At 44.5% G+C, this 288,358-nt stretch overlaps 1 protein-coding gene across 1 annotated transcript; it reads left to right on the forward strand.

Moving 5' to 3' along the window:
- Positions 1-38,326: 38,326 nt before the first annotated feature.
- Positions 38,327-237,357, forward strand: LOC138676769 (gonadotropin-releasing hormone II receptor-like). The gene is made up of 5 exons (XM_069766354.1): positions 38,327-38,483; positions 108,574-108,651; positions 113,043-113,555; positions 211,642-211,843; positions 235,268-237,357. Exons 2-5 carry the CDS (start codon positions 108,649-108,651, stop codon positions 235,669-235,671), a joined length of 1,122 nt encoding a protein of 373 aa, XP_069622455.1. The 5' UTR covers positions 38,327-38,483; positions 108,574-108,648; the 3' UTR covers positions 235,672-237,357.
- Positions 237,358-288,358: the final 51,001 nt, after the last annotated feature.

The raw sequence follows: 288,358 nt of genomic DNA on the forward strand, positions 1-288,358 counted from the left end.
TGCCTTACTAGACAAATTATTCATACCAGATTTTTCGGGTAATAAGACGCGCTTTTCTTTCCCCCAAAATTTGGGAGAAAAATGGTGGTTCGCCCGATAGTCCAAAGGTAGCTCACTAGGGGTGGGAGGCAGCGGTGGATCGGGGTCACAGGAGGCACGGTTGCTGCTACAGGAGTGGTTGCTGTGGGCCCCAGGCTGGGAGGAGGGGTGTCCTGGAGGTGTGAGGGTGCGAGCCCCAGGCTGTCATAAGATGGGTCCTCTTCCCATTGATTTCCCTGCGGTGGGATTTGTGAAAATGGTCGATGAAGGTGGTGCATGCGCAAATTGAGATCTCGTCAAAGCCAGCCTCGCGCCGACCACTATCTTTTTATCATGGAAAAGACTTGCTATCCTGACATTTTACCTGCACTATGCCAGGAACCCCACTAGGGGGAGCTGTGCTTGATATTGTTTCCCATTGTCGTAGATGTGAAGTATGATTGGGATCCCGTGCACAATGAACGCACCGTCCGTAATAGAGATCTATGGTAGGGAAATATTCTCCCATGGGTGTTACTGAGTTAGTGTTTGTATGCCAAGCAGAAGTTATGGAGAAACCTACAGGCCATAATGGATTTTATACAGTATTATCTGTCTACTACATATATTATTGATCAGCAGAACTAATTCTGTAAAACTTCACAATTGTATTTTATTGATCTTTTTATAATGTTTTGTGCATAGAAAGTTATTTCTACATATCGGATTATTCATGATTTATACGACTCTTGGTCACATACAGGTCCTTCTCAAAAAATTAGCATATAGTGTTAAATTTCATTATTTACCATAATGTAATGATTACAATTAAACTTTCATATATTATAGATTCATTATCCACCAACTGAAATTTGTCAGGTCTTTTATTGTTTTAATACTGATGATTTTGGCATACAACTCCTGATAACCCAAAAAACCTGTCTCAATAAATTAGCATATCAAGAAAAGGTTCTCTAAATGACCTATTACCCTAATCTTCTGAATCAACTAATTAACTCTAAACACATGCAAAAGATATCTGAGGCTTTTATAAACTCCCTGCCTGGTTCATTACTCAAAACCCCCATCATGGGTAAAGGTACCGTCACACTAAGCGACGCTGCAGCGATACCGACAACGATCCGGATCGCTGCAGCGTCGCTGTTTGGTCGCTGGAGAGCTGTCACACAGACCGCTCTCCAGCGACCAACGATCCCGAGGTCCCCGGTAACCAGGGTAAACATCGGGTTACTAAGCGCGGCCCTGCGGTTTACCCTGGTTACCAGCGTAAAAAAACAAACAGTACATACTTACATTCAGCTGTCTGTCCCTTGCCGTCTGTTTGCTGCACTGACTGCTGGCCGTAAAGTGAAAGCAGAGCACAGCCACAGCGGTGAGTCACCGCTGTGTGACTCACCGCTGTGCTGTGCTTTCACTTTCACTTTGCGGCCAGCAGTCAGTGCAGCAAACAGACGGCAAGGGACAGACAGCTGAATGTAAGTATGTACTGTTTGTTTTTTTACGCTGGTAACCAGGGTAAACATCGGGTTACTAAGCGCGGCCCTGCGCTTAGTTACCCGATGTTTACCCTGGTTACCAGTGAAGACATCGCTGAATCGGTGTCACACACACCGATTCAGCGATGTCTGCTGGGAGTCCAGCGACGAAATAAAGTTCTGGACTTTCTTCCCCGACCAGCGATCTCCCAGCAGGGGCCTGATCGCTGCTGCCTGTCACACTGGACGATATCGCTAGCGAGGACGCTGCAACGTCACGGATCGCTAGCGATATCGTCTAGTGTGACAGTACCTTTAGACTAGCGACCTGACAGATGTCAAGAAGGCCATCATTGACACCCTCAAGCAAGAGGGTAAGACCCAGAAAGAAATTTCTCAACAAATAGGCTGTTCCCAGAGTGCTGTATCAAGGCACCTCAATGGTAAGTCTGTTGGAAGGAAACAATGTGGCAGAAAACGCTGTACAACGAGAAGAGGAGACCGGACCCTGAGGAAGATTGTGGAGAAGGACCGATTCCAGACCTTGGGGAACCTGAGGAAGCAGTGGACTGAGTCTGGTGTGGAAACATCCAGAGCCACCGTGCACAGGCGTGTGCAGGAAATGGGCTACAGGTGCCGCATTCCCCAGGTAAAGCCACTTTTGAACCATAAACAGCGGCAGAGGCGCCTGACCTGGGCTACAGAGAAGCAGCACTGGACTGTTGCTAAGTGGTCCCAAGTACTTTTTTCTGATGAAAGCAAATTTTGCATGTCATTCGGAAATCAAGGTGCCAGAGTCTGGAGGAAGACTGGGGAGAAGGAAATGCCAAAATGCCTGAAGTCCAGTGTCAAGTACCCACAGTCAGTGATGGTGTGGGGTGCCATGTCAGCTGCTGGTGTTGGTCCACTGTGTTTCATCAAGGGCAGGGTCAATGCAGCTAGCTATCAGGAGATTTTGGAGCACTTCATGCTTCCATCGGCTGAAATGCTTTATGGAGATGAAGATTTCATTTTTCAGCACGACCTGGCACCTGCTCACAGTGCCAAAACCACTGGTAAATGGTTTACTGACCATGGTATTACTGTGCTCAATTGGCCTGCCAACTCTCCTGACCTGAACCCCATAGAGAATCTGTGGGATATTGTGAAGAGAAAGTTGAGAGACGCAAGACCCAACACTCTGGATGAGCTTAAGGCCGCTATTGAAGCATCCTGGGCCTCCATAACATCTCAGCAGTGTCACAGGCTGATTGCCTCCATGCCACGCCGCATTGAAGCAGTCATTTCTGCCAAAGGATTCCCGACCAAGTATTGAGTGCATAACTGAACATTATTATTTGATGGTTTTTTTGTTTGTTATTAAAAAACACTTTTATTTGATTGGATGGGTGAAATATGCTAATTTATTGAGACAGGTTTTTTGGGTTATCAGGAGTTGTATGCCAAAATCATCAGTATTATAACAATAAAAGACCTGACAAATTTCAGTTGGTGGATAATGAATCTATAATATATGAAAGTTTAATTGTAATCATTACATTATGGTAAATAATGAAATTTAACACTATATGCTAATTTTTTGAGAAGGACCTGTATATGGTTCCGTCCCTTATTATATAGCTTCTTTTGCTGTTATGCACACTACTGTTTCTTACATAGTGTGTTCTTGTTTGTTTTGTTATTCAAAGTATCCTTTCTTATTACATAGTCCTCTCTTGTGAAAATATAAAATGCCTGCTGATGAAAGAGCCGGTGACCAGCCAACCAATCCATCAGCTTCTCCATTGGAAAAGAAGCTTTTTCATGCTCCATCAGCCACCATTGCATTATATATCTAAAAAGAAAGGACGGTATGTAAGAAAAAACAGAGCTCTATATTATCCGATATGTAAGGGACGGAGCTGTGCATAACGAGAGGGCATTGTGTAATAAAAGATGGCAATATACATAATAAAGGAGACTATGAAAGATACTGTATATCTGTAGCTTTGTCGCCATAGAAGCAGGGGGGCCCAGACACATTTCTTGCACAGGGGTCCCAAGCTGTTAGTGTATGCCCCGTCTCCAGTATTGTTCAGCTCACGTGAATACCGTCACTTTAGCAGGCGAAAAGTGCTGGACATTTCCTTGGCCTGGATACCTTCTGTAATGAGAGCCATCTGCTGCTGTTGTTGCAACTGCTATTAAATATCTTGGTGCTACTGCTGTAATTGCTGCTGCACCTGGATCAATTGTTTAGCAATGCTGTGGCTGCTTTTACCAAAGGCATTCAGTCTCTACACTGCAATCACCTGTGCCCACATCTAAAACTGTCCATTTGTAGAAATTCACGCTCAGCAGTAGGTAGCGTTCACATGGGCAATGCGGTTTGGTTCAAACATGTGCAGTTTCAGTGTTTTCATAAAAGTCCAATGGATTGAAAATTAAACAGCCTTTTCTGGGCACAAAAATATAACAGCAACTAAACAGTTTATTCAGCAGGCACATATATGACAGTGCAGGATCACCCAAACAGATCGGTCTTTTCCTCAGTTTCTAGCTGAGACTGCCAACACCAGAGGTCTTTTCTTCCTCCCAGATAGCTCAGATTTGCTGATCACTCACCAGCTCCAACACACTGCACACCGCTCAACATCTCACAGCAGACTGACACAAAGTGAATTCAGCACATTGCTCTAAACATTGCTAGGCAGGTGTCTCCAATCATACCCTGCAGAGTTAAGCTTTAACCATGTCCTTCCTTGCTTTCCTACACTTCTTATATTTCAGAATTTGATTAATCTCATAATCCATGTTAAGATCAGTGGTGGAAGAGTTGTCTTCCAATAGAACAGAATTTGTTGAGGACCAAATGCTGTAGCAAGGACATATGAACAGCATTAGGAATACTTCACGCTGAAGGTAAATTGAAACAGCAAATTACAGGACTGATTTGCTCAGTATTGCTCAGTTTTCAATAGATCAATGAATTTAAGATTAAGATTCTTGCAACAAGTGTTTAAAGGTACCGTCACACTAGACGATATCGCTAGCGATCCGTGACGTTGCAGCGTCCTGGCTAGCGATATCGTCCAGTGTGACACGCAGCAGCGATCAGGCCCCTGCTGTGATGTCGCTGGTCGGGGAAGAAAGGCCAGAACTTTATTTCGTCGCTGGCTCTCCCGCTGACATTGCTGAATCGGTGTGTGTGACACCGATTCAGCGATGTCTTCGCTGGTAACCAGGGTAAACATCGGGTTACTAAGCGCAGGGCCGCGCTTAGTAACCCGATGTTTACCCTGGTTACCATCGTTAAAGTAAAAAAACAAACACTACATACTTACCTACCGCTGTCTGTCCTCGGCGCTCTGCTTCTCTGATCTGGCTGTGAGCGCCGGGCAGCCGGAAAGCAGAGCGGTGACGTCACCGCTCTGCTTTCCGGCCGCTGTGCTCACAGCCAGACCAGAGAAGCAGAGCGCCGAGGACAGACAGCGGTAGGTAAGTATGTAGTGTTTGTTTTTTTACTTTAACGATGGTAACCAGGGTAAACATCGGGTTACTAAGCGCGGCCCTGCGCTTAGTAACCCGATGTTTACCCTGGTTACCGGCATCGTTGATCGCTGGAGAGCTGTCTGTGTGACAGCTCTCCAGCGACCAAACAGCGACGCTGCAGCGATCCGGATCGTTGTCGGTATCGCTGCAGCGTCGCTTAAGGCCCCGTCACACATAGCGAGATCGCTAGCGAGATCGCTGCTGAGTCACAAGTTTTGTGACGCAACAGCGATCTCAGTAGCGATCTCGCTATGTGTGACACGTACCAGCGATCAGGCCCCTGCTGTGAGATCGCTGGTCGTGTCGGAATGGCCTGGGCCATTTTTTGATCGTTGAGGTCCCGCTGACATCGCTGAATCGGCGTGTGTGACGCCGATTCAGCGATGTCTTCGCTGGTAACCAGGGTAAACATCGGGTAACTAAGCGCAGGGCCGCGCTTAGTAACCCGATGTTTACCCTGGTTACCATCGTTAAAGTAAAAAAAAACAAACGCTACATACTTACCTACCGCTGTCTGTCCTCGGCGCTCTGCTTCTCTGGTCTGGCTGTGAGCGCTGGGCAGCCGGAAAGCAGAGCGGTGACGTCACCTGTGCTGTGCTCACAGCCAGACCAGAGAAGCAGAGCGCCGGGGACAGACAGCGGTAGGTAAGTATGTAGCGTTTGTTTTTTTTTACTTTAACGATGGTAACCAGGGTAAACATCGGGTTACTAAGCGCGGCCCTGCGCCTGGTTACCGGGGACCTCGGGATCGTTGGTCGCTGGAGAGCTGTCTGTGTGACAGCTCTCCAGCGATCAAACAGCGACGCTGCAGCGATCCGGATCGTTGTCGGTATCGCTGCAGCGTCGCTGTGTGTGACGGGGCCTTTAGTGTGACGGTACCTTAATTGGATGCGTTTGGTGAAAAGCCAAATCTTATCATTAGTGGAGATGTTGGGAATAGGCTTATCAGTGTTCATCAGCACTCTTGCTTGTTTTTCCCATGGCTGCATTCAGCTTGGATTGCACCACAATTCAGATGTAATTATTGTCCTGAGAGACACTATTCACAGCAGGAAGTTGACTATTTGATGCAATTGGTGTAGGAAGATAAAGCTCACATCTAAAGACTGAGACAAAGCAATATATTTCCCTAAACCTCAGAAACTGAATTGTTATGGGCAAATTCGGCCCCTAAAAGCAAATCCAATGAAAACTGGAGAAAACCCAGAGATATTAATCCATAGAATGATTAATCCTTTCAGTTTGGCATCAAAGACCTTGTCCTATCCTGTATCTCCTCATACCTTTCCAACCACACATTCAGCATCTCCCACTCCCACACTACCTCCTCATCCTAGCCTCTCTCTGTTGGAGTCTCCCAAGGCTCTGTTCTAGGACCCCTACTCTTCTCAATCTATACACTTGGCCTGGGACAACTCATAAAGTTCCATGGATTCCAGTACCACCTTTATGCTGATGACACTCAGATCTACCTCTCTGGCCCAGATGTCACCTCTCTGCTGTCCAGAATCCCAGAGTGTCTATCAGCCATATCCTCCTTCTTCTCCTCTTGCTTCCTCAAACTCAATGTGGACAAATCTGAACTCATCATCTTTCCTCCATCTAACAGATCTTCCTTACCTGATCTATCTATCACAATAAATGACATCACGCTTTCCCCATAACAAAAGTCCGCTGCCTTGGAGTAACCCTTGACTCTGCCTTGTCCTTCAAACTGTACATCCAAGCTCTTTCCACCTCCTGTTGCCTCCAGCTCAAAAATATTTCCAGAATCCATCCTTTCCTCAACCATTAATTTACTAAAATGCTTGTGCATGCCCTCATCATCTCCCACCTTGACGACTGCAACATCCTTTTCTGTGGCCTCCCTGCTAACACTCTCCAACCTCTCCAGTCCATCCTTAACTCTGCTGCCCGACTAATTCATCACTCTCCTCGCTACTCCTCCGCATCACCCCTCTGCAAATCTCTTCACTGGCTTCCATTCCCTCAGTGTATCCAGTTGAAATGACTAATACTGACCTCCAAAGCCATCCATAACCCGTCTCCTCCATATATCTCTGAACTAATCTCCTGATACCTTCCCTCACATAATCTCCCATCCTCCCAAGACCTCCTTCTCTCTTCCACACTTATTTGTTCCTCACCTAATCGCCTCCAAGACGTCTCCTGAATATCCCCCATCCTCTGGAATTCTGTGCCCGAACACGTCCGACTATCAACCACATTCGGATCCTTCAGATGAAACCTGAAAACCCATCTCCTCAGGAATGACCATGCTGCCTTCTCAGCACTACCGGCGCTATCACCTCACCAACACAAGGAGCTGCTGAAACCCCCAACCTACTGTCTCCTTCCCCACCATCCTGTAGAATGTAAGCCTGCAAGGGCAGGGTCCACTCCCCTGTGTATCAGTCTGTCATTGTTTGTTTGTTTACTGTAAGTGATATCTGTAATTTGTATGTACCCCTTCTCATGTACAGCACCATGGAATAAATGGTGCTATATAAATAAATAATAATAATAATAGTTTGCCCAATACTTGGGGTTTGATAGACAGATACAAAGTCTAAAGAATTTTTATATCTCTTGCAGAATGCCCTCCAGAACATGGAAGCAAATTGCATGACAGTGTCCAAAGCACTATTAGCTGGAACAGGGTAGAACCAGAAAATGTCTTTAACCCCTTCATGACCCAGGAACACGAACACATGGGCTACTTGCATAGTGAACAAGTCTGTAGGAAAATGTTCACACACCACCAAGAAACTTGAAGACAAGACTAGGAAGTTACCCACCACTATTCTTGGGCTATCTGTACAAAAGCTGTTCCACTCAGCATGTCCACATGGATTTTTCCTCTCTGAACCCTGTTCACACAGGTAATATACAGATGATCAGGTTTTTAAATACATCAGACAGGGATTGCATACATCAGTTAGGACTGCTCTGATATGGGTATACCTTGACGTTTGGTGGAGCAGCTTAGTATACATTTTTTGCAAAAAACGTATCAACCAAATACCCTGTTTTTTACATCTTTTTACTAGCACTTGCGGATTACTGTGATTTTTTTAAACTGAGTGTTTTTGGTTCTACTATGCCCTTTTGTCCCATCATGACCCAGCCTATTTTGAACTTAATGACCTGGCCGTTTTTTGCAATTCTGACCAGTGTCCCTTTATGAGGTAATAACTCAGGAACGCTTCAACGGATTCTAGCGGTTCTGAGATTGTTTTTTCGTGACATATTGGGCTTCATGTTAGTGGTAAATTTAGGTTGATAATTTTTGCGTTTATTTGTGAAAAAAAAGGAAATTTGGCTAAAATTTAGAAAATGTTGCAATTTTCAAATTTTGAATTTTTATTCTATTAAACGAGAGAGTTATGTGACACAAAATAGTTAATAAATAACATTACCTACATGTCTACTTTGCAACAGCACAATTTTGGAAATAAAATTTTTTGTTGCTAGGAAGTTATAAGGGTTACAATTTGACCAGCGATTTCTCATTTTTACAATGAAATTTACAAAACAATTTTTTATAGGGACCACGTCACATTTGAAGTCAGTTCGAGGGGTCTATATGGCTGAAAATACCCAAAAGTGTCACCATTCTAAAAACTGCACCCCTCAAGGTGCTCAAAACCACATTGAAGAAGTTTATTAACCCTTCAGGTGCTTCACAGCAGCAGAAGCAACGTGGAAGGAAAAAATGAACATTTAACTTTGTAGTCACAAAAAAAGATGTTTTAGCAACAATTTTTTTATTTTCCCAAGGGTAAAAAGAGAAACTGGGCACCAAAAGTTATTGTACAATTTGTCCTGAGTACGCTGATACCCCATATGTGGGGGGAACCACTGTTTGGGCTTACGACAGGGCTCGGAAGGGAAGGAGCGCCATTTGACTTTTTCAATGAAAAATTGGCTCCAATCTTTAGCAGACACCATGTCGCATTTGGAGAGCCCCTGTGTGCCTAAACATTGGAGCTCCCCCACAAGTGACCCCATTTTGGAAACTAGACCCCCCCAAGGAGCTTATTTAGATGCATAGTGAGCACTTTGAACCCCCAGGTGCTTCACAAATTAATCCGTAAAAATGAAAAAGTCCTTTTTTTCACAAAAAAATTATTTTAGCCTCAATTTTTTTCATTTTCACATGGGCAACAGGATAAAATGGATCCTAAAATGTATTGGGCAATTTCTCCTGAGTACACTGATACCTCACATGTGGGGGTAAACCACTGTTTGGGCAGGGCTCGGAAGGGAAGGAGCGACATTTTCCTTTTTGAATGAAAAATTAGCTCCAATCGTTAGCGGACACCATGTCGGGTTGGGAGAGCCCTGTGTGCCTAAACATTGGAGCTCCCCCACATGTGACCCCATTTTGGAAACTAGACCTCCCGTGGAACTAATCTAGATATGTGGTGAGCACTTAGAATCCCCAAGTGCTTCACAGAAGCTTACAACGCAGAGCCGTGAAAATAAAAAAATAATTTTTCTTTCCTCAAAAATGATGTTTTAGCAAGCAATTTTTTATTTTAGCAAGGGTAACAGGAAAGATTGGACCCCATTGTTGCCCAGCTTGTCCTGAGTATGCTGGTACCCCATATGTGGGGGTAAACCACTGATTGGGCGCACGTCGGGGCTCGGAAGGGAGGGAGCACCATTTGACTTTTTGAACGCAAGATTGGCTGGAATCAATGATGGTGCCATGTTGCGTTTGGAGACCCCTAATGTGCCTAAACAGTGGAAACCCTTCAATTCTAACTCCAACACTAACCCCAACACACCCCTAACCCTAATCCCAACTCTAGCCATAACCCTAATCACAACCCTAACCACAACACACCCCTAACCACAACCCTAACCCCAACACACCCCTAACCCTAATCCCAATCCTAACCCTAATCCCAACCCTAACCACAAACCTAACCCCAACACACCCCTAACCCTAACCATAACACTAACCACAAGCCTAATCTTAACCCTATTTCCAACCCTAGCCCTAATTCCAACCCTAACTCTAATTCCAACCCTAACCCTAAGGCTATGTGCCCAAGTTGCGGATTCGTGTGAGATTGTTCCGCACCATTTTTGAAAAATCTGCAGGTAAAAGGCACTGCTTTTACCTGTGGATTTACCACGGATTTCCAGTGTATTTTGTGCAGATTTCACCTGCGGATTCCTATTGAGGAACAGGTGTAAAACGCTGCGGAATCAACACAAAGAATTGACATGTTGCGAAAAATACAACGCAGCATTTCCGCACGGTATTTTCCGCACCTTGGGCACAGCGGATTTGGTTTTCCATAGGTTTACATGGTACTGTAAACCTGTTGGAAAACTGCTATGAATCCGCAGCGGCTAATCCGCTGTGGATCCGCAGCCAAATACGCACCGTGTGCACATAGCCTAATTCTAACCCTAACCCTAGTTCTAACCCTAATCCTAGCCCTAGCCCTAACCCTAACCCTAGCCCTAGTTCTAACCCTAACCCTAGTGGAAAAATAAAAGTAAATATATTTTCTTTATTTTATTATTGTCCATACCTATAGGGGTGATAAAGGGGGTTCATTTACTATTTTTTTTATTTTGATCACTGTGATAGGTTTTATCACAGTGATCAAAATGTACCTGGAACGAATCTGCGCATGTGCATGCGCCCGCCATTTTGGAAGATGGCGGCGCCCATGGAGAAGATGGACGGACACCGGGAGGCTCGGTAAGTATGAGTGGCTGGGATCGGAACATGGGGGGGTGGATCGGAGTACGGGGAGTGGATCGGAGCACAGGGGGAGCAGACAGGAGGACGGAGGGGAGCGGACCACAGTACGGGGCAGAACGGAGGACTGGGGAGGAGATCGGTGGTGGTGACCGGGGGGCAGATCAGGGTTTCCAGCCATGGCCGATGATATTGCAGCATCGACCATGGCTGGAATGCAATATTTCACCACTTTTCAAAGGTGAAATATTACAAATTGCTCTGATTGACTGTTTCACTTTCAACAGCCAATCAGAGCGATCGTAGCCACGGGGTACAAAGCTACCCCCCCGGGCTGAAGTACCACTCCCCCTGTCCCTGCAGATCGGGTGAAATTGGAGTTAACCCTTTCACCCGATCTGCAGGGATGCAATCCCTCCATGACGCCAGATAGCCGTCACAGGTCGGATTGGCACCGACTTTCATGACGGCTATGTGGCGTCACAGGTCGGGAAGGGGTTAAACATTATTTGGGCCAGTTGGAGCATATGTTAGTCCAGATAATGAAAAAAAATCAAAATATTTTAGAAAATCAGTCCACACAGATGGTAGTGAATCTTTGCGCCTCAGGAAGATCTGTAGCAAAGACCATGTAAATCTCAGCCAAAGGTTCTTGTGAAATAGGAAGTAGCTGATGAGGACAGACAGGCACTTGACATGAGCACAGTAAAGATAAGATGCCACTCTTCAATGTTTTGGTTCATTTTAGGCCAACAATAGAAATTGGAAAGGAGTTCAGTCAGAGAGAAGAAAAGAATGGGCCCAAGTTAAGATCTGCTGGCGACGTTACAGATGAGAACATGTCATTTTAGGTGGAGAATTAGCAGACAAAGAAATACAAGAATACATTCTGGATCAATTATATGTGAAGATGTATCTTTAAAGACTTTACATGGATCAAAGAACCTCGAAATGGCATTTGCCCTGTGTTGTTTCCAGGTTGGATGGTAGGTGTGAATCAGCCAATTAGGGGAGATGAAGGTAAAGTGTCAAAGAAGGAGCCCCTGTGATCTGAAAGCAGGTAAACATATTATTTCTGGTTATCCAATAAAGATATCACTCCAAGAATACTTCTGTCATTTTGGGGCATTAGCTTCACACAGCAGAGCTAAGAGTGCAATAGCACCAGAATTAATAGCAATTAATTTGAAAATAGTAGCTGGTTCCTTGATTGCAGAGAGACGTTGCAGCAATGACAGACACTTTGCCACTGCAGAGACAGCTAGAAGATGGGGAAAATATGTGGAAAAGCACATAATATGTGGGTGCTCTACTTACTAGCGGTCTGAGTAGGTTTGAAAAGGGCTTGGCTCATGTCATCAAAGGTGTTTGCCAGGTAATCCTGGACTAGCAAAGCCGAGCATTCTAGCCAAGAAAGGTGAATAACAGTAATATTACCTGGTCTAAATGTAGTCGTTTTCAGTTACTCATAAATGGCAGCCCCATTCTTGAATATAATCCTTCCTAGCTAGACTGGTGGGCATCTTCATGAGGATCAAACCCCTCTGGCTAACAAGACACAGAAGAAAAAAAACAACAACTCCAGATTGAGGATAACAGCAGCATTTACACTAGATAAAGCAATTCTAATATAATTGCAAGTGACAGGCCCTCTTTAACCCCTTCATGACCTTGGGATTTTTCGTTTCCGTGTTCGTTTTTCACTCCCCTCCTTCCCAAAGCCATAACTTTTTTATTTTTCCGTCAATTTGGCCATGTGAGGGCTTATTTTTTGCGGGACGAGTTGTACTTTTGAACGACATAATTGGTTTTAGCATGTCGTGTACTAGAAAACGGGAAAAAAATTCCAAGTGCGGTGAAATTGCAAAAAAAGTGCAATCCCACACTTGTTTTTTGTTTGGCTTTTTTGCTAGGTTCACTAAATGCTAAAACTGACCTGCCATTATGATTCTCCAGGTCAGTACGAGTTCATAGACACCGAACATGACTAGGTTATTTTTTATCTAAGTGGTGAAAAAAAATTCCAAACTTTGCTAAAAAAAAAATAAAAAAAAAATTGCGCCATATTCCGATACTCGTAGAGTCTCCATTTTTCGTAATCTGGGGTCAGTTGAGGACTTATTTTTTGCGTGCCGAGATGACGTTTTTAATGATAGCATATTGGTGCAGATACATTCTTTTGATCGCCCGTTATTGCATTTTAATGCAATGTTGTGGCGACCTAAAAAACGTAATTCTGGCGTTTCTAATTTTTTTCTTGCTACGCCAATTAGTGATCAGGTTAATGCTTTTTTTAATTGATAGATCGGGCGATTCTGAGCGCGGCGATACCAAATATGTGTAGATTTGATTTTTTTTTTTTTTTTATTGATTTATTTTGATTGGGGCAAAAGGGGGGGGATTTAAACTTTTATATTTTTTTTATTTTTTTCACATTTTTTTTAACTTTTTTTTTTTTTACTTTTGCCATGCTTCAATAGCCTCCATGGGAGGCTAGAAGCAGGCACAACTCGATCGTCTCTGCTACATAGCAGCGATCTGCTGATCGCTGCTATGTAGCAGAAATGGAGGTGTGCTGTGAGCACCGACCACAGGGTGGCGCTCACAGCCACCGGTGATCAGTAACCATAGAGGTCTCTAGGACCTCTATGGTTACCATCCTGACGCATCGCCGACCCCCGATCATGTGACGGGGGTCGGCGATGACGTCATTTCCGGCCGCCCGACCGGAAGCGGTAGTTAAATGACGCTGTCTGCGTTTGACAGCGGCATTTAACTAGTTAATAGGTGCGGGCAGATCGCGATTCTGCCCGCGCCTATTACGGGCACATGTCAGCTGTTCAAAACAGCTGACATGTCCCGGCTTTGATGCGGGCTCACCGCGGAGCCCTGCATCAAAGCGGGGCTTCTGACCTCGGACGTACTATCCCGTCCGAGGTCAGAAAAGGGTTAAAAACTGAAAGCTGAAGTCAGCAAAAACTGTGTTCTTGTAGACACTTTTGATAAATTATGTCCAATGATTTCTCATGTTCTACTTGACAGAGTGATCTATATCTTCAAGGTGTGCTATTGTCCACATGAGTACCCAGTAATTCCATTACAGATCAAAATATAGAATTAGACTTTTGCTATGCTAGAGTATCATGCAGTCATGCACGTTAACTCCAAAACTCTGATGTGCATATTTTAATGGGAACCGCACCTGATGTACGTTTCGCATGTAGCTTGGTCAGATGGGAAACGTGCGTCAGGTACAGTTCTCCATGGTCTGGTAAGACTCTGTTCCCCTTTTATTGCCACTATGCATTACTCTACATTTCAATTATATTACCAATTATTCACTGATAAACTTACTCGAGTTACTCACTGTATGTATATATGCTCTACTGTAATGCCATTAACTACATTGGTATCCTTCTAACGTGTAGATCATATTTGGAATCTATATTTTCTCTATTGTATCATAATTGATCCCATATTCTTTGTGGGGGATTATTATATCTTACTGTTTATAATCCATTTATCAGCTATGAGTGTCTTGTATATTTTTGTCCATTATTACTGTTATTGAAATAAAATTATCTACTATATAATTGTCTAAGGGTCACTTCTGTCTGTCTGTCCAGGATATTCATTGGTCGTGGCCTCTGTCTGTGATGAAAATCCAAGTCGCTGATTGGTCTCGCCAGCTGCCTGTCATGGCTGCCGCGACGGCTACAGTCCGATTAGTTCCTCCCTATTCCCCTGCAGTCAGTGCCCAGCGCCCGCTCCATACTCCCCACAGTCAGTGCCCGGCGCCCGCTCCATACTCCCTGCAGTCAGTGCCCGGCGCCCGTTCCATACTCCCCGCAGTCAGTGCCCGGCGCCTGCTCCATACTCCTCGCAGTCAGCGCCCGCTCCATACTCCCCGCAGTCAGCGCCCGCTCCATACTCCCCTCCGGTCACCGCTCACACAGGGTTAATGCCAGCGGTAACGGACCGCGTTATGCCGCGGGTAACTCACTCCGTTACCGCCGCTATTAACCCTGTGTGACCAAGTTTTTACTATTGATGCTGCCTATGCAGCATCAATAGTAAAAAGATCTAATGTTAAAAAGAAAAGAAAAGAAAAAAAACCTGCTATTCTCACCTTTGGTAGTCCGACGATGCGCTCGCACCTGCCACCACCTTCCGGTCCCAGAGATGCATTGCGAAACTACCCAGAAGACTTAGCGGTCTTGCGAGACCGCTAGGTGATCTGGGTAATTTTGCAATGCATCCTGGGAATGCAAGATGGCGGCAACCGCGCGCATCGCCAGAGGTTCGCTCGATCTACGCTGGATCCCGCCGGGTGAGTATATAACTATTTTTTATTTTAATTATATTTTGCAACAGGGATATGGTGCCCACACTGCTAAATACTATGTGGGCTGTGTTAGATACTGCGTGGTTGCTATATACTACCTGGCCAGTGTTAGATAATATGTGGGCTTTGTTCTATAATGCGTGGGCTGTGCTATATATTACGTGGCCAGTGTTATATACTGCGTGGGCTGCGTTATATACTACATGGCTGCTATATACTACGTGGGCAGTGTTATATACTACGTGGCTGTGTTCTATACTGCATGCTATATACTACATGGTCACTGTTAGATACTATATGGGCTGTGCTATATATTACGTGGGCTGTGTTATATATTACGTGGCCAGTGTTACATACTACATGGGCTGTGTTATATACTGCGTGGCTGCTATATACTGTGTGAGCAGTGTTATATACTACGTGGGCTGTGTTATTTACTGCGTGGCCTATATTAATGCATCGGGTATTCTACAATATGTATGTATAGAACCAGAAACACATTGGCTACTTGCACATTGAACAAGTCTGTAAGAACATGTTCACACACACCACCAAGTTAACTTGAAGACATAAAAGAGCACAGTGAGGTCAAAAATACTCTGTTGTAAAAAAAAATCACAGTAATAACAAGTGCTAGTCAAAAGATGGAAAAAAAACCAGAGTATTTAATTGATCCGTTTTATTGCAAAAAAAATGTATACTAAGCTGCTCCACCAATCGTCAAGGTATACCCATGTAGAGCAGTCCTAACTAATGTATATAATCCCTATCTGATGTATTTAAAAACCTGATCATCTGTATAGTACCTGTAAAAGCAGGGTTCAGTGAGGGAATATCCATGTGGACATGCTGGATGGAACAGCTTAAGTGCAAATAACCCACAAAGGAGTGGTGGACTCCTCAGTCTTGTAGAAACAAGTGAACAATTATAGAACCAGAAACACATGGGCTACTTGCACATTGAACAAGTCTGTAAGAACATGTTCACACACACCACCAAGAAACTTGAAGACACAAAAGAGCACAGTGAGGTCAAAAATACTCTGTTGTAAAAAAAAAATCACAGTAATAAGCAAGTGCTAGTCAAAAGATGAAAAAAAACAGGGTATTTAGTTAATACGTTTTTTGCAAAAAAATGTATACTAAGCTGCTCCACCAATCGTCAAGGTATACTCATATAGAGCAGTCCTAACTAATGTATATAATCCCTATCTTATGTATTTAAAATCCTGATCATCTGTATAGTACCTGTATAAGCAGGTTTCAGTGAGGGAATATCCATCTGGACATGCTGGATGGAACAGCTTAAGTGCAAATAACCCACAAAGGAGTGGTGGATTCCTCAGTCTTGTAGAAACAAGAGAACAATTATAGAACCTGGTTTCTACAAGACTGAGGAGTAGAGATGAGCAGTGTTCAAGTCGAACTGTTCGCCAATTTCAAATTCGAGCTGTTTTGGGCGGTGTTCGAGTCGTTCGACAAACCCAAACAATTTGCTTAAAATTCGGCTGTTCGAGTTTCTGTTCGATAACTGTTCGTTCACCAAAAGCCTTGCTTGATTTGCACATTAAAACTGTTTATCATTGTTAATAGACTGTTTCAGTGTATAGTGGGCGGGGGGGGGGACGAGGTATAGATCTGTGCTGAAATAACTCCGATCTCCATTTTTTTTTTCCCGCATTTACAGTGGGACGGGGCAGTTTCTCAGCCTATCAGCAGTGCACACACACAGCAATGTGCATGTGATGCACACAAGCAAGGGCATGTGTCATTGGCTGTGTATGTCACATGCCCTTGCCCTATAAGAACCAGCCATATGCCCCCGTCGCCACCATTTCCTCACTGCTGCAGCTTAGTGTTAGACGGCACTGCTGCTGCTGCTGTGGGCGCTATACAGACTAAGAGTGTTTTTTGGAGCGAATTGTCAGAGAGATAGGTTTAGGGAGTCGGGAGGAGTCGGGACAAGTTGTAATATTAGCCCTTTTCAGGGTAGGTTACAGCAGTTCCTAGCACTGTTTGCCAGGCAGGTCTGTGTCAGTGCTGTGCAAGTGTTTGTCATAAAGTGTCACAAGAGGTGGACGATGATGAGACACAATTTCCAGAAAGTCAGGAGGAGGAGCAAGGTGCGGATGTGGAAGACGAGGTGTTGGATGACATAGTGAGTGACCCAACCTGGCAGGAGGACATGCATAGCGAGGACAGCAGCACACAGGTGGAAGGAGGCATATTCCCCCAACAGGCAGGAAGAAGCAGTGTGGTGGCCACAGACAGAAGGCTTGCATCCATTCCCCGTAACACCAACATGAGTGAAGCTGCCATTCCACCTGTGAGATATTCCCAAATCTGGTTATTCTTTAAAGACTCTGCCGATAACCCCAAACAGGCCATTTGCAGCACCTGCCATGCGCTCATCATCAGGGTAGCAAAACAACCAGCCTGACCACCACCAGCATGATAAGGCACATGGCAGCAAAGCATCCGACTTTGTGGGCCGAACCCAAGGCTCCAGGACCACTGCCTGCAGGTCACACCACTGCTTCTTCCACTGTTTTGTGGAGAAGTCAATCCCCAGTACACTGAGCATGTGAAGATGCCTCTACCCCTACACCTGTTGTGGCCCACAGTCAAGCAGCACTCTCAGCAAGCACGTCCACGTCCTTGTCCCAGCACAGCGTTCAGTTGTCTATAACCCAGTCTTTGGAACGCAAGCAGAAAAACCCCGCCAATGCCCCACAGGCCGCAGTCCTAAATTCTAATATTCTCTTCTGCTTGCACTAGAAATGCTGCCTTTTAGACTCGTTGAGACGGAAGCTTTCCGCAACCTGATGGCAGCGGCCGTCCCAAGGTACTCGGTGCCCAGTCGCCACTATTTCTCCCGGTGTGCCGTACCGGCATTACACCAGCATGTGTCCCACAACATTACCCGTGCCCTCAACAATGCTGTTACCGGAAAAGTCCACCTAACCACGGACACGTGGACAAGTGCTTGTGGGCAGGGACGGTATATCTCACTGACAGCACACTGGGTTAACATAGTGGAAGCCGGGACCCAGTCGGACCTTGGGATGGAACACATCCTCCCCACGCCGAGGATTGCTGGCTCTACGTCAAACAGGGTTGCCCCCACAGTCTACAGCTCCTGCACCTCCTCCTCCTCTTCATCCTCCATCTCTGAAATCAACACATCAGTCAGAAGCTGGAAGCTCTGCAGCACTGCCTGAGCCAAGCGGCAACAGGCTGTGCTAAAGATAATCTGCATAGGTGACAAACCGCACAATGCAGAAAAGTTGTGGACAGCGCTGAAAGTGCAGTAGATGTTTGGATGACACCGCTGAACCTGCAGCCAGGCATGGTCGTGTGTGACAATGGCCATAACCTGGTGGCGGCTCTGAGGCAATGTGAGCGCACACACGTACTTTGCTTGGGCCATGTGCTTAACATCGTGGTTCAACTTTTTCTGAAAAGCTACCCGGAGCTGCCAGATCTGCTAGTGAAAGTACACCATCTGTCTGCCCATTTTAGACCCTTGCCGTGCTTCAGCAGCGCTTGCAGCTTCCAGCTCACTGGCTGGTGTGTGATGTCCCCACGCGCTAGAACTCTACGCTGCTTATGTTGGAAAGGCTTTGTGAGCAGAAGAGGGCAGTTGTTGACTACCAACATCAACAAGGCCATCAATATTCAGTTCAGACTCCAGACATAAGACCTCAGGAGTGGACAAGGATGTCCGACATATGTACCATCCTCCAAAACTTTGAGGACTACACCAAGATGGTGAGCGGTGATGATGCCATAATAAGCGTCACCATCCCGCTTCTCAGCATTCTGAAAACCTCTCTGCTCACAATTAAAGAGGATGCATTGCAGGCAGAACACGAGGACATGGAACAAGGAACCATACAGGGGGATTACACTCAGCCCAGCCTCATGTCTTCTCATCATGGATTGGTAGTCAATGAGAAGGAGGAGGAAGAACAGGAGCTCCTTTCATGCGCTATAGATGGCACAACAATCACAGCTGTCATACCGTCTGTTCAGCAGGGATGGCCTGAGGACAGGGAGGAGAAGGATGAGGAGGAGGAGGACAGCATGGTCAGTTGTCCTGTTGGTGAGGACACGGAAGTCTTGCCTGTTAGCAGTCTGGCACTCATGGCTGACTTTATGTTGCGCTGTGTTTCACGTGACCTTTGCATTATAAAAATTTTGGGTGACACTCATTACTGGTTGGTGACACTTCTAGACCCATGCTACAAGGAGAACTTTATATCTCTTCTACCAGAGGCAGAGAGGTGTACTAAAATGTTGCGGTACCAAAGGGTCCTTGTAGGGGAATTACTTAGAAAATTCCCATGTGAGAATGCTGGCAGCAGACGTCAGAGTTTGTTGTACAACCAAGGAGTCCAAGCGAGAGATGCAGAAGTACAATCCAGCTCAGGCAGGGGAACAATGGCAAAGTTCTGGGACAGTTTTCTCAGACCCTCCCATTGTGACGCCACAGAGGCAAGGGGTGCTGTCACAAGAAGTGCAATGTTTGTGAAGATGGTGAGGGAGTACCTTGCAAATCAAACAAATGTCCTCCGTGATTCCTCTGTGCCTTTTAATTATTGGGTATCCAAGCTGGACACGTGGTATGAACTGGCTCTTGGAGGTCCTGGCCTGCCCTGCTGCTAGCGTTCTGTCAGAGAGGGTTTTTAGTGCAGCTGGTGGAATTATCACAGACAAGCGCATCCGCCTGTCAACTGAAAATGCTGACAGGCTGACTCTTATAAAAATATACAAGGGCTGGATTGGGAAAGACTTCTGTACACCACCAAGTAAAACCAGCGAAAAATAACCTCAAATACATTCTCTCTTTTGGGGAGGTGTATTCTCATCACGGGCGGATTATAAGAAGGTCAATATAGGCGGTAGCCCAGGGCCCAGTGGTGTGGGGGGGCCCTGGGCTACCACACAGATTGCCCGCCGGCATTTATGGGCCCCCGGACCCGGTGGGCAGAGGGGGCCCGCTGTTGTGAATTCTGCTTTTGAGCTCCCTCTGGTGGTAGCAGATGGTAATGCAGTTGTTTCTGGGCTGCAGTCTTGGACAAGTGTATCTGCTAATTGCAGTTCTGACTGGGGTATTTAGGCTTGCTGGACTCTTTAGTCCTTGCCAGTTGTCAATGTCTTTTGAGATATGATTGATCTCTGCCTGGCTTCTCCTGCTTGGTTGCCATTTCAGCAAAGATAAGTGTGTGTTTATTTTTCTGTGGCACACTGCTTTGTGCTTGTTTTTGATTGTATTCCTGCTCTGATTGTAGGATTCGCTGGAGTTGCAGATTTACGCTCCTACGTCTTTAGTTAGATGGAGGAAGTTTTTGTATATTCTGCTGTGGATATTTTTGAAGGGTTTTAATACTGACCGCACAGAACTCTGTCCTATCCTGTCCTATTTTAGCTAGAGTGGCCTTGTGTGCTAAATCCTGAATTTTCTGCTTGTGTATGTTTTTCCTCTCCGACCCACCGCCAATATTTGTGGGGGGCTGTCTATCCTTTGGGGTTCTGCTCTGAGGCAAGATAGTATTCCTATTTCCATCTTTAGGGGTATTTAGTCCTCCGGCTGTGACGAGGTGTCTAGGATTGTTAGGTACACTCCACGGCTACTTCTAGTTGCGGTATTAAGATCAGGATTGCGGTCAGTATAGTGACCACCTACTCCAGTGAAAGTTTTCATGCTGCTCCAAGGTCACCGAATCATAACAGCCCGCATCGGGCCCCGTCTCATGTGCTCACCGGGCCCCTTCCGGCGCTGCGGCGGTTTCCTATTGACGTGCTGGCGCGTGCCCGCACATCAATAGTTAACAACAGCTGCCAGCCAATTAGAGGCTGTCAGCTGAAGTCGGCCGCAGCAGGCACAGCGCACACGTCACCGGCGTCTGACGTCATTGTCGCCGTTGGAGCGCACAGGTCAGGTGAGGAGACTCGGTTTGTTTTGTTTTTTTTGTTTTGCTTTTTGATAACCTAACGGTGGACACACTGGGGGCAATGCTGGAGAACATACTGGGTCAGATGATTGCTGGACACACTGGGGCAATGCTTGAGACACTGGGGCAATGCTTGAGACACTGGGGCAATGCTGGAGACACTGGGGCAATGCTGGAGACACTGGGGCAGATTGCTGGACACACTGACAGCAATGCTGGACATACTGGGGCAGATTGCTGGACACACTGGGGGTAATATGCTGGACACACTGAGGCAGATTGCTGGACACACTGTCTGGGGGCAATGCTGGACACACTGGGGCAATGCTGGAGACACTGGGGCAATGCTGGCCACGTGGGTAGATTGCTGGACACTGTGGGCAATGCTGGACAATTGGACATACTGGGTCAGATTGCTAGACACACTGGGGGTAATATGCTGGACACACTGGGGCAGATTGCTGGACACACTGGGGGCAATTCTGGACACACTGGGGGCAATGCTGGACACTCTGGGGCAATATGCTGGACATACTGGGGCAGATTGCTGGACACACTGGGGGCAATGCTGGACACACTGGGGCAATATGCTGGACATACTGGGGCAGATTGCTGGACACACTGGGGGCAATGCTAGACACACTGGGGGCAATGCTGGACACACTGTGGAAATATGCTGGACATACTGGGAAAGATTGCTGGACACACTGTCTGGGGGCCATACTGGACATACTGGGGCAGATTGCTGGACACACTGTCTGGGGGAAATGCTGGACACACTGGGGGCAGGACTGGAGGCATGGGCAGAATGTAGATACGGGGCATGATTGGAGACACTAGGCAGAATGAAAGACATGGGGCAGGATTGGATCATGGGGCAGGATGGATACGATGGAGACAGATGGGGCAGGATGGGGAGATCATATGGGGTAGAATGGATACTCATGAGGGCAGGATGCGAGAACATATGGCTGGAGCCAGGAATTAGATAAACGGGGCCAGGGTGGGGAATATTGTTACCATAGGGGCTAGTTAAGGGATAATATTACTGCAGTGATGTATTTGTTTTATTTTTTGAGTATACTTTTTAAATGGGGGGCGGTCCTGTTACTGAGCAGAGTGACACTATATCGCCTTTTTTTCTTCATGTGGTGTAATGTAGAAGTTGTAAAAAATTAATTAATGTGTTCTGCGAGCGGAGCTCGAGATAACTGTGTTATTTCCTGCAGAGACGAGTCCTGGCTGGAAGAAATGATGGCGGTCTGTGCTGGATGAAAGATGAAGGACTTCACCTAGAGACGTCACTGGTGAGTCAGTGTTACCTATACACTGACACTATACACTGCATACTATAAACAGAGGTCCTGTGTACAATGTCACCAGTGATCACTGTATTACCTATACATTATATACAGAGTGTTATGATCAGGTAATTCAGAACCACAATGGACATTGAAGTTCAGAGCACACAAAGTGACCTGACAAATACCAAAAACAAAGGACGAGCTCTGAGACGTGGGAACTCTGCTGACCGCAATCCCTAATCCTAACACACCACACTAGAGGTAGCCGTGGATTGCGCCTAACGCTCCCTATGCAACTCGGCACAGCCTGAGAAACTAACTAGCCCTGAAGATAGAAAAATAAGCCTACCTTGCCTCAGAGAAATTCCCCAAAGGAAAAAGCAGCCCCCCACATATAATGACTGTGAGTAAGATGAAAATACAAACACAGAGATGACATAGATTTAGCAAAGTGAGGCCCGACTTACTGAATAGACCGAGGATAGGAAAGATAGCTTTGCGGTCAACACAAAAAACTACAAACAACCACGCAGAGGGGCAAAAAGACCCTCCGCACCGACTAACGGTACGGAGGTGCTCCCTCTGCGTCTCAGAGCTTCCAGCAAGCAAGAAAAACCAATAAAGCAACCTGGACAGAAAAAATAGCAAGCAAAAATAACACAAGCAAAACTTAGCTTATGCAGGATAGACAGGCCACAGGAACAATCCAGGAGGAAGCAAGACCAATAATAGAACATTGACTGGAGGCCAGGATCAAAGCACCAGGTGGAGTTAAATAGAGCAGCACCTAACGACTTAACCTCATCACCTGAGGAAGGAAACTCAGAAGCCGCAGTACCACTCTCATCCACCAAAGGAAGCTCATAGACAGAACCAGCCGAAGTACCACTCTCGACCACAGGAGGGAGCTTGGCCACAGAATTCACAACAGTACCCCCCCTTGAGGAGGGGTCACCGAACCCTCACCAGAGCCCCCAGGCCGACCAGGATGAGCCACATGAAAGGCACGAACCAGATCGGCAGCATGGACATCAGAGGCAAAGACCCAGGAATTATCTTCCTGACCATAACCTTTCCACTTAACCAGATACTGGAGTTTCCGTCTCGAAACACGAGAATCCAAAATCTTCTCCACTATATACTCCAATTCCCCTTCAACCAAAACCGGAGCAGGAGGATCAATAGATGGAACCACAGGTGCCACGTATCTCTGCAACAATGACCTATGGAACACGTTATGGATGGAAAAAGAAGCTGGAAGAGTCAAACGAAAAGACACAGGATTAAGAACCTCAGAAATCCTATATGGACCAATGAAACGAGGCTTAAATTTAGGAGAGGAAACCTTCATAGGAATATAACGAGATGACAACCAAACCAAATCCCCAACACAAAGTCGGGGACCCACACAGCGCCTGCGGTTAGCGAAACGTTGAGCCTTCTACTGGGACAAAGTCAGATTGTCCACTACATGAGTCCAGATCTGCTGCAACCTATCCACCACAGTATCCACACCAGGACAGTCTGAAGACTCAACCTGCCCTGAAGAGAAACGAGGGTGGAACCCAGAATTGCAGAAAAACGGCGAAACCAAAGTAGCCGAGCTGGCCCGATTATTAAGGGCAAACTCAGCCAACGGCAAAAAGGACACCCAATCATCCTGATCAGCAGAAACAAAACATCTCAGATATGTTTCCAAGGTCTGATTGGTTCGTTCAGTCTGGCCATTTGTCTGAGGATGGAAAGCCGAGGAAAAAGACAAATCAATGCCCATCCTAGCACAAAAGGCTCGCCAAAACCTCGAAACAAACTGGGAACCTCTGTCAGAAACGATGTTCTCTGGAATGCCATGTAAACGAACCACATGCTGGAAAAACAACGGCACCAAATCAGAGGAGGAAGGCAATTTAGACAAGGGCACCAAATGGACCATCTTAGAGAAGCGATCACAAACCACCCAAATGACCGACATTCTTTGAGAGATGGGGAGATCCGAAATAAAATCCATAGAGATATGTGTCCAAGGCCTCTTCGGGACCGGCAAGGGCAAAAGCAACCCACTGGCACGAGAACAGCAGGGCTTAGCCCGAGCACAAATCCCACAGGACTGCACAAAAGAACGCACATCCCGCGACAGAGACGGCCACCAAATGGATCTAGCCACCAAATCTCTAGTACCAAAGATTCCAGGATGACCAGCCAACACCGAACAATGAACCTCAGAGATAACTTTATTCGTCCACCTATCAGGGACAAACAGTTTCTCCGCTGGGCAACGGTCAGGTCTATTAGCCTGAAATTTTTGCAGCACCCGCCGCAAATCAGAGGAGATGGCAGACAAAATTACCCCCTCTTTGAGAATACCCGCCGGCTCAGACAAATCCGGAGAATCGGGCACAAAACTCCTAGACAGGGCATCCGCCTTCACATTTTTAGAGCCCGGAAGGTACGAAACCACAAAGTCAAAACGGGAGAAAAACAGTGACCAACGAGCCTGTCTAGGATTCAACCGTTTGGCAGACTCGAGATAAGTCAAGTTTTTGTGATCAGTCAAGACCACCACGCGATGCTTAGCTCCTTCAAGCCAATGACGCCACTCCTCGAATGCCCACTTCATGGCTAGCAACTCTCGATTGCCAACATCATAATTTCGCTCAGCAGGCAAAAATTTCCTAGAAAAGAAGGCGCATGGTTTCATCACCGAGCAATCAGAACTTCTCTGCGACAAAACAGCCCCTGCTCCAATTTCGGAAGCATCAACCTCGACCTGGAACGGAAGCGAAACATCTGGTTGGCACAACACAGGGGCAGAAGAAAAACGACGCTTCAACTCCTGAAAAGCTTCCACAGCAGCAGAAGACCAATTGACCACATCAGCACCCTTCTTGGTTAAATCAGTCAACAGTTTAGCAATGCTAGAAAAATTAGCGATGAAGCGACGATAAAAATTAGCAAAGCCCAGGAACTTCTGCAGACTCTTCAGAGATGTTGGCTGAGTCCAATCATAAATGGCCTGAACTTTAACAGGGTCCATCTCGATAGTAGAAGGAGAAAAAATGAACCCCAAAAATGAAATCTTCTGAACACCAAAGAGACACTTTGACCCCTTCACAAACAAAGAATTAGCACGCAGGACCTGGAACACCATTCTGACCTGCTTCACATGAGACTCCCAATCATCCGAGAAGACCAAAATATCATCCAAGTATACAATCAAGAATTTATCCAGGTACTCTCGGAAGATGTCATGCATAAAGGACTGAAACACTGATGGAGCATTAGAAAGTCCAAATGGCATAACCAGGTACTCAAAATGGCCTTAGGGCATATTAAATGCTGTTTTCCATTCATCGCCCCGTTTAATACGCACAAGATTATACGCACCACGAAGATCTATCTTGGTGAACCAACTAGCCCCCTTAATCCGAGCAAACAAATCAGACAGCAGCGGCAAGGGGTACTGAAATTTGACCGTAATTTTATTTAGAAGGCGGTAATCAATACAAGGTCTCAGTGAACCATCCTTCTTGGCCACAAAAAAGAACCCTGCTCCCAATGGAGACGATGACGGGCGAATATGACCCTTCTCCAAAGACTCCTTCACGTAACTCCGCATAGCGGCGTGCTCAGGTACAGATAAATTAAACAGTCGACCCTTAGGAAACTTACTACCAGGAATCAAATTGATAGCACAATCACAATCCCTATGCGGAGGTAGGGCATTGGACTTGGGCTCATCGAATACATCCCGGTAATCAGACAAGAACTCTGGGACCTCAGAAGGGGTGGATGATGAGATAGACAGAGATGGAACATCACCATGTACCCCCTGACAACGCCAGCTGGACACAGACATTGATTTCCAATCTAATACTGGGTTATGGACTTGTAGCCATGGCAACCCCAACACGACCACATCATGCAGATTATGCAACACCAGAAAGCGAATATCCTCCTGGTGCGCAGGAGCCATGCACATGGTCAGCTGGGTCCAATACTGAGGCTTATTCTTGGCCAAAGGCGTAGCATCAATTCCTCTCAATGGAATAGGACACTGCAAGGGCTCCAAGACAAACCCACAGCGCCTAGCAAACTCCAAGTCCATCAAATTCAGGGCCGCGCCTGAATCCACAAATGCCATGACAGAATAGGAAGACAAAGAGCAGATCAAAGTAACGGACAAAAGAAATTTCGACTGTACTGTACCAATGGTGGCAGACCTAGCGAACCGCTTAGTGCGCTTAGGACAATCGGAGATAGCATGAGTGGAATCACCACAGTAGAAACACAGCCCATTCTGACGTCTGTGTTCTTGCCTTTCAGCTCTGGTCAAAGTCCTATCGCACTGCATAGGCTCAGGTTCATGCTCAGATAATACCGCCAAATGGTGCACAGATTTACGCTCGCACAAGCGTCGACCGATCTGAATGGCCAAAGACATAGACTCATTCAGACCAGCAGGCATAGGAAATCCCACCATGACATCTGTTATGAAAGGCAATTCAGTATCACAATGGACATGGAGGTCAGAGCACATACAGTGATCTGACAATAACCCAAAATCATAGAACGAGCTCTGAGACGTGGGAACTCTGCAGACCGCAATCCCTAATCCTCTCCAAACAACACTAGAGGCAGCCGTGGATTGCGCCTAACTCTGCCTATGCAACTCGGCACAGCCTGAGAAACTAACTAGCCTGAAGATAGAAAATAAGCCTACCTTGCCTCAGAGAAATACCCCAAAGGAAAAGGCAGCCCCCACATATAATGACTGTGAGTAAAGATGAAAAGACAAACGTAGGGATGAAATAGATTCAGCAAAGTGAGGCCCGACTTTCTTAACAGAGCGAGGATAGGAAAGATAACTTTGCGGTCTACACAAAACCCTAAAGAAAACCATGCAAAGGGGGCAAAAAGACCCTCCGTACCGAACTAACGGCACGGAGGTACACCCTTTGCGTCCCAGAGCTTCCAGCAAAACAATTAGACAAGCTGGACAGAAAAAATAGCAAACAAATAGCAAAGAAGAACTTAGCTATGCAGAGCAGCAGGCCACAGGAATGATCCAGGGAAAAACAAGTCCAACACTGGAACATTGACAGGAAGCCAGGATCAAAGCATTAGGTGGAGTTAAGTAGAGAAGCACCTAACGACCTCACCAGATCACCTGAGGGAGGAAACTCAGAAGCCGCAGTACCACTTTCCTCCACAAACGGAAGCTCCCAGAGAATATCAGCCGAAGTACCACTTGTGACCACAGGAGGGAGCTCTGCCACAGAATTCACAACAGACATCCTTAAGGGCTTCAGAGAGACCCTTTCTGAAAATAGCTGCCAGCGCACATTCATTCCATTGAATGAGCACGGACCACTTTCTAAACTTCTGACAATAAATCTCTATCTCATCCTGACCCTGACATAGAGCCAGCAAATTTTTCTCTGCCTGATCCACTGAATTAGGTTCGTCGTACAGCAATCCGAGCACCAGAAAAAACGCATCAATATTACATAATGCAGGATCTTCTGGCGCAAGGGAAAATGCCCAGTCTTGAGGGTCGCCACGTAATAAAGAAATAATGATCTTAACTTGTTGTACTGGGTCACCAGAGGAGCGGGGTTTCAAAGCCAGAAATAGTTTACAATTATTTTTAAAATTCAAAAACTTTGCTCTATTTCCAGAAAATAACTCAGGAATAGGAATCTTAGGTTCTAACATAGGATTCTGAACCACTAAATCTTGAATATTCTGTACATTTATAGCGAGATTATCCATCGAAGAGAACAGACCTTGAATGTCCATGTCCACACCTGTGTTCTGAACCACCCTGATGTAAAGGGGAAAAGAAAGACAGAACACAGTGCAAAGAAAAAAAAATGGTCTCAGAACTTCTCTTTTCCCTCTATTGAGAAGCATTAGTACTTTGGGCCTCCAGTACTGTTATGATCAGGTAATTCAGAACCACAATGGACATTGAAGTTCAGAGCACACAAAGTGACCTGACAAATACCAAAAACAAAGGACGAGCTCTGAGACGTGGGAACTCTGCTGACCGCAATCCCTAATCCTAACACACCACACTAGAGGTAGCCGTGGATTGCGCCTAACGCTCCCTATGCAACTCGGCACAGCCTGAGAAACTAACTAGCCCTGAAGATAGAAAAATAAGCCTACCTTGCCTCAGAGAAATTCCCCAAAGGAAAAGGCAGCCCCCCACATATAATGGCTGTGAGTAAGATGAAAATACAAACACAGAGATGAAATAGATTTAGCAAAGTGAGGCCCGACTTACTGAATAGACCGAGGATAGTAAAGATAGCTTTGCGGTCAACACAAAAACCTACAAACAACCACGCAGAGGGGCAAAAAGACCCTCCGTACCGACTAACGGTACGGAGGTGCTCCCTCTGCGTCTCAGAGCTTCCAGCAAGCAAGAAAAACCAATAAAGCAACCTGGACAGAAAAAATAGCAAGCAAAAATAACACAAGCAAAACTTAGCTTATGCAGGATAGACAGGCCACAGGAACGATCCAGGAGGAAGCAAGACCAATACTAGAACATTGACTGGAGGCCCGGATCAAAGCACCAGGTGGAGTTAAATAGAGCAGCACCTAACGACTTAACCTCATCACCTGAGGAAGGAAACTCAGAAGCCGCAGTACCACTCTCATCCACCAAAGGAAGCTCATAGACAGAACCAGCCGAAGTACCACTATCGACCACAGGAGGGAGCTTGGCCACAGAATTCACAACAACAGAGCTCCTGTGTATAATACCACCAGTGATCTCTGTATTACCTCTACACAGACAATGCATACTAAGTACAGATCTCCTGTGAATACTGGCACTTATGGTGATAGTATTGTGTTTTTTTGTTTTTTTATTACTGATCAGTATTGTAGTATTTAGTCACTATGTGGTGGTAATATGTGGTCTGGAAATAGTGTTGTGGTATTTGTCCCTTGTATGTGCTATTTGGTCACAAGTGGTGGCAATATGTGGTCTTGACATGGTGCGGTGGTATTTGTTCCTTGTATGTGATATTATTCGATCACTGTGATTGTAATTTGTGGTTGGTCATGGTGCGGTGGTATTTGTCCCTTGTACGTGATATTATTGGTCAAAATATACCTAAATTGTATTGCATATTTTAAAAAATATTTAATAGGTTACAGTAGAGTAGGGCCCGGCCATTTTTCTGGAATAATCTGGTTCAGGTATATCAGGACCCCTGTCACATGACCCCCATCACATAACCCTGTCATATGACCGGGGGGACCCACAGTGTCTGAACAGCCCGGGGCCCTGGCTACCCTTAATCCACCCCTGATTCTCATGCACCTCTTCACAACCACACATGGGTATGCGCTTTCACATTTGGTTTGTTTGTTGCTATCCTCCTCCTTATTCTCATCCTCATCATCCGCAACCACTAGATGACCGGGGTGAACGTGCTCTGTACTGTTGATTGCACTAGTTTATTTAGAAAAAAAAGGAACCCACATTGGGGAATTGGGCATTACATTACATTGGGCCTACTTCTTAACTATGTCTCCTGCAGTGTGTCCTTCACCTGCCACTAGATCAACAGGGTGAACGTGCTTTGTACGGTGCATTTTGGGCAAGGGGGCTGTGATGGCACTAGTCTATTTTTAAAAAAGGTGCCCCAGATTGGTGAAACTACCTCCTTGTTGGCAAAGACTTGATAACATTTGTGTACCTTAAAGAGCTCCCTTAAAAAGCTCTTATTTGTGTTGCCTGTTTGCTCAAATTGGACACAATACACTTTATATAAATTTGATAAAGCAATGCTGTTAGTTTGGCTAAGTAGTTCATTAAAAATAGAGCTTTGTCCACTATATTAGTTTCTCTCCTTGAGAGCCATAACATTGGCTGCCTCAAATGTACAAATGGCAAATATACAAATGGCGATTTGTAACCAAGATTAAAATACTGTATACCCAATGCATTCAGACAATCACATAGCTGCATTTCTTGTAAAACATTTACAGATGTGACAGACAATGCTCATAGTGACACAATCTTGATAAATGTTTGTTTAATCACTTCACAAACAGTTCTAAGCCTCTATATGTTTGCTGTTTGTCATTGTAAAATATTAAAGTTTACTGAAACTATGCCTGTTGCGGTTTGATCTAAATCCTTGTGGCTTTTATTTTCTAGGGGTTTATGGCCCCTCGTCTGATGACTCCATGATATCTCAGTTTCATCCAACCTTGAAAAGTGGCTACTTGAAGGTCTGGGTGAAACTAGAGTGACTACATAGTGTAAATCACTATATAAGACCAGAAAAACATGACTAAGACAGATGCCAAAACTGGGGTACCTGTACATGTACAGTGTGCTAATACCTGCATAATTGGGGATGCCCATGCAGTGTAGGTAATCTCCCAGGGGTTCTCTGTCTTGGTATTGTTTCTCTGATATTCCAGATGTATGAAGTTTAAAAGCCTCTTGGTGATGATCTAAGTATACTGTATGTAGTTAATCTTCATATATACGTAATCACTATATGTGTTTAATCCTTATATGTACTTATTAACCTTTGTATGTTAACATATACAAAAGTGTACGCAGTCACACTATTCAATCATACTATTCCTTGAATTTTGTAGTTTGCATTACAATTGCGTTGTATTGCAAGTATTAGCCTTTTTTAAAGCTGTTTCTGAAACTTACTGTTAAAAAATGGCAAATAAAATTGCTAAATTCAACCGGCAAATAATTGTGCAAAGAGGGAACCATCAAACCATTAAAAAATACACGTGGATTTTCATGGCCCCATCCAGTATGTGGGTTCAAAGGCGTAATGGGGTGCATATGACTATGTAGCAGGGCTGGCCTTGCTGCTAATGTGTAAAACAAAGGAGTACGGAGTACAAAATGCATATTGTCAAGTGGATTTTCATGGGCCCATCCACTATGTGGGTTCAAAGGCTTATTGGGGTGCGTCCAGGAGTATTGTGGTGCATTGTAATTCTTGGCAGCCCATCCACTCACAGCGTAGGCTACAACAGCTTAGGAGACCAACTGTTTCATAATGGCACTTTATGAAGATTAATGCCGCCTGATGCACGAGTAAAAATAGGCTCAGTGACTTTAAGAATCCCTCCTTCATAAATGAAACAAGATGGGTCTGCGTATGTGTCACACACCACTTGGCCAGCTAAGGTTGTTACATGTTACAATGACATTTCCCAGCGAATGCATTTGTAGTGGTTGAAAGCAATGTTAAAGTTGAAAAACGATTCAAAAACGCTGCGTCTGAACAAAGCCTAAGTGGGGGAGGAAATTTTCAGTCTGGAGCTAAATATTTGGCCTTACAGGCAAGTTATTAACCTGAAAAGGATGTGCCTTAACATATTTCAAAGCAAAATCCGTTTTGGTTTTGTTTTCATGTGTTTTTTGTGGCACTGGGAAAAATGGCATGAATCTCTGAAAAATTGGATTAAAGCTGTGAACTAGGAGTCAGGAATGCTTCAATGGGCAATCCCCATGATGTCACTGTGTTATTTGAGCAGTGTTTCCATCATTTTTAGACGTTTATAGACCTTAAAAGGACCCCAGGGGTGGATCGCGGTAAAAATTCTCGAGTCTCCCATAGACTTAAGGTACCGTCACACTCAGTGACGCTGCAGCGATATAGACAACGAGCCGATTGCTGCAGCGTCGCTGTTTAGGTCGCTGTAGAGACGTCAAACACAGCAGCTTCAGAACGATGCAGGAGCGATCCAGTGACGTAACGGCAACTCACTTATCGTTGTAGCTGGTTGTTGGCTCCATGTAAAACATTGCTGGCATCATTGCTTTTGCTGTCAAACACGACGATACACACCGACCTGACGACCAAATAAAGTTCTGGACTTCTAGCTCTGACCAGCGATATCACAGCGGGATCCAGATCGCTGCTGCGTTTCAAACACAACGAGATCGCTATTCAGGACGCTGCAACGTCACGGATCGTTGTCGTTCTCGTTGTAAAGTTGCTGAGTGTGACGGTACCTTTACTTTGGGCTCGTTGTTCTGGCCGAGTACCCCAGTATTCCAATCTGCACGACCCGAGCAATGAGCACCCGAGCATTTTAGTTCTTGCTCATTACTATTAGCTTACGGCAACAAGTGGGGAACATGATTTCTTTAGGGTCCAATAAGGTACATTATTACTACTGTAATATAATTTACTTTTTAAGAAACAGTTTTCCATGGATTTAACAAAAGGGAAGTACTGTTACTGTGCAGGGCAGCACTACACCACTTTTTTCCTTCATCTGACATAGTGTAGAAGTCAGGGAAAAAGTGGGGAAAGTGCTCAGGAAGCGATCAGCTATTGATGACTGTGTGTTATTTTTTGCAGAGACGAGTCCTAGCGGGAAGAAGTGATGGCGGTTTTGTGCTTATGGAAGAAGAAAAGCGAAGATGAAGGGCTTCAACTACAGACGTCACTGGTGAGTCAGTGTATTACATGTACACACACTATACACTGTATACCTGTATTACCTGTACACTATATGCTGTATACAGAGGTCCTGTGTATAATGTCACCGGTGATCACTGTACTACCTGTACACTGACACTATATACAGAGCTACTGTGTATAATGTCACTGGTGATCACTGCTTTATCTGTACACTGACACTATATACAGAAGTCCTGTGTATAATTTTACTGGTGATCACTGTATTATCAGTACACTGACACTACACTGACAATATATACAGAGCTCCTGTGTATAATATTACTGGTGATCACTGTAGTACCTGTACACTGTCACTATATACAGAGCTCCTGTGTATAATATCACTGGTGATCACTGTATTACATGTACACTGACACTATATACAGAGGTCCTGTGTATAATGTCAGTAGTGATCACTGTATTATCTGTACACTGCCACTATATACAGATCTGCTGTGTATAATGTCACCAGTGATCACTGTATTACTTGTACACTGACACTCTATACAGTGCTCCTGCATATAATGTCATTGGCAGGCACGATATAACCTTTACACTGACACTATATACAGAGCTCCTGTGCATAATGTTGCTGGTGATCACTGTAGTACCTGTACAATGGCACTATATACAGAGCTTTTGTGTATAATGTCATTGGTGGTCACTATATTACCTGTACTCTGACACTATATACAATGCTCCTGTGTATAATGTCACTGGTCATCCCTGCATTACCTGTACACTGACACTATACACAGAGCTCTTGTAAGAAATCATGCTCAACCCCATAGAATAAATCCCCAAGAGCAATCACCACAGAAAGTACTGGTATATATAATATTTTATTCAACATTAACAGACCATACAAAAACACTTAGATAAAAAATACAAACAAAAATGTTTAATATATATATATGTGTATTTAAAATTCTGTTAAAATATATTTGAATAATTGAATCTATAAATATAGCTAATTATAGCAGTGCCTGTGGCTCTTAGTTGCCCCTATAATATAATTGATGTGTCCATATATAAAAATACAAAAGGTCCAATATGACCAGATCAGCAACGCTGATGAGGAAAAAGGGAACTGTGAAAAAGTGTGGAAATTATAAATTATATAAATAGTGCATGATAAATTTGTGCTTAATTATAAATAACAAAATTACGTGTGGTAAATATAAAACCTAGAGGACCATATAGGAGGACACTTACTTGTATAAAAATAAATGATGACAGCGGGGACCAACCGTAGCACACCAGGGCAGGGGTGCCCTGCACGAAGGGCAGGGCAGGGGTGCCCTGGTGTGCTACGGTTGGTCCCCGCTGTCATCATTTATTTTTATACAAGTAAGTGTCCTCCTATATGGTCCTCTGGGTTTTATATTTACCACACGTAATTTTGTTATTTATAATTAAGCACAAATTTATCATGCACTATTTATATAATTTATAATTTCCACACTTTTTCACAGTTCCCTTTTTCCTCATCAGCGTTGCTGATCTGGTCATATTGGACCTTTTGTATTTTTATATATGGACACATCAATTATATTATAGGGGCAACTAAGAGCCACAGGCACTGCTATAATTAGCTATATTTATAGATTCAATTATTCAAATATATTTTAACAGAATTTTAAATACACATATATATATATTAAACATTTTTGTTTGTATTTTTTATCTAAGTGTTTTTGTATGGTCTGTTAATGTTGAATAAAATATTATATATACCAGTACTTTCTGTGGTGATTGCTCTTGGGGATTTATTCTATGGGGTTGAGCATGATTTCTTATAAGTAATATAGTGGTTTCACTACACCTGTGGCATACTGGGTTTTTCAGGGTGGATATTTATATTTATTACATATATATTTTTAGGATTTCTTATAATTTTTTATATAGGTACCTCTTTTTATTTTACCCTGCTGACGATAGTGTGCTTTGTTAATTACAGAGCTCTTGTGTATAATGTTACTAATGATTATTGTATTATCTGTACACTAAACACTATATACACAGCTCTTGTGTATAATGTCACTGGTGATCACTGTATTACCTGTACACTGACACTATATACAGAGCTCCTGTGTATGTCAGTGGTGATCCCTGTATTACCTGTACTCTGACACTATATACAGAGCTCTTGTGTATAATGTCACTGGTGATCACTGTATTATCTGTACACTATATACAGAGCTCTTGTGTATAATGTCACTGGTGATCCCTGTATTACCTGTACACTGACACTTTATACAGAGCTCTTGTGAATAATATCAGTGGTGATCACTGTATTATCTGTACACTATACACTATATACACAGCTCTTGTGTATAATGTCTTTGGTGATCGCTATATTACCTTTACACTGACACTATAAACAGAGCTCTTGTGTATAACGTCACTGGTGATCACTGTATTTCCTGTACTCTGACACTGCATACAGAGCTACTGTGTATAATGTCACTGGTGATCCCTGTATTACCTGTACTGTACACTGACACTAGATTTTTTATTTCCATTAAAAATTAAATACTTAGAACACAACGGCAGAGATGCACTTACAGGTGTTTTCTTGTGGAAAAAAATAATCACCTATCCACAGAATAAGTGATAACGTATTGATTTGTGGGGGTCTGAGCCATTCAGCAAAATGTGGAACTTTTTATCCCCATTAGACTGGAATGGCATGTCCGACTTGACCACTGATCCATTCATTCCCTGTGGTCAGATATCCAACCTGCTGCTTCATTTTAAAATGGGGATAAGTGTCCTATCAATGATAAAACTTCCTCATTCTTCTGATTGATGTAGTTTCTAATGGTCAAACCTAAGCGTTCACCTATCCTGTGGAGCCCATGGATCTGTGATAACATGTTTTAACCAAAGAAACCCATTAATGTAACCTACCATAATTATACATCCAAGTTATGGGGGCGCACAGTAGATGTGCAGGAGCCGCCTGTGTTTTCCAGCCGATGCTCCACTATAATGGGGATAACGACTGACAGATATTTGCATATAGCTGCAGGGTGGGCCCAGAGAGTCCATTCCCCCTGTGGGCCCCAGACACCCCAGTTCGACCCTGGTACAGACATTCACAGCAGCAGACCTTAATGATTCTCTTGCTGCACTACCCTGTACTACAACTCCTAGTAGACATTGCCCCCTCTGCATCATAGGGGAGGAGGAGCAGTCGAGGAAGAGACTGATTTGCTGAGCGAGCTGGAGAAGAAGGGAAGAGGGTCGAGACCAGTGGAGAAGAGGGCAGTCATCCATTACTGAGCAGAGACCAAAATACCACAGGAGCAGATCCCAGTGTGCAGACTGATGCTTCACTGTGAGCAGTGAAATTGCATCAGAACCCCAGACTAGCCAGATGATCTGGGAATGCCCTCCTCCCCTTGGCTTCACAGAAAGATGGAGTATTCTGCCTCCCATTTCTGAGGGAGTGATTCCAGAAGCCCCAGGCTGGGAACTGGTATGACAGTGTGAGCAGGTTGCGGGATGGAGTAACGGACAGGAGGCAGAGCAAGGGTTAACGATACTTTACTTGAACAGGGGGTTACTCCACGTAGGGAGAGGAAGTTGTAAGCGGGAGTATAGCAGGCGATGTAAACACAAATGGTGTGCAGGGTGAGCTAAACAACAGCAATAAGTAATGCAGCAGTTTTACAAGGGTTAATTTATTGGTCTTGCAGCTTCCTGACTGTAGAGTTTTTGGCTCAAACAGTGGCCCCAACGCAGTTAGTGTGTGGTGAGTTTGGTGTCGTCCTGAAGGTGTTGATGATCCGGTTTCTGGCGCTGACAGTGGGTCCTTGTCATCTTGGATGGGGTCTTGGGTCCAGGATTCATTGTGTGGTATGAAGTGCAATCTCCAACTTCATCGGAGCTTACCGTAGCTCGACAGATATAAGATGGTGAGATGGGGCACAGTTCCCGGTGAATCACCCAGTCCTTCCTAGGCAGAATGCGCGCAGGACTTCCTGGCCCGGAGCGTTTGGCACCTTCAACTGTAGGAGCCAATGGGCACATGGCACATTTCTTATCACAGTCTCTGTAGCTGGTCGTTTAGGGAGACAAAAAGCGCATATAGTGTCTTATCCTCAGATTAAGTGCAGTTATTTAACAGGGAGCTGCTCACCTGATGGTGTAAGGCAAAAGCATGTGCGTATCGGCTGCTGCAGATCCACGGGCCGCCCACGCGACCTTCTCAGAGACTTTGTGCAGGATAGTTTGTGGATTAAGTCCGCGCTGCCACAATAACACAGATTCAAATGTAATGAAAAGCTCTGGTGGTTTATTCAACGCGTTTCAAGTACTATCTGACCTCTTCATCAGGAAAATACCACAAAGACATCATGTCTTTTCCTTTGAAAACTATGTGTAAATGACATAGAGAATTGTTCTATGTAAAAGCTCATGTTAAAATCGCATTGCAATTGCACTGTATTCAGATGTAAATCAGATGCTAGGTGTGAAAAATCGGATTGTACGCTCATGACATTCGGCCGTTTTTTCGGTCCTGATAACAGAATATTCTTTTTCACACATATGGGTATGAGCCCTAAGGGATAACATTTCTTCTTATGGCGAGTGACATACAGGCTTACAAAGCTGTGCAATACTCTTCTGGGAAATTAACTCTAGTGCCACCTATTGGAAGCAGCAACCCTAAAAGTCAATATCGACCTTTTAACGAGCCTTGCCATATCTGTGAAGCTCTGCCACGCTTGCTCTTGCTGTTCTCTCTGTCTCACACACAATAATTCTCCTTGATCTGCTCTAAACTCTCCCCTAGCCCCCTTTGTTCCACTCCCTTTACTGCAAGCATGACATATCTCTCCCGAGTTTGCCACGCAGCTCTTCATGGCTCTTGAAGCACATTTCTGCTCTGTGATCCCTTAATTTTAACACTGTTGCACACTATGCCCCTGTAAAAAAAAAAATGCCTGCGTTGAGTCCTTTGAATAAAAAACACAACCACACTGTGCACCCAGAATTAAAAAAAATATAACCTACACTGTGCCCCTGTAAAAAAAGCTGGTAACCTTGGCAATGATCAGTACACAATAGGATTAAAAATCCCTCCGTTTTGTTCTTTTAATAAGAGGTAAACTGTAAAATTGCTTCTTTTACAAGCACTTTGCAATTTTAACCATTTATGTTGTTGAGAAATAAAAGTTCACTTCCATCTGCCTTTTAGTAACCAAAAATTTGGAAGGCAATGAAACTGATCGTTTTCTTTATTTTAGATTTCACAAACAAATGGCATATATTAGTACATGAATAATTACATACATCAGCATCTCTTATGTTAATATTGTCTGCATTTTACTAATACATGTATGGGGCATTACAGAGCCGTCGGTGCCTCCTATGGTACCGTACTGTTCTAGGATCTGCACTTTATCTTCCATGGGTCACCTGGTACAGGCTTTATGCACTGTCTCCCCTCCCACAATATCCAATGCTCATCGCTTAGCTGCCTCTATGAAGCATCAGCAGGGATACAGTTGTGTGTATAGAGAGGATGTAAAGACTCAGACCTGGGTACCAGCGCAGGACAAGCACAAGTTGGAAGTTTCTATGGAAATGGAATAGTCCTAGGACAAGAGCGCCGAATTTGGTGAGTGCCTAATGATACCCTTCATTAGCAATGTAACAGGCATAGTTATATAGCATTTCTGCTAAGCATATTTGCATATTTGATATGTTACATCATTTTCTCTCTCTGTATGTATATATAAGTATATAAATATATACTGTATGTGTGAGCTGTGTGTGTTTAATTTACCATTCAGTATTCCAAATAGCATATTGTCACATGTGGCACAGTAGAAGAAGGAAATTGTATTTTATAGGAGTTTTTCTACATGCATATTATTAAAATAACACCACTGACCTTTAGGATTTAACATATAGAACGAGACGCAGATTTCTCCATTTGGCACAATATCACAAACATAGCCAATATGTGCTTGCTACAATAATACTTTGGATTTTTTTCTATTGACTAATGTTCTGTATATCTCTGTCAACCAGATATGATTTAAAGAAGCGAGATCTCTTGCGTTTTATGACATTTGCCTTGCTAACAGGCAATTAAGTGCCAATTGAATTTATTGTCCTGCCTTTTATTTATTCCCTTTCAATCATATATATTTATTTACCCTTCATCAAAGAATATACACTGACTTGTTTGTACGTACAGAGTCCAGAATTGAAATTAAGAAGTCATTGAGAATATCTGATACAAATCCATGGCTTTTACTTACAAGCAGAATGTAACAAGAGACAGACGCTATAGCTCTGTAGAAATTCATTTATCCCCCCTCGTATACCAGGCTGAATAGTTACCTAGCAGGAAAAAAGGCTGAAATCATTCTTCCTAACAGATCTGTGACACCTTAATCTCCTTATTTTGCAGGAATTGTGGGGCAATTTATTTCCAACTCACTGACAGAAGTTAGGGATAGAAAGGCGTCTCAGGGTACTGCGGTTAACTCTCCGCTGACATCTTACTAAAGATATTTATGGATCATTTCCAACACATCTATTTGGATTAAAGGGAACCTGTCACCTGAATTTGGCGGGACTGGTTTTGGGTCATATGGGCGGAGTTTTCGGGTGTTTGATTCACCCTTTCCTTACCTGCTGGCTGCATGCTGGCCGAAATATTGGATTGAAGTTCATTCTCTGTTCTCCGTAGTACATGCCTGCACAAGGCAAGATTGCCTTGTGCAGGCGTGTACTACGGAGGACAGAGAATGAACTTCAATCCAATATTGCACCCAGCATGCAGCCAGCGGGTAAGGAAAGGGTGAATCAAAAACCCGAAAACTCCGCCCATATGACCCAAAACCAGTCCCGCCAAATTCAGGTGACAGGTTCCCTTTAAGGAGTAAAGGGATCTCTATGGGATTCCAACCCAAGGGTTGTTGGAGTGAGTTCACCCCATTGTTCGCTGCCATTGCACCACCACCTGATCCCCGGCAGTCTGGGATTTGGATGTTTTATGGGTTAGTCTGAAAGTCTCTTCTTCTTTGTATAGGAATAGATGTTTAACATTAAATCAGGGTTCCAGTGATGTGTCACAACTGGTGAACAATTTGTAAAGAGTAGGTGGAAATGACATGAGCAGCTGATACAAGGAAAGTAAAAGTGTTCTCTATTCTGAGACAACCCATATCGATTACGGGAGAAGATGAACTCAGCAGTGCACGGTGTCTACTTATTAATCCTGTGTTATTCAAGAATCAAATATTGTAAAAAACAGATAATTTTCCAGTGAAAAAAAACAACCTCTACACATGAAAACCATTGCAAGCCACCTTGTAGGTGTGGAATTCATTTCAAAATGCACTTTCTTTGCAGTAGTATAAAAATGAGTGATGAGCGCAAGTGTTCGTTACTGGAGTTTGCCCAGGGTGCTAGGGCATGCACCAAGTATCGCAGCCGCTCAATTGACATGTTCAAGTCCCCGTGCCCTCAAGTTCTGCAGCTTAGACAGCCCAAAAGCAAGAAGGTGATTGCCCGGGTATGTCAGGCAATCCCCACATGGCTTGTTGTTGTCTAACAGCAGCGAAACATGAGGGCGCAGGGACTCAAACACATCACTCGAACAACTTTAAGCCATGGACCAGGGTGGGCTCCCTAGGATACAGCAAAGCCATGGACAAGGAAAGCAGTAAACACTAAATTTGTCAAATAATCTTTATTTTTTATATAGTATTAGCATATTCCAAAATAACTTTTACTGTTAAACTGAGACTGTGCAAGATTAATTTACACACGGTCAGAACTGAGTGGGACCACTGTGCTGCGTCACGCAGTAGGCACGGAAATGTTGACTACTTTACCATAATTTACTTAGTTGTGCAGCTGCGTAGTGCGGCTACCGAGCATTTACCTAGAATACTGGAATAATCAAATGGATGCCAGGGGTGACCTATTCGTGCTACAGCACAGCAGCCTCCAAACTTAACAAGATGACTCTAAATCCCCTAGGTAGAACCCAGTTATGGTATTATACACTGTCGTGTTCCCTTTAAGGACCATGTGAGTGCAATGGGCTGCTCCTTGGATCACCTCTGTATACTTAGGTAGATCCTCTTTAATACTGTAGTCTCTGTAAGTCTCTAGGGGTTCAGCAAGCTGAGTCCGATGGGCACTGATGTATTCAAGCACCTGTATCTGCTAGTCTGAGTTTGGTGCTAAACTAACTGTGTGTGCATGCACGCTCCTGCCGTAATCCTCGTGGTGGGCCTGAGCTCAGGACTTACCGACATGTGTCTGGTCGCTGTGTGTTGCAGAGAATGACGTGTTTCTAACCGATGTGTGGTACCACAGCTGAGGGCCCTCTGGGTGTGTTACGGATGTTGTATCCTGGGGATTTCACCTCCGCAGATGGCACTTGATGGAGACGGGACCCATCCCTCTCCTTCAAGATCGCACCAAGCTTTCTCCAGATGGCCACCAAACCAACCCCTTCCTGTCAGGCACTTCTTCCCAATTGCTTGTACTGACCCCTGGCCTGGGGCTTTGTCTGGTTCTGTCCAAGCCAGCAGAACACAGTCCATTTAACATAACACCTGTCTCTGCCAACAGAATCGCTGTTTTTATTTCTCCTCACAGAGCTGGGGTGACCAACTCAGAATAAAAAAGCAGCTTTAACCCATTAACCCCCGGGCCATTTTCCATTTTTATGTTTTCATTTTTTGCTCAAATTCTTCCCAGAGCCAAAAATTGTTTTATTTTTTGGTCAATATGGCCATGTGAGGGCTTTGATTTTTGCAGGACAAGTTTAACTTCTTAATGACACCATTGATTTTAACACATTGAGTACTGGAAAACAGGAAATAAATTCCAAGTGCGGTGAAATTGCAAAAAAAGTGCAATTCCACAGTTGTTTTTTTTTACCATGTTCACTAAATGCTAATACTGACCTGCCATTATGAGTCTCCAGGACATTACGAGCTTACAGACACCAAACATGTCTAGGTTCTTTTTAATATAAGTGGTGAAAAAAAAATACAAAATTTGTTAAAATAATAAATGGCACCATTTTCCAAGACCTGTAGGGTCTCCATTTTTTGTGATCTCAGGTTGGGTGAGGCCTTCTTTTTTGCATGCTTAGCTGACGTTTTTATTGATACAATTTTGGTGTAGAAGCAATGTTTTGATCTCCTGTTATTGCATTTTAATCCAATATAACGGGACCAAAAAAACTTAATTCTGGCGTTTTTTATTTTTTTCTCGTTATGCTATTTAGCGATCTGGTTAGTTTTTTTTATATTAATAGATCGGGCGATTCTGAAGGCGGCAAGACCAAATAATGTGTATATTTGATTTTTTTATTGTTTTATTTTGAATTTTATTTGAAACTTTTTAATATTTTTAAAACTTTTTTTTTACTTTTTGCATGCTTCAATAGTCTACATGGAAGACTAGAAGCTGCAGTACTTTTATCGCCTCTGCTACACACAGGCGATGATCAGATTGCCTGTGTGTAGCAGAAATGCTCACTTTCTATGAGCGCTGACCATGGGGTGGCTCTCATAGCAATCTGGCAATGACAGCCACAGAGGTCTGCTGCAGACCTCTGGTTGCCATGCTGACCCACCGGTGACCCGCGTTCATGTGACTGGGTCGCCGATGGGCGGAGCCAGTGACTTGCTTCATGTAAATGCCAATGTCAGAGATTGACAGGAGCATTTAACTATTTAACAGCTGCTGGTGGATCGCGATTTCACCTGCGGCTGTTGCGGGTACATGTCAGCTGTATAGATCAACTGTGATGTGCCCGGAAACAGGGGGAATCTGACATGTGCGTACTATTGCGGCACATGTCGGAAAGAGGTTAAGCCACAATCATCAAGAGGTTGCAGGGGCAACAGTGACCTCCTGTGACTGGTGATTAGTACTGCATGCAATAATATCAGTTCTACATTACAAACAAGATGGAACAGCTGCTGCAAATTACATGCGAACGGTTAATTTTAGGTGACAGTGAGAAGCATAATTCCTGTCACCTCACATACCTGTGATACTCGATGCATACCCGAGCACCCAAGGCAAACTCGAGTAGCGAGCACTTACGCTCATCATAATAAAAATATATTTTTCCTATATATAAGCTGTATAATTTATCTGTTCCTTTAAATCAAAGTTGTACTCTGTATACTCGAATATTAAGTACTCTCATAGCCAGTAACAAAATAAAAGTTTAAAAAGTGAACTTCTATGCATAATCTGACAAAAGACACATTATCACATTCTAGTTCTTCACAATTTGTGTAATTTTTATTAAAATATATCTATAACTTCATATAACTTTTCAGGATAGGTTGTTGTTGTGGGTACATGAGGAATATCACTTTTGCAGGCCATTACATCAATTGTGTTCTGAAATTTTCACCAGTGCTCACTCTGCAGCCTCTGTCTCCAATGTTCACTTCTCTCTGAATAAGTAGGAGGAAATTAACTTTGTACTGTGTATAATGTGTTCCATATAGAGTATGCAGATTTCCTGATTTTAATTCCCTATGAAGTGCACAGACAAACCTGCAGCAGCATGGAAGAGATCATAAAATATTAAGCAGTGAATCCAGTTCTGGGAAGAACTTATAAATTTGCTAGAAAACTGCTGCTGGATCAGTGTGTGCTTCCCAGCCTGTGTGTGTTAGGAGTCAAGTTCCCGAGGGGGCGTGGCCTGACGGAGCAGGAGAGCAGACGTGCTACAGAGGAGCTCCCGCTTGTCACCCAGCTATTATAGCAAAAAGATCCACTGGGAAGCTTCTTGCCGAGCCTAAAGGACTGTCCTAGGTCCCTGGACCGGAGAGAGAGACCTCCTGGAAAGGGCGCCCAGCTGCGCTATCTGGTCCCAGAGGAGGCGACTGGTGAGGGAGCCGGCGGGAACGCTAGCCGCCATCTTGGGACCGCGGGCGGGAAAGATCTGAAGGCACAGGGGTCGGACCAACTTGAACCCCCGCTCTATACCTGTCTCCGGCGGCCGCCGTCGGGACTCGTCCGCCTGAGACCGCCGGTAAATAGAAGAAGCCGCGTGGCGCCGAGGAGGCTGAGCGGCTCGTCCTGGTGGGGGGCGCTGGAACAGACCGCCGGATCACCGAGCGGCACAAGAGGTGAGGGTGCACGCTCGACCTGACGAACATAGAGACCAGCTCCAGGGGGACGTCCGCTTGGCTGCGAGATTACCGGGCAGACACCAGCGGAGTGATCTCCTTTCAACAGCCGACGCTGGGTAGATAGCGGCTCCTGCACCGCGCCGACCAAGGGACTGCTGTGACCTCTGGTGCCCGCCGCAGCTGCTGCTGCGGAACCGACGGCGGCGAAAACCAACAGAGCATCTTTAACCCTGAGGTGGGTCCTTCCACACTAGAAGGCTAGGTGCCGGGTTTTAACAGGAGACTGTGGGCACAGCTCAGATCAGAGAATTGGGGAAACTAGCCGCAGATCATTGCAGCCACCGTTATTTGACATCCAGCGGTTCTGCCCAAACTAGCCCCCATCTTTGGGGTCATTGAGGCTTTTTATACTCCACCACGAACGTTACGCTGATATCAGAATTGACCCCCTCCCCACCACTACCATCTAGCCTCCTGATAACTTTACTGTGGCACGTTTTTCTGACAACCTCTAAAGGATCCCCCCCCCCTATCGGGGCTCCATCATAATATCCTACCTTCTCCCACTCCTGCCTGCACAAAGTAGAATGTAGCTACCACAAAGAGGAGCTGGAGGAGACTTGGGAGTTCTTTATTTTCTTTGACTTGCAGTAATTTACCTACAATGGTCAAATCCACACAAAAACCAACTAGATCGAACTCTAGATCCGCTATCTCTACTCCTCAAGCAGATATAGAAAAATTCCTAAAAAAACATAATGACCCAGCCATTACAACCAAACCTCCCCAATCACAAGAGAGAGAAATGGAGACTCACACAGAATCTGAATGTGAAAGCGACGGAGATACGGATGATCAGACTAGTGGAGATCAAGTCACCAGATCATTTATCAAGAGAATCCTAAGCAAGGCCCTGGGTCCTATAGGCAAAGACCTCTCAACTATTAAGCAAGACCTTAATCAACTGGGCCATAGAATAGAAGCAGTAGAATCCTCTCAAGCAGAATTAATTCATAGTACTAACTCCTCCCTGAGCTGCCACGTGCAGCAAGAAGAGCACATAAACCGAATCTATAACATACTAGAGGACCACGAAAATAGGGAGAGAAGAAATAATCTTAGGCTAAAAGGAGTTCCGGAATCGACCCTTCCAGAAGCACTGACCCCTACTGTCATTGAAATCTTCCGCTCAATTCTCAACCCGTCAGACCCTCTTGAGATTGACCTAGTAAGAGTTCATAGAGCTCTGAGACCCAAACCAAAACCTGACGAAGCTCCACGAGATGTTCTATGCCGCTTCCTTGATTATAGAACCAAAGACCTGTTGCTAAAAAGAGCTCGGGAGGCGGAGTCAATCACACATGCTGGGACTTCAATCCAAATCTTCCAAGATCTCTCAGCCTCCACTCTATATAAAAGACGTCTCTTGAAACCCCTCACCTCTGTTCTTCAACAGAGACGCTACCCATACCGCTGGTTATTCCCCTTTGGTATTTCTATATCGGCTAAGGACCGGAAATTTGTGATCAAATCCACAGCTGATATTAAAAAGGTCTGCAAGGAACTGGAGATCCAACTTGATCAACCGCCTATTTTGGAGACTGTTCATGAAACCCATAGGCTGGGGCCTTTGCCGGTACCTTCTCTCTGGCAAGATTCCTCGGCCTCAAAATCTGCGCGCTCAAAACGCCGCTCCTCCAAAAATACATCACCAAGAGACAAAGACCATGACCCAGACTGAGTGAGACTGGGAGTAAAGGGTTGAAAAATCAAAAGAAAGAAGATTTTCCTGTTACCTTTTTGTTCTATTGCATATGTTCTCTTCTTTGATCTCATACAATTTTTTGCTCCCGAGCTTATTAAGCTCACTGTTTTATTTGCTGTTCCTCCCGGTCGATAAAGACTTACACTTACGAAACGTTCTTGCTGCAATTTTTGAAGTATAAAAACTTCAACATGTTGTTGTTTATATGACTCCCTTCTCTGACCTCCTTCTCCATGTCCCCTACCTAAGCTATGAAAAGTTTCATATCACCTAACGTTATCCCCTCCTACCCACCATGTTCTGTTCATTCTGTTTTCCTATGTTCTCATGATTTTAACTGTTTTTCCTTTTCATCCACCCTCACTCCTAGACACCCCTTCTTTCCTCATGATCCGTGGGACGAGCCATTCCTCTGCTTGACCTGTTCTAGACTACATACGTCATGGCTGTGAACCGTAAGTCCTTCCAGATTATTTCACACAACGCACACGGACTAAACTCTCCAATCCCCAGATCGCAAACCCTAAATTCTTTAAAAAAATCTAAATATGACATTCTACTCCTACAAGAGACCCATTTCACTAAAGATAAAACCCCCACATTTGAAAAATGCTTTTTTGACAGATGGTACCATGCTACAACCCCTCAAAAGGGTTCAAGGGGAGTATCAATAGCATTCGCTAGAGATATACCCTTTCTCCTTGTGGAATGCCTATCTGATCCTGAGGGCCGGTACATCTTTGTCAAAGGCCTCATAGCTGGCAATATGGTCACTGTGGGTAACATATACGCCCCTAATAAACATCACCTAAAATGGTTGTGCAAAACCTTAACTAAATTACGGACCTTTCAAGAAGGCGCGGTTATACTAGGAGGCGACCTTAATGTAGCACTAGAACCCACTCTAGACACCTCAACCAAGAAAAGCTCCATTTCATTAAAAGATCTAGCCCGTCTCAAATCACTATTACATTCCCTTGAACTAATAGATGCATGGCGCTATTTACACCCAACAGATATTGACTACACTTTTTACTCACATCCTCACAACTCCTATCATCGCCTGGATTACATCTTTATCTCCAGACCCCTCCTCCATTCTACCATAAGCACAAATATAATTCCCGCTATCCACTCTGACCACTCTATAGTTCTAATTAACCTAGAATTCCACAAACCATACTCTAACTCCAGGTCATGGAGGCTCAACGAATCGCTACTACAACGTGAAGACGTTAAAAAACGTATCCGTGAATCGCTCCAAGAATATTTCGAACTTAACTCTACCCCTGACATTGACCCTCCACTATTGTGGGAAGCCCATAAGGCCACGATTCGCGGTGTATTCATTTCAATTGCTTCGTTCTTAAATAAGCAGAAAAAAGCAGAAATCCTAGCCCTATACGCTGACATTGTGGCCTTGGATGCTTGCCATAAGAAAGAATTATCCGATGACGTACTTTCACAACTTATGAAAAAACGCCAATCTTTAAAAGATCTATTAAACACCCGCACTTCCAAATATTACCTTTCCTGGAAGAACAAAATTTTTGCACATGGGGATAAAGCATCCAAACTCATGATCTCTTTGATCAAAAAACGCCAAACTCGAACCTTTATTCATAAAATCAAATCTACTGAAGGTCAAACTACGCAACAATATAACCAGATCACTGATGCTTTTTTGACTTTCTTTAAAGACCTATACCGACTCCGCCAGAGTGATTCCACAGAAGACAAAAATCAAAGGCAAACCAAAACCCGAGCCTTTTTATCCTCCTTACACCTCCCCCAACTTTCTGCTCCCCAACAGGAATGCCTGCTCAGACCCTTTGATCTCTCTGAGCTTCAGTCCACCCTGTCTGGTAGGGCAAAAGGGAAGTCCCCGGGGCCGGACGGACTCCCTAAAATATATTACAAATTCTTTTTTGACATTTTGGGCCCCCACCTAATAAATGTATGTAATGCAGTTCTGGATGGTAAATCTTTCCCCTCCCAATCACTTGAAGCCCATATCTCCCTTCTTCATAAAGAGGGGAAAGACCCTGAAAGTTGTGGAAGCTACAGACCTATCTCCTTGCTTAATGTTAACCTAAAAATGTATGCCAGTCTTATTGCGAGGAGATTAGCGGAACTACTACCACAACTCATCTCACCCAACCAAACGGGTTTTGTGACAGGCCGGGAGGGGAGGGACAACACCTCCAGAATCCTACACCTAATACAATACGCAAAAATGCACAAAATTCCTCTTGTTTTATTGGGGACAGACGCCGAAAAGGCCTTTGACAGGGTGGACTGGACATTCTTACGCGAAACTCTTCTCACCTTTCACTTCCCCCCCCAATTAGTAGATGCAATCTTTCAGATGTATACCACTCCCTCGGCTCGACTGAGAATTAACAACTTACTATCAGACCCCTTCTATATCCAAAATGGCACGAGGCAGGGGTGCCCTCTCTCTCCGATTCTATATGTGCTGGCCATGGAACCTCTAATCCAAAGCATTCAACAAAATGTAGATATCAAGGGGATCCAGGTTGGCGGCTTCCATCACAAATCTGCAGCATTTGCGGATGATCTTCTAGTGGTACTGTCCGATCCTGGGAGAGGTATCCCTGCCTTTGTCCATACAATAGAAATCTATGGGGAACTATCCAACTACAAAATTAACATCACAAAGTCAGAAGCATTAAGCCTTAATATTTCCAAATCTGGAATTGACAGACTGAAAAAACTTTACCCCTTCAAATGGCCCCCTAAGTTCATAACAAATCTGGGTATCAAAATTGGGAGGTCGATGGGAGAGCTCTTGGAGCTCAATATTGCACCCTTACTAAAACAGGCTACCCTCACGGTCAACTCCTGGAAAGCTCCCTTCCTATCTTGGATGGGAAGGAAAAATCTGTTGAAAAGCATTATACTACCCAAATTCTTATATCTCTTCCAGATGCTCCCTATCTATATCCCCAAACACTACCTGGCCAAAATTAACTCCTTTTTCATCAACTTTGTCTGGAATAATTAACGCCCTCGAATTAAAGGGACTCTGTCACCTGAATTTGGCGGGACTGGTTTTGGGTCATATGGGCGGAGTTTTCAGGTGTTTGATTCACCCTTTCCTTACCCGCTGGCTGCATGCTGGCTGCAATATTGGATTGAAGTTCATTCTCTGTCCTCCATAGTACACGCCTGCGCAAAGCAATCTTGCCTTGTGCAGGCATGTACTATGGAGGACAGAGAATGAACTTCAATCCAATATTGCAGCCAACATGCAGCCAGCGGGTAAGGAAAGGGTGAATCAAACACCCAAAAACTCCGCCCATATGACCTAAAACCAGTCCCGCCAAATTCAGGTGACAGGTTCCCTTTAATGCTACCACATTAGTTCTACCAAGGTCGGAGGGAGGCATGGGTATACCTGATATTTTCCAATATTATAAAGCCGCTATGCTCTCTAGAGTAGTTGATTGGATCAGGAAACCCACTGAAAAACTTTGGCTGCCCATTGAAGAACACCTCGCTCCTATCCCTCTACGAACCATGGCACTACTACATGACTACTCCAATTTAAATCAACTCCTGTCCAATGAATTAACTATAGCTGTACTTAAAATTTGGAGAACCGTGTTCCCCAAACTAACTCCACCTATCTCCCCAATTTTGACAATACAGGACGTCATTGGCCCCATCCCCCCTAAATTACCATATAATGACTTGCCCAGGCCACCACTACCAATAGACACCTTCTTCACTGAAGGCTCAGTGATGAGTTTCCCCGAGTTTCAGGCTTCTAATCCTCATTTAAATGTTACTTTCCTTCACTACAAAACATTAAGGGACTATTGCTATAAAAAGAAAGACCAGCTTAATTTATTCTGCCCCATTACACCTTTTGAACAACTCTGCGCCCAACGTAACCCGCCAAAAAAGGTCCTATCCAAACTCTACAAAATTCTAATTGCCGAAAAAGCTGTCGCTAAGAGAGCATTTATAGGACTCTGGGAACGGGATCTCAATATCTCATTCACTCAAGACCAAATCACTTCTATTTACAACAACTCACACGGACCTTCCCAATGTGTGAAGTTACAAGAAAACTCCTATAAAGTGGTATCAAGATGGTATCGATCCCCTTCCCAGATACACTTATGGCACTCACCCACTCCTGAGACATGCTGGAGATGCTGCACTGATGTGGGCTCTTACCTACATATCTGGTGGACTTGTCCAAAAATTATGCGCTACTGGCAACTGATAACAGATATCATACTTTCAGTACTAGGCCGAGCTCCAACCCTAAATCCCCAGTCTGTATTACTCAACTTTCCCATATGGCCCAAAGACTCATCAATGTCCAAACTAGCCAGTAATATCATAGCAGCCGGAAAATACCTAATTCCCACCCTGTGGAAATCTACTCTTATTCCCACAAAAAAGCAAACCCTAGACAAAATAGATTTATTGTATTACACAGCTGAATTGGTAGCCAATACCCAGGAGTCTCTCACCTCCTTCCAGAATATTTGGGGGCCCTGGTCCGTGTACCGCTCCAGCCCTGAATTTTTCTCAAACACCTCTATAAACACAGAAAACTAACTATTTTCAAGCTATATGGGATGGCTCGCCCTGAATCTTGAATTTCCGCCTGACCTTGGATCACCAACCTCCTCCCCACCCCTCCCCCTCGTTTTCTTCCCCCCCTACCATCATCCTCTCTTAACCCTTAACTCCCCTTTTCCTTTCCCCCCTCTTCCCCTCTCATTTCCTTATCCTTAAGTTGACGAAACACTTATTAACAGAGTCAATCTTGATCCACCATGCCCTACTCTTCGTTGTAATGAGCTGGCTCACTTATCTAAGATTAAACTTGGGCCCTACATCTTGATTCAATGTAAAATATATGATTACACATGATTGTCTCTTCTTTTTTACAAGATTTATCATATTATATTGTGTATCGTTCAACCTGTTCTTTTTCTTCCTGTATTACATACCTTTTTTTTTCAATAAAAAGAAAGTTGAAAGAAAGAAGGAGTCAAGTTCCCGCTTCTGCACAGGGGGAATCTCAGGCCATCTCCGCTGCAGTCTCCCATTCCTCTCCTGCCGCAGTGGAGCCTGCTCAGCGGAGACGTCGGTTCCAGCGTCTCGCTCAGTCTGACTCTGTACAAAGAGATACTGCTGCTTTTCCTGCTTCTGCTATTGAAGTCAGTGCTGGGCAGCGGCGAGCAGACGCTTCTGGGACTAAGTCCTGCTTTTCTCGTTCTGAGCATGCCCAGAGTAAGATCTTTCAGTGGAGATTGAGGGTCACATAATCAAATACTGCAGCTAAAGCCATTGGTCCTTCAGGAAGGTCCTGTAGGTGCTCACACTCTGTGGCAGCCTCTCATTGGTCCTTCTAGGAAGGTCCTGTACGTGCTGCAACTATTTAAGGCTCGCATGGCCGCACAGCCATGCGCTAGTATCTTTCTATGTTATGTGCTTTGCGCCAGTGTGGTCATGTGAGTGCGTGTTCAGGGACCCGGCTGAGAAAAGCCCCTAGAATGCTGGCACCTCCAGCGAGGAGATTTTGTGTGTATGTATTCAGGGACCTGGCTGAAATAAGCCCCTAGAATGCTGGCACCTCCGGCGAGGAGTTTTGTGTGCATGCATGACCACTGACTGCTCTCACTTGGGTAGTTAGCCTGTGCCTCTGTGAAGTCAAACAGGGCACAGTGCGTTGATTTCACGGCTACTTTGTGAAGTAACAGAGTTAGCTCATACCGCCATATAGTTCCGCCGTTTGCTAGCAGCAGGTTTTGCTGCACGGTGGACCCCGGGCTGCGAACGCATTAATTACAATAAAACTTCTATATTTACTCGGTGCATTCCGCTAGCCCTAACAGAATACTAGCGCCAGGGTCTGGCTAGTAAATTGCAGACATTCAGCAATCCTTGCAGTATATCCAGCAGCTGGAGGGTAGGTTGGCGGCTCTTGAGAGCACAACCTCAGCTGTGGATGTTACCGCAGTTGCTGTACAGGCTGCTAGCGTGGCTGCAGCAACCTTGTCCACTGCCACCCCTGTTCCGACATTATCTCGCCTTTCCGCTGCCAGAAAAATTTTCTGGAGATAGTAAATCTTGTAGGGGATTCGTGAGTCAGTGCTCTATTTGCCTCGAGCTCCTGGCTGCACGTTTTCCCACAGAGCGGGCTAAGGTGGGATTTATTGTGTCTCTCTTGTCAGACAGGGCGTTGGAATGGGCTACGCCGCTGTGGGTGCGTGGCGATCATGTGGTGCAGAGTGCTCCGCTGTTCCTGAGCACTCTAAAACAGGTCTTTTTAGGACCTCGAGTCACCCATGACACGGCGCTCCAACTGCTGGCATTAACTCAGGGTGTATCCTTGGTCAGAAATTTTGCCGTCCACTTCCGTACTTTAGCATCTGAGCTGGAGCGGTCAGATAAAGCCCTTATCCCTATATTTTGGAGGGGGCTGGCTGATCATGTGAAGGACGCTCTGGCCACTAGGGAGATTCCTGCCACACTGGAGGAGTTAACAGCTGTCTCCACTCGTATTGACCTCTGTTTTAACGAGTGGAGGTTAGAGCGAGCCCAGTGTAGGCAGAAGTTTCGGCTGGCTCCCACCTTCGCCAAACCTCTGAAATCTCCGTTCCAGGTTTCTGAGTCACATGAGGCCATGGAAGTGTCACCAGCGGGATCCAAGTCCCGGACCGCTTGTGCACTCAAAGTCTGTCAAGTTTGCCAGCAATCAGGACATCTTGCCACCAGATGTCCCCAGCGGTCGAGGAAACGTCAGCGTCTAGTGGTAGTAGGTGAAGGTACGCTAGACACAGCGATGTTTGCCTCCAAATTGTCCTTTAAGGGGACAATTACTGTAGGCTCATCCTCCCACTCGGTAGAGCTCTGCGTGGATTCTGGAACGGAGGGCAATTTTATGTCTTCTGCCTTCGTCCAACGTCACGCAATACCCCTGGTTATTCTAGCTCAACCAGTAACGGTGCGAGTGGTGAATGGGTCGACACTGCCCTCACAGATAACACACCAGACCATCCCTTTGTCCATGTCGCCATCCCATCAGGAGATTATATCTCTGCTCGTCATTCCTGAGGGAATTGATGAGGTCCTGTTGGGAATATCTTGGCTGCGGTACCACTCTCCTCATATCGAGTGGTCCTTAGGCAGAATTCTGGGATGGGGTGAATCTTATGGGGGTAGGTGTCAGAGGGAGTGCGTTCAGGTTGCTACTACAGAGGTACCCACAGATCTATCTGTTGTGAATTCTGTGATCAAGCTCCCTCCTGTGGTCACGAGTGGTACTGCGGCTTCTGAGTTTCCTTCCTCAGGTGATGAGGTTAAGTCGTTAGGTGCTGCTCTATTTAACTCCACCTAGTGCTTTGATCCTGGCCTCCAGTCAATGTTCTAGTATTGGTCTTGCTTCCTCCTGGATCGTTCCTGTGGCCTGTCTGCTCAGCATAAGCTAAGTTCTGCTTGTGTTACTTTTGTTGCTATATTTTCTGTCCAGCTGGCTTTTTTGGTTTTGCTTGCTTGCTGGAAGCTCTGAGACGCAGAGGGAGCACCTCCGTACCGTTAGTCGGTGCGGAGGGTCTTTTTGCCCCTCTGCGTGGTTGTTTATAGGTTTTTGTGTTGACCGCAAAGCTATCTTTCCTATCCTCGGTCTATTCAGTAAGTCGGGCCTCACTTTGCTAAATCTATTTCATCTCTGTGTTTGTATTTTCATCTTACTCACAGTCATTATATGTGGGGGGCTGCCTTTTCCTTTGGGGAATTTCTCTGAGGCAAGGTAGGCTTATTTTTCTATCTTCAGGACTAGCTAGTTTCTCAGGCTGTGCCGAGTTGCATAGGGAGCGTTAGGCGCAATCCACGGCTACCTCTAGTGTGGTTTGATAGGTTTAGGGATTGCGGTCAGCAGAGTTTCCACGTCTCAGAGCTCGTCCTATGTTTTGTGGTTTTTGTCAGGTCACTTGTGTGCTTTGAACGTCAAGGTCCATTGTGGTTCTGAATTACCTATTCATAACAGTACTGGAGGCCCAAAGTACTATGCTTCTCAATAGAGGGAAAAAAGAAGCTCTGAGACCATTTTTTTTTCTTTGCACTGTGTTTTGCTTTTTTTTTCCCCTAGACATTTGGGTGGTTCAGGACACAGGTGTGGTGATGGACATTAAAGGTCTGTCTTCATGTGTGGATCTTCTCACTGCAAGAGTTCAAAATATTCAAGACTTTGTGGCTAGAACCAAGAATTCTTATACCTGATTTGTTTTCTGGAGATAGAGCTAAATTTCTGAGTTTCAAAAATAATTGCAAACTGTTTCTGGCATTGAAACCTCGCTCCTCTGGTGACCCAGTTCAACAAGTTAAGATCATTATTTCTTTATTATGTGGCGACCCTCAAGACTGGGCATTTTCCCTTGCGCCAGGAGATCCTGCATTATGTAATATTGATGCATTTTTTCTGGCGCTCGGATTACTGTATGATGAACCTAATTCAGTGGATCAGGCAGAGAAAAATTTGCTGGCTCTGTGTCAGGGTCAGGATGAGATAGAGATTTATTGTCAGAAGTTTAGAAAGTGGTCTGTGCTCACTCAATGGAATGAATGTGCTTTGGCAGCAATCTTCAGAAAGGGTCTCTCTGAAGCCCTTAAGGATGTCATGGTGGGATTTCCTATGCCTGCTTGTCTGAATGAGTCTATGTCTTTGGCCATTCAGATCGGTCGACGCTTGCGTGAGCGTAAATCTGTGCACCATTTGGCGGTATTATCTGAGCCTACTGAGCATAAACCTGAGCCTATGCAGTGCGATAGGACTTTGACCAGAGCTGAAAGGCAAGAACACAGACGTCAGAATGGGCTGTGTTTCTACTGTGGTGATTCCACTCATGCTATCTCCGATTGTCCTAAGCGCACTAAGCGGTTCGCTAAGTCTGCCACCATTGGTACGGTACAGTCGAAATTTCTTTTGTCCGTTACTTTGATCTGCTCTTTGTCTTCCTATTCTGTCATGGCATTTGTGGATTCAGGCGCTGCCCTGAATTTGATGGACTTGGAGTTTGCTAGGCGCTGTGGGTTTGTCTTGGAGCCCTTGCAGTGTCTTATTCCATTGAGAGGAATTGATGCTACGCCTTTGGCCAAGAATAAGCCTCAGTATTGGACCCAGCTGACCATGTGCATGGCTCCTGCGCACCAGGAGGATATTCGCTTTCTGGTGTTGCAAAATCTGCATGATGTGGTCGTGTTGGGGTTGCCATGGCTACAAGTCCATAACCCAGTATTAGATTGGAAATCTATGTCTGTGTCCAGCTGGGGTTGTCAGGGGGTACATGCTGATGTTCCATTTCTGTCTATCTCATCATCCACCCCTTCTGAGGTCCCAGAGTTCTTGTCTGATTACTGGGATGTATTCGATGAGCCCAAGTCCAATGCCCTACCTCTGCATAGGGATTGTGATTGTGCTATCGAGTTGATTCCTGGTAGTAAGTTTCCTAAGGGTCGACTGTTTAATTTATCTGTACCTGAGCACGCCGCTATGCGGAGTTACGTAAAAGAATCCTTGGAGAAGGGTCATATTCGGCCGTCGTCATCGCCATTGGGAGCAGGGTTCCATTTTGTGGCTAAGAAGGATGGTTCGCTGAGACCTTGTATTGATTACCGCCTTCTAAATAAAATCACGGTCAAATTTCAGTACCCCTTGCTGCTGCTGTCTGATTTGTTTGCTCGGATTAAGGGGGCTAGTTGGTTCACCAAGATAGATCTTCGTGGTGCATATAATCTTGTGCGTATTAAACGGGGTGATGAATGGAAAACTGCATTTAATACGCCCGAGGGCCATTTTGAGTACCTAGTTATGCCATTCGGACTTGCCAATGCTCCATCAGTATTTCAGTCCTTTATGCATGACATCTTCCGAGAGTACCTGGATAAATTCCTGATTGTATACTTGGATGATATTTTGGTCTTCTCGGATGATTGGGAGTCTCATGTGAAGCAGGTCAGAATGGTGTTCCAGGTCCTGCGTGCTAATTCTTTGTTTGTGAAGGGATCAAAGTGTCTCTTTGGTGTACTGAAGGTTTCATTTTTGGGGTTCATTTTTTCCCCTTCTACCATCGAGATGGACCCCGTTAAGGTCCAGGCCATTTATGATTGGACTCAGCGACATCTCTGAAGAGTCTGCAAAAGTTCCTTGGCTTTGCTAATTTTTATCGTCGCTTCATCTGTAATTTTTCTAGTATTGCTAAACCATTGACCGATTTGACCAAGAAGGGTGCTGATGTGGTCAATTGGTCTTCTGCTGCTGTGGAAGCTTTTCAAGAGTTAAAGCGTCGTTTTTCTTCTGCCCCTGTGTTGTGTCAACCAGATGTTTCGCTCCCGTTCCAGGTTGAGGTTGATGCTTCTGAAATTGGAGCGGGGGCTGTTTTGTCGCAAAGAGGTGCTGATTGCTCGGTGATGAAGCCATGCGCCTTCTTTTCCAGGAAGTTTTCGCCTGCTGAGCGAAATTATGATGTTGGCAATCGAGAGTTGCTGGCCATGAAGTGGGCATTCGAGGAGTGGCGTCATTGGCTTGAAGGAGCTAAGCATCGCGTGGTGGTCTTGACTGATCACAAGAACTTGACTTATCTCGAGTCTGTCAAACGGTTGAATCCTAGACAGGCTCGTTGGTCGCTGTTTTTCCCCCATTTTGACTTTGTGGTTTCGTACCTTCCGGGCTCTAAAAATGTGAAGGCGGATGCCCTGTCTAGGAGTTTTGTGCCCGACTCTCCGGGTTTGCCTGAGCCGGCGGGTATTCTCAAAGAGGGAGTAATTGTGTCTGCTATCTCCCCTGATTTGCGGCGGGTGCTGCAAAAATTTCAGGCTAATAAACCTGATCGTTGCCCAGCAGAGAAACTGTTTGTCCCTGATAGGTGGATGAATAAAGTTATCTCTGAGGTTCATTGTTCGGTGTTGGCTGGTCATCCTGGAATCTTTGGTACCAGAGATTTGGTGGCTAGATCCTTTTGGTGGCCGTCTCTGTTGCGGGATGTGCGTTCTTTTGTGCAGTCCTGTGGGATTTGTGCTCGGGCTAAGCCTTGCTGTTCTCGTGCCAGTGGGTTGCTTTTGCCCTTGCCAATCCCGAAGAGGCCTTGGACACATATCTCTATGGATTTTATTTCGGATCTCCCCGTCTCTCAAAAAATGTCGGTCATTTGGGTAGTTTGTGATCGCTTCTCTAAGATGATCCATTTGGTACCCTTGTCTAAGTTACCTTCCTCCTCTGATTTGGTGCCATTGTTCTTCCAGCATGTGGTTCGTTTACATGGCATTCCAGAGAACATCGTTTCTGACAGAGGTTCCCAGTTTGTTTCAAGGTTTTGGCGAACCTTTTGTGCTAGGATGGGCATTGATTTGTCTTTTTCCTCGGCTTTCCATCCTGAGACAAATGGCCAGACTGAACGAACCAATCAGACCTTGGAAACATATCTGAGATGTTTCGTTTCTGCTGATCAGGATGATTGGGTGTCCTTTTTGCCGTTGGCTGAGTTCGCTCTTAATAATCGGGCCAGCTCGGCTACCTTGGTTTCACCATTTTTTTGCAATTCTGGGTTCCATCCTCGTTTCTCTTCAGGGCAGGTTGAGTCTTCGGACTGTCCTGGTGTGGATACTGTGGTGGACAGGTTGCAGTGGATTTGGACTCATGTAGTGGACAATTTGACCTTGTCCCAGGAGAAGGCTCAACGTTTCGCTAATCGCAGACGCTGTGTGGGTCCCCGACTTTGTGTTGGGGATTTGGTTTGGTTGTCATCTCGTTATATTCCTATGAAGGTTTCTCTCCTAAGTTTAAGCCTCGTTTCATTGGTCCGTATAGGATTTCTGAGGTTGTTAATCCTGTGTCTTTTCGTTTGACCCTACCAGCTTCTTTTTCCATCCATAACGTGTTCCATAGGTCATTGTTGCGGAGATACGTGGCGCCTGTGGTTCCATCTGTTGATCCTCCTGCCCCGGTTTTGGTGGAGGGGAAGTTGGAGTATATAGTGGAGAAGATTTTGGATTCTCGTGTTTCGAGACGGAAACTCCAGTATCTGGTTAAGTGGAAGGGCTATGGTCAGGAAGATAATTCCTGGGTCTTTGCCTCTGATGTCCATGCTGCCGATCTTGTTCGTGCCTTTCATATGGCTCATCCTGGTCGGCCTGGGGGCTCTGGTGAGGGTTCGGTGACCCCTCCTCAAGGAGGGGGTACTGTTGTGAATTCTGTGATCAAGCTCCCTCCTGTGGTAACGAGTGGTACTGCGGCTTCTGAGTTTCCTTCCTCAGGTGATGAGGTTAAGTCGTTAGGTGCTGCTCTATTTAACTCCACCTAGTGCTTTGATCCTGGCCTCCAGTCAGTGTTCTCGTATTGGTCTTGCTTCCTCCTGGATCGTTCCTGTGGCCTGTCTGCTCAGCATAAGCTAAGTTCTACTTGTGTTACTTTTGTTGCTATATTTTCTGTCCAGCTGGCTTTTTTGGTTTTGCTTGCTTGCTGGAAGCTCTGAGACGCAGAGGGAGCACCTCCGTACCGTTAGTCGGTGTGGAGGGTCTTTTTGCCCCTCTGCGTGGTTGTTTGTAGGTTTTTGTGTTGACCGCAAAGCTATCTTTCCTATCCTCGGTCTATTCAGTAAGTCGGGCCTCACTTTGCTAAATCTATTTCATCTCTGTGTTTGTATTTTCATCTTACTCACAGTCATTATATGTGGGGGGCTGCCTTTTCCTTTGGGGAATTTCTCTGAGGCAAGGTAGGCTTATTTTTCTATCTTCAGGACTAGGTAGTTTCTCAGGCTGTGCCGAGTTGCATAGGGAGCTTTAGGCGCAATCCACGGCTACCTCTAGTGTGGTTTGATAGGTTTAGGGATTGCGGTCAGCAGAGTTTCCACGTCTCAGAGCTCGTCCTATGTTTTGTGGTTTTTGTCAGGTCACTTGTGTGCTCTGAACGTCAAGGTCCATTGTGGTTCTGAATTACCTATTCATAACATCTATCCTCTCTCCCCAAGCAATATTGGTCTCATGCAGACGTGTTCTCCAAAAAGGCGGCGGAGACCCTTCCGCCCCATCGCCCCTATGACTGTCCTATTGATCTTTTGCCTGGTGCTGAGCCTCCCCGGGGTCGAGTCTATCTGTTATCTCTCCCGGAGACGGAGGCAATGTCTCAGTACATGCAAGAGAATCTGGCAAGAGGGTTCATCAGGAAGTCAGTGTCACCTGCTGGGGCTGGGTTCTTCTTCGTGCAGAAGAAGAATGGGGAACTCTGTCCATGCATAGATTACAGGGGTCTTAACGCCATCACCGTTAAGAATAAGTATCCTTTGCCCCTGATATCTGAGCTCTTTGATAGGCTTTGGGGAGCAAGGGTATTTACTAAATTAGATCTGTGGGGTGCTTACAACCTGATTCGCATTTGTGAAAGGGACGAATGGAAGACGGCTTTTAACACCAGGGATAGGCACTATGAATATCTGGTGATGCCCTTCAGGCTCTGTAATGCCCCAGCCATTTTCCAAGACTTTGTGAACGACATCTTCTGGGATATGCTCTCCACCTCGGTCGTAGTCTATCTGGATGATATTCTCATCCACTCTCCAGATATTGACTCCCACCGGAGAGATGTTTGCAAAGTCTTCGACCTCCTACGGGCAAACTCCCTCTATGCCAAGTTGGAGAAGTGTATGTTCGAGCAGGAGTCCTTACCTTTCCTAGGCTATATTATTTCCGCCCAGGTATTGGCTATGGATCCTACCAAATTACAGGCTGTGATGGACTGGCAGGAACCCCATTCTCTTAAAGCGGTGCAGCACTTTATGGGGTTCATTAATTACTACCGTCAGTTCATTCCACACTTCTCAACTTTGGTAGCTCCCTTGGTTGCCCTCACCAAGAAGGGAGAAAATCCCAAATTGTGGTCTGAGGAGGTCTCCAAGGCCTTTGACTCCATTAAGTCACACTTCGCTAACGCTCCCATCCTACATCACCCCAATGTAGATAAGCCATTTATAATAGAGGTGGATGCTTCATCTGTTGGTGCTGGAGCAGTCCTCTTCCAAAAGGATGCTCAAGGTCGGAAGAATCCTTGCTTCTTCTTTTCTAAGACCTTCTCACCAGCAGAGAGGAATTATTTCATCAGGAACAGGGAGTTGCTAGCCATGAAGTTGGCTTTCTCGGAGTACAGACATCTCTTGGAGGGAGCTCGTTTTCCCTTCCAAGTCTTCACAGAACACAAAAATTTGGTGTATCTGCACACAGCCCAGCGGTTAAATTGTCGCCAGGCCAGATGGTCCTTGTTCTTCTCCTGGTTTCATTTCACCCTCCATTTCCTTTCTGGGGAGAAGAACATTCATGTCGACGCTCTCTCTCGCTCCGTTGTGTCATCTGTGGAGGAGGAAGAGGAGCCTCGGCTTATTGTTCCCACCGAGAGCCTGAGAACTGTGGGCCCGGTTTCGCTAGAGTCTGTGCCTCCGGGCAAGACTTTTGTACCATCCAGTTTGCAACCGGAGGTTCTCTCTTGGGCTCATTCGTCCAGGGTGGGTGGACATTTTGGTTCCAAAAGGACATCTGAGTTACTAGCGAGGACATACTGGTGGCCGCATATGGCTCGTGATGTCACAGACTATGTTTGGGCGTGTGTCTCTTGCGCTAAGAACATGTCCCCTTGGCAATGGCCAGCTGGGTTGCTTTACCCTCTACCGGTGGCGGACAGGCCCTGGGAGATGGTTGGGATGGACTTTGTGGTGGGCTTACCCAAGTCTCGTAGCTGCACCATTATCTGGGTAATCACCGACCATTTTTCCAAAATGGTTCATTTGGTGCCTCTTCCACGGTTACCTTCTGCACGGGCTCTGGCAGCGTTGTTCATCAAACATATCTTTCGCTTACACGGTATGCCAGACAAAATTGTCAGTGGCCGGGGTCCCCAGTTTGCGTCTCGATTCTGGAGAGAGCTTTGTCGTCTACTCAGTATTGAGGTAAATCTCTCCTCGGTTTATCATCCTGAGACAAATGGGTTGGTTGAGAGAGCCAATCAGACTCTGGTCACATATTTACGACATTTTGTTTCTGCCAGGCAGGATGACTGGGCATCCTTGTTACCGTGGGCAGAGTTTGCCTAAACAACGGTGTAGCCGACTCCACCGGTCAGACTCCTTTCCTCCTTAACTACGGCCAGCATCCGCGGGTTCCTGTGCCTATGCCCATGTCCTCTGCTGACTCCAGGGTGGCAGACTGGGCAGTGGAGGCACGAGACATTTGGGACCGCACTCAGGATGCCATTCGGGCCTCCAAGGAGAGAATGAGATCTTACGCCGATGCACATCGGCGCCCTGCCCCGACCTTTGCTCCTGGCGACTTAGTGTGGCACTCTGCCCGTAACATCAGGCTGCGTGTTGAGTCCACTAAGTTTGCACCTCGCTACTTGGGTCCCTTCAAGGTCCTCGAACAGGTTAATCCTGTGGTCTACCGTCTAGCCCTTCCTCCACACCTAGGTATCACCAACAATTTCATGTGTCCCTCCTTAAGCCCGTATGCATGTCCCGGTTTTCTGAGTCATCTCCTGGGACATCGGGTTTGTCTACGGACGATTATGAGGTAAATGCTATTTTGGGGTGCAAGGTGGTACGTGGCAAAAAATTTTATTTGGTGGACTGGAAGGGTTACAGTCCTGAGGATAGGTCCTGGGAGCCTGCTGAGCACATTCGGGCTCCGCAGCTCATTGCTGCTTTTGAATGTAGCGAGGCCCAAGGAGGTGGGCCGTAGGAGGGGGGTAATGTTAAGGGTCGAGTTCCCACTTCTGCACAGGGGGAATCTCGGGCCATCTCCTCTGCGGTCTCTCATTCTTCTCCTACCGAAGTGGAGCCTGCTCAGCGGAGACGTCGGTCCCAGTGTCTCGCTCAGTCTGACTCTGTACAAAGAGTTACTGCTGCTTTTCCTGCTTCTGCCATTGAAGTCAGTGCTGGGCAGCAGCGAGCAGACACTTCTGGGACTAAGTCCTGCTTTTCTTGTTCTGAGCATGCCCAGAGTAAGATCTCTCAGTGAAGATCGAGGGTCACATGATCAGATACTGCAGCTAAAGCCATTGGTCCTTCAGGAAGGTCCTGTAGGTGCTCACGCTCTGTGGCAGCCTCTCATTGGTCCTTCTAGGAAGGTCCTGTATGTGCTGCAACTATTTAAGGCTTGCATGGCCGCACGGCCATGCACTAGTATCTTTCTATGTTATGTGCTTTGCGCCAGTGTGGTCATGTGAGTGTGTGTTCAGGGACCCGGCAGAAATAAGCCCATAGAATGCTGACACCTCCGGCGAGGAGATTATGTGCATATGTATTCAGGGACCTGGCTGAAATAAGCCCCTAGAATGCTGGCACCTCCGGCGAGGAGTTTTGTGTGCATGCATGACCACTCATTCAAAAAAGATTACCGCACACTCAAGACTGGTAAGATGCAAAAGGTGTATGCCAATTTTATTGAAGAAAACAAAACAAAAAAGAAGTGGTTGCCACATTCATATTCATTTGAAATAGACAAAAAACCCGACGTTTCGACCCTCCTGGGTCTTACTCATGGGGTTACTCAAGTCCTTTGACATAGATGCATAATAGTGGCAGTGGTAGGGGGTGTACGACCGATCCCTTGTTAAGGCACAACCTTATAATAAAGCCAGTCCGGGCAGAAGTGTCCCGGGAGCACAGAATCTGGGTGGTGAGGGCCGTTAGACACCTAGTGGGTCTGAAAAGGGTCCCTGGGAGGATTAGCGGCGCATCCCGCGCCTTGCTGCGATGTCCTGGGGGGAGACCTGGACTTTCCAGGAAGCCGTGGGCAAAACGCGCGTAGGGGCGCGTGTTGGCATTTATGGATGGAGTAAGGGGTAAGAATATAATATGGGACTAGTTCCCTTATACGGACACTGATATTACTTTGGGGTCACTGGACCATGGGGTATTTCCGCTTTACTTAGTAATATAATGTTGAGCCTTATGGGTGCTTGGAGATGTAGGAAGCACTAGTATGTCACATTTGCTCCATTAGGCATCCATTTGATTTAATGATTACCATCTATACCCCTTCTCTATATCCATGATGCAACATTGGTTTTAGGGCACCTTTTCCCAATATTCAATTGACTCTGTATGTTACAATTCTGTTTATGTTTCTGGATTTATGTTTTGTAATTTATAGGTTTTTCTTTATTGTATTAATAAATATATAATTTTTTTTAAATACATCGATGAGTTAAAATACTTCATGTTTCTTGGTTTTTATATACTTAGAAGTATCTCGGGGTATTATCCCATTTAGTCCTGGGCAATCCAGACAGGACTGTCTTGTATGGCAATGGTATCTGTATCTGAGGTTCTGTTCTACACCACTAATGTTAGTAGTGTGTATGTGCAAAATTTGGGTACTCTAGCTATTAAATTTAAGGGTTAAATTGCGGAAAAAAATGGCGTGGGCTCCCGCGCAATTTTCTCCACCAGAATGGTAAAGCCAGTGACTGAGGGCAGATATTAATAGCCTGGAGAGGGTCCATGGTTATGGCCCCTCCCACCCCCCTCCAGCTAAAAACGCCTGCCCCCAGCCACCCCAGAAAAGGCACATCTGGAAGATGCGCCTATTCTGGCATTTGGCCACTCTCTTCCCACTCCCGTGTAGCAGTGGGATATGGGGTAATGAAGGGTTAATGTCACCTTGCTATTGTAAGGTGACATTAAGCCAGATTAATAATGGAGAGGTGTCAATTATGACACCTATCCATTATTAATCCAATGGTATGAAATGGTCAAAAAACACACACATACATTATTACAAAGTATTTTAATGAAATAAACACACAGGTTGTTGTAATATTTTATGATACTGGTAATCCACCTGAAGACCCTCGTTCTGTAATGACGTCACCGCTCTGCTTTCCGGCTGACCGACGCTCACAGACAGTACAGGAGGAGTGCAGAGCACAGCGCTGGAGGACAGACGGCTGTAGGTAAGTATGTAGTGTTTGTTTTTTTTACTTTTAGGATGGTAACCAGGGTAAACATCGGGTTACTAAGCGCGGCCCTGCGCTTAGTTACCCGATGTTTACCCTGGTTACCAGTGAAGACATCTCTGAATCGGTGTCACACACGCCGATTCAGCGATGTCTGCGGGGAGTCCAGCGACCAAATAAAGTTCTGGACTTTCTTCCCCGACCAGCGACAGCACAGCAGGGGCTTGATCGCTGCTGCCTGTCACACTGGACGATATCGCTAGCGAGGACGCTGCAACGTCATGGATCGCTAGCGATATCGTCTAGTGTGACGGTACCTTTAGCCTTGTGGTACCCCATTTGACACACTCTTACAATTGGATGTACAACCATTTATTATCACACTTTGAGTACAATCACTGAGCCAGATATTAATCCATCTAGCCGTAGCCTTGTCACTTCCATACTAGGTCATTTTTTCAACAAGGGGAGTATGAGATACTTTATCAAATGCTTTACTGAAGTAGAGGTATACTCCACTCTAGTGATTCCATCATAGAAGGAAATTAGATTAGTTTGGCATGACTTGTTTTCTACAAACCCATGCTGCATCTGATAATTTATAGTATTCTTATCAAAGTACTTACATACATGCTGTTAAATAATTTGTTCAAAGATCTTTCCTGGTATAGAAGTAAGGCTCACTATCATGTAATTTCCTGGCTCCATCTTCTTTCCTTTTGTGAAGATTGGGACAACATTTTCCCTTCTCCGATCTTCTGGGGCTTCTCCTTTTCTCCAGGATTTTTCAAAGATTCTGGCAAGTGGTTCTGCAATTTCTTCTGCTAACACTTTCAGTACCCTAGGATGTAATTCATCTGGACCAGGGGATTTATATTCATTTAAATTAGATACATGTTCTCTCACCATCTCTCTGTTTATAGATAGTGTGGCTTATTTTATTCCTTCAATAGCACCAGGAAGATTAGTTGATGTTACAATTTCCTAGAGAACACAGATGAAAAATAGAAATTTAAAAGTTTAGCCTTCTGAACATTGCATTTGACCACTTCACCCTCTTCATCCTGTAAAAATCCCATCGTATCTTTGACTTTACATTTGCCTTTGACCTACCTCCAAAATCCTTTTTTATAGTTTTTGGTCTCCCTTGCAAGTCTCTATTCATTACTGGCTTTAGCTCTTCTCATGCTTATCCTGCATTCCTTGAAAACAGCATTATATTCTCCTTTAGATATGCTACCTCTTTCCATTTAATATACATTTCATTTTTCCTTTTTAACAAGTGTTTAATTTCTGTCTTCATGCATCTTGGTGTCTTTAAATGCTTCCAATTCTTAATTCTTTTTGGGATTGTTACTGATTTTGCAGAGGGAATTTCATTTAGCAAAATCTCCCACACTTCTTGGACATTTCTGTCCTTTAGAACATCCAACTATTGGACCTTTCCTACCTCTCCTTTCTGAAGTGCAGTTTTAAAGTCTGAGCTTTCACTGGTCTTCCTCCTCTTGCAATCCAAAACTTGAGAATAGCATGATTGTTTCCTCCTTAATTCCCAGCCAACTTTACTTCCTCAACCATTTTCTCTCTGTTGGTAAGAATTAGGTCCAAGATTGCAGATACTCTAGTTCTCGCTTCTACCTTTTGATTGATAAATTTGCCAGCCAGTGAAGATAAGAATTTTCTGGACCCATTATTTTTTCCTGAAGGGATGGGGGAGTACTACTGTTTAGGCGCACAGCAGGGCTTGGAAGGGAAGGAGCACAGTTTGACTTTTTGAATATAAAATTTGCTGGAATAATTAGTGAATGCGATGTCGCATTTGGAGAGCCCCTGATGTGCCTAAACAGTGGAAACCCCCCACAAGTGACACCATTTTGGAAACCAGACCCCTTAAGGAACTTATCTAGATGTGTATTGAGCACCGTGAACCCACATGTGCTACACAGAAGTTTATACTGTAGAGCCGTAGAAATAAAAAAATCATATTTTTCACAGATAAATCTTTTTTAGCTCCAAATTTTGGATTTTCATAAGGGTAGCAGGAGAAATTGCTCCATACAATTTGTTGTGCAACTTCTCTAGAGTACACAGATACCCAATATGTGGAGGAAAACGACTGTTTAACTTTTGCAAAATTTGCTGGAATAATTAGCGGATGCCATGTCGCGTTTGGAGAGCCCCTGATGTATCTAAATAGTGAAAAAACCCCACAAGGGACAAGTTCATAACGTTAAGCTGTGAAAATAAAAAAACAAAAACAAATTTTTCACACAAAAATCTTTATTTTAGCTCCAAATGTTGCATTTTCACAAGGGAAACAGGAGAAAACTGCCCCCAAAATCTGTTGTGCAATTTCTACTGAGTTCACCAATAGCCATACAGTATGTGGTCAAAACTACTTTTGATGCACAGTGCAAAGCTCAGAAGGGAAGATTTTGCTTCACTTGTTTGAGGGTGCTATGTTACATTGGCAGAACCCATGAGGTGCCAGAACAGTAGAACCCACCATAAGTTACCCCATTTTACAAACTAAACCTCTCAATGAATTCATCTAGGGGTGCAATGATTATATTGACTCCACAGGTGTGTCACAGACATTTATACCATTGGGCAGTGAAGAAAAAATAATTTACACTTTTACCACCAAGGTTGTGTTTTTTTTATTCTGGGAAATGGGTAAAAATGGTACCAAAATTTGTTCCACAAAATCTGCTCGTTAGGGTTGGCGGAATGCACCGAGTATATATATGTATAAATAGGTGCGTTCGCAACCTGGGGTCCACCGTGCAGGAGAGGAACCTGCTGCTGGCAAATGGTGGCGCTATATGGCGGTATAAGAAAACTCTGTTAACTCCACAGAGTTGCTAGAAATAAGATGCTGTGCCCTGTTAGCGTCACAGGGGAACACAGCTAACTGCTGAGCTGGAGGCAGTCAGTGGTCATGCACCCAGAAAAGCATACAAACACTCCTCACCGGAGGTATTCTAGGGGCTTATTTCAGCCGGGTCCCTGAATACATACATGCAATACTCCTCACCGGAGGTGCTGGTATTCTAGGGGCTTATTTCAGTCCCTGTTGTGAATTCTGCTCTTGGGCTCCCTCCGGTGGTTGTTGATGGTAATGCAGTTTGTTATGAACTAGTGATTCAGAACTACACTGGACCTATTGGTTAAGAGCACACAAAGTGACCTGATAGTTACTAACATAGGACGAGCTCTGAGACGTGGGAACTCTGCTGACCGCAATCCCTAATCCTATCATACCACACTAGAGGTAGCCGTGGAGCGCTCCTGACCAGACCTAGGCGCCTCGGGCACAGCCTGAGAAACTAGCTAGCCCTGAAGATAGAAAAATAAGCCTACCTTGCCTCAGAGAAATTCCCCAAAGGAAAAGGCAGCCCCCCACATATAATGACTGTGAGTAAAGATGAAAATACAAACAGAGAGATGAAATAGATTTTAGCAAAGTGAGGCCCGACTTACTGAATAGACCGAGGATAGGAAAGATAGCTTTGCGGTCATCACAAAAACCTACAAACAACCACGCAGAGGGCACAAAAAGACCCTCCGCACCGACTAACGGTACGGAGGTGCTCCCTCTGCGTCTCAGAGCTTCCAGCATGCAAGAAAAACCAATATAGCAAGCTGGACAAAAAATATAGCAAACAAAAGTAACACAAGCAAAACTTAGCTTATGCAGGGCAGGCAGACCACAAGAACGATCCAGGAGAGAGCAAGACTAATACTGGAACATTGACTGGAGGCCAGGAACAAAGAACTAGGTGGAGTTAAATAGAGCAGCACCTAACGACTTAACCTCGTCACCTGAGGAAGGAAACTCAGAAGCCGCAGCCCCACTCACATCCACCAGAGGAAGCTCATAGACAGAACCAGCCGAAGTACCACTCATGACCACAGGAGGGAGCTTGACCACAGAATTCACAACAGTACTCCCCCCTTGAGGAGGGGTCACCGAACCCTCACCAGAGCCCCCAGGCCGACCAGGATGAGCCAAATAAAAGGCACGAACCAGATCGGCAGCATGAACATCAGAGGCAAAGACCCAGGAATTATCTTCCTGACCATAACCCTTCCACTTAACCAGGTACTGGAGTTTCCGTCTCGAAATACGAGAATCTTCTCCACTATATACTCCAACTCCCCCTCAACCAAAACCGGGGCAGGAGGATCAACGGATGGAACCACAGGTGCCACGTATCTCCGCAACAATAGTAACATAGTAACATAGTAACATAGTTAGTAAGGCCGAAAAAAGACATTTGTCCATCCAGTTCAGCCTATATTCCATCATAATAAATCCCCAGATCTACGTCCTTCTACAGAACCTAATTGTATGATACAATATTGTTCTGCTCCAGGAAGACATCCAGGCCTCTCTTGAACCCCTCGACTGAGTTCGCCATCACCACCTCCTCAGGCAAGCAATTCCAGATTCTCACTGCCCTAACAGTAAAGAATCCTCTTCTATGTTGGTGGAAAAACCTTCTCTCCTCCAGACGCAAAGAATGCCCCCTTGTGCCCGTCACCTTCCTTGGTATAAACAGATCCTCAGCGAGATATTTGTATTGTCCCCTTATATACTTATACATGGTTATTAGATCGCCCCTCAGTCGTCTTTTTTCTAGACTAAATAATCCTAATTTCGCTAATCTATCTGGGTATTGTAGTTCTCCCATCCCCTTTATTAATTTTGTTGCCCTCCTTTGTACTCTCTCTAGTTCCATTATATCCTTCCTGAGCACCGGTGACCAAAACTGGACACAGTACTCCATGTGCGGTCTAACTAGGGATTTGTACAGAGGCAGTATAATGCTCTCATCATGTGTATCCAGACCTCTTTTAATGCACCCCATGATCCTGTTTGCCTTGGCAGCTGCTGCCTGGCACTGGCTGCTCCAGGTAAGTTTATCATTAACTAGGATCCCCAAGTCCTTCTCCCTGTCAGATTTACCCAGTGGTTTCCCATTCAGTGTGTAATGGTGATATTGATTCCTTCTTCCCATGTGTATAACCTTACATTTATCATTGTTAAACCTCATCTGCCACCTTTCAGCCCAAGTTTCCAACTTATCCAGATCCATCTGTAGCAGAATACTATCTTCTCTTGTATTAACTGCTTTACATAGTTTTGTATCATCTGCAAATATCGATATTTTACTGTGTAAACCTTCTACCAGATCATTAATGAATATGTTGAAGAGAACAGGTCCCAAAACTGACCCCTGCGGTACCCCACTGGTCACAGCGACCCAGTTAGAGACTATACCATTTATAACCACCCTCTGCTTTCTATCACTAAGCCAGTTACTAACCCATTTACACACATTTTCCCCGAGACCAAGCATTCTCATTTTGTGTACCAACCTCTTGTGCGGCACGGTATCAAACGCTTTGGAAAAATCGAGATATACCACGTCCAATGACTCACCGTGGTCCAGCCTATAGCTTACCTCTTCATAAAAACTGATTAGATTGGTTTGACAGGAGCGATTTCTCATAAACCCATGCTGATATGGAGTTAAACAGTTATTCTCATTGAGATAATCCAGAATAACATCCCTCAGAAACCCTTCAAATATTTTTCCAACAATAGAGGTTAGACTTACTGGCCTATAATTTCCAGGTTCACTTTTAGAGCCCTTTTTGAATATTGGCACCACATTTGCTATGCGCCAATCCTGCGGAACAGACCCTGTCGCTATAGAGTCCCTAAAAATAAGAAATAATGGTTTATCTATTACATTACTTAGTTCTCTTAGTACTCGTGGGTGTATGCCATCCGGACCCGGAGATTTATCTATTTTAATCTTATTTAGCCGGTTTCGCACCTCTTCTTGGGTTAGATTGGTGACCCCTAATATAGGGTTTTCATTGTTTCTTGGGATTTCACCTAGCATTTCATTTTCCATCGTGAATACCGTGGAGAAGAAGGTGTTTAATATGTTAGCTTTTTCCTCGTCATCTACAACCATTCTTTCCTCACTATTTTTTAAGGGGCCTACATTTTCAGTTTTTTTTCTTTTACTATTGATATAGTTGAAGAACAGTTTGGGATTAGTTTTACTCTCCTTAGCAATGTGCTTCTCTGTTTCCTTTTTGGCAGCTTTAATTAGTTTTTTAGATAAAGTATTTTTCTCCCTATAGTTTTTTAGAGCTTCAATGGTGCCATCCTGTTTTAGTAGTGCAAATGCTTTCTTTTTACTGTTAATTGCCTGTCTTACTTCTTTGTTTAGCCACATTGGGTTTTTTCTATTTCTAGTCCTTTTATTCCCACAAGGTATAAACCGCTTACACTGCCTATTTAGGATGTTCTTAAACATTTCCCATTTATTATCTGTATTCTTATTTCTGAGGATATTGTCCCACTCTACCAGATTAAGGGCATCTCTAAGCTGGTCAAACTTTGCCTTCCTAAAGTTCAGTGTTTTTGTGACTCCCTGACAAGTCCCCCTAGTGAAAGACAGGTGAAACTGTACAATATTGTGGTCGCTATTTCCTAGATGCCCGACCACCTGCAGATTTGTTATTCTGTCAGGTCTATTAGATAGTATTAGGTCTAAAAGTGCTGCTCCTCTGGTTGGATTCTGCACCAATTGTGAAAGATAATTTTTCTTGGTTATTAGCAGAGACCTGTTGCCTTTATGGGTTTCACAGGTTTCTGTTTCCCAGTTAATATCCGGGTAGTTAAAGTCCCCCATAACCAGGACCTCATTATGGGTTGCAGCTTCATCTATCTGCTTTAGAAGTAGACTTTCCATGGTTTCTGTTATATTTGGGGGTTTGTAACAGACCCCAATGAGAATTTTGTTACCATTTTTCCCTCCATGAATTTCGACCCATATGGACTCGACATCCTCATTTCCTTCGCCAATATCCTCCCTTAAAGTGGACTTTAGACAAGACTTTACATAGAGACAAACCCCTCTTCCTCTCCGATTTTTACGATCCTTTCTAAACAGACTGTAACCCTGTAAGTTAACTGCCCAGTCATAGCTTTCATCTAACCATGTCTCGGTTATTCCCACTATGTCAAAGTTACCTGTAGATATTTCTGCTTCTAGTTCTTCCATCTTGTTTGTCAGGCTTCTGGCGTTTGCGAGCATGCAGTTTAGAGGATTTTGTTTTGTTCCAATCTCCTCACTGTGGATTGTTTTAGAAATGTTCTTACCTCCCTTCTGAGTATGTTTTCCTGGATCTTCTTTGTTCAAGTCTAATGTTTTTCTTCCCGTCCCCTCTTCTTCTAGTTTAACGCCCTCCTGATGAGTGTAGCGAGTCTTCTGGCGAATGTGTGTTTCCCAGGTTTGTTGAGGTGTAGTCCGTCTCTGGCGAGGAGTCCATCGTACAAGTAATTCACACCGTGGTCCAGGAATCCGAATCCTTGTTGTCTGCACCATCGTCTTAGCCAGTTGTTTGCATCAAGGATCCTGTTCCATCTCCTGGTGCCATGCCCGTCTACTGGAAGGATAGAAGAAAAAACTACCTGTGCATCCAGTTCCTTTACTTTCTTCCCCAACTCTTCAAAGTTGGGGAAGAAAGTAATACGGAATACGTTATGGATGGAAAAAGAAGCTGGAAGGGTCAAACGACAAGACACAGGATTAAGAACCTCAGAAATCCTATACGGACCAAAGAAACGAGGCTTAAACTTAGGAGAGGAAACTTTCATAGGAATATAACGAGATGACAACCAAACCAAATCCCCAACACGAAGTCGGGGACCCACACAGCGCCTGTGGTTAGCGAAACGTTGAGCCTTCTCCTGGGACAATGTCAAATTGTCCACTACATGAGTCCAAATCTGCTGCAACCTATCCACCACAGTATCCACACCAGGACAGTCCGAAGACTCAACCTGCCCTGAAGAGAAACGAGGATGGAAACCAGAATTGCAGAAAAACGGCGAAACGAAAGTAGCCGAGCTGGCCCGATTATTAAGGGCGAACTCAGCCAAAGGCAAAAAGGACACCCAATCATCCTGATCAGCAGAAACAAAACATCTCAGATATGTTTCCAAGCTCTGATTGGTTCGTTCAGTCTGGCCATTTGTCTGAGGATGGAAAGCCGAGGAAAAAGACAAATCAATGCCCATCCTAGCACAAAAGGCTCGCCAAAACCTCGAAACAAACTGGGAACCTCTGTCAGAAACGATGTTCTCCGGAATGCCATGTAAACGAACCACATGCTGGAAGAACAATGGCACCAAATCAGAGGAGGAAGGCAATTTAGACAAGGGTACCAAATGGACCATCTTAGAGAAGCGATCACAAACCACCCAAATGACCAACATTTTTTGAGAGACGGGGAGATCCGAAATAAAATCCATAGAGATATGTGTCCAGGGCCTCTTCGGGACTGGCAAGGGCAAAAGCAACCCACTGGCACGAGAACAGCAGGGCTTAGCCCGAGCACAAATCCCACAGGACTGCACAAACGAACGCACATCCCGCGACAGAGACGGCCACCAAAAGGATCTAGCCACCAAATCTCTGGTACCAAAGATTCCAGGATGACCAGCCAACACCGAACAATGAACCTCAGAGATAACTCTACTCGTCCATTTATCAGGGACAAACAGCTTCTCCGCTGGGCAACGGTCAGGTCTATTAGCCTGAAATTTTTGCAGCACCCGCCGCAAATCAGGGGAGATGGCAGACAAAATTACCCCCTCTTTGAGAATACCCGCCGGCTCAGGCAAACCTGGAGAGTCGGGCACAAAACTCCTAGACAGGGCATCCGCCTTCACATTTTTAGAGCCCGGAAGGTACGAAACCACAAAGTCAAAACGGGAGAAATACAGTGACCAACGAGCCTGTCTAGGATTCAACCGTTTGGCAGACTCGAGATAAGTCAAGTTCTTGTGATCAGTCAAGACCACCACGCGATGCTTAGCTCCTTCAAGCCAATGACGCCACTCCTCGAATGCCCACTTCATGGCCAGCAACTCTCGATTGCCAACATCATAATTACGCTCAGCAGCCGAAAACTTCCTGGAAAAGAAGGCGCATGGCTTCATCACCGAGCCATCAGAACCTCTTTGCGACAAAACAGCCCCTGCTCCAATCTCAGAAGCATCAACCTCGACCTGGAACGGGAGCGAAACATCTGGTTGGCACAACACAGGGGCAGAAGAAAAACGACGCTTCAACTCTTGAAAAGCTTCCACAGCAGCAGAAGACCAATTGACCACATCAGCACCCTTCTTGGTTAAATCAGTCAACGGTTTAGCAATACTAGAAAAATTATTGATGAAGCGACGATAAAAATTAGCAAAGCCCAAGAACTTTTGCAGACTCTTCAGAGATGTCAGCTGAGTCCAATCATAAATGGCCTGAACTTTAACAGGGTCCATCTCGATAGTAGAAGGGGAAAAAATGAAACCTAAAAATGAAACCTTCTGAACACCAAAAAGACACTTTGACCCCTTCACAAACAAAGAATTCGCACGCAGGACCTGGAACACCATTCTGACCTGCTTCACGTGAGACTCCCAATCATCCGAGAAGACCAAAATATCATCCAAGTATACAATCAGGAATTTATCCAGGTACTCTCGGAAGATGTCATGCATAAAGGACTGAAACACTGATGGAGCATTAGAAAGCCCGAATGGCATAACCAGGTACTCAAAATGGCGCTCGGGCGTATTAAATGCTGTTTTCCATTCATCGCCCTGTTTAATACGCACAAGATTATACGCACCACGAAGATCTATCTTGGTGAACCAACTAGCCCCCTTAATCCGAGCAAACAAATCAGACAGCAGTGGCAAGGGGTACTGAAATTTGACCGTGATTTTATTTAGAAGGCGGTAATCAATACAAGGTCTCAGCGAACCATCCTTCTTGGCCACAAAAAAGAACCCTGCTCCCAATGGCGACGACGACGGGCGAATATGACCCTTCTCCAAGGATTCTTTTCCGTAACTCCGCATAGCGGCGTGCTCAGGTACAGACAAATTAAACAGTCGACCTTTAGGAAACTTACTACCAGGAATCAAATCGATAGCACAATCACAATCCCTATGCGGAGGTAGGGCACTGGACTTGGGCTCATCAAATACATACCGGTAATCCGACAAGAACTCTGGGACCTCAGAAGGGGTGGATGATGAAATAGACAGAAATGGAACATCACCATGTACCCCCTGACATCCCCAGCTGGACACAGACATTGATTTCCAATCCAATACTGGGTTATGGACTTGTAGCCATGGCTGTTATGAACAGGTGATTCAGAACCACAATGGACCTAGTGGTTAAGAGCACACAAAGTGACCTGATAGTTACTAACATAGGACGAGCTCTGAGACGTGGGAACTCTGCTGACCGCAATCCCTAATCCTATCATACCACACTAGAGGTAGCCGTGGATTGCTCCTAACGCTCCCTATGCAACTCGGCACAGCCTGAGAAACTAGCTAGCCCTGAAGATAGAAAAATAAGCCTACCTTGCCTCAGAGAAATTCCCCAAAGGAAAAGGCAGCCCCCCACATATAATGACTGTGAGTTAAGATGAAAATACAAACACAGAGATGAAATAGATTTTAGCAAAGTGAGGCCCGACTTACTGAATAGACCGAGGATAGGAAAGATAGCTTTGCGGTCAGCACAAAAACCTACAAACAACTACGCAGAGGGCGCAAAAAGACCCTCCGCACCGACTAACGGTACGGAGGTGCTCCCTCTGCGTCTCAGAGCTTCCAGCAAGCAAGAAAAAACAATATAGCAAGCTGGACAGAAAATATAGCAAACAAAAGTAACATAAGCAAAACTTAGCTTATGCAGGGCAGACAGGCCACAAGAACGATCCAGGAGAGAGCAAGACCACTACTGGAACATAGACTGGAGGCCAGGAACAAAGAACTAGGTGGAGTTAAATAGAGCAGCGCCTAACGACTTAACCTTGTCACCTGAGGAAGGAAACTCAGAAGCCGCAGCCCCACTCACATCCACCAGAGGAAGCTCATAGACAGAACCAGCCGAAGTACCGCTCATGACCACAGGAGGGAGCTTGACCACAGAATTCACAACAGTACCCCCCCATTGAGGAGGGGTCACCGAACCCTCACCAGAGCCCCCAGGCCGACCAGGATGAGCCAAATAAAAGGCACGAACCAGATCGGCAGCATGAACATCAGAGGCAAAGACCCAGGAATTATCTTCCTGACCATAACCCTTCCACTTAACCAGGTACTGGAGTTTCCGTCTCGAAATACGAGAATCCAAAATCTTCTCCACTATATACTCCAACTCCCCCTCAACCAAAACCGGGGCAGGAGGATCAACAGATGGAACCACAGGTGCCACGTATCTCCGCAACAATGACCTATGGAATACGTTATGGATGGAAAAAGAAGCTGGTAGGGTCAAACGAAAAGACACAGGATTAACAACCTCAGAAATCCTATACGGACCAATGAAACGAGGCTTAAACTTAGGAGAGGAAACTTTCATAGGAATATAACGAGATGACAACCAAACCAAATCCCCAACACGAAGTCGGGGACCCACACAGCGCCTGCGGTTAGCGAAACGTTGAGCCTTCTCCTGAGACAATGTCAAATTGTCCACCACATGAGTCCAAATCTGCTGCAACCTATCCACCACAGTATCCACACCAGGACAGTCCGAAGACTCAACCTGCCCTGAAGAGAAACGAGGATGGAAACCAGAATTGCAGAAAAACGACGAATCCAAAGTAGCCGAGCTGGCCCGATTATTAAGGGCGAACTCAGCCAAAGGCATAAAGGACACCCAATCACCCTGATCGGCAGAAACAAAACATCTCAGATATGTTTCCAAGGTCTGATTGGTTCGTTCAGTCTGGCCATTTGTCTGAGGATGGAAAGCCGAGGAAAAAGACAAATCAATGCCCATGCTAGCACAAAAGGCTCGCCAAAACCTCGAAACAAACTGGGAACCTCTGTCAGAAACGATATTCTCCGGAATGCCATGTAAACGAACCACATGCTGGAAGAACAATGGCACCAAATCAGAGGAGGAAAGCAATTTAGACAAGGGTACCAAATGGACCATCTTAGAGAAGCGATCACAAACAACCCAAATGACCGACATTTTTTGAGAGACGGGGAGATCCGAAATAAAATCCATAGAGATATGTGTCCAGGGCCTCTTCGGGACTGGCAAGGGCAAAAGCAACCCACTGGCACGAGAACAGCAGGGCTTAGCCCGAGCACAAATCCCACAGGACTGCACAAACGAACGCACATCCCGCGACAGAGACGGCCACCAAAAGGATCTAGCCACCAAATCTCTGGTACCAAAGATTTCAGGATGACCAGCCAACACTGAACAATGAACCTCAGAGATAACTCTACTTGTCCATTTATCAGGGACAAACAGTTTCTCCGCTGGGCAACGGTCAGGTCTATTAGCCTGAAATTTTTGCAGCACCCGCCGCAGATCAGGGGAAATGGCAGACAAAATTACCCCCTCTTTGAGAATATCCGCCGGCTCAGACAACCCCAGAGAGTCGGGCACAAAACTCCTAGACAGGGCATCCGCCTTCACATTTTTAGAGCCCGGAAGGTACGAAACCACAAAGTCAAAACGGGAGAAAAACAGCGACCAACGAGCCTGTCTAGGATTCAACCGTTTGGCAGACTCGAGATAAGTCAAGTTCTTGTGATCAGTCAAGACCACCACGCGATGCTTAGCTCCTTCAAGCCAATGATGCCACTCCTCGAATGCCCACTTCATGGCCAGCAACTCTCGATTGCCAACATCATAATTACGCTCAGCAGGCGAAAACTTCCTGGAAAAGAAGGCGCATGGTTTCATCACCGAGCCATCAGAACTTCTTTGCGACAAAACAGCCCCTGCTCCAATATCAGAAGCATCAACCTCGACCTGGAACGGGAGTGAAACATCTGGTTGGCACAACACAGGGGCAGAAGAACAACGACGCTTCAACTCTTGAAAAGCTTCCACAGCAGCAGAAGACCAATTGACCACATCAGCACCCTTCTTGGTTAAATCAGTCAACGGTTTAGCAATACTAGAAAAATTATTGATGAAGCGACGATAAAAATTAGCAAAGCCCAGGAACTTTTGCAGACTCTTCAGAGATGTCGGCTGAGTCCAATCATAAATGGCCTGAACTTTAAACGGGTCCATCTCGATAGTAGAAGGGGAAAAGATGAAACCCAAAAATGAAACCTTCTGAACACCAAAGAGACACTTTGACCCCTTCACAAACAAAGAATTCGCACGCAGGACCTGGAACACCATTCTGACCTGCTTCACGTGAGACTCCCAATCATCCGAGAAGACCAAAATATCATCCAAGTATACAATCAGGAATTTATCCAGGTACTCTCAGAAGATGTCATGCATAAAGGACTGAAACACTGATGGAGCATTAGAAAGCCCGAATGGCATAACCAGGTACTCAAAATGGCCCTCGGGCGTATTAAATGCTGTTTTCCATTCATCGCCCTGTTTAATACGCACAAGATTATACGCACCACGAAGATCTATCTTGGTGAACCAACTAGCCCCCTTAATCCGAGCAAACAAATCAGACAGCAGCGGCAAGGGGTACTGAAATTTGACCGTGATTTTATTTAGAAGGCGGTAATCAATACAAGGTCTCAGCGAACCATCCTTCTTGGCCACAAAAAAGAACCCTGCTCCCAATGGCGACGACGACGGGCGAATATGACCCTTCAAACAGACAAATTAAACAGTCGACCTTTAGGAAACTTACTACCAGGAATCAAATCGATAGCACAATCACAATCCCTATGCGGAGGTAGGGCACTGGACTTGGGCTCATCAAATACATCCCGGTAATCCGACAAGAACTCTGGGACCTCAGAAGGGGTGGATGATGAAATAGACAGAAATGGAACATCACCATGTACCCCCTGACAACCCCAGCTGGACACAGACATTGATTTCCAATCCAATACTGGGTTATGGACTTGTAGCCATGGCAACCCCAACACGACCACATCATGCAGATTATGCAACACCAAAAAGCGAATATCCTCCTGATGCGCAGGAGCCATGCACATGGTCAGCTGGGTCCAGTACTGAGGCTTATTCTTGGCCAAAGGCGTAGCATCAATTCCTCTCAATGGAATAGGATACTGCAAGGGCTCCAAGAAAAACCCACAGCGCCTAGCATACTCCAAGTCCATCAAATTCAGGGCAGCGCCTGAATCCACAAATGCCATGACAGAATAGGATGACAAAGAGCAGATCAAAGTAACGGACAAAAGAAATTTCGACTGTACCGTACCAATGGTGGCAGACCTAGCGAACCGCTTAGTGCGCTTAGGACAATCGGAGATAGCATGAGTGGAATCACCACAGTAAAAACACAGCCCATTCTGACGTCTGTGTTTTTGCCGTTCAGCTCTGGTCAAAGTCCTATCGCACTGCATAGGCTCAGGTCCATGCTCAGATAAAACCGCCAAATGGTGCACAGTTTTACGCTCACGCAAGCGTCGACCGATCTGAATGGCCAAAGATATAGACTCATTCAGACCAGCAGGCATAGGAAATCCCACCATGACATCCTTAAGGGCTTCAGAGAGACCTTTTCTGAATATTGCTGCCAGCGCACATTCATTCCATTGAGTGAGCACAGACCACTTCCTAAACTTCTGACAATTTATCTCTACCTCATCCTGACCCTGACACAGAGCCAGCAAATTTTTCTCTGCCTGATCCACTGAATTAGGTTCATCATACAGCAATCCGAGCGCCAGAAAAAACGCATCAATATTACATAATGCAGGATCTCCTGGCGCAAGGGGAAATGCCCAGTCTTGAGGGTCGCCACGTAATAAAGAAATAATGATCTTAACTTGTTGAACTGGGTCACCAGAGGAGCGGGGTTTCAAAGCCAGAAACAGTTTACAATTATTCTTAAAGCTCAGAAACTTAGCTCTATCTCCAGAAAACAAATCAGGAATAGGAATTCTTGGCTCCAACATAGAATTCTGAACCACAAAGTCTTGAATATTTTGTACTCTTGCAGTGAGATGATCCACACAAGAAGACAGACCTTTAATGTCCATCACTACACCTGTGTCCTGAACCACCCAAATGTCTAGGGGAAAAGAAAGACAAAACACAGTACAGAGAAAAAAAAATGGTCTCAGAACTTCTCTTTTCCCTCTATTGAGAAGCATTAGTACTTTGGGCCTCCAGTACTGTTATGAACAGGTGATTCAGAACCACAATGGACCTAGTGGTTAAGAGCACACAAAGTGACCTGATAGTTACTAACATAGGACGAGCTCTGAGATGTGGGAACTCTGCTGACCGCAATCCCTAATCCTATCATACCACACTAGAGGTAGCCGTGGATTGCTCCTAACGCTCCCTATGCAACTCGGCACAGCCTGAGAAACTAGCTAGCCCTGAAGATAGAAAAATAAGCCTACCTTGCCTCAGAGAAATTCCCCAAGGGAAAAGGCAGCCCCCCACATATAATGACTGTGAGTTAAGATGAAAATACAAACACAGAGATGAAATAGATTTTAGCAAAGTGAGGCCCGACTTACTGAATAGACCGAGGATAGGAAAGATAGCTTTGCGGTCAGCACAAAAATCTACAAACAACCACGCAGAGGGCGCAAAAAGACCCTCCGCACCGACTAACGGTACGGAGGTGCTCCCTGTGCGTCTCAGAGCTTCCAGCAAGCAAGAAAAAACAATATAGCAAGCTGGACAGAAAATATAGCAAACAAAAGCAACACAAGCAAAACTTAGCTTATGCAGGGCAGACAGGCCACAAGAACGATCTAGGAGAGAGCAAGACCAATACTGGAACATAGACTGGAGGCCAGGAACAAAGAACTAGGTGGAGTTAAATAGAGCAGCATCTAACGACTTAACCTCCTCACCTGAGGAAGGAAACTCAGAAGCCGCAGCCCCACTCACATCCACCAGAGGAAGCTCATAGACAGAACCAGCCGAAGTACCACTCATGACCACAGGAGGGAGCTTGACCACAGAATTCACAACAGCAGTTATTCCTGAGCAGCAGTCTTGGACAGGTGTTTCTGCTAATTGCAATTCGGACTGGTGTATTTAGCTGTGCAGGACTCATTAGTCCTTGCCAGTAGTCAATGTTCCTTTGGAAGTGTTGGTCCTCTGCCTGGCCTCTCCTGCTTGCTGCCAATTCAGCTAAGATAAGTGTTTGCTACATTTTTTAGACACACTGCTGTGTGTTTATTTTCTGTGCTTATCTTGTTTCTATTTTGTTCCTGCTAGACTGTGCCTGATGTTTTTCTCAGTCTAGTTGGACTCGCTGGAGTCGCAGATATACTCTCCTCATCTTTAGTTAGGTGGTGGAGTTTTTGTATTTTTCTGCTGTGGATATTTTGTAGTGTTTTATGCTGACCGCATAGTATCCTGTACTATCCTTTCCTATCTAGGTAGAAGTGGCCTCCTTTGCTTATCCCTGTTTTCTGTCTGCGTGTGTCTTTTCCTCTCCTACTCACAGTCATTATTTGTGGGGGGCTACCTATCCTTTGGGGGTCTACTCTGAGGCAACAGAGTTTTCCTATTTCCATCTTTAGGGATATTTAGTACTTAGGCTGTGTCGAGGTGTCTAGGTCTGGTTAGGCACACCCCACGGCTACTTCTAGTTGCGGTGATAGGATCAGGGTTTGCGGTCAGTATAGTTACCACTGCTCCAGCGAAGGTCATTTCATGCTGCTCCAAGGCCACCTGATCATAACAGGTCCCTGAGCACACACATACAGGCGCAACCACAATTAACAAACTCATGACATGAGGTGATACTAGCGCATGGCCGTGCGGCCATGCAAACCTTATATAGCTGCAGCACGTACAGGACCTTCCTAGAAGGACCAATGAGAGGCTGCTACAGAGTCTGAGCACCTACAGGACCTTCCTAGAAGGACCAATAGATTTAGTTGCAGTATCTGAACATGTGACCCTTGACCTCCAATGAGAGGTCTCACCTTGGGCATATTCAGTGTGTGCAAAGCTGGACTTAAGGTACCTTCACACATAACGATATTGTTAACGATATCGTTGCTATTTGTGACGTAGCAACGATATCGTTAATGAAATCGTTATGTGTGACAGCGACCAACGATCAGGCCCCTGCTGGGAGATCGTTGGTCGCTGAATAAAGTACAGAACTTTATTTCGTCGCTGGACTCCCTGGAGACATCGCTGGATCGGCGTGTGTGACACCGATCCAGCGATGTCTTCACTGGTAACCAGGGTAAACATCGGGTAACTAAGCGCAGGGCCGCGCTTAGTAACCCGATGTTTACCCTGGTTACCATGCTAAAAGTAAAAAAAAACAAACACTACATACTTACCTACCGCTGTCTGTCCTCCAGCGCTGTGCTCTGCTCTCCTCCTGTACTGGCTGTGAGCCGGAAAGCAGAGCGGTGACGTCACCGCTCTGCTTTCCGGCTCCCAGACAGTACAGGAGGAGAGCAGAGAAGCAGAGCACAGCGCTGGAGGACAGACGGCTGTAGGTAAGTATCTAGTGTTTGTTTTTTTTTACTTTTAGCATGGTAACCAGGGTAAACATCGGGTTACTAAGCGCGGCCCTGCGCTTAGTTACCCGATGTTTACCCTGGTTACCGGCATCGTTGGTCGCTGGAGAGCGGTCTGTGTGACAGCTCTCCAGCGACCAAACAGCGACGCTGCAGCGATTCGGATCGTTGTCTGTATCGCTGCAGCGTCGCTAAATGTGAAGGGGCCTTTAGTCCCAGAAAAGCCTGCTCGCCGCTGACCAGTGCAGGCTCCAACAGCAGAGCCTGGAAAGGCAGCAGTAACCCTTTGCACAGCATCAGGACGAGTGAGACGCTGGGACCGACCTCTCTGCTGAGCAGGCTCCACTGCGGCTGATGCAGAATGGGAGACCACAGCAGACATGGCTCGAGATTCCCCCTGTGCAGCGGCGTGAACTCGACTCCTAACACTGCTGACTGTAGAAATATTAATGATTTTGACACCATGGGTGTTTTCCAGAAACTAGCAGTAGTGGATGTTGCTGAGTGAAAATTGCAAACTGACGTTGTAGTGACCAGTATGTTACAGTCACAGTACATTATGCCCAGCTCATGCTTCTGGAAACACACACATGTAATTAGGCGGGCTCTCATCACTATAGAAATGCCAAACATATGGTCGCTAAATGTGGTTTAGGCACACTGGGGCTCTGAAAGTAGGGAACATTTGGATTTGGGAGCGGAGAATTTGCTGAATTTCTTTTGGGGAGCAATGAGCCATTTTGCTTTTCCAGAGCTTTTGTACTACCAGTAACGTGGAAGCCCCTTATATTTCCATTAACAGATGACACACCTGAGTGAGGACTTGCTTTTTTTGTGGATTGAGTTGAAGTTTTTACTGGGAATATTTTACATAACGTTTGGGATCACATTTATCTTGCACTTTACGCTGAACACTTACTTTGTGGTTTCCATCTAAATCTCTCAGTAACTTGACAGATAAAACCCTGAGAGATCCATTCACTATAATGAAGAGGCAGAGTTACACTGGACTTCGTCTGGCCTCTGTTCAGCATTGTCCTTTTCAGAAGTGCATAAAACTGTGGTGATGGCACTTTTATGGAATCCTAAAAAAATGGACACCGCCGGATCACAGGTCCTATGGCGTCTACAATGCCTCCATCTGCCTCGTTATAGGGAATCTGTCTGAATCATGTATTTCGGAGATTTACATGGAAACCCCGGTGTAAGCGCTCAGCGCAGAGCACAGGATAAATGTGTGCTGGGCCTTACTGCGGTTTTTGCGAGGCAGAATAAAAAAACAGCATGTGGAAAATTGGTTTTATTTATTTTTACACAGTTCCTCATGCGGTATAATTGATTAGACATCTTTATTCTTCAGGTCAGTGCGATTACAGCGACACCAGATTTATACTGGGTTTTTATGTTTGGCTGCTGTCACACACTAAAATACCCTTTTCATTGCAAGAACTAGGTTTTGCATCACAATATTTAGACAGCTATAATTTTTTCCATATTTAGGCCGACAGCCATGTTATGGCTTGTTTTTTGTGGGACAAGCTGACGTTTTTATTGGTACCATTTTCGGCCACATGACATTTTTTGATCGCTTTCTAATCCAATTTTTAGGACACAGAATGAACAAGAACCAGCAATTCAGGAATTGCTTTTTTTATATACTGTTCTGCGTTATGGTAAAATTGGTAAGGCAGCTTTATTCTTCGGTTCAGTATGAATACAGCGATACCCAATTTATATTTTTTATGCTTTGGCGCTTTTACACAATTAAAACTTTTATACAAAAAAATCATTATATTTGCATTGCTTCATTCTGAGAGCAATACATTTTTTCTTTTTCTGCTGATGGAGCTATATGGTGGCTTGTTTTATGCAGGACAAGATTACATTTTCAGCGGTACCATGTTTATTTAACTTCATCTTTTTTATCGCGTTTTATTGCACGTTTTGTTCAGCGGTATGATGATAAAGCATTTTTTTTGCCTCGTTTTATTTGATTTTTTTTTACAGTGTTCTCTGAAGGGGTTAACTAGTGGGACAATTTTATAGAGCGGGTCGTTACGGACGACACGGTGATACCAAATATGTTTACGTTTTTGTTTACATAAATTTATCTTTTGGAAAAATGTTTGCTTTTATGTTCTTTATTTGGGGATTTTATAAAAAATATTTTTACACTTTTTAATAATTTTTTTAAAATTAGATTTCTGATCTGATACTCGGCAATGCTTCTGCACTACAGAATATCGGAACAACATCTGACAGGCAGAGAAGGAGGCGCCTCAAGTCCTGCTCTGGGCTAGCACTGGCATGCTACCTTCCCTGAAGGATCCCGCGTGTCCATCTTGTGGCCAGGGTCTCCATGCAAACCATAAGGACAATGCAATCGCATCACGTTGTCCTTATGGAAGCGCGCAGGGAACCCATTCCATGCATGATGCTCATCGATGTCGTTGTTACTAGTGACAGTGACATCAGAGGGGTTAAACACCCCGAGATTGTTGCTAGCACCAATCGTGGGCTTTGCTGCGGGGTGTCAGCTCTCACATAAAGCTGACACGCGCACCCGATCACTGCCGCGCTCAGTGTGAGTCAGCACGATACAGTAGCAGTATATGTATGGTCAGTGTCGGACTGGGATGCGAAGGGCCCACCAGTAACATTGACCTTGGGGGATTTTCACCTGCATACAAATATTACACTACCCTTGTTCACAAATGTACCTATATCTCTATATAATAATAAACTGGATAGTTTGGTTAATGAATGATGAGATGCTGCTTTTTTATACAGAGTGAATCAATTGAATTATGCCAAGTACTGCCCATACAGTGGGTTTAGGGGCCCAGATCTGCACAGGGGCCCACCGGGTGATTCCCCTGTTACCCTATGGGCCAGTCTGAGCACATGTCGAGAAGGCGTTAAACAATGACCAATGTAATTGTAACCCAAGGCCAGTCATGTCAGACCAACCAAACCAAGACCAACAATGTCAGACAAGTATTTATACAGGAACCACAAATAAACGATGATCAAAAGGCAATAATACTTGTACAAAAACATAATTTTATTGAAACAAAATTCATTTAAAAACCATACTGCCAACATTAGGGAAGTGGAACAACTGACACCTCTCACACACATAACAGACAGCTAACTCCCATATTGGGTATTAGTGGGGAGGAGTATTCATTACAATAAATAGGTAAGAAAGAATACAAGTGTATATACATTATTTCACCCTCTATACCACCACTATTAATCAATCATAATCCAATCTCTCTCCATCACATAGACCCCCATCGAGACCTCATTAGGCCTGTAATACGTGGGGTGGTATACAGGTACTTCTCAAAAAATTAGCATATAGTGTTAAATTTCATTATTTACCATAATGTAATGATTACAATTAAACTTTCATATATTATAGATTCATTATCCACCAACTGAAATTTGTCAGGTCTTTTATTGTTTTAATACTGATGATTTTGGCATACAACTCCTGATAACCCAAAAAACCTGTCTCAATAAATTAGCATATCAAGAAAAGGTTCTCTAAACGACCTATTACCCTAATCTTCTGAATCAACTAATTAACTCTAAACCAATGCAAAAGATACCTGAGGCTTTTATAAACTCCCTGCCTGGTTCATTACTCAAAACCCCCATCATGGGTAAGACTAGCGACCTGACAGATGTCAAGAAGGCCATCATTGACACCCTCAAGCAAGAGGGTAAGACCCAGAAAGAAATTTCTCAACAAATAGGCTGTTCCCAGAGTGCTGTATCAAGGCACCTCAATGGTAAGTCTGTTGGAAGGAAACAATGTGGCAGAAAACGCTGTACAACGAGAAGAGGAGACCGGACCCTGAGGAAGATTGTGGAGAAGGACCGATTCCAGACCTTGGGGAACCTGAGGAAGCAGTGGACTGAGTCTGGTGTGGAAACATCCAGAGCCACCGTGCACAGGCGTGTGCAGGAAATGGGCTACAGGTGCCGCATTCCCCAGGTAAAGCCACTTTTGAACCATAAACAGCGGCAGAGGCGCCTGACCTGGGCTACAGAGAAGCAGCACTGGACTGTTGCTAAGTGGTCCCAAGTACTTTTTTCTGATGAAAGCAAATTTTGCATGTCATTCGGAAATCAAGGTGCCAGAGTCTGGAGGAAGACTGGGGAGAAGGAAATGCCAAAATGCCTGAAGTCCAGTGTCAAGTACCCACAGTCAGTGATGGTGTGGGGTGCCATGTCAGCTGCTGGTGTTGGTCCACTGTGTTTCATCAAGGGCAGGGTCAATGCAGCTAGCTATCAGGAGATTTTGGAGCACTTCATGCTTCCATCGGCTGAAATGCTTTATGGAGATGAAGATTTCATTTTTCAGCACGACCTGGCACCTGCTCACAGTGCCAAAACCACTGGTAAATGGTTTACTGACCATGGTATTACTGTGCTCAATTGGCCTGCCAACTCTCCTGACCTGAACCCCATAGAGAATCTGTGGGATATTGTGAAAAGAAAGTTGAGAGACGCAAGACCCAACACTCTGGATGAGCTTAAGGCCGCTATTGAAGCATCCTGGGCCTCCATAACATCTCAGCAGTGTCACAGGCTGATTGCCTCCATGCCACGCCGCATTGAAGCAGTCATTTCTGCCAAAGGATTCCCGACCAAGTATTGAGTGCATAACTGAACATTATTATTTGAGGGTTTTTTTGTTTGTTATTAAAAAACACTTTTATTTGATTGGATGGGTGAAATATGCTAATTTATTGAGACAGGTTTTTTGGGTTATCAGGAGTTGTATGCCAAAATCATCAGTATTAAAACAATAAAAGACCTGACAAATTTCAGTTGGTGGATAATGAATCTATAATATATGAAAGTTTAATTGTAATCATTACATTATGGTAAATAATGAAATTTAACACTATATGCTAATTTTTTGAGAAGGACCTGTAATTACCTTAAATCAGTGGAGACTACACTGCTGCTGTCACCGGGCTATGTGCGTCCGCCCCGACGCGCGTTTCGGACTCCTTTCTCAAGGGGCCTGATGTGTTGTGAATTCTGTGGCTGAATTCACTCCTGTGGTCACAAGTGGTACTGCAGCTTCTGAGCTTCCTCCCTCAGGTGTTCTGGTGAGCTCGTTAACTGCTTCATTACTTAACTCCGCCTGATGCTGCTATCCTTGCTCCTTGTCAATGTTTCAGTGTTGGATCTGAGCTTCTCCTGATTGTTCCTGTGACCTGCTGCTCTGTATAGCTAAGTGCTTTTTGATTTTTTGTTGCTTTTTTTCTGTCCAGCTTGTCTTTTGTTTTGCTGGAAGCTCTGAGACGCAAAGGGTGTACCGCCGTGCCGTTAGTTCGGCACGGTGGGTTTTTTTTTGCCCCCTTTGCGTGGTTTTGCTTTAGGGTTTTTTGTAGACTGCAAAGTTCGCTTTACTGTCCTCGCTCTGTCCTAGAATATCGGGCCCCACTTTGCTGAATCTATTTCATTAGTAGAAAGACATCCCTACGTTTTGTCTTTTCATCTTACTCACAGTCATTATATGTGGGGGGCTGCCTTTTCCTTTGGGGAATTTCTCTGGGGCAAGTCAGGCCTATTTTTCTATCTTCAGGCTAGCTAGTTTCTTAGGCTGTGCCGAGTTGCCTAGGTAGTTGTTAGGCGCAATCCACAGCCGCTTTTAGTTGTGTTTAGGATAGGATCAGGTGTGCAGTCTACAGAGTTTCCACATCTCAGAGCTCGTTCTTGTATTTTTGGGTATTTGTCAGATCACTGTGTGCGCTCTGATCGCTAAGCACACTGTGTTTCTGGATTGCCTTCATAACACCTGTCATTAGCAAACATAACAGTACAAGGAGCCTAACTAATGATTCTCAATAGAGGGAAAGAAAAAGTTCTGACATCGTTTTTTTTTTTTTTCTGCTCTGTGTTCACTTTTTTTTTTTCCCCTAGACATTTGGGTGATTCTGGACACAGGTGTGGACATGGATATTCAGGGTCTGTGCTATTCAATGGATAATCTCGTTATAAATGTACAAAAAATTCAAGATACTATTGATCAGAAATCTATGTTAGAACCAAGAATTCCTATTCCTGATTTGTTTTTTGGAGATAGAACTAAGTTTCTAAGTTTCAAAAATAATTGTAAGCTATTTCTGGCCTTGAAACCTCATTCTTCTGGTAATCCTATTCAACAGATTTTGATTATTATTTCTTTTTTGCTTTGTCGTCGTTTTCTGTCATGGCGTTTGTGGATTCGGGCGCTGCCCTGAATCTGATGGATTTGGATTATGCTAAACGTTGTGGGTTTTTCTTGGAGCCTTTGCGGTGTCCTATTCCATTGAGAGGAATTGATGCTACACCTTTGGCCAAGAATAAACCTCAATACTGGGCCCAGCTGACCATGTGCATGGCTCCTGCACATCAGGAAGTTATTCGCTTTCTGGTGTTGCATAATCTGCATGATGTGGTCGTGTTGGGGTTGCCATGGCTACAAACCCATAATCCAGTATTGGATTGGAATTCCATGTCGGTATCCAGCTGGGGTTGTCAGGGGGTACATGGTGATGTTCCATTTTTGTCGATTTCGTCATCCACCCCTTCTGAGGTCCCAGAGTTCTTGTCTGATTATCAGGATGTATTTGAAGAGCCCAAGTCCGATGCTCTACCTCCGCATAGGGATTGTGATTGTGCTATCAATTTGATTCCTGGTAGTAAATTCCCTAAAGGTCGATTATTTAATTTATCCGTGCCCGAACACGCCGCTATGCGCAGTTATGTGAAGGAATCCTGGAGAAGGGACATATTCGCCCATCGTCATCACCACTGGGAGCAGGGTTCTTCTTTGTAGCCAAGAAGGATGGTTCGCTGAGACCGTGTATTGATTACCGCCTTCTTAATAAGATCACTGTTAAATTTCAGTATCCCTTGCCATTGTTATCTGACTTGTTTGCTCGGATTAAGGGGGCTAGTTGGTTCACTAAGATAGAACTTCGTGGTGCGTATAATCTGGTGAGAATCAGGCAAGGAGATGAATGGAAAACTGCATTCAATACGCCCGAGGGTCATTTTGAGTATCTAGTGATGCCGTTCGGACTTGCCAATGCTCCATCTGTGTTTCAGTCTTTTATGCATGACATCTTCCGTGAGTATCTGGATAAATTCCTGATTGTTTACTTGGATGACATTTTGATCTTCTCAGATGATTGGGAGTCTCATGTGAAGCAGGTCAGAATGGTTTTTCAGGTCCTGCGTGCTAACTCTTTGTTTGTGAAGGGATCAAAGTGTCTCTTCGGTGTGCAGAAAGTTTCATTTTTGGGGTTCATCTTTACCCCTTCTACTATCGAGATGGATCCAGTTAAGGTCCAAGCCATCCAGGATTGGATTCAGCCGACATCTCTGAAAAGTCTGCAAAAGTTCCTGGGCTTTGCTAATTTTTATCGTCGCTTCATCTGTAATTTTTCTAGCATTGCCAAACCATTGACCGATTTGACCAAGAAGGGTGCTGATTTGGTTAATTGGTCTTCTGCTGCTGTGGAAGCTTTTCAGGAGTTGAAGCGTAGTTTTTGTTCTGCCCCTGTGTTGTGTCAGCCAGATGTTTCTCTTCCGTTCCAGGTCGAGGTTGATGCTTCTGAGATTGGAGCAGGGGCGGTTTTGTCACAGAGAGGTTCTGATTGCTCAGTGATGAAACCATGTGCTTTCTTTTCCAGGAAGTTTTCGCCCGCTGAGCGTAATTATGATGTGGGCAATCGAGAGTTGCTGGCCATGAAGTGGGCATTCGAGGAGTGGCGTCATTGGCTTGAAGGAGCTAAGCATCGCGTGGTGGTATTGACTGATCATAAGAACTTGACTTATCTCGAGTCTGCCAAGCGCTTGAATCCTAGACAGGCCCGTTGGTCGTTATATTTTTCCCGCTTCGACTTTGTGATTTCGTACCTTCCGGGCTCTAAAAATGTGAAGGCGGATGCTCTGTCTAGGAGTTTTGTGCCCGACTCTCCGGGTTTATCTGAGCCAGCGGGTATCCTCAAGGAAGGAGTCATTGTGTCTGCCATCTCCCCTGATTTGAGGCGGGTGCTGCAAAAATTTCAGGCGAATAAACCTGATCGTTGTCCAGCAGAGAAACTGTTCGTCCCTGATAGGTGGACTAATAAACTTATCTCTGAACTTCATTGTTCGGTGTTGGCTGGTCATCCTGGAATCTTTGGTACCAGAGAGTTAGTGGCTAGATCCTTCTGGTGGCCATCTCTGTCACGGGATGTACGTACTTTTGTGCAGTCCTGTGGGATTTGTGCTAGGGCTAAGCCCTGCTGTTCTCGTGCCAGTGGGTTGCTTTTGCCCTTGCCGGTCCCAAAGAGGCCTAGGACACATATTTCGATGGATTTCATTTCTGACCTTCCCGTTTCTCAAAAGATGTCAGTCATTTGGGTGGTCTGTGATCGCTTTTCTAAAATGGTCCATCTGGTGCCCTTGGCTAAATTGCCTTCCTCCTCTGATTTGGTACCTTTGTTCTTTCAGCATGTGGTTCGGTTGCATGGCATTCCTGAGAATATTGTTTCTGACAGAGGTTCCCAGTTTGTTTCAAGGTTTTGGCGAGCCTTTTGTGGTAGGATGGGCATTGACCTATCCTTTTCCTCGGCTTTCCATCCTCAGACTAATGGCCAGACCGAACGAACCAATCAGACCTTGGAAACATATCTGAGATGTTTTGTTTCTGCAGACCAGGATGATTGGGTGTCCTTTTTGCCGTTGGCTGAGTTCGCCCTTAATAATCGGGCCAGCTCGGCTACCTTGGTTTCTCCATTTTTTTGCAATTCTGGGTTCCATCCTCGTTTCTCTTCAGGACAAGTTGAGTCTTCGGACTGTCCTGGTGTGGATTCTGTGGTGGATAGGTTGCAGCAGATCTGGACTCAGGTAGTGGACAATTTGATCTTGTCCCAGGAGAAAGCTCAACTTTTCGCTAATCGCAGACGCCGTGTGGGTCCCCGACTTCGTGTTGGGGATCTGGTTTGGTTATCTTCTCGTCATATTCCTATGAAGGTTTCCTCTCCTAAATTTAAACCTCGTTTTATTGGTCCGTATAGGATTTCTGAGGTTCTCAATCCTGTGTCTTTTCGTTTGACCCTCCAGACTCCTTTTCCATACATAATGTATTCCATAGGTCGTTGTTGCGGAGATACGTGGCACCTATGGTTCCATCTGTTGAGCCTCCTGCCCCGGTTTTGGTGGAGGGGGAATTGGAGTATATTGTGGAGAAGATTTTGGATTCTCATGTTTCTAGACGGAAACTCCAGTATCTGGTTAAATGGAAGGGTTATGCTCAGGAAGATAATTCCTGGGTTTTTGCCACTGATGTTCATGCTTCCGATCTTGTTCGTGCCTTTCATGCGGCTCATCCTGGTCGGCCTGGGGGCTCTGGTGAGGGTTCGGTGACCCCTCCTCAAGGGGGGGGTACTGTTGTGAATTCTGTGGCTGAATTCACTCCTGTGGTCACAAGTGGTACTGCAGCTTCTGAGCTTCCTCCCTCAGGTGTTCTGGTGAGCTCGTTAACTGCTTCATTACTTAACTCCGCCTGATGCTGCTATCCTTGCTCCTTGTCAATGTTTCAGTGTTGGATCTGAGCTTCTCCTGATTGTTCCTGTGACCTGCTGCTCTGTATAGCTAAGTGCTTTTTGCTTTTTTGTTGCTTTTTTTCTGTCCAGCTTGTCTTTTGTTTTGCTGGAAGCTCTGAGACGCAAAGGGTGTACCGCCGTGCCGTTAGTTCGGCACGGTGGGTTTTTTTTTGCCCCCTTTGCGTGGTTTTGCTTTAGGGTTTTTTGTAGACTGCAAAGTTCGCTTTACTGTCCTCGCTCTGTCCTAGAATATCGGGCCCCACTTTGCTGAATCTATTTCATCCCTACGTTTTGTCTTTTCATCTTACTCACAGTCATTATATGTGGGGGGCTGCCTTTTCCTTTGGGGAATTTCTCTGGGGCAAGTCAGGCCTATTTTTCTATCTTCAGGCTAGCTAGTTTCTTAGGCTGTGCCGAGTTGCCTAGGTAGTTGTTAGGCGCAATCCACAGCCGCTTTTAGTTGTGTTTAGGATAGGATCAGGTGTGCAGTCTACAGAGTTTCCACGTCTCAGAGCTCGTTCTTGTATTTTTGGGTATTTGTCAGATCACTGTGTGCGCTCTGATCGCTAAGCACACTGTGTTTCTGGATTGCCTTCATAACACCTGTCATTAGCAAACATAACACTGATGTATGCTACAGTCTCCATCATTTTATAACTCCGGGATGCAGTGTGGTACGCCACAAAACCGGACGTGGAGTATCCTCCCCCAGATGTGACGCGCACTGTTGCCCGGTCACCAAATGACGCCAGCGAGCGTCGGCATAATAGCATGGGCGGAGCCGGGGCGGGCCCCAACCACATCACCAGACGCCGAGAGCCAGCAGGCACGGCCAAGAGCGAACAACATGCGCATGCAGGGGAAGGAGCGATGGAACTGAGATACATATACACACACTCAAACACAACCTAATAAATCACCGTGACCCATATTTTTGAAATAATGTATATACACTTGTATTCTTTCTAACCTATTTATTGCAATGAATACCCCTCTCCACTAATACCGAATATGGGAGTTAGCTGTCTGTTATGTGGCACTGTGGCTGTGCGTCAACACTAAGTGATGGTGTGAGAGATGTCGGTTGTTCCACTTCCCTAATGTTGGCAGTATGGTTTTTAAATGAATTTTGTTTCAATAAAATTATGTTTTTTGTACAAGTATTATTACTAGAGTTGAGCGACCTTGACCTTTTTAGAGTCGAGCCGGGTTTCGCGAAACCCGACTATCTCAAAAGTCGGGTCGAGTGAAATCGGCCGATTATGGCGAAAAGTCGGGATCGACCGAAACACGAAACCCAATGCAAGTCAATGGGGCAGCATAGTCGGCAGTGAGTGGGGGCCAGGAAAACACCTAGAGTGCCCATTTTAATGTCAAAACCATCCATTCTTCTTAATGAAGCTTGTCAAGCGTAATTTACCTTATAATAATTGGAAGGCATTTGAAATTGGGGGTCATTTGGCTAAAGTTGTGTGGGGTAGGGCTGGTTCAAGTAATTAGTGGGCCCAGGAAATCTGGACCACGTCACGGCAGTGGAGCAGGGAGAGGTAAGTATTTCAACTTTGCAAGTGCTGTGATCCTGAGCAAGCAGGGGGGGCCCACTTGTTGGCATTGGCACTGGCACAGGGCCCCTCAAAGTACAGCGGTGTGTTTGCACGGCGGGGGCGCCTCCCACCGGCAGCAACACTTTTGCGTACTATGAGAGGCCCTGTGCCAGTGACGTCGCCAACTAGTATTCCTCCCCCCACCTGATGAAGGAACCTGCACTTTCATCTGCACCTTCCTCTTTGTCCCCGTGTAAGGTGGTATGGTATGCGGGAAGAGCAACCTGACTTTCAGCAGGGTCACAATGTTGTTGTGTAGCATGCACGGGGAATGTTGCGTTATGGGTCAACGTACCAGCAGACTCATCTATCACTGGCTGGGCAATGGGCACGATGAAGTGGAAACACAGATATAGGCCCAAAGAATAAAGTGGGCTAAATGCAGTTCAAAATTGGTAACACAGGAATAACCAGGGGGCATTGCAGTGGAGGACAACTGGAATGAGAGGCTGACACAGAGAGTGAGGCCAAATCAGTAAGTAGTCGAAATGCAGTTCAAAATTGGCAACCGTAGTAAACAGGCGGCACAGCTTTGTTCAGTGGAGGAGAACAGCAAGGAGTGGCAGACACCGATAGTAGGCCCCAACCCAACTAGTAGGCCAAATGCAGTCTAACATTAACAACTACTTAACGAGAGCCTGAAAATGGAATTTCAGGACAGGAAACCAGGAGAACAGCAAGGAGTGGCAGACACCGATAGTAGGCCCCAAACCAACTAGTACGCCAAATGCAGTTGTTCCATTTAACCACAATTTAATGAGAGCCTGAAGATAGAAGCTCAGGAAAGGCAACCTGGGGAACACCTTGGAGTGTAACACACCATCTCTCTCCACCCCATACCCATTTTGTAGGCCTAATGCAGTGTACTTTTCTACAACTACTAAACGAGAGTCGGAAGACCGAAGCAATGGCAAGGAAACCTGGGGAACACCTTGGAGTGTAACACACCATCTCTCTCCACCCCATACCCAATTTGTAGGCCTAATGCAGTGTAGTTTCCAAGAACTACTAAACGAGAGCCGGAAGATCGAAGCTCAGGAAAGGCAACCTGGGGAACACCTTGGAGTGTAACACACCCTCTCTCTACACCCCATACCCAATTTGAAGGCCTAATGCAGTGTAGTTTCCAAGAACTACTAAACGAGAGCCGGAAGATCGAAGCTCAGGAAAGGCAACCTGGGGAACACCTTGGAGTGTAACACACCCTCTCTCTACACCCCATACCCAATTTGAAGGCCTAATGCAGCGTAGTTTCCAACAACTACTAAACGAGAGCCGGAAGATCGAAGCTCAGGAAAGGCAACCTGGGGAACACCTTGGAGTGTAACAAACCCTCTCTCTACACCCCATACCCAATTTGTAGGCCTAATGCAGCGTAGTTTCCGACAACTACTAAACGAGAGCATGAAGATCGAAGCTCAGGAAAGGCAACCTGGGGAACACCTTGGAGTGTAACACACCCTCTCTCTACACCCCATACCCAATTTGAAGGCCTAATGCAGTGTAGTTTCCAAGAACTACTAAACGAGAGCCGGAAGATCGAAGCTCAGGAAAGGCAACCTGGGGAACACCTTGGAGTGTAACACACCCTCTCTCTACACCCCATACCCAATTTGAAGGCCTAATGCAGCGTAGTTTCCAACAACTACTAAACGAGAGCCGGAAGATCGAAGCTCAGGAAAGGCAACCTGGGGAACACCTTGGAGTGTAACAAACCCTCTCTCTACACCCCATACCCAATTTGTAGGCCTAATGCAGCGTAGTTTCCGACAACTACTAAACGAGAGCATGAAGATCGAAGCTCAGGAAAGGCAACCTGGGGAACACCTTGGAGTGTAACACACCCTCTCTCTACACCCCATACCCAATTTGAAGGCCTAATGCAGTGTAGTTTCCAAGAACTACTAAACGAGAGCCGGAAGATCGAAGCTCAGGAAAGGCAACCTGGGGAACACCTTGGAGTGTAACACACCCTCTCTCTACACCCCATACCCAATTTGAAGGCCTAATGCAGCGTAGTTTCCAACAACTACTAAACGAGAGCCGGAAGATCGAAGCTCAGGAAAGGCAACCTGGGGAACACCTTGGAGTGTAACACACCCTCTCTCTACACCCCATACCCAATTTGAAGGCCTAATGCAGTGTAGTTTCCAAGAACTACTAAACGAGAGCCGGAAGATCGAAGCTCAGGAAAGACAACCTGGGGAACACCTTGAAGTGTAACACAACGTCTCTCTACACCACGGAAGGGCTGATTCTTAGGAAGGAAGGCTGTTGGAAATAAGCATTGCGCGTCCGAGGGTGATTATATTCTTATTAGGTATATACTCACCCTCGGACGCGCCCTGCTTCTTTATTTGGAATGAATGTTTATTTGCAATGTGGTGTTGACTTTCTCTATTATTTTGGTAATTAATGATTTTATTATTTTCATTGTTTTGCATCTTCTCGGCAATAATATAAAGAAGACGCGACAGGACAACACTCGGTGGATGCCATATCTGTGTTTTCAATTTAAAAAACCTTTCAGTTAAATACTTGCAGGATAAAGTAATTGTAGCTGGTGGCCATTTTTAGTACTGTACCAGATTTTAGTTGTGTGTTTGTTTTTAATGTTAAAATGTCTGCATTTGATATCTCACCAGTATTTTCTTTTTTATAAGCAAAATACTTTTTATTTTATTTTATGATGTTGGTTCAAGGGGTACACGGGCAGCAGTAGACAGGTCAGTGGAGGCCTAGTGGAAGGAGGGACCGCAGACAGGCTTCGAAGCCCTAACATAATAAATTGGGCTGCCTGTAGGCAGTTTAAAATTGGTTCCAGGGGAACACGGGCAGCAGTAGACAGGTCAGTGGAGGCCTAGTGGAAGGAGGGACCGCAGACAGGCTTCGAAGCCCTAACATAATAAATTGGGCTGCCTGTAGGCAATTTAAAATTGGTTCCAGGGGAACACGGGCAGCAGTAGACAGGTAAGTGGAGGCCTAGTGGAAGGAGGGACCGCAGACAGGCTTCGAAGGCCTAACATAATAAAATGAGCTGGCTGTAGGCAATTTAAAATTGGTTCCAGGGGAACACGGGCAGCAGTAGACAGGTCAGTGGAGGCCTAGTGGAAGGAGGGACCGCAGACAGGCTTCGAAGGCCTAACATAATAAATTCGGCTGCCTGTAGGCAATTTAAAATTGGTTCCAGGGGAACACGGGCAGCAGTAGACAGGTAAGTGGAGGCCTAGTGGAAGGGGGGACCGCAGACAGGCTTCGAAGGCCTAACGTAATAAAATGGGCTGGCTGTAGGCAATTTACAATTGGTTCCATGGGAACACGGGCAGCAGTAGACAGGTCAGTGGAGGCCTAGTGGAAGGAGTGACGGCAGACAGGCATCAAAGGCCTAACATCATAACATTGGGCTGTTGGCAATTTACAATTGGTTCCAGGGGTACACGGGCAACAGTGGTCTGGTCAGTGGAAGTCTAGTGGAAGGAGTGACGGCAGACAGGCATCAAAGGCCTAACATAATAACATTTGGCTGTTGGCAATTTAAAATTGGTTCCAGGGGTAAACGGGCAACAGTGGTCTGGTCAGTGGAAGTCTAGTGGAAGGAGTGACGGCAGACAGGCTAAGAAGGCCTAACATAACAAAATTGGGCTGGCTGTAGGCAAGTTTAAATTGGTTCCAGGGGAACACGGCCAGCAGTGGCCTGGTCAGTGTAGTAGTTGTAGAAAGAACGGACCGCAGACAGGCTTCGAAGGCCTAACATAACAAAAATGTCAAAACAATGGTATTGTCAGTGCCAGGCATTGAAGGATGTCAGCGCATAGACTAAACATTGGTGAAGCTGTGAGAGATAATTTTGCTAGTGGTAGAGCACTGTTTGAGCTGGGGGGGAACTGTCTTGTGGCCGGCGGTACAGGCCCAGGGCCCCTCATATTACAATGGTGTGTCTGACGTTGGGTGCGCACCACCACCGCCAGAGACACTTTATTGTACTATGAGGGACCCAGTGGCAGTGCCGTCGACCAAAAGCGGGCACACCCACCTCTTCAGACAAACAGCACTCTCACGGGTGCTGGCGCAAAGTGGCGATACCATGGCCCCTTGTGGGGAGTTTGGCCATTTTGTTAGGAGAAAACATGTCGTATGCTGGACAATCAGGTGCAGAAAATTACGAGATTGGAAAAGTCATTCAGAAGAGTCCACAGGCAAGACCTTTTCATAGGAAAGTTAGGTGTCAGCCGGGCAAGGTGGGGCAAAAGATTTCGAAATCCAGTTGTGGTTCATTTTAATGAAGGTTAGATCATCTACATTTTGGGTAGCCAGACGAGTCCTTTTTTCAGTTAGTATTGAACCTGCAGCACTGAATACTCTTTCTGATAGGACACTAGCTGCCGGGCAAGCAAGCTCCTGCAATGCATATTCTGCCAATTCTGGCCAGGTGTCTAATTTGGATGCCCAGTAATCAAATGGGAATGACGGTTGAGGGAGAACGTCGATAAGGGATGAAAAATAGTTTGTAACCATACTGGACAAATGTTGTCTCCTGTCACTTTGAATTGATGCTGCAGTACCTGTCCTGTCTGCGGTCATAGCAAAATCACTCCACAACCTGGTCAGAAAACCCCTCTGGCCAACGCCACTTCTGATTTCTGCCCCTCTAACACCTCTGGTCTGCTGGTCCCTGGAGCTCGTGTGAGAACGATCACGGGCGCTGTGTGCAGGGAATGCCAGAAGCAAACGGTCAACAAGAGTTGATTGTTTTGTTGCTAATATTAGTTCCAAGTTCTCATGTGGCATAATATTTTGCAATTTGCCTTTATAGCGAGGATCAAGGAGGCAGGCCAACCAGTAATCGTCATCGTTCATCATTTTTGTAATGCGTGTGTCCCTTTTGAGGATACGCAAGGCATAATCCGCCATGTGGGCCAAAGTTCCAGTTGTCAAATCTGCGGTTGTGCTTGGTTGAGGGGCAGTTGCAGGCAAATCTACGTCACTTGTGTCCCTCAAAAAACCAGAACCCGCCCTTGCCATGCCACCAATTTCCAATGACCCCGGGAAAGCTTCCTCATTAAAAATATACTCATCCCCATCATCCTCCTCATCCTCCACCTCCTCTTCGCCCGCTACCTCGTCCTGTACACTGCCCTGACCAGACAATGGCTGACTGTCATCAAGGCTTTCCTCTTCCTCTGGTGCAGACGCCTGATCCTTTATGTGCGTCAAACTTTGCATCAGCAGACGCATTAGGGGGATGCTCATGCTTATTATGGCGTTGTCTGCACTAACCAGCCGTGTGCATTCCTCAAAACACTGAAGGACTTGACACATGTCTTGAATCTTCGACCACTGCACACCTGACAACTCCATGTCTGCCATCCTACTGCCTGCCCGTGTATGTGTATCCTCCCACAAAAACATAACAGCCCGCCTCTGTTCGCACAGTCTCTGAAGCATGTGCAGTGTTGAGTTCCACCTTGTAACAACGTCTATGATTAGGCGATGCTGGGGAAGGTTCAAAGAACGCTGATAGGTCTGCATACGGCTGGAGTGTACAGGCGAACGGCGGATATGTGCGCAAAGTCCACGCACTTTGAGGAGCAGGTCGGATAACCCCGGATAACTTTTCAGGAAGCACTGCACCACCAGGTATAAGGTGTGAGCCAGGCAAGGAATGTGTTTCAGTTGGGAAAGGGAGATGGCAGCCATGAAATTCCTTCCGTTATCACTCACTACCTTGCCTGCCTCAAGATCTACAGTGCCCAGCCACGACTGCGTTTCTTGCTGCAAGAACTCGGACAGAACTTCCGCGGTGTGTCTGTTGTCGCCCAAACACTTCATAGCCAATACAGCCTGCTGACGTTTGCCAGTAGCTGCCCCATAATGGGAGACCTGGTGTGCAACAGTGGCAGCTGCGGATGGAGTGGTTGTGCGACTGCGGTCTGTGGACGAGCTCTCGCTTCTGCAGGAGGACGAGGAGGAGGAGGAGGAGGAGGGGGTGCGAACGGCTACAGCCAACTGTTTCCTAGACCGTGGGCTAGGCAGAACTGTCCCAAACTTGCTGTCCCCTGTGGACCCTGAATCCACCACATTTACCCAGTGTGCCGTGATGGACACGTAACGTCCCTGGCCATGCCTACTGGTCCATGCATCTGTTGTCAGGTGCACCTTTGTGCTCACAGATTGCCTGAGTGCATGGACGATGCGCTCTTTAACATGCTGGTGGAGGGCTGGGATGGCTTTTCTGGAAAAAAAGTGTCGACTGGGTAGCTCGTAGCGTGGTACAGCGTAGTCCATCAGGTCTTTGAAAGCTTTGCTTTCAACTAACCGGTAGGGCATCATCTCTAACGAGATTAGTCTAGCTATGTGGGCGTTCAAACCCTGTGTACGCGGATGCGAGGCTAAGTATTTCCTTTTTCTAACCATAGTCTCATGTAGGGTGAGCTGGACTGGAGAGCTGGAGATCGTGGAACTAGCGGGGGTGCCGGTGGACATGGCAGACTGAGAGACGGTGGGAGATGGTATTGTTGCCGCCGGTGCCCTAGATGCAGTGTTTCCTACTACGAAACTGGAGATTCCCTGACCCTGACTGCTTTGGCCTGGCAAAGAAACCTGCACAGATACTGCAGGTGGTGCAGAAAATGGTGGCCCTACACTGCCGGAAGGGATGTTGCGTTGATGAGTAGCTTCATTGGCCGAGGGTGCTACAACCTTAAGGGACGTTTGGTAGTTAGTCCAAGCTTGCAAATGCATGGTGGTTAAATGTCTATGCATGCAACTTGTATTGAGACTTTTCAGATTCTGCCCTCTGCTTAACCCCTTTACCCCCAAGGGTGGTTTGCACGTTAATGACCAGGCCAATTTTTACAATTCTGACCACTGTCCCTTTATGAGGTTATAACTCCGAAACGCTTCAACGGATCCTGGTGATTCTGACATTGTTTTCTCGTGACATATTGTACTTCATGATAGTGGTAAAATTTCTTTGATAGTACCTGCGTTTATTTGTGAAAAAAACAGAAATTTGGCGAAAATTTTGAAAATTTCGCAATTTTCAAACTTTGAATTTTTATGCAATTAAATCACAGAGATATGTCACACAAAATACTTAATAAGTAACATTTCCCACATGTCTCCTTTACATCAGCATAATTTTGGAACCAATTTTTTTTTTGTTAGGGAGTTATAAGGGTTAAAAGTTGACCAGCAATTTCTCATTTTTACAACACCATTTTTTTTTAGGGACCACGTCTCATTTGAAGTCATTTTGAGGGGTCTATATGATAGAAAATGCCCAAGTGTGACACCATTCTAAAAACTGCACCCCTCAAGGTGCTCAAAACCACATTCAAGAAGTTTATTAACCCTTCAGGTGTTTAATAGGAATTTTTGGAATGTTTAAATAAAAATGAACATTTAACTTTTTTACACAAAAAATTTACTTCAGCTCCAATTTGTTTTATTTTACCAAGGGTAACAGGAGAAATTGGACCCAAAAAGTTGTTGTCCAATTTGTCCTGAGTACGCTGATACCCCATATGTGGCAGTAAACCACTGTTTGGGCGCATGGGAGAGCTCGGAAGGGAAGGAGCGCAGTTTGACTTTTCAATGCAAAATTGACAGAAATTGAGATGGGACGCCATGTTGCGTTTGGAGAGCCACTGATGTGCCTAAACATTGAAACCCCCCACAAGTGACACCATTTTGGAAAGTAGACCCCCTAAGGAACTTATCTAGAGGTGTGGTGAGCACTTTGACCCACCAAGTGCTTCACAGAAGTTTATAATGCAGAACCGTAAAAATAAAAAATCATATTTTTTCACAAAAATTATATTTTTGCCCCCAATTTTTTATTTTTCCAAGGGTAAGAGAAGAAATTGGACCTCAAAAGTTGTTGTCCAATTTGTCCCGAGTACGCTGATACCCCATATGTGGGGGTAAACCACTGTTTGGGCGCATGGGAGAGCTCGGAAGGGAAGGAGCGCCGTTTGACTTTTCAATGCAAAATTGACAGGAATTGAGATGGGACGCCATGTTGTGTTTGGAGAGCCACTGATGTGCCTAAACATTGAAACCCCCCACAATGACACCATTTTGGAAAGTAGACCCCTTAAGGAACTTATCTGGATGTGTGGTGAGCACTTTGACCCACCAAGGGCTTCACAGAAGTTTATAATGCAGAGCCATAAAAATAAAACAAAATTTTTTTCCCACAAAAATTATTTTTTAGCCCCCAGTTTTGTATTTTCCCTAGGGTAACAGGAGAAATTGGACCCCAAAAGTTGTTGTCCAATTTGTCCTGAGTACGCTGATACCCCATATGTGGGGGGGAACCACCGTTTGGGCGCATGGGAGGGTTCGGAAGGGAAGGAGCGCCATTTGGAATGCAGACTTAGATGGAATGGTCTGCAGGCGTCACATTGCGTTTGCAGAGCCCCTAATGTACCTAAACAGTAGAAACCCCCCAAAAGTGACACCATTTTGGAAAGTAGACCCCCTAAGGAACTCATCTTGATGTGTTGTGAGAGCTTTGAACCCCCAAGTATTTCACTACAGTTTATAACGCAGAGCCATGCAAATAAAAAATATTTTTTTTTCCACAAAAATTATATTTTAGCCCCCAGTTTTGTATTTTTCCAAGGTTAGCAGGAGAAATTGGACCCTAAATGTTGTTGTCCAATTTGTCCTGAGTACGCTGATACCCGATATGTGGGAGGGAACCACCGTTTGGGCGCATGGGAGGGCTCGGAAGGGAAGGAGCATCATTTGGAAAGCAGACTTAGATGGAATGGTCTGCAGGCGTCACATTACGTTTGCAGAGCCCCTAATGTACCTAAACAGTAGAAACCCCCCACAAGTGACCCCATATTGTAAACTAGACCCCTCAATGAACTTATCTAGATGTGTTGTGAGAACTTTGAACCCCCAAGTGTTTCACTACAGTTTATAACGCAGAGCCGTGAAAATAAAAAATCTTTTTGTTTTCCCACAAAAATTATTTTTTAGCCCCCAGTTTTGTATTTTCCCAAGGGTAACAGGAGAAATTGGTCCACAAAAGTTGTTGTCCAATTTGTCCTGAGTACGCTGATACCCCATATGTTGGGGTAAACCCCTGTTTGGGCACACAGGAGAGCTCGGAAGGGAAGGAGCACTGTTTTACTTTTTCAACGCAGAATTGGCTGGAATTGAGATCGGACGCCATGTCGTGTTTGGAGAGCCCCTGATGTGCCGAAACAGTGGAAACCCCCCAATTATAACTGAAACCCTAATCTAAACACACCCCTAACCCTAATTCCAACGGTAACCCTAACCACACCTCTAACCCTGACACACCCCTAACCCTAATCCCAACCCTATTCCCAACTGTAAATGTAATCTAAACCCTAACCCTAACTTTAGCCCCAACCCTAACTGTAGCCCCAACCCTAGCCCTAACCCTAGCCCTAGCCCTAACCCTAGCCCTAACCCTAGCCCTAACCCTAGTCCTAACCCTAGCCCTAACCCTAACCCTAGCCCTAGCCCTAACCCTAGCCCTAACCCTAGCCCTAGCCCTAACCCTAGCCCTAACCCTAGCCCTAACCCTAGCCCTAGCCCTAACCCTAGCCCTAATGGGAAAATGGAAATAAATACATTTTTTTTTATTTTTCCCTAACTAAGGGGGTGATGAAGGGGGGTTTGATTTACTTTTATAGCGAGTTTTTTAGCGGATTTTTATGATTGGCAGCCGTCACACACTGAAAGACCCTTTTTATTGCAAAAAATATTTTTTGCAATACCACATTTTGAGAGCTATAATTTTTCCATATTTTGGTCCACAGAGTCATGTGAGGTCTTGTTTTTTGCGGGACGAGTTGACGTTTTTATTGAAAACATTTTTGGGCACGTGACATTTTTTTATCGCTTTTTATTCCGATTTTTGTGAGGAAGAATGACCAAAAGCCAGCTATTCATGAATTTCTATTGGGGGAGGCGTTTATACCGTTCCGCGTTTGGTAAAATTGATAAATCAGTTTTATTCTTCGGGTCAGTACGATTACAGCGATACCTCATTTATATCATTTTTTTATGGTTTGGTGCTTTTATACGATAAAAACTATTTTACAGAAAAAATAATTATTTTTGCATCGCTTTATTCTCAGGACTATAACTTTTTTATTTTTTTGCTGATGATGCTGTATGGCGGCTCTTTTTTTGCGGGACAATATGACGCTTTCAGCGGTACCATGGTTATTTATATCTGTCCTTTTGATCGCGTGTTATTCCACTTTTTGTTCGGCGGTATGATAATAAAGCGTTGTTTTTTGCCTCGTTTTTTTTTTTTTTTTCTTACGGTGTTTACTGAAGGGGTTAACTAGTGGGACAGTTTTATAGGTCGGGTCGTTACGGACGCGGCAATACTAAATATGTGTACTTTTATTGTTTTTTTTTTTTTATTTAGATGAAGAAATGTATTTATGGGAATAATATATATTTTTTTTTTTCATTATTTTGGAATATTTTTTTTTATTTTTTTTACACATTTGGAAAATTTTTTTTTAACTTTTTTACTTTGTCCCGGGGGGGACATCACAGATCAGTGATCTGACAGTTTGCACAGCACTCTGTCAGATCACTGATCTGATAGGAGTGCAGGCTGCTTCACAGTGCCTGCTCTGAGCAGGCTCTGTGAAGCCACCTCCCTCCCTGCAGGACCCGGATCCGCGGCCATCTTGGATCCGGGGCTCGAGCAGGGAGGGAGGTGAGGAGACCCTCGCAGCAACGCGATCACATCGCGTTGCTGCGGGGGGCTCAGGGAAGCCCGCAGGGAGCCCCCTCCCTGCGCGGTGCTTCCCTGCACCGCCGGCACATCGCGATCATCTTTGATCGCGGTGTGCCAGGGGTTAATGTGCCGGGGGCGGTCCGTGACCGCTCCTGGCACATAGTGCCGGATGTCAGCTGCGATAAGCAGCTGACACCCGGCCGCGATCGGCCGCGCTCCCCCCGTGAGCGCGGCCGATCGGCTATGACGTACTATCCCGTCCAGGGTCAGATAAGCCCAGGGCACCTCGACGGGATAGTACGTCTAAGGTCACAGAGGGGTTAAGGTAGTTGAACATTTTTGACAGATTACTTTGTGCTGATCAATTGGATGTTGTTTAAAAAAATGCCAGACTGCACTCTTTCTAGCATCGGATACCTTTTCAGGCATTGCAGACTGAGCTTTAACCGGATGGCCACGCTGTCCTCCAACAGGTTTTGACTTTGCCACGCGTTTTGGCCAAGATACGGGCCCGGCAGATGGAACCTGTTGCGATGTTGATGCCTGCTGCGGCCCCTCCTCCTCCGCTTCAGAACTGCTGCCGCCTGCACCCTGTTCCCCCAATGGCTGCCAATCGGGGTCAAGAACTGGGTCATCTATTACCTCTTCTTGTAGCTCGTGTGCAACTTCGTCTGTGTCACCGTGTCGGTCGGTGGTATAGCGTTCGTGATGGGGCAACATAGTCTCATCAGGGTCTGATTCTTGATCAGCACCCTGCGAGGGCAATGTTGTGGTCTGAGTCAAAGGACCAGCATAGTAGTCTGGCTGTGGCTGTGCATCAGTGCACTCCATGTCAGATTCAACTTGTAATGGGCATGGACTGTTAACTGCTTCACTTTCTAAGCCAGGGACGGTATGTGTAAAGAGCTCCATGGAGTAACCCGTTGTGTCGCCTGCTGCATTCTTCTCTGTTGTTGTTTTTGCTGAAGAGGACAAGGAAGCGACTTGTCCCTGACCGTGAACATCCACTAACGACGCGCTGCTTTTACTTTTACCAGTTTCACGAGAGGAGGCAAAAGAGCTAGAGGCTGAGTCAGCAAGATAAGCCAAAACTTGCTCTTGATGCTCCGGCTTTAAAAGCGGTTTTCCTACTCCCAGAAAAGGGAGGGTTCGAGGCCTTGTGTAGCCAGACGACGAACCTGGCTCCACAGCTCCAGACTTAGGTGCAATATTTTTTTTCCCACGACCACCTGATGCTCCACCACTACCACTACCCTCATTACCAGCTGACAATGAACGCCCCCGGCCACGACCTCTTCCACCAGACTTCCTCATTGTTTTAAAAACGTTACCAAACGAACGGTATTTGTTGCTGTCACACAACTTACACGGTGAGCTATAACTTCAGTATGATTTAGCTACCCCTTTACAGGTGGGTGAGACCACAACGAAAATCAGCCACAATGTTACACACTCTGTTGTTGTTGGCAACAAATGAGATGGCACACACGCAGGACTGTCACTGAAGCGCAAATGTAAATATTTATCTCCCACTGATTTGTGTTTGTTTTTTTTAAAAGGGAGACTTCAGAAAAAAAAAAAATAAAAAAAAAATTATTTTTTACAGAAGAATTTATAAAACAAATAAAATGAAATGATTGTTTCAGGGAGAATTTAGGAAAAAAAAAAAAAAAAGGCTTTGTAGGGCCCACTGAGTGAGAGAGGACGCACACAGGAGTCAGGAGTGGCACACAAGCCCAGAGGCCAATATTAATCTCCCACCGATTGATTTAGTTATTTTTTTTGGTAGATTTTGGAACCCAAATCAAGCAAAAAAATTAATAGGCTTTCTATGGCCCACAATTGGGGAGAGAGAGAGAGATGGCACACCCAGGAGTCAAGACTGGCACACAAGCAGAAGGGGCAATATGAATCTCCCACAGATTTTTTTTTTTTTTTTTTTTTCAGGGAGACTTGAGAGAAAAAAAAATACAAAAAAAATGATTTTTTTCAGGAATAATGTAGAAACCAAAGAAAATAAAATGATTGTTTCAGGGAGAATTTAGAAAACAAATAAAACAAAAAATAGGCTTTCTAGGGCCCACTGAGTGACAGATGACGCACACAGGAGTCAGGAGTGGCACACAAGCCCAGAGGCCAATATTAATCTCCCACTGATTGATTTAGTTATTTTTTTTGGTAGATTTTGGAACCCAAATCAAGCAAAAAAATTAATAGGCTTTCTATGGCCCACAATTGGGGAGAGAGAGAGAGATGGCACACCCAGGAGTCAAGACTGGCACACAAGCAGAAGGGGCAATATGAATCTCCCACAGATTTTTTTTTTTTTTTTTCAGGGAGACTTTAGAGAAAAAAAAATACAAAAAAAATGATTTTTTTTCAGGAATAATTTAGAAACCAAAGAAAATAAAATGATTTTTTCAGGGAGAATTTAGAAAACAAATAAAACAAAAAATAGGCTTTCTAGGGCCCACTGAGTGACAGATGACGCTCACAGGAGTCAGGAGTGGCACACAAGCCCAGAGGCCAATATTAATCTCTCACTGATTGATTTAGTGATTTTTTTTGGTAGATTTTGGAACCCAAATCAAGCAAAAAAATTAATAGGCTTTCTATGGCCCACTATTTGTGAGAGAGATGGCACGCTCAGGATTGGCACACAAGCCCAGAGGCCAATATTAATCTCCCATTTTTTTTTTTTCCAGGGAAAATTTATAAACCCAATAAAAAAAATAATAATAAATAGGCTTTCTATGGCCCACTATCTGAGAGAGAGAGATGGCACGCTTAGGACTGGCACACAAGCCCAAAGGCCAATATTAATCTCCCACTGATTGATTGATTGATTTTTTCAGGTAGAATTATGAACCCAAATCAACCAAAAAAATAAATAGGCTTTCTATGGCCCACTATTTGTGAGAGAGATGGCACGCTCAGGACTGGCACACAAGCCCAGAGGCCAATATTAATCTCCCACTTTTTTTTTTTTCCAGGGAAAATTTATAAACCCAATAAAATAATAAAAAAATAGGCTTTCTATGGCCCACTATCTGAGAGAGAGAGAGATGGCACGCTTAGGACTGGCACACAAGCCCAAAGGCCAATATTAATCTCCCACTGATTGATTTAATGATTTTTTCAGGTAGAATTTAGAACCCAAATCAAGCAAAAAAATTAATAGGCTTTCTATGGCCCACTGAGTGAGAGATGGCACACACAGGAGTAAGGAGTGGCACACAAGCCCTGAGGCCAATATTTTTCTCCCACTGATTGATTGATTGATTTTTTCAGGTAGAATTATGAACCCAAATCAACCAAAAAAATAAATAGGCTTTCTATGGCCCACTATTTGTGAGAGAGATGGCACGCTCAGGACTGGCACACAAGCCCAGAGGCCAATATTAATCTCCCATTTTTTTTTTTTCCAGGGAAAATTTATAAACCCAATAAAAAAAATAATAATAAATAGGCTTTCTATGGCCCACTATCTGAGAGAGAGAGATGGCACGCTTAGGACTGGCACACAAGCCCAAAGGCCAATATTAATCTCCCACTGATTGATTGATTGATTTTTTCAGGTAGAATTATGAACCCAAATCAACCAAAAAAATAAATAGGCTTTCTATGGCCCACTATTTGTGAGAGAGATGGCACGCTCAGGACTGGCACACAAGCCCAGAGGCCAATATTAATCTCCCACTTTTTTTTTTTTTCCAGGGAAAATTTATAAACCCAATAAAATAATAAAAAAATAGGCTTTCTATGGCCCACTATCTGAGAGAGAGAGAGATGGCACGCTTAGGACTGGCACACAAGCCCAAAGGCCAATATTAATCTCCCACTGATTGATTTATTGATTTTTTCAGGTAGAATTTAGAACCCAAATCAAGCAAAAAAATTAATAGGCTTTCTATGGCCCACTGAGTGAGAGATGGCACACACAGGAGTAAGGAGTGGCACACAAGCCCTGAGGCCAATATTTTTCTCCCACTGATTGATGTTGTGATTTTTTCTGGTAGATTTTGGAACCCAAATCAAGCAAAAAAATAAATAGGCTTTCTATGGCCCACTGAGTGAGAGATGACACAGACAGAGATGGCACTCTAGCAGAAATGTCAATCTTAATCTCCCACAAAAAAAAAAAAAAAAAAAGGAACTGTCCTTCAATTACTATCTCCCTGCAGTAATCTCAGCCAGGTATGGCAGGCAGCAATAAGGAGTGGACTGATGCACAAATTAAATAAAAAGTGTGGACAAACAAACAAGATAGCTGTGCAGAAAGGAAGGAACAAGAGGATTTGTGCTTTGAAAAAAGCAGTTGGTTTGCACAGCGGCGTACACACAGCAATGCAGCTATCAGGGAGCCTTCTAGGGCAGCCCAATGAGCTACAGCGCTGAGGAAAAAAAAAAAAAAAGGAGCTTCCACTGTCCCTGCACACCGAAGGTGGTGTTGGGCAGTGGAAATCGCTACAGCACAAGCGGTTTTGTGGTTAATGGACCCTGCCTAACGCTATCCCTGCTTCTGACGAAGCGGCAGCAACCTCTCCCTAAGCTCAGATCAGCAGCAGTAACATGGCGGTCGGCGGGAACTCCCCTTTATAGCCCCTGTGACGCCGCAGACAGCAAGCCAATCACTGCAATGCCCTTCTCTAAGATGGTGGGGACCAGGACCTATGTCATCACGCTGCCCACACTCTGCGTTTACCTTCATTGGCTGAGAAATGGCGCTTTTCGCGTCATTGAAACGCGACTTTGGCGCGAAAGTCGCGTACCGCATGGCCGACCACGCACAGGGGTCGGATCGGGTTTCATGAAACTCGACTTCGCCAAAAGTCGGCGACTTTTGAAAATGTTCGACCCGTTTCGCTCAACCCTAATTATTACCTTTTGATCATCGTTTATTTGTGGTTCTAGGTAGTAGTTGATGATAGGCTATAGTAATCCTATCAAGAGCATGGTTACAAATAGTGAGTAATTTATATTACACCATGTTTGACTGTCATATATATTTATGAAGTATTTATACAGGACTAGAAGCGTAATGAAATGAATGAATGTTCCCCTCTTCCTTTTTGTCCTGTCCAATCCTTACATGAGCAAATAATCTCCACTTACATGATAAAATCTTCAATAGATGAACAAAAATGTTTTCCGCAACCTGAATGATTTCATGTGTGATGAAAAAGCACCTTGGACACATCATTCAGTCGCTCAACCCATTTACGTTACACAATTATCGTTAGCGCTGTGTTGTCAGTGTTAGTATCTGACAGATTATTGGCCAGTGTAGATGGGCCTTAACTCTACTCGCTTGTGTTTTTTGCAGGAACTTCAGGAGTTAAGATGCTGGTGACAAAAATGTGGACATAGATCACATGTCTGGAGAGGAGGCTTGATTAATATGGTGAGACAGCTTACTTTATACGAGAAACAGATGCCCCCCATTTAGCTTTCATAATCTCAGAATCAGTTTAAAAACAGCTCTGTTCACCATTGTATCTTCATGAATGTCATAAATATTAAGGTTGTTATTGTGACAGAAGGGTCTCCGGAGCCTCACATGAGTCACTACCCTCTGTGATAAATGCCATAAACCAGGTATCACACAATATAGACACGCACTTAACACGCAACTGACACTAATGATCCCTGGAGAACATTTTACATGCATTTTACATCTAGAAATCGATTGTAATGCTCATCATGTAATTCCAGAGTTAGAAATAGAAACACGTGTTTTTTCTGGTAATGTGATATTAATGGGGCTTTCTATTTTTTAATGGGAGTTTCTGAGGTTCTAAAAAATCACCTGGTTTTTCAGTACCGGCACTCTTGTGTGCCATGTTTCACATCATTTTACATGGCTGCAGAGATGACGCCCCATCTACCCAGTCATGAGGGTAGACTTATTGCTGTTGCTATAGGCCACATAACGAAGTCCAAAGGGAGCACTGGATCGATATGACTGGAGTGACAGGATTTAACAAGTGGAGTATAGGTGTTTTGTTCAATATTTCATACCTTTCCTACCTTTTAGCCAAACTTTTTAGGACCTTAGAAAGACCCTTTATGTTCTATCCTAACTGTGAAGCAAATAGGACAAATATTGGACTAAGTAACTCACACTATGAGAACCTCAAAGGTGACTATTCACTGTGCTGATCTGCAGGAATATTAAAGATTAGACCCCATAGTACAAATATCGCTGGCGTATCTTAAGGATAAGCCGTTAGGGTATGTTCATACCGTGCATTTTGTATATAAAATGTAGTTGTTTGCTGCGCTCTTGCTGTGGATTAAATGGGTGATTTGTCTACAATACATGTAAATAAAGTTTATTTTATTCCCGAAAAACACAGCAAAAAAATGCAGCACAAATGTTATGCTGCGTTGTTTCAGCTTTTTTGGCAGTTTATTATTACTTTCAATGAGAAAAAAACACTGCATAAACGCTAAAAGAATTGACATGATGCAGATTTTCAAGAACGCTGCAATGCTCAAATACGATTTCTAAAATCTCATAGCTTTTGCTCTTATTGTAAAATGCAGCTTCTTTTCCACCTGAAAAAAAGGCAGCAAAGAAACACTTCAAAAACACAACATATGAAAATACCCTTAGGCTAGGTTCATATTGCATTAGTGCAATCCGTTTAGCGCCTAGCGCTAGCAGATTGCGCTAACGCAATGTTGTTTTATGGGGTCGCGTTAAACGTCCCCGCTCTCGCAGATCTCAGATCTGCGAGAGCGGGGAACGGACCTCGGGCGCGCCAGCGTCCGCGGCGCGCCACAAAACACCGGCACATCGCTAGCGCGTGCCGAAAATGCTAGTGATGCGCGTCCCCATTGCTGTTAATGGGCGCGCTAACGGACGCGTTGCACGGCGTTTATTTCGCCGTGCAACGCTGTCCGTTAGCGCGGTCACATTAACGCAATATGAACCTAGCCTTAATGTTAATGTACTGCATTCCTGAAAACTTTATTTCACTCCTGGAAACATTACTTGCTTAAAAGTGGAAAAGTGGGAAAACGTCATTAAGTAGTGTGAAGGATTACCCCTTCCTCCCACGTCACCAATCCGTGACGTCACTACACAGGCCCAGCTCTCCGGCGCCCCCTTGGTCTCTCAGGTCAGTAAAGGAACTGCACCTAGAGACAAATGGCCACCGGGGAGACTGCCCTGTTACCCACACTGGGTATTCTAGGATTCGCAATCAGAGTAAAAGGATCAGCCCAAAATTAATTTATGATTTAATTGCCTTAAGGGCGCACTAGATAATTACAAGAAATATACAATCACAATATATCAAGAGTTACAGTCAGAGTACAATATAACAATAATAATAGAAGGCTTAAAAGTATAAAGCTGGGGGTCAATTTACCAGGGTGAAGGTCGCTTGTGGAAGCCGGGGGGGCATAGCATTCCGCAGGTCCAAAAACTTAGTTGCCGGGCAGCCCCCAGAAAGCCTGTGCTTGCTCCCCCCTCTGGCTGGCATACCCTGTTCCTTAAGAAATCATCATCGTCTTCTTCTGTGGAGTGAGGGCCTCCCAGTGACCTCAGCTTCTTCTTATACCTGGCTGAGCCCCCCTGCCTGCAGCTGGGTGGGCTTAGCAATCTCCACCCCCTCTGCCTCCCTGCAAGATTTATTCCAATTTCTAATAAATGGGATAACTTCCCTCAGGATGATCGGATCAGCACACGGGCAGTACCAGCGCCTGTGGTTTGTTCTGCCGGTCGTACTGGGATCAAACCTGGACCCATTCGGTCCCTGTGGGAGGCTGATCTCTATATCTCGGGTTTCAGACCTCCCACCACCACGGGGGTCGCACTGTTGGATGCACAATTTCTTTAGGGTAAGGAGAATATTTTTTATGAGCCTGTACCTCGGACGATGCGTCCATAATTCACAATTCCATGTTGGAGACGGTTTGGCTGGGCTGCCATAATAGATGTGTATCCAGTGGCCACTTGGCATGCGTGTATTAATTAAGCCCCAAGCATTTCCAAGCCCCCCTGCTGGCGTGGTTTCCTCAGTGAGCTTTGAAATGCCGTCTACAGTTTACACTGAGCTCAGCCCGTTAGCATACTAATAGGAACTTTATTCATTAGAAAAGGTGGGGGCCAGGAGCGCTCCTGTGACCAGGAGACAATATGGAGTCACGCCAATCTGTTTTAGTATGCCCGTCCAAAGATGGCGGCTGTTCCCTCATCACAAGTAGTATCTTGCAAGAAAATAATGAAAAAAAATGACAAGATCAACTTTTCTAAATGAAGGAATATTTTCAAATGTAATAGTAATATATAATATAAGTAATATAACGTTTAAATATTAAAGACTCTTGCACAAGGCTTTATTATGGATTTGTTTTGTACTGAGTTTTACTAGGGCACCGATAGAAGTGCATACTTTATTAACATTTAAATAGCAAAAATTGGGACATTTAAGCCCAAACCCATAAAAATCTGAAAATGCCCCCAACATGACAAGATTTGCATAAAACCTGCCCTTTTGAGGTATGACTCTCGGTATTGTCCCTGCATATTTAGACTGTTGCCAATATGGAAGTGCATGGGGCCTATACCCTACATACAAATCCAACATAGCAGGTCTTTTACCAAGTTCCATCTGAAGGAGTGTGTTTGAAGCTATTCTCTACTTGGGGGTCCCAGAATCATTGCATAGTGGCTTACAGAACCTGTTGCTGTAGTGCCCCTGAGGAACATTTCACTGGCGACGAAGACATGGCTCCTACATAGTTTGTTCTTTTTAGTGGCAATATACGGTTGTCAAACTTGGACAATAAAGAAACAAAACAGAAGAAAAATCAATGCCTTCAAACTGTGGTGCTGGAGAAGGATGTTATCAATACCATGGATGCCAAGAAGAACAAGCAAAACAATTTTGGAAAAAATAAGTCCAAATATGTCACTTGAAGCAAGGATCACTAAGCTATGACTTGCCTACTTTGGACACATCATACAAAAACAGTAAACGCTGGAAATGGACATCATGATCCGAAGAATATAAGGAACGAGGTGAAGAGGAAGATCAGCAACCTGACTGCTTGATACTATAAAGATTACGGCAGAGAAGATCCTGGTGGACCTATCTAGGGTAGCACAAGATTGATCTTCCTACAAATTGTTCATCCGTGAAGTCGCCATGGCTCAAGATCGAGTCGAAGGCTGTTAAAAAAAAGTGCCTCCATAATGTATGCATGGTGCCTAAAGGTATAACTTAATGTAACATATTTGATGTACTTTTATAAATCTGTTCCATCTATCTTAATGTGGATGATTCTGCAGCAGATGCATGAATGTTTACAAATCGTATTCATATGTAGAGTATGTTCACAGAAACTTCTGAAACATGAGTCATCATAGCCTTAGCAGGATGGCCTACCCATTAATTATCATCATTGACTCACTTGTTAAATCGCCTACCACTTGGGAAGAGATTTCACAGATACACATGCAGATTCACAGTGATAAGGATCATCACCAAAATCATATTGACATAGTAGCTTATCTTAGTAAGTCAGTATAAGACCCCCTGAAGGTCCGAACAGCTGGATCCATCATGTGGTAATTGAGTGTAGATCCTGACACCAGACGCATTTACTTTTGTATGGACAGCGTGACATATTGATCTGTAATACAAGTCCCACATTGACCTGAAGAATTTACCTATTTTGTATTAAAATCTAGAATGTAAAAAGCACTATTGCTAATATGCATCATGATATTAATATTCTCGATTCCTTACTAATCCAGCTTTTTTCATGTGCATGTTTTAGACCATGGCTATGCTGCGAGCTATTGTGAATCAAAGCCATCTGGTCCTATCTGATGCCAACGCCTCAGCCCTGGGGTTTCCAAGCCCCTGGAGAGAACCTACATTTACAGCAGCTGCCAAAGTGCGTGTGGGCATTACCTGTTGCTTTTTCCTCATTGCATCGTGTAGTAATGTGGCTGTTCTATGCAGCATTAGTGGGAAACGATGCAAATCTCATCTCCGAATCCTTATTCTCAGCCTCTCTGTGGCGGACCTGCTGGTTACCTTTCTGGTTATGCCATTGGATGCCATATGGAATGTGATGGTTCAATGGTACGCAGATGAACTTTCCTGCAAGATACTTAACTTTGGGAAGCTATTTGCTATGTATTCTGCTGCATTAGTGCTTGTGGTAATCAGCCTCGACCGCCACTGGGCCATTCTGTACCCACTAAGCTTTACAAGTGCCGGGCAACGCAACCGGATCATGCTATGGATTGCTTGGATCGGCAGCCTTCTCCTGGCATCACCACAGGTAGAGATGAAAATGATTTTCTTTAATAATTATGGTTCCTGTTATTTTAAATTGATATTTACACAGACGTCTGCAATTTAGTGAATATTCACGATATGTGTCACATTTAAGATTAATTTGCATAACTATATAACGGATGTATTTTCTTGCTCTTAATGCGGCACCAGTTTGGGTAAGTAATTGAAACATACAGTACATGATCATATTTGCTCTGATCATGAGACCTGCAGTCAGACAGAGATTTGAGGACCTAATACAGGTGATAAAGTACAGCCTCTATGGTGTCATGTGAATTAGCCCTTAAGACTGCCACCCAGCCAGTAAACCTCAACTACCAATCATATCAGAAGGTCAGTACCAGCAAAAGTCTCTGAAAAGAATAAAGTACAACATACAGTCATGACAGTGACATTTTAGAGATGAGCAAATTAATCAAGTAAAATTGAATTATACTTAAGTTTTAAAAAAATCAATAATCTCCAGAATATAGTTTTTTGCAATTCAGACCACGCAAATTCAGCAAAATAGTCATCTGCTGAATCACAGAGGGCCATGGAAATGTTTAAAAAAATAATACCTCATTGCTCATCTGTCCCACAAACCGGTCCTCTACTCCCCTTATTATCCTTTTTGGCCACTCTGCCTATTTTCTATGGTTTTGGTTGTGGCTCAGCTAATCATCAGAGGTCACCACGCACTGAGATGTTGCGAGCACGTCGTAGCGTCATGAATTACGACTCAAGTCACCCATGTGACCGCATGGCGCACAGTGACCTTTGAGGCCTAGTGGACTTGGAAGATTCCTCCTGGATTGAAGATACCAGAGGCAATGGGTATGTCGGCCGAAGGGTAAAAGATGAAGCGTGGAAGACCGAAAAGCGAGATGCAATGACGATGAGATAGGTGATCAGTGAGGTGGCATTCAGTTCGCTATCGATTGAAATTCCCTGTAAAATTCATGTGATTTGGTCAATTCAAATTTTGTGAGAGGTTCTCATCTCTATCGCAGACTTTTAGTGAACGCATGTTTCAGTCATTTTGGCTTTGACATGCTAAGTCACTGGGAATAAACCTGTCAGTTGTTACAAAGGATACAGTGGGTGAGGAAAGTATTCAGACCCCTTAACATTTTTCACTCTTTGTTTCATTGCATCCATATGGTAAATTCAAAAAAGTTCATTTTTTCACATTAATGTATACTAGGCACCCCATCTTGACTGAAAAAAAAAACAGAAATCTAGAAAGGGGGGTGATTTGAACTTTTATATTTTTTAAATTTTTTATATTTGTAAAAACATTTTTTTTACTTTTGGCATGCTTCAATAGTCTCGATAGGAGACTAGAAGCTGCCATAGCCCGATCAGCTCTGCTACATAGAGGCGATGTTCAGATCGCCTCTATATAGCAGATTTACTGACTTGCTATGAGCACCGACCACTGTTTGCCGCTCACAGCAAGCCGGCACTGACAACCATAGAGGTATCCAGGAGACCTCATGTTGTCATGTCAAGACACCGGTGACCCGCGATCACGTGGCCCGTGTGTGTATTTCCGGCCCGAACAGAAGCACGATTTAAATGATGCTGTCAGAGCTTTACAGCGGCATTTAACTGGTTAGTAGCCATGGGTCGATCGCGATTCCACCTGCGGCTATTGCAGGAACATGTCAGCTTTTCAAAACAGCTGACATATCCCCGGAAAGATGTGGGCTCACCGCCCAAATCAAAGGGAGGGAGACCGACATCGACTATTACGCCCGATGTCCGTAAGGGGTTAAAAAATGTTTGTTTTTTTAATATAATTTTTTTTTAAATAAATTTTGCATTTGAAAAAAAATACGTATCACAAGTCAGTATGTAACAGACATCGTTACAATCTATTTAACCCCTTTCTGACATTCGCCGTACTAGTACTACTCTGTGGGAGGTGTATTCCCACAAACAACAGTACTAGTAGTGCGCACTGATCACGTGGCCTCACGTTGAGTGCCGTGGCAATTGGGTGCGGGTGTCAACTGTATGTGACAGCTGACACACTGCTGCAATGCCAACAAATTTGGTATTGCAGCGTCCATAATGATCCGCTCTATAAAACTATCCCACTAGTTAACCCCTTCAGTGAACACTAAAAAAAGTGGCAAAAAACACTGCTTTATTGCCGTACCACCAAACCAAAAGTGCAATAAAACACAATCAAAAAGATGGATGTAAATAAAAATAGTACCGCTGAAAACGTCAACCTGTCCCGCAAAAAACAAACTGCAACACAGATCCATCACCAGAAAAATACAAAAGTTATAGCTTTCAGAATAAAGCGATGCAAAATAATATTTTTTTCTATAAAATAGTTTTTATTGTGTAAAAGCGCCAAAACATAAAAAAATACAACTGTGGTATCACTGTAATCTTACTGACCCAATTGCAAAATTTCCAAATTTTTCCAACTTTCCTTTTTTTTATATACAAATAAACGCAAGTCAAATCAAAGAAATGTTACCACTATCATAAAATACAATATGTCACGAGAAAACATTCTCAGAATCACTGGAAACCGTTGAAGCGTTTCAGACATATGACCTCATAAAGTGACAGTGGTCAGAATTGTAAAAATTGGCCTGGTCAGGAAGGTGAAAACATGAATAGACAGGATTTGAGCACTACTGGAGAGGGTGCACGGGTAGGTTCCCACACCATACGTATAGATAAAAAGAACCTGGCACTCAACTTAAGTATATGTGATGCACTCAAATTTATTTGTAGTACCAACAAACGTTTCGGTCATAACAGACCTTCATCAGTTACTACAGTGATAGAAACTAAATACATAAGTCAAACATAATACAGAAACAAAAAAACAAGAGAACCAAATAAATTATATACAAAGGAATGACAAAATGGTCATACGAGAATCAGAACAGTATTATCCATATATGCAGACGAAATCTCAGGGCATCCAGTGAAAGAGAGGTAAATGAATAGAAAAAACGCTCATACTGTACTGGCGTAGTGGAGAGTGAAAGTAGGTGGTAAGTCCGTTACCGTGCAATCTGTAACCACAATGAATATCTATAGTTAGGGGGCAAATAGGTAGATAAGGCCATAGTGAATGGAGTGAGGGAAGAGGGGCAGAATACCTGTTTAATGAAATGTATATGTCATCAAGTCGCATAAGGGGAGATCCATACTGTAAAAGCCAAAATCAAGTTTGTTACAGATATGTAGTGATCATATCTGTCATGATTCCAATGGCAGGGAATCACAAAAGGACGAGCACCAACGAGCTCTAGGGTGATGGAACCTGAGCTGACCGCGACCCTAAACCTGAACACACAAATAACAATAGCCGGGGAACGTGCCTACGTTGATCCTAGACGTCTCGCACCAGCCGAAGATCTAACTTCCCCTATTAGAAGAAACACAGACCTCTCTTGCCTCCAGAGAAATACCCCACAGAAATAGCAGCCCCCCACATATAATGACGGTGAAATGAGAAGAAGGCACATACACAGTATGAAAACAGATTCAGCAAAATGAGGCCCGCTAAAACTAGATAGCAGAGGATACAAAAGTAAACTGCGCGGTCAGCAAAAAACCCTTCAAAAAACCATCCTGTAATTACTTGAACTCATGTTCCAACTCATGGAACATGAGGAGCAATTACAGCCCACTAAAGCAACCAGCAGCAAAGAGACAATTATATGCAAGCTGGACAAGACAAAAATAAAGCAAAACGTGGAACAAGAAATATAGTGCTGCACAATCGTTATGGCCCCATAAGATGCTCCGTACAGCCACTTGCCCCTTATAGTGCTGCACAATCGTTATGGCCCCATAAGATGCTCCGCACAGCCACTTGCCCCTTATAGTGCTGCACAAGTGTTATGGCCCCATAAGATGCTTTGCACAGCCACTTGCCCCATATAGTGCTGCACAAGTGTTATGGCCCCATAAGATGCTCCGTACAGCCACTTGCCCCTTATAGTGCTGCACAAGCGTTATGGCCCCATAAGATGCTCCGTACAGCCACTTGCCCCTTATAGTGCTGCACAAGTGTTATGGCCCCATAAGATGCTCCGTACAGCCACTTGCCCCTTATAGTGCTGCACAAGTGTTATGGCCCCATAAGATGCTCCGCACAGCCACTTGCCCCTTATAGTGCTGCACAAGTGTTATGGCCCCATAAGATGCTCCGCACAGCCACTTGCCCCTTATAGTGCTGCACAAGTGTTATGGCCCCATAAGATGCTTCGCACAGCCACTTGCCCTTTATAGTGCTGCACAAGAGTTATGGCCCCATAAGATGCTCCGTATAGTCACTTGCCCCATATGCTTTTGCTGCGATAAAAAAAAAAAAATCACATACTCACCTCTCTTCGCTCAGGACCCCGGCACTGGCAATATTTACCTGCTCCTTGTGCGGCTCCGTCTTCGGCACTGACGTTCAGCAGAGGGCGCGCACTGACTACGTCACCGCGCCCTATGACCTGAGTGTCACTGCCAGAGGACGCTGAAGACGGAGCCGCACTGGAACGAGGAGAGGTAAATATCGTGCAGCGCTGCGCTCCCCCTCCCGGTATACTCACCTGCTCCTGGCGCTGCGTCCCTGCTTCTTCTACCGCTGCATCTTCTTCCTGTATTGAGCGGTCATAGTTACCGCTCATTACAGAAATGAATATGCCGCTCCACCCCTATGGGAAGTGGAGCCGCATATTCATTTCTGTAATGAGCGGTACCATGTGACCGCTCAGTGCAGGAAGAATCTGCAGCGCTGGAAGAAGCAGGGACGTCCAGGGACCGCGCCGGGAGTAGGTGAGTATAATACTACAGAATCTGCCGCCCCCTCTCTTCTGCCGCCTGAGCCAAAGAGCTCAAATCGCCTCATAGTAGCAGCGTCACTGATCCTGACAGCACCATGGAGGTCGTCCTCCTCCTTCTTACAGGGACAGGAAAGCACACGAGAGGTTGAACGGTCCCACCCTGCCCCTTTCCTCAGTGTTTTAACAAGGACCATTCAATGGATAATGGAATATATAACACTTTATTGAACAACATCATATTACACGATATGACATATAAATTTTGGGGGTGAACTACCTGTGCAGTCAGGATGGACTCCTGGAAACATAATTGCCGGTAGGTCTAATACCTATTTTCCAGGACGTCCCTCCTGACAGCATCATGGAGAATACCAGAGTAACTCCTCAGGGTGGGATGACTGCCAGGAGAACTTTTCTCCCAAAAGCAGTCTGTTGGCAGGAAAGTACTTCTAATTTATAGTGCCTGCAGAATGTAACTGGTCATGCCTAGGTTGCTGCCCTGCAGATCTGGTCTATTGAGGCTCCTGCTCTCCATCCAAGAGGTAGAGACTGCTCTAGTTGAGTGAGCTCTCAGGCCCTCAGGGGGATAGATCCCTTCTGACTGATAAGCCAGAGAGATAACCGAGGCAATCCATCTTGCAATGGATGCTTTAGAGGCTCTCTTACCTTTATTTTTACCCCTGAACAGGAAGAACAAGTTATGGTCCTGTCTCCACCTACCGGTGGCTTCTAGGTAGTCAACAACTGCAGTGGCATAGGAAGAGGGGTGCGGGGGGGGCGGGCCGCCCCGGGCGGCACAATGTGGGGGACGGGTATCAGCGCGGCTGCGCACACTCATTCTCTGCTCCTTCCTCCCTGCATAGTGAGGACTGGAGCAGAGCGCTGGCAGTGCGCGCCGCCGTGCAGAGTTGCTGGCTGCAGTGTAGCAGGGGCACCTGCAGTCAGCAGCAGAAGCTCCGATCCCTCCCCTCCAGCAGCGTCACAGCTCTCAAACTGTGAAGAGCCATGGAGGGGCGGGGCTAAATGTCAGGGGCGGAGCCACGGACAAGCAGGAAGAAGAGGCAGAAGGAAATATGAAAATCAGAGCGGGAGACAGAAAAGATGTGAGAGACAGAAAACACAACAGAGAGGCAAGACACAGGTGAGAAGTATGTATATATATATATATATATTACATCATTGTCTTAAGGGTCACACTTCCGTCTTTCTGTCTGTCCTTCTGTCTTTCTTTCTTTCACGGATATTCATTGGTCGCAGCCTCTGTCTGTCGTCGCTGATTGGTCTTGGCAGCTGCCTGTCATGGCTGCCGCGACCAATCAGCGACGGGCACAGTCCGATTAGTCCCTCCGCTGCAGTCAGTGCCCGGCGCCCGCTCCTTCCTCCCCACAATCAGTGCCCGCTCCATAATACCCTCCACTCACTGCTCACACAGGGTTAATAGCAGCAGTAACGGGCAGCAGTGTAACGCACTCCGTTACTGCTGCTATTAACCCTGTGTGTCCCCAACTATTTACTATTGATGCTGCCTATGCAGCATCAATAGTAAAAATATGTCATGTTGAAAATAATAAAAAAAAACAAAAAACCTGCTATACTCACCCTCCGCCGCCTTTCCCGCTCCTCGCCACGCTCCAGTGCCCGCTCCATGCAAGCGGCAGCTTCCGGTGCCAAGGATGGTATGTGAGAAGGACCTGCTATGACGTCACGGTCATTTGACCGCAACGTCATCACAGGTCCTGTGCTCATACCAACCCTGGGACCGGAAGCTGCCTCGTGCGGTACAGGGCCAGAACTTCATCGGAGGGTGAGTATATGTTTATTTTTTATTTTAAGTCTGTATACTACGTGACTCTGTGCTGTATACTCCGTCACTGGGCAATATACTACGTGGCTGGGCTATATACTACGTGGCTGTGTTATATACTACGTGGCTGTGCTATACGCTATGTGGGCTGTGTTTTATACTGCGTGGGCTGTGTTATACACTATGTGGCTGTGCTATATGCTACGTGGGCTGTGTTATGTGCTACGTGGGCTGTGTTATATGCTATGTGGCTATGCTATATTTCTCTGCTGTATCTGCATCATGAATCGTGCTATGTGTTAAAGGGGGGGCCCACTGAGACTCTTTCGCCCGGGGCCCTCTAAAACCGCGGCCGGCGCTGCAGCTGTTTAACGCTATTGACGTGCGGGCCCGCGCCCGCACGTCAATAGTTAACAACAGCCACCAGCCATTTGGAGGCTGGCAGCTGAAGTCGGCCGCAGCGCACACATCGCCGGCTTCTGACGTCAGTTGCCGGCGAGTGTGCGCTGCTGGAGGGAACTCGCCGCATGGAGCGCTGGTCAGGTGAGGAGACTCTGTTTGTTTTTTGTTTTTTTGATAAGCTAACGGTGGACACACTGGGGCAATGCTGGAGACACTGGGGCAATGCTGGAGACACTGGGGCAATGCTGGAGACACTGGGGCAGATTGCTGGAGACACTGGGGCAGATTGCTGGAGACACTGGGGCAATGCTGGAGACACTGGGGCAGATTGCTGGAGACACTGGGGCAATGCTGGAGACACTGGGGCAGATTGCTGGACACACTGGGGGCAATGCTGGAGGACACACTGGGGCAGATGATTGCTGGAGACACTGGGGCAATGCTGACGTCATTGTCAGTCACCGGCGAGTGCACGCTTCAGCTGCGTGGAGAGAGCAGGAGCGCGGTCAGGTAAACAGAACTTGTTTTTTTTTTTGCAGTCCCGATCATGCCGCCAAACTCGGGAGCAGCCCCGGGCGGCAAAAGCTCTAGCTACGCCCCTGAATAACTGACTGTCTGTGGTCCGGAGCATGTAGGGACTGCTCCTTGCTATTTGAGGGATTTGAACAAAAAGGTAATACTATCTCCTAGTTCAGGTTTTGGCAGTAAGCTACCTTGGGTACAAAGGCGGGATCTAATTTTAAGACTATCCAATCCTCCCAGATCTGGAGATATCGGTCCCTGGTAGACAAAGCTTGGATTTCCCCTACCCATTTAGCTGTGGTAATGGCCACTAAAAATGCTATCTTTAATGTTCGGGTTCAGATGGACATTTGTTCGTCTGGAACGTAAGGGTCTCGACACAAAGACTTAAAAACTAGTTTCAAATTCCAAGGAGAGATCAGCCGCCTAATTGTAGGACGCAATCTCTGCACTGCTTAACAAACATTATTTATCCATGGGTGAGAGGCCAGAGGGTAGTCAAAGTAACTGCTTAAAGCCGATATTTGGACTTTTAGAGTGCTGGGTCTAAGGATCTTATTAAACCCGGCCTGTAGAAAGTCCAAGACCCCAGGAATGTCTGGAGAGCCCACCAGAAGGTCGGACCTGCCACCCTCCAAACAGAACCTCTTCCAGATTTTATAGTATATGGCTGATGTAACTGGCTTTCTGCTAGACTGGATAGTGGTTATGACCTGCTCCGACAGGCCCCAAGCTCTCAAGATGTTCCTCTCAGGATCCAAGCTGAAAGGTGTAGATTCCCCAGGTTCTGGTGGAAGACTGGACCCTGATGGATTACATCCTCCCTCTGAGGAAGCAGTATTGGATCTTCTACTGTCACGGCTCCTAGTAGAGGGAACCAGCTTCTCCTTGGCCAGAATGGAAAAATTGGGAGAACCTCTGCTCGATCTTCCTGGATCTTCCTGAGGATGGTGGGAATGAGCACTAAACGTGGAAATGCGTAGGAGAGGCACCTGTCTCATGTCTGGCTTAGCGCGTTGATGGCCTCTGGAGCATCCAGCGTGTTCAGTGAATAAAACCTGGGCACCTTTGCATTCTTCCTGGTCACAAACAGGTCTACTCGAGGGGTTCCCCAGAGATGGCACAGATGCTCGAACACCTTTTTGTTCAGCTCCCATTCTGTAGGCCAGATCCTCCGCCTGCTCAGGTAGTCTGCTATCACATTCTGAGAACCTTCGAGATGAACTGCCGATATTGAAATGACCATATTCTCTGCCCAAGAGAAGATCTTCCCCGCTAGATCCTGGAGTCCTCGGTGTCTGGGTCCCCCTTGGTGTCGCAGGAAGGAAACGGTCGTCACATTGTCTGAGAGGATCCTGATATGCTGATTCCTCAATTGTTCCTGATTCTGCTTTAGAGCTTCCCAAGTGGCGTAGAGTTTTCTGTAGTTGGAGGACCCACAACATATTTCTTCTGGCCATCTGCCCTGAATGATTCTTCCCTTTAGATAAGCTCCCCATTCGCTGGCGTCTGTGGTGATTACCATGCATGTTGAGCGATCCACTATATGCCTACTTGTGGCTTCCGGGTCGAGTCCACCAGAGTAATGACCTTATTGCCGCTGGGGATAAGGGCATCATCTTGTCGATAGAGGATTGCTGTAGATCCCAGACAAAAAGGATGTCTCTCTGCAGCCTTCTTGAGTGGGATTGTGCCCACCGGATGCAAGGAATGCAGGCTGTCCTAAGGCCCAACACCTTCATGGCTGATCTGATGGAGACACAGTCTTTTAATAGGTCTCTGACTCTGCTCTGTATTACCTACTGCTTCTCTGCTGGTAAAAAGGATGTTCTGCGCCTGGAATCCAGCAGTACCCCCAGAAACACTTTACTGGTCCCTGGTGTTAGGTCCGACTTCTGAGAGTTGATTGACCAACCGAGGAATTCCATCATAGAGATGGTCAGATTTCGGTACCGAATCAGTTCTTCCGCCGATCTTGCCACCAAGAGGAAGTCGTCCAGGTATGGTACTATAACAACCCTCTGGTTTCTTAGGTAGGTCACCACTTCTGCTATTTATTTGGTGAAGACTCTGGGAGCCGAGGCCAGGCCAAAGGGAAGGCACTGAAACTGGATGTGGCTGGTCTGATTCGCGAGATCTACTGTGAATCTTAGGAAACTTTGACACGATGGGTGAATAGGAACCTATAATAGGCACTTTCCATGTTGGGAGTACACATCAGGGCATCTTTGTCTACGAGGTGGATGGTAGATCTTATCGACTCCATCCTAAACCTCTTGTATCTGACCCAGACGTTTAACGGTTTTAGGTCGATTATGGAACGGGCATCTCCTGACGGCTTTATTATGGAAAACAGGGATGAGTAATGGCCCCTGCCCACCTCTGTCGAGGGAACTGAGATTATGACCTCTGAGCTGGCCAGCTGTTCCAAGTCTGCTAACATGACGGATCCTATCGACACTGTAGTGGGAGCAATGTACCTTTCTGCGAGAGGGGAGTTAAACTCTATTGAGTATCCTTCTGCAATAGTCCTGAGGACCCATTGGCTATGGGTAACCTGGTGCCAGTTTAACGCAAAGTGCCTGAGTCTCCCCCCTATCGGAATGGTGTCATTGTTTTCTATAAAACACGAACCTGATCCAAAGAAGGCGCTCCTACTTTTCCTCCTCTCCCATAGTAACTGCTGTATGAACCCTTACTAGTCTTCCCCTGACTCCTGTATTCTGATTGTTTCCTGTCGGGGCCTCCCCTCCGAAAGGACTGGTTCCTTTTAACTATATCCTCTGGGAACCCTTTTTTCTTATCAGAAGTCAGCTCTAATATATTATCCAATACTGGCCCGAAAACCCTTGCCCCAGAAAAGGGAATGGAGCACAACTTGGCCTTGGAAGCATTATCTCCAGACCAAGACTTTAGCCAAATAGCTCTAAAGGCCACGTTGGAAAGGGAGCTATTCCTAGCTGTGAATCTAACTGATTCAGCTGATGTATTAGCCAGAAAAGCAGTAGCCGATTTCATTAATGGGAGGATAGTCAAGATGTCATCTCTCAGGGTCTTGTTGGATAATTGATCCTCTAATTGACCCAACCATAAGAACATTGATCTAGCCACAGATGTTGCGGCTATATTTGTACTAATTAAGACCGCGGAAGACTTCCAAGTCCGTCTTAGGAGGATGTCGGCCTTTCTGTCCATTGGGTCTCTTAGGCTTGAAGAGTCCTCAAAAGGGCTAGGTTTCTTCTTAGCCACCTTGGTGCCTGGCACATTGATCTTGGGGATTTCCTCCATGACCTTTATGTCCTCAGGATCAAAGGAGAGACAGCATTTGAAGTCCTGGGACAACACCAGCCGTTTCTCAGCATTTTCCCACTCTTCCAGTACCATTGCCCGTATGTGCTTACTGATTGGAAATACCCACTGTCCTTGTGCTCTAAGGCCCCGAACATTAGGTCATGTCTGGACTGCAGCTTGGGGTCCTCCTCTATCTTCATTGTGTCTGTCACTGCCTGTACCAGCTCATCTATTTCTTCAGCAGAAAATAGGTATTTCCTGCCTCTCTCCTGATTCTCCGTCAAGATTTTGCACTCTTCCTCCTAGTCAGATTCCAGGGGTTGGGACTCCTCCTCAGAACTTTGCTCCATCTCCCACCTAGGCCTTTTAGGACATAGGCCTGGACTGGGAGGCTGCGGTCGTGAAAGGCTAGTTATGGAGGTCTGTACTTCCTCCTGGATGAGGGACCTCATTTTTGACAAAAGGGAAGGCTAGTCCTCCCTTACAATCCAGGTTGCACAGACATCATAGAGGGTCCCGTTATAGGTGTCAGGGAGCTTCATATGGCAGATGGGGCATCGCTTAGACTTTACTGGAGCTTTGCCTGACTGCTTGGGCATAGGCAGGGGCGTAGCTGGGGCTCCCTTGTCCTGCATATTGCAAGAGAGGGAAAAATTAGTCTGGGGCCGACCACCGCTGGGGATATGGTTTAGGTGACCACCGTGGCTGGGGAACTTCTGCGCACAGCGCACTTACCCCGCCATCCTGGAACATTTTGCCCGGCTCTTCCAGGCTGCCACCGTATGCCCTGCGAGATCCAGGAACTCAGTCTGGACTTTCTAGTGTTGCACATTCCTCCTGGAATGCACGCTGACCTTAGATGCTGCCGGTGACATCACCGGAAGTGCGAAGTCTGGCAGAAGCCCGCTGGCCGGTGTCCGAACCGAGAGCCTCCCGCCGGGAGGAGCGGCTCACCCAGGAGCACGTCCGCTCGACTAGTCTTTGGGGCAGAGTGACTCCCCACTGGGGAGTTTCGCCCTGGGCCACTTGACAGGGGGAAGGATCTTGGACCAGCCGAACGCTCCCCCTGAGCCCGGTAAGCTGATGCTGCTTCTCTCGTGTGTCCCTCCATGCAGGGACAGGAAAAACACTGAGGAAAGGGGGTGGGGTGGGACCTTTTAGCCTCTCGTGTGCTTTCCTGTCCCTGTAAGGAGGAGGACGACCTCCATGGTGCTGTCAGGAGGGACGTCCTGGAAAACAGGCTTCGGAGTGAAGGGGCTAATACAGTGATCAGATTATTTATGGTTATAAGTAAATGGTGTAAAAAATGGTGATTAGAGTTTTTTTCCTTTAAGCCCATTAAAAATGTAACGTTGAGGCCATATTCATATGCAGTGAAAATTCTTTGTTTTTTAATGCCTTTTTTCTGCCCGTTATCTCCCAATGTTCGTACCACACAACGTAATGAGAATATTCTCTGTGTTTTTATTGTGTTGCCCTTTCTCCCTTATTTGATCTGATTCTGGTGCAGATTTGAAGCAGCATTTTTAATGCCTTTTTAAAAGTACAGTAAAGCTTTAATTCTACTGTATACTTAAAAATTAAATGGTGTTTTTTTACATACATTTATTTTAGAAGCTTATAGATATAAAATACATCAAAACTGCACATTTCAGCAGTGTCTTTAGATTTATAGTAGGCAGCGTTTTCATGAAATCACATGCACTTTGCTTGGATATCTGGGCGATGTTCACGCGTAGCGTAAATGCTGCATTTTTTTTGCTACTTTTTTGCACAGAAATTCTGCTGCATTTAATTGTCCAAGCAAATTGAATGTGATTTCATAAAATCTGTGCTCCCTGTGTGTCTAAAGCCGCTGTTGAATTGTGTGGTCTTGGAGCTTTTTTCTTTATAGGCTTCTATGGGTAGCCTTAAAAAAACGCATGTAACATTCCTATTTCATTTAAATCATCTGACCCGTGGTCAAGAGGTAGATAATACATAATTAATTAGAATATGTGGGCCAAGAGGATGAACAGGGAGTCACATGGGAGCAATAGAGTGGCTAGACCAGCCTTATTGGTAATGATAATACAAGTAATTCCCATAGGAGTCACTGTGCATAAAGAAATTTCCCTTCCTGCAATAAATCCATATGATTCTTACATTAACATGATTGAGCTTAAACAGCTCAGAGACTTAGTAGTATATTCCAGGGATTTATATGCCAGCTGTTTCTCCCTACTTTGCCACAACTCAGCTTTAACCCCTTAACCCCCAAGGGTGGTTTGCATGTTAATGACCAGGCCAATTTTTACAATTCTGACCACTGTCACTTTATGAAGTTATAACTCTGGAACGCTTCAACGGATCCCCGTGATTCTGATTTTTTCTTCTCGAGACATATTGCACTTCATGTTAATGGTAAAATTTCCTTGACATTACTTGCGTTTATTTGTGGAAAAAATGGAAATTTGGCTACAATTTTGAAAATTTTGCAATTTTCCAACTTTGAATTTTTATGCCCTTAAATCACAGAGATATGTCACACAAAATACTTAATAAGTAACATTTCCCACATGTCTACTTTAAATAAGCACAATTTTGGAACCAAAATTTTTTTTGTTAGGGAGTTCTAAGGGTTAAAAGTTGACCAGCAATTTCTCATTTTTGCAATACCATTTTTTTTAGGGACCACATCACATTTGAAGTCACTTCGAGGGGTCTATATGATAGAAAATACCCAAGTGTGACACCATTCTAAAAACTGCTCCCCTCAAGGTGCTCAAAACCACATTCAAAAAGTTTATTAACCCTTCAGGTGTTTCACAGGAATTTTTGGAATGTTTTTCACAAAAAAATTACTTCAGATCCAATTTGTTTTATTTTACCAAGGGTAACGGGAGAAATTGGACCCCAAATGTTGTTGTACTATTTGTCCTGAGTACACAGATACCCCGTATGTGGGGGAGGACCACTTTTTGGCCGCATGGCAGAGCTCGGAAGTGAAGGAGCGCCGTTTGACTTTCCAATTCAAAATTGGCTGGAATTTGGATAGGACGCCATGTCGCATTTGGAGAGCCCCTGATGTGCCTAAACAGTGGAAACCCCCTAATTCTAACTCCAACCCTAACCCAAACACATCCCTAACCCTAATCCCAACCCTAACCACACCCCTAACCCCAACACACCCTTAACACCAACACACTCCTAACCCTAATCCCATCCCTAACCACACCCCTAACTCCAACACACCCCTAGCCCTAATCCCAACCATTACCCTAACCACACCCCTAACCCTGACACACCCCTAACGCTAATCCCAACCATAAATGTAATCCAAACCTTAACCCTAACTTTAGCCCCAACCCTAAACCTAACTTTAGCCTCAACCCTAACTTTAGCCCTAACCCTAACTTTACCCCAACCCTAACTGTAGCCCCAACCCTAACTTTAGCCCTAACCCTAACCCTAATGGGAAAATAGAAATAAATAATTTTTTTTAATTTTATTATTTTTCCTTAACTAAGGCGGTGATAAAGGGGGGTTTGATTTACTATTTATAGCAGGTTTTTATATTTGGCAGCTTTCACACACTAAAAGACGCTTTTTATTGCAAACAATAGTTTTTGCGTCATCATATTTTGAGAGCTATAATTTTTCCATATTTTGGTCCACAGAGTCATGTGAGGTCTTGTTTTTTTGGGGGACGAGTTGATGTTTTTATTGGTACCATTTTTGGGCTTGTGACTTTTTTGATCGCTTTTTATTCAGATTTTTGTGAGGCAGAATGAACAAAAACCAGCAATTCGTGAATTTCTTTTGGGGGTGGGGCGTTTATACCGTTCCGCATTTGGTAAAATTGATAAAGCAGTTTTATTCCTCGGGTCAGTACGATTACAGCGATACCTCATTTATATCATTTTTTTATGTTTTGGCGCTTTTATACAATAAAAACTTTTATATAAAAAATAATTATTTTTGCATCGCTTTATTCTGAGGGCTATATCTTTCTTATTTTTTTGCTGATGACGCTGTATGGCAGCTAGTTTTTTGAGGGACAAGATAACATTTTCAGCGGTACCATGTCTTTTTGACCGCGTGTTATTCCACTTTTTGTTCGGCGGTATGATAATATGATAATAAAGCATTGTCTTTTTGTTTTTTTTTACAGTGTTCACTGAAGTGGTTAACTAGTGGGACAGTTTTATAGGTCGGGTCGTTATGGACTTTTCTAAAGCTTTTGATACGGTGCCACACAAAAGGTTGATACATAAAATGAGAATAATGGGGATAGGGGAAAATATGTGTAAGTGGGTTAAGAGCTGGCTCAGGGATAGGAAACAAAGGGTGGTTATTAATGGAGCACACTCGGACTGGGTCGCGGTTAGCAGTGGGGTACCACAGGGGTCAGTATTGGGCCCTCTTCTTTTTAACATATTTATTAATGACCTTGTAGGGGGCATTCAGAGCAGAATTTCAATATTTGCAGATGACACTAAACTCTGCAGGGTAATCAATACAGAGGAGGACAATTTTATATTTCAGGATGATTTATGTAAACTACAAGCTTGGGCTGATAAATGGCAAATAAGCTTTAATGGGGATAAATGTAAGGTCATGCACTTGGGTAGAAGTAATAAGATGTATAACTATGTGCTTGATTCTAAAACTCTGGGCAAAACCGTCAATGAAAAAGACCTGGGTGTATGGGTGGATGACAAACTCATGTTCTGTGGCCAGTGTCAGGCAGCTGCTACAAATGCAAATAAAATAATGGGATGCATTAAAAGAGGCATAGATGCTCATGAGGAGAATATAATTTTACCTCTATACAAGTCACTAGTTCGACCACACTTAGAATACTGTGCACAGTTCTGGTCTCCGGTGTATAAGAAAGACATAGCTGAGCTAGAGCGGGTGCAGAGAAGAGCGACCAAAGTTATTAGAGGACTGGGGAGTCTGCAATACCAAGATAGGTTATTACACTTGGGGCTATTTAGTTTGGAAAAACAAAGACTAAGGGGTGATCTTATTTTAATGTATAAATATATGAGGGGACAGTACAAAGACCTTTCTGATGATCTTTTTAATCATAGACCTGAGACAGGGACAAGGGGGCATCCTCTACGTCTGGAGGAAAGAAGGCTTAGGCATAATAACAGACGCAGGTTGTTTACTGTAAGAGCAGTGAGACTATGGAACTCTCTGCCGTATGATGTTGTAATGAGTGATTCATTACTTAAATTTAAGAGGGGATTGGATACCTTTCTTGAAAAGTATAATGTTGCAGGGTATATATACTAGATTCCTTGATAGGGCGTTGATCCAGGGAATTAGTCTGATTGCCTTAGGCCGGGATCACACATGCGAGAAACACGTCCGTGTCTCGCATGTGAAATCCAAGCTCTGGTGCCGGCACTCCGCAGCGGAGTGTGCAGCTCCATGTGTTGCTACGCGGCTGCACGCTCCGCTCTGGAGTGCCGGCACCAGAGCTTGGATTTCACGTGCGAGACACGGACATGTTTCTCGCATGTGTGATCCTGGCCTTATGTGGAGTCGGGAAGGAATTTTTTTCCCCAAAGTGGAGCTTACTATTTGCCACATGGGTTTTTTTTGCCTTCCTCTGGATCAACATGTTAGGGCATGTTTGGTTAGGCTATGGGTTGAACTAGATGGACTTAAAGTCTTCCTTCAACCTTAATAACTATGTTACTATGTTACTATGATACTAAATATGTGTACTTTTATTGTTTTTTTATTTTATTTACATAAAGAAATGAATTTATTGGAGCAATATATTTTTTTTCTTTATTTAGGATTTTTTTTATATTTTTACACAGTGTACCTTTTTTTTTTTTTTACTTTTTTACTTTGTCCCAGGGTGGGACATCCCTATACAGTGTCAGATCGTTGATCTGACACTTTGCACAGCACTGTGTCAGATCAGCAATCTGACATGCAGTGCTGGAGGCTTGCCGGCCAGGCGCTTGCAAGTCACCTCCCTGCAGGACCCGGATGGACCCCCGTGGTCATCTTGGATCCAGGGCCTGCAGGGAGGAGAACGAAGGAGAACCTCAGAACAATGCGATCACATCGCGTTGTTCCGAGGGTCTCAGGGAAGCACGCAGGGAGCCCCCTCCCTGTGTGATGCTTCCCTATGCCACCGGAATGCTGCGATCATATTTGATCGCAGTGTTCCGGGGGTTAATGTGCCGTGAGCGGTCCGTGACCGCTCCTGGCACATAGTGCCGAATGTCAGCTGTGATAATTAGCTCGAGCGCGAGCGCGGCTGATCACCTATGACGTACTATGCCATCCATGGAAATTAAGTTCCAGGTCACATGGACGGCATAGTACGTCCAGTGGCAGAAAGGGGTTAAAGCTACAGTCTTGATCAACATGTCTCATTTACTTGTTCAGCAGTTCCGCTTGCTATTTCTTCCACAACTGATGCCCTGGAACTCCCATTCGGGATGCTTCACTAGTCAGCATCTCTTAGCCCTGTTTAGGCCCATTACCTTTCAGCATCACAAGCCCAAGGTCTCATGGCTAGGAGTCTTCTCCTAGGACCCATATCGGGAAGGCCACTCTGTGTCTCTGTTTGTTATTTAGGGTCACCATTGTAAGTGGCACTGCTCAGTATGGAATAAGCAATGAAATAGGGCGCACTACCAAAATATAAACCTAATGTAAAAAATATATCCTTAAATACGGGGTGCAAGCGAGTGAGAAAATGACTAAATTTAACCAGCAGAAAGAAAAGTATCACTCCAGTTATGCACACCACGTATAAAAAATGAAAACATAATGTAGGAAAAAACACAAGATTTTATTGACACACAACATAATAAAACATACTTAAAAACAGAAAGGCAAGGCCCTGTCCATAACACTCAGTAAATACAGAGTACAATGATACATATAACCCATAATAAGCATACTGATAACCAATGCTATAAGCCTGCCTGTACCCTAGGACTAGATGCAGACCATACGTGGCCAGCTCACAGGACAAACTAACCAACCAAGGCGGATGTATACAAAATCCTAAGTGGCCAGTAAACACCCAAATAGTGCATTTAGCCCGGACGGCTCATGGGACACAAATACGGTATCTACCCTAAGCCAGTAAGGCAACAGGATCCCAAAATAACAGTGGGAAAAAAAAAACCTCCAGACCCTATTTGTCTTCAAAGCAGGAATTATTCACACTCCCTTAACACTAGCAACTCCCACTATGGGCTAGTCCCAACTATTAACTGTCTCTGTCCCTGTAGTCTGCTGCTGGGCAGATCTTCCTTACAAACATGCATAATACATTTTATTACATAAGATATTACAACACATTATTTACAAAACGTAATGCAATTGGTGTCTTCACAGGTAGGAACGCATTAGACATTTTTCTTCCTATATAGTAAAAAATTCAACCTGTCCTCACATTTCCTAATAGCTCATTGTGTTATTAGGTTGATTCCTAAGTGAAAGGTCACTAGTTCAAATCAAGGAGCAGCCATGAAGGCAATTTCCCAAGAAACGAGAAATAGCATCGTGCAGCTCATTGATAGTTCTCCCTTTGCCAAGAAAATTGCTAAACTGCATCATGTGAGTGCCATGAAAGTTGGAAAAATACTAAATGAAGTCTGTCCATCCATTCAAAAGCCAATAGGTCTACGTACAGACAAAATATTGGTGTCAACAAGTTTGCTCATCATGTAGTATATCAGTTCTGGTGCATCAAACACCGCAGTGGAGGTGGCTTGTATGTTTCATAATAGTGAGATCACAGACATCCATGCAAGCACCTTGCAACACACATCATACAAGTCTGGAATGGTGGCTCGAAAAAAGGTTAAGATTAAAGAGCCTCGAATTCAATATTATCATAAGTAGCATTGACTCAAGTTTGGAAAAAGTACAAAAAGTGGACAGTAGAATATTGAAAATGGGTGATTTGGAGCGATGAGATGAAAGTCAATACACTAGACTCTGATGTGTGCAAATAGGTCTGGAAGAATCAAGGGAGAGAGGTGCTAACAGATAGAGAAATTGAAAGAACTGTCTGGTGGAGGAAGCCTGATGATATGAGGTTGTTTTACAGCCAAAGGCATTGGATACTTGGATACTTGATAACGATCAATGGTGCTCTCAATGCTGAGCTGTATGTGAGTATCCTACAAGATGAGTTACTTTGTACACTTGAGTACAATGGGTATGAAAAGAACGGCATAGTGTTCCAGCAGGACAAAGACCTGAAGCATACATCAAGATTTGCAAAGAAATGGTTCAATGATAATGAAGGAGAGGTGCTAGATTAGCCCCTACTGTTCCCAGACCTCAACCCAATTTAAAACTTATGGATAGAGTTGAAGAAAAAATTGTATATACACACAAGTGAGTCGACCAGTATGCACCAATTTTGGGAACGTGTAGAAGAGACCAGGGATCAAATTTTGGGTGAGGTATGCTTGAATCTGATTGAGAGGATGCCCAGAAGGATTCAGGCAGTGTTAAAAGTCAAAGGTGGACTTACAAAGTACTCACAAAATAATAAAATTAAATATTAGATTTTTAGACGAAAACATTAACAATGCAGTGACAAGAATCTTCTTAACTAATCATATGCTAAATAGTTACAAGTCAAATTTACATATGAGATAGTTAATATAATTGCCTATAAAATGGTGGTAGTTCGAAGCAGTAGTGGATGGTGATATATGGAAACTGAAATTTAACATTTCAAAACATTGTTACCCTTTTGTTGTCACTGTACATAACTCTAAGAGTGGTGTCCTTCACTCTTTTTGGTAAACATGCAACCACTCATACTGGGATAGGACCCAAGAAACATAGAGTCCAAGTTCTCTATAACCAGGGGCCCCCAGGCCATCAAAACAGAAGCCCTTACAGTCCATGTACACAGTCCCTTTGTCTTCAACCCGGTTGGGACATCAGGCCATCCATCCCCCTCCCCAAACAATAGTCCTCTGTCAAGGACACAGTCCATGTGGGGCAAAGTCCATTGTCCCCCATCAGTCTGTACGACAGGGACACAGTCCATTAGAGGTGCTAGGAATATGATGTATTTGATTCTATATTATCACGCACATTGAGCTCTGCTACATCCATTATGTCTGTGTAATTCTAAACCACTCAACCTCCCTCCCTCCGGGCAGGTGTGAAACTAGCAAGTATAGATATAGGTGTGAAAGTTACATATTTGGGATGTGCCAGGCTAGAACGACATACACAGTGTTTTTCTAAGCTCAGCGCCTAGCAGAAACGGAGAAACGGATTACTACTTAACCCGGTCACACAGCTACCCCATGTGTAGACTTAAATGGAAGCTAACCTCATGAGAAGACAAGGTTTCCAGCGTATGCTATGACGATTATGAGTTTTAATAAAGTTCTGAGTCTCTTTTGAAAGGGGAGTGGAGTCCATGGCGCAGCCCACTCAGTGATGTCACAACCAGGGGGGTATAAGATAGTTGGACCTCATTTTGCACATGTCTTTGCCCGGACAGCCAGCTAAGAGGCGCTCTGTGATGCATTTTGATGTCACTCCTTCCCCCACCACATGGTTTGCCATGATCTGAAATGATATGAGAGAATTGTAAGTGTATTTTCATCTTTAATCCCTTTTTTTGTAATCGATCTGTACATACTGTAATTGTCTCATCTTGTAATATCGTTTTTATGCTTTTTGTAAACACTGCCTAATCTTTTTGGAGTAAAAGCTGTAATGTTTACTAGCTTCATTTTCCTTGCTCTAAACGTACATTCAATGTCCTCTGAAGTAAATTATGCTACTGATTGGGTTGGCTCCTGACCCGCTATTAATCATAGTAATAGGAGCTGGTGACGGCTAAGTGTCCTGCGCTTTGGGGAAACTGGCAGTGATGGAAAGTGGTTTATAAGTGTATTGCTTGGCTGCGGCTGGGAGTAGTTATATCGTCCTGACTACAGTGTGTGCCCAGTAGCCAGTACATAGCAGGCAGCCTTCTGGCGACTAATTATCCTAGGTGCAGTTCCCTGACTGACCTCAGAGTAAGGGGGGCACCAGAGAGCTGCAAGTTCCAACCTGGAACTGGGAAGTGGGATATAAATAAATCCCTGAGGAAAGAACTGGGGCAACCAAACATCCCCGGTCCATGACAAGAGGTATTCCTCCTTACTGGATGTTGTTCAGTCCTGCACTGAGGGTGTAGGACTCTTCAGCGACTGCAGTGCCTCTGCAATCCATTAGGGGATGTGCAATGGGCGCAACAAAATTGGGAAGGCGGAAACAACTTCAGCCATCTGCGGATATTATCATGGATGAGTCCCGGATCTTGTTAGCCTTAAACACATTGGAGCTTTTGGGGCTTCTTAGCACACAGGTGCAGCCAGCACTACATGGCCCGTTCGACTTCTGACTTCTTTTTCTTTCTTTCTTTTTTTTAAACATCATTTTTGTTGGCATTTTTAAAAAACAAGATAGCAAGGCAGAGTGTATGCTATTATCAGTTGCAAGTATACTTACAGGACAGAAAAATACATTTATTACAAATTTGTCTGGCAATACATAAAGAACCATAAAAAAGTAATATTTTAACCTTTATGCCATCATCATCAAACCTTTCAAGTGAATCAGCTTACAGTGTATATTGCTAACGCCATCATGGAAAAATCTTTAATCGGGAGCAGAATATACACCTTGTCTAGACTTCCCCACTCGCACTTTTAATGTAGGCGTATTAGTCCCAGATTATTTTTGAGATCCTCTAATATATACCTTTTTCTTTCTTCACTTCGAATCTCATTCAGAATGGGCTCCCAGCAGGCACTGCTCGGAGCCAGGTCTCTTTAGCTTCCACTCTCCTTACATAGGTCGCAGAGTGAGCTCCCTCGGTTATGTATACCACAATCAGATTGGCTGCTGCCTCTGGCAGTCCCATGCTCTTGTCCTTGCTTGAGGACCTGATGCAGTCTCCCTACTGTGGTTTCTCACTTTAGCCATTGAGGACATGATGACCCTAAGTGCTTTCACCTTCTGGTGAGGCTGCATGGGCACTAGCTCTCCTCTTTCCTCTGTTTCAAACCTAGAAACTGCAATTGCAAACCAGCCCTGCAGTCTATCCACTTTTAGGAACTGCATAAATTTGCCCTTTTGCAGGCTAGGTACCTGGTGGGGGGAGCCAGCGTTGACATTGACTTTGTGCCTGCTCCTCTCTTCCATGACAAAACCGAAGCCCCGCCTGTTGTCATAATGCATTATGGTGACACGGGTCATCAGTTGGGCGAGTTCCTCTCCGTCAGGGCTGCTCAACAGGGCCTGGACCCACTGATGCCTCTCCTTCTCGGCCTTTGCCACCCGCACTCGACTTAGCCTGGATGGCAACAGGTGCGAGTTGGGGTTCACCTCTGGGCTAGGTGAATGAACCTCTCAAGTTGGTGGGGGACCCTGCAGCACCTGGGCCCGTAGGGTCTCTTCAGATGTTTGGCCCTACCATGGGCTACAAACCAGGCTGTCATCCTTGTCCCCAGCTCATGCTCGACCTTGTTCTTCTTCAGCAGGCTGCCCAGCCTCACCCCTTTGCCCGCCATCTCCATTACCTACAACGATATAGAAAAAGTGTATGCATAAAAATTAGGATCACCACATCAATCATGAAATACAAAAGTATATAGTTTTTATTGAGAACAACACACAACAAGCATTAAAAACAATTAAAAACCCTGCAACATAGGGTTCACCAAGAGCAAATATCTAATACGATTCATGTGTACTCTTATAGGAAATTAGTTATTTAAGGCACTACATTGTACTGAATCAACACTGAAAGTGTCATGCTTTTGTGCATGCGTAGATATATTATTTGTAGGTCTGTGACAATTTGATATTCTGGGATAATCCATACTCATGATCATGTACTTTATTTTGGGGGTATATTCCCCCATTGTGGTAATAGCCACTATGCGCATTTTGTCCTCAAATGAGCTCGCAGAGTGTGGTTGCTATTCTTAAACTGTGTACCTTGCCATCTATAGCTGTTACAGTCAAGCGCTTTGTTGTTGGATCTGCGCACGCGCTAGGTTAAATATGACCTTTGTGATTGTTGCTATGACAACCTGCCTACAACACTGGAAGCTGATTCCTTTTGTTGATAAATTTGGGTATATTAGCTGTACTACACTTAAAGAATATATGCACCCATACCTTTGATCTAGAACTAGTTGTGATTTATATATTGAAACATCTCAATAAAATATTATTGATCGCGCATGCGCCATGTACTATGGGTTGAATTCCGGTCATAAGAAGCGCTTGCGCAGTAGACTCTGTAATACGCCGGACTTATGTGCTTACGCCGCCACTTGCCACATATACCTGGTGGATAATACTATTGATCGCGCATGCACATTGTACTATTGGTTGAGTTCCGGTCATAACAAGCTTTTGCGCTTGCGCAGTAGACTCTGCAACACGCCTGACCGATGTACTTACGACGCCATTGCCTCCCACACCTGGTAGGTGTATTGATAAATTATTTACCTATTTACATTGTGGAACACACCATTATGGTATCATTGACCTTGAGGAAGACGCATTAAGCGTCGATACGCGTGGGTCTGTACACTGACACAGCCGACCAGATCTACTATGCCTATAATGCCAAGACTTGAGGGGTCACCTCTCTGTTAGGTTAGGTAAGATTATAGGGTTTGAGGGTGAAAAACCTGTGGAATATTCATTGCTTGTTATATCTACTTGACCAACATTTAGGTTGGGTATTCTCCTCTGGTTTACATACTGTTTTTTGGCACTTGTACCAATGTTATTTATTATGGGGACTGTTATTGTTATTATTTTTTGAATTGTTTTTAATGCTTGTTGAGTGTTGTTCTCAATAAAAACTTTATACTTTTGTATTTCACGATTGATGTGGTGATCCTAATTTTTATGCATAAACTTTTTCTATATGGTTGTATTTACATGTAGTATGCAGAAGGTGATCCCCTTACTTATTATAAGTGGATGGTGCCCGCTCAGAATAGTGTTTTTGGATTCCATCTCCATTAACAGGCGCAACGATCACCGGCAACCTTTCTCCTCGGACAACTTGCTCTACGGCAACAAAATCTGCCACTCTGTCATTATTCCACACTGCTGCTCTCTTTTTGACATACAAATCACAAATGGCGCCGTCTTTTCTGACTCTTGAGGCCCGTTATGACCCCACCTTTCGATGGGTGGAGAAATCTCTGTCTCACTATCCCATTTCTCAGTTGTCTCTGCCTGTTTCCTCAGGCCACACTTTACTGGGCGGATCTTTTCCTTCCATTTCACTCTGCGCCAATGGTCTCTCCCCGCTGTGGGCTGGCATATTCGAGTCAGACACCCCCCTCAGTAGGCATACCCTCTGAATGGCTGGACACTGCTTCATGCCTTTTTGCTCCTTCTACGCCAATGATGGGAACTCACTGCCATTTTGCAGTCCTTGTTCGGTGCCATCTTAGACCACGTAAAAGTCACCCTCTTCCATACAACTTGAGTTTTCATTGAACTATGTTGCTCCTTCAGCTGCAAGACTTGATCCTGCCGACTACATCAAATACAACATGACATTGGGTGGCGGCCACGGGCAATCCACTCACGTGTGGCTCCCCAGCATATTGCATGAAAGTAAAGTGTGGACTTGTGCTGTGCGGTCATTACGTCATCAATGCTTTTGGTTTGCCAGTACCAGATGTTTCACAGTTTACTGAGAGCAACCACCGTTCAAAGCTAAACTCTTTACTAAATGGTAATTTGGTAAGGTTTACATTCAAATGATAGTGGGTACAGAGCCTTATGCATGTTTCCATTGCAACATGAAGCATTTCCATTCAGTGTCCTTCCTTAGTAGTCTACTCCAGGGACCTCTATGCATGCTGTTTCTCCCTACTTCGCCACAACCCAGCTTTAACGCTACAATCCTGATCAAAAAGTCCCCTTTATTGTTCAGCAGTTCAGCATCCTATTTCTTCCACTATTGGCACCTTGGAACTCCCTCTCGGGACCCTTTACTTGTCCCCGTATCTCAGTCCTGTTTAGGCCAGTTATCTTTCAGTGTTACAAGCCCAAGGTCTTGTGGCTAGGTATTCTCTCCTAGAACCCTTCTCCGGAAGGCCACTCTGTCTCTTTGTCACTTATCCATAGGATCTTTCTATCCCCCCTGTTCGATCTCCTATTATTTAGGCTCTCCCTTGTAAGTGGAACTCCTTACTCAGCACTTGAAAGCCTATCTGTCTTCCTAGCAGAAAGCAGTCACTCTCCCTTATAGTTTGCCCCTCTCACTCGCCCGGGTGGCGAGCATTTATATTGGTATATGGTCTCCATCCTGGTATGTGCTGCTCCATCCTGCGTCCCCATCCTGTCATGTGCTGCTCCATCCTGCATCCCCATCCTGTCATGTGCTGCACCCATCCTGCGTCCCCATCCTGTCATGTGCTGCACCCATCCTGCGTCCCCATCCTGTCATGTGCTGCACCCATCCTGCATCCCCATCCTGTCATGTGCTGCACCCATCCTGCGTCCCCATCCTGTCATGTGCTGCACCCATCCTGCTTCCCCATCCTGTCATGTGCTGCACCCATCCTGCGTCCCTATCCTGTCATTTGCTGATCCCATCCTGCGCCCCCATCCTGTCATGTGTTGCTCCCATCCTGCGCCCCCGTTCTGTCATGTGCTGCTTCCATCCTGCGCCCCGGTTCTGTCATGTGCTGCTGCCATCCTGCGCCCCCATTCTGTCATGTGTTGCTCCCATTCTGCGCCCCCGTTCTGTCATGTGCTGCTCCCATCCTGCACCCCCGTTCTGTCATGTGCTGCCCTATTCTGTCACGTGCTGCTCCCATCCTGCGCCCCCTGTTGTGGATTCTGTTTTTGGGCTCCCTCTGGTGGTTACAGATGGTACTGGGTGACTTGTGTTCTCTGCGGTCTCTGGTGTCCACCTGTTCTATCAGGATATGGGAGTTTCCTATTTAACCTGGCTTTCTTGTCATTTCCTCGCCGGCTATCAATGTAATCAGTGTGTCTTGTTACCTCTGCTTCCCGCTTCTGTATTCTTCAGGACAAGCTAAGTTTTTGATTTTCCTGTTCCACGTTTTGCTTAATTTTTGTCTTAGTCCAGCTTGCAGATATGTGATTCCTTTTTGCTGGTTGCTCTAGTGGGCTGATATTACTCCTCATGTTCCATGAGTTGGAACATGAGTTCAAGTAATTTCAGGATGGTTTTTTGTAGGGTTTTTCGCTGACCGCGCAGTTCACTTTTGTATCCTCTGCTATCTAGCTTTAGCGGGCCTCATTTTGCTGAATCTGTTTTCATAACTACGTATGTGCTTTCCTCTCATTTCACCGTCATTACATGTGGGGGGCTGCTATTTCTGTGGGGTGTTTCACTGGAGGCAAGAGAGGTCTGTGTTTCTTCTAATAGGGAAAGTTAGTTCTTCGGCTGGCGCGAGACGTCTAGAATCATCGTAGGCACGTTCCCCGGCTACAGCTAGTTGTGTGTTGAGGTTCAGGATCGCGGTCAGCTCAGTTTCCATCACCCCAGAGCTTGTTTTGTTTTTTGTGCTTGTCCTTTTGTGATCCCCTGCCATTGGGATCATGAAAGTATAGCCGGCCAAAAAGTGGTAATCGTATTGGCTGAAGTAGGAGGAAAAGTAGTCTGAGGAAGTTTTTTTTTTTTTCCCTCAGAGTTTGCTGCATAGCCTTAATTGCAGCCTGGCTGCGTCTTACCTCCTCTTAATCCTTGAATGGCTCTGACCTCAGCTGTTTATCATGGATGTCCAGAGTTTGGCTTCCAGCCTGAATAATCTTGCTGCTAAGGTTCAAAATATACAAGATTTTGTTGGACATGCTCCTATGTCTGAACCTAGAATTCCTATCCCAGAGTTTTTTTCTGGAGATAGATCTAGTTTTCTGAATTTTAGGAACAATTGCAAGTTGTTTCTTTCTTTGAAATCTCGCTCTTCTGGAGACCCTGCTCAGCAAGTCAAGATTGTTATATCTTTCCTGCGGGGTGACCCTCAGAATTGGGCATTTGCATTGGCACCAGGGGATCCTGCGTTGCTCAATGTGGATGCGTTTTTTCTGGCATTGGGTTTGCTCTATGAGGAACCTAACCTAGAGATTCAGGCTGAAAAAGCTTTATTGGCTCTCTCTCAGGGGCAAGATGAAGCAGAAATATATTGTCAGAAATTTCGGAAATGGTCGATGCTTACTCAGTGGAATGAGTGCGCCCTGGCTGCAAGATTCAGAGATGGCCTTTCTGAGGCCATTAAAGATGTCATGGTGGGGTTCCCTGCGCCTACAGGTCTGAATGAGTCTATGACTTTGGCTATTCAGATTGATCGGCGTTTACGGGAGCGCAAACCTGTGCACCATTTGGCGGTGTCTTCTGAACAGGCACCTGAGACAATGCAATGTGATAGAATTCAGTCCAGAAGTGAACGGCAAAACTATAGGCGGAAAAATGGGTTGTGTTTTTATTGTGGTGATTCAGCTCATGTTATATCAGCATGCTCTAAACGCATAAAAAAGGTTGATAAGTCTGTTGCCATTAGTACTTTACAGTCTAAGTCCATTCTGTCTGTGACTCTGATTTGTTCATTATCAGCCATTTCCGTCGATGCCTATGTGGATTCAGGCGCTGCCCTGAGTCTTATGGATTGGTCATTTGCCAACCGCTGTGGGTTTAGTCTGGAGCCTCTGGAAGTCCCTATTCCTTTGAAAGGAATTGACTCTACACCTTTGGCTATGAATAAACCTCAGTACTGGACGCAAGTGACCATGCGTATGACTCCCGTTCATCAGGAGGTGATTCGCTTCCTGGTACTGTATAATTTACATGATGTCTTAGTGCTTGGTCTGCCATGGTTACAAACTCATAACCCAGTCTTGGACTGGAAAACGATGTCTGTGTTAAGCTGGGGATGTCAGGGGGTTCATGATGATGCACCTCCGATTTCTATCGCTTCATCTACTCCTTCTGAGGTTCCGGTATTTTTGTCTGATTATCGGGATGTTTTTGAGGAGCCTAAGCTCAATTCGCTTCCTCCTCACAGGGATTGCGATTGTGCTATAGATTTGATTCCTGGCAGTAAATTTCCTAAAGGTCGTTTGTTCAATCTGTCAGTGCCAGAGCATACTGCTATGCGGGATTATGTTAAGGAGTCCTTGGAAAAGGGACATATCCGTCCATCTTCGTCCCCTTTGGGAGCAGGTTTTTTTTTTGTGGCCAAAAAAGATGGTTCCTTGAGGCCTTGTATAGATTACCGTCTTTTGAATAAGATTACAGTTAAATATCAGTATCCTTTGCCATTGTTGACTGATTTGTTCGCTCGCATTAAGGGGGCTAAATGGTTCACTAAGATTGATCTTCGGGGTGCGTATAATCTTGTGCGGATAAAGCAGGGTGATGAGTGGAAAACCGCATTTAATACGCCTGAGGACCATTTTGAGTATTTGGTGATGCCTTTTGGACTTTCTAATGCTCCTTCTGTCTTCCAGTCCTTTATGCACGATATTTTCCGTGAATATCTGGATAAATTTATGATTGTGTATTTGGATGATGTTTTGGTTTTTTCGGATGACTGGGAGTCCCATGTTCAGCACGTCAGGAAGGTGTTTCAGATCCTTCGGGCCAATTCTTTGTTTGTAAAAGGTTCAAAGTGTCTCTTTGGAGTCCAGAAGATTTCTTTTTTGGGGTATATTTTTTCCCCTTCTACTATTGAGATGGATCCCGTCAAGGTTCAGGCTATTTGTGACTGGACGCAGCCTACATCTCTTAAGAGTCTACAGAAGTTCTTGGGCTTTGCTAATTTTTATCGTCGTTTCATAACTAATTTTTCTAGTGTTGTTAAGCCTTTGACGGATTTGACTAAGAAGGGTGCTGATGTTGCTGATTGGTCTACTGCGGCTGTGGAGGCCTTACAGGAACTTAAGCGCCGGTTTTCTTCTGCTCCTGTGTTGCGTCAGCCAGATGTTTCGCTTCCTTTTCAGGTTGAGGTTGATGCTTCCGAGATTGGAGCGGGGGCGGTTTTGTCACAGAGAAGCTCCGATTGCTCAGTGATGAAGCCATGTGCGTTCTTTTCTAGAAAGTTTTCGCCCACTGAGCGGAATTATGATGTTGGTAATCGGGAGCTTTTGGCCATGAAGTGGGCATTTGAAGAGTGGCGTCATTGGCTTGAGGGTGCTAGACATCGTGTGGTGGTCTTGACTGATCACAAAAATCTGATTTACCTTGAGTCTGCCAAGCGTCTGAATCCTAGACAGGCTCGTTGGTCACTGTTTTTCTCCCGTTTCGATTTTGTGGTTTCATACCTGCCAGGTTCAAAGAATGTGAAGGCGGATGCTCTTTCTAGGAGTTTTGTGCCTGACTCCCCTGGAAATTCTGAGCCCACTGGTATCCTTAGGGATGAGGTGATTTTGTCGGCTGTCTCCCCAGACTTGCGACGTGCTTTGCAGGAGTTTCAGGCGGATAAACCTGATCGTTGTCCACCTGAAAGACTGTTTGTTCCGGATAATTGGACCAGTAGAGTCATCTCCGAGGTCCATTCTTCTGCGTTGGCAGGTCATCCTGGAATATTTGGTACTAGAGACTTGGTGGCCAGGTCTTTTTAGTGGCCTTCCTTGTCGAGGGATGTGCGTTCTTTTGTGCAGTCTTGTGAAGTTTGCGCTCGGGCTAAGCCTTGCTGTTCTTGGGCCAGTGGATTGTTGTCACCTTTGCCTATTCCGAAGAGGCCTTGGACGCACATTTCCATGGACTTTATTAAGGATCTCCCTGTCTCTCAAAAAATGTCCGTCATCTGGGTTGTGTGTGACTGCTTTTCTAAGATGGTTCATCTGGTACCCTTGCCTAAGTTGCCTTCCTCCTCTGAGTTGGTCCCTCTGTTTTTTCAGAACGTGGTTCGTTTGCATGGGATTCCGGAGAACATCGTTTCTGACAGGGGATCCCAGTTTGTGTCTAGATTTTGGCGGACGTTCTGTGCTAAGATGGGCATTGATTTGTCCTTTTCGTCTGCATTCCATCCTCAGACGAATGGCCAGACGGAACGAACTAATCAGACCTTGGAAACTTATTTAAGGTGTTTTGTTTCTGCTGATCAAGATGACTGGGTTACCTTTTTGCCGCTTGCCGAATTTGCCCTTAATAATCGGGCTAGTTCTGCTACCTTGGTTTCTCCTTTCTTTTGTAATTCGGGGTTTCATCCTCGTTTTTCCTCTGGTCAGGTGGAGCCTTCTGATTGTCCTGGAGTGGACATGGTGGTGGATAGGTTGCATCAGATTTGGAGTCATGTGGTGGACAATTTGAAGTTGTCCCAGGAGAGGGCTCAGCAGTTTGCTAATCGCCGTCGCCGCGTGGGTCCTCGACTTCGTGTTGGGGACTTGGTGTGGTTGTCTTCTCGTTTTGTTCCTATGAAGGTCTCTTCTCCTAAGTTCAAGCCTCGGTTCATCGGTCCCTATAGGATCTTGGAAATTCTTAACCCTGTGTCATTTCGTTTGGATCTCCCGGCATAGTTTGCTATTCATAATGTGTTCCATCGGTCGTTGTTGCGGAAGTATGAGGTACCTGTTGTTCCTTCGCTTGAGCCTCCTGCTCCGGTGCTGGTGGAGGGAGAATTGGAGTATGTTGTGGAGAAGATCTTGGATTCTCGTGTTTCCAGACGGAAACTCCAATATTTGGTCAAGTGGAAGGGTTATGGTCAGGAGGATAATTCTTGGGTGGTTGCCTCTGATGTTCATGCTGCTGATTTGGTCCGTGCATTTCATAGGGCTCATCCTGGTCACCCTGGTGGTTCTCGTGAGGGTTCGGTGACCCCTCCTCAAGGGGGGGGTACTGTTGTGGATTCTGTTTTTGGGCTCCCTCTGGTGGTTACTGATGGTACTGGGTGACTTGTGTTCTCTGCGGTCTCTGGTGTCCACCTGTTCTATCAGGATATGGGAGTTTCCTATTTAACCTGGCTTTCTTGTCATTTCCTCGCCGGCTATCAATGTAATCAGTGTGTCTTGTTACCTCTGCTTCCTGCTTCTGTATTCTTCAGGACAAGCTAAGTTTTTGATTTTCCTGTTCCACGTTTTGCTTAATTTTTGTCTTAGTCCAGCTTGCAGATATGTGATTCCTTTTTGCTGGTTGCTCTAGTGGGCTGATATTACTTCTCATGTTCCATGAGTTGGAACATGAGTTCAAGTAATTTCAGGATGGTTTTTTGTAGGGTTTTTCGCTGACCGCGCAGTTCACTTTTGTATCCTCTGCTATCTAGCTTTAGCGGGCCTCATTTTGCTGAATCTGTTTTCATAACTACGTATGTGCTTTCCTCTCATTTCACCGTCATTTCATGTGGGGGGCTGCTATTTCTGTGGGGTGTTTCTCTGGAGGCAAGAGAGGTCTGTGTTTCTTCTAATAGGGAAAGTTAGTTCTTCGGCTGGCGCGAGACGTCTAGAATCATCGTAGGCACGTTCCCCGGCTACAGCTAGTTGTGTGTTGAGGTTCAGGATCTCGGTCAGCTCAGTTTCCATCACCCCAGAGCTTGTTTTGTTTTTTGTGCTTGTCCTTTTGTGATCCCCTGCCATTGGGATCATGAAAGTATAGCCGGCCAAAAAGTGGTAATCGTATTGGCTGAAGTAGGAGGAAAAGTAGTCTGAGGAAGTTTTTTTTTTTTTTTTCCCCTCAGAGTTTGCTGCATAGCCTTAATTGCAGCCTGGCTGCGTCTTACCTCCTCTTAATCCTTGAATGGCTCTGACCTCAGCTGTTTATCATGGATGTCCAGAGTTTGGCTTCCAGCCTGAATAATCTTGCTGCTAAGGTTCAAAATATACAAGATTTTGTTGGACATGCTCCTATGTCTGAACCTAGAATTCCTATCCCAGAGTTTTTTTCTGGAGATAGATCTAGTTTTCTGAATTTTAGGAACAATTGCAAGTTGTTTCTTTCTTTGAAATCTCGCTCTTCTGGAGACCCTGCTCAGCAAGTCAAGATTGTTATATCTTTCCTGCGGGGTGACCCTCAGAATTGGGCATTTGCATTGGCACCAGGGGATCCTGCGTTGCTCAATGTGGATGCGTTTTTTCTGGCATTGGGTTTGCTCTATGAGGAACCTAACCTAGAGATTCAGGCTGAAAAAGCTTTATTGGCTCTCTCTCAGGGGCAAGATGAAGCAGAAATATATTGTCAGAAATTTCGGAAATGGTCGATGCTTACTCAGTGGAATGAGTGCGCCCTGGCTGCAAGATTCAGAGATGGCCTTTCTGAGGCCATTAAAGATGTCATGGTGGGGTTCCCTGCGCCTACAGGTCTGAATGAGTCTATGACTTTGGCTATTCAGATTGATCGGCGTTTACGGGAGCGCAAACCTGTGCACCATTTGGCGGTGTCTTCTGAACAGGTACCTGAGACAATGCAATGTGATAGAATTCAGTCCAGAAGTGAACGGCAAAACTATAGGCGGAAAAATGGGTTGTGTTTTTATTGTGGTGATTCAGCTCATGTTATATCAGCATGCTCTAAACGCATAAAAAAGGTTGATAAGTCTGTTGCCATTAGTACTTTACAGTCTAAGTCCATTCTGTCTGTGACTCTGATTTGTTCATTATCAGCCATTTCCGTCGATGCCTATGTGGATTCAGGCGCTGCCCTGAGTCTTATGGATTGGTCATTTGCCAACCGTTGTGGGTTTAGTCTGGAGCCTCTGGAAGTCCCTATTCCTTTGAAAGGAATTGACTCTACACCTTTGGCTATGAATAAACCTCAGTACTGGACGCAAGTGACCATGCGTATGACTCCCGTTCATCAGGAGGTGATTCGCTTCCTGGTACTGTATAATTTACATGATGTCTTAGTGCTTGGTCTGCCATGGTTACAAACTCATAACCCAGTCTTGGACTGGAAAACGATGTCTGTGTTAAGCTGGGGATGTCAGGGGGTTCATGATGATGCACCTCCGATTTCTATCGCTTCATCTACTCCTTCTGAGGTTCCGGTATTTTTGTCTGATTATCGGGATGTTTTTGAGGAGCCTAAGCTCAATTCGCTTCCTCCTCACAGGGATTGCGATTGTGCTATAGATTTGATTCCTGGCAGTAAATTTCCTAAAGGTCGTTTGTTCAATCTGTCAGTGCCAGAGCATACTGCTATGCGGGATTATGTTAAGGAGTCCTTGGAAAAGGGACATATCCGTCCATCTTCGTCCCCTTTGGGAGCAGGTTTTTTTTTTGTGGCCAAAAAAGATGGTTCCTTGAGGCCTTGTATAGATTACCGTCTTTTGAATAAGATTACAGTTAAATATCAGTATCCTTTGCCATTGTTGACTGATTTGTTCGCTCGCATTAAGGGGGCTAAATGGTTCACTAAGATTGATCTTCGGGGTGCGTATAATCTTGTGCGGATAAAGCAGGGTGATGAGTGGAAAACCGCATTTAATACGCCTGAGGGCCATTTTGAGTATTTGGTGATGCCTTTTGGACTTTCTAATGCTCCTTCTGTCTTCCAGTCCTTTATGCACGATATTTTCCGTGAATATCTGGATAAATTTATGATTGTGTATTTGGATGATGTTTTGGTTTTTTCGGATGACTGGGAGTCCCATGTTCAGCAGGTCAGGAAGGTGTTTCAGGTCCTTCGGGCCAATTCTTTGTTTGTAAAAGGTTCAAAGTGTCTCTTTGGAGTCCAGAAGATTTCTTTTTTGGGGTATATTTTTTCCCCTTCTACTATTGAGATGGATCCCGTCAAGGTTCAGGCTATTTGTGACTGGACGCAGCCTACATCTCTTAAGAGTCTACAGAAGTTCTTGGGCTTTGCTAATTTTTATCGTCGTTTCATAACTAATTTTTCTAGTGTTGTTAAGCCTTTGACGGATTTGACTAAGAAGGGTGCTGATGTTGCTGATTGGTCTCCTGCGGCTGTGGAGGCCTTTCAGGAACTTAAGCGCCGGTTTTCTTCTGCTCCTGTGTTGCGTCAGCCAGATGTTTCGCTTCCTTTTCAGGTTGAGGTTGATGCTTCCGAGATTGGAGCGGGGGCGGTTTTGTCACAGAGAAGCTCCGATTGCTCAGTGATGAAGCCATGTGCGTTCTTTTCTAGAAAGTTTTCGCCCACTGAGCGGAATTATGATGTTGGTAATCGGGAGCTTTTGGCCATGAAGTGGGCATTTGAAGAGTGGCGTCATTGGCTTGAGGGTGCTAGACATCGTGTGGTGGTCTTGACTGATCACAAAAATCTGATTTACCTTGAGTCTGCCAAGCGTCTGAATCCTAGACAGGCTCGTTGGTCACTGTTTTTCTCCCGTTTCGATTTTGTGGTTTCATACCTGCCAGGTTCAAAGAATGTGAAGGCGGATGCTCTTTCTAGGAGTTTTGTGCCTGACTCCCCTGGAAATTCTGAGCCCACTGGTATCCTTAGGGATGAGGTGATTTTGTCGGCTGTCTCCCCAGACTTGCGACGTGCTTTGCAGGAGTTTCAGGCGGATAAACCTGATCGTTGTCCACCTGAAAGACTGTTTGTTCCGGATAATTGGACCAGTAGAGTCATCTCCGAGGTCCATTCTTCTGCGTTGGCAGGTCATCCTGGAATATTTGGTACTAGAGACTTGGTGGCCAGGTCTTTTTAGTGGCCTTCCTTGTCGAGGGATGTGCGTTCTTTTGTGCAGTCTTGTGAAGTTTGCGCTCGGGCTAAGCCTTGCTGTTCTTGGGCCAGTGGATTGTTGTCACCTTTGCCTATTCCGAAGAGGCCTTGGACGCACATTTCCATGGACTTTATTAAGGATCTCCCTGTCTCTCAAAAAATGTCCGTCATCTGGGTTGTGTGTGACTGCTTTTCTAAGATGGTTCATCTGGTACCCTTGCCTAAGTTGCCTTCCTCCTCTGAGTTGGTCCCTCTGTTTTTTCAGAACGTGGTTCGTTTGCATGGGATTCCGGAGAACATCGTTTCTGACAGGGGATCCCAGTTTGTGTCTAGATTTTGGCGGACGTTCTGTGCTAAGATGGGCATTGATTTGTCCTTTTCGTCTGCATTCCATCCTCAGACGAATGGCCAGACGGAACGAACTAATCAGACCTTGGAAACTTATTTAAGGTGTTTTGTTTCTGCTGATCAAGATGACTGGGTTACCTTTTTGCCGCTTGCCGAATTTGCCCTTAATAATCGGGCTAGTTCTGCTACCTTGGTTTCTCCTTTCTTTTGTAATTCGGGGTTTCATCCTCGTTTTTCCTCTGGTCAGGTGGAGCCTTCTGATTGTCCTGGAGTGGACATGGTGGTGGATAGGTTGCATCAGATTTGGAGTCATGTGGTGGACAATTTGAAGTTGTCCCAGGAGAGGGCTCAGCAGTTTGCTAATCGCCGTCGCCGCGTGGGTCCTCGACTTCGTGTTGGGGACTTGGTGTGGTTGTCTTCTCGTTTTGTTCCTATGAAGGTCTCTTCTCCTAAGTTCAAGCCTCGGTTCATCGGTCCCTATAGGATCTTGGAAATTCTTAACCCTGTGTCATTTCGTTTGGATCTCCCGGCATCGTTTGCTATTCATAATGTGTTCCATCGGTCGTTGTTGCGGAAGTATGAGGTACCTGTTGTTCCTTCGCTTGAGCCTCCTGCTCCGATGCTGGTGGAGGGAGAATTGGAGTATGTTGTGGAGAAGATCTTGGATTCTCGTGTTTCCAGACGGAAACTCCAATATTTGGTCAAGTGGAAGGGTTATGGTCAGGAGGATAATTCTTGGGTGGTTGCCTCTGATGTTCATGCTGCTGATTTGGTCCGTGCATTTCATAGGGCTCATCCTGGTCACCCTGGTGGTTCTCGTGAGGGTTCGGTGACCCCTCCTCAAGGGGGGGGTACTGTTGTGGATTCTGTTTTTGGGCTCCCTCTGGTGGTTACTGATGGTACTGGGTGACTTGTGTTCTCTGCGGTCTCTGGTGTCCACCTGTTCTATCAGGATATGGGAGTTTCCTATTTAACCTGGCTTTCTTGTCATTTCCTCGCCGGCTATCAATGTAATCAGTGTGTCTTGTTACCTCTGCTTCCTGCTTCTGTATTCTTCAGGACAAGCTAAGTTTTTGATTTTCCTGTTCCACGTTTTGCTTAATTTTTGTCTTAGTCCAGCTTGCAGATATGTGATTCCTTTTTGCTGGTTGCTCTAGTGGGCTGATATTACTTCTCATGTTCCATGAGTTGGAACATGAGTTCAAGTAATTTCAGGATGGTTTTTTGTAGGGTTTTTCGCTGACCGCGCAGTTCACTTTTGTATCCTCTGCTATCTAGCTTTAGCGGGCCTCATTTTGCTGAATCTGTTTTCATAACTACGTATGTGCTTTCCTCTCATTTCACCGTCATTTCATGTGGGGGGCTGCTATTTCTGTGGGGTGTTTCTCTGGAGGCAAGAGAGGTCTGTGTTTCTTCTAATAGGGAAAGTTAGTTCTTCGGCTGGCGCGAGACGTCTAGAATCATCGTAGGCACGTTCCCCGGCTACAGCTAGTTGTGTGTTGAGGTTCAGGATCTCGGTCAGCTCAGTTTCCATCACCCCAGAGCTTGTTTTGTTTTTTGTGCTTGTCCTTTTGTGATCCCCTGCCATTGGGATCATGAAAGTATAGCCGGCCAAAAAGTGGTAATCGTATTGGCTGAAGTAGGAGGAAAAGTAGTCTGAGGAAGTTTTTTTTTTTTTTTTCCCCTCAGAGTTTGCTGCATAGCCTTAATTGCAGCCTGGCTGCGTCTTACCTCCTCTTAATCCTTGAATGGCTCTGACCTCAGCTGTTTATCATGGATGTCCAGAGTTTGGCTTCCAGCCTGAATAATCTTGCTGCTAAGGTTCAAAATATACAAGATTTTGTTGGACATGCTCCTATGTCTGAACCTAGAATTCCTATCCCAGAGTTTTTTTCTGGAGATAGATCTAGTTTTCTGAATTTTAGGAACAATTGCAAGTTGTTTCTTTCTTTGAAATCTCGCTCTTCTGGAGACCCTGCTCAGCAAGTCAAGATTGTTATATCTTTCCTGCGGGGTGACCCTCAGAATTGGGCATTTGCATTGGCACCAGGGGATCCTGCGTTGCTCAATGTGGATGCGTTTTTTCTGGCATTGGGTTTGCTCTATGAGGAACCTAACCTAGAGATTCAGGCTGAAAAAGCTTTATTGGCTCTCTCTCAGGGGCAAGATGAAGCAGAAATATATTGTCAGAAATTTCGGAAATGGTCGATGCTTACTCAGTGGAATGAGTGCGCCCTGGCTGCAAGATTCAGAGATGGCCTTTCTGAGGCCATTAAAGATGTCATGGTGGGGTTCCCTGCGCCTACAGGTCTGAATGAGTCTATGACTTTGGCTATTCAGATTGATCGGCGTTTACGGGAGCGCAAACCTGTGCACCATTTGGCGGTGTCTTCTGAACAGGTACCTGAGACAATGCAATGTGATAGAATTCAGTCCAGAAGTGAACGGCAAAACTATAGGCGGAAAAATGGGTTGTGTTTTTATTGTGGTGATTCAGCTCATGTTATATCAGCATGCTCTAAACGCATAAAAAAGGTTGATAAGTCTGTTGCCATTAGTACTTTACAGTCTAAGTCCATTCTGTCTGTGACTCTGATTTGTTCATTATCAGCCATTTCCGTCGATGCCTATGTGGATTCAGGCGCTGCCCTGAGTCTTATGGATTGGTCATTTGCCAACCGCTGTGGGTTTAGTCTGGAGCCTCTGGAAGTCCCTATTCCTTTGAAAGGAATTGACTCTACACCTTTGGCTATGAATAAACCTCAGTACTGGACGCAAGTGACCATGCGTATGACTCCCGTTCATCAGGAGGTGATTCGCTTCCTGGTACTGTATAATTTACATGATGTCTTAGTGCTTGGTCTGCCATGGTTACAAACTCATAACCCAGTCTTGGACTGGAAAACGATGTCTGTGTTAAGCTGGGGATGTCAGGGGGTTCATGATGATGCACCTCCGATTTCTATCGCTTCATCTACTCCTTCTGAGGTTCCGGTATTTTTGTCTGATTATCGGGATGTTTTTGAGGAGCCTAAGCTCAATTCGCTTCCTCCTCACAGGGATTGCGATTGTGCTATAGATTTGATTTCTGGCAGTAAATTTCCTAAAGGTCGTTTGTTCAATCTGTCAGTGCCAGAGCATACTGCTATGCGGGATTATGTTAAGGAGTCCTTGGAAAAGGGACATATCCATCCATCTTCGTCCCCTTTGGGAGCAGGTTTTTTTTTTGTGGCCAAAAAAGATGGTTCCTTGAGGCCTTGTATAGATTACCGTCTTTTGAATAAGATTACAGTTAAATATCAGTATCCTTTGCCATTGTTGACTGATTTGTTCGCTCGCATTAAGGGGGCTAAATGGTTCACTAAGATTGATCTTCGGGGTGCGTATAATCTTGTGCGGATAAAGCAGGGTGATGAGTGGAAAACCGCATTTAATACGCCTGAGGGCCATTTTGAGTATTTGGTGATGCCTTTTGGACTTTCTAATGCTCCTTCTGTCTTCCAGTCCTTTATGCACGATATTTTCCGTGAATATCTGGATAAATTTATGATTGTGTATTTGGATGATGTTTTGGTTTTTTCGGATGACTGGGAGTCCCATGTTCAGCAGGTCAGGAAGGTGTTTCAGGTCCTTCGGGCCAATTCTTTGTTTGTAAAAGGTTCAAAGTGTCTCTTTGGAGTCCAGAAGATTTCTTTTTTGGGGTATATTTTTTCCCCTTCTACTATTGAGATGGATCCCGTCAAGGTTCAGGCTATTTGTGACTGGACGCAGCCTACATCTCTTAAGAGTCTACAGAAGTTCTTGGGCTTTGCTAATTTTTATCGTCGTTTCATAACTAATTTTTCTAGTGTTGTTAAGCCTTTGACGGATTTGACTAAGAAGGGTGCTGATGTTGCTGATTGGTCTCCTGCGGCTGTGGAGGCCTTTCAGGAACTTAAGCGCCGGTTTTCTTCTGCTCCTGTGTTGCGTCAGCCAGATGTTTCGCTTCCTTTTCAGGTTGAGGTTGATGCTTCCGAGATTGGAGCGGGGGCGGTTTTGTCACAGAGAAGCTCCGATTGCTCAGTGATGAAGCCATGTGCGTTCTTTTCTAGAAAGTTTTCGCCCACTGAGCGGAATTATGATGTTGGTAATCGGGAGCTTTTGGCCATGAAGTGGGCATTTGAAGAGTGGCGTCATTGGCTTGAGGGTGCTAGACATCGTGTGGTGGTCTTGACTGATCACAAAAATCTGATTTACCTTGAGTCTGCCAAGCGTCTGAATCCTAGACAGGCTCGTTGGTCACTGTTTTTCTCCCGTTTCGATTTTGTGGTTTCATACCTGCCAGGTTCAAAGAATGTGAAGGCGGATGCTCTTTCTAGGAGTTTTGTGCCTGACTCCCCTGGAAATTCTGAGCCCACTGGTATCCTTAGGGATGAGGTGATTTTGTCGGCTGTCTCCCCAGACTTGCGACGTGCTTTGCAGGAGTTTCAGGCGGATAAACCTGATCGTTGTCCACCTGAAAGACTGTTTGTTCCGGATAATTGGACCAGTAGAGTCATCTCCGAGGTCCATTCTTCTGCGTTGGCAGGTCATCCTGGAATATTTGGTACTAGAGACTTGGTGGCCAGGTCTTTTTAGTGGCCTTCCTTGTCGAGGGATGTGCGTTCTTTTGTGCAGTCTTGTGAAGTTTGCGCTCGGGCTAAGCCTTGCTGTTCTTGGGCCAGTGGATTGTTGTCACCTTTGCCTATTCCGAAGAGGCCTTGGACGCACATTTCCATGGACTTTATTAAGGATCTCCCTGTCTCTCAAAAAATGTCCGTCATCTGGGTTGTGTGTGACTGCTTTTCTAAGATGGTTCATCTGGTACCCTTGCCTAAGTTGCCTTCCTCCTCTGAGTTGGTCCCTCTGTTTTTTCAGAACGTGGTTCGTTTGCATGGGATTCCGGAGAACATCGTTTCTGACAGGGGATCCCAGTTTGTGTCTAGATTTTGGCGGACGTTCTGTGCTAAGATGGGCATTGATTTGTCCTTTTCGTCTGCATTCCATCCTCAGACGAATGGCCAGACGGAACGAACTAATCAGACCTTGGAAACTTATTTAAGGTGTTTTGTTTCTGCTGATCAAGATGACTGGGTTACCTTTTTGCCGCTTGCCGAATTTGCCCTTAATAATCGGGCTAGTTCTGCTACCTTGGTTTCTCCTTTCTTTTGTAATTCGGGGTTTCATCCTCGTTTTTCCTCTGGTCAGGTGGAGCCTTCTGATTGTCCTGGAGTGGACATGGTGGTGGATAGGTTGCATCAGATTTGGAGTCATGTGGTGGACAATTTGAAGTTGTCCCAGGAGAGGGCTCAGCAGTTTGCTAATCGCCGTCGCCGCGTGGGTCCTCGACTTCGTGTTGGGGACTTGGTGTGGTTGTCTTCTCGTTTTGTTCCTATGAAGGTCTCTTCTCCTAAGTTCAAGCCTCGGTTCATCGGTCCCTATAGGATCTTGGAAATTCTTAACCCTGTGTCATTTCGTTTGGATCTCCCGGCATAGTTTGCTATTCATAATGTGTTCCATCGGTCGTTGTTGCGGAAGTATGAGGTACCTGTTGTTCCTTCGCTTGAGCCTTCTGCTCCGGTGCTGGTGGAGGGAGAATTGGAGTATGTTGTGGAGAAGATCTTGGATTCTCGTGTTTCCAGACGGAAACTCCAATATTTGGTCAAGTGGAAGGGTTATGGTCAGGAGGATAATTCTTGGGTGGTTGCCTCTGATGTTCATGCTGCTGATTTGGTCCGTGCATTTCATAGGGCTCATCCTGGTCACCCTGGTGGTTCTCGTGAGGGTTCGGTGACCCCTCCTCAAGGGGGGGGTACTGTTGTGGATTCTGTTTTTGGGCTCCCTCTGGTGGTTACTGATGGTACTGGGTGACTTGTGTTCTCTGCGGTCTCTGGTGTCCACCTGTTCTATCAGGATATGGGAGTTTCCTATTTAACCTGGCTTTCTTGTCATTTCCTCGCCGGCTATCAATGTAATCAGTGTGTCTTGTTACCTCTGCTTCCTGCTTCTGTATTCTTCAGGACAAGCTAAGTTTTTGATTTTCCTGTTCCACGTTTTGCTTAATTTTTGTCTTAGTCCAGCTTGCAGATATGTGATTCCTTTTTGCTGGTTGCTCTAGTGGGCTGATATTACTTCTCATGTTCCATGAGTTGGAACATGAGTTCAAGTAATTTCAGGATGGTTTTTTGTAGGGTTTTTCGCTGACCGCGCAGTTCACTTTTGTATCCTCTGCTATCTAGCTTTAGCGGGCCTCATTTTGCTGAATCTGTTTTCATAACTACGTATGTGCTTTCCTCTCATTTCACCGTCATTTCATGTGGGGGGCTGCTATTTCTGTGGGGTGTTTCTCTGGAGGCAAGAGAGGTCTGTGTTTCTTCTAATAGGGAAAGTTAGTTCTTCGGCTGGCGCGAGACGTCTAGAATCATCGTAGGCACGTTCCCCGGCTACAGCTAGTTGTGTGTTGAGGTTCAGGATCTCGGTCAGCTCAGTTTCCATCACCCCAGAGCTTGTTTTGTTTTTTGTGCTTGTCCTTTTGTGATCCCCTGCCATTGGGATCATGAAAGTATAGCCGGCCAAAAAGTGGTAATCGTATTGGCTGAAGTAGGAGGAAAAGTAGTCTGAGGAAGTTTTTTTTTTTTTTTTTCCCCTCAGAGTTTGCTGCATAGCCTTAATTGCAGCCTGGCTGCGTCTTACCTCCTCTTAATCCTTGAATGGCTCTGACCTCAGCTGTTTATCATGGATGTCCAGAGTTTGGCTTCCAGCCTGAATAATCTTGCTGCTAAGGTTCAAAATATACAAGATTTTGTTGGACATGCTCCTATGTCTGAACCTAGAATTCCTATCCCAGAGTTTTTTTCTGGAGATAGATCTAGTTTTCTGAATTTTAGGAACAATTGCAAGTTGTTTCTTTCTTTGAAATCTCGCTCTTCTGGAGACCCTGCTCAGCAAGTCAAGATTGTTATATCTTTCCTGCGGGGTGACCCTCAGAATTGGGCATTTGCATTGGCACCAGGGGATCCTGCGTTGCTCAATGTGGATGCGTTTTTTCTGGCATTGGGTTTGCTCTATGAGGAACCTAACCTAGAGATTCAGGCTGAAAAAGCTTTATTGGCTCTCTCTCAGGGGCAAGATGAAGCAGAAATATATTGTCAGAAATTTCGGAAATGGTCGATGCTTACTCAGTGGAATGAGTGCGCCCTGGCTGCAAGATTCAGAGATGGCCTTTCTGAGGCCATTAAAGATGTCATGGTGGGGTTCCCTGCGCCTACAGGTCTGAATGAGTCTATGACTTTGGCTATTCAGATTGATCGGCGTTTACGGGAGCGCAAACCTGTGCACCATTTGGCGGTGTCTTCTGAACAGGTACCTGAGACAATGCAATGTGATAGAATTCAGTCCAGAAGTGAACGGCAAAACTATAGGCGGAAAAATGGGTTGTGTTTTTATTGTGGTGATTCAGCTCATGTTATATCAGCATGCTCTAAACGCATAAAAAAGGTTGATAAGTCTGTTGCCATTAGTACTTTACAGTCTAAGTCCATTCTGTCTGTGACTCTGATTTGTTCATTATCAGCCATTTCCGTCGATGCCTATGTGGATTCAGGCGCTGCCCTGAGTCTTATGGATTGGTCATTTGCCAACCGCTGTGGGTTTAGTCTGGAGCCTCTGGAAGTCCCTATTCCTTTGAAAGGAATTGACTCTACACCTTTGGCTATGAATAAACCTCAGTACTGGACGCAAGTGACCATGCGTATGACTCCCGTTCATCAGGAGGTGATTCGCTTCCTGGTACTGTATAATTTACATGATGTCTTAGTGCTTGGTCTGCCATGGTTACAAACTCATAACCCAGTCTTGGACTGGAAAACGATGTCTGTGTTAAGCTGGGGATGTCAGGGGGTTCATGATGATGCACCTCCGATTTCTATCGCTTCATCTACTCCTTCTGAGGTTCCGGTATTTTTGTCTGATTATCGGGATGTTTTTGAGGAGCCTAAGCTTAATTCGCTTCCTCCTCACAGGGATTGCGATTGTGCTATAGATTTGATTCCTGGCAGTAAATTTCCTAAAGGTCGTTTGTTCAATCTGTCAGTGCCAGAGCATACTGCTATGCGGGATTATGTTAAGGAGTCCTTGGAAAAGGGACATATCCGTCCATCTTCGTCCCCTTTGGGAGCAGGTTTTTTTTTTGTGGCCAAAAAAGATGGTTCCTTGAGGCCTTGTATAGATTACCGTCTTTTGAATAAGATTACAGTTAAATATCAGTATCCTTTGCCATTGTTGACTGATTTGTTCGCTCGCATTAAGGGGGCTAAATGGTTCACTAAGATTGATCTTCGGGGTGCGTATAATCTTGTGCGGATAAAGCAGGGTGATGAGTGGAAAACCGCATTTAATACGCCTGAGGGCCATTTTGAGTATTTGGTGATGCCTTTTGGACTTTCTAATGCTCCTTCTGTCTTCCAGTCCTTTATGCACGATATTTTCCGTGAATATCTGGATAAATTTATGATTGTGTATTTGGATGATGTTTTGGTTTTTTCGGATGACTGGGAGTCCCATGTTCAGCAGGTCAGGAAGGTGTTTCAGGTCCTTCGGGCCAATTCTTTGTTTGTAAAAGGTTCAAAGTGTCTCTTTGGAGTCCAGAAGATTTCTTTTTTGGGGTATATTTTTTTCCCTTCTACTATTGAGATGGATCCCGTCAAGGTTCAGGCTATTTGTGACTGGACGCAGCCTACATCTCTTAAGAGTCTACAGAAGTTCTTGGGCTTTGCTAATTTTTATCGTCGTTTCATAACTAATTTTTCTAGTGTTGTTAAGCCTTTGACGGATTTGACTAAGAAGGGTGCTGATGTTGCTGATTGGTCTCCTGCGGCTGTGGAGGCCTTTCAGGAACTTAAGCGCCGGTTTTCTTCTGCTCCTGTGTTGCGTCAGCCAGATGTTTCGCTTCCTTTTCAGGTTGAGGTTGATGCTTCCGAGATTGGAGCGGGGGCGGTTTTGTCACAGAGAAGCTCCGATTGCTCAGTGATGAAGCCATGTGCGTTCTTTTCTAGAAAGTTTTCGCCCACTGAGCGGAATTATGATGTTGGTAATCGGGAGCTTTTGGCCATGAAGTGGGCATTTGAAGAGTGGCGTCATTGGCTTGAGGGTGCTAGACATCGTGTGGTGGTCTTGACTGATCACAAAAATCTGATTTACCTTGAGTCTGCCAAGCGTCTGAATCCTAGACAGGCTCGTTGGTCACTGTTTTTCTCCCGTTTCGATTTTGTGGTTTCATACCTGCCAGGTTCAAAGAATGTGAAGGCGGATGCTCTTTCTAGGAGTTTTGTGCCTGACTCCCCTGGAAATTCTGAGCCCACTGGTATCCTTAGGGATGAGGTGATTTTGTCGGCTGTCTCCCCAGACTTGCGACGTGCTTTGCAGGAGTTTCAGGCGGATAAACCTGATCGTTGTCCACCTGAAAGACTGTTTGTTCCGGATAATTGGACCAGTAGAGTCATCTCCGAGGTCCATTCTTCTGCGTTGGCAGGTCATCCTGGAATATTTGGTACTAGAGACTTGGTGGCCAGGTCTTTTTAGTGGCCTTCCTTGTCGAGGGATGTGCGTTCTTTTGTGCAGTCTTGTGAAGTTTGCGCTCGGGCTAAGCCTTGCTGTTCTCGGGCCAGTGGATTGTTGTCACCTTTGCCTATTCCGAAGAGGCCTTGGACGCACATTTCCATGGACTTTATTAAGGATCTCCCTGTCTCTCAAAAAATGTCCGTCATCTGGGTTGTGTGTGACTGCTTTTCTAAGATGGTTCATCTGGTACCCTTGCCTAAGTTGCCTTCCTCCTCTGAGTTGGTCCCTCTGTTTTTTCAGAACGTGGTTCGTTTGCATGGGATTCCGGAGAACATCGTTTCTGACAGGGGATCCCAGTTTGTGTCTAGATTTTGGCGGACGTTCTGTGCTAAGATGGGCATTGATTTGTCCTTTTCGTCTGCATTCCATCCTCAGACGAATGGCCAGACGGAACGAACTAATCAGACCTTGGAAACTTATTTAAGGTGTTTTGTTTCTGCTGATCAAGATGACTGGGTTACCTTTTTGCCGCTTGCCGAATTTGCCCTTAATAATCGGGCTAGTTCTGCTACCTTGGTTTCTCCTTTCTTTTGTAATTCGGGGTTTCATCCTCGTTTTTCCTCTGGTCAGGTGGAGCCTTCTGATTGTCCTGGAGTGGACATGGTGGTGGATAGGTTGCATCAGATTTGGAGTCATGTGGTGGACAATTTGAAGTTGTCCCAGGAGAGGGCTCAGCAGTTTGCTAATCGCCGTCGCCGCGTGGGTCCTCGACTTCGTGTTGGGGACTTGGTGTGGTTGTCTTCTCGTTTTGTTCCTATGAAGGTCTCTTCTCCTAAGTTCAAGCCTCGGTTCATCGGTCCCTATAGGATCTTGGAAATTCTTAACCCTGTGTCATTTCGTTTGGATCTCCCGGCATCGTTTGCTATTCATAATGTGTTCCATCGGTCGTTGTTGCGGAAGTATGAGGTACCTGTTGTTCCTTCGCTTGAGCCTCCTGCTCCGATGCTGGTGGAGGGAGAATTGGAGTATGTTGTGGAGAAGATCTTGGATTCTCGTGTTTCCAGACGGAAACTCCAATATTTGGTCAAGTGGAAGGGTTATGGTCAGGAGGATAATTCTTGGGTGGTTGCCTCTGATGTTCATGCTGCTGATTTGGTCCGTGCATTTCATAGGGCTCATCCTGGTCACCCTGGTGGTTCTCGTGAGGGTTCGGTGACCCCTCCTCAAGGGGGGGGTACTGTTGTGGATTCTGTTTTTGGGCTCCCTCTGGTGGTTACTGATGGTACTGGGTGACTTGTGTTCTCTGCGGTCTCTGGTGTCCACCTGTTCTATCAGGATATGGGAGTTTCCTATTTAACCTGGCTTTCTTGTCATTTCCTCGCCGGCTATCAATGTAATCAGTGTGTCTTGTTACCTCTGCTTCCTGCTTCTGTATTCTTCAGGACAAGCTAAGTTTTTGATTTTCCTGTTCCACGTTTTGCTTAATTTTTGTCTTAGTCCAGCTTGCAGATATGTGATTCCTTTTTGCTGGTTGCTCTAGTGGGCTGATATTACTTCTCATGTTCCATGAGTTGGAACATGAGTTCAAGTAATTTCAGGATGGTTTTTTGTAGGGTTTTTCGCTGACCGCGCAGTTCACTTTTGTATCCTCTGCTATCTAGCTTTAGCGGGCCTCATTTTGCTGAATCTGTTTTCATAACTACGTATGTGCTTTCCTCTCATTTCACCGTCATTTCATGTGGGGGGCTGCTATTTCTGTGGGGTGTTTCTCTGGAGGCAAGAGAGGTCTGTGTTTCTTCTAATAGGGAAAGTTAGTTCTTCGGCTGGCGCGAGACGTCTAGAATCATCGTAGGCACGTTCCCCGGCTACAGCTAGTTGTGTGTTGAGGTTCAGGATCTCGGTCAGCTCAGTTTCCATCACCCCAGAGCTTGTTTTGTTTTTTGTGCTTGTCCTTTTGTGATCCCCTGCCATTGGGATCATGAAAGTATAGCCGGCCAAAAAGTGGTAATCGTATTGGCTGAAGTAGGAGGAAAAGTAGTCTGAGGAAGTTTTTTTTTTTTTTTTCCCCTCAGAGTTTGCTGCATAGCCTTAATTGCAGCCTGGCTGCGTCTTACCTCCTCTTAATCCTTGAATGGCTCTGACCTCAGCTGTTTATCATGGATGTCCAGAGTTTGGCTTCCAGCCTGAATAATCTTGCTGCTAAGGTTCAAAATATACAAGATTTTGTTGGACATGCTCCTATGTCTGAACCTAGAATTCCTATCCCAGAGTTTTTTTCTGGAGATAGATCTAGTTTTCTGAATTTTAGGAACAATTGCAAGTTGTTTCTTTCTTTGAAATCTCGCTCTTCTGGAGACCCTGCTCAGCAAGTCAAGATTGTTATATCTTTCCTGCGGGGTGACCCTCAGAATTGGGCATTTGCATTGGCACCAGGGGATCCTGCGTTGCTCAATGTGGATGCGTTTTTTCTGGCATTGGGTTTGCTCTATGAGGAACCTAACCTAGAGATTCAGGCTGAAAAAGCTTTATTGGCTCTCTCTCAGGGGCAAGATGAAGCAGAAATATATTGTCAGAAATTTCGGAAATGGTCGATGCTTACTCAGTGGAATGAGTGCGCCCTGGCTGCAAGATTCAGAGATGGCCTTTCTGAGGCCATTAAAGATGTCATGGTGGGGTTCCCTGCGCCTACAGGTCTGAATGAGTCTATGACTTTGGCTATTCAGATTGATCGGCGTTTACGGGAGCGCAAACCTGTGCACCATTTGGCGGTGTCTTCTGAACAGGTACCTGAGACAATGCAATGTGATAGAATTCAGTCCAGAAGTGAACGGCAAAACTATAGGCGGAAAAATGGGTTGTGTTTTTATTGTGGTGATTCAGCTCATGTTATATCAGCATGCTCTAAACGCATAAAAAAGGTTGATAAGTCTGTTGCCATTAGTACTTTACAGTCTAAGTCCATTCTGTCTGTGACTCTGATTTGTTCATTATCAGCCATTTCCGTCGATGCCTATGTGGATTCAGGCGCTGCCCTGAGTCTTATGGATTGGTCATTTGCCAACCGCTGTGGGTTTAGTCTGGAGCCTCTGGAAGTCCCTATTCCTTTGAAAGGAATTGACTCTACACCTTTGGCTATGAATAAACCTCAGTACTGGACGCAAGTGACCATGCGTATGACTCCCGTTCATCAGGAGGTGATTCGCTTCCTGGTACTGTATAATTTACATGATGTCTTAGTGCTTGGTCTGCCATGGTTACAAACTCATAACCCAGTCTTGGACTGGAAAACGATGTCTGTGTTAAGCTGGGGATGTCAGGGGGTTCATGATGATGCACCTCCGATTTCTATCGCTTCATCTACTCCTTCTGAGGTTCCGGTATTTTTGTCTGATTATCGGGATGTTTTTGAGGAGCCTAAGCTCAATTCGCTTCCTCCTCACAGGGATTGCGATTGTGCTATAGATTTGATTTCTGGCAGTAAATTTCCTAAAGGTCGTTTGTTCAATCTGTCAGTGCCAGAGCATACTGCTATGCGGGATTATGTTAAGGAGTCCTTGGAAAAGGGACATATCCATCCATCTTCGTCCCCTTTGGGAGCAGGTTTTTTTTTTGTGGCCAAAAAAGATGGTTCCTTGAGGCCTTGTATAGATTACCGTCTTTTGAATAAGATTACAGTTAAATATCAGTATCCTTTGCCATTGTTGACTGATTTGTTCGCTCGCATTAAGGGGGCTAAATGGTTCACTAAGATTGATCTTCGGGGTGCGTATAATCTTGTGCGGATAAAGCAGGGTGATGAGTGGAAAACCGCATTTAATACGCCTGAGGGCCATTTTGAGTATTTGGTGATGCCTTTTGGACTTTCTAATGCTCCTTCTGTCTTCCAGTCCTTTATGCACGATATTTTCCGTGAATATCTGGATAAATTTATGATTGTGTATTTGGATGATGTTTTGGTTTTTTCGGATGACTGGGAGTCCCATGTTCAGCAGGTCAGGAAGGTGTTTCAGGTCCTTCGGGCCAATTCTTTGTTTGTAAAAGGTTCAAAGTGTCTCTTTGGAGTCCAGAAGATTTCTTTTTTGGGGTATATTTTTTCCCCTTCTACTATTGAGATGGATCCCGTCAAGGTTCAGGCTATTTGTGACTGGACGCAGCCTACATCTCTTAAGAGTCTACAGAAGTTCTTGGGCTTTGCTAATTTTTATCGTCGTTTCATAACTAATTTTTCTAGTGTTGTTAAGCCTTTGACGGATTTGACTAAGAAGGGTGCTGATGTTGCTGATTGGTCTCCTGCGGCTGTGGAGGCCTTTCAGGAACTTAAGCGCCGGTTTTCTTCTGCTCCTGTGTTGCGTCAGCCAGATGTTTCGCTTCCTTTTCAGGTTGAGGTTGATGCTTCCGAGATTGGAGCGGGGGCGGTTTTGTCACAGAGAAGCTCCGATTGCTCAGTGATGAAGCCATGTGCGTTCTTTTCTAGAAAGTTTTCGCCCACTGAGCGGAATTATGATGTTGGTAATCGGGAGCTTTTGGCCATGAAGTGGGCATTTGAAGAGTGGCGTCATTGGCTTGAGGGTGCTAGACATCGTGTGGTGGTCTTGACTGATCACAAAAATCTGATTTACCTTGAGTCTGCCAAGCGTCTGAATCCTAGACAGGCTCGTTGGTCACTGTCTCCCCAGACTTGCGACGTGCTTTGCAGGAGTTTCAGGCGGATAAACCTGATCGTTGTCCGCCTGAAAGACTGTTTGTTCCGGATAATTGGACCAGTAGAGTCATCTCCGAGGTCCATTCTTCTGCGTTGGCAGGTCATCCTGGAATATTTGGTACTAGAGACTTGGTGGCCAGGTCTTTTTAGTGGCCTTCCTTGTCGAGGGATGTGCGTTCTTTTGTGCAGTCTTGTGAAGTTTGCGCTCGGGCTAAGCCTTGCTGTTCTCGGGCCAGTGGATTGTTGTCACCTTTGCCTATTCCGAAGAGGCCTTGGACGCACATTTCCATGGACTTTATTTCGGATCTCCCTGTCTCTCAAAAAATGTCCGTCATCTGGGTTGTGTGTGACTGCTTTTCTAAGATGGTTCATCTGGTACCCTTGCCTAAGTTGCCTTCCTCCTCTGAGTTGGTCCCTCTGTTTTTTCAGAACGTGGTTCGTTTGCATGGGATTCCGGAGAACATCGTTTCTGACAGGGGATCCCAGTTTGTGTCTAGATTTTGGCGGACGTTCTGTGCTAAGATGGGCATTGATTTGTCCTTTTCGTCTGCATTCCATCCTCAGACGAATGGCCAGACGGAACGAACTAATCAGACCTTGGAAACTTATTTAAGGTGTTTTGTTTCTGCTGATCAAGATGACTGGGTTACCTTTTTGCCGCTTGCCGAATTTGCCCTTAATAATCGGGCTAGTTCTGCTACCTTGGTTTCTCCTTTCTTTTGTAATTCGGGGTTTCATCCTCGTTTTTCCTCTGGTCAGGTGGAGCCTTCTGATTGTCCTGGAGTGGACATGGTGGTGGATAGGTTGCATCAGATTTGGAGTCATGTGGTGGACAATTTGAAGTTGTCCCAGGAGAGGGCTCAGCAGTTTGCTAATCGCCGTCGCCGCGTGGGTCCTCGACTTCGTGTTGGGGACTTGGTGTGGTTGTCTTCTCGTTTTGTTCCTATGAAGGTCTCTTCTCCTAAGTTCAAGCCTCGGTTCATCGGTCCCTATAGGATCTTGGAAATTCTTAACCCTGTGTCATTTCGTTTGGATCTCCCGGCATCATTTGCTATTCATAATGTGTTCCATCGGTCGTTGTTGCGGAAGTATGAGGTACCTGTTGTTCCTTCGCTTGAGCCTCCTGCTCCGGTGCTGGTGGAGGGAGAATTGGAGTATGTTGTGGAGAAGATCTTGGATTCTCGTGTTTCCAGACGGAAACTCCAATATTTGGTCAAGTGGAAGGGTTATGGTCAGGAGGATAATTCTTGGGTGGTTGCCTCTGATGTTCATGCTGCTGATTTGGTCCGTGCATTTCATAGGGCTCATCCTGGTCACCCTGGTGGTTCTCGTGAGGGTTCGGTGACCCCTCCTCAAGGGGGGGGTACTGTTGTGGATTCTGTTTTTGGGCTCCCTCTGGTGGTTACTGATGGTACTGGGTGACTTGTGTTCTCTGCGGTCTCTGGTGTCCACCTGTTCTATCAGGATATGGGAGTTTCCTATTTAACCTGGCTTTCTTGTCATTTCCTCGCCGGCTATCAATGTAATCAGTGTGTCTTGTTACCTCTGCTTCCCGCTTCTGTATTCTTCAGGACAAGCTAAGTTTTTGATTTTCCTGTTCCACGTTTTGCTTAATTTTTGTCTTAGTCCAGCTTGCAGATATGTGATTCCTTTTTGCTGGTTGCTCTAGTGGGCTGATATTACTCCTCATGTTCCATGAGTTGGAACATGAGTTCAAGTAATTTCAGGATGGTTTTTTGTAGGGTTTTTCGCTGACCGCGCAGTTCACTTTTGTATCCTCTGCTATCTAGCTTTAGCGGGCCTCATTTTGCTGAATCTGTTTTCATAACTACGTATGTGCTTTCCTCTCATTTCACCGTCATTACATGTGGGGGGCTGCTATTTCTGTGGGGTGTTTCTCTGGAGGCAAGAGAGGTCTGTGTTTCTTCTAATAGGGAAAGTTAGTTCTTCGGCTGGCGCGAGACGTCTAGAATCATCGTAGGCACGTTCCCCGGCTACAGCTAGTTGTGTGTTGAGGTTCAGGATCGCGGTCAGCTCAGTTTCCATCACCCCAGAGCTTGTTTTGTTTTTTGTGCTTGTCCTTTTGTGATCCCCTGCCATTGGGATCATGAAAGTATAGCCGGCCAAACAGTGGTAATCGTATTGGCTGAAGTAGGAGGAAAAGTAGTCTGAGGAAGTTTTTTTTTTTTTTTTTTCCCCTCAGAGTTTGCTGCATAGCCTTAATTGCAGCCTGGCTGCGTCTTACCTCCTCTTAATCCTTGAATGGCTCTGACCTCAGCTGTTTATCATGGATGTCCAGAGTTTGGCTTCCAGCCTGAATAATCTTGCTGCTAAGGTTCAAAATATACAAGATTTTGTTGGACATGCTCCTATGTCTGAACCTAGAATTCCTATCCCAGAGTTTTTTTCTGGAGATAGATCTAGTTTTCTGAATTTTAGGAACAATTGCAAGTTGTTTCTTTCTTTGAAATCTCGCTCTTCTGGAGACCCTGCTCAGCAAGTCAAGATTGTTATATCTTTCCTGCGGGGTGACCCTCAGAATTGGGCATTTGCATTGGCACCAGGGGATCCTGCGTTGCTCAATGTGGATGCGTTTTTTCTGGCATTGGGTTTGCTCTATGAGGAACCTAACCTAGAGATTCAGGCTGAAAAAGCTTTATTGGCTCTCTCTCAGGGGCAAGATGAAGCAGAAATATATTGTCAGAAATTTCGGAAATGGTCGATGCTTACTCAGTGGAATGAGTGCGCCCTGGCTGCAAGATTCAGAGATGGCCTTTCTGAGGCCATTAAAGATGTCATGGTGGGGTTCCCTGCGCCTACAGGTCTGAATGAGTCTATGACTTTGGCTATTCAGATTGATCGGCGTTTACGGGAGCGCAAACCTGTGCACCATTTGGCGGTGTCTTCTGAACAGGCACCTGAGACAATGCAATGTGATAGAATTCAGTCCAGAAGTGAACGGCAAAACTATAGGCGGAAAAATGGGTTGTGTTTTTATTGTGGTGATTCAGCTCATGTTATATCAGCATGCTCTAAACGCATAAAAAAGGTTGATAAGTCTGTTGCCATTAGTACTTTACAGTCTAAGTCCATTCTGTCTGTGACTCTGATTTGTTCATTATCAGCCATTTCCGTCGATGCCTATGTGGATTCAGGCGCTGCCCTGAGTCTTATGGATTGGTCATTTGCCAACCGCTGTGGGTTTAGTCTGGAGCCTCTGGAAGTCCCTATTCCTTTGAAAGGAATTGACTCTACACCTTTGGCTATGAATAAACCTCAGTACTGGACGCAAGTGACCATGCGTATGACTCCCGTTCATCAGGAGGTGATTCGCTTCCTGGTACTGTATAATTTACATGATGTCTTAGTGCTTGGTCTGCCATGGTTACAAACTCATAACCCAGTCTTGGACTGGAAAACGATGTCTGTGTTAAGCTGGGGATGTCAGGGGGTTCATGATGATGCACCTCCGATTTCTATCGCTTCATCTACTCCTTCTGAGGTTCCGGTATTTTTGTCTGATTATCGGGATGTTTTTGAGGAGCCTAAGCTCAATTCGCTTCCTCCTCACAGGGATTGCGATTGTGCTATAGATTTGATTTCTGGCAGTAAATTTCCTAAAGGTCGTTTGTTCAATCTGTCAGTGCCAGAGCATACTGCTATGCGGGATTATGTTAAGGAGTCCTTGGAAAAGGGACATATCCGTCCATCTTCGTCCCCTTTGGGAGCAGGTTTCTTTTTTGTGGCCAAAAAAGATGGTTCCTTGAGGCCTTGTATAGATTACCGTCTTTTGAATAAGATTACAGTTAAATATCAGTATCCTTTGCCATTGTTGACTGATTTGTTCGCTCGCATTAAGGGGGCTAAATGGTTCACTAAGATTGATCTTCGGGGTGCGTATAATCTTGTGCGGATAAAGCAGGGTGATGAGTGGAAAACCGCATTTAATACGCCTGAGGGCCATTTTGAGTATTTGGTGATGCCTTTTGGACTTTCTAATGCTCCTTCTGTCTTCCAGTCCTTTATGCACGATATTTTCCGTGAATATCTGGATAAATTTATGATTGTGTATTTGGATGATGTTTTGGTTTTTTCGGATGACTGGGAGTCCCATGTTCAGCAGGTCAGGAAGGTGTTTCAGGTCCTTCGGGCCAATTCTTTGTTTGTAAAAGGTTCAAAGTGTCTCTTTGGAGTCCAGAAGATTTCTTTTTTGGGGTATATTTTTTCCCCTTCTACTATTGAGATGGATCCCGTCAAGGTTCAGGCTATTTGTGACTGGACGCAGCCTACATCTCTTAAGAGTCTACAGAAGTTCTTGGGCTTTGCTAATTTTTATCGTCGTTTCATAACTAATTTTTCTAGTGTTGTTAAGCCTTTGACGGATTTGACTAAGAAGGGTGCTGATGTTGCTGATTGGTCTCCTGCGGCTGTGGAGGCCTTTCAGGAACTTAAGCGCCGGTTTTCTTCTGCTCCTGTGTTGCGTCAGCCAGATGTTTCGCTTCCTTTTCAGGTTGAGGTTGATGCTTCCGAGATTGGAGCGGGGGCGGTTTTGTCACAGAGAAGCTCCGATTGCTCAGTGATGAAGCCATGTGCGTTCTTTTCTAGAAAGTTTTCGCCCACTGAGCGGAATTATGATGTTGGTAATCGGGAGCTTTTGGCCATGAAGTGGGCATTTGAAGAGTGGCGTCATTGGCTTGAGGGTGCTAGACATCGTGTGGTGGTCTTGACTGATCACAAAAATCTGATTTACCTTGAGTCTGCCAAGCGTCTGAATCCTAGACAGGCTCGTTGGTCACTGTCTCCCCAGAATTGCGACGTGCTTTGCAGGAGTTTCAGGCGGATAAACCTGATCGTTGTCCGCCTGAAAGACTGTTTGTTCCGGATAATTGGACCAGTAGAGTCATCTCCGAGGTCCATTCTTCTGCGTTGGCAGGTCATCCTGGAATATTTGGTACTAGAGACTTGGTGGCCAGGTCTTTTTAGTGGCCTTCCTTGTCGAGGGATGTGCGTTCTTTTGTGCAGTCTTGTGAAGTTTGCGCTCGGGCTAAGCCTTGCTGTTCTCGGGCCAGTGGATTGTTGTCACCTTTGCCTATTCCGAAGAGGCCTTGGACGCACATTTCCATGGACTTTATTTCGGATCTCCCTGTCTCTCAAAAAATGTCCGTCATCTGGGTTGTGTGTGACTGCTTTTCTAAGATGGTTCATCTGGTACCCTTGCCTAAGTTGCCTTCCTCCTCTGAGTTGGTCCCTCTGTTTTTTCAGAACGTGGTTCGTTTGCATGGGATTCCGGAGAACATCGTTTCTGACAGGGGATCCCAGTTTGTGTCTAGATTTTGGCGGACGTTCTGTGCTAAGATGGGCATTGATTTGTCCTTTTCGTCTGCATTCCATCCTCAGACGAATGGCCAGACGGAACGAACTAATCAGACCTTGGAAACTTATTTAAGGTGTTTTGTTTCTGCTGATCAAGATGACTGGGTTACCTTTTTGCCGCTTGCCGAATTTGCCCTTAATAATCGGGCTAGTTCTGCTACCTTGGTTTCTCCTTTCTTTTGTAATTCGGGGTTTCATCCTCGTTTTTCCTCTGGTCAGGTGGAGCCTTCTGATTGTCCTGGAGTGGACATGGTGGTGGATAGGTTGCATCAGATTTGGAGTCATGTGGTGGACAATTTGAAGTTGTCCCAGGAGAGGGCTCAGCAGTTTGCTAATCGTCGTCGCCGCGTGGGTCCTCGACTTCGTGTTGGGGACTTGGTGTGGTTGTCTTCTCGTTTTGTTCCTATGAAGGTCTCTTCTCCTAAGTTCAAGCCTCGGTTCATCGGTCCCTATAGGATCTTGGAAATTCTTAACCCTGTGTCATTTCGTTTGGATCTCCCGGCATAGTTTGCTATTCATAATGTGTTCCATCGGTCGTTGTTGCGGAAGTATGAGGTACCTGTTGTTCCTTCGCTTGAGCCTCCTGCTCCGGTGCTGGTGGAGGGAGAATTGGAGTATGTTGTGGAGAAGATCTTGGATTCTCGTGTTTCCAGACGGAAACTCCAATATTTGGTCAAGTGGAAGGGTTATGGTCAGGAGGATAATTCTTGGGTGGTTGCCTCTGATGTTCATGCTGCTGATTTGGTCCGTGCATTTCATAGGGCTCATCCTGGTCACCCTGGTGGTTCTCGTGAGGGTTCGGTGACCCCTCCTCAAGGGGGGGGTACTGTTGTGGATTCTGTTTTTGGGCTCCCTCTGGTGGTTACTGATGGTACTGGGTGACTTGTGTTCTCTGCGGTCTCTGGTGTCCACCTGTTCTATCAGGATATGGGAGTTTCCTATTTAACCTGGCTTTCTTGTCATTTCCTCGCCGGCTATCAATGTAATCAGTGTGTCTTGTTACCTCTGCTTCCCGCTTCTGTATTCTTCAGGACAAGCTAAGTTTTTGATTTTCCTGTTCCACGTTTTGCTTAATTTTTGTCTTAGTCCAGCTTGCAGATATGTGATTCCTTTGCTCTAGTGGGCTGATATTACTCCTCATGTTCCATGAGTTGGAACATGAGTTCAAGTAATTTCAGGATGGTTTTTTGTAGGGTTTTTCGCTGACCGCGCAGTTCACTTTTGTATCCTCTGCTATCTAGCTTTAGCGGGCCTCATTTTGCTGAATCTGTTTTCATAACTACGTATGTGCTTTCCTCTCATTTCACCGTCATTACATGTGGGGGGCTGCTATTTCTGTGGGGTGTTTCTCTGGAGGCAAGAGAGGTCTGTGTTTCTTCTAATAGGGAAAGTTAGTTCTTCGGCTGGCGCGAGACGTCTAGAATCATCGTAGGCACGTTCCCCGGCTACAGCTAGTTGTGTGTTGAGGTTCAGGATCGCGGTCAGCTCAGTTTCCATCACCCTAGAGCTTGTTTTGTTTTTTGTGCTTGTCCTTTTGTGATCCCCTGCCATTGGGATCATGACAGCCCCCATTATGTCATGTGCTGCTCCCATCCTGCGCCACCGTTCTTTAATTTGCTGCTCCCATCCATATGCCCCATACGCTGCTCCATAAAGGTTTATGGCCCCCATAAAATGCTCCATAGTATATGCCCCGTACACTGCTCCATAAAGGTTGATGGCCCCCATAAGATGCTCCATAGTATATGCCTCCGTACACTGCTCCATAAAGGTTTATGGCCCCCATAAGATGCTCCATAGTGTATGCCCCGTACGCTGTTCCATAAAGGTTTATGGCCCCCATAAGATGCTCCATGGTATATGCCCCCGTACACTGCTCCATTATGGTTTATGGCCTCATAAGATGCTCCATACTCTATGCCCCTGTACACTGCTCCATTATGGTTTATGGCCCTATAAGATGCTCCATACTCTATGCCCCCGTACTCTGCTCCATTATTGTTGATGGCCCCCTTAACATGCTCCATTTTATATGCCCCCGTACACTGCTCCATTATGGTTGATGGCCCACTTAACATGCTCCATTCTATATGCCCCCCTATGCTGCTGCAATATATAAAAAAAAAAAAAAAAAAAAACATACTCACCTATCGTCGCTGGGCGCCGAATGCTGGGGGGCCTGAGCAGGCGGGGACACCGGCGCGCTGTGGGGGTCAGGTGCCGGTATCGCCGCCAGCTCAGGCCCCCCAGCACTTACTATATTCACCTGTCCTCCGTTCCACCGCTGCGCGCCACCATCTTCCCGGTCCTCTGGCTGTGACTGGTCAGTCAGAAGGCGGCGCCGGCGCGCATTAAGCGCGTCATCCCGCCCTCTGAACTGAAGGTCACAGGCCGAGGACCGGGAAGATGGCGGCGCGCAGCGGTGGAACGGAGGACAGGTGAATATAGCCAATACTCACCCTCCTGGCGGTCCCTGCTTCTCTGTTGGAGATCGCGGTGTACATTCAGTGTTAACGCATACCGCGATCTCCTGGGAGCGTCACTCTGTGAGGCCCAGACTGCACCGGCGCTTGCGCTTGCCCAGTCTATAAAGGCTTCGGACAGAGTGACGCTCCCAGCGTTATATTATAGATCATACTTAGTCTTAAATGATCTCTCAGTCAAGAGTATGATGTATAGGCAGTGACAGACAAAGCATCAACAAAGAAATATAGCTAATAAAAAAAAAAAAAAACAAGAAATATCTCAGTGCTCCACTAGGCAGTGATGTAGTAAGGAGTGGGCAACCGAGGAATTATCTTGGGTACTGTGTGTCTGCGGGGTTCACCAATAAGACATTTTGCCTGGTCATTTTACCTGTGGTGAAGGGAACACCAGGTACAGTTCTGCATTAAAGGGAGAGTGTCATGTGCAAAATTGCTATTTATCAGCACATATGCGTTTAATTTTCAAGTAAATAGCATTAAAATATGACCTGACTACTTTACTGAAAGCATGGCTACCAGCAGAGAAGGAAGTCTCCCGGGAGACGCTCTCTTTCAGTCATTAAGTTACGCATGGAGCGATTACAGTCATTGCCCTGCATAGATGTGATCACAGTGAGTGATGACTGTAATGACCCCATGCACATGCTGATGACTAAAAGGTCATTTCTTCCAGGTATCCCTTTCAGAAGTGAATATGACACAAAAACATGGTAGACACTATAATCCAAAATACAATTAATAAATCGCTATTTATATACCATGTTAACAATAATAGGACTGAGAAGCCTATCACCAAATACTACATAGATATCAACAAAAAAGATGATCGAAAGGCCATATTTAAATAAAACTACAAAGTTTATTAAGATATATTATTTAAAAACATATTACCATGGTGTATGCAAAAAGGGACAAAAAACACCCATTACACACTATCACCAATAAATACGCACAACCACGGGATAAGTATGGCAACAGTAATAATAAAGATATTATATAGAAAATACCCTAAGGGGTGGCCAATGGTATATACTATTTGCAATTATAATCTGCATAAAATCATGCCCATAAGGAGGCAAACTGTTTAATCTTGTAATTATACCTTAAGTATTGGCCTCCCATGCCAAAATGCCACCACCACGGACACTTACATATACCCCCACAGCCGGAATCCTACTCGGCTAAAGAGCTGCATAATGATTGGCAATTGCCTGGATAATTACCTCCTCTGAACTGTGGTGGGAGTGTGACCAGTACCCGCGGTAGCGCGTCCGTGTGTAATGGGTGTTTTTTTGTCCCTTTTTGTATACACCATGGTAATATGTTTTTAAATAATATGTCTTAATAAACTTTGTAGTTTTATTTAAATATGGCCTTTCGATCATCTTTTTTGTTGATATCTAGGTATTCCTTTCAGTAAGGCCGGGTTCACATTGGGTTAATGGCTTCCGTTAGACGGACAACGTTACACCGTGGCATAATGCGGTGTAACGCAGTCCGTTAACGCCGCCATTAATTCCTATGTCGGATGTATTGCTAGCGCACGCCCACAATGGGCATGCGCTAGCGATGTGCCGTCATTGAGTGACGGACCCTGGGACGCAGGCTGCAGCGTTTCCGGGTCCATCACTGCTAACGCAGATAGAGCTAGCAGATGCTCTATCTGCTTTAGGGCGATGGAATGTCGGCACTTGTGTTAACAGCAGCCCGTTAACGTATGTGTTGAACGGGCTGCTGTTAACGTAATGTGAACCCGGCCTAAGGCAGACAGGCAACATTTTAACTCTATTTACCCACAGATTAAAACCATATCTGTAAGTAAATAGTCTTTTGAAAACAGGTTCCCTTTGAGCAGATTGCACCAAGCCTAGTAACAAATACAACAGGCATAAATCATAATATTTTTCAATGTTTATCACAGAAAAGTTCATTCGATATAGCTGTTTGTTATTAAAGGGAAATACAATCCCCCTTAATTATAAATCTAATATTCATAATTTAGCAGACTGAAAAATAAAGAAAAACAATTTAAAGAAAAATAGTTTGTCTTCCATTATTTCTCAATATTTTGAGGGTACATATAGATTTTGTAACAATATGGCTTATGTAACAATACAAATGGTGTATATGAAATATTGTGAAAATAATTATTAACCCCCTTACCCCAAGGGTGGTTTGCACGTTAATGACCAGGCACATTTTTGCAATTCTGACCACTGTCCCTTTATGAGGTTATAACTCTGGAACGCTTCAACCGATTCCAGTGATTCTGAGATTGATTTTTTTCGGGACTTACAGTTATATGAAAAAGTTTGGGCACCCCTATTAATCTTAAGCTTAATGTTTTATAAAAATTGTTTTTTTTTTGCAACAGCTATTTCAGTTTCATATATCTAATAACTGTTGGACACAGTAACGTTTCTGCCGTGAAATGAGGTTTATTGTACTAACAGAAAGTGTGCAATCTGCATTCAAACAAAATTTGACAGGTGCATAAGTATGGGGACCCTTATCATTTTCTTGTTTTAAATACTACTACCTACTTTTTGCTGACTTACTAAAACACTTTTTTTGGTTTTCTAACCTCATTGAGCTTTGAACTTCATAGCCAGGTGTATGCAATCATGAGAAAAGCTACTTAAAGTGGCCACTTGCAAGTTGTTCTCCTGTTTGAATCTCCTCTGAAGAGTGGCATCATGGGCTCCTCAAAACAACTGTCTAATGATCTGAAAACAAAGATTATTCAACATAGTTGTTCAGGGGAAGGATACAAAAAGCTGTCTCAGAGATTTAACCTCAAAATGTAGAATCCCTGTGGGTGGAGATAAGGGGAGGGGGAAAAAATAATAAATTACTGATAGGGGTTTGTTATAAATCTCCAAAAATAATGGAAGCAATGGAGAATATCCTCGTAAAGCAAATAGATGAAGCTGCGACTCAAGGAGAAGTCATTATTATGGGGGACTTCAACTACCCTGAAATAGATTGGGGAACAGAAACCTGCAGTTCCAGCAAAGGTAATCGGTTTTTGACAACTATGAGAGACAATTACCTTTCACAATTGGTTCAGGACCCAACAAGAAAGGGGGCACTGCTAGACCTAATATTAACCAACAGGCCAGACCGCATATCAAATATAAGGGTTGGGGGTCACTTGGGAAATAGCGATCACAAAATAATAAGTTTTCATGTATCCTTTAAAAAGATGTGTAGTAGAGGGGTTACAAGGACACTAAACTTCAGGAGGACAAATTTCCAACGGATGAGAGAGGATCTTGGTGCAATTAACTGGGACGATATCCTGAGACACAAAAATACACAAAGAAAATGGGAGACGTTTATTAGCATCCTAGATAGGACCTGTGCACAGTATATACCGTATGGGAATAAACATACTAGAATTAGGAGGAAACCAATATGGCTAAATAGAGCTGTAAGGGGCGCAATAAGTGACAAAAAGAAAGCTTTTAGAGAATTAAAGGAAGTAGGTAGTGAGGAGGCATTAAATAAATACAGAAAATTAAATAAATTCTGTAAAAAGCAAATCAAGGCAGCAAAGATTGAGACAGAGAGACTCATTGCCAGAGAGAGTAAAAATAATCCTAAAATATTCTTTAACTACATAAATAGTAAGAAACTAAAAAATGATAGTGTTGGCCCCTTTAAAAATAGTCTGGGTGAGATGGTGGATGAGGATGAGGAAAAAGCCAATATGCTAAATGACTTTTTTTCATCAGTATTTACACAAGAAAATCCCATGGCAGACAAAATGTCTAGTGATAAAAATTCCCAATTAAATGTCACCTGCTTAACCCAGCAGGAAGTGCGGCGTCGTCTAAAAATCACTAAAATTGACAAATCTCCGGGCCCGGATGGGATACACCCTCGAGTACTGCAGGAATTAAGTACAGTCATTGATAGACCATTATTTTTAATCTTTAAAGACTCCATAATAACAGGGTCTGTGCCACAGGACTGGCGTATAGCAAATGTGGTGCCAATATTCAAAAAGGGAACAAAAACTGAACTCGGAAATTATAGGCCAGTAAGCTTAACCTCTACTGTGGGTAAAATCCTGGAGGGCATTCTAAGGGATGCTATACTGGAGTATCTGAAGAGGAATAACCTCATGACCCAGTATCAGCACGGGTTTACTAGGGACCGTTCATGTCAGACTAATTTGATCAGTTTCTATGAAGAGGTAAGTTCCGGATTGGACCAAGGGAACCCAGTGGATGTAGTGTATATGGACTTTTCAAAAGCTTTTGATACGGTGCCACACAAAAGGTTGATACATAAAATGAGAATAATGGGGATAGGGGAAAATATGTGCAAGTGGGTTGAGAGCTGGCTCAGGGATAGGAAAGGGTGGTTATTAATGGAGCACACTCGGACTGGGTAGCGGTTAGCAGTGGGGTACCACAGGGGTCAGTATTGGGCCCTCTTCTTTTTAACATATTTATTAATGACCTTGTAGGGGGCATTCAGAGTAGAATTTCAATATTTGCAGATGACACTAAACTCTTCAGGGTAATCAATACAGAGGAGGACAATTTTACATTACAGGATGATTTATGTAAACTAGAAGCTTGGGCTGATAAATGGCAAATGAGCTTTAATGGGGATAAATGTAAGGTCATGCACTTGGGTAGAAGTAATAAGATGTATAATTATGTGCTTAATTCTAAAACTCTGGGCAAAACCGTCAATGAAAAAGACCTGGGTGTATGGGTGGATGACAAACTCATATTCAGGGGCCAGTGTCAGGCAGCTGCTACAAAGGCAAATAAAATAATGGGATGCATTAAAAGAGGCATAGATGCTCATGAGGAGAATATAATTTTACCTCTATACAAGTCACTAGTTCGACCACACTTAGAATACTGTGCACAGTTCTGGTCTCCGGTGTTTAAGAAAGACATAGCTGAACTGGAGCGGGTGCAGAGAAGAGCGACCAAGGTTATTAGAGGACTGGGGGGTCTGCAATACCAAGATAGGTTATTACACTTGGGGCTATTTAGTTTGGAAAAACGAAGACTAAGGGGTGATCTTATTTTAATGTATAAATGTATGAGGGGACAGTACAAAGACCTTTCTGATGATCTTTTTAATCATAGACCTGAAACAGGGACAAGGGGGCATCATCTGCGTTTGGAGGAAAAAAGGTTTAAGCATAATAACAGACGCGGATTCTTTACTGTAAGAGCAGTGAGACTATGGCACTCTCTGCCGTATGATGTAATGAGTGATTCATTACTTAAATTTAAGATGGGACTGGATACCTTTCTGGAAAAGTATAATGTTACAGGGTATATACACTAGATTCCTTGATAGGGCGTTGATCCAGGGAACTAGTCTGATTGCCGTATGTGGAGTCGGGAAGGAATTTTTTTCCCCAATGTGGAGCTTACTCTTTGCCACATGGGTTTTTTTTGCCTTCCTCTGGATTAAACACCTTCTTCTCCACGGTATTCACGGTGGAAAATGAAATGCTAGGTGAAATCCCAAGAAACAATGAAAACCCTATATTAAGGGTCACAAATCTAACCCAAGAAGAGGTGCGAAACCGGCTAAATAAGATTAACATAGATAAATCTCTGGGTCCGGATGGCATACACCCACGAGTACTAAGAGAACTAAGTAATGTAATAGATAAACCATTATTTCTTATTTTTAGGGACTCTATAGCGACAGGGTCTGTTCCGCAGGACTGGCGCATAGCAAATGTGGTGCCAATATTCAAAAAGGGTTCTAAAAGTGAACCTGGAAATTATAGGCCAGTAAGTCTAACCTCTATTGTTGGTAAAATATTTGAAGGGTTTCTGAGGGATGTTATTCTGGATTATCTCAATGAGAATAACTGTTTAACTCCATATCAGCATGGGTTTATGAGAAATCGCTCCTGTCAAACCAATCTAATCAGTTTTTATGAAGAGGTAAGCTATAGGCTGGACAACGGTGAGTCATTGGACGTGGTATATCTCGATTTTTCCAAAGCGTTTGATACCGTGCCGCACAAGAGGTTGGTACACAAAATGAGAATGCTTGGTCTGGGGGAAAATGTGTGTAAATGGATTAGTAACTGGCTTAGTGATAGAAAGCAGAGGGTGGTTATAAATGGTATAGTCTCTAACTGGGTCGCTGTGACCAGTGGGGTACCGCAGGGGTCGGTATTGGGACCTGTTCTCTTCAACATATTCATTAATGATCTGGTAGAAGGTTTACACAGTAAAATATCGATATTTGCAGATGATACAAAACTATGTAAAGCAGTTAATACAAGAGAAGATAGTATTCTGCTACAGATGGATCTGGATAAGTTGGAAACTTGGGCTGAAAGGTGGCAGATGAGGTTTAACAATGATAAATGTAAGGTTATACACATGGGAAGAAGGAATCAATATCACTAGAGTTGAGCGACCTTGACCTTTTTAGAGTCGAGCCGGGTTTCGCGAAACCCGACTATCTCAAAAGTCGGGTCGAGTGAAATCGGCCGATTATGACGTAAAGTCGGGGTCGACCGAAACACGAAACCCAATGCAAGTCAATGGGGCAGCATAGTCGGCAGTGAGTGGGGGCCAGGAAAACACCTAGAGTGCCCATTTTAATGTCAAAACCATCCATTCTTCTTAATGAAGCTTGTCAAGCGTAATTTACCTTATAATAATTGTAAGGCATTTGAAATTGGGGGTCATTTGGCTAAAGTTGTGGTGGGTAGGGCTGGTTCAAGTAATTAGTGGGCCCAGGAAATCTGGACCACGTCACGGCAGTGGAGCAGGGAGAGGTAAGTATTTCAACTTTGCAAGTGCTGTGAACCTGAGCAAGCAGGGGGGGCCCACTCGTTGGCATTGGCACTGGCACAGGGCCCCTCAAAGTACAGCGGTGTGTTTGCACGGCGGGGGCGCCTCCCACCGGCAGCAACACTTTTGCGTACTTTGAGAGGCCCTGTGCCAGTGACGTCGCCAACTAGTATTCCTCCCCCCACCTGATGAAGGAACCTGCACTTTCATCTGCACCTTCCTCTTTGTCCCCGTGCAAGGTGGTATGGTATGCGGGAAGAGCAACCTGACTTTCAGCAGGGTCACAATGTTGTTGTGTAGCGTGCACGGGGAATGTTGCGTTATGGGTCAATGTACCAGCAGACTCATCTATCACTGGCTGGGCAATGGGCAGGATGAGGAGGATACACAGATATAGGCCCAAAGAATAAAGTTGGCTAAATGCAGTTCAAAATTGGTAACACAGGAATAACCAGGGGGCATTGCAGTGGAGGACAACTGGAATGAGAGGCTGACACAGAGAGTAGGCCCAAATCAGTAAGTAGTCGAAATGCAGTTCAAAATTGGCAACCGTAGTAAACAGGCGGCACAGCTTTGTTCAGTGGAGGAGAACAGCAAGGAGTGGCAGACACCGATAGTAGGCCCCAACCCAACTAGTAGGCCAAATGCAGTCTAACATTAACAACTACTTAACGAGCGCCTGAAAACGGAATTTCAGGACAGGAAACCAGGAGAACAGCAAGGAGTGGCAGACACCGATAGTAGGCCCCAAACCAACTAGTACGCCAAATGCAGTTGTTCCGTTTAACCACAATTTAATGAGAGCCTGAAGATAGAAGTTCAGGAAAAGCAACCTGGAGAACACCTTGGAGTGGAACACACCATCTCTCTACACCCCATAACCAATTTGTAGGCCTAATGCAGTGTAGTTTCCAAGAACTACTAAACGAGAGCCGGAAGATCGAAGCTCAGGAAAGGCAACCTGGAGAACACCTTGGAGTGGAACACACCATCTCTCTACACCCCATACCCAATTTGTAGGCCTAATGCAGCGTAGTTTCCAACAACTACTAAACGAGAGCCGGAAGATCGAAGCTCAGGAAAGGCAACCTGGAGAACACCTTGGAGTGGAACACACCATCTCTCTACACCCCATACCCAATTTGTAGGCCTAATGCAGCGTAGTTTCCAACAACTACTAAACGAGAGCATGAAGATCGAAGCATTGGCGAGGAAACCTGGGGAACACCTTGGAGTGGAACACACCATCTCTCTACACCCCATACCCAATTTGTAGGCCTAATGCAGCGTAGTTTCCAACAACTACTAAACGAGAGCCGGAAGATCGAAGCTCAGGAAAGGCAACCTGGAGAACACCTTGGAGTGGAAAACACCATCTCTCTACACCCCATACCCAATTTGTAGGCCTAATGCAGTGTAGTTTCCAAGAACTACTAAACGAGAGCCGGAAGATCGAAGCTCAGGAAAGGCAACCTGGAGAACACCTTGGAGTGGAACACACCATCTCTCTACACCCCATACCCAATTTGTAGGCCTAATGCAGCGTAGTTTCCAACAACTACTAAATGAGAGCATGAAGATCGAAGCATTGGCGAGGAAACCTGGGGAACACCTTGGAGTGGAACACACCATCTCTCTACACCCCATAACCAATTTGTAGGCCTAATGCAGCGTAGTTTCCAACAACTACTAAACGAGAGCCGGAAGATCGAAGCTCAGGAAAGGCAACCTGGAGAACACCTTGGAGTGGAACACACCATCTCTCTACACCCCATACCCAATTTGTAGGCCTAATGCAGTGTAGTTTCCAACAACTACTAAACGAGAGCCAGAAGATCGAAGCTCAGGAAAGGCAACCTGGGGAACACCTTGGAGTGTAACACACCATCTCTCTCCACCCGATACCCATTTTGTAGGCCTAATGCAGTGTAGTTTTCTACAACTACTAAACGAGAGTCGGAAGACCGAAGCAATGGCAAGGAAACCTGGGGAACACCTTGGAGTGTAACACACCATCTCTCTCCACCCCATACCCAATTTGTAGGCCTAATGCAGCCTACTTTCCGACAACTACTAAACGAGAGCATGAAGATCGAAGCTCAGGAAAGGCAACCTGGGGAACACCTTGGAGTGTAACAAACCCTCTCTCTACACCACGGAAGGGCTGATTCTTAGGAAGGAAGGCTGTCGGAAAGAAGCAGGGCGCGTCCGAGGGTGATTATATTCTTATTAGGTATATACTCACCCTCGGACGCGCCCTGCTTCTTTATTTGTAATGAATGTTTATTTGCAATGTGGTTTTGACTTACTCTATTTTTTTGGTAAATAATGATTTTATTATTTTCATTGTTTTGCATCTTCTCGGCAATAATATAAAGAAGACGCGACAGGACAACACTCGGTGGATGCCATATCTGTGTTTTAAATTGAAAAAAACTTTCAGTTAACTACTTGCAGGAGAAAGTTATTGTAGCTGGTGGCCATTTTTAGTACTGTACCAGATTTTTGTTGTATGTGTTTGTTTTTAATGTTAAAATGTCTGCATTTGATATCTCTCCAGTATTTTCTTTTTTATAAGCAAAATGCTTATTTTTATATTTTCTGATGTTGGTTCAAGGGGTACACGGGCAGCAGTAGACAGGTCAGTGGAGGCCTAGTGGAAGGAGGGACCGCTGACAGGCTTCGAAGCCCTAACATAATAAATTGGGCTGGCTGTAGGCAATTTAAAATTGGTTCCAGGGGAACACGGGCAGCAGTAGACAGGTCAGTGGAGGCCTAGTGGAAGGAGGGACCGCAGACAGGCTTGGAAGCCCTAACATAATAAATTGGGCTGGCTGTAGGCAATTTAAAATTGGTTCCAGGGGAACACGGGCAGCAGTAGACAGGTCAGTGGAGGCCTAGTGGAAGGAGGGACCGCAGACAGGCTTCGAAGCCCTAACATAATCAATTGGGCTGGCTGTAGGCAATTTAAAATTGGTTCCAGGGGAACACGGGCAGCAGTAGACAGGTCAGTGGAGGCCTAGTGGAAGGAGGGACCGCAGACAGGCTTCGAAGCCCTAACATAATCAATTGGGCTGGCTGTAGGCAATTTAAAATTGGTTCCAGGGGAACACGGGCGGCAGTAGACAGGTCAGTGGAGGCCTAGTGGAAGGAGGGACCGCAGACAGGCTTCGAAGCCCTAACATAATAAATTGGGCTGGCTGTAGGCAATTTAAAATTGGTTCCAGGGGAACACGGGCGGCAGTAGACAGGTCAGTGGAGGCCTAGTGGAAGGAGGGACCGCAGACAGGCTTCGAAGCCCTAACATAATAAATTGGGCTGGCTGTAGGCAATTTAAAATTGGTTCCAGGGGAACACGGGCGGCAGTAGACAGGTCAGTGGAGGCCTAGTGGAAGGAGGGACCGCAGACAGGCTTCGAAGCCCTAACATAATAAAATGGGCTGGCTGTAGGCAATTTAAAATTGGTTCCAGGGGAACACGGGCGGCAGTAGACAGGTCAGTGGAGGCCTAGTGGAAGGAGGGACCGCAGACAGGCATCGAAGCCCTAACATAATAAATTGGGCTGGCTGTAGGCAATTTAAAATTGGTTCCAGGGGAACACGGGCGGCAGTAGACAGGTCAGTGGAGGCCTAGTGGAAGGAGGGACCGCAGACAGGCTTCGAAGCCCTAACATAATAAATTGGGCTGGCTGTAGACAATTTAAAATTGGTTCCAGGGGAACACGGGCAGCAGTAGACATGTCATTGGAGGCCTAGTGGAAGGAGGGACCGCAGACAGGCTTCGAAGCCCTAACATAATAAATTGGGCTGGCTGTAGGCAATTTAAAATTGGTTCCAGGGGAACACGGGCGGCAGTAGACAGGTCAGTGGAGGCCTAGTGGAAGGAGGGACCGCAGACAGGCTTCGAAGCCCTAACATAATAAATTGGGCTGGCTGTAGGCAATTTAAAATTGGTTCCAGGGGAACACGGGCAGCAGTAGACAGGTCAGTGGAGGCCTAGTGGAAGGAGGGACCGCAGACAGGCTTCGAAGCCCTAACATAATCAATTGGGCTGGCTGTAGGCAATTTAAAATTGGTTCCAGGGGAACACGGGCAGCAGTAGACAGGTCAGTGGAGGCCTAGTGGAAGAAGGGACCGCAGACAGGCTTCGAAGGCCTAACATAAGAAAAATGTCAATACAATGGTATTGACAGTGCCAGGCATTGAAGGATGTCAGCGCATAGACTAAACATTGGTGGAGCTGTGAGAGAAAATTTTGCAAGTCGTAGAGCACTGTTTGACCTGGGGGGGGGACTGTCTTGTGGCCGGCGGTACAGGCCCAGGGCCCCTCATATTACAACGGTGTGTCTGACGTTGGGTGCGCACCACCACCGCCAGACACTTTATTGTACTATGAGGGACCTAGTGGCAGTGCCGTCGACCAAAAGCGGGTACACCCACCTCTTCAGACAAACAGTACTCTCACGGGTGCTGGCGCCAAGTGGCGATACCACGGCCCCGTGTGGGGACTTTGGCCATTTAGGGAGGTGTTAACATGTCGGATGCTGGACAATCAGGTGCTGCAAATTACGAGATTGGAAAAGTCGTTCAGAATAGTCCACAGGCAAGACCTTTACATAGGAAAGCTAGGTGTCAGCCGGGCAAGGTGGGGCAAAAGATTTCGAAATCCAGTTGTGGTTCATTTTAATGAAGGTTAGATCATCTACATTTTGGGTAGCCAGACGAGTCCTTTTTTCTGTTAGTATTGAACCTGCAGCACTGAATACTCTTTCTGATAGGACACTAGCTGCCGGGCAAGCAAGCTCCTGCAATGCATATTCTGCCAATTCTGGCCAGGTGTCTAATTTGGATGCCCAGTAATCAAATGGGAATGACGGTTGAGGGAGAACATCGATAAGGGATGAAAAATAGTTTGTAACCATACTGGACAAATGTTGCCTCCTGTCACTTTGAATTGATGCTGCAGTACCTGTCCTGTCTGCGGTCATAGCAAAATCACTCCACAACCTGGTCAGAAAACCCCTCTGGCCAACGCCACTTCTGATTTCTGCCCCTCTAACTCCTCTGGTCTGCTGGCCCCTGCAGCTCGTGTGAGAACGATCACGGGCGCTGTGTGCAGGGAATGCCAGAAGCAAACGGTCAACAAGAGTTGATTGTTTGGTTGCTAATATTAGTTCCAAGTTCTCATGTGGCATTATATTTTGCAATTTGCCTTTATAGCGAGGATCAAGGAGGCAGGCCAACCAGTAATCGTCATCGTTCACCATTTTAGTTATGCGTGTGTCCCTTTTGAGGATACGTAAGGCATAATCCGCCATGTGGGCCAAAGTTCCAGTTCTCAAATCTCCGGTTGTGCTTGGTTGAGGGGCAGTTTCAGGCAAATCCACGTCACTTGTGTCCCTCCAAAAACCAGAACCCGGCCTTGCCGCGCCACCAATTTCCAGTGGCCCCGGAGAAGCTTCCTCATTACAAATATAATCATCCCCATCATCCTCCTCGTCCTCCTCCTCCTCTTCGCCCGCTAACTCGTCCTGTACACTGCCCTGGCCAGACAATGGCTGACTGTCAACAAGGCTTTCCTCTTCCTCAGCTGCAGACGCCTGATCCTTTATGTGCGTCAAACTTTGCATCAGCAGACGCATTAGGGGGATGCTCATGCTTATTATGGCGTTGTCTGCACTAACCAGCCGTGTGCATTCCTCAAAACACTGAAGGACTTGACACATGTCTTGAATCTTCGACCACTGCACACCTGACAACTCCATGTCTGCCATCCTACTGCCTGCCCGTGTATGTGTATCCTCCCACAAAAACATAACAGCCCGCCTCTGTTCGCACAGTCTCTGAAGCATGTGCAGTGTTGAGTAACACCTTGTTGCAATGTCTATGATTAGGCGATGCTGGGGAAGGTTCAAAGAACGCTGATAGGTCTGCATACGGCTGGAGTGTACGGGCGAACGGCGGATATGTGAGCAAAGTCCACGCACTTTGAGGAGCAGGTCGGATAGCCCCGGATAACTTTTCAGGAAGCACTGCACCACCAGGTTTAAGGTGTGAGCCAGGCAAGGAATGTGTTTCAGTTGGGAAAGGGAGATGGCAGCCATGAAATTCCTTCCGTTATCACTCACTACCTTGCCTGCCTCAAGATCTACAGTGCCCAGCCACGACTGCGTTTCTTTCTGCAAGAACTCGGACAGAACTTCCGCGGTGTGTCTGTTGTCGCCCAAACACTTCATAGCCAATACAGCCTGCTGACGTTTGCCAGTAGCTGCCCCATAATGGGAGACCTGGTGTGCAACATTGGCAGCTGCGGATGGAGTGGTTGTGCGACTGCGGTCTGTGGACGAGCTCTCGCTTCTGCAGGAGGACGAAGAGGAGGAGGAGGGGGTGCGAACGGCTACAGCCAACTGTTTCCTAGACCGTGGGCTAGGCAGAACTGTCCCAAACTTGCTGTCCCCTGTGGACCCTGCATCCACCACATTTACCCAGTGTGCCGTGATGGACACGTAACGTCCCTGGCCATGCCTACTGGTCCATGCATCTGTTGTCAGGTGCACCTTTGTGCTCACAGATTGCCTGAGTGCATGGACGATGCGCTCTTTAACATGCTGGTGGAGGGCTGGGATGGCTTTTCTGGAAAAAAAGTGTCGACTGGGTAGCTCGTAGCGTGGTACAGCGTAGTCCATCAGGGCTTTGAAAGCTTCGCTTTCAACTAACCGGTAGGGCATCATCTCTAACGAGATTAGTCTAGCTATGTGGGCGTTCAAACCCTGTGTACGCGGATGCGAGGCTAAGTACTTCCTTTTTCTAACCATAGTCTCATGTAGGGTGAGCTGGACTGGAGAGCTGGAGATCGTGGAACTAGCGGGGGTGCCGGTGGACATGGAAGACTGAGAGACGGTGGGAGATGGTATTGTTGCCGCCGGTGTCCTAGATGCAGTGTTTCCTACTACGAAACTGGTGATTCCCTGACCCTGACTGCTTTGGCCTGGCTAAAAACCTGCACAGATACTGCAGGTGGTGCGGAAAATGGTGGCCCTACACTGCCGGAAGGGATGTTGCGTTGCTGACTAGCTTCATTGGCCGAGGGTGCTACAACCTTAAGGGACGTTTGGTAGTTAGTCCAGGCTTGCAAATGCATGGTGGTTAAATGTCTATGCATGCAACTTGTATTGAGACTTTTCAGATTCTGTCCTCTGCTTAAGGTAGTTGAACATTTTTGACAGATGACTTTGCGCTGATCAATTGGATGTTGTTTAAAAAAATGCCAGACTGCACTCTTTCTAGCATCGGATACCTTTTCAGGCATTGCAGACTGAGCTTTAACCGGATGGCCACGCTGTCCTCCAACAGGTTTTGGCTTTGCCACGCGTTTTGGGCAAGATAAGGGCCCGGCAGATGGAACCTGTTGCGATGTTGATGCCTGCTGCGGCCCCTCTTCCTCCGCTTCAGAACTGCTGCCGCCTGCACCCTGTTCCCCCAATGGCTGCCAATCGGGGTCAAGAACTGGGTCATCTATTACCTCTTCTTGTAGCTCGTGTGCAACTTCGTCTGTGTCACCGTGTTGGTCGGTGGTATAGCGTTCGTGATGGGGCAACATAGTCTCATCAGGGTCTGATTCTTGATCATTACCCTGCAAGGGCAATGTTGTGGTCTGAGTCAAAGGACCAGCATAGTAGTCTGGCTGTGGCTGTGCATCAGTGCACTCCATGTCAGATTCAACTTGTAATGGGCATGGACTGTTAACTGCTTCACTTTCTAAGCCAGGGACGGTATGTGTAAAGAGCTCCATGGAGTAACCCGTTGTGTCGCCTGCTGCATTCTTCTCTGTTGTTGTTTTTGCTGAAGAGGACAAGGAAGCGACTTGTCCCTGACCGTGAACATCCACTAACGACGCGCTGCTTTGACATTTACCAGTTTCACGAGAGGAGGCAAAAGAGCTAGAGGCTGAGTCAGCAAGATAAGCCAAAACTTGCTCTTGCTGCTCCGGCTTTAAAAGCGGTTTTCCTACTCCCAGAAAAGGGAGCGTTCAAGGCCTTGTGTAGCCAGACGACGAACCTGGCTCCACAGCTCCAGACTTAGGTGCAATATTTTTTTTCCCACGACCAGCTGATGCTCCACCACTACCACTACCCTCATTACCAGCTGACAATGAACGCCCCCGGCCACGACCTCTTCCACCAGACTTCCTCATTGTTTTAAAAACGTAAACAAACTAACGGTATTTGTTGCTGTCACACAAATTACACGGTGAGCTATAACTTCAGTATGATTTAGCTACCCCTTTACAGGTGAGTGAGACCACAACGAAAATCAGGCACAATGTTACACACTCTGTTGTTGGTGGCAACAAATGAGAGAGATGCCACACACGCAGGACTGTCACTGAAGCACAAATGTAAATATTAATCTCCCACTGATTTGATTTTTTTTTTTTTTCAGGGAGACTTTAGGAAAAAAAAATAATAGAATAAAATGATTTTTTCAGGAAGAATTTAGAAACCAAATAAAATAAAATGATTTTTTCAGGGAGAATTTAGAAAACAAATAAAACAAAAAAAGGCTTTCTATGGCCCACTGAGTGAGAGATGACGCACACAGGAGTCAGGAGTGGCACACAAGCCCAGAGGCCAATATTTATCTCCCACTGATTGATGTAGTGATTTTTTCAGGTAGATTTTGGAACCCAAATCAAGCTAAAAAAATAATAGGCTTTCTATGGCCCACAATTGGAGAGAGAGAGAGAGATGGCACACCCAGGAGTCAAGACTGACACACAAGCAGAAAGGGCAATATTAATCTCCCACTGATTTGATTTTTTTTTTTTTCAGGGAGACTTTAGGAAAAAAACTAATAGAATAAAATGATTTTTTCAGGAAGAATTTAGAAACCAAATAAAATAAAATGATTTTTTCAGGGAGAATTTAGAAAACAAATAAAACAAAAAAAGGCTTTCTATGGCCCACTGAGTGAGAGATGACGCACACAGGAGTCAGGAGTGGCACACAAGCCCAGAGGCCAATATTTATCTCCCACTGATTGAAGTAGTGATTTTTTCAGGTAGATTTTGGAACCCAAATCAAGCTAAAAAAAATAATAGGCTTTCTATGGCCCACAATTGGAGAGAGAGAGAGAGATGGCACACCCAGGAGTCAAGACTGGCACACAAGCAGAAAGGGCAATATTAATCTCCCACTGATTTGTTTTTGTTTTTTTTTCAGGGAGACTTTAGGAAAAAAAAATAATAGAATAAAATGATTTTTTCAGGAAGAATTTAGAAACCAAATAAAATAAAATGATTTTTTCAGGGAGAATTTAGAAAACAAATAAAACAAAAAAAGGCTTTCTATGGCCCACTGAGTGAGAGATGACGCACACAGGAGTCAGGAGTGGCACACAAGCCCAGAGGCCAATATTTATCTCCCACTGATTGATGTAGTGATTTTTTCAGGTAGATTTTGGAACCCAAATCAAGCTAAAAAAATAATAGGCTTTCTATGGCCCACAATTGGAGAGAGAGAGAGAGATGGCACACCCAGGAGTCAAGACTGGCACACAAGCAGAAAGGGCAATATTAATCTCCCACTGATTTGTTTTTTGTTTTTTTTCAGGGAGACTTTAGAAAAAAAAAATAATAGAATAAAATGATTTTTTCAGGAAGAATTTAGAAACCAAATAAAATAAAATGATTTTTTCAGGGAGAATTTAGAAAACAAATAAAACAAAAAAAGGCTTTCTATGGCCCACTGAGTGAGAGATGACGCACACAGGAGTCAGGAGTGGCACACAAGCCCAGAGGCCAATATTTATCTCCCACTGATTGATGTAGTGATTTTTTCAGGTAGATTTTGGATCCCAAATCAAGCTAAAAAAATAATAGGCTTTCTATGGCCCACAATTGGAGAGAGAGAGAGAGAGATGGCACACCCAGGAGTCAAGACTGGCACACAAGCAGAAAGGGCAATATTAATCTCCCACTGATTTGTTTTTTTTTGTTTTTTTCAGGGAGACTTTAGGAAAAAAAAATAATAGAATAAAATGATTTTTTCAGGAAGAATTTAGAAACCAAATAAAATAAAATGATTTTTTCAGGGAGAATTTAGAAAACACATAAAACAAAAAAAGGCTTTCTATGGCCCACTGAGTGAGAGATGACGCACACAGGAGTCAGGAGTGGCACACAAGCCCAGAGGCCAATATTTATCTCCCACTGATTGATGTAGTGATTTTTTCAGGTAGATTTTGGAACCCAAATCAAGCTAAAAAAATAATAGGCTTTCTATGGCCCACAATTGGAGAGAGAGAGAGAGATGGCACACCCAGGAGTCAAGACTGGGACACAAGCAGAAAGGGCAATATTAATCTCCCACTGATTTGTCTTTTGTTTTTTTTTTCAGGGAGACTTTAGGAAAAAAAAATAATAGAATAAAATGATTTTTTCAGGAAGAATTTAGAAACCAAATAAAATAAAATGATTTTTTCAGGGAGAATTTAGAAAACAAATAAAACAAAAAAAGGCTTTCTATGGCCCACTGAGTGAGAGATGACGCACACAGGAGTCAGGAGTGGCACACAAGCCCAGAGGCCAATATTTATCTCCCACTGATTGATGTAGTGATTTTTTCAGGTAGATTTTGGAACCCAAATCAAGCTAAAAAAATAATAGGCTTTCTATGGCCCACAATTGGAGAGAGAGAGAGAGAGAGATGGCACACCCAGGAGTCAAGACTGGCACACAAGCAGAAAGGGCAATATTAATCTCCCACTGATTTTTTTTTTTTTTTTTTTCAGGGAGACTTTAGGAAAAAAAAATAATAGAATAAAATGATTTTTTCAGGAAAGTCGCGTACCGCATGGCCGACCCCGCACAGGGGTCAGATCGGGTTTCATGAAACCCGACTTTGCCAAAAGTCGGCGACTTTTGAAAATGAACGACCCGTTTCGCTCAACCCTAAATATCACCATTACACACTGAACGGGAAACCACTGGGTAAATCTGACAGGGAGAAGGACTTGGGGATCCTAGTTAATGATAAACTTACCTGGAGCAGCCAGTGCCAGGCAGCAGCTGCCAAGGCAAACAGGATCATGGGGTGCATTAAAAGAGGTCTGGATACACATGATGAGGGCATTATACTGCCTCTGTACAAATCCCTAGTTAGACCGCACATGGAGTACTGTGTCCAGTTCTGGGCACCGGTGCTCAGGAAGGATATAATGGAACTAGAGAGAGTACAAAGGAGGGCCACAAAATTAATAAAGGGGATGGGAGAACTACAATACCCAGATAGATTAGCGAAATTAGGATTATTTAGTCTAGAAAAAAGACGACTGAGGGGCGATCTAATAACCATGTATAAGTATATAAGGGGACAATACAAATATCTCGCTGAGGATCTGTTTATACCAAGGAAGGTGACGGGCACAAGGGGGCATTCTTTGCGTCTGGAGGAGAGAAGGTTTTTCCACCAACATAGAAGAGGATTCTTTACTGTTAGGGCAGTGAGAATCTGGAATTGCTTGCCTGAGGAGGTGGTGATGGCGAACTCAGTCGAGGGGTTCAAGAGAGGCCTGGATGTCTTCCTGGAGCAGAACAATATTGTATCATACAATTATTAGGTTCTGTAGAAGGACGTAGATCTGGGGATTTATTATGATGGAATATAGGCTGAACTGGATGGACAAATGTCTTTTTTCGGCCTTACTAACTATGTTACTATGTTACTATGTAACATGTTAGGGCATGTTAGGTTAGGCTATGGGTTGAACTAGATGGACATATAGTCTTCCTTCAACCTTAATAACTATGTAACTATGTAACTATGTAACCTGTCAATTTCCACTGTGAGGAACATAGTAAGGAAATGGAAGAACATAGGTACAGTTCTTGTTAAGGCCAGAAGTAGCAGGCCAAGAAAAACATCAGAAAGGCAGATAAGAAGATTGGTGAGATCAGTCAAGGACAATCCTCAGACCACCTCCAGAGAGCTGCAGCATCAACTTGCTGCAGATGGTGTCACTGTGCATCGGTCAACTATACAACGCACTTTGCACAAGGAGAAGCTATATGGGAGAATGAGGCGGAAGAAGCCGTTTCTGCAAGCACGCCACAAACAGAGTCGGCTGAGGTAGCAAAAGCACATTTGGAGAAGCCAATTTCTTTTTGGAAGAAGGTCCTGTGGACTGATGAAACCAAGATTGAGTTGTTTGGTCATACAAAAAGGCGTTATGCATGGCGGCCAAAAAACACAGCATTCCAAGAAAAACACTTGCTACCCACAGTAAAATTTGGTGGAGGTTCCATCATGCTTTGGGGCTGTGTGGCCAATGCCGGCACCGGGAATGTTAAAGTTGAGGGATGCATGGATTCCTCTCAGTATTAGCAGATTATGACAATAATGTTCATGAATCAGTGATAAAGTTGAAGTTACGCAGGGGATGGATCTTTCAGCAAGACAATGATCCAAAACACCGCTCCAAATCTACTCAGGCATTCATGCAGAGGAGCAATTACACTGTTCTGGAATGGCCATCCCAGTCCCCAGACCTGAATATCATTGAACATCTGTGGGATCATTTGAAGAGGGCTGTCCATGCTCGGCGACCATCAAACTTAACTGAACTTGAATTGTTTTGTAAAGAGGAATGGTCAAAAATACCTTCATCCAGGATCCAGGAACTAATTAAAAGCTACAGGAAGCGACTAGAGGCTGTTATTTTTGCAAAAGGAGGATCTACTAAATATTAATGTCACTTTTCTGGTGGGGTGCCCATACTTATGCACCTGTCAAGTTTTGTTTGAATGCTGATTGCACATTTTCTGTTAGTACAATAAACCTCATTTCAAGACAGAAACATTACTGTGTCCAACAGTTATTAGATATATGAAACTGAAATAGCTGTTACAAAAAAAAACAATTTTTATAAAACATTAAGCTTAAAGGGAGGGTGCCGTGATTTTAGTTTTTGTATTAATAATTATTGATTATATAATCAATTATTTTTAATACAAAAGTAAATGTAGTACTTTAATACTTTTTTATTTATTCATTTTTACTTTTGCCACTGGATGCCGCCATTTTCATTAGTGTGGGTGTAAGTGTCTGGACACGACACTTGCACACCTCACTTACGGCAGCCATGGGCATAGGAGCCAACAGTCGGGCTCCGACCGCTCCTCCTGCCTCTCAGCTGTGACTTGGGCACGCCCACTGGGCTGCTACGTCACAGCTGTGAGAGGAGATCGCGGCCATTTTGTTTTTTTCCTCTGTCATCGCACACACAGCTCAGTGTGTGCGATCATAGCAGGAGCTGCCAGGGAGAAGCTGCTGCTGGGAAGCGAGGTTCAGGGTGAGTATCTGCAGCCAGGAGCTGTGATTGCAGCCTGTACTTAGTATTACAGCACAGGCTGCAATCACTGCTCACTGCCGACCTGTTCAGAGCAGAGCAGGGAGATCGTCACACTGCTCTGCCCTGAACATGACTCAGCACTTCCTGGGAGAGGACTGAAGGTAAGTACAGAGTTTTTATTTTCTTATGCATCTACCACTGCTATCAGCCCCTATATACCACTGCTACTAGCCCCTATATACCACTGCTACCAGCCCTTATATACCACTGCTACCTGCCCCTATATACCACTGCTACCTGCCCCTATATACCACTGCTACCTGCCCCTATATACCACTGCTACCAGCCCCTATATACCACTGCTACCTGTCCCTATATACCACTGCTACCTGCCCCTATATACCACTGCTACCTGTCCCTATATACCACTGCTACCTGCCCCTATATACCACTGCTACCTGCCCCTATATACCACTGCTACTAGCCCCTATATACCACTGCTACCTGCTCCTATATACCACTGCTACCTGCCCCTATATACCACTGCTACTAGCCCCTATATACCACTGCTACCAGCCACTATATACCACTGCTACTAGCCCCTATATACCACTGCTACCTGCTGCTATATACCACTGCTACCTGCTCCTATATACCACTGCTACTAGCCCCTATATACCACTGCTACCTGCTCCTATATACCACTGCTACCAGCCCCTATATACCACTGCTACTAGCCCCTATATACCACTGCTACCTGCTCCTATATACCACTGCTACCTGCTCCTATATACCACTGCTACTAGCCCCTATATACCACTGCTACCTGCTCCTATTTACCACTGCTACCAGCCCCTATATACCACTGCTACCAGCCACTATATACCACTGCTACTAGCCCCTATATACCACTGCTACCTGCTCCTATATACCACTGCTACCTGCTCCTATATACCACTGCTACTAGCCCCTATATACCACTGCTACCAGCCCTTATATACCACTGCTACTAGCCCCTATATACCACTGCTACTAGCCCCTATATACCACTGCTACTAGCCCCTATATACCACTGCTACCTGCTCCTATATACCACTGCTACCTGCCCCTATATACCACTGCTACTAGCCCCTATATACCACTGCTACCAGCCACTATATACCACTGCTACTAGCCCCTATATACCACTGCTACCTGCTCCTATATACCACTGCTACCTGCCCCTATATACCACTGCCACTAGCCCCTATATACCACTGCTACCAGCCACTATATACCACTGCTACTAGCCCCTATATACCACTGCTACCTGCTCCTATATACCACTGCTACCTGCTCCTATATACCACTGCTACTAGCCCCTATATACCACTGCTACCAGCCACTATATACCACTGCTACTAGCCCCTATATACCACTGCTACCTGCTCCTATATACCACTGCTACTAGCCCCTATATACCACTGCTACCAGCCCTTATATACCACTGCTACTAGCCCCTATATACCACTGCTACCAGCCACTATATACCACTGCTACTAGCCCCGATATACCACTGCTACCAGCCCTTATATACCACTGCTACCTGCCACTATATACCACTGCTACCAGCCCTTATATACCACTGCTACTAGCCCCTATATACCACTGCTACCAGCCCCTATATACCACTGCTACCAGCCACTATATACCACTGCTACTAGCCCCTATATACCACTGCTACCAGCCACTATATACCACTGCTACCAGCCACTATATACCACTGCTACCAGCCCTTATATACCACTGCTACTAGCCCCTATATACCACTGCTACCAGCCCCTATATACCACTGCTACTAGCCCCTATATACCACTGCTACCAGCCCCTATATACCACTGCTACTAGCCCCTATATACCACTGCTACCAGCCACTATATACCACTGCTACCAGCCCCTATATACCACTGCTACCAGCCACTATATACCACTGCTACCTGCCCCTATATACCACTGCTACCAGCCACTATATACCACTGCTACCAGCCACTATATACCACTGCTACCAGCCACTATATACCACTGCTACCAGCCACTATATACCACTGCTACCTGCCCCTATATACCACTGCTACCTGCCCCTATATACCACTGCTACCTGCCCCTATATACCACTGCTACCTGCCCCTATATACCACCGCTACCTGCCTCTGTATACCACCGCTACCTGCCTCTGTATACCACCGCTACCTGCCTCTGTATACCACTGCTACCTGCCTCTGTATACCACCTACCACTGCTGCCTGCCTCTATATACCATCTACCACTGCTGCCTGTCTCTATATACCATCTACCACTGCTGCCTGCCTCTATATACCATCTACCACTGCTGCCTGCCTCTATATACCACCTACCACTGCTGCCTGCCTCTATATACCATCTACCACTGCTGCCTGCCTCTATATACCATCTACCACTGCTGCCTGCCTCTATATACCATCTACCACTGCTACCTCTGTCCTGTGTAGCTAATCTAGTCTTGTGTAGCTAATCCTGTCCTGTGTACAGTATCACACAAGATAGGATTAGATACACGGCGCAACACAGTATCACACAGGACAGGATTAGATACACGGCTCAGCAGTCAGTATCTAATCCTCTCCTATGCACTCCTCTCCCCCCTGCGTGTCTTTCCCCATTGTGGTTTATTATTTTTGTTGTGGGAGATGAGGGAGTCGAGGATTATGCGTTCGGTATGGTATAAAAAAGATTAATAAAGGACTTTATTCTGGCCGAGTCTTTATTTACAATACATGTGAGATCTATGTGGCGGCATTATGGGTGATCTATATGGCGGTATTATGTGAGAAGCATATGGTGGTATGTGAGAACACTGGCGGTATTATGTGTGATCTATATGGTGGTATGTGAGAACACTGGCGGTATTATGTGTGATCTATATGGCGGTATGTGAGAACACTGGCGCTATTATGTGTGATCTATATGGTGGTATGTGAGAACACTGGCGGTATTATGTGTGATCTATATGGCGGTATGTGAGAACACTGGCGGTATTATGTGTGATCTATATGGTGGTATTATGTGAGAACTGTATGACAGTATTGTGTGATCTATTTGATAGTATTATGTGTGATCTATATGGCGGTATGTGAGAACACTGGCGGTATTATGTGTGATCTATATGGCGGTATGTGAGAACACTGGCGGTATTATGTGTGATCTATATGGTGGTATGTGAGAACACTGGCGGTATTATGTGTGATCTATATGGTGGTATTATGTGAGAACTGTATGACAGTATTGTGTGATCTATTTGATAGTATTGTGTGTGATCTATATGGCGGTATTATGCGAGAACACTATGGCAGTATTATCTTCAGAAAGCGGACCCATTCTATGGTGGTTCTGGCTGAGCACCTGCACGCGGGTCTGGGGTAATAGAGGGTAAAGCATGACCTCCAGTTAGGTGTAGTCAGGGCTGGTGAGGCAGCTGAAGAGAGGGGTCTCATTTTTATCGTTACTATATGGCTACATTTCCTTCCCAGCGTCACCCCGGACTGCGCCTGTCGCCTCGCTTTCACACATTGCCAGGACAGGATGGAGAAGACAGGATCTGAGGAGGGGAATGGGGTCTGCATGCAAAGTCTGGATCAGACCAGGCCATCAATCCGCAGAAATGTCTCCTGGATTTCTGTGGATCAGACGGTCCATCCATGTGTATAAAAGACAGCTCTGTATGTACAATCCCTGGCTGCTCCGCGCACCAAACAGGGGGCCCCTATAGACCAGCACACTGCTCTCCTGAAATACTCTGTGCTGCTGTCACCCTGCTCCCTCCACCACATATCTCCCAGAATCCTTGCTGCCTGCCATCCTCGGTGACCGTCTACTTGTCAGTATAAGGCTGCCTTCACACTATCAGTATTTGGTCAGTATTTTACCTCAGTATTTGTAGCCACAACCAGGAGTGGGTGATAAATGCAGAAGTGGTGCATATGTTTCTATTATACTTTTCCTCTATTTGTTCCACTCCTGGTTTTGGCTTACAAATACTGAGGTAAAATACTGACCAAATACTGATAGTGTGACGGCAGCCATACTCTGCAGTCACCAACAAAATGGCTTCTCACTGGGTTCCTGAATATCATCCTCTCTAATCCCTTAGCAAACACCCATAAGGAGAGGAGAGGAGACATCACACACGTCAGCAGACTCCGCCCATAATTACTGCAGTGCAGTAATGTGAGCTAGTTGTACACTAGGTTTTTCTGAAATTTCAGCAGCTGCTCCCCCTAGTGTTGAAAAGTGGAAATTCCCAAACTTTTCAAATTATTTTTCATATTTTACTAAATTATAAACAAATGATAATATTTTTTAAGAAAATGTAATCATTAATTCTTTACATTTTTACAATTTCTGAAAAAAAAATTTTTTTGATGGCACCTTCCCTTTAAGATTAATAGGGTGCCCAAACTTTTTCATATAACTTTATTGTACTTCATGATAGTGGTAAAATTTCTTTGGTATGACTTGCTTTTATTTGTGAAAAAAATGGAAACTTGGCGAAAAATTTGAAAATTTTGCGTTTTTTAAATTTTGAGTTTTCATGCCCTTAAATCACAGAGATAGTAACATAGTAACATAGTAACATAGTAACATAGTTAGTAAGGCCGAAAAAAGACATTTGTCCATCCAGTTCAGCCTATATTCCATTATAATAAATACCCAGATCTACGTCCTTCTACAGAACCTAATAATTATATGATACAATATTGTTCTGCTCCAGGAAGACATCCAGGCCTCTCTTGAACCCCTCGACTGAGTTCGCCATCACCACCTCCTCAGACAAGCAATTCCAGATTCTCACTGCCCTAACAGTAAAGAATCCTCTTCTATGTTGGTGGAAAAACCTTCTCTCCTCCAGACGCAAAGAATGCCCCCTTGTGCCCGTCACCTTCCTTGGTATAAACAGATCCTCAGCGAGATATTTGTATTGTCCCCTTATATACTTATACATGGTTATTAGATCGCCCCTCAGTCGTCTTTTTTCTAGACTAAATAATCCTAATTTCGCTAATCTATCTGGGTATTGTAGTTCTCCCATCCCCTTTATTAATTTTGTTGCCCTCCTTTGTACTCTCTCTAGTTCCATTATATCCTTCCTGAGCACCGGTGCCCAAAACTGGACACAGTACTCCATGTGCGGTCTAACTAGGGATTTGTACAGAGGCAGTATAATGCTCTCATCATGTGTATCCAGACCTCTTTTAATGCACCCCATGATCCTGTTTGCCTTGGCAGCTGCTGCCTGGCACTGGCTGCTCCAGGTAAGTTTATCATTAACTAGGATCCCCAAGTCCTTCTCCCTGTCAGATTTACCCAGTGGTTTCCCGTTCAGTGTGTAATGGTGATATTGATTCCCTCTTCCCATGTGTATAACCTTACATTTATCATTGTTAAACCTCATCTGCCACCTTTCAGCCCAAGTTTCCAACTTATCCAGATCCATCTGTAGCAGAATACTATCTTCTCTTGTATTAACTGCTTTACATAGTTTTGTATCATCTGCAAATATCGATATTTTACTGTGTAAACCTTCTACCAGATCATTAATGAATATGTTGAAGAGAACAGGTCCCAATACTGACCCCTGCGGTACCCCACTGGTCACAGCGACCCAGTTAGAGACTATACCATTTATAACCACCCTCTGCTTTCTATCACTAAGCCAGTTACTAACCCATTTACACACATTTTCCCCCAGACCAAGCATTCTCATTTTGTGTACCAACCTCTTGTGCGGCACGATATCAAACGCTTTGGAAAAATCGAGATATACCACGTCCAATGACTCACCGTGGTATGTCACACAAAATAGTTAATAAATCACATATCCAACAGGTCTACTTTACATCAGCACAATTTTCTGAGCTAAACTTTTTTTTTTGTTAGGAAGTTATAATGGTTAAAATTTAACCAGCGATTTTTAATTTTTCCAACAAAATTTACAAAACCATTTTATTTTTAGGGACCACATCATATTTGAAGTTACTTTGAAGAAGATACACAAAAGTGACACCATTCTAAAAACTGAACTCAAGGTGCTCAAAACCACATTGCTACTAAGGCAAATAAAATAATGGGATGCATTAAAAGAGGCATAGATGCTCATGAGGAGAACATAATTTTACCTCTATACAAGTCACTAGTTCGACCACACTTAGAATACTGTGTACAATTCTGGTCTCCGGTGTATAAGAAAGACATAGCTGAACTAGAGCAGATGCAGAGAAGAGCGACCAATGTTATTAGAGGACTGGGGGGTCTGCAATACCAAGATAGGTTATTACACTTGGGGCTATTTAGCTTGGAAAAACGAAGGCTAAGGGGTGATTTTATTTTAATGTATAAATATATGAGGGGACAGTACAAAGACCTTTCTGATGATCTTTTTAATCATAGATCTGAGACAGGGACAAGGGGGCATCCTCTACGTCTGGAGGAAAGAAGGTTTAAGCATAATAACAGACGCGGATTCTTTACTGTAAGAGCAATGAGACTATGGAAATCTCTGCCCTATGATGTTGTAATGAGTGATTCATTAATTAAATTTAAGAGGGGACTGGATGCCTTTCTGGAAAAGTATAATGTTGCAGGGTATATATACTAGATTCCTTGATAGGGAGTTGATCCAGGGAACTAGTCTGATTGCCATATGTGGAGTCGGGAAGGAATTTTTTTCCCCAATGTGGAGCTTACTCTTTGCCACATGGTTTTTTTTGCCTTTCTCTGGATCAACATGTTAGGACATGTTAGGTTAGGCTATGGGTTGAACTAGATGGACTTAAAGTCTTCCTTCAACCTTAATAACTATGTTACTTTGTTACTATACATTCAAGACGTTTCTTAACCCTTCAAGTGCTTCACAGGAATTTTTTGAAAAAAAAATTAGCATTTAACTTTTTTCACAAAATTTCAGATCCTTTTTTATTTTGACAATGGAAAAAATGGACCCCAAAATTTGTTATGTAATTTCTCCTGAGCTTGCTGATACCCCATATGAGGGAGAAAATCACTGATCTACTGTAGACTTATCTAGATGTGCGGTAAGCACATTGAACTCTCAGGTGCTTCACAGAAGTTTATAATGTTAAGCCGTAAAAATAAAAAAAGTAAAATTTTCCCAACAAATACAGTGCCTTGCGAAAGTATTCGTCCCCCTGGAACTTTTCAACCTTTTTCCACATATCATGCTTCAAACATAAAGATACCAAATGTAAATTTTTGGTGAAGAATCAACAACAAGTGGAACACAATTGTGAAGTTGAACGAAATTTATTGGTTATTTTACATTTTTGTGGAAATTCAAAAACTGAAAAGTGTGGCGTGCAATATTGTTCAATTATTATTATTGGGGGTAACAGGCTAAATTGTACCATACAATTTGCTTGGCAATTTCTCCTGAGTATGCCGAATGAGGGAGAAAACTACTGTTTGGGTGCACGGCAAGGCTCGGAAGGGAAGGAGCTTCATTTGATTTTTTTAACTTAAAATTTCCTGGAATAATTAGCGGACATCATGTTCCATTTGGAGAGCTCATGATGTGCCTAATCAGTGGAAAACAGTGGAAAACCCCCACAAGTGACCCCAATTTGGAAACTAGACCTCTCAAGGAATGTATTTAGATGTTTGGTGAGCACCTTGAACCCCCAAGTGCTTCACAGAAGTTTATAACATTGATCCATGAAAATAATAAAACCACATTTTCCTCACACAAATTTTATTTTAGCACCAGATTTTGCATTTTCATAAAGGTAACAGGAGAAATTGGACCATACAATTAGTAGTGCAATTTCTCCTGAGTACGTCGATACCCCATATGAGGGAGAAAACTACTGTTTGGACGCATGGCAGGGCTAGGAAGGGAAGGAGCGTCATTTGACTTTTTGAATGTAAAACTTCCTGGAATCATTAGTGGATGTCGTGTCTCATTTGGAGAGTCCCTGATGTGCCTAAACAGTGGAAACCCCCAACAAGTGACCCCATTTTGGAAACTAGACCCCTCATGGAATGTACTTAGATGCATGGTATACACCTTAAATCCCCATGTGCTTCATAGAAGTGTATATCGTTGAGCCGTGAAAATAATAAAATCACATTTTCCTCACAGAAATGTTGTTTTAGGCCCAAGTTTTTAATTTTTCTAAGGGCTAATAGGAATTTTTTTTACAACAAACTGAGGTCCATTTTTTCTTGAGTGCGCCAATACCCTATATGTAATTGGGAAATATTTTTCAGGTTAAAGTGCAAAGCTCAGAAGGCAAGGAGCACAGATTTTACTGTTATGGTTTGCAGGTACCCTCCATGACCCAATGGGAGAGCCCATGAAATGCCATAACAGCAGAACCACCCCATAAGTGACCCCATTTTACAAACTACACATCTCTAAGAATTCATCTAGAGGTGCATTGATCATATTTTACCATAAAAATTTAGTTTTAGACCCAGATTTTCACACAAGAAAGTGGGTAAAAATGGCTCCAAAATTTGTCCCACAATTTCTTCTGAATGTTGCAATACCCCTTATGTGGCTGTACAGTACTATGTAGCTATGCAAAGAAACTTGGGAGGAACGGAACGCTTTTTGCCTCATGGAGTGCAGATTTGCCAAGAAGAGTTTGTAGACTCCATATACAGAGCCCTTAATTGCAAGAAGAGCAGAATCACACCTCAAGTTACCCTATTTTGGAAATGATATCCCTTTGGGAATTTATCTACAGGCCTAGTGCTGATTTTGACTCCATTGGTATTTTCCAGAAACAAGCAGCAATGAATGCTGTCAAGTGAAAATTGCAAACTGCTGCTGTTGTGATGAGTACACTGTAGTGACCAGTATGTTTCAGTCACCAGTATGTTATGCCCACCCTGTGTTTCTGGAAGCATGCTCCTGTTAAGGTCAGTGGGTTATCATCGCTTCAGAAATGTCAAACGTGGACATTATGTGTGGTTTAGGTACAATGTGGGGCTCAGAGGGCACAGGGGCATTTGGATTTTGGGAGCACAGTTTTTGCTGAATTTCTTTTGGCGGGTGAGGAACCATTTCGTTTTTCCAGAGCCTTTGTACTACCAGTAACGTGGAAGCGTCCTATATTTCAGTTAACAGATGACAGACCTGAGTGAGGATATGCTATTTTTGTGGATTGAGTTGAAACTTTTATTGGGAACAATTTACATAACGTTTGGGATCACATTTATCCGACGCTCTACGCTGAGCACTTACTTTGGGGTTTCCATCTAAATCTCTGAGTGACGTGATTCAGATGAAACCCCTGAGAGATGCATTCACTATAATGAGGCAGCAGATTTAATCTGGACTCTGTTTGGCCGCTGTTTAGCAGAGAAGGTTTTTTTTCTGTTTTTTCATAAGTGCATAAAACTGTGGCCGACAGCACTATTATGCAATCCTAAAAAGACGGACACCGCCGGATCACAGGTCAGACAGCGTCCACAGTCCCTCCATCTGCCTCACTATAGGGAATCTTCCACCAGATGTTCCGTCTAAATTACATATTTCAGAGATTTACATGGAAACCCCGATGCAAGCGCTCAGCGCAGAGCGCAGGATAAATGCAGAGTTTTGCAAACTTTGGGAGGCAAAATAAAAAAATTAACAGTAGGTGAAGAATTGGTTTTATTTATTTTTACGACGTTACTCGTGCGGTATAAGTGATTAGGTGACTTTAGTCTTTGGGTCGGTGTGATTACAGCAATACCAGATATATATATATATATCTACTGTATATATATATCAGGTTGTTATGTTTGGCGGCTGTCACACACTAAAAGATGCTTTTTGTTGTAAAAAATAGTTTTTGCATCACCACATTTTGAGAACTATAATTTTTCCATATTTAAGCCGACAGAGTCATGCTATGGCTTGTTTTTTGCGGCACGAGTTGATGTTTTTAATGGTACCATTTTTGGGCACATGACATTTTTTGATAGCTTTGTTTGGGGGGGGCGGTTATTCCATTCAGTGTGTGGTGAAATGGATAAGGCAGTTTTATTCTTTGGTACACTTCGATTACAGCGATACCTCATTTATATTGTTTTCTTATGTTTTGGCGCTTTTACACAATAAAAACTATTTTATAGAAAAAATAATTATTTTTGCATCGCTTTATTGTGAGACCTATAACTTTCTAATTTTGCTGTGGAACTATATTGCGGGACAAGATGTCATTTTCAGCTGTACCATGATTATTTATACTTCTTTTTTATGGTGTTTTATTCCACTTTTTGTTTGGTCGTATGATGATAAAGCATTGTTTTTTGCCTTGTTTTTAATTTCTTTATGGTGTTCAGTAAAGGTGTTAACTAATGGGACAGTTTTATAGGTCGGGTAGTTGCAGATCAGGCGATACCAAATATATGTACTTTTATTGTTTATATTTTTTTCTTTAAAATATTTAAAATATTTAAAGATGCAGCAGCATCCCTATGCTATGCAAACTGTCAGCTATGCACTGACAAATAAAGTTGTTGATCATGCCCTGCGCATGATCAGCAACTTCCATAGCAAAACTGCAGAAAAAAATACATGCATATAATTTTTCCTGTGGTTTTGCTACTGTATGTCTTTTGCTTATATTCAGTAGGTGATCCCGACTTATTTTCAGGTGTGCCCGCTGATACCTATTTACTTGATCAACAACTTTCCTAGCTCTGGTGACCCAGATGTCATCATGACGACATCCGGTCACCATGGCAACGACCGGGACCCCTCATGACGCCGTGGTTTCTCCGATCCAAGGGCAGAGGGACTGTCATCCCTCTGTTTGCTCCCGAAATGCTGTGAATGTGATCGATTTCAATCACAGCATTTAGGGGGTTAACGTGCTGGGAGTAGTGCGGGTCCGCTCCAGATACCCGGCAACAATCATGCTTGCACAGGTTGTGTGCACGCACGATCCCCGAGATGTGTCCATACCGCACAGATCAATAAGACCCAGGTCACAATGATGTATGGATACGTCTTGGGTGGAAAATAGGTTAAAGGGAACCTGTCACCAGGTTTTTACTACTCCACTTGAGGTCAGCAACGTGTAGGGCACAGACCCTGATTTTAGCGCCATATCACATAGTGGGCTGCTTGCTGTAGTTTTGATAAAATCTGTTTTATTTGATGCAGATCTCCCAATTCTCTTAATGCTGAGCTCTGTATAACCCGACCCACACCACTGAGTGGCAGCTTTCTGTGTATACAGTGCATCGATAGAAAGCTGCCAATCAGTGGCTGGGGCAAAGTTATACAGAGTTGATGAATATTAAGGAATATATGACAGCAGGTTTACTAATCCTCTAGTGATAAAATCACGGTTTTACTAGCAGGTGATTGTCTAAAACTACAGCAAGCTGCTTAGTAAATGACACATCCCTGGAATTAGGGTCTCTGTCTGCAGTCATATTGCTCTCCGGATAGGTGGAAAAAAACTGGTTACAAATTCTCTTTATTTAACCCCTTAGTGACAGAGCCAATTTGGTACTTAATGACCGAGCCAATTTTTGCAATTCTGACCACTGTCACTTTATGAGGTTATAACTCTGGAACGCTTCAACGGATCCCGCTGATTCTGAGACTGTTTTTTCGTGACATATTGTAATTCATGTTAGTGGTAACATTTCTTTGATATTACTTGCGATTATTTATGAAAAAAACGGAAATATGGCGAAAATTTTTAAAATTTTGCAATTTTCAAACTTTGTATTTTTATGCCCTTAAATCAGAGAGATATGTCACAAAAAATAGTTAATAAATAACATTTCCCACATGTCTACTTTACATCAGCACAATTTTGGAAACAAAATTTTTTTTGTTAGGGAGTTATAAGGGTTAAAAGTTGACCAGCAATTTCTCATTTTTACAACACCATTTTTTTTTAGGGACCACATCACATTTGAAGTCATTTTGAGGGGTCTATATGATAGAAAATAATGAAGTGTGACACCATTCTAAAAACTACACCCGTCAAGGTTCTCAAAACCACATTCAAGAAGTTTATTAACCCTTTACGTGCTTCACAGGAACTGAAACAATGTGGAAGGAAAAAATGAACATTTAACTTTTTTTTGCAAACATCTTAATTCAGAACCATTTTTTTCATTTTCACAAGTGTAAAAACAGAAATGTAACCATAAATTTTGTTATGCAATTTCTCCTGAATACGCCAATACCCCATATGTGGGGGTAAACCACTTTTTGGGCGCACCGCAGAACTTAGAAGTGAAGGAGCGCCGTTTGACTTTTTCAATGCAGAATTGGCTGGAATTGAGATCGGACGCCATGTCACGTTTAGAGAGCGCCTGATGTGCCTAAACAGTGGAAACTCCCCACAAGTGACACCATTTTGGAAACTAGACCCCTTAAGGAACTTATCTAGATGTGTGGTGAGCACTCTGAACCCCCAAGTGCTTCACAGAAGTTTATAACGTAGAGCCGTGAAAATAAAAAAATCGCTTTTGTTTACACAAAAATGATCTTTTCGCCCACAAATTCTTATTTTCACAAGGGTAACAGGAGAAATTAGACCACAAAAGTTGTTGTGCGATTTCTCCTGAATACGACAATACCCCATATGTGAGAGTAAACCACTGTTTGGGCGCACAGCAGAGCTTGGAAGTGAAGGACCGCCGTTTTACTTTTTCAATGTAGAATTGGCTGGAATTGAGATTGGACGCCATGTCGCATTTGGAGAGCCCCTGATGTGCCTAAACAGTGGAAACCCCCCACAAGTGACCCCATTTTGGAAACTAGACCCCTTAAGGAACTTATATAGATGTGTGGCGAGCACTTTGAACCCCCATGTGCTTCACAGAAGTTTATAACGTAGAGCCGTGAAAATAAAAAATATTTTTTCTTCCACAAAAAAGATTTTTTAGCCCCCAAGTTTTTATTTTCACAAGGGTAACAAGAGAAATTGGACCCCAAAAGTTGTTGTCCAATTTGTCCTGAGTATGCTGGTACCCCATATGTGGGGGTAAACCACTGTTTGGGCGCATGGCAGAGCTCAGAAGGAAGGAGCGCCGTTTTGGAATGCAGACTTTGATAGAATGGTCTGCGGGTATTATGTTGCGTTTGCAGAGCCCCTGATGTACCTAACCAGTAGAAACCCTCCACAAGTGACCCCATTTTGGAAACTAGACCCCCCAAGGAACTTATCTAGATGTGTGGTGAGAACTTTGAATGCCCAAGTGCTTCACAGAAGTTTAGAATGCAGAGTCGTGAAAATAAAAAAAAAATTTTTTTTCCACAAAAAAGATATTGTAGCCCCCAAGTTTTTATTTTAACAAGGGTAACAGGAGAAATTGGACTGCAATAGTTGTTGTCCAATTTATCCCGAGTACGCTGATGCACCATATGTGGGGGTAAACCACTGTTTGGGCGCACGGCAGAGCTCGGAAGGGAAGGAGCGCCTTTTTGGAATGCAGACTTTGATAGAATGGTCTGTGGTCATTATGTTGCGATTGCAGAGCCCCTGATGTACCTAAACTGTAGTAATCCCCCACAAGTGACCCCATTTTGGAAACTAGACCCCCCAAGGAACTTATTTAGATGTGTGGTGAGAACTTTGAATGCCCAAGTGCTTCACAGAAGTTTAGAATGCAGAGTCGTGAAAATAAAAAATATTTTTTTTTTTCACAAAAAAGATATTGTAGCCCCCAAGTTTTTATTTTCACAAGGGTAACAGGAGAAATTGGACCACTAAAGTTGTTGTCCAATTTATCCTGAGTATGCTGATGCCCCATATGTGGGGGTAACCCACTGTTTGGGCGCACGGCAGAGCTCAGAAGGGAGGGAGCACCATTTGACTTTTTGAGCGCAAAATTGGCTGTCGTGTTTGGGGACCCCCTGATGTACCTAAACAGTGGAAACCCCCCAATTCTAGCTCCAACCCTAACCCCAACACACCCCTAACCCTAATTCCAACCTGATCCATAATCCTAATCACTAACCCTAACCATAATCACAACCCTTACCCCAAAACAACCCTAATGCCAACCCTAACCATAACCCTAATCAAAATCCAAAATCCAACACACCCCTAATCCTAATCTCAACCCTAACCTCAAACCTAACCCTAATCCCAATACACCCCTAATCACAACCCTAACCTTAACCCTAATCCCAAACCTAACCCTAATCCCAAGCGTAACCCTAATGCCAACCTTAACCCTAATACCAACCCTAATCCAAACCCTAACCCTAATCCCAACTCTAACCCTAACTTTAGCCCCAACCCTAGCCCTAACTTTAGCCCCAACCCTAACCCTAGCCCTAAGGCTACTTTCACACTTGCGTCGTTTGGCATTCCGTCGCAATCCGTCGTTTTGGACAAGAAACGGATCCTGCAAATGTGCCCGCAGGATGCGTTTTTTGCCCATAGACTTGTATTGCCGACGGATCGTGACGGATGGCCACACGTCGCGTCCGTCGAGCACTGGATCAGTTGTGTTTTGGCGGACCGTCGGCACAAAAAAACGTTCAATGAAACGTTTTTTTGTATGTCGCATCCGCCATTTCTAACCGCGCATGCGTGGCCGTAACTCCGCCCCTCCTCCCCAGGACATAGATTGGGCAGCGGATGCGTTGAAAAACTACAGCTGCTGCCCACGTTGTGCACAATTTTCACAACGTGCGTCGGTATGTCGGGCCGACGCATTGCGACGTCCCCGTACCAACGTAAGTGTGAAAGAAGCCTAACCCTAAATTTAGCCCCAACCCTAGCCCTAACCCTAACCCTAGCCCTAACCCTAGCCCTAACCCTAGCCCTACCCCTAGCCCTAACCCTACCCCTAACCCTACCCCTAACCCTAGCCCTACCCCTAGCCCTAACCCTACCCCTAACCCTACCCCTAACCCTAACCCTAGCCCTAGCCCTACCCCTAACCCTACCCCTAACCCTAACCCTACCCCTAACCCTAGCCCTACCCCTAACCCTACCCCTAACCCTAACCCTACCCCTAACCCTACCCCTAACCCTACCCCTAACCCTACCCCTAACCCTAACCCTACCCCTAACCCTACCCCTACCCCTAGCCCTACCCCTAACCCTAACCCTACCCCTAACCCTACTTTTAGCCCCAACTGCTGTTCTCCTGCCGGCCGGCAGATGGAGACAGATGGCGGGCGCACTGCGCATGCGCCCGCCATTTTCTTCTGCTGGCGGCCAGGAGGAGCAGCAAGAGGATCCAGGGACACAGGTGAGTATGATAGGGTCCCCGAATCCCCCTATTTCTCTGTCCTCTGATGTGCGATCACATCAGAGGACAGAGAATTACACTTTACTTTTTTTTTTTTTTTTTGCGGTCGCCGGTAAACAGTTAATTACCGGCGATCGCAAAACAGGGGTCGGTAAAACCGACCCCGATCATGCTCTTTGGGGTCTCGGCTACCCCCGGCAGCCGAGACCCCAAAGATTCTCGCGGGGCCGGCCGGCGGGCGCACTGCGCATGCGCCCGCCATTTTGAAGATGGCGGCGCCCACCGGGAGACACGAGGAGCACCGGGGGAGCTAGGTAAGTATTGGGGGGCCACCTGGGACCCCTTTTCTCTGTCCTCCGATGTGCGATCACATCGGAGGACAGAGAAATTAAAAAGAGATCGCGTTTTTTTGTTTTGTTTTTTTTTTTGCGATCGCCGGTAAACGGGGGTGGGTAAAAACCCCCCGAATCATGTTCTCTGGGGTCTCGGGGCAGCCGAGACCCCGGAGAAAATCCGACTCTGGGGGACGCTATTCACTTTTTCCACAGCGCCGTTAATTAACGGCGCTGTGGTTTAAGTACCCTTAGCGGCCGCCGTTAAAAGGCGTATCGGCAGTCGCTAAGGGGTTAAAAAAGCTGTGATCACTTCAATTAACCAATATCCAATATTGCATATACAGAGATAAGAACGGCTTTCAGCACAGAAGATTAATAGCGTTTGTAAATAAAGCGATTCCAAAATATCTTAACTAGCAATTCCAAATTAGACTCGAACAAAGACGACCCAGGAAAACATACTCAGAAGGGAGGTAAGAACATTTCTAAAACAATCCACAGTGAGGAGATTGGAACAAAACAAAATCCTCTAAACTGCATGCTCGCAAACGCCAGAAGCCTGACAAACAAGATGGAAGAACTAGAAGCAGAAATATCTACAGGTAACTTTGACATAGTGGGAATAACCGAGACATGGTTAGATGAAAGCTATGACTGGGCAGTTAACTTACAGGGTTACAGTCTGTTTAGAAAGGATCGTAAAAATCGGAGAGGAGGAGGGGTTTGTCTCTATGTAAAGTCTTGTCTAAAGTCCACTTTAAGGGAGGATATTAGCGAAGGGAATGAGGATGTCGAGTCCATATGGGTTGAAATTCATGGAGGGAAAAATGGTAACAAAATTCTCATTGGGGTCTGTTACAAACCCCCAAATATAACAGAAAGCATGGAAAGTCTACTTCTAAAGCAGATAGATGAAGCTGCAACCCATAATGAGGTCCTGGTTATGGGGGACTTTAACTACCCGGATATTAACTGGGAAACAGAAACCTGTGAAACCCATAAAGGCAACAGGTTTCTGCTAATAACCAAGAAAAATTATCTTTCACAATTGGTGCAGAATCCAACCAGAGGAGCAGCACTTTTAGACCTAATACTATCTAATAGACCTGACAGAATAACAAATCTGCAGGTGGTTGGGCATTTAGGAAATAGCGACCACAATATTGTGCAGTTTCACCTGTCTTTCACTAGGGGGACTTGTCAGGGAGTCACAAAAACATTGAACTTTAGGAAGGCAAAGTTTGAACAGCTTAGAGATGCCCTTAATCTGGTAGACTGGGACAATATCCTCAGAAATGAGAATACAGATAATAAATGGGAAATGTTTAAGAACATCCTAAATAGGCAGTGTAAGCGGTTTATACCTTGTGGGAATAAAAGGACTAGAAATAGGAAAAACCCAATGTGGCTAAACAAAGAAGTAAGACAGGCAATTAACAGTAAAAAGAAAGCATTTGCACTACTAAAGCAGGATGGCACCATTGAAGCTCTAAAAAACTATAGGGAGAAAAATACTTTATCTAAAAAACTAATTAAAGCTGCCAAAAAGGAAACAGAGAAGCACATTGCTAAGGAGAGTAAAACTAATCCCAAACTGTTCTTCAACTATATCAATAGTAAAAGAATAAAAACTGAAAATGTAGGCCCCTTAAAAAATAGTGAGGAAAGAATGGTTGTAGATGACGAGGAAAAAGCTAACATATTAAACACCTTCTTCTCCACGGTATTCACGGTGGAAAATGAAATGCTAGGTGAAATCCCAAGAAACAATGAAAACCCTATATTAAGGGTCACCAATCTAACCCAAGAAGAGGTGCGAAACCGGCTAAATAAGATAAAAATAGATAAATCTCCGGGTCCGGATGGCATACACCCACGAGTACTAAGAGAACTAAGTAATGTAATAGATAAACCATTATTTCTTATTTTTAGTGACTCTATAGCGACAGGGTCTGTTCCGCAGGACTGGCGCATAGCAAATGTGGTGCCAATATTCAAAAAGGGCTCTAAAAGTGAACCTGGAAATTATAGGCCAGTAAGTCTAACCTCTATTGTTGGTAAAATATTTGAAGGGTTTCTGAGGGATGTTATTCTGGATTATCTCAATGAGAATAACTGTTTAACTCCATATCAGCATGGGTTTATGAGAAATCGCTCCTGTCAAACCAATCTAATCAGTTTTTATGAAGAGGTAAGCTATAGACTGGACCACGGTGAGTCATTGGACGTGGTATATCTCGATTTTTCCAAAGCGTTTGATACCGTGCCGCACAAGAGGTTGGTACACAAAATGAGAATGCTTGGTCTGGGGGAAAATGTGTGTAAATGGGTTAGTAACTGGCTTAGTGATAGAAAGCAGAGGGTGGTTATAAATGGTATAGTCTCTAACTGGGTCGCTGTGACCAGTGGGGTACCGCAGGGGTCAGTATTGGGACCTGTTCTCTTCAACATATTCATTAATGATCTGGTAGAAGGTTTACACAGTCGATATTTGCAGATGATACAAAACTATGTAAAGCAGTTAATACAAGAGAAGATAGTATTCTGCTACAGATGGATCTGGATAAGTTGGAAACTTGGGCTGAAAGGTGGCAGATGAGGTTTAACAATGATAAATGTAAGGTTATACACATGGGAAGAGGGAATCAATATCACCATTACACACTGAACGGGAAACCACTGGGTAAATCTGACAGGGAGAAGGACTTGGGGATCCTAGTTAATGATAAACTTACCTGGAGCAGCCAGTGCCAGGCAGCAGCTGCCAAGGCAAACCGGATCATGGGGTGCATTAAAAGAGGTCTGGATACAGATGATGAGAGCATTATACTGCCTCTGTACAAATCCCTAGTTAGACCGCACATGGAGTACTGTGTCCAGTTTTGGGCACCGGTGCTCAGGAAGGATATAATGGAACTAGAGAGAGTACAAAGGAGGGCAACAAAATTAATAAAGGGGATGGGAGAACTACAATACCCAGATAGATTAGCGAAATTAGGATTATTTAGTCTAGAAAAAAGACGACTGAGGGGCGATCTAATAACCATGTATAAGTATATAAGGGGACAATACAAATATCTCGCTGAGGATCTGTTTATACCAAGGAAGGTGACGGGCACAAGGGGGCATTCTTTGCGTCTGGAGGAGAGAAGGTTTTTCCACCAACATAGAAGAGGATTCTTTACTGTTAGGGCAGTGAGAATCTGGAATTGCTTGCCTGAGGAGGTGGTGATGGCGAACTCAGTCGAGGGGTTCAAGAGAGGCCTGGATGTCTTCCTGGAGCAGAACAATATTGTATCATACAATTATTAGGTTCTGTAGAAGGACGTAGATCTGGGTATTTATTATGATGGAATATAGGCTGAACTGGATGGACAAATGTCTTTTTTCGGCCTTACTAACTATGTAAATGATTCTGGACAATAATTGTTCTTAGTGGCACCGAGTCCTTACAGTCCTCCAGTCCTCCTACAGTCCAAAAATGAAGTTTTTGGTATTAAATATATTATCTAAACCACAGTTAAAAACTATTGGCTTGAACTACTGCAGTTCTTAAAATGTATTAATTATTCAACATGCTTAATGGTTTTAAGCCTCAAGGCATCAGCTGAGAAAATGTAATTTAATTACTTTAAATAAATAGTACAAAAATAACTGAACATTGTAATGCGAGAAAAACTGCATTATAGTTTTCCCCAGAGAGTGAACAGCGAATTGCATAAATTAATCATCATTATAAACTGTGCATTCCGACATTGAAGGTGTTGTCTGGTTTAGAACACAAATTTTCAATCACTGATTACAGAAGACGGAGTTAGAAAAATAAAGTACCCTGTATAAAATTCTATTCTAGTAAGCAGAGTGTAAAGTGGCTATAAAGAACATCACGTAAAGAGGACTGGTCTGTAAATGTATCATATTGATATACTATTGATGAAAATGGGATCCGTGTCAGGGTTATGTTCACAAAGTTCTTTGATCTGGTTTTAGGCAGGGATTCCTCACTAAAATCCACGTTAAAAAATTCAAAACTGCGAGTATGGAGCTTTTTTTATTTTATTGAAATGAGTTAATGTATCTACAGCGGATGTCTCATTTTTATCCTGCTCGAGTTAAAAAAAAAAGCATCATGGTAGATTTTCCAATCATATGTTTTTAAGCAGTTTTTGGCAAGGTTTTGAAACACAACAAAAACACACAACATTGATACATCCCAAATTATACTTTAAAAAGTGTAAAAAAAACTGTGGAAAATGCAACAAAAAGCTCATCAAGAACAGTGTCCTTACCAAAAACAAACACAAAAACCATGTATTTTATTAAGAAGTAATTGTTAGACACAGATGTTTCAGCCAGAAAAATCCACGTATAAAACTGAATATACCCTCAATGTTTCTTTCCCCTTGCAATGGCACTGCAGAGATATTCTTTGATTGGAACTTCCACAGATTATAGATGATTAATGGGGGTCCCACGAGTGGGACAACCTTTGTAAGTGCACTCTTCTAACAAATATGGATTGTCCAAATTTAAGAACTCTCCTAATTCCTCTATCCTCAACCATTTGTATATGCCTTTACAAACTGTCAGGCTGCTGCAGTGCAGTACAGTGCAACCTCCACCAGGGGGAGCTTGAGAGGAAAGTGAGACTGCACACACAGGACAGCAAAACAGACACCACCAAGTGGCGAGAGAGTGGTCAGACAAGCTGAGTCAAAAGCATGAGATAGCACGACAGTATAATAGGATTAGACAGACTGATAGTCAGAACATAGCCAGAGATCAGTAAACCAGAACGGGCAATATACAGTACAATAGGGACAAACAGCAACAAAGTAAATAACCAAGCCAGGAGATCAGAACCGGAGAATCAAGCAGACAAACAGACAGAGAAATCCTGGGAAAAGGGCAGACAGAGGGAGTTAACAGACACAGGACAAGTCAGGGTTCACAGCAGGGCAAATCAAGAGCCACCAGCAGGGTCAGGTTAACACACCCGAAGGCAGAACTATAGCTGACACTGCCAGCAAGATTCATGGGAGCTAAATAGCAAACCTGAACCCAGAATGAAGCAGAGCAAAGTTAACCCTTGACATGATCCTTCCAGAAAAAAGGGCAGACACTAATAAACCCTGGAACGGATCATGACACAAACCTTGTGAAACTAACCACCTAAAATGCGAAATATTGAATATATGGAAAATCTTAAAATATGATACATTGAAGATATAAATAAATGTGAAATATTGAAATGTGTGAAAAATTGTGAAATATTCTTTATAAATGCATTTGTTTTTAATCAAATAATATTGAAAAATTAAACATTTTAATAACTGATTTGCTGTTTTTCAGATGTAACAGATTTTGTATTCATCATGGTTTATTGTTGTCTCCTTAGCTGTTTCTCTTTCAACTGCAAACTGTTCCCGGAGCCAACTTTACACAGTGTGCCACGCATGGGAGCTTTGCGCACCGCTGGCAGGAAACAGCGTACAACATGTTCACATTTTGCACCCTATTTATCACTCCCCTGGGTGTCATGATTGTTTGTTACACCCGTATTCTTTGGGAAATTGGAAAGCAGATGAAACACAAAAAAGGTGAGACTCATTATTTCTTCGGGAAACCTCTCAACCACCATTAGGCCGGCATCACACTTGCGAGTTTTACGGACGTAAGAGCGCAGAAACTACGTCCGTAAAACTCGCAAAAAATACGGCACAATTATTCTCTATGCCCCTGCTCCTATCTGCCGTATTTTACTGATCAGTATTATACGGCTTTCTACAGCCGTTGAAAATCGCAGCATGCTGCGTTTGTCACCGTATTGCGCAAATAAAACGCCAATGAAAGTCTATGGAAGCCCCAAAAATATGGATTACACACGGACCAGCAGTGTGACTTGCGAGAAATACGCAGCGCTGTTACAGAGAAAAGCCGGTAATTCAGTGCGGTGTACAGTAAGATCACACTGACAGCTTACAGTAGAATAGGTAGAATAAATATGTACACATAGAATAGGTATATATATATATATATATATATATATATATATATGCATATATATATGTCAGTGAGACACATATATGTATATATATTCTTACTTCATACAGCCGCGATATAGCAAAAAGCCGGTAATTCAATTACCGGCTTTTGCTTTCTCCTTCCTAAAACCCGACATGATATGAGACATGGTTTACATACAGTAAACCATCTCATATCACCATTTTTTTTGCATAATCCACACTACTAATGTTAGTAGTGTGTATCTGCAAAATTTGGCCATTCTAGCTCTTAAAATAAAGGGTTAAATGGCGGAAAAAATTGGCATGGGCTCCCGCGCAATTTTCTCCGCCAGAGTAGTAAAGCCAGTGACTGAGGGCAGATATTAATAGCCTGGAGAGGGTCCATGGTTATTGGCCCCCCCCTGGCTAAAAACACCTGCCCCCAGCCACCCCAGAAAAGGCACATCTGGAAGATGCGCCTATTCTGGCACTTGGCCACTCTCTTCCCATTCCCGTGTAGCGGTGGGATATGGGGTAATGAAAGGTTAATGCCACCTTGCTATTGTAAGGTGACATTAAGCCTAATTAATAATGAAATAAAACCAAAGGTTGTTGTAATATTTTATTTAACGCCCAATCCAATCACTGAAGACCCTCGTTCTGTGAAAGAAAAAACATAATAGCCCACGCCAATTTTTTCCGCCATTTAACCCTTTATTTTAAGAGCTAGAATGGCCAAATTTTGCAGATACACACTACTAACATTAGTAGTGTGGATTATGCAAAAAAAATGGTGATATGAGATGGTTTACTGTATGTAAACCAGGTCTCATATCATGTCGGGTTTAGGAAGGAGAAAGCAAAAGCCGGTAATTGAATTACCGGCTTTTTGCTATCTCGCGCTGTATGAAGGAATAATATATATATATATATATATATGTGTCTACTGACATATATATATATATAGACAGTATATATGTTTTTATTTTTTTTTTAACACATGGATCCCTTGTATAGGCGTATGTCGGTTTGGCAAGCCTGCGATAAAAACACGCAGTACGGCTGCCATACGGATTACATACGGAGGATGCCATGCGCAAAAAACGGTGACACACCCTGCCTACGGAGGAGCTACGGACCACTATTTTCGGGACTTTTCAGCGTATTACGGACGTAATATACGGACCGTATTTGCATACGCTGAGTGTGACGCCGGCCTTATTCTTTCTTCGCTAAATTATCTCCTGATTGAAATTTTTGGGTCCCATGGAAGTTTGAAGGTCCAACTAAATGATATTCTTATGCAAAGATTATTTAGATCCATTCAGAAGGAAATAAAACTACTCACCTGCTGCATGAGACAGAAGAGACATATGGACACAAGGGGTCATGTGGTAACACTTGAACCTGGACTCCTTTTTAAGAAAAGAAAACCATCATTGTAAATGGCACATGCTAAATGGCAGCCATGTCCCTAATTTTGACTGGGGCGCAGGAGCTTCCAGTTAGAAATCTACACAAATTATTAGCTACGTATAAAAGTCAGTGTTATACAGAAAGGGGGAAACATTGTAAAGATCAAAATAAGCTCTCCATTATGGTTTTAAGCATTGACATGGTGGATAGAAAGGTCTGCGGTTTGTTTCCCCCTCAACAACCTTTCACGAACTTTTGGGCCAGTTCTTCACTACTTGCTTACTAATAATGCAATTACAATGCAATCACTTTGGAGAGAGGGGTCCTGTGCAGGTTCTTGCCACCCAGTCCAGATGACACACAAGATGAAAAGTTTGATTGCTGAGCAGCTATGGGCACATTTTAAATTGACTCTTCCCCTGGAAATATGGAGTGCTTCCCACCTCTCCAGTCTCCAGTCTGTTTGAGTTCTTCAATAGGCTAGGGAAGAAGCAGTAGTTTGACTCTAGCAAGCCCTCAGTTAATTAATAATTAACACGGTGTAATATGATTTGTTTGACCCTAACATTATGTTTGACTTTTCTCAATGAGAGTCTATTTTAATATTCAAATATCCTCTTCAGAGAGGACAAAAAACTCTAATTACACCTAATGGGGATAGCAATCCTAAAAGTCAATATTGAACCTTTAACCCCTTCAAGACCCAGCCTATTTTGACCTTAAAGACCTTGCCGTTTTTTGCAATTCTGACCAGTGTCCCTTTATGAGGTAATAACTCAGGAACGCTTCAACGGATCCTAGCGGTTCTGAGATTGTTTTTTCGTGACATATTGGGCTTCATGTTAGTGGTAAATTTAGGTCAATAAATTCTGCATTTATTTGTGATAAACACGGAAATTTGGCGAAAATTTTGAAAATTTCGCAATTTTCACATTTTGAATTTTTATTCTGTTAAACCAGAGAGATATGTGACACAAAATAGTTAATAAATAACATTTCCCACATGTTTACTTTACATCAGCACAATTTTGGAAACAAAATTTTTTTTTGTTAGGAAGTTATAAGGGTTAAAATTTGACCAGCGATTTGTCATTTTTACAACGAAATTTACAAAACCATTTTTTTTAGGGACCACCTCACATTTGAAGTCAGTTTGAGGGGTCTATATGGCTGAAAATACCCAAAAGTGACACCATTCTAAAAACTGCACCCCTCAAGGTACTCAAAACCACATTCAAGAAGTTTATTAACCCTTCAGGTGCTTCACAGCAGCAGAAGCAACATGGAAGGAAAAAATGAACATTTAACTTTTTAGTCACAAAAATTATCTTTTAGCAACAATTTTTTTATTTTCCCAATGGTAAAAGGAGAAACTGAACCACGAAAGTTGTTGTCCAATTTGTCCTGAGTACGCTGATACCTCATATGTGGGGGTAAACCACTGTTTGGGCGCACGGCAGGGCTTGGAAGGGAAGGAGCGCCATTTGACTTTTTGAATCAAAAATTGGCTCCACTCTTTAGCGGACACCATGTCACGTTTGGAGAGCCCCCGTGTGCCTAAAAATTGGAGCTCCCCCACAAGTGACCCCATTTTGGAAACTAGACGCCCCAAGGAACTTATCTAGATGCATAGTGAGCACTTTGAACCCCCAGGTGCTTCACAAATTGATCCGTAAAAATGAAAAAGTACTTTTTTTTCACAAAAAAATTCTTTTAGCCTCAATTTTTTCATTTTCACATGGGCAACAGGATAAAATGGATCCTAAAATGTGTTGGGCAATTTCTCCTGAGTACACCAATACCTCACATGTGGGGGTAAACCACTGTTTGGGCACATGGTAAGGCTCGGAAGGGAAGGAGCGCCATTTGACTTTTTGAATGAAAAATTATTTCCATCGTTAGCGGACACCATGTCGCGTTTGGATAGCTCCTGTGTGCCTAAACATTGGCGCTCCCCCACAAGTGACCCCATTTTGGAAACTAGACCCCCCAAGGAACTTATTTAGATGCCTAGTGAGCACTTTAAACCCTCAGGTGCTTCACAAATTGATCTGTAAAAATGAAAAAGTACTTTTTTTTCACAAAAAAACTATTTTCGCCTCAATTTTTTCATTTTCACATGGGCAGTAGGATAAAATGGATCATAAAATTTGTTGGGCAATTTCTCCCGAGTACGCCGATACCTCATATGTGGGGGTAAACCACTGTTTGGGCACACGGCAGGGCTCGGAAGGGAAGGCGCGCCATTTGACTTTTTGAATGGAAAATTAGCTCCAATTGTTAGCGGACACCATGTCGCGTTTGGAGAGCCCCCTGTGTGCCTAAACATTGGAGCTCCCCCACAAGTGACCCCATTTTGGAAACTAGACCCCCCAAGGAACTTATCTAGATGCATATTGAGCACTTTAAACCCCCAGGTGCTTCACAGAAGTTTATAACGCAGAGCCATGAAAATAAAAAATAATTTTTCTTTCCTCAAAAATTATTTTTTAGCCTGGAATTTCCTATTTTGCCAAGGATAATGGGAGAAATTGGACCCCAAATATTGTTGTCCAGTTTGTCCTGAGTGCGCTGATACCCCATATGTGGGGGTAAACCACTGTTTGGGCGCACGGCAGGGCTCGGAAGGGATGGCACGCCATTTGGCTTTTTAAATGGAAAATTAGCTCCAATCATTAGCGGACACCATGTCACGTTTGGAGAGCCCCTGTGTGCTTAAACATTGGAGATCCCCCAGAAATGACACCATTTTGGAAACTAGACCCCCAAAGGAACTAATCTAGATGTGTGGTGAGGACTTTGAACCCCCAAGTGCTTCACAGAAGTTTATAACGCAGAGCCATGAAAATAAAAAAAAAAATTATTTTCTCAAAAATGATCTTTTAGCCTGCAATTTTTTATTTTCCCAAGGGTAACAGGAGAAATTTGACCCCAAAAGTTGTTGTCCAGTTTCTCCTGAGTACGCTGATACCCCATATGTGGGGGTAAATCACTGTTTGGGCACATGCCGGGGCTCGGAAGTGAAGTAGTGACGTTTTGAAATGCAGACTTTGATGGAATGCTCTGTGGGCGTCACGTTGCGTTTGCAGAGCCCCTGATGTGGCTTAACAGTAGAAACCCCCCACAAGTGACCCCATTTTGGAAACTAGACCCCCAAAGGAACTTATCTAGATGTGTGGTGAGCACTTTGAACCCCCAAGTGCTTCATAGAAGTTTATAATGCAGAGCAGTGAAAATAATAAATACGTTTTCTTTCCTCAAAAATAATTATTTAGCCCAGAATTTTTTAATTTTCCCAAGGGTAACAGGAGAAATTTGACCCCAAAAGTTGTTGTCCAGTTTCTCCTGAGTACGGTGATACCCCATATGTGGGGGTAAACTACTGTTTGGGCACATGCCGGGGCTTGGAATTGAAGTAGTGACGTTTTGAAATGCAGACTTTGATGGAATGCTCTGGGGGCGTCACGTTGCGTTTGCAGAGCCCCTGATGTGCCTAAACAGTAGAAACCCCCCACAAGTGACCCCATTTTGGAAACTAGACCCTGAAAGGAACTTATCTAGATGTGTGGTGAGCACTTTGAACCCCCAAGTGCTTCATAGAAGTTTATAATGCAGAGCCGTGAAAATAATAAATACGTTTTCTTTCCTCAAAAATAATTATTTAGCCCAGAATTTTTTATTTTCCCAAGGGTTACAGGAGAAATTGGACCCCAAAAGTTGTTGTCCAGTTTCTCCTGAGTACGCTGATACCCCATATGTGGGGGTAAACCACTGTTTGGGCACACGTCGGGGCTCAGAAGGGAAGTAGTGACTTTTGAAATGCAGACTTTGATGGAATGGTCTGCGGGTGTCACGTTGCGTTTGCAGAGCCCCTGGTGTGCCTAAACAGTAGAGACCCCCCACAAGTGACCCCATTTTAGAAACTAGACCCCCCAAGGAACTTATCTAGATATGTGGTGAGCACTTTGAACCCCCAAGTGCTTCACAGACGTTTACAACGCAGAGCCGTGAAAATAAAAAATCATTTTTCTTTCCTCAAAAATTATGTTTTAGCAAGCATTTTTTTAGATTCACAAGGGTAACAGGAGAAATTGGACCCCAGTAATTGTTGCGCAGTTTGTCCTGAGTATGCTGGTACCCCATATGTGGGGGTAAACCACTGTTTGGGCACACGTCAGGGCTCGGAAGTGAGGGAGCACCATTTGACTTTTTGAATACGAGATTGGCTGGAATCAATGGTGGCGCCATGTTGCGTTTGGAGACCCCTGATGTGCCTAAACAGTGGTAACCCCTCAATTCTAACTCCAACACTAACCCCAACACACCCCTAACCCTAATCCCAACTGTAGCCATAATCCTAATCACAACCCTAACCCCAACACACCCCTAACCACAACACTAACCCCAACACACCCCTAACCCTAACCACAACCCTAATTCCAACCCTAACCCTAAGGCTATGTGCCCACGTTGCGGATTCGTGTGAGATATTTCCGCACCATTTTTGAAAAATCTGCGGGTAAAAGGCACTGTGTTTTACCTGCGGATTTTCCGCGGATTTCCAGTGTTTTTTGTGCGGATTTCACCTGCGGATTCCTATTGAGGAACAGGTGTAAAACGCTGCGGAATCCGCACAAAGAATTGACATGCTGCGGAAAATACAACGCAGCGTTCCCGCGCGGTATTTTCCGCACCATGGGCACAGCGGATTTGGTTTTTCATATGTTTACATGGTACTGTAAACCTGATGGAACACTGCTGCGAATCCGCAGCCAAATCCGCACCGTGTGCACATAGCCTAATTCTAAAGGTATGTGCACACGCTGCGGATCCGCAGCAGTTTCCCATGAGTGTACAGTTCAATGTAAACCTATGGGAAACAAAAATCGCTGTACACATGCTGCGGAAAAACTGCACGGAAACGCAGCGGTTTACATTCCGCAGCATGTCACTTCTTTGTGCGGATTCCGCAGCGGTTTTACAACTGCTCCAATAGAAAATCGCAATTGTAAAACCGCAGTGAAATGCGCAGAAAAAAACGCGGTAAATCCGCCATAAATCCGCAGCGGTTTAGCACTGCGGATTTATCAAATCCGCAGCGGAAAAATCCGCAGAGGACCAGAATACGTGTGCACATTCCTAACCCTAACCCTAGCCCTAACCCTAGCCCTAACCCTAGCCCTACCCCTACCCCTAACCCTACCCCTAACCCTACCCCTACCCCTAACCCTAACCCTACCCCTACCCCTAGCCCTAACCTTAACCCTAACCCTACCCCTAACCCTAACCCTACCCCTAACCCTAACCCTATTCTAACATTAGTGGAAAAAAAAAAATTTCTTTATTTTTTTATTGTCCCTACCTATGGGGGTGACAAAGGGGGGGGGGGGGTCATTTATTATTTTTTTTATTTTGATCACTGAGATAGATTATATCTCAGTGATCAAAATGCACTTTGGAACGAATCTGCCAGCCGGCAGATTCGGCGGGCGCACTGCGCATGCGCCCGCCATTTTGGAAGATGGCGGCGCCCGGGAGAAGACGGACGGGACCACGGCTGGATCGGTAAGTATGATAGGGTGGGGGGGGACCACGGGGGGGGGGATCGGAGCACGGGGGGGGGAATCGGAGCGCGGGAGGGGTGGAACGGAGCGGGGGGGCGTGGAACGGAGCACGGGGGGGCTGGAATGGAGCACGGGGGGGTGGAACGGAGCACGGGGGGGTGGATCGGAGTGCAGGGGGGGTGATTGGAGCACGGGGGGGTGATTGGAGCACGGGGGAGCGGACACGAGCACGGGGGGGAGCGGAGCACTGGACGGAGGGGAGCCGGAGCAGTGTACCGGCCAGATCGGGGGGGTGGGGGGGCGATCGGAGGGGTGGGGTGGGGGCACACTAGTATTTCCAGCCATGGCCGATAATATTTCAGCATCGGCCATGGCTGGATTGTAATATTTCACCCGTTATAATGGGTGAAATATTACAAATCGCTCTGATTGGCAGTTTCACTTTCAACAGCCAATCAGAGCGATCGTAGCCACGAGGGGGTGAAGCCACCCCCCCTGGGCTAAACTACCACTCCCCCTGTCCCTGCAGATCGGGTGAAATGGGAGTTAACCCTTTCACCCGATCTGCAGGGACGCGATATTTCCATGACGCCGCATAGGCGTCATGGGTCGGAATGGCACCGACTTTCATGACGCCTACGTGGCGTCAAAGGTCGGGAAGGGGTTAAAGGGAATCTATCACCCCAAAAATTCGCTTAAGGTACCGTTACACTAAACGACTTACCAACGATCGCGACCAGCGATACGACCTGGCTGTGATCGTTGGTAAGTCGTTGTGTGGTCGCTGGGGAGCTGTCACACAGACAGCTCTCTCCAGCGACCAACGATCTGGGGAACGACTTTGGCATCGTTGAAACTGTCTTCAACGATGCCGAAGTCCCCGGGTAACCAGGGTAAACATTGGGTTACTAAGTGCAGGGCCGCACTTAGTAACCTGATATTTATCCTGGTTACCATTGTAAAAGTAAAAAAACAAAAAACACTACATACTTACATTCCGATGTCTGTCACGTCCCCCGCCGTCAGCTTCACGCACTGACTGTGTCAGCGCCGGCCGCAAAGCAGTGCACAGGGTAAATATCGGGTTACTAAGCGCGGCCCTGCGCTTAGTAACCCGATATTTACCCTGGTTACAGGTGAACACATCGCTGGATCGGTATCACACACGCCGATCCAGCGATGACAGCGGGGATCGCCCCTGGGTGAGTATAATCTAACTCGTTTTTCTTATCTTTCAGGGTACATCGGGGGCTTATCTACAGCATAACGGAATGCTGTAGATAAGCCCCTGATGCTGGTGGCCTTAGCTTATAAGCAAATTTTGGTGTGACAGACTCCCTTTAATGAGACACGCCACATGATTTTGGATTAAACGGCAAACCAGCCACTCCATTTGTGGGCTTGTTTTTAGTGTGTTTGCCTGTCATCAGTGCAAAACAGGATGTCTGGCGCAGCGAGATGAGAGGTCTCAAACAGTGGTTGTAGGGAGGAAGTTTTTCCTTCTGGAGAGTGCCAAGCCAATGTAAGGTGGCTTATAGGAAATGCAATGCTCCTGTAGGAATTTAAATATGCCTGAAACACCTGTCCACAAATGTAGTGTTAGGTTTGGCTTTTATCTTTAGTTCTGTTGCAAAGCTTGTTAAATATTGATTTTTAATATTACTACACCAATCAGTGGGACTGCAGTTCTAGTCCTCTTCCTCTCTGAAGAAGATATTTGCATATTTAAATTCCCAGAACAGCATGGCATGGCCTAAAAGTCTGCTTACACTGTCCCCTGTCAGAGGCCTCTCACTTAGCCATGTCAGACGTCCTGCTTTGCACTGATCAGGGCAAATACTCTGAAACATGTATTTGCAAATGGATTTTCTGGTTTGGCTTATTATTTTAAGTCATTTTGCATGGCTCAATAAAGGATAATAAACAGGAAAACACCTGAAGCTATGGGGCAACATATTAGTATAATGTATCTAGAGTATATAAAGATAGCCCATAGTATATTATCGGACATGTACGGACACACTGAAGTCCATAGAACAAACACCACAAGAAAAAATCAGTGTAAAAACGTCCAGAAGCTAGTATTAAGGTCAGATACAAAAGTTTATTAAATATACACATAAAGACCTACAGACAGGACAGATGATAAAAGGGTGACAGATCTTCCCACATAAAAGATAGGCGGAAGGGCCGTATGTGGAACAACCTGGGAGACAGCACATAATCATACATGTAAATACAAGCAGGACATCCTGCACCGTGGCCGTGTCTCACATAACATACCTGTAAATACAGCAGGGTCACACACAGGCACTCCCGCCCTCCCCAACGCGCGTTTCGGAAGTGCAGAACTTCCTTCCTCAGGGGGCATACGTATAGAAACTGAGCCACCATTAAATAGAAACCAGGGCCGTAAGTGTACGCCGGCCGGCACAGGAGACGCCGCCCACCCTGAAGCGCCGCACTAAACCGCCGACGTCAGGGCACCAGGAACCCCACGTGACCAAGACGTCAGGCAGCAGGCGGAGCCACTGGGCGGAACAAGGCGGGACCCAGCCGCACAGAAGCACAGCCGCGGCCATATTGGTAAGGGGCATAAGCCCACTATATACAGCGCTGGAACCGGGCAAAATGCACACACAACAGGCTCACTAGTGAGCAGCCACCAAAGGGGACGCACCCCACATATGCCGGCACCCCCACAGACCGCAGACGCCGGGACGCATGGGGCCCCATGCGACCATTACATCAAACGGCCGGCGGAGCCCGCACACCCAGGGAGCAGTACCCCACAAGCGGCACCCACAGCAAGACACCTGTAAACATATCTACGACTACTTACAACGCAAAAGAATACGTAGTTCAAATAACGGGTAAATACCACAGAGGAATATACATAGTGTACACAGATATCCAGCAATATGTAACAGTACAAGAAGATGTGATATGACAATAAAGAGAGGTAACCACACTGCTGCAACATATCATGAACATACATCATATATAATATAATATATTATACATAAGCTAATAGTATAGCTGATAACATAATAGATAAACTCCATGTAGGTAACAGCATATGACGTCCACAGCCAGAATAACATAGTAGATAAAAGCCATATAGATAACAGCATATGACGTCCACAGCCAGAATTAAATGTCAAGTCCACATCATGATTAGATTCAGCGCGCAGAAGAACACGGGTGGAGAACTGGATAGCTCACTTTCACACGGTGCATAACGCACACACGATGGATATAATAGTGTCACTAGAAAACAGAAAAAAATAGAATTAAAACCACATAAAAAAAATTAAAAATGCGGAGAAATCCGCACCCATCGATACTCATCACCCGGGGGACTCCAGAAATGGGGCAAACGAAAGGCACTCATTAAGGCCAAAAGGATGGACCGTATTCAGAGTCCAGATCCACCTCGTCTCCAGCCTCGCCAAACGCCCAGATAACGCACCACCCCTAATATTGATTTTTAGAGCATCGATACCACGTACCCTCAACAGGGTACTATCGCAATTATGCAGAGTTTTAAAATGCCGTGGTATCGTCTTAAGTGTGGATGCGTCCGCCTGGCGGGCCGCCGCCTGAATACCCAACACGTGCTCCCTCGTGCGGACCTTATGTTGGCGCGTTGTCAGTCCAACATAAATAAGGCCGCATGGGCACGTGGCATAATATATTACGTATCTTGTAGTACAAGTAATACGCTGCCTAATCTCAAATGACCTTGTGCCCTCGGAGTTGGAAAAACTGTTGCACTGGTCAATGTTGGGACAGGCGACGCACCCACCACACGGAACACATCCACCACTCCTTTTGAATCTATCTAAGAAGGTGGGTAACGGGCGTTCGGAGTAATGGCTGGAGACAAGGTGGTCCCTTAGATTTTTGGCCCATCTAAATGACATAGATGGTCTAGATGGCACAATTTTCTTCAAAACAGGGTCCACCCTAAGAATTGGCCAGGCCTGCTCCAGGATAGCACGTACCCTACCGGACTGCGAGCTGAATGTGGTGACAAACCTAGTTTGGTCATCCGTCCTAGATCTCCCACTCTCACCTCCCCTATAGAATTAAGAATAAGAACGTGCTTGTGGCAAGGTACTAGGTCAGAAACACAATTACACCAAGGATATAAATAAATTAATTTTTATTATTTGCATGGTAACAATAATATTAAAATAAATTAAAAACCAATTACATTATATATACACATGTATGTCATTTCATGTGCCCATACCTATTTAGCTACCATAATATGTGATAGATATATTTAATACATAAAGCTGCAGCGACTGACTATATGAGAAAAAATACTAAAACACCAAAAAGTATATCAAAAACGTGAAAAAAGACCCATATAAACAAAAAAGAAGGGAATATATATATATATAGCAATATGCTAATAAAAGAAACACTAGTTAAAGTGTTCTAGTGAAAAGAAAGTGCCAGTGCAATAAGTGCAAAAACCGCTACGGATATATAAGGTGCTGCTAGTTAATACTCAATATGTCCAGTCACTTACTGTAGTATATATACGGTGTGGGGTAGGTAGCCAACGCGGTATGGTGCACCCCGACGCGCGTTTCGGACGCTTAACTCCTTCATCAGGGGGTGTAGTTTTTGAGTCAATGAATTTATTGATATTTTCCATAAAATTACCGCACCCTGATATGATAGGCCTGCCCGGTGGAATGGTGGAATTTTTATGGATTTTGGGCAGCAAATATAGTGTCGGTATTGTTGGTTCACTGATTTGTAAAGCCTTCAATAACTCCTTGTTTATAACCCCACCATCATTGGCCCCTTTAAGAATCAATATGATTCCTTCCTTATGAAATTTCTCTAGTGGATTAAAAGTTAATTTTTTATAACATATCTCAACTCTCAATTGCCTAAATGCTTCTGCCTCATAGAGTGCCTTCGGCCAAATCACTATATTTCCACCCTTATCCGCCGGTTTTATTAGTATGTCGACCATACCCTGTAGTTTCCTTAAGTTTTTCCTTTCCTCGTGGCTTAAATTTTCCATATTAGGATACTTAGGAATTTTATCAAATTCTTTACTTACAGTCTGTACAAAGATCTCTAGGGTGGGACATGTGGACAAGGGTGGAAATTTACAAGAACGCACTTGTATTGAACTTGGAATCTTACCTTCCTCTGATTCACTATGTTCATGAGCCAGCTCTTCCAAGGTATTCAGTGCCTCCTGTTCCGTCTCTGTAGGGAATAGTCTGATTAGATCCTCATTATGAAAATGCCGTTTAAAGATTAATTTTCTGGCGAATAAATGTAAGTCCTTAATCGCAGTAAACTTGTCAAAGTCTGCGACTGGACAAAACATCAGACCTTTATTTAATACATCAATGTCTGTTTGTGTGAGACAATGAGAACTTAGGTTAATTACCTTATTATTGTCTCTATAGTTGTCAGGAGAATATCTGAAGTTCTGTTTTGATGGTATATATCGAGGTTCCCGTTTTCGTTTGGGAGTAGAATTAATTGATGCAGATACAGAGACGGAAGAGGAGGCACCTGAAATGTCGCCAATGGTTCTATCTGATGCTGTAGACATTGTCCGTTCACGAACCATATCCTTGTTAGGGATCGTACGCCACCTATATATCTTTCCATGAGTGAAATCATTCTGATCCCTCAATAGCTTACTCATTTGTTTCTCCTGTATTTCTTTTACCCACTGATCCACCAATTTATCCAGTTGGGGATTAATGGATTCGAACTGTTCCGTTGTTAAACCAGTTTTTGCCTTGATAAGGGCCTCATCCAGGGTTTTATCTATCTCAGATAGAGTTTTCCCGTTATATTGTATCAATAACTCCATCAATTTCAAAGATGTTTCATTACAGATTGTTTCCCATTTCTTTATGAAGTCCTCATCATTAATTGGAAACGATGGAGTAATTTGGATCCGTAAGCCCCTGGGGATCAGTTGTCTTTGCACGTAATTCTCCAAAAACGCATGGTTCCACCATGACCGTGTTCGTTTGTACGTAAAATTTTTAATAGTATGAAAAAAATCATTGAATTGTATACCAGCATTTGTGGTTATCTGTGCACCACTATTACCAAATACCATATTAATCTGTCCCTGCCAGGATTGTTCCCTACTCCTAAAATCCATGTCACAGCACGAGAGTTACCTGTGCAAAACACAGCAAATATTTGTAATTAGGACACACCAGATCTATAAGGGTATAAAATCTACAAATTGTACCAGTTAAAATTACATATAGATAGATAAAATCAGACTACCCCCACACACCAGTGTGTCAAGAAAGTGTAGTGCAACACTACAAAGCCCTAGGAATAAGAACGTGCTTGTGGCAAGGTACTAGGTCAGAAACACAATTACACCAAGGATATAAATAAATTAATTTTTATTATTTGCATGGTAACAATAATATTAAAATAAATTAAAAACCAATTACATTATATATACACATGTATGTCATTTCATGTGCCCATACCTATTTAGCTACCATAATATGTGATAGATATATTTAATACATAAAGCTGCAGCGACTGACTATATGAGAAAAAATACTAAAACACCAAAAAGTATATCAAAAATGTGAAAAAAGACCCATATAAACAAAAAAGAAGGGAATATATATATATATATATATATATATATATAGCAATATGCTAATAAAAGAAACACTAGTTAAAGTGTTCTAGTGAAAAGAAAGTGCCAGTGCAATAAGTGCAAAAACCGCTACGGATATATAAGGTGCTGCTAGTTAATACTCAATATGTCCAGTCACTTACTGTAGTATATATACGGTGTGGGGTAGGTAGCCAACGCGGTATGGTGCACCCCGACGCGCGTTTCGGACGCTTAACTCCTTCGTCAGGGGGCATACGTATAGAAACTGAGCCACCATTAAATAGAAACCAGGGCCGGAAGTGTACGCCGGCCGGCACAGGAGACGCCGCCCACCCTGAAGCGCCGCACTAAACCGCCGACGTCAGGGCACCAGGAACCCCACGTGACCAAGACGTCAGGCAGCAGGCGGAGCCACTGGGCGGAACAAGGCGGGACCCAGCCGCACAGAAGCACAGTCGCGGCCATATTGGTAAGGGGCATAAGCCCACTATATACAGCGCTGGAACCGGGCAAAATGCACACACAACAGGCTCACTAGTGAGCAGCCACCAAAGGGGACGCACCCCGCATATGCCGGCACCCCCACAGACCGCAGACGCCGGGACGCATGGGGCCCCATGCGAGCATTACATCAAACGGCCGGCGGAGCCCGCACACCCAGGGAGCAGTACCCCACAAGCGGCACCCACAGCAAGACACCTGTAAACATATCTACGACTACTTACAACGCAAAAGAATACGTAGTTCAAATAACGGGTAAATACCACAGAGGAATATACATAGTGTACACAGATATCCAGCAATATGTAACAGTACAAGAAGATGTGATATGACAATAAAGAGAGGTAACCACACTGCTGCAACATATCATGAACATACATCATATATAATATAATATATTATACATAAGCTAATAGTATAGCTGATAACATAATAGATAAACTCCATGTAGGTAACAGCATATGACGTCCACAGCCAGAATAACATAGTAGATAAAAGCCATATAGATAACAGCATATGACGTCCACAGCCAGAATTAAATGTCAAGTCCACATCATGATTAGATTCAGCGCGCAGAAGAACACGGGTGGAGAACTGGATAGCTCACTTTCACACGGTGCATAACGCACACACGATGGATATAATAGTGTCACTAGAAAACAGAAAAAAATAGAATTAAAACCACATAAAAAAATTTAAAATGCGGAGAAATCCGCACCCATCGATACTCATCACCCGGGGGACTCCAGAAATGGGGCAAACGAAAGGCACTCATTAAGGCCAAAAGGATGGACCGTATTCAGAGTCCAGATCCACCTCGTCTCCAGCCTCGCCAAACGCCCAGATAACGCACCACCCCTAATATTGATTTTTAGAGCATCGATACCACGTACCCTCAACAGGGTACTATCGCAATTATGCAGAGTTTTAAAATGCCGTGGTATCGTCTTAAGTGTGGATGCGTCCGCCTGGCGGGCCGCCGCCTGAATACCCAACACGTGCTCCCTCGTGCGGACCTTATGTTGGCGCGTTGTCAGTCCAACATAAATAAGGCCGCATGGGCACGTGGCATAATATATTACGTATCTTGTAGTACAAGTAATACGCTGCCTAATCTCAAATGACCTTGTGCCATCGGAGTTGGAAAAACTGTTGCACCGGTCAATGTTGGGACAGGCGACGCACCCACCACACGGAACACATCCACCACTCCTTTTGAATCTATCTAAGAAGGTGGGTAACGGGCGTTCGGGGTAATGGCTGGAGACAAGGTGGTCCCTTAGATTTTTGGCCCATCTAAATGACATAGATGGTCTAGATGGCACAATTTTCTTCAAAACAGGGTCCACCCTAAGAATTGGCCAGGCCTGCTCCAGGATAGCACGCACCCTACCGGACTGCGAGCTGAATGTGGTGACAAACCTAGTTTGGTCATCCGTCCTAGATCTCCCACTCTCACCTCCCCTATAGAGCAAATCATTTCTTGAAGCATGCTTAGCACGATGATAGGCAGATTTAATTACCCTACGGCTATAGCCGCGTGCCACAAAATGCTGTCTCAGTTCATCCGCCCTAGCCTCAAAGGCCACATCGGAGGAACAGATCCGCCGCAACCGGAGGAACTGGCCCACCGGTACGGAACGGATCATGTGCCTAAGATGTCCAGATGAAGCAAAAAATAAGGTATTGGTTGATGTCTCCTTCCTGTAGATGTCAGTTTGTAGGACCCCAAACTGATCCCGCCGAATGGTTACATCCAGGAAGTCCAATGAGACATCACTCTGACAAAACGTCAAATGTATGTTCAGGTCATTGTTGTTCAAAGTATGGATCAGCTGCCCAAGGTCGACGGGTGTGCCCTGCCAGATGAAAAAGATGTCGTCAATGTACCGCGTCCAAAAGGGGACGCGGTCCATTAACCCCTGTTCATCCGACAGGAAGAGGTCCCTCTCCACAGCCCCAGGAAAAGACCGGCATAGGCCGGCGCAAAGGCCGCCCCCATGGCGGTCCCCCGGAGCTGTAGGTAGAAGGACCCCTTAAATACAAAAAAATTGTGCGTGAGGGTGAACTCCAATAGCTCCAGCAGAAGGTCCCTCATCTCAATAGATAGTGAAGATGTACCTAAAAAGAAGCGAATGGCACTAATGCCATCTTGATGTTTAATATTTGTGTAGAGGGACTCAACATCTGCCGAAACTAAAAGAGTATCACCCTCCAAACACAGCCCGTCGACCCTCCGCAACAAATCACCAGTATCCCTCAGGAACGATGAGAGGCCAGAGACGAGGGGCTGGAGGTGGAAGTCAATCCATTTGTTGACATGCTCCAGGAAGTTTCCTCTACCAGAAATAATTGGTCTGCCAGGTGGGGAGGAGATGTTCTTGTGTATCTTTGGAAGGAGATACAGAGTTGGCATAGTCGGATCAGGGACCACCAGTGCCGAAGCCAATTGTTTGGTGATAATGCCGTCCTGGAGGGCCCTATCAAGGATGTCATCCAGCTGGGAACAATACGCTGCAAGGGGGTTGTACATTAATTTTTTATAGCAAGTCGCATCACCCAGCTGGCGAAATGCCTCTTTCTCATACATAGTACTGGGCCACAAGACGACATTACCACCCTTATCGGCAGGTTTAACTATAACACCTGGCAGTCCCTGCAAATATTCCAACCTGTGTCTCTCTTCCACTGTAAGATTGTCATTGGTAATAAATTTAGGAACTTGATAAAGTTCCTCCGTCACCACCTAGACAAACAGCTCAATATTGGCACAGGTCGATAGTGGAGGAAACTTCCTGGAACGAGGGCGAATAGAGGGCGGGATCTTACCTCCATCGCCAGTATGTTCCACCGCCAGCTCCTCAAGTATTCTCAAGGCCTCCCGTTCCTCTTCTGTTGGGAAAAGTGATGCAAGGTGGTTAGTATTAAAATATCTTTTGAACAACAATGACCTGGCAAAAATGTGTAGGTCCTTGATTGTAGTGAAAAGGTCAAATTTAGGTGTAGGGACAAACGAAAGGCCCTTACCAAGCAGACCTAAATCAGTCTGTGTCACAGGATAATTTGTAAGATTAATCACCTTATTGTCGCGGGTAGAGGTTGAGAAAGATTTCCTCTTATAGGGGTGGTAAGAGTGGTCACGGAATCTTGAAACCTCTCTAGATCCAGTCATATTTACAGATGTCGAAGATAAGTCTGACTGCCCACTAATAGATGAAATAGAGGCATTCGAGATACTTTTACTCTGGTCCAAATTAGTACGTTTCCTCCACAGATATACTTTCTTTAGTTGATAGTCTTTTAAGTCCCTAGAGTATTTAGTCATCTGGGTTTCTTGGATCTTTTTGACTAATAAATCGGTCGATTTCTCCAGATCCAACTCGAACTGCTGAATCCTCTCGGGTGGACACCCACTCCTCAGATCAGCTTGTGCAGAATCAATCAGACCATCCAGCTCGTTAATGCTGGCAGTATTGCGATCTATCAGAAGTTGTAGAAATATCATCGAGCAGGAATTACAAGCCTCCTCCCACTTATCAATGAATCCCGAATCATCAACATGAAATGACGGAATGACCCTAACTCGCAGTCCCCTAGGGATCATGGCACTGGATTTATATTTCTCAAGATATTGGCAATTCCACCACAATCTCGAGCGTTTGTCTAGCAAAGTTCTAATATTTAAGAATTTATCATCCCAGCTGGAGTTCCCCGGGCAATGTGCACCAACCGTGCTACTGTCAAAGATCTTATCCATTTGATTGAGCCATGCCTTATCCCTGGCTCTAAAGTCCATCGTGGCTCAATAAAGGGTAAATTTTTACTTTCACGATTGCTATTCCCAACATGACACTACAGTTCTAGTCCTTATGCTCTCCGAATAAGCAATTTGCATATATAAATTCCCAGAAGAGCATTTCATGGCCTATTTGTCTCCTTATGCCGAGTTGGCACTCTCCACCAGTAGAAACATTCCTCCTCTTAGACACTCTTTTATTACAGTATGTCTATATGTACAGGGAGCATAAACAAACAAATAGAAATACTAAATATTTCATGGAAGTTTTATTGCAGCAGTACTAAAAACTGAGATGGTACTGTTTTGGATTATAGACGTGAAAATCCTTTCTTCTTAACCCGCTCGTCACGTGGCTCATCAGGGTGGTCGTGTTGGCATCAGGCTGCTAATTGGCCATGTGACATCGCTTTAATGTCATGCTCAGAAGATGCCGGCAAACCTTATGTGTTTTAAACTAAATGACAAGAGAGATAATGGATTCTAATAAAGTGTCTTCTTCTCTCCGGAGCTTTGGATGCATAGAAATGCATTTCAGATCTCTAGAGTAAAGCCAAGTCAAGGGTCACATGCAGACGACGATTACATTTTCATGCAGTGCAATTCTGAAGCTTTGGGGGTTAAGGGAAGCACACGGCTAAGTAATCCTAAACAAGCCATTTCTATGACAGTTCTTCAGTTCAGAACTGCAGCTTTTAGCTGTCAATAAATAATGAGAATGATTCCACTGGGGCAGTGATAGGTGACAGGACGTGGAGCCAGATAGTATCATTACATGTTCACGATATTCACCACAATTTATGTTCTATTTTGCTCTGTAAATATTTGAATTAGGGGTTACTTTAGCTGAATTATTTTGATTTGGGCAATTTGTATTAAAAACTTAACTAGCTTTGCTCCAAGAATGTCCTACTGGACAAGCCACCACCCCCAGCCTAGACATACCAGGGTTTTCCCAAAATTGCAAGTTATCCCTTGCACAGGGCTCCACAACCATGAGAATGCATGCTCAACCTTTTGTTGTCTATGGGACTACCAGAGAACACAGATCAAAGCACTCAGCTATTTTAGGTAGTCCGCTTGACAGTGAAAGAGAAGAGGCCGAACATGTGCACCTCTACTCTGTTTTAGGGTTTTACAGAACACCATTTTTTGGATTTCTAGAGCCCCATTCTCCAGGTATTTCAGTAGCCAGCAAAAAACTAACAATGCTTGATAATCTCTGGACGGCCGAGCTGAGCAGAAAATATATACAGTTAGGGCCAGAAATATTTGGACAGTGACACAATTTTCGCGAGTTGGGCTCTGCATGCCACCACATTGGATTTGAAATGAAACCTCTACAACAGAATTCAAGTGCAGATTGTAACGTTTAATTTGAAGGGTTGAACAAAAATATCTGATAGAAAATGTAGGAATTGTACACATTTCTTTACAAACACTCCACATTTTAGGAGGTCAAAAGTAATTGGACAAATAAACATAACCCAAACAAAATATTTTTATTTTCAATATTTTGTTGCAAATCCTTTGGAGGCAATCACTGCCTTAAGTCTGGAACCCATGGACATCCCCAAACGCTGGGTTTCCTCCTTAATGCTTTGCCAGGCCTTTACAGCCGCAGCCTTCAGGTCTTGCTTGTTTGTGGGTCTTTCCATCTTAAGTCTGGATTTGAGCAAGTGAAATGCATGCTCAATTGGGTTTAGATCTGGAGATTGACTTGGCCATTGCAGAATGTTCCACTTTTTGGCACTCATGAACTCCTGGGTAGCTTTGGCTGTATGCTTGGGGTCATTGTCCATCTGTACTATGAAGCGCCGTCCAATCAACTTTGCAGCATTTGTCTGAATCTGGGCTGAAAGTATATCCCGGTACACTTCAGAATTCATCCGGCTACTCTTGTCTGCTCTTATGTCATCAATAAACACAAGTGACCCAGTGCCATTGAAAGCCATGCATGTCCATGCCATCACGTTGCCTCCACCATGTTTTACAGAGGATGTGGTGTGCCTTGGATCATGTGCCATTCCCTTTCTTCTCCAAACTTTTTTCTTCCCATCATTCTGGTACAGGTTGATCTTTGTCTCATCTGTCCATAGAATACTTTTCCAGAACTGAGCTGGCTTCTTGAGGTGTTTTTCTGCAAATTTAACTCTGGCCTGTCTATTTTTGGTATTGATGAATGGTTTGCATCTAGATGTGAACCCTTTGTATTTACTGTCATGGAGTCTTCTCTTTACTGTTGACTTAGAGACAGATACACCTACTTCACTGAGAGTGTTCTGGACTTCAGTTGATGTTGTGAACGGGTTCTTCTTCACCAAATTAAGTATGCGGCGATCATACACCACTGTTGTCATCCGTGGACGCCCAGGCCTTTTTGAGTTCCCAAGCTCACCAGTCAATTCCTTTTTTCTCAGAATGTACCCAACTGTTGATTTTGCTACTCCAAGCATGTCTGCTATCTCTCTGATGGATTTTTTCTTTTTTTTTCAGCCTCAGGATGTTCTGCTTCACTTCAATTGAGAGTTCCTTTGACCGCATGTTGTCTGCTCACAGCAACAGCTTCCAAATGCAAAACCACACACCTGGAATCCACCCCTGACCTTTTAACTACTTCATTGATTACAGGTTAACGAGGGAGACGCCTTCAGAGTTAATTGCAGCCCTTAGAGTCCATTGTCCAATTACTTTTGGTCCCTTGAAAAAGAGGACGCTATGCATTACAGAGCTATGATTCCTAAACCCTTTCTCCGATTTGGATGTGGAAACTATCATATTGCAGCTGGGAGTGTGCACTTTCAGCCCATATTATATATATAATTGTATTTCTGAACATGTTTTTGTAAACAGCTAAAATAACAAAACTTGTGTCACTGTCCAAATATTTCTGGCCCTAACTGTAGGTTTGAGGAAATACTCATTATAATGTAAAAAAGCTGCAGTGTATTGATTGAGATGGCCCCCTAGACCCCTAATTCCAAATGGGTAACGTGTTTCAATGTATGAAATATAAAGTATTATGGGCAGCACGGTGGCGCAGTGGTTAGCACAGCAGCCTTGCAGCGCTGGGGTCCTGGGTTCTAATCCCACCCAGGACAACATCTGCAAAGAGTTTGTATGTTCTCTCCGTGTTTGCGTGGGTTTCCTCCGGGCACTCCGGTTTCCTCCCACATTCCAAAGACATACTGATAGGGATTCTAGATTGTGAGCCCCATCAGGGACAGTGATGATAATGTGTGCAAAACTGTAAAGCGCTGCGGAATATGTTAGCGCTATATAAAAATAAAGATTATTATTATTACTGTAAACCTAATCCTCTACTGCAAAACTGTCCATCAATCTGCTCCTCTCCTAATGACCTCAATCGGTCATCAAATAGAGAAGCATTTTCAACATGGCAAGTTCCTTCAATGAGTGAAAAATTCCTCCCAGATAATCAAAATCTAGCACTTGTCACATCTACGACACCAGTGGTCCCCAACTCCAGGCCTTGAGGGCTGCCAACAGTGCAGGTTTTCAGGATTTCCTTAGTATTGCACGGGTGTTGGAATCACCACCTGTGCAGATGATCACATTACCACCGATGCAATACTAAAGAAATCCTGAAAACCTGCACTGTTGGCGGCCCTCGAGGCCTGGAGTTGGGGACCCCTGTACTACACAAACAAGAGGCTGTGGAGCGTATTATTTTTGTAGTGTATGGTGGCAGGATTGTATTTTAGCATTGTTAATTAGGCAGCCGTATAGAAGTGTTATTTCTGTCTCTCCTAATTCAGGTTAATGTGGTATAGTTATTTGTAGACTCATCCATGTAAGATGATCCATTTGTGGCCAACATGAGAAGATACCATAGATGACATTACGTGCTGGCTCTGCCTTACTGCTCTTTATTTTTTTCACTCTCGTTTGTAGTTTTCAATGTGGAATAAAACAAAAATGCTGGAATCAGCAGACTGAAGAAAGAATCCAAAATATGTTGGGTTACAGAAAAAAGCAAACTTGTATTTTATGGAACCCTTCATCCAAACTTGTCAGTTACTAAAGGGGCTGTACAGATTTTTAGCAAGCACTGAAATGAAAAGTCTGTAATCGCGCTGTGTGACTGCAGATTGACGAGTCATGACAGTGTGCAATGTCATGTGACCACAAGTATGCGATTTGCAAATTTGGGTCACATACCGACAAGACTCATAAAGCCCCTTTCAATAGAATGAATTGAGAGAAGCAGGATCAGACTAGTCGGCACGTGACTGCAGGTATGCAAATCTCATCCATGTGGTCACGTGACGGTCCAAACACACAAGAAATACTGGGAAATCATGGCAATGTGCACATCGCAGTCATAGAGTGACTACAGACTATTCAATTCAGATAGGGAGATGGGACATTTTAAAGCCTAATATAAGTAATCTGCTAATCACATTGTGAGGTTCTCTACTGAAACTAAATATTTTATTTTTTAAAATGTAAAAAGTTTATTGACAAAAAAGCATATACGTTAAAAACAAAAACTGATTTCTCTTAAAAGTGTTTCTAAAAGTGTTAAACAAAAGTACATATACAGTATATGGTATTAATGCAATGATTACAAGGTATGTAATAAAGGTAACACATTGTTTAAAGAGCATGGTAACTGGTATATAAAAAATATTTGGCGCCATTATGAAATACGACTCTTACTGCAAAAACAAAAAAATCCCTAAAAACCTAAACAGCTGCATTAACATTGACACAAAAGTACAAAAGTTATAGCTTGCTGAATGCAGTGATGCAAGAACTAAAAGATTCCAGTTGTCTTTTAGCCAAAATATGCTTAAGACTTAAAGAGTCATAGATTATTTTCATCTAAATAATAACTAATCACTAATCACTACAATATTTTCTTCCAGTTTGCCATCTGCTTTTATATTTTCAATGCAGTGTGGACACAATTCTTGTTTAAGCACCTGTTAGCTGTTCTGTTCATCATTCAAAACATGGTGGGACTTCGATTCAAACATTTAACCAATATTCCAAGATGTTGAAGTCTCTCTGGATGAATTAGTCAGTGACCTGCAAACACTTCATAATTAATGTGTTTTTATTCACAGAGCTCGCAAGAAGTAAAAATGACCTAATCTCCAAAGCACGTCTGAAAACACTAAAGATGACATTATTGATTGTGGTCTCCTTCGTGGTCTGCTGGACTCCTTACTATCTATTAGGAATATGGTACTGGTTCCAGCCAGAAATGATCCACTTAACCCCTGAATACATTCATCATAGCTTGTTCCTTTTTGGCCTTCTTCACACATGCACAGATCCTGTTGTATATGGATTGTACACCCCATCCTTCAAAGAAGATGTACGCAATTGGCTGAGAAGAGTGGGCGGTCTGCTGTCGAGAAGGGCAAAGAACAGCAAGCAGCTAGCAGACTCTGAGATGACCATCAAAGACTTCTCCTCTATGGATGGGCCAACATCTGCTGGAACAACCCTGCAGTCGATATTTTGAAGGCTACCTTGCCGTCTCTAAAGATGTTCATATACAACATTAAATCCAGCAGACAACGCACAGTCGGTAGCCGATGGGTAACTTAAAGATGTTTTGTTCTCCGAAATGTAAAAGCCCCCTGCATCTCCTACATATCTCATGCATATACCATTTTTGCATCTCTCTTTAATAGAAATGTGCTTGAAATACACCCATACCAGATAGAACCATCTGTGGAGAGCTGCAATTTTGGGTTATTATTCGACTTTCTCTCTGAGACTCCTATTAGTGTAATTACTGGAAGCCATTTAGATAGTTCTGATGCAGAACATTTTTCTAGAAGTGCTTCTATATATACCTCTGACCTTTCAAGCATTCCCTTCAACTTGTATTCATACTATTGGTACATATAAGAATACCTTTGCTTTGTTCTTTCAGTACATAAAAAGAAAACTTGCCGCACGCTATGAAATACCACAAACAGGTGGTTTTATTAAACTGAACTGTGCTTAACATTATGCCCAAACTATATTGTAAATAAATGAAGTAAAATGATAAATGCACACCACAACAGTCAGTAAAACAACAACTTCAAACCAATCAAAATGATGTATAACAACACGTACACTACAAATGCACAACCATGGGAATGATATTTCATCCTGGCGATCTTATCTACTGACTACATGATTAATTTAACCCCTTAAGCCCCGAGGGTGGTTTGCACGTTAATGACCGGGCCAATTTTTACAATTCTGACCACTGTCCCTTTATGAGGTTATAACTCTGGAACGCTTCAACGGATCTTGGCGATTCTGACATTGTTTTCTCGTGACATATTGTACTTCATTTTAGTGGTAACATTTATTCGATATAACTTGCATTTATTTGTGAAAAAAACGGAAATTTGGCGGAAATTTTGAAAATTTCGCAATTTTCCAACTTTAAATTTTTATGCCCTTAAATCACAGAGATATGTCACGCAAAATACTTAATAAGTAACATTTCCCACATGTCTACTTTACATCAGCACAATTTTGGAACCAAAATTTTTTTTTGTTAGGGAGTTATAAGGATTAAAAGTTGACCAGCAATTTCTCATTTTTACAACACCATTTTTTTTTAGGGACCACATCTCATTTGAAGTCATTTTGAGGGGTCTATATGATAGAAAATACCCAAGCGTGACACCATTCTAAAAACTGCACCCCTCAAGGTGCTCAAAACCACATTCAAGAAGTTTATTAACCCTTCAGGGGTTTCACAGGAATTTTTGGAATGTTTAAATAAAAATGAATATTTAACTTTTTTTCACACAAAATTTATTTCAGCTCCAATTTGTTTTATTTTACCAAGGGTAATAGGATAAAATGGATGCCAAACGTTGTTGTACAATCTGTACTGAGTACGCTGATACCCCATATGTGGGGGTAAACCACTGTTTGGGCGCATGGCAGAGCTCGGAAGGAAAGGAGCGCCATTTGACTTTTCAATGCAAAATTGACAGGAATTGAGATGGGACGCCATGTTGCGTTTGGAGAGCCCCTCATGTGCCTAAACATTGAAACCCCCCACAAATGACACCATTTTGGAAAGTAGACACCCTAAGGAACTTATCTAGATGTGTGGTGACCACTTTGACCCACCAATTGCTTCACAGAAGTTTATAATGCAGAGCCGTAAAAATAAAAAATCATATTTTTTCACAATAATGATCTTTTCGCCCCCAATTTTTTATTTTCCCAAAAGTAAGAGAAGAAATTGGACCTCAAAAATTGTTGTCCAATTTGTCCTGAGTACGCTGATACCCTATATATGGGTGTAAACCATTGTTTGGGTGTATGGCAGAGCTCGGAAGGGAAGGAGCGCCATTTTACTTTTCAATGCAAAATTGACTGGAATTGAGATGAGATGCCATGTTGCGTTTGGAGAGCCCCTGATGTGCCTAAACATTGAAATCCCCACAAGTGACACCATTTTGGAAAGTAGACCCCTTAAGGAACTTATCTAGAGGTGTGGTGAGCACTTTGACCCAACAAGTGCTTCACAGAAGTTTATAATGCAGAGCCGTAAAAATAAAAAATCATATTTTTTCACAAAAATGATCTTTTCGCCACCAATTTTTTATTTTCCCAAGGGTAAGAGAAGAAATTAGACCACAAAAGTTGTTGTGCAATTTGTCCTGAGTACGCTGATACCCCATATGTGGGGGTAAACCACTGTTTGGGCGCATGACAGAGCTCGGAAGGAATGGAGCGCCATTTGACTTTTCAATGCAAAATTGACTGGAATTGAGATGGGACGCCATGTTGCGTTTGGAGAGCCCCTGATGTGCCTAAACATTGGAACCCCTCACAAGTGACACCATTTTGAAAAGTAGACCCCTTAAGGAACTTATCTAGATGTGTGGTGAGCACTTTGACCCAACAAGTGCTTCACAGAAGTTTATAATGCAGAGCCGTAAAAATAAAAAATCTTATTTTTTCACAAAAATGATCTTTTCGCCCCCAATTTTTTATTTTCCCAAGGGTAAGAGAAGAAATTAGACCACAAAAGTTGTTGTGCAATTTGTCCTGAGTGCGACGATACCCCATATGTGGGGGTAAACCACTTTTTGGGCGCATAGCAGAGCTCGGAAGGGAAGGAGCGCCATTTGACTTTTCAATGCAAAATTGACTGGAATTAAGATGGGACGCCATGTTGGTTTGGAGAGCCCCTGATGTGCCTAAACATTATAACCCCCCACAAGTGACACCATTTTGGAAACTAGACCCCCTAAGGAACTTATCTAGATGTGTTTTGAGAGCTTTGATCCTCCAAGTGTTTCACTACAGTTTATAATGCAGAGCCGTTAAAATAAAAAAAAAAAATTTCGCAAAAATTATTTTTTAGCCCCCCAGTTTTGTATTTTCACAAGGGTAACAGAATAAATTGGACCCCAAAAGTTGTTGTCCAATTTGTCCTGAGTACGCTGATACCCAATATGTGGGGGGGAACCACTGTTTGGGCGCATGGCAGAGCTCGGAAGGGAAGGAGCGCCATTTGGAATGCAGACTTAGATGGATTGGTCTGCAGGAGTCACGTTGCATTTGCAGAGCCCCTGATGTACCCAAACAGTACAAACCCCCCACAAGTGACCCCATATTAGAAACTAGACCTCCCAAGGAACTTATCTAGATGTGTTGTGAGAACTTTGAACCCCTAAGTGTTTCACTACAGTTTATAACGCAGAGCCGTGAAAATAAAAATTCTTTTTTTCACAAAAATGATTTTTTTGGCCCCCAGCTTTGTATTTTTACAAGGGTAACAGAATAAATTGGACCCCAAAAGTTGTTGTCCAATTTGTCCTGAGTACGCTGATACCCCATATGTGGGGGGGGAACCACTGTTTGGGCGCATGGCAGAGCTCGGAAGGGAAGGAGCGCCATTTGGAATGCAGACTTAGATGGATTGGTCTGCAGGAGTCACGTTGCATTTGCAGAGCCCCTGATGTACCCAAACAGTACAAACCCCCCACAAGTGACCTCATATTGGAAACTAGACCTCCCACGGAACTTATCTAGATGTGTTGTGAAAACTTTGAACCCCCTGGTGTTTCACTACAGTTTACAACGCAGAGCCGTGAAAATAAAAAATCCTTTTTTTTCCCACAAAAATGATTTTTAGCCCCCCAAATTTTTATTTTCCCAAGGATAACAAGAGAACTTGGACCCAAAAAGTTGTTGTCCAATTTGTCTCGAATACGATGATACCCCATATGTTGGGGTAAACCCCTGTTTGGGCGCACGGGAGAGCTCGGAAGTGAAGGAGCACTGTTTTACTTTTTCAATGCAGAATTGGCTGGAATTGAGATCGGACGCCATGTCGCGTTTGGAGAGCCCCTGATGTGCCTAAACAGAGGAAACCCCCCAATTATAAATGAAACCCTAATCCAAACGCACCCCTAACCCTAATCCCAACTGTAACCCTAACCACACCTCTAACCCAGACACACCCCTAACCCTAATCCCAACTGTAACCCTAACCACACACCTAACCCTGACACACCCCTAATTCTAATCCCAACCCTAATCCCAACCGTAAATGTAATCCAAACCCTAACCCTAGCCCTAACCCTAGCCCTAACCCTAATGGGAAAATGGAAATAAATACATTTTTTTTAAATTTTATTATTTTTCCCTAAGGCTAGGTTCACATTGCGTTAGGGAAATCCGTTTAGCGCTAGCGGATTGCGCTAACGCAATGTCTTTTTAGGTGTCGTGTTTAGTGGTCACGTTAACGTCCCCGCTCTGGAAGATCGGGGATCGGACCTCGGGCGCGCCGCGGACGCTGCAAGCAGCGTTCGAGGCGCGCCACAAAAGAACGGCACCTTGCTAGCGCGAGCCGAAAATGGCACGCTCTAGCGATGCGCTACACCCGAAAATCACATTGCTGTCAATGGGTGTGCTAACGGACCCGTTGCACGGCGTTAATTGTGACATTTTCGCCATGCAACGCTGTCCGTTAGCGTTAACCCATTAACGCAATGTGAACCTAGCCTAACTAAGGGGGTGGTGAAGGGGGGTTTGATTTACTTTTATAGCGTTTTTTATATCGGATTTTTATGATTGGCAGCCGTCACACACTAAAAGACGCTTTTTATAGCAAAAAAGTTTTTGCATCTCCACATTTTGAGACCTATAATTTTTCCATATTTTGGTCCACAGAGTCATGTGAGGTCTTGTTTTTTGCGGGACGAGTTGACGTTTTTATCGGTTACATTTTCGGACACGTGACAGTTTTTGATCGCTTTTTATTCCGATTTTTTGTGAGGCAGAATGACCAAAAACCAGCTATTCATGAATTTCTTTTGGGGGAGGCGTTTATATACCGTTCCGCGTTTGGTAAAATTGATGAAGCAGTTTTATTCTTCGGGTCAGTACGATTACAGCGATACCTCATTTATATCTTTTTTTTTATGTTTTGGCGCTTTTATACGATAAAAGCTATTTTATAGAAAAAATAATTATTTTGGCATCGCTTTATTCTGAGGACTATAACTTTTTTATTTTTTTGGTTATGATGCTGTATGGCAGCTCGTTTTTTGCGGGACAAGATGACATTTTCAGAGATACCATGGTTATTTATATCCGTCTTTTTGATCGCGTGTTATTCCACTTTATGTTCAGCGTTATGATAATAAAGCGTTGTTTTTTGGCTCGTTTTTTTTTTTTTTTCTTACGGTGTTCACTGAAGGGGTTAACTAGTGGGCCAGTATTATAGGTCGGGTCGTTACGGACGCGGCGATACTAAATATGTGCACTTTTATTGTTTTTTTGTTTTTTTTTTAGATAAAGAAATGTATTTATGGGAATAATATATTTTTTTTTTCTTCTTTATTTAGGAATTTTTTTTTTTTTTACACGTGTGGAAATTTTTTTTTTTACTTTTTCACTTTGTCCCGGGGGGGACATCACAGATCACCGATCTGACAGTGTGCACAGCACTCTATCAGATCGGTGATCTGACATACAGCCGGGCAGGATTAGAGCTGCAGCTGCAGCCTGATCCTGACCCGGAAGTGCTCCCTGCAGGACCCGGATGCAGCCCGGCGGCCATTTTGGATCCGGGGACTGCAGGGAGAAGACGTTCGGTACACGGTGAGCACATCACCATGTACCGATCGTCTCAGGGAAGCCCGCAGGGAGTCCCCTCCCTGCGCGATGCCTCCCTGCACCGCCGGCACACCGCGATCATCTTTGATCGCGGTGTGCCGGGGGTTAATGTGCCGGGAGCGGTCCGTGACCACTCCTGGCACATAGTGCCGGATGTCAGCTGCGATAGGCAGCTGACACCCGGCCGCGATCGGCCGCGCTCCCCCCGTGAGCGCGGCCGATCGCATATGACGTACTATCCCGTCACTGGGAATTAAGTCCCAGGTCACCTGGACGGGATAGTACGTCTTATGGGATTAAGGGGTTAAAGGGAACTTGTCATGTCTAAAAACACCATTTAGCTATAGATATATGGTTAATTTGCAGGTACTGTCAATAGCATTAAAATAATGCCTGGCTGAGAAGAGCGGCTACAGGGAGAAAATTAACTTCTATCCTCCCTGCAGCCATGTACTTCTAATCATCGGGGCAGGGAGAGGTGATATATAATAAAAAGAACCTGGCACTCAACTTAGAAATAATAATAATAATTTTATTTATATAGCACAAACATATTCCGCGGCGCTTTACAAATTATAGAGGGGATTTGTACAGACAATAGACATTTCAGCATAACAAAAACACAGTTCAAAATAGATACCAAGAGGAGTGAGGGCCCTGCTCGCAAGCTTACAATCTATCGGAATAATATGCAAGTGATTTATTCACTCCCAGGCAGTGGTATGATAAGGTACGGCAAAATGTTTCGGTCACATAAGACGACCTTCATCAGTTACTGTGGAAATACATGATAATGCAAAATATAACACTCAAAAGAAAGGGAGAAATAAGTAAAATAATGCAAATAAAGTATATACAAATATTTCATGGCGACATAGTGAAAATAGAAGTATACATAAAAAAGAAGAAGATAGATCAAGGCACAGTTAAGGTTAATGATAGGCACTGTGAGGCATGACATACCGTACTTAGAGCCATAGTGGAATAAACAGTTACAACCAGAAGGTTGAATGATATTGTCGAAGTTAATACCTAAAATATAATGAAGATAGGTGCATGTGATGAACAGGTAGCTACAGGTCACGAGCACGGTACAGAAAAGGTTAAAGACATGGGCGGACATACCGCCGCTTCAACCAGTGCGGCTGTACCGGGGCCCCGAGGCTCCAGGGGGCCCCTGCAGGGCAGCTAATAATAAGGGCAATCTGGCCAGTTTATCCGGCCCCGAGGTGCCCCTGGCCAGATTGCTCTCATGTGCAGCGGCTAGGGAGCAATCCCTGCACTCCGCTGCCTGCAACAGAAAATGGGAGCAGAGCTGCAGGGAATTGATCCATTTCACTCTCACTTCCTGCCTTTCTTGCTGCAGTGCGAGTGCTGACTGAACGATCCTCCCACAATCCTCTGCATATTGTGGGGGGTGGGGCCGCAAGATCCCAGGAAATTCAGAGGCCCGTTTGCGTGGCTGCTCCCGACACCATGGCAACCACAAGCACAATTGGGGCCCCCAGGGGCCAGCCGCGCAGTCCAGTGTAGGTGAGGAGCGTCGTCCGTCCCCGAGGTGGGGGGTGTATGGATATGAAGCAATGAGGACGAGATGTCTGCTGTATAACTGGGGGACAGAGCACAAGCTGGCGCCATATACCCGAGGAAGCAGAAGTCAAAGCATGCCCGCCAGGTTGGATCTGGAGCTGTTATGACTCGCACAGCAGCGGCTGAATGACATCATCATTCAGCACGGCGACTGTGCGAGACAGGAAGCTGCCGGCGATGGTGCGATTTGGGATACCGTTTGGTGAGGTGTGTGTTTGCAGAGAGGTGACTGGTGCTGTGTGTGTGTGCAGAGAGGTGAATGGTGGTGTGTGTGTGTGCAGAAAGGTGACTGGTGCTGTGTGTGTGTGTGTGTGTGTGCAGAGAAGTGAATGGTGGTGTGTGTATGCATAGAGGTGACTGGTGCTGTGTGTGTGTGTGTGTGTGTGTGTGTGTGTGTGTGTGTGTGTGTGTGCAGAGAGGTGAATGGTGCTGTGTGTCTGTGTGTAGGTGGAGGAGATTGCAATGATGGGGGTGATGGGGCAGAAGGCAGTGATTGGATTGAGGGCAATGATGGGGCAGAAGGCAATGATTGGGTTGACAAAGAGGGCAATGATAGGGTTGGTGAGGGAGGAAATGATGGAGGTTGTGAATGGGCAATAATGGGGGTGGTGGGGGAGGAGGAAATGATGGAGGTTGTGAATGGGCAATAATGGGGGTGGTGGGGGAGGAGGACATGATGGAGGTGGTGGAATGGGTAATGATGGTGTGGTGGGGGAAAAGGCAATGATGGTGGCAGTGGAAAGGGCAATGATGGGGTGATGGGGAGGAGGCAATGATAGAGGTGGTGGAATGGGCAATAATGGGGTGGTGAGGAGAAAGCAATAATGGGGGTGGGGGAGAGGGTAATAATGGAATGCGAGGGGGAGGAGGACAATGAGGGGTGTGGGGGATTGGGATGGGAGGAAGGGGGATTTATAATGGATTTAGGAACAGGGGAAGGTGGAGGAAGATGTTATTGTCGATTATTATGCCTAACCCAGTCCCTTAGTATAAAGTGTACTCACTTATGTATAGCACAGTCCCTTAGTGTGTGTGTGTGTGTGTTTGTGTGTATATATATATATATATATATTTGTCACCTTAAAAGGAGGGGGGGGGGGGCCAGACACATTTTCTGCACAGGGGCGCCAAGCTGTCTGTGTCCGCCCCTGGTTAAAGACATACCCGTAGGTGATAAATCTGAAGCAAGTTCAATCTGGGCAAAAAGCTTTTACAGATGCAGCCTACGGGTATGTCTTTAACCCTTTCTGTACCGCACTCATGACCTGTAGCTACCTGTTCATCACATGCACTTATCTTCATTATATTTTAGGTATTAACTTCGACAATATCATTCAACCTTCTGGTTGTAACTGTTTATTCCACTATGGCTCTAAGTACGGTATGTCATGCCTCACAGTGCCTATCATTAACCTTAACTGTGCCTTCATCTATCTTCGTATTTTTTATATATACTTCTATCTTCACTATGTCGCCATGAAATATTTGCATATACTTTATTTGCATTATTTAACTTATTTCTCCCTTTCTTTTGAGTGTTATATTTTGCATTATCATGTATTCCCATAGTAACTGATGAATGTTGTCTTATGTGACTGAAACATTTTGCCGTACCTTATCATACCACTGCCTGGGATTTTTATTAAGAGACACCAATCCCTTCTCGATGCTATATTCTGGTTCACATCATAACCAGCAGATGGTGGCTGTGTCATACAATGAATATTTTACTGCAACAGCAGCAGCCAGAGCTCGCTCTGTTTGCTGCTGTTTTACCATTTAAATGTCACTGACAGTGGGCTGTAAACATGTGATCACCAGTACTAGCAGGAACTAATTTCCATCGGACCACCGCAATTGAAGGGGTCCAATGAGTTGTCATAGCATCCGGGAACCTATTGATGTGTTATGGCTGTTACAGCTGCCATCGTTATCTTCATGTGAAGCTCAGCTTGTGGATGGGCTTCATAAGAAAAAAAATTTTGTCTACGCACTGCAATACAATTGTAATGCAGAATATAAAACAAGCAATTAGATGATCACAAGTTCAAGTTCTCTAAAGGGACTAAAAATAAAGTAAAACAATTTCTTAAGAATAAAAATTAAAAATCTGTATCATTCTTCTTTTATAGTAAAGAAATTTAACAATAACATATTTGGTACCATCAAATTTGTAGAATTCCAATATATCAAAATATAAAATGAATGAATCTGCACAGGAAACTCCAAAATGAGAAATACATAACATAGTAACATAGTAACATAGTTAGTAAGGCCGAAAAAAGACATTTGTCCATCCAGTTCAGCCTATATTCCATCATAATAAATCCCCAGATCTACGTCCTTCTACAGAACCTAATAATTGTATGATACAATATTGTTCTGCTCCAGGAAGACATCCAGGCCTCTCTTGAACCCCTCGACTGAGTTCGCCATCACCACCTCCTCAGGCAAGCAATTCCAGATTCTCTCTGCCCTAACAGTAAAGAATCCTCTTCTATGTTGGTGGAAAAACCTTCTCTCCTCCAGACGCAAAGAATGCCCCCTTGTGCCCGTCACCTTCCTTGGTATAAAAAGATCCTCAGCGAGATATTTGTATTGTCCCCTTATATACTTATACATGGTTATTAGATCGCCCCTCAGTCGTCTTTTTTCTAGACTAAATAATCCCAATTTCGCTAATCTATCTGGGTATTGTAGTTCTCCCATCCCCTTTATTAATTTTGTTGCCCTCCTTTGTACTCTCTCTAGTTCCATTATATCCTTCCTGAGCACCGGTGCCCAAAACTGGACACAGTACTCCATGTGCGGTCTAACTAGGGATTTGTACAGAGGCAGTATAATGCTCTCATCATGTGTATCCAGACCTCTTTTAATGCACCCCATGATCCTGTTTGCCTTGGCAGCTGCTGCCTGGCACTGGCTGCTCCAGGTAAGTTTATCATTAACTAGGATCCCCAAGTCCTTCTCCCTGTCAGATTTACCCAGTGGTTTCCCATTCAGTGTGTAATGGTGATATTGATTCCTTCTTCCCATGTGTATAACCTTACATTTATCATTGTTAAACCTCATCTGCCACCTTTCAGCCCAAGTTTCCAACTTATCCAGATCCATCTGTAGCAGAATACTATCTTCTCTTGTATTAACTGCTTTACATAGTTTTGTATCATCTGCAAATATCAATATTTTACTGTGTAAACCTTCTACCAGATCATTAATGAATATGTTGAAGAGAACAGGTCCCAATACTGACCCCTGCGGTACCCCACTGGTCACAGCGACCCAGTTAGAGACTATACCATTTATAACCACCCTCTGCTTTCTATCACTTAGCCAGTTACTAACCCATTTACACACATTTTCCCCCAGACCAAGCATTCTCATTTTGTGTACCAACCTCTTGTGCGGCACGGTATCAAACGCTTTGGAAAAATCGAGATATACCACGTCCAATGACTCACCGTGGTCCAGCCTATAGCTTACCTCTTCATAAAAACTGATTAGATTGGTTTGACAGGAGCGATTTCTCATAAACCCATGCTGATATGGAGTTAAACAGTTATTCTCATTGAGATAATCCAGAATAACATCCCTCAGAAACCCTTCAAATATTTTACCAACAATAGAGGTTAGACTTACTGGCCTATAATTTCCAGGTTCACTTTTAGAGCCCTTTTTGAATATTGGCACCACATTTGCTATGCGCCAGTCCTGCGGAACAGACCCTGTCGCTATAGAGTCCCTAAAAATAAGAAATAATGGTTTATCTATTACATTACTTAGTTCTCTTAGTACTCGTGGGTGTATGCCATCCGGACCCGGAGATTTATCTATTTTAATCTTATTTAGCCGGTTTCGCACCTCTTCTTGGGTAAGATTGGTGACCCTTAATATAGGGTTTTCATTGTTTCTTGGGATTTCACCTAGCATTTCATTTTCCACCGTGAATACCGTGGAGAAGAAGGTGTTTAATATGTTAGCTTTTTCCTCGTCATCTACAACCATTCTTTCCTCACTATTTTTTAAGGGGCCTACATTTTCAGTTTTTATTCTTTTACTATTGATATAGTTGAAGAACAGTTTGGGATTAGTTTTACTCTCCTTAGCAATGTGCTTCTCTGTTTCCTTTTTGGCAGCTTTAATTAGTTTTTTAGATAAAGTATTTTTCTCCCTATAGTTTTTTAGAGCTTCAATGGTGCCATCCTGCTTTAGTAGTGCAAATGCTTTCTTTTTACTGTTAATTGCCTGTCTTACTTCTTTGTTTAGCCACATTGGGTTTTTCCTATTTCTAGTCCTTTTATTCCCACAAGGTATAAACCGCTTACACTGCCTATTTAGGATGTTCTTAAACATTTCCCATTTATTATCTGTATTCTTATTTCTGAGGATATTGTCCCAGTCTACCAGATTAAGGGCATCTCTAAGCTGGTCAAACTTTGCCTTCCTAAAGTTCAGTGTTTTTGTGACTCCCTGATAAGTCCCCCTAGTGAAAGACAGGTGAAACTGTACAATATTGTGGTCGCTATTTCCTAGATGCCCAACCACCTGCAGATTTGTTATTCTGTCAGGTCTATTAGATAGTATTAGGTCTAAAAGTGCTCCTTCTCTGGTTGGATTCTGCACCAATTGTGAAAGATAATTTTTCTTGGTTATTACCAGAAACCTGTTGCCTTTATGGGTTTCACAGGTTTCTGTTTCCCAGTTAATATCCGGGTAGTTAAAGTCCCCCATAACCAGGACCTCATTATGGGTTGCAGCTTCATCTATCTGCTTTAGAAGTAGACTTTCCATGGTTTCTGTTATATTTGGGGGTTTGTAACAGACCCCAATGAGAATTTTGTTACCATTTTTCCCTCCATGAATTTCGACCCATATGGACTCGACATCCTCATTTCCTTCGCTAATATCCTCCCTTAAAGTGGACTTTAGACAAGACTTTACATAGAGACAAACCCCTCCTCCTCTCCGATTTTTACGATCCTTTCTAAACAGACTGTAACCCTGTAAGTTAACTGCCCAGTCAGAGCTTTCATCTAACCATGTCTCGGTTATTCCCACTATGTCAAAGTTACCTGTAGATATTTCTGCTTCTAGTTCTTCCATCTTGTTTGTCAGGCTTCTGGCGTTTGCGAGCATGCAGTTTAGAGGATTTTGTTTTGTTCCAATCTCCTCGCTGTGGATTGTTTTAGAAATGTTCTTACCTCCCTTCTGAGTATGTTTTCCTGGGTCTTCTTTGTTCAAGTCTAATGTTTTTCTTCCCGTCCCCTCTTCTTCTAGTTTAACGCCCTCCTGATGAGTGTAGCGAGTCTTCTGGGGAATGTGTGTTTCCCAGGTTTGTTGAGGTGTAGTCCGTCTCTGGCGAGGAGTCCATCGTACAAGTAATTCACACCGTGGTCCAGGAATCCGAATCCTTGTTGTCTGCACCATCGTCTTAGCCAGTTGTTTGCATCAAGGATCCTGTTCCATCTCCTGGTGCCATGCCCGTCTACTGGAAGGATAGAAGAAAAAACTACCTGTGCATCCAGTTCCTTTACTTTCTTCCCCAACTCTTCAAAGTCCTTGCAGATTGTCGGTAGGTCCTTCCTTGCCGTGTCATTGGTGCCATCATGTATCAGAAGAAATGGGTGGACGTCCTTGGAGCTGAAGAGCTTTGGTATCCTATCGGTCACATCCTTGATCATCGCACCTGGAAGGCAGCATACTTCTCTTGCAGTTATGTCCGGTCTGCAGATGTCTGCTTCTGTGCCTCTCAGTAGTGAGTCTCCCACCACCACCACTCTTCGTTGCTTCTTGGCTGTACTTTTTGCTGTCACTTGTTGCTGTGTGCCCTTTTCTTTTTTGCTTGCTGGTATTGCTTCATCCTTAGGTGTGCCATCTTCATCCTCTAGAAAGATTTGATATCGGTTCTTCAGTTGTGTGGTTGGTGATTTCTCCATGGTCTTCTTGCTTCTTTTGGTCACATGCTTCCACTCATCTGCTTTTGGAGGTTCTCTGAAACTTTTTTCACCTTCTGTGACCAGTAGAGATGCTTCTGTTCTGTCTAGAAAGTCTTCATTCTCTTTGATGAGTTTCAAAGTTGCTATTCTTTCTTCCAGACCCCGCACCTTTTCTTCTAAAAGGGCCACTAGTCTACACTTCTGACAGGTGAAATTTGATTCTTCTTCTGGTCGATCTGTGAACATGTAGCACATGCTGCAGCTCACCATGTAGGTTGTCACATCTGCCATGTTGCTCCTAGATCCTGCTGACTTGCTGTGTGTTTTCCTTCTTGTGTAATCTACTCAGCCAAGCTCTCTTGCAATAATGTCCTACAGGCAAAAATTTGCGCGCCTTACGGCGCGCGGTTTGGTGATGCTTTCCATGAAAATCAAAATTACAATTTTTTTAAGTTACCGTGCCTAACTAGAAATACACAATAAAAAATGCACAAAACATCATATGAACTACAAAATAAAGTGAATAAAAATGTCAGATTGCCACACAGAAAACAAATCCTCATGGAACTCCATCGATAGAAAAATAAAGAAATGGTGATATAGGCCATTGTTTTTCTTTTATTCAAATTTCAGAATGTTTTTCCCAATTTATAGTGGCTTGCGGAAGTATTCCCTTGGCATTTTTCATATTGCTACCTCACGACCTGGAATTTGACAGTTTTGTGAGGGTTTGCATAACTTCATGTAAAGAACATGCCTACATCTGTGAAAATTTGGTTTTCATTTTATTGTGAAGCAAACAACAAATAGGACAAAAAAACTGAAAACTTCAGTGTGCAAAACTATTCATCTCTCCTAAAGTCAGTACTTTGTAGAGCCTCCTTTTGTGGTAATTACAGCTGCAAGTCACTTTGGATAAGCCTCTATGAGCTTTTCACATCTTGTCACTGGAATTTTTGCCCATTACTCAAAGCAAAATTGTTCCAGCTCCTTCAAGCTAGATGGTTTCCTCTGGTGAACAGCAATCTTGAATTCTGACTACAGATTCCTAATTGGATTTAAAGAGTTGTCCACTACTTGGACAACTTCTTCTAATACCCCTAGCTTGGCCCCGACAAAATAATAAAGCCTATACTCACCTCCCAAGCTAGAGCTGTCCAACTGTGTTGGCCCTCGCAGTACTAAGGCTCCTGTGCTGTTGATGTGACACGTGACTCCAGTGCCCAATCAGCGCTGACATCACTGTCCCGTGCCTTCAGACAAATTGAACATGACGTGAGAGATCAACTGAAGCTCGGACTTCCTTTTCATTTTCAGATTGTCTGAAGGTTGGGACAGTGATGCCACTGCTGACTTGGCACATGTAACAACACCACATGTGAGCCCTGGAGAGAGCGAGTGCCATCACCACGGGAACAGCACTGGCACAGGAGGTGACTATAGGCTTTATTATTTTATCAGGGACAAACAAGAAGGGGTTGTCCTAGTAGTCAACAACCCTTTTAAGGTCTAGGCTTTGACTAGGCCACTAGAAACATTTAAACATTTCCTCTCTAACAAATTGAGTGTTGCTTTAGCAGTATGCTTTGGGTCTTTGTTTTGTTGAAAGATGTACCTCCATCCCAGTCTCAAATCACTGACAGACTGAAAAAGATTTTGCTCAAGAATATCCCTGTATTTCACACCATCCATTTTCCCCTCAACTCAGACTATTTTCCCTGTCCCTACTGCCAAAAAACATCCCTACACCATGAGGCTGCCTCCACCATGTTTCACTGTGGGGATGGTGTTCTTCGGTGGATGAGCTGTGTTGGTTTGGCACTAGACATAATGTTTACCTTGGTGACCAAAAAATTCAATTTTGGTATTGTGACGCCCAGGAGACCGGGGTACCCAGCACCGGACCAATGGGGTCTGTCTCTTGAGGGAGATGTCACGGGTGGCTTGACCCGGTGCTGTGGCCTCAGGCAATGCACAGTGTAAGGGGTATCATGAGGGGACAGGCACTTACTTGATCAGCAGCAGGTTCTCCCAGCGGTGATGATCCTGATGCTGGATAGATGGCTATTGTCCAAATGAAAGACTGAGGCACTGAAACGTTTAACCAGTTTACTTCAACATAAAGGGATTTACAACCAGTCCTGTCACCGGAGTCTGTATGGGAACTCTGAATTACTTTGACCCTGCCGGGGTCTTCGCCTCTTATTGTACGCAGTTTCTGTGTGGCCCTGCTGCTGTATGTGAACTGGCTGCCGGCCCAATCTGTCCCCTCCGGGTCCTGGTTCGACGGGCAACCCGAGTCCTTTTATCGGCTTACCCCCTCCAGGAGTACCGCTGAACTCTGTGTCTGTTGCTGCGTCCGGCCCTAGTGAAGCTGATATCACCTCACGTTTTTCCGGTTGCTGTATTATATATAATGAATACAGCCACGGATCCGGTATCCGTCTTTGCGCCTGTTCTGGGTAGTGATTAATGCTACCCGGTTCTCACAATGTCCTTTTTCTCTGTCCCTTTTCTCCTCAGGCCGGTGATTTGGGCCTGGAAACCGTCATAGGGCTGTTAGAAATTCAGCTGTATGACCTCTCACTTTCAGCTCCTTAGCCCAACTGCCAGTTCTTTTCTCAGACCAGAATGGATCAAGGGGAGTCTCTGGAGCTCCCCCTTCTGGCCGGAGGTGGTAGTGCAGTCTTGCTATTTTAGTATTTGTATTTAGTGTCAGTAACTGTTTTTGTGGCAAATACCCCTAGGGGTGCCACATTCCCCCTTAGTTAAGAACAGTACTCCGGGACTGTGGGACGATAACATTTTGAAATAACAATTAATATGTACAGAGTCTTAAAAATGAAAAGTTACAAAAACCACTCAAGGAAACAAAAATAGAGTTCTGTAAAAAGTCACTTCAAATAGCGTCCATTAATACAGTTCTATCCTTGAAGGTACTAGGAAAGGCACTGCACTTTGTGTCCAAGAATTTAGTTCCATTTTTCCAACAGAGTTACCAATATAAAGTCTAAAGAAAGTTCAAAAAGAGCAAAAAGCAAAGTTCAAAAAGCAGTCTTTCCAGAGCTTTGTTTTAGTGCCTCAGGGCTGACAAAAAGTTCAAGAATATGCAATAAGTTCATACAGACAAGTCTCTGTAGGTACTGGGCTTAAACGTTGCAGAATGATAACAATGACTATAGTTTTATAGTTGGTAATCTGCATACCTGGCCGGTAATTGACCCTGGGTACTACGCTGTGATCTACGTAATAGCGGTGTCTCTTCATGTGGTGTACTACTGCCTACTGCGGATGTAGTATCTGCCCGCTCTGCTAAAGATAATTCCACGACTATGGAGTTGGCAAGTCCACCGTGAATGGGATTACTCTGATCAGGAATCTGTTCTTCCTGGCCTGGAACCTCCCGTAGTACGGGGTCAGCCTCTTCCTGTCTTGGGACTTCTGGTATTGGGTTCGGTGTTGGGTAAAAGGCCACTATGGGAACCACTACTGCACCATGGTATGTTAGTAGGGTTTTGGGAAAGTCTCCTATACAGGTGTGATACATTTCCTCTTCTTTTTCCTTTACTGGTTGAACCTGCATGAGTTGAATAACTTCTGGTTCTGGCTGGACAACTTCTGGCTCTTTCAATGCTTCCGGACATAATTTAAGATTGTCTCTTGACACTAGTACAGATGTTAAGCCTCCGTTTTTGCTAATGAGACACATTTTAGGATTATCCATTCTTGCTGGTAAAACTGTGTAGGGTACGGCTTCCCACTGATTGTCTAGTTTATTGGTTCGACGATTTCTCTTGAGCACTTGGTCACCCGGTCTTAATGGGGTCGCTAGAGCATTCTGGTTGAAAGTTCGCTCTTGTCTTTCTCTAGTTTGCTGAAGGCTTCTTTCCACACTCTCTTGCACTTGGCGATACTGCTTTTGCCGTATGATATCCCAATTGGAGTCTTGAACTTCTGCGTCTGGTTTCAGAATTCCCATTCCTAGATCAATTGGTAATTGGCCGGGTCTTGCATGCATAAGGTAAGCTGGGGTGCAGTTGGTGGAGCTCACCGGGACATGATTATACAGATCCACCAAGTCAGGCAATTTCTCTGGCCATTGATTCCTTTCTGTCTCAGGTAAAGTCTTTAGTAGGTCTATTACAATATGGTTCATCTTCTCGCATAAGCCGTTTGTTTGTGGATGATAGGTCGTCGTCCGGATCTTTTTGCAACCATACATATTACAGAATTCTCTGAAGATCTCTGATTCAAAGGCTGTACCTTGGTCGGTGAGAACCTGTTCCGGATATCCATGGGGTCTACAAAAGTACATTTGGAACGCTTTGGCTGCTGTTTTTGCTGTCAGATCTTTTACGGGTACTACTACCAAGAAGCGTGAATAATGGTCCACGATGGTCAAGGCATAGACATAGCCGGACCGGCTTGGTGTCAACTTCACGTGGTCTATGGCTACAAGTTCAAGTGGTTGTTTGGTGATAATTGGCTGCAGTGGTGCTCTTTGGTTCTTTTGATCGTTTCTTCTGAGGTTGCACGGGCCACAGTTTCTGCACCACTGTTCGATTGATTTTCTCATCCCGACCCAATAAAATCTTTCTCTTAGAAGTACTTCTAACTTTTTCCAACCGAAGTGACCAGCACCATTATGGTAAGCTTCGAGGATCATCTTCACATCTTGTTTAGGCACGATAATCTGCCAAACCAATTCATGTGTTTTCGGATTGGTGTACCTTCTACAGAGCTTCCCTTGATACAGGAACATTTTGCCTCTCTCTTTCCAGAGTTGATGCGTCTCTTCTGGGGCATCTTCATCGGGATATGCACTTTGCTCAGTCAGCAGTTCCTTCACCAACTTCACAGCCGGATTGCTGTCTTGGGTTTCAGCCCATCTATGGTGTGCTAACGGATTAAAATTCACCTCTTGTTGTTTCTGATAGGTACTTGACTGATGATGTTTTGCCTTGGGATGATGGAAGGCTGGTAGTTCAATTTCTTCAAGCTCCCCCGTTTCTTCTTCTACATCTCTCAAGTGTGGCATCCGGGATAGGGCATCGGCATTTCCATTCTTGCGACCTGCTCGATACTTGATTATGAAGTTGTAATTAGATAACCGGGCTGTCCATCGCTGTTCTAACGCACCTAATTTGGCTGTGTCCAGATGGGTCAACGGATTGTTGTCAGTATAGACAATAAATTCTGCAGCGGCCAGATAGTGTTTGAAACGTTCAGTCACAGCCCAAACTACTGCCAGTAGTTCCAATTTGAAGGAGCTGTAATTTTCTGAGTTTCTTTCAGTTGGCCGGAGCTTTCTACTTGCAAAGGCGATGACTTTCTCCCGACCTTCTTGCTTTTGTGACAGCACCGCTCCTAGTCCCACATTACTGACATCGGTGTAGAGGATGAAAGGTTGATGGTAATCTGGGTATGCCAGAACCTCTTCTCCGGTTAGTGCCTTCTTTAGTTGTTCAAAGGAGTCTTCCCTTTTGTCGTTCCACTGAAAAGGAGGGTTTCGGTTTGAAGGTTTCTTCGTCTGCCCTACCAAGGCGTCTTGCAAGGGTGCTGCCAACTTGGTAAATCCTTTTATAAATCTGCAATAGTAACCCACCAATCCCAGGAATTGCCTCACTTCTTTTGCAGAAAAAAGAAAAAAATATATACCAGCTCACCTGTCGGCATGTGTTGTGGGGAAGCACGGATAACGTGTAGTCATCACGTGAGCAAGCAATCCAAAAAAAGAGAAAAAAATCCAGCTTCCAAAAACTTACAAATTTATTCAGGATAAAAGGCAAAGTCCAGTCCAATCCAATAAATTACATAGTGAAGAGTAGCAAGCTACGCGTTTCGAACAATGGTATGTTCTTTCTCAAAGCTTCGCGTTTCGAACAATGGTATGTTCTTTCTCAAAGCTTTCTCAAAGAAAGAACATACCATTGTTCGAAACGCGTAGCTTGCTACTCTTCACTATGTAATTTATTGGATTGGACTGGACTTTGCCTTTTATCCTGAATAAATTTGTAAGTTTTTGGAAGCTGGATTTTTTTCTCTTTTTTTGGATCACTTCTTTTGCGTTGGTAGGTCTTGGCCAATCCCTTATGGCGCTTATTTTCTCGGGATCCGGTGCTACTCCCTCCGAACTCACGATGTGTCCCAGGTACTGTACCTTTGGCTTGAGAAGGTGACATTTGGATGGCTTGATTTTCATGCCATACCTGGATAAGGCTTCGAACACTTCTGCCAGGTCTTTTAAGTGTTGTTCTTAAGTCTTTGAGTAGACGATATAATAATAATAATAATAATTTTTATTTATATAGCGCCAACATATTCCGCAGCGCTTTACAAATTATAGAGGGGACTTGTACAGACAATAGACATTACAGCATAACAGAAATACAGTTCAAAACAGATACCAGGAGGAATGAGGGCCCTGCTCGCAAGCTTACAAACTATGAGGAAAAGGGGAGACACGAGAGGTGGATGGTAACAATTGCTTTAGTTATTCGGACCGGCCATAGTGTAAGGCTCGGGTGTTCATGTAAAGCTGCATGAACCAGTTAACTGCCTAAGTATCTAGCAGTACAGACACAGAGGGCTATTAACTGCATAAAGTGAATGAGAACATGATGCGAGGAACCTGATTGTTTGTTTTTTGTTTTTTTTTATAAATAGGCCACACAGAGATCGTTAGGTTAATGCATTGAGGCGGTAGGCTAGTCTGAACAAATGAGTTTTTAGGGTACGCTTAAAACTGTGGGGATTGGGGATTAATCGTATTAACCTAGGTAGTGCATTCCAAAGAATCGGCGCAGCACGTGTAAAGTCGATCACATCATCTAGGTACAGGAGGACGGTCTCGAAGTTCTTGTGTCCGAGGCAGCATTCTATCAGCTGCTGAAAGGTACCGGATGCGTTGCAGAGTCCGAATGGCATGCGATTAAATTCACATAGACCCATTGGTGTGGTGAATGCCGTCTTTTCCTTATCTCTCTCAGCCACAGGGACTTGCCAATACCCGCTTGTTAAGTCTAAGGTGGAAAAATAATTAGTAGATATCAAAGCAGTCAAGGACTCTTCTATCCTAGGCAAGGGGTAGGCGTCTTTATGGGTGATGTTATTAATCCGCCGGTAGTCTACGCACATTCTCATGGTTCCGTCCTTTTTTTTGACAATCACTAGAGGGGCCGCCCAGGGGCTACAGCTGTCTCTTATTACCCCAGCCTGTTTCATCTCCCTCAGCATATCTTTTGCACATTGATAGTGAGCGGGCGGTAAGGGTCTATATCTTTCTTTTATTGGGGGATGGTCACCGGTGGGGATTGTGTGTTCTACCCCTTCTATCCGTCCGAAGTCCAATGGGTGTTTACTAAAGACTTGTTCATATTCCGTCACTAGCCTATACACCCCTTGTTTTTGATGGGTAGGTGTTGAATTTATGCCCATGTGTAGCTGTCGGCACCAATCTTCCAATTTTCCGTCTGAACCGTTGCCTTCCACCTGACAGGTTGGTTCTAAGGGCTCAATGGTTGTGATGGCGTTGTTGTCAACAGTATATAGCTTTGCCACTTTAGCATACCTTGGCAAAGTGACCTCTTCCTCTCCACAGTTCAAAAGTCGTACCGGCACTCGTCCCCGGTGTACCTCGACTACCCCTCGTGCTGTGAGTATAGTGGGCCTGCTGTCGGTGTACACTGGTTCTATTAAGGCTTGATAATCTCGTCCCTTAGTACCAATGGGTGCTCTACACCATACCAGCATTTCTGTTTTTGGTGGGATTACAATAGACGTTGGATCACTTACCCTCACACTGCCGATTTCTCCACCTGCAACTTCTACCTGTTGCCTTAACATCAATACTTTTATTTCCCTCTGGAGAACTCTCTGCTGGTAGGATTGGGCAGTTTCAGCAATTTGCCGTAAGACAGAAATAACTTCGGCAAAGCAGTTCTCTAACACATTCATTCCTATCAATACAGTTGGTTCACAGTTCCGCCGGTCAACATCAACAACAATTATACCCTGTTTCTTCAATTCTACTTTACCAATCTTTATGGTCATCTCCCTGAATCCTAGTTTCGGTACCAACTTACCATTACTGGCCCATATATCTAGTTCAACATCAGAGGGCCCTTTATCAATATCTGCATCAGCCCAGTACCTCTTATAAAGGATATACGGTATAGATGAAATCTGGGAACCTGTGTCCAGCAAAGCGTTGAGGGGAATTCCGTCCAGCACGATAGGGATAATGGGTCATCCTCCGATGTACCTGTCGTGCCAGGGTGTTGGGCCTTGAAAGTTCATTCCTGTGAAGCGGCCCGCATTCCCAGGGGATTCCCGTTTAAATCACAATCTTGTGCAAAGTGGCCTGGCTGCTGGCAACGGCGGCAAATGGGCTGTCCATCCGGTTGGTAGCGGTCGCGGGGTTGTCCTCTCCACGTCGGGTATTTCCGGGGTCTCATCCATGGAACATTCTCTTTACGGTTTGCCAACTCCATCTTGGGTCCTCTCATCTCATGCATGGTTTTAGCCATTGAAGCAACAACATCAGTTAAAGAGTCAAGCTGTTGTTGAAGAGCCTCATTAGTACAGGGCCCCAGGGGCTTAGCAATGGCCCCGGACATAGCTGATGTCACTGGCACTCCCTGTTGTTGAGGTGCCTCTGCCATAGGTTGCGCAGGATCCTGATCCCGAGGTGCCTCTGCCAGCTGGAGACGTATAGCGCTCTCCTTTAATTGGACAAATGTCAATTCAGGGTTCTTAAAAACAAGCATACTCACATGCCCCCGGTGAGAAGGGGTGTAGAGTCCCTCAATAAATTGAACTCTTAGCAGTTTATCCGCTCCGGTGTTAAAAATGGGTTCAGCCAGTGTAAGTGATTTAAGGGCTTCCTGCAGGTTTAAGGCAAAGTCTCTAACGCCCTCATTAGCTTTTTGTTTGCAATTAAAGAATCGTACTTTAGCTTTGCTGCCGGCAGTGGTTTCAAATGTAGCTTTTAATCCAGCAAATATGCGTTCAACAGTGCCTTTTAGGCAGGGCCGGCTCCAGGTTTTCGAGGGCCCCGGGCGAAAGAGTCTCAGTGGGCCCCCACCTTTAACACATACCCCGATTTATGATGCACAGATACGGCAGAGAAATGTATAGTACAATGCCAGATTTCACTTCTTACATGAGTGACAGCTATTGTAAATTCTGCAGTGTATATATACAGGAGGAAAGGTGCTGTGCAGTGTATATATACAGGAGAGGTGCTTTTCTGTTTTGAGTTTTTCTACGAAACAAAGACTTTTCTACATAAACAACGTTGTTTGGTTTTGCGGCCCCAACAGATCTGTGCTACAAAGTAACAGGCGGCTCGGGCATTAATGAGGGACCTGATGCTGAATCCTTTCCACAAACCCTAATGACACAATTAGTGCCCTGTCATTAGAAGCTCATTAAACGCCTCCCTGTCCCGGGCAGTCATGTACAGTATGGGGGGATCCTGCAGCCCACCCCCTGACTGCTCCAAACCATACACAGCCCTCTGTCGCTCTCACTATTATCCTGTGCATTTCTCCGTCATCGTTACCCCATGTTACACTTGTCACCCCCACTACAGAGTAGCAGGGCAGCCAATGTCACAGGTCACCCCCTCCCGGACCCTAATGGCAGCAGGAAATGTCTGCTCCTCTATTGGGTTGGAACCTGATTTAATCAAGGAATAATGTGGATTTGTTGCCGGTGGCTGCAGGGGAAGGGTTAAGTGATGCCATGTCCGTGGTGGGAGCAGAGGCAGCTGCTGGGACCTGGACAGACACAACCAATGTTGCTGTGACTGCACAGTGTGACCTGGAGGAGAGAAGCAGAGACTCCGAAGCAGAAATCACCCACATGTCAGCACTGGGCAGAGTCCCTCCAGTCACCAGCCTGGGGCCACGGGGCCCCAACATACAGCCCACAGCTCAGATTTATCCATGGCAGCAGCTCCCCTTCCTCCTGGCATCTGGTTAACCCCATTTATGCGGGTCGGATTGTTATCTTTAAGGTTCAGCAATAACCTTCATACAGATGGGAAGGGGTTAAGCTTCTTCCTACCCCACTGGTGCAGGTTTGGTGCAGCATGCATGCAGGGCCGGCGTCAGCACCCGGCTCTCCGGGCAAATGCCGGGGCCCTAGAGAGAGAGGGGGGCCCACTCACGCTGTCATAGATACAGCTGGGAGAGCAGAGCAGGAGATAACATGCTCTCTCCGCCCACAATGTCACTGCTGGCTGGGTTCTCTTAACCCCTATGTGCCAGCTCTGACACAAGCATCTTCTCACTTAGTCAGTGCAGCCAGGCAGGCACACATAGGGGTTAAGAGAAGGCAGCCAGTGTGACATTGTTTGTGGGCGGAGAGAGCATGTTCTCTGCTCTGGCCCCTGGATGGCTGCAGACAGTGCTGAAGTTTATCAGGCAGATTCCGAGGAGCTCCGTCCTACCAGTGCCTGAGTGAGTGTTATGGTATCCAGCAGTGGTTGCAGTTGTGGCTCAGTCTGCTGCTGTCTGTCTCCGCTGCCTAAAAATGTGGGTGATGTCTGGAGGAGCAGCTGGTGGGGTGCAGCCTGTAGCCGCCCAGCTAACCCAGAATACATGCATGCTGCACCAAACCTGCACCAGTGGGGTAGGAAGAAGCTTAACCCCTTCCCATCTGTATGAAGGTTATTGCTGAACCTTAAAGATAACAATCCGACCCGCATAAATGGGGTTAACCAGATGCCAGGAGGAAGGGGAGCTGCTGCCATGGATAAATCTGAGCTGTGGGCTGTATGTTGGGGCCCCGTGGCCCCAGGCTGGTGACTGGAGGGACTCTGCCCAGTGCTGACATGTGGGTGATTTCTGCTTCGGAGTCTCTGCTTCTCCCCTCCAGGTCACACTGTGCAGTCACAGCAACATTGGTTGTGTCTGTCCAGGTCCCAGCAGCTGCCTCTGCTCCCACCACGGACATGGCATCACTTAACCCTTCCCCTGCAGCCACCGGCAACAAATCCACATTATTCCTTGATTAAATCAGGTTCCAACCCAATAGAGGAGCAGACATTTCCTGCTGCCATTAGGGTCCGGGAGGGGGTGACCTGTGACATTGGCTGCCCTGCTACTCTGTAGTGGGGGTGACAAGTGTAACATGGGGTAACGATGACGGAGAAATGCACAGGATAATAGTGAGAGCGACAGAGGGCTGTGTATGGTTTGGAGCAGTCAGGGGGTGGGCTGCAGGATCCCCCTATACTGTACATGACTGCCCGGGACAGGGAGGCGTTTAATGAGCTTCTAATGACAGGGCACTAATTGTGTCATTAGGGTTTGTGGAAAGGATTCAGCATCAGGTCCCTCATTAATGCCCGAGCCGCCTGTTACTTTGTAGCACAGATCTGTTGGGGCCGCAAAACCAAACAACGTTGTTTATGTAGAAAAGTCTTTGTTTCGTAGAAAAACTCAAAACAGAAAAGCACCTCTCCTGTATATATACACTGCACAGCACCTTTCCTCCTGTATATATGCACTGCAGAATTTACAATAGCTGTCACTCATGTAAGAAGTGAAATCTGGCATTGTACTATACATTTCTCTGCCGTATCTGTGCATCATAAATCGGGGTATGTGTTAAAGGTGGGGGCCCACTGAGACTCTTTCGCCCGGGGCCCTCGAAAACCTGGAGCCGGCCCTGCATGCATGTATTCTGGGTTAGCTGGGCGGCTACAGGCTGCACCCCACCAGCTGCTCCTCCAGACATCACCCACATTTTTAGGCAGCGGAGACAGACAGCAGCAGACTGAGCCACAACTGCAACCACTGCTGGATACCATAACACTCACTCAGGCACTGGTAGGACGGAGCTCCTCGGAATCTGCCTGATAAACTTCAGCACTGTCTGCAGCCATCCAGGGGCCAGAGCAGAGAACGTGCTCTCTCCGCCCACAAACAATGTCACACTGGCTGCCTTCTCTTAACCCCTATGTGTGCCTGCCTGGCTGCACTAAGTGAGAAGATGCTTGTGTCAGAGCTGGCACATAGGGGTTAAGAGAACCCAGCCAGCAGTGACATTGTGGGCGGAGAGAGCATGTTATCTCCTGCTCTGCTCTCCCAGCTGTATCTATGACAGCGTGAGTGGGCCCCCCTCTCTCTCTAGGGCCCCGGCATTTGCCCGGAGTGCCGGGTGCTGACGCCGGCCCTGCTTTTAGGTCAGCTGCCCATGCTGTGACTTCTCGCTTAGCATGGCCATTTAACTGCATCATCAGGAGACTAACACGCTGAACTTCACCCACGGGGAACATGTCAAAATGGGCCAGCATCTTTTCTCTGAAATCGTCAAGGGTATTAGGCTCACCTTCATACATTGGATCCATGGGCCACCCGGGGTATATGGCATCAGCACCGACATGATGGGCGCCACTCCTTGCACCACTGCACTGCCGGACTCTCTGTCGACACTCTGTCTTTCAGCTGCATTAGCGTCGCCGGGTGCTGTGGCATCTCCGTGCTGCGACATACTGTGCCCCCTTAGTTAATCCGGACCCTTCCGGTCCTCCGCTTCTGTCGGGATAGTGTAGATTCGTTCCGCTGTGCAACAGGATTGGTTTTCCCCTTGCTCTGACGTCAGACTGGGGCTCAGGTAATGGCGTAGCTCAATTAACAGTCTCGTGCCTAACGTTTATGAGGTGATTACCTCGGGGGATGGCGGCCATCTTTACTCCATTATAACCAATGGAGAAAAGTCACTTTCAATAGTTTTCAATGGTGAATGGAATTTTCTTTAATAAAGTAAATTTTCAATATTTTTCATCCAAGCTTTCACAGTTTTGGGCTCCAATCACGGCACACAATACCCGGTATACGGGCTGGCTCGATCCTGTTCGTGACGCCAATTGTGACGCCCAGGAGACCGGGGTACCCAGCACCGGACCAATGGGGTCTGTCTCTTGAGGGAGATGTCACGGGTGGCTTGACCCGATGCTATGGCCTCAGGCAATGCACAGTGTAAGGGGTATCATGAGGGGACAGGCACTTACTTGATCAGCAGCAGGTTCTCCCAGCGGTGATGATCCTGATCCTGGATAGATGGCTATTGTCCAAATGAAAGACTGAGGCACTGAAACGTTTAACCAGTTTACTTCAACATAAAGGGATTTACAACCAGTCCTGTCACCGGAGTCTGTATGGGAACTCTGAATTACTTTGACCCTGCCGGGGTCTTCGCCTCTTATTGTACGCAGTTTCTGTGTGGCCCTGCTGCTGTATGTGAACTGGCTGCCGGCCCAATCTGTCCCCTCCGGGTCCTGGTTCGACGGGCAACCCGAGTCCTTTTATCAGCTTACCCCCTCCAGGAGTACCGCTGAACTCTGTGTCTGTTGCTGCGTCCGGCCCTAGTGAAGCTGATATCACCTCACGTTTTTCCGGTTGCTGTATTATATATAATGAATACAGCCACAGATCCGGTATCCGTCTTTGCGCCTGTTCTGGGTAGTGATTAATGCTACCCGGTTCTCACAATGTCCTTTTTCTCTGTCCCTTTTCTCCTCAGGCCGGTGATTTGGGCCTGGAAACCGTCATAGGGCTGTTAGAAATTCAGCTGTATGACCTCTCACTTTCAGCTCCTTAGCCCAACTGCCAGTTCTTTTCTCAGACCAGAATGGATCAAGGGGAGTCTCTGGAGTTCCCCCTTCTGGCCGGAGGTGGTAGTGCAGTCTTGCTATTATAGTATTTGTATTTAGTGTCAGTAACTGTTTTTGTGGCAAATACCCCTAGGGGTGCCACAGTATCATCTGATCTGGGGGAGTCTCCCACATGTCTTTTTGCACAGTCAAAATGAGGCATACAATTTTAGTGTGCAAGTAAAAGTTTTTTTATGCCCACTCTTCCATATATGCCATTTCTAGGGAGTGTATGGCTTGTTGTGGCCATATGGACAGAGTCTCCTCTTCTTGGCAACTCTGTAGCTTCTTCAGGGTTAGCTTAATGTCCTCCTTCCCCTGGCTGAGGGTTTTCATGGGCCGTCTTCTCTAGGCAGGTTTGCTGTGATACCGTGTTCTTTCCATGTGATGATAATGAATTTGATGGTACTCCGTGGATTCATCAGAGATTTGGATATTTTTTTTTTTTTATAACCCAACCCTGACTTGTACTCAACAACAACTTTGTCCCTGACTTGTTTGGAGATCTCCTTGGTGTTCATGATGTTGCTTGATTACTGGTGCCTCTTGCTTAATGGTGTTGTGGTCTTTCAAAAAAGGTAAAGTGCATATAATGACAGACCATGTGGCACTTTTCGATTTTTAGTTATTTGATCCCAGAAATGTAATTTATGCCAGTATTTTTCTCATTTCACTTCACCAACTTAGACTATTTAGTGCTGCTGATACATCATACACAAATCAGATTACAAAAATATTTACACACAGGTTGTAATGTAACAAAATAGCTAAAAAGCCAAGGGTGTGAATAATATTGCAAGCCACTGTAATTAAAATAAATAAAATAAAGCTGGACCAGCCTGGTATCATTATAATTGTACCGCCCAGAAAAATCTTTTTATCTGGTTATTTTTACCGAACAATGAATGCAGTAAAAACAAAACTCAAATAACTATTGCAGCATTGGGAAATAAATGGTGTCATTCAAAACTACAGCTTGCCCTATAATATATAAGCTTTCATAGAGCCATGTTGATGGGAAAATTAAAAAGGTATGGCTGTTAGAAAAAGGGAAAGAAAAATTGGAAGCGCAAAAAATTAAAATTACTGTGAAGGAAAGCAGTTGATGGGGTTTTTCATTTTTAATTAAAGACATTAAATGAGTTTTCCATTCAGAATTAAAGTCTTTAAAGTCATTAAAGGGATTTTCCCATTTAAAAATTCAAAACACTTATCGGTTTGCATGTAGGCTCAGCATTATATATATTACCATACACCAGTGACACCTCTCTGATGCTACTTCCAGTCTTTGTTGGTGGGCTGCAGCAGTGGCATCACGACTTCAGCATGTGTCCGCTGCAGTCAATCTCTTGGATTAACATTGATGCCAAATGTAGACAGCACAAATCGCAGACTACAATGATCGCTGCGTCATTCATGGGGCGCAGCAGTGGAGAAGTTTCGCTACAGCAGACAATGGTGAGTAATGTTGAGTTCATTATTTTTAACTTGATGGGCATTTAAAAATGATAAATGGAAAACCCTTTTATGGTCTTATTCAGACAGGTGAGACATATTGTATGCAAAGAGAACCTGTTAGGATGAATATGGTGCCAGATCTGCAGGCAGGGTGTAATAGAAAATAAGCACATTAGTATATAGTTTTTTGAGAAAACAACTGGCATTAATACTGTGCTATTCATTTAAAGCGTAACTGTCATTTCAATTTCTATTTCATAAATCAATAGTACACGGGGAAATAGGCAACTTTGTAATATATATAAATAATTCTATATCTGCGCAGAAGATAATCCCTCACTTATTTGTATGGGTTAGTAATGAGAGGCGCCCACTATATAGTCTACCAGATTAATCCGGTTCTATAGTAAAATTTACCTTATGTGCCTCAATGTGATCTTCCAATTGTAATATATCTTGTCAAAGAAAGGGAGAAGCCAGAGACAAAGCTGCTGTCGCTTCCTCCTCCTCCTATCTTGATAGAATCTGATCAGTAGCCGCTGCCATCTCCTATAATGGGAAAGTCTTCACTGAATACAGATTTGACATCAGAACTGCAAATTTTGATAATGACTGATCAATTCTGGCAGAGAAAGAAGCATCTTTCGCTTATAAGATATATTACAAAGTTGCTTATTTTCATGTGTCCTATTAATGTATTAAATAAAAGTTAAAAGGACAGTTACACTTTAAATCCAGAGTGTTTCTAGGTTTAGGTGTCCAGTTGGCGGTCCAAACAGCGAATCACTATACACGGTCAGACAAGGAAGCTCCAAAATCACTAAGTAGAACCACCCTCTGGACTTCGATGTATGGAAAAAACAGGTATAAAAATAAATAAATTACAGGTTATACTGAATTTTGTTTTGAAGAAAGCTATCTATCAATCTGCTCGGCTTCTCCTACTCTGTACCTGGCTTCTGTGGACAATGTATTCAATATGAAAAGTTCTTTCTAGCTGAGCATATTCTAAGTATAAAGGCTTGTGCACACAACCGATTGTACGAGATGAGCACTATCCGTGGTTTTCACAGATATCACTCATACCCATGATATTCTGTGGGTCTGTGCACAGGTCCAATTATTTTCCTCAGAGTCTGATCAGAATAATGAGACCATTCTTCTTAAATGGAGAGAAAACAGTTGTGTGCACCAACCCAAAGAGTGATCTTCAGTGATTCAACTGAACCAAGCAGATGCCTTAGGAACTGTGAGTATGATACAGTAGATCAGCAGATGATCCAAATGTTTGGCCCAGAATACAGACAATTAATTACAAGTGTGTTATATACTGAATTAACACTGTCTACAGCGTAGTGGTCCGTGCTCCTAATAATGTACAGTATAGATACCCTACCAATCACCTTTTTGGTTCTCTTTAGCCTCCGTAGTTTTAGTGATGCTACAGAGATGACACAACATTTGTTTCAGAGAGACACCACTCACAGGAGCACTCTCAATGCTGAGTCCCATTCAACTCCGCTATCTGTGATCACGCTGACTTTGTTGACTATTCGTCTATTTCTATCATCTCCGGATTCTTTTAAAACAGCTGACCAACCTGTAATCTTCATCATCATTATGAACTGCACACTCCATAGCAGGTCAGTCTATTAGCGCATCCAAAAGGATAGAGTGCCTTGTACCCAGTGTCAGACTGGGTGCCGATGGCCCACCAGTAACCAACGCTAGGGCCCCTTTTTTCAGCTACATGCAAATGTGACATTATCCTCAATCACAAATGTATATGACAATGAACGGGATGGGTTGATAAATGAATAAGATGCTGCCTTTGTCTATGCATAGTGATTCAATTACTGTATATAGTGCCAAGTACTGCTCATATAAGAGGGTGGTGGCCTACTCTTGCACAGGGTCCCAACGGAGGATTTTCCTGTGGGCCAGTACAAGCCTTTAAGTTGTACTCATCATGATACAATCATATGATCCCTTACCACACCATCGCTACTACACAAATGGTCTATTATTGGTGGGGTTTACGTACACTGTTAGAAGCATGGACCACAAAGCTGAAATCAGAGTTAGTTCCCTATATATTTGGTTTTACATTTTTGACCAGGCAGATACACTCTCACTACACGTTGCCAACCAGTGAAGTGTTGATTTCACTGTCAATTTTGAAAGTTTTCCCACCTACAAAGAATTGATAAGTCTGTATTTTTTAAGGTAGGTAAAATTCAACTGTGAAAGACTTTTTATAGAAAATCCAGAAAATCAGTCCAACCTCTCCACCATGGCCAAGACCAAAGAGCTGTCTAAGGACACCAAGGACAAAATTGTAGAACAGCACAAAGCTGGGATAGGTTACAGGATGATAGGAAAGTAGTTGAATGAGAATTATTAAAAAATGGAAGAATCACAAGTTTACTGTCAATCTTCCTCGATATGGGCCTCCATGCAAGATCTCACCTCGTGGGATAAGGATTATTCTGAGAAACATTAGGAATTAGCCCAGAACTACACGGGAGGACCTTGTCAATGACCTGAAGAAAGCTGGGACCACAATCTCAAACATTACCACTAGTAACATACTACGTTGTCATGAATTAAAACCCTACAGGGCACACAAGGTCCTCCTCTTACAGAAGCACATGTCCAGACCTGTTTGAAGTTTGCCAGTGACCATATGGATGATCCAGAGGAGGCATAGGAGAAGGTCATGTGGTCAGATGAGACCAAAATATAACTTGTTGGTATCAACTCCACTAGCTGTGTTTGGAGGAAGAAGAAGGATGAATGCAACTCCAAGAACAGCATCCCAATCGTGAAGCATGGTGAGGGAAACATCATTCTTTGGGGATGCTTTTCTACAAAGGGGACAGGATGACTGCACCGTATTGAAGGAAGAATGGATGGGGTCATGTATAGCAAGATATTGACAAACAACCTCCTTCCCTCTAAGCACATTGAAGATGGGTCATGGCTGGGTCGTCAAGCATGACAATGACCCAAAACACACAGCAATTGCAACTAAGGAGTGGATGCATTAAAAGCATTTCAAGGTCTTGCAGTGACCTAGCCAGTTTCCAGACCTGAACCCAATAGAAAATCTTTGGCGGGAGCTGAAGCTCAATGTTGCCCAGTGACAGCCCTGATCTCACGGGTGTGTTGCATCCTGATGTGACTCCTGGAGGATCTGGGATGAGAAGATTGCAACATTTATTAGATCGCAGGTCCACTTTAGGATCCATTGGCCGTTTACCTTGAATTGGAGTGGGTTTTCTTTCATTCAGTGCTGAAAGGGTTGAGGATCCTTTCTCTTCTGGCTGTGTAATTAGAGCTTGAGTACTCAGCTGCAGCACCTTTTGACCACTCCCTTTCACTATATATAAACCCACTGCTAGATTCTTTCCTTGCCGGTTATAGTTCATTCTATACTGACCTCTTTGAAGGAGCCAGTCTCTGGATAAGCTGAGGTGCTCGTTATAGTTGCAGCAGTGAAGTTTCCAGTTGGACAAGCTAAATAGTATTATTTGTTTGTGTGTTTTCCTACTGTTTGTCATACCTTCTTTGTGTTGTCTCTTTGTAGTAGTGGGACTATTGTCTCACTGGCCTGCACACTAGACTGGGTAAGTTCAGAACCAGCGAGGGTTTAGGCACATAATCATCAGGAAGGACCTGTCTAGAGACAATAAGGAGTGCAGGGATCAGACTCAGGTTCATGTTAAGAGGTCTCCCTGTACATCTTCCCCAGTGTTGCCCCACACGTTGGTCATCCTCACTCGCCCCAGCGTTACACCCAAAACCTGAAAGATGAGAAGAAGTGGGCCAAAATCCCTGCTGCGGTGTGTGCAAATTTGGTCAAGAAATAAGGGAACCGTATGACCTCTCATTTGGTCTGACATGCACTGTGAGCTGTGAGGTCTTATATAGACACGGGTGTGGCTTCCTATATCAAGTCCTATCAGTTTAAATAAACACAGCTGGACTCTAATGAAGGAGTAGAACCATCTCACGGAGGATCACAAGGAAATGGACAGCATGTGACTTAAATATGAGTGTCTGAGCAAAGGGTCTGAATACTTATGACCATGTGATATTTCAGTTTTTCTTTTTAAATAAATTTGCAAAAAATTTCTACATTTCTGTTTTTTTCAGCCAAGATGGGGGGCAGAGTGTACATTAATGAGAAAAGAATTAACTTTTTTGAATTTACCAAATGGCTGCAATGAAACAAAGAGTGAAAAATGTAAAGGGGTGTGAATACTTTCCGTACCCACTGTATATACACTATATTTTACATGTACAATAAACCTATCTGAATAAGACCTTATTACCAGTATAAGCCAATTCTTGAATATCTTGGCCATATAGGATTTTATTACTATTTTACTCACTTATAAAGCACCATTAATTATACAACGCTTTACAGACATCATATTTTAATCTAAGTACCTGGGATATTGACTGGTTTCTATTGTATCTGTAAATTTCACTGATGATATATATATATATATATAAATATATATATATATACCGTATATAACATCTCACTTGATATGCATAAAAAATCATTTTATTATCTACACGTTTTCACAAAAGTGTTGAGAGTTGATATTTTACAGTATAGCTAATATTTTTATACAGAATGTGTACAGTGTGAGCACAGATGAGAGCACAATCAGAGATATTGAGCATGTTTGTCATATACCATGTATTTGGTGAAAAAAATGTATTACAAATTACAATGCATTTCTCCTCATGTTGCTTATCTTTTATGCGTTTGGTTTTTCTTACTAATTTGTGTAGCATTTGCTAAGTGGAAATTGCATCTTTTATCCATTGTGATATAGCAATACACATTGAAAATAAAAGTTTTATTTAAAATCTTTTACCAAAACAATTTGTAGTTTGTACGCATTTATGTTTAGTACTAGATTGTGGCCCGATTCTAACGCATCGGATATTCTAGAATATGCAAGTCCACGTAGCATATTGCCCAGTCACGTAGTATATTGCCCAGCCACGTAGTATATTGCCCAAACACGTAGTATATTGCCCAGTCACGTAGTAAATTGCCCAGTCACGTAGTATATTGCCCAGCCACGTAGTATATTGCCCAGCTACGTAGTATATTGCCCAGTGACGTAGTATATTGCCCAGCCACGTAGTATATTGCCCAGTGATGTAGTATACAGCACAGAGCCATGTAGTATATTGCACAGCGACGTAGTATACAGCACAGAGCCACGTAGTATATTGGCCAGTCACGTAGTATATTGCCCAGCTACATAGTATATTGCCCAGTCACATATGTCACAGGTTAAAAAATACAAAATAAACATATACTCACCTTCCGAGAACCCCTTGTAGTTCGGTCACATGACTGTGACATCATGGCAGGTCCTTCTCGTGCAAGCGCGCAGGACCTGTGATGACGTCGCGGTCACATGACCGTGACGTCATGGCAGGTCCTTCTCCCATACCATCCTTGCCACCGGAACTTGCCGCTTGCATGGAGCGGTTACCGGAGCGTAGCGAGGAGCGGGAAAGGCGGCGGAAGGCGAGTATATAATGATTTTTTATTTTTTTTATTATTTTTAACATTGGATGTTTTTACTATTGACGCTGCATAAGCAGCATCAATAGTAAAAACTTGGTCACACAGAGTTAATAGCGGCGGTAACGGAGTGAGTTATCCGCGGCATAACGCGGTCCGTTACCGCTGGCATTAACCCTGTGTGAGCGGTGACTGCGGGGAGTATGGAGCGGGCGCTGACTGCAGGGGAGTAGGGAGGGACTAATTGGACTATGACCGTCGCTGATTGGTCGCGGCAGCCATGACAGGCAGCTGGCGAGACCAATCAGCGACTTGGATTCCATGACAGACAGAGGCCGCGACCAATGAATATCCATGACAGACAGAAGGACAGACAGACGGAAAGATGGAAGTGACCCTTAGACAATTAGGCCGGCGTCACACTAGCGAGTTTTACGGATGTATGAGCGCATAAAACTTGTCCGTAAAACATGCATTACACACGACCCAATGATTCTCAATGGGGCAGGTCCTATCAGCTGTATAGTAAGCATCCGTATTATACGGCTTTCTACGGCCATTGAAAATCACAGCATGCTGCGTTTGTCAGCGTATTGTGCAAAAAATATGCCAATGAAAGTCTATGGGGCTGCGCAAAATACGGAATGCATACGGACCATGCGTGTGACTTGCGAGAAATACGCTACACTCAGGCAGGTGTCAGGAATTGTCCAAAGGGCTCAATCAGGAAGCTGAGACATGCTAATTAGCTCAAAAAGCCAGACAGTGAACCCGGAAGTCTGCTGCACGCCTCCACGGAGTGAGATTCACCATGTCTCAGATTATAAATGTGGATATGCTCCTCATTTTGGTCCAAGAAAGGCCAGTTCTTTGGGACCAAAGAGATCCAAACTATGCAAACAGGGCCCAAAAAGTGGCAGCATGGAGGAGTGTGTGTGGGTCCCTATTCCCACATTATGAGCAGCAGCCACGTGAGGCACAGAGACAAATAAGTAAGTACACTCATGTTTGTAATTTATTTTTCGTGTGAAACAGTAGTAGCTAACTCTTTACAATTGGTATTCCTGAATTTTTGAAGTATTACAGTTCTTAATTTAAGGCACACCAGTACCTACATGGTGCTGTACATGATAAACGGATTAAAATAATGGTTTGCACAGATGTCCCTTACAGTGTTAACCAGAAAAATATCATTCCTGGATAGAGGGTAGCGGACTCTGTCCTTGTGGCCTTACATAAAAATTGGATTATTTGATCTAAATTACTAAGAAATGTATTCCACAAATGCATATTCCTATGCTACACTAAAATCTGTGTTGTCAATTACACCTTGTGTGACCACTGTGCATAATGGGGTAATCAATTTGTTTAATGTATTTTGTTTCAGTGGGTGATGTTACAACAAGATGGCGGAGTATCCGCGATCAATATAGGAGGGAGAGGCAGCAGCGTGAAAAGAGTGGGGCAGACGCACCTCCTAAGAAGAAAAAATATATATATTTTGATCGCTTAAAGGGAACCTGTCACCCCGTTTTTTGAGATTGAGCTATAAATACTGTTAAATAGGGCCTGCGCTGTGTGTTCCTATAGTGTATGTAGTGTACCCCGATTCCCTATGTATGCTGAGAAATAACTTACCAAAGTCGCCGTTTTCGCCTGTCAATCAGGCTGGTCAGGTCGGGAGGGCGTGGTGACATCGGTGGTTCTTCCTCAGCTTTACGTTGGTGGCGTAGTGGTGTAGTGGTGAAGACACAGCGCGCGATCTGCGCTGTAATCCCTTGCATCGGTGGGGGCGGCCATCTTCCTGGGGCCGCGCGTGCGCAGATCAAGTGCTCTGCTGCACGGGGCTTCAGGAAAATGGCCGCGGGATGCCGCGCGTGCGCATTAGAGATCGCGGCGGCCATTTTCCCAAAGCCGAGATGCAAACTCGGCTTTGGGAAAATGGCCGCCGCGATCTCTAATGCGCACGCGCGGCATCCCGCGGCCATTTTCCTGAAGCCCCGTGCAGCAGAGCACTCGATCTGCGCACGCGCGGCCCCAGGAAGATGGCCGCCCCCACCGATGCAAGGGATTACAGCGCAGATCGCGCGCTGTGTCTTCACCACTACACCACTACGCCACCAACGTAAAGCTGAGGAAGAACCACCGATGTCACCACGCCCTCCCGACCTGACCAGCCTGATTGACAGGCGAAAACGGCGACTTTGGTAAGTTATTTCTCAGCATACATAGGGAATCGGGGTACACTACATACACTATAGGAACACACAGCGCAGGCCCTATTTAACAGTATTTATAGCTCAATCTCAAAAAACGGGGTGACAGGTTCCCTTTAACATTCTTGAATCCCAGCATGGACCTCAGACCGTAAGTACAAACCTCACAACACATTTCCCTCTTTGTTTTCAAAATTTTTCAAAAAAGGGAAAGAATATTAAAATTTGCACAAATATGTCATTACAGAACACAGTCTAATCTCACTGACAGGGAGACAGGGTCGGATTCAGAGTTGGTCATAGACCCAGTTGGGGAAGGAGAAGAGGTGGCTGGCCCATCTTCTGATCCGTCAGGCTCCTTCCCTCCAGGATCATCGTCATCTGCCCAGCCAGCTCCAGCAGCTCCAGCCCAAGAAGATGCCCCACCATCAGCATCAGCCCCAGCAGCAGCAGCCCAAGCTAGCCAGGATGACCCTGCTAACAGCAGCAGCCCTACTGTTGCCCTGGAGCGCTCACCACAGGCTGCAGTCATCTCCCAGCGTGCTCGCCGCAGAAGAGAGCTTATCCAAAGTAGGAGAAATGTGGATGCTGGGGTGTTGAACTACCTGGCAAGGGTTTGTGAGGATGATGGGGAGGAGGGCTTTACGAGGAGCCTGGCCCGGTATTTACAGCCCCTAGAGCGTGAGGTGAGGCTTCGTGTGAGGGGTTGCTTTCAGATCCTTATTGATGCATGCACCCCCCCAAACAACCCATACCAGCTTATGGAGACTATTGAAAGTTGGCAGCTGTCACCACAAAATCTCCTGCGGCTGCAAAGATGTCCACAGGTGCATGCTCAACAGGGATCTGAACCACCCCCTCCACGTGAGCCTACACCTCAATCCCTACCCACACCCAACCCTCCATGGCAACCTCAGGCCCATATGGCAGGCTATCAGCAACCATCCCAATATGGCTACTTGTCCAGACCCAGTGCTGGAGGCTGGTCCCAACCTGGGTTTGGACGACATGGCCATATTGGGTTTGGCTATGATTCCAGGCCATATCTTCAGGAGCATGAAGGGATTTCCCCAAAATCCTTATAGCCATTCCACAACTGGCCCACATGAGTCCAGGCAGAATGTGCCTCCAGCCCACACATCATCCACACAGGGTGAAGGACAATTTGGCGGACAATCTGTGATATTTTTTTTTTTTTTGCGGACATTTTCATGTCTTTATTATGTTTGTGCTAACATAGCACTTTGTTGTTATTTTTCTTTTTTAGGCATATATTTGCTTAAAAATTTCATGCCTTAAAAGAGGTTAAAAAATGAGTTTTTTGGTTTCCCAAAAAAAAAAAAAGAGGCATTTCATTTAAGTAAAAATGAACAGTTAAAAGCCTAATTTGTGTTGTCGTCAAATCATTATTACATCACACACACATGCTAGCCTCAGAACCATATGTAAATTAAGAAAAGACAACACACAGTAGCTTTAGTTTGACAATTAAATTTTAAATTAAATATGTGAAATATTTACAAAGACAACAAATCAAACATCCAAAATTGCATAATCTTGCCAGGGAGTGGCACCTTGAGGAGAAACAAAAAAATTTGTGAATACATCCCTAACTTTAAGCCCAGAAAGGGGACGCCGCAGAGGACGGACATATGGGGTAGGCCTAATCACATTGCTCAACAGGTGTTCACCAATATCAGCTGAGGAACAATCATGTATGTGGGTAAAATTGTGCAAAATAACACAGTCTTTTATCACTTCATTCTCTGTAGCCTCACTGAGCTGAATGGCAGACTGGAGAACACGCCATTTTGCCACAAGAATCCCAAAGGCGCACTCCACCAGTCTACATGCCCTGGAAAGCCTCATATTAAAGACCCTCCGCCGGTGGTCCAGGTTGCACCGGGGATAAGGCCTCATGACGTGCCTTGTCAGTTGGAAAGCCTCATCTCCTACCAAAACAAAAGGCACTGCTTCTGCATTGGAGCCTGGGAGTTGTTGTGGTGGTGGGAGGTTTAACTAGTTGTCACGTAGCCGCCGACCCACTGGGGAACACAATTTTTTAAGAGATAGGTCAGACAACTGTTCTTAATTAATTTTTGGATGCTGAATCCAGAAATGATCTCAGTTTTTCTCTATCACGTCAAGTTTTTGAACTATAGGATTTTTGTCTTCTCAAAACTATGTAAACTACTGTACCTAAAAAGTGTTTTTTTTTATTAAATAGTACAAATATGAACAAAAAATGAAATATATAAGAAATAGCCATGACAAAGTTGTGACTACTCTTACAAGTTGCCACGTAACTCTATATGAGTCGAATTGTAATCAGATAACAAGTCTTATTACAGATATCAGTGCAATTGTGCTTCTCTGGCAGGTAAGTTGTGTAGGAAAAACTTGACGTGCTAGAAAAAAACTGACTACATTTTTGGAATCAGCATGCCAATTTTAGTATAAATCAGCTCAAAATCCTAACTCAACAGAAATTTTTTTTCAAATTGTTCCCCTGTATAATGGACGCATTGAAGACCCTAGAGTCTCCAGTTCGCCCATAGGCCCCAATGTCTACAATTATAAACCTGTAGTTACTGTCAGCAACAGCTAACAGAACTACAGAGAAAAACAGCTTATAATTGTAGAATTGGGTGCCAGAGTTCGGCAGCTTACGCACCCTGATATGTTTCCCATCCACAGCTCCAATGCAGTTAGGGAAGTCACAAGTGTCCTGGAATCCACGGGCGATTTTAAGCCAATCCTCCTGTTTGGGCTCAGGCATAACAAGTTCCTGAAGTTTCTCCCATATTTGATAACAGGTTGAACGAACAATGCCCGAAATTGTAGAGCGGCCAATCAGAAACTCCAGGTGTAGTCCCGCATACGACAAGCCTGTGGACAGGAAGCTGAAAGACAAAGAAAGATAATATTTGTTATTTTACATGAGTATAAATATAACATGAAAAAACACAATTGCATAATATATTTACAAAGACATTATTTTCATTTTCACATTAAAAAGAACCTGGGTTACTTTACTGCAACATTCCCCACAGTTTTGGTGAAGTGCTTGTGCCATAATACCCACAAATACTTACCAAAACATGCTAAAACACAACATCCCTAAAAAAATATCATCAACATACAGTATGTGAGAATGTTGAATACATACCGTAATGTTAGGAGAAGACGATCCTCAGCAGATATGGCTTTTCGCATCCTTGTGTTCTGATAGGTGATACCTGGACGTAAGATCTCCAACAAGATATCAAAGGTACTGATGGTCATGCGACAGTACAGATAGAACTTGTCAGGATTTAATCTCAAACCTGTATATAGCCTCTGAAAATGTCCCTTGGTGAGGCGTTGGGTCAATAGAGGATGCACCCACAATCTTCGACTCCTCCTTCGCGGATCAACATTCACCGGATATGGCTGCCCAAAGCGACGCGACAACAGCCAGTGAAACAACACCCGCTGAGTTGTGCTTAAAGACACATGGTCAGGCATGTTTTGTAGGTCAAACCAACACAGCCAAAATAAGCTCAACAAAGAAATGGACAGATGGGAGGGTTCCACCTGTTGTTGATGATTTGAATTATTTGTAAGCCAGAGAACCGTTAAATGTCCATTTTGTGATATTGCATGAAAAATACGCCCTACGGATCACATACGGATCACACACGCAACAGTACATGCGCAAAATACGCGACCACACCTAGGCAACGGATTACCCACGGAACAATATTTCAGGGACATTTCAGCGTATTACGGCCGTAAAATACAGACCGTATTGTCCTACACCGAGTGTGACGCCGGCCTTATATAGTAGATTGTTCTATATTAGTATACAAGGGACAAGATTTGCATTTGTTCATGAAAAAAAAAAAACAGACCGCACTCAGACCAATGTCGTTCCATGGTTCAGTTCAGATAAGTGATTTAATTCAGTGATCGAATCGGAGTGTGAAAAAAATCTCAGCATGCACAAGTTTCTTCCGTAAATTGGGTAAGACTCACCCATTCAAGTCTATGGGTGCGTAAACATAGATCAGATGCCATACAGAGGACAATACAGCATCTGACTTTTATGGATACATTGCAATTCTTTAACATAGGAATCTGTAAATGACCTTGTCAATGATTAATAATAGCTGCTGTTATGAAAAATATGGACTGCACATGGATGACAATTAAGAAAAAAAAATCACTCTTTTCTGGATAAACTTCTAACCGATTTTTTATACGTTTGTGTAAACCTACCCTAAGGCGAATTCATACATTATTCTATTTCTCACATGAATGACACACATGACAAATTTTCATTAGTGTGCTAATTTTTATCAGTTTTTTTTATACATTTATCCTTTTTTTACTATCAGCGTAGTATACATTTTTCTGATATTTGAAACAAACAGATTTCCCAAGCCTTGTAATTAATTTGACATATTTTACTCCAGCACACTCTTCCTCTAAACTGGCTCACGAAATGCCAGTTTTAATCAGTTGAGGTCATAGTTTGTCTTTAGCATATCACCACTCTATAATCCAGGGCTCCCCAACCTGTAGCTTGGGAGCCACATGTGGCTCGCAGCCCCATGAACTGTGGCTCGCGACTGTCTGCCAGCTTGATGCATTAGCTCCAGGTCTATCAAACACGTATGAAGACCACATCTCAAAATGGTGAATTCTGTGAGTAGCCCTGCACAAAATTGCAGATCTGGATGCACATTTACTGGTCTTGGGGGTTTAGGGATGTTTTAGGTATGGTACGCTGGAGGTTGGTACTACATGTTAGAGGAGGTGCTCAAAGCTGGATATGACAGTGTGTTGGGAGAATACTGAATGGGGGTATTGTGGGAACCCCTGGATCTCAGTGTACTGCTCTGGAGTGATTTCTGTGGAAAAGCTTTGGTTATCATTATACCTGTAATGGGGGCTTTGGTTGACACTACTTTGAAGGGGGTGGGAGCTCGATGTGGCTCGCGACCCTCTCTCAGTGCTGAATGTGGCTCTCAAGGTCAGAAAGGTTGGGGACCACTGCATAATCTAATGTTTTAAAATGATGGCTGGAATAAAACGTGTACTTGTGTTGAAGATGAGCAGTGACACCTGTGTATCACACATTCTTAAAAAATCATTTTTTTCTGTTCTCAAGAGATAATCTTATATTGCTCCCCCCCCCCCCCCCCCCCCCATTGATTCTCCATTTTAGATGAAGACATCTTGGTAGGATAAAATCATAGCCCCTTCAGTTGGGCTTTGAATTCCTGTATCAAGGATTTGAGTTCAGCATAAAGATCCTCAAACCCCAGTACTGTGGGCTTTGACAGAGATGAAGAGGGAGTTGGCCCTCTCTCTCCCCGTGTCCTGTCTCACCCCTGCTGTGGAGATTCAGAATATTTTACTGTAACCTTTTTATTATGTGAAACACCTAGCTTTTTATTAAGTCCTCTCTTTTGATACAATTTCAACATCTCGTCTGTACCAATCCCTTATATTTTATCCCTGTGGACGCCATCATTTTTTAAGCCCATAAACAGATATTTCCGGGTAATACGGGATCTAGGATTGTAATGACTTTTGACATCGTCATGCTACTCTTCAGAGGGAAAATTACCCTTTTGGTTTGGGACCCCAATCTCCCAGAACCCTTAACTGTCGAATTGCCTCCAATGTAACATAGTAACATAGTTAGTAAGGCCGAAAAAAGACATTTGTCCATCCAGTTCAGCCTATATTCCATCATAATAAATCCCCAGATCTACGTCCTTCTACAGAACCTAATAATTGTATGTTACAATATTGTTCTGCTCCAGGAAGACATCCAGGCCTCTCTTGAACCCCTCGACTGAGTTCGCCATCACCACCTCCTCAGGCAAGCAATTCCAAATTGCGAGATATTTGTATTGTCCCCTTATATACTTATACATGGTTATTAGATCGCCCCTCAGTCGTCTTTTCTCTACACTAAATAATCCTAATTTTGCTAATCTATCTGGGTATTGTAGTTCTCTCATCCCCTTTATTAATTTTGTTGCCCTCCTTTGTACTCTCTCTAGCTCCATTATATCCTTCCTGAGCACCGGTGCCCAAAACTGGACACAGTACTCCATGTGCGGTCTAACTAGGGATTTGTACAGAGGCAGTATAATGCTCTCATGTGTATTCAGACCTCTTTTAATGCACCCCATGATCCTGTTTGCCTTGGCAGCTGCTGCCTGGCACTGGCTGCTCCAGGTAAGTTTATCATTAACTAGGATCCCCAAGTCCTTCTCCCTGTCAGATTTACCCAGTGGTTTCTCGTTCAGTGTGTAATGGTGATATTGATTCCTTCTTCCCATGTGTATAACCTTACATTTATCATTGTTAAACCTCATCTGCCACCTTTCAGCCCAAGTTTTTAACTTATCCAGATCCATCTGTAGCAGAATACTATGTTCTCTTGTATGAACTACTTTACATAGTTTTGTATCATCTGCAAATATCGATATTTTACTGTGTAAACCTTCTATCAGATCATTAATGAATATGTTGAAGAGAACAGGTCCCAATACCGACCCCTGCGGTACCCCACTGGTCACAGCGACCCAGTTAGAGACTATACCATTTATAACCACCCTCTGCTTTCTATCACTAAGCCAGTTACTAACCCATTTACGCACATTTTCCCCCAGACCAAGCATTCTTATTTTGTGTACCAACCTCTTGTGCGGCACGGTATCAAACGCTTTGGAAAAATCGAGATATACCACGTCCAATGACTCACCGTGGTCCAGCCTATAGCTTACCTCTTCATAAAAACTGATTAGATTGGTTTGACAGGAGCGATTTCTCATAAACCCATGCTGATATGGAGTTAAACAGTTATTCTCATTGAGATAATCCAGAATAACATCCCTCAGAAACCCTTCAAATATTTTACCAACAATAGAGTTAGACTTACTGGCCTATAATTTCCAGGTTCACTTTTAGAGCCCTTTTTGAATATTGGCACCACATTTGCTATGCGCCAGTCCTGCAGAACAGACCCCGTCGCTATAGAGTCCCTAAAAATAAGAAATAATGGTTTATCTATTACATTACTTAGTTCTCTTAGTACTCGTGGGTGTATGCCATCCGGACCCGGAGATTTATCTATTTTAATCTTATTTAGCCGGTTTCGCACCTCTTCTTGGGTTAGATTGGTGACCCTTAATATAGGGTTTTCATTGTTTCTTGGGATTTCACCTAGCATTTCATTTTCCACTGTGAATACCGTGGAGAAGGTGGTGTTTAATATGTTAGCTTTTTCCTCATCATCTACAACCATTCTTTCCTCACTATTTTTAAGGGGCCTACATTTTCAGTTTTTATTCTTTTACTATTGATATAGTTGAAGAACAGTTTGGTTTAGTTTTACTCTCCCTAGCAATGTGCTTCTGTGTTTCCTTTTTGGCAGCTTTAATTAGTTTTTTAGATAAAGTATTTTTCTCCCTATAGTTTTTTAGAGCTTCAATGGTGCCATCCTGCTTTAGTAGTGCGAATGCTTTTTTTTTTTCTGTTAATTGCCTGTCTTACTTCTTTGTTTAGCCACATTTGGGTTTTTCCTATTTCTAGTCCTTTTATTCCCACAAGGTATAAACCGCTTACAGTGCCTATTTAGGATGTTCTTAAACAGTTTTCATTTATTATCTGTATTCTTATTTCTGAGGATATTGTCCCAGTCTACCAGATTAAGGGCATCTCTAAGCTGGTCAAACATTGCCTTCCTAAAGTTCAGTGTTTTTGTGACTCCCTGACAAGTCCCCCTAGTGAAAGACAGGTGAAACTGTACAATATTGTGGTCGCTATTTCCTAGATGCCCAACCACCTGCAGATTTGTTATTCTGTCAGGTCTATTAGATAGTATTAGGTCTAAAAGTGCTGCTCCTCTGGTTGGATTCTGCACCAATTGTGAAAGAATTTTTCTTGGTTATTAGCAGAAACCTGTTGCCTTTATGGGTTTCACAGGTTTCTGTTTCCCAGTTAATACCCGGGTAGCTAAAGTCCCCCATAACCAGGACCTCATTATGGGTTGCAGCTTCATCTATCTGCTTTAGAAGTAGACTTTCCATGGTTTCTGTTATATTTGGGGGTTTGTAACAGACCCCAATGAGAATTTTGTTACCATTTTTCCCTCCATGAATTTCGACGCATATGGACTCGACATCCTCATTCCCTTCGCTAATATCCTCCCTTAAAGTGGACTTAAGACAAGACTTTACATAGAGACAAACCCCTCCTACTCTCCGATTTTTACGATCCTTTCTAAACAGACTTTAACCCTGTAAGTTAACTGCCAAGTCATAGCTTTCATCTAACCATGTCTCGGTTATTCCCACTATGTCAAAGTTACCTGTAGATATTTCTGCTTCTAGTTCTTCCATCTTGTTTGTCAGGCTTCTGGCGTTTGCGAGCATGCAGTTTAGAGGATTTTGTTTTGTTCCAATCTCCTCGCTGTGGATTGTTTTAGAAATGTTCTTACCTCCCTTCTGAGTATGTTTTCCTGGATCTTCTTTGTTCGAGTCTAATGTTTTTCTTCCCGTCCCCTCTTCTTCTAGTTTAACGCCCTCCTGATGAGTGTAGCGAGTCTTCTGGCGAATGTGTGTTTCCCAGGTTTGTTGAGGTGTAGTCCGTCTCTGGCGAGGAGTCCATCGTACAAGTAATTCACACCGTGGTACAGGAATCCGAATCCTTGTTGTCTGCACCATCATCTTAGCCAGTTGTTCGCATCAAGGATCCTGTTCCATCTCCTGGTGCCATGCCCATCTACTGGAAGGATAGAAGAAAAAATTACCTGTGCATCCAGTTCCTTTACTTTCTTCCCCAACTCTTCAAAGTCCTTGCAGATTGTCGGTAGGTCCTTCCTTGCCGTGTCATTGGTGCCAACATGTATCAGAAGAAATGGGTGGACGTCCTTGGAGCTGAAGAGCTTTGGTATCCTATCGGTCACATCCTTGATCATCGCACCTGGAAGGCAGCATACTTCTCTTGCGGTTATGTCCGGTCTGCAGATGGCTGCTTCTGTGCCTCTCAGTAGTGAGTCTCCCACCACCAAAACTCTTCGTTGCTTCTTGGCTGTACTTTTTGCTGTCACTTGTTGCTGTGTGCCCTTTTCTTTTTTGCTTGCTGGTATTGCTTCATCCTTAGGTGTGCCATCTTCATCCTCTACAAAGATTTGATATCGGTTCATCAGTTGTGTGGTTGATGATTTCTCCATGGTCTTCTTGCTTCTTTTGGTCACATGCTTCCACTCATCTGCTTTTGGAGGTTCTCTGACACTTTTTTCACCTTCTGTGACCAGTAGAGATGCTTCTGTTCTGTCTAGGAAGTCTTCATTCTCTTTGAGGAGTTTCAAAGTTGCTATTCTTTCTTCCAGACCCCGCACCTTTTCTTCTAAAAGGGCCACTGGTCTATACTTCTGACAGGTGAAATTGGATTCTTCTTCTGGTCGATCTGTGAACATGTAGTACATGCTGCAGCTCACCATGTAGGTTGTCACATCTGCCATGTTGCTCCTAGATCCTGCTGACTTGCTGTGTGTTTTCCTTCTTGTGTAATCTACTCAGCCAAGCTTTCTTGCAATAATGCCCTACAGGCAAAAATTTGTTTGGTGATGCTTTCCAAGCAGCTGGTCCCGGCTGTACCCAACGATCTTCTTGCTGAGGGAGACTCTTCGCTTTTCCCAGAAGGCATCTGGAGTATGCAAATTATCCTCCTTAAGTTTGAATCCCTGGTTTGGTGATGCTTTCCAAGCAGCTGGTCCCGGCTGTACCCAACGATCTTGTATTAGCGATTGTTTTCCCAGTCTGATTTACCATTAGTATCATCATGATATGTTTATAAGCTGGAGAGGCATTTCTAATACAATTTCAAACAGATACACTTACAACAACTTGCATATAATCATCATAGGTGCTTGCTAAAATAGCATTTTTCATTACCTCCTCCTTCAACCTCTGAGCACAATCTTTTAACATAAACCATGGTTTTTCATAGGGTGGCCAGTCCGCCTCAGATGGCTATGCTGCAGTGCCACAACATCAAGCATCCTACACACCACATGTGGTTGCTGGATCATCAACGTACAGAATGCCGCTTTCACTACAGGTTCATGACTGAGTTGAACAAATTTTGGGCAATCCACAGTATCCAGCTGTACTCAATGAGCCCCCATCTCCCATAATCTGACTGCCCAAGCTACCAGGGGTTCATTTGGCTTTTGAGAAAAATGATCATGAAGGTCACTAAGCTCCTGCTGGCTGTAATCCTCTATCGCATTCTCATTCTGTTTACCTGTCGCTGTCTCTACAATCCGTCTCTGACATGTAGGATGAACTTTCACTGGGTTAAGAGGAGGATCAATTTCCGTCTTCCCATGGAAATGTTCATCCTCAGACTCGTGATCGGTGATGATTTCGGAGTCAGTTGAATTCCAAAAATCACCATCTCACTGATCAGGGTTGCACTCTATCCCTTCTTTGGTCATGGCCAAATGTACTTTCTTTTTATTCACCTTCCCTCGCCTCTTTCTGCACTTATGCTCTTCTACACGTATGTCAGCCTTTTCTGCAACATGCTTATATCCATCACATCTGTCCACTAATAACTTATTCTGACATTGTGCTATAACCAATGCATTCTGGGCCTCACAACTGTTTTTCCAATTCCTGTACTTGTGATAACATATGTATTCTTACCTCATGCTGTTTTCTATATGTAGACAACAAGATTCATCCATGCCTACTAACAACGCCCAATTCTTTACCTTTCTCCACTTTCACTTTCTGTAAATATGCAACCGCATTAACAGGTTCAGCATCCTTCAAATATTTGTCCCATGCTTCACCCAAACCAGCACTGTGCAAACCCTTGGTTGCCAAAATATGATAAGAAGCCTGTTCCCAACCTGGAATCTCGATAGACTCACTCACAGCCTGGCTCTCCACTCCACCCAGAGCTTGTACTTTCTGAGCCTTGTAACTCTGACTAGACTGTCTGTCTGACTGTTTCTGACTGATTGCAACCCGGAAACATTTTCTATATAACCTCATCTATCCCCTCCCAAACTGTGGGCTAATCCAAACTTTTTTTTAACTATCTAATTCCTAGTGTAGTGCAAACTGTATCCCTATCTACTGTATGGTTCCCATAATGGATAGACCTTCCGCTTCCCAGGAACAGCCTTAGGCATAGCCTGTAAGAGAACCGAACATACACCACCAGCCACAGGTATAAAATACAACATTACTTTTATCACACAAATAACAAATACATAAAACTTCCCAACAACCCCTCTGTTGCCACAATGTAAAACTTCCCAATAACTCCTCTGTTGCCATGACATCTTCTTCGTCTCAGTCTCCCCCCTACACAAGCATCCTCGGGACTAGATGATAAGCTGATGTCCCCCAATGCGAGTTCACACCATCATGATACCAGTGGTAAATTCTCTCTAGTTCACCACTGAACCACTCTAAACAGGAGTGCAGTGCAACAATTGACCTCCCAAAAAAGAAGGCTCACCCTCTGCTGTCCTAGTATTTTTCCATCACTACAGCACTTTCCTCCAACTATTCTCCATGACACTCAGGGATGGATTAAGGGTAGCCAAGGCCCCGGGCTGTTCAGACACTGTGGGCCCCCCGGTCATGTGATAGGGTCATGTGTTGTGAATTCCGCTCTTGGGCTCCCTCCGGTGGTTGTAAGTGGCACTTTTGTGAGTTCTGCTCTTGGGCTCCTTCTTGTGGTTTCTAGTGGTATGGCTGCTCCTTGGAGTTAGCTGTCATCAGCTGCCTCCACTTATCGTCTCTCCTGCTCGGCTATTTTAGTCTGGCTCTATCTTCAGCCAGTGCCACTTGAAAATGGTTCCTGGTTGGATTCACATCTCTTTGGAGTTCCCTGTTATCCTGACCAGTTCAGCTAAGCTAAGTTTTTGCTTGCCCTTTTCTGTCCATAGATTGTGGACTTATCCATTCTGTGCTTTCTATGTTTGTCCAGCTTATCAGTGTGAATTCATTCTGTCTTGCTGGAAGCTCTGGGAGGCAGATTTGCCCTCCACACCTTTAGTCAGGTGTGGAGATTTTTTGTAAACTCTGCGTGGATTTTTGTAGTGTTTTATACTGACCGCACAGTATTCCATCCTGTCCTATCTATTTAGCTAGACTGGCCTCCTGTGCTCATCCTGGTTTCATTCTGTGTATGTCTTTTCCCTCTCCACTCACAGTCATTATTTGTGGGGGGCTAATCTATCCTTTGGGGATTTTCTCTGAGGCAAGATAGCTTTCCTGCTTCTATCCTTAGGGGTAGTTAGCTCTTAGGCTGTGACAAGATGCCTAGGGAGAGTTAGGAGCATTCCACGGCTACTTCTAGTGTTGTGTTGAGCTTAGGGACTGCGGTCAGTACAGTTACCACTTCCTTCGGAGCTCGTTCCATGTTGCTCCTAGACCACCGTATCATAACAATCATGTGACGGGGTCATCATATACCTGAACCAGATAATTCCAGAAAAATAGTTGCTCGCCGGCTCCTGACAATGGCATCAGATGCCTGCGACGTGCGCACTGCGGGTGATGTCAGCTGCCAGCCTCCGATTGTCTGGCGGCTGTTAGCTATTGATGTGCCGGCATGCGCCCAAACATCAATTGCGTTTAACTGCCGCAGCGTCGGTAGGGGTCAGGTGAGCAGATGAGACGGGGCCCAATGCGGGCCCCCTCTGCCCACCGGCCACACCACTGGCCCCTGGGCTACCGCCCAGATTGACCCTATTATAATCCTCCCCTGATGACACTTCATCACTGCATACGTTTCTCTGTATTGTGTCTGGCCACATAATGCTTACCACTCTAAAATGTGAACCTCTTTTCTGTTACTTTTTATTTCTGGTATATGTGATCAGTGTTGAGCGATAATGGATATCAGTATCGGATTGGATCGGCCGATATCCAAAAAATATCAGATATCGCCGATACCGATACTGGATACTAAGGCAAGTCAAAGGGACACAAATATCAGAATTAAAATAAGCCCTTTCTGTCCTTGTACATTTTGTAAAGAAGCTGCGGAGACACCATCACGTGTTTCTCGACGCAAGCAGTGAATAACCAGGCCTTTCCCTGGGAAGGAACAACCATGGGAAGGGCAGCATCCTATGAAGGAAAGCCACCTATGCCAAGCATGGTATCCATCCACAGACAGCTGTTTCACTGCTTGCGTCGAGAAACACGTGATGGTGTCTCCGCGGCTTCTTTACATGCATCTGCATATTTCCCATAAGGGATGGGGGCAGTGTTCTGGAATCACTGCGTTGAGAAACACGTGATGGTGTCTCCGCGGTGTTGGATGTTTTGGTCTCCCCGAGGTCAATCATCTGTGCCTTTATAGCCTTTTTACTAGGCACTGCTCCTAATAGCCAGATTCCTACTCCACACTGATGAGGGGCAAAAACCCCGAAACAGCTGTCTGTGGATGGATACCATGCTTGGCATAGGTGGCTTTCCTTCATAGGATGCTGCCCTTCCCGTGGTTGTTCCTTCCCGGGGAAAGGCCTGGCTATTCACTGCTTGCGTCGAGAAACACGTGATGGTGTCTCCGCAGCTTCTTTACATGCATCTGCATATTTCCCATAAGGGATGGGGGCAGTGTTCTGGAATCACTGCGTAGAGAAACACGTGATGGTGTCTCCGTGGTGTTGGATGTTTTGGTCTCCCCGAGGCCAATCATCTGTGCCTTTATAGCCTTGTACATTTTGTGCCGGAGGGAGGAAGAGTGTGGGCGGTGTGCGGGCGGGGTCTGTGCGGGACCGTGGGGGGGCTGTGCGGGCCTGCACGGGCCTCTCGGGGGTCTGTGCGGGCTGCCGGGGGTCTTACGGACCTCTCGGGGGTCTATGCGGCTGGCCGGGGGTCTGTGCGGGCTTCTCGGGGGTCTGTGTGGCCTGCCGGGGGTCTGTGAGGGTGTGCAAGCATCGTACGATGGGACTACAAGTCTCATCGGGCTATGCCAGCTACAATGGCAGTGATTGACACATTAGCCAATGATGGGACAGTAGTAGTCCCGTCATCGGGCTAATGTGTTGAATGTAATTAAAAAAAAAACATACATACTACATACATACAGTACATGTAACAGATTACATACTCACAATCACTTGTCATTTTGATCCCCTAAGCCAGTGTCATCTGTAAAAAAAAGATTAAAATAACAAACAAACAATATAGTGCCTGTCTGCAGAAATCCACGAGTGTCCCACGACGATCTCCTGTGGAAAACGGCAGCATCAGCTGATGCGACCGCTCTCTAGGGGCTCCAGGAACACAATGACGGGAGGAAGGTATCCTTCCGCACTGTATTCCTCCGCCAATGTAAAAAAAAAAAAAAAATAGTCCCTAGTCTCACTTTTGGCATTGCTGTGTGATAAATTTTCCCATGCAGCAATTGCCATAAAGTGAGACTCTGAGAGGTTACTATAGTTCAGTGATGCACTGCAGGAGCCATTGTCTCCTGTCAGTGTGTCACTGAAGGTCCTATAGAGCAGTGACATCACCTGATGTCACTGTTCTATAGGGGAGATTGTCGTGTGCTGCTGCAGTGCAGTATAGAGCAACCTCCAGGGGGTGCTGGTTAAGGAAAGGAGGTTGCACACACAGCGCAGCAACACTGAACAACAACACAGGTGTCACAGGTAATGAAAGGGACATGAAACAAGCCAAGGTCATACACGGAGATAGCAACGCGGTACAGAATGGGCGAGCAGAGAATAGTCGGGAACAAGCAAGACGTCAGAACCTACCGGGAACGTGGTAACCAAAATGTGAGACGTAAGACGGAGTCGGGGTACAGGCCAAAGGTCAGAACAAGTCATAAACGGGTGCAGTCAGAGGCAAAGAAGAACACTAGTACAGGGATCCAGGTCAGGAGCTCAAACAGTGCAGGATGAACTATAGCTGACACTGGCCCACAGGCTGCAGAGGACTTAAATAGCTCAGCCAGATTCAAAGTGAGGCAGAGAGGATTAACTCCCACATGACCAGTCCAGAGACAAGAGAGCTGAACATAATCTCAGAACTGGATCATGACAATTAATAGGAATACGGCGGACAGGTAGTATACGGTTTATTATTTTACGCTTTTGTTGCAGGCGCTGAAGTATGGTAAGCATGGTTAAAAGAAGAATATTAAAATTCTTTTTTCCTAATGTGTGTGTTTTATTAACTCTTTACTATTAATGGATTAATAATGGATAGGCGTCATATTGACACCTCTCCGCTATTAACCCGGCTTAATGTCACCTTACAATAGCAAGGTGACATTAACCCCTTATTACCCATATCCCACCACTACACGGGAGCGGGAAGAGAGGGGCTAAGTGCCAGAATTGGTGCATCTTACAGATGCGCCATTTCTGATGCGGCTGCGGACCGGTATTTGTAGCCGGGAGGGGGGGCCATGTCTCCTCTCTATGCTATGAATATCAGCCCGCAGATGTCTGCGTAGCCTTTCTGGCTATGAAATATAGGGGGACCCCACGTCATTCTTTTTTTGGGTTCCCCCATTTTAATAGCCAGTAAAGGCTACGCAGACAGCTGCGGGTTGATATTCATAGCAGGCTACAAATATTGGCCCCCGGCCGTCGCCTTTCCCCCTCTGGCGCAGAAAATTGCGTGGGAGCCTACGCCGTTTTTTTCTGCTTTTTTTCCCCTAAATTAAGCGCTCAATAAGGCCTCTTTCATACTTGCGTCGGTACGGCTCCGTCGCTATGCGTCGGGCCGACTTACCGACGCACGTTGTGAAATTTGTGCACGACGTGGGCAGTGGATGCAGTTTTTCACTGCATACGCTGCCCATTCTGAAGTCCGGGGAGGAGGGGGCAGAGTTTCGGCCACGCATGCATGGTAGTTTATTGCGGACGCGATGGACAAAAAAATGTTCACTTGAACATTTTTTCGTGGCGACGGTCCACCAAAACACGACGGATCCGTTGCACGACACACGCGACGTGTGGCCATCCATCGCTAATACAAGTCTATGGGTAAAAAAAATGCATCCTGCGAGCACATTTGCAGAATGCGGTTTTTGAGGCTATGTGCACACATTGAGGTTTTTACTGCGGATCCGCAGCGTTTTTGATGCTGCGGAGCCGCAGCAGTTTTCCATGTGGTGTACAGTACCATGTTAACCTATGGAAAACAAAAACCGCTGTGCACATGCTGCGGAAAAAGCCGCACGGAAACGCAGCGGTTTATTTTACACAGCATGTCAATTCTTTGTGCTGATTCCGCAGCGGTTTTCCATCTGCTCCAATAGAAAACTGCAGATGGAAAACCGCAGCAGAATCCGCATTAAAAACCGCGGTAAATCCGCAGTAAAAACCACAGTGGTTTTTCACTGCGGATTTTGCAAATCCGCTGCAGAAAATTCCGCAATGGAATCCACAACGTGTGCACATAGCCTTATGCAGTTTTTATGCAGTTTCTGGTGCTGTTTTTGATGCAGTTTTTGGTGCAGTTTTGATTGGGTTTTTGGTACGGTTTTTGATGCAGTTTTTGTTGTAGTTTTGATGCAGTTTTTGGTGCGGTTTCTATGCAGTTTTTAGAAATAAATAAATGCAAAAT

This window comes from Ranitomeya imitator, chromosome 4, assembly GCF_032444005.1.
Source record: "Ranitomeya imitator isolate aRanImi1 chromosome 4, aRanImi1.pri, whole genome shotgun sequence".
Lineage (NCBI taxonomy): Eukaryota > Metazoa > Chordata > Amphibia > Anura > Dendrobatidae > Ranitomeya > Ranitomeya imitator.

Bases quoted from the DNA above. Each gene is read 5' to 3' on its own strand.
- LOC138676769 (XM_069766354.1), top strand. The intron at 113,556-211,641 runs GTAGAGATGAAA...TTGTCTCCTTAG, and splicing joins TTCTCCTGGCATCACCACAG to CTGTTTCTCTTTCAACTGCA. The intron at 211,844-235,267 runs GTGAGACTCATT...TTTTATTCACAG, and splicing joins GCAGATGAAACACAAAAAAG to AGCTCGCAAGAAGTAAAAAT.